Source organism: Meriones unguiculatus, chromosome 6 (assembly GCF_030254825.1).
Source record: "Meriones unguiculatus strain TT.TT164.6M chromosome 6, Bangor_MerUng_6.1, whole genome shotgun sequence".
In the NCBI taxonomy this organism is placed as follows: Eukaryota; Metazoa; Chordata; class Mammalia; order Rodentia; family Muridae; genus Meriones; species Meriones unguiculatus.
In genome coordinates, this window is record NC_083354.1 from 40,297,182 (window position 1) to 40,585,539 (window position 288,358).

Here is a 288,358-nt window from a genome sequence, read left to right on the forward strand (position 1 = left end):
GATATTTTCTTTTAAGTTATATGTAGCTTATAATTTGGGAGTTTTATTGTTGTTCTTGTACTTTTTCTTTATTATTTGTTTTTCATTAGTCTATATTTTTCAATATAGCATTTTAATTTGTTCAATCATTTTAGCTGATTTCTTAGTCATCCTTAGTGATTACTCTGGAACACACAATAAACATTTCAATTTACCAGAATTAGTTTCTGACTCATAAATTGAAATAAGATGTAGAAAAAGTAACAACTAGAATTCTATTTTTCTCCTTTTGTTGAACTATTACATAGTTGCATTTTAAAAATGTTGCCAGAGCTTTCTCAGAAAATTGAGAAATGTGCTATCTCAAGATCCAGTTACACCAGTCATAGGCATATATCTCAACTATACAACAGGGACATTTGCTCAACCATGTTTGTAGCAGCCCTATTTGTAATAGCCAGAAGCTGGAAACAACCTAGATGTCCCGCAACAGAGGCATGGATACAGAAATTGTGTACAGTTACACAATGGAATACTACTGAGCTATTAAAAACAAGGAAATCATGACTTTTGCAGCCAAATGGTGGGAACTAGAAAAGATCATCTTGAGTGAGGAAATGCAGAAGCAGAAAGACACACACTGTATATACTCACTCATAAATGGATATTAGCCATGTAATATAGGATAAACATACTAAAATCTATACTCCTAAAGAAGCTAAACAACAAGGAAGGCCCTAGGGAAGATGCTCAATCCTCATTCAGAAGGACAAATGCAATAGACATTGGAAGCAGGAGAAGACAGTGAACAGGACAGGAGCCTACCACTGAGAGCCTCTGAAAGACTCTACCAATTGAGGTATCAAAGCAGAGTCTGAGATTCATAGTCAAACTTTGGGCAGAGTGCAGGGAATCTTATGAAAGAAGGGGGAGATAGAAAGAGCTGAAGGAGACAGGAGCTCCAAAAGGAGACCAACAGAGCCAAAAAACAAACAAACAAACAAAAACAAAAACACCCTGACCCCTGCGGTGACAGATAAGCCAACCAAGAACAATACATGGAGAGGACCTAAAACCCTGGGCTCAGATGTAGCCCATAGACTCAGTATCCAAGTGGGGTCCCTAGTAAGGGGATCAGGGACTTTCTCTGACATGAACTCAGTGACAGGCTCTCTGACCACCTCCCCCTGTGGGGTGCAGCCTTGCCAGGCCACAGAGGAAGACAATGCAACCAGTCCTGATGAGACCTGATAGGCTAGGGTCAAATATAAGGGGAGGAGGACCTCCCCTATCAATGGACTAGGGGAGGGGCATAAGAGTAGAAGAGGGAGGCAGGGTGGAATTGGGAGGAGATGAGGGAGGGGGCCATGGCCAGGATAAATTGAATAAATTGTAATAAATGATAATATTAATAATAAATGGCAAAGAAAAAATCTTGCCAGCCCAATAGTGTTTTGTTAAAATTACCACTTTATAGAATTTTTAAGATCTATTTTAGCACACAGATATGTTCATGTGGGTGCAGGTGCCTGTAGAAGATAAAAGAGGACACAAGCTCTCCTAGATGTGCAGTGAACCAGTGGTTATGAATTGGCCCAACCACAGTGCTGGGAAATGAACTCACCTTCTCTGGAAGGGAAGCTGCCTGGTCACTGGTACCCATTGCTTTTCCAGGGGGATTTGGATGCCTATCGGGTGTCAATTTGTCAATTGTTTTCAGCCAGAGAATTGTTGGTTTTTCTTATCAACTAGATGTACTAGAAACCAATTCAGTTTATGGATATTCATTCTATTTCATCTTTATTTTAACAAGACATCATTGTTGGATAAATGGTATTCTTAATTGACAGTATTTCTCCATGTTCAGCTCTTTAAACATATTATTCCAATGTCTTCTGACTTCCATTAACTCAATGGCAAAGTCATAGGTTAGCTTGTACAAAAGTCATAGGTTTCTTTGTTAATGAGTCATTGCATTGTTCTCTTGCCAGTTTCTTTCTTTTCCCAACTTTTACTCCCAGCACCTTTGTTATAATGTATGTATTTATAAGCATTTCTACATATTTAGCCTTCTTGGGATTGTGTGAGCTTCCTGGATTTGTTACTCCATAGATGTGGGGAATGCTCAGTCCTTATTTTTTAGTTAAGTCTTGCTCATTTCTTTTTCCAGTCAGGCACTACCGTCACATTGACATGGACACCAACTGGAGTCTCATGTTTCCTTTAGCTTCTGTTTATTTTCCTTCCTTCATCTGACTGTCTCTTCTTTGGATTCTATAATCCCTATTGATCTATTTTCACACTTAACAAATTATTTACTCTATATATTTATATTTACTATTAATTCCATTTAATACATCTTTATTTCACTTCTACTTTTTAACTTAATTACTTATATTTAATGTTTAATATAACTTCTACCTTTTGTTGATATATTCCATTTAGTGGGCTGATTAATATAGTATCTTCCTTTAATTCTTTAATTGTGGCTTATTTACTTTTTGAACATAACTGGCACTCTAGAGAAAATAGACAATACCTGAAATCTGCTCTCCCTTGAAGACTGTTCTGTTACCTGTCTTCCTTTATGATGTGTAGATCATACATCCTTATCTCTTCATGTTTTTTTTAATCTCTTCTTTTTCCAGGTAATTAGATATTTAAAAATATATTATCACAACCCTGGGTACTGGGACTCAGTTCATGGTATCACTGTTATTTTCTTGTTTGGTGACTGGCTGGGTTACTTTAGTGAGCACTCTGCCTCATCCTTCAGTGTTAAGGTTCTTAGCTTCATTCTCAGTAGGCACAGTATTGGGTCAGACCAAAGTCCCTCTGATATGAATGGTATAGGCAGCCACTGTCCTCTCTTACCACACTCTGCACTTTAAGAGTGCCACACACTCTTGCCACTCAGTTCTTCTGTGTCTCTCTCTTCCTGGAAGACTCTTCCTCTGGTAAGATCAGAACTTATTTCCACATTTTGGTCAGGTCTTAGGTCAGTGTTTTGTTTTTAATCTCTCTCACATAGAATTAGTAATAATTACTATTGCTACTACTACTACTATTATATGTAATTTAATTAAAATAGAGTCTACTGTCCACAGATATGGCTGGGGAAAAGTGGTTGCCTTTATGCACAAAGTCCTGGGTTTAATCTTCAGCACAATCTTCTTCAAATGTGGGCTTCGCCAGCCACATTCATTATCATGTTATTCCTAGAACCTAAAACAGTCCATTGCACAAAGTAGAATTTCACGGGATGTTGTTTTATAGATCAATGAAGTACGAACACTGATTCCTCACACCCTTCACTGGAGGTGAATAAGGGGTTTCCAGGGGGAAAGGGGGTGAGCAGAACATAGGTGCTAAGATGACAAGGACTTCCTTCCTTCCCTGCATTAAGGAGGCGACTCCAACTGAGCGTGTTCATCTGTCTTGCATCATGGTTCTGAAATCTCACAAATCCCCAACTCTAAGGTGTTGGTTCAGGCAGTAAAGTGAATTTGACTGTGTTTAATTTTCTCCCTGGAGGGAAAGCAGCTCTCAGTGCTAGAAACCAACTCCAGTAGACAAGGTGAACCAAGGCAGGTTGCAGCATCAGCAATGGCCAGCTGATGGCTGGTGTTTCTCTTTATAATGCTGAAACTCTCAGGCTGGTAGTCTTGTTACTCTCTATATATATATTTTAACTCTTAAACTTCCAGGCTGGTATCTCTCTATTTACAGTTTAATTATATCTGTCCACTTTAACTCTCTATATAGTTTAACTACATATACAGTATAATCCCAAGAGCCGCTGGTAACGAGAACCTCTGAAGGAAAAGAACACAGAGGGTCTTAATCAGTTAAGCCTGGTGGCTCCTTCAAGTCAGAGTACGAGCAGCCACGGCCCTGACAGTTTCTTGCTGTAAATACAAGGGGTTGTAAAAGGAAAAGCCTTAGTTCCTTTCAACTTAATGGCTCAGCAGTGAACAGTGGCTTGCTGGAAGGTCGAGTCCTGTTTGAGAAGGCCGATAAAACGCTCCGGAGTGCTTATCACTTACTGAACTTAATAACTTAGAAACATGCTCATATATTTGAGTGCTTGGTTTTCAGTTGGTGGAACAGTTTAGAGAGTATTGGGAGGGAGGTATGGCCTTGTTGAAGGAGGTGTGTCATTTTGGGTGGGCTTCGAGGAGTCAAAAGCCCATGCCATTCCCAGTTAACCCTCTCTCTGCCTTCAACTTGCAGATCTGGAAGTAAGCTCCCCAGCCATTGCTCCAGCACCTGATTGCCGGCTGCCATGCTCCTCACCATGATGGTAATTGACTCATCCCTCTGAAGCTGTAAGCAAAGCCCCAGTTAAATGCTTTCCTTTATAAGTTGCCTTGGTCATGGTGTCTCTTCACAGAAACAGAAAAGTAACTAAGACAGATGCCAATCATAAAGCCATGACTGACTGCAAGAAAGACAAGAAATGCTAGTTGTCTGAATTTCCAAGAGGAAAAGAACTCGGAAAATTTTAAGTGGCAATTCTGTCTCACAGCTTTGCATGTTAGATCAAACCTGACATTTCTACCCCACGGAGCCCAATGTGAGTATCATCCACATCTTTCAAAGTGCTTAGAGCCAGATATTGCTGCAGCAACTCCACTGCATCCCCCTGACAAGCAGGCTCATATTGAACACAGCAGTGGGTCCCATGAAACGGCTATTTTCTTGGTTACAGGCGTCTGATATCAGTGATTTCAAAGAGCAACCTGTAAGGACATCTTTGACAAGTAGGTTGGCTAGTAGGTCATAGAGGTGAGGAGAACCTATGAGCTGTCTCTGCTCATCTTAAACCTGTTGGGTACTGAAATCCTTACGTCCAAGAAATACACTTGAAGAGTAGAGTGTTCTGGGAACTATGAGGCCACATGGGCTGTGGACATTCACAGAGGAGAGCTTGGTGAGGGACTCACACACACACCTCCACCTAGGCCTATGAAAAGTGCTCATGTACATTCGGAAATGACAGACCTTACCCAATTAGTCAAATGTGTGCCAGGCATGGGCCCAGAGCCAAGAGTGCAAAAGCTGGTTTCCTTCTTTGAGACTATTGGAGAGTTGCATGAGACTCAGGATCAGTTTGTTTTGGAAATAACCCTTTGGCAATCAATTTTCAAAAGAATAGGCAGAGCAAGAGAGAGAGAAAGGAAAAAAAAAGACAGCTGCTGTCTGGTAGTAGACAAAAGATGGCGTCCTATTTTGTTTTTGTTGTTGTTATTGTTGTTGTTCTTTTTCCTTCGTAGTTTTGTTTGCCATTCCTTTAAGTACATGAGAGGACAGAAGGAGGGCTTAATGGGAAGGGTTAAGGGTTTTAATGGCCCCTTGCCTGCTCATGAGGGACAGAGCTAAGGCACAGAAGTGGGTAGCTGCTGTGCAGATAAATGTCACTGGATTGATGTTCTGTGCTTAGAGGATCTTGCTTTGTCTAAATTCCCTGCTCTCCTCCAGCCCCTTACAATAGAGAAATCTGAGCTGGAATTAAGAAGCACTGGGCTCTCAAGCATGTCACACTTTGAGACTCCACAGTCTTCTCCAGGAATCTGACTTAATATTCAACCTCTACCTTAATCCCCTTAAGTGTGGGGTTGAAGGCAAGGGGTAAAAGCCCACTCCAGGGTGTTTGCATTCTGTCATTTGTCAAGCAAGAACATGCTTTCTGCTGGCTCTTTGTTTCTCCCAGGCTCTGAGCTAAAAATAGACTTTCCAAAGAAAGCTCCCCTTAGGTGGTCCTACCGAGGCAATTTACATCATCAGCACTGAACCTCAAGATGAATTCAGAGTACTCCGGCATTTGATGTGCCCCATTTTTTTTCCAGGGACCACTGCAGTTTGTAGAACACCTCTAAGAAAATGCTAACTAGAAGAAATACATGTCAGAAGCCAGGAATTAGGACAGGAGGTGGAATAGGGCTAGCATGGTTCAGACTCGGGGTAAGCATTATAAACTGTTCTGCCCTGTTTTCTTTAGGGTGGAGGTTTAAAGGATTTGCCTACAAAAATTACATTCCTCTGAACTTTCTGATAAGCACTGCAATTTTATGTGCTCACGTTTTCATTATAAAGTTCTTGGGATGGAGTCAACTGCTGAGTGTTACTGTTGAGGTCACACTCATCACTGCAGAGATACTGAGACCCTTGGTTCAGTCTTTCAACTGAGTCCTTATGTCATGTCAGTGACATTCTAGGCAATGGACCTGGCCTGGACCAGGTGTCACCTCTGTCTAGTGCTGTGGAAACTGGGGCTGTGCCTGGCCCCAGCAGTGACAAATGAGTTGTCAAGTTTGGCTCTATCCAATTGCTCTTTCCTGAGAAATGGCCCCTAAGATACAATTCTAACACAATTCTACCTATGTGGTGTGCTTCAGGACCAGGACAAGCAGCTCCAGGTTCTCCCAGCATTCCTCAGTCCCTACCTACTGCCTTGCATCGCTGGCAACTCTCTACTGACAACCCTCTACCCTAAATTTTCCAGGGCAGAGGCTTCCCCTCCTCCTCTTGACCGTGTAATCTAACCATTTTGTTGGTATTATTTCTTCTCTCTCTCTTAACCCCTTGCATGACAACCAAGAGCCGCTTCCAATGAACCTAAATTCATATACTTTAACTTATCTTACATGAGAAGCAGCCTAAGTTTCTTGTTTTTTAATTATAGAAAAAGAGAGGACTGTTAGGATTTTGGAAGGAAATCTACTTCTGGGTTGCCTACTAACCCATGATGTCACCATGTGTTGCCCACCAGGTGGCCACACCTGGAAGGCGTGGTTACCTTGCCTCTTAAAGGGACCAGTCAGCCATGTGGTCCTTCTCTTGGTCTTTTCTTTCTTGGTCCCTCTTGCTCCTGGCCTCTTCTCTCTTGGCCTCTTAGCCTTCTCTCCTTTCTCTATCAGGGCACTCCCTCTCTCTCTTTCCCCTCTCTCTCTCTTCCTTCCCACTATGTCCTGCTTTCCCTTCTCCCCCTCTCTCCACCTCCAGCTAATAAACCTCTTTCATATAAAAGATATGTTGTATGCCTAATCGTCCTTATTTAATATGTCCCATAACCTTACACTATGTGTATAAAATCTATCATGATGCAAAAAGCTTCCTGAGACACTTTTATTATTTGGTCGTTTTGATAGGCCTCCCCAGGTAAAATAATTTCTAAGATGAAGAAATGGAAACTACAGAGAGTGACTTGGCTTGTCAGCTTCATGCTTGCTCAGATATCAAGAGTGAGAAAAACTTGAAAATGGAGGCAGGAGAGATGGCACAAGGTCAGGAGCTATTGGTGCTCTTGCAGAAGATCCAGGTTTGGTTCTGAGCCTATACATGGTAGCACACAACCCTTTGTAACTCCAGTTTCAGGTGATCTGATGCCCCCCCCCTTATATGGCACCACATATACACAAACATGCAGGCATTCATACATGTAAAAAAATATTTTTCAAAAAAAAATCAAAGAATGTTATTCTCATAACCCATTCCATCCAAAAATGTCACCACAGGTGGCAAGCTTTTTCTTCTATACAGCGATTCAACCACTGAACAAAGCACCTACTATGTACATTAGAGACATGGCAACCCGTGTTCTATTTCATTTCACTCCTTATATGTCACTTATTCACACAATGCAGTGCTAAGTGGTCAGAGCTTACCCCACCATCAATCTTGTGCCACACCCCAAATTCTGTTACAGAATCCTCCTCTGATTCTGATCCTGCTCGTTACCCACCCCCACACCATACCCTGTGAGCTCCAATTTCCCTCTGAAGTGGCTTTTCTTCCATCTTCTCAGGACCTTACTCTTGAGCCCCCTCTCCCCATTCTTTCAGCCCTACCAGCAAACCCCTGGAGTCCAGCTCTTCTCCTGACACCCCGGCTCTACCTCCCACCAGTACTCTCATGCACACTCCACCTTTTCTCTTTCTGCTACATGCTCAAGGACTCAGCTCTTTATCCTGATCTAAGCCTGTGCCTCAGCTCCCCAGTCACCCATTTGCAAAGCTGCAGAAGGTATTTACCATCTTTGCTTCTGCTCCTTTCTGCAGCTCTTCCCTTTCCAAAAGCCATCTGGCTTCCTCTTCTCCTGAGCCTACCCACTACAACGCCATCACATCTTACACTTTTACACCCTTCCCTTCCTGGAGGCCCAAGTCATCTCCTCCTCCTCCCCCACACCAGAGGAAAAGACTCACCTGGGTTCTGGCTGTGGCCTTGGCATAGTGCACACAGGACCCCAATCCCAACTCTTCTTGGGAAAAGTCTGTCTCCTCTACTGCCTCCAAATTTTGTGTTAACAATGTTATGTGGCTTGTGTGTATTTATACAAACAGGAGGAAATGGAGGGAAGGGATATAACTAAGAAAAAAAATAAAAAATATGACTATTTAATTACAGTCGTTTTTAAAAAATGCTAGTTAATAATAAAAAACTGAGCTAACTTTTGCTATTAATTCAGAATGAAGTGTTTATTCTCTCACTCTCAATTTTCCAAACTTTCTTTCTCTCCTTGTCTTTTCTTTCCTCCCTTCCTTTGCTTCCTTCATTTCTTCCTTCTGTTCTTTCCTTTTCTCTTTTTTTCCCTCTGAGGCATCTCTCATTTCTCAGCCTGGGAATCCTCTTACTTCAGGGCTAAGATGACAGGCTAGTTTCCTAAATTTTAATATGGGACTTATACTACACAAACTGTATGGTTTGGGCTAAGTCTGGAGCTGAGGGATATAAAGAAACTAACATGCATCTAAGCAAAAAGTAATTTTTCTCAGCATCGTCAAGAGACTTATTATAGAACAATGCATCATTTTAATACACTATGTTCTATTACTGCAAAGCAATTGTTCAACATCATTCTATCCAAATTAATAAGCTTAGAAACCTGATGAATTTAATAATGAAATCCCTCTGGAGTCCCTGGCTTTTTCCAAACAAAAGATATATTCTAAATTTTCGTCTCCAAGGGTGATAAGGTAAAAATTAAAAGGCCACAGACTATCAGCATTTTTTGCTTCAACTTTAGAAGTTATGTCTACTCTTTGAATTCACACTGTTTTACATACATTCCTGCAGCATTAGTCATGATGTCTATAATTTTAGCTGGGTTAATATTTACTTTATTTGTTCAGTGAATGAGTAACAGTATTCAGTCACCTCCACAGAAAGTCTAAAGAACGCCACTAACACTTTAATGTCATTATATTAATAAAGAACAGGCACACAGGATGCACACAAGGAAATTTCTTTATGACGATACTTATGGATTTTTTTAAAGCCTCTAGCTAGACAATTAGCAAAGTGGGTGGCAGTGCATTGGAGAACACAGCAGGAAACCAGATTAGAATCACATTGCAGGGCGGATACAAGGAGAAAGCTAAAGAACCCCATTGTGGGAACCAACTTGGCCAAAGGGATACAGAGGCCTGAGGAATCAGGGATAGGTCACACCAGGTTTGCCATTGTCAATTTCCCCTTGGCATTTTTCAGTATTTGAAAAATTCTGAAACTCCTTTCTCATTTGCTATCGCCCCCCCCCCCCATTTGATTTAATCAGTAGAGCCAAGCTTGCAACAAAGATGAGGAACAGGTCTTCAATCAGTGAAGATGCCCAGCATCCACATAAAAGCGGGCTGTGGTGGCACATGTCTGTGACACCTGTGCTGGTGGCAGGGGTACACGTGGACCCCAGCAGATGCCAAAAGCTCACTGGTCACCCAGCCTAGCTGAGGAGAGATCCGGTTCAGTGAGAGACTCCACTAAAATATAACATGAAAGTGATGAAAAAGGACATTTGTATACATACACACATGTACACAGAGAGAGAGAGAGAAAGGGAAAGAGAAAAAGAAAGAGAAAGACAGACAGACAAATATCAGGGGCTACAAAATCTCTAACAGGTAACATCAGTTGATCCTTCCAATAGAGTCCGCTACATCCAAAGCATGTTGCTCCAGGTGACAAAAACCAAATGGAGATTTCACAGTACAGTAGCGCATGTTTGACTATTCCAACTCAGGTGCGACCACAGAGAGATCAAATCCCATCATGGTGGTAGTGATTTGGTGGGAGGTGGGCACGGTAACTGGAAAGATGGGACAATGTTTGTATTCATGTGAACAAAAGGCATTTCTGGGATTTCAGACATGAGCTACTATGGCCAGCATTTATGTGGGTGATGGGATCTGAGCTCAGTTCTCAGTGTTTGCCTGACAGCATCCATTGGCTAAGCCGTCTTTTAAGCACAAGTGTTATGCCTCTAGGAAGCAGGAAACCAGGGAGAGAGAGTGTGTCACACTGGATCCAGGAGCAAATGGACTTAAATGAGAAGAAAGAAGCAAAAAGGAACAAATGAATCGAGGGGAAAGGATGATGGAGCCAGAGATGGCTCAGGGGTTACGAACATTGGCTGTTCTTCCTAGATTCAATTCCCTGTATTCACATGGAAGCTCACAATTCTTGTAAGTCTAGTTCCAGGAGATCCAATTACCTCTCTGGTCTCCATAGGTATCAGACACACATGGTGTACATACATGCAGGCAGGCAAAACACCAATAACGTAAAATAAAAATTAATAAATTCTTAAAAATATTGTTGATCATAATTCATGTCTTATTATCGTAGTCCTTCAAGATTATTGTTCTAGGCAAAATGCATACATAAAAGCCCCTTAAACCATAAAGCAATTAATGTTATAGAGGGCAAGTGAGACCTGATCCAATAGCACCACTGCTCATGAATGCTCAAGGACAATTCAGGCAGCCATATCCCTTCTCTGACACTGCTGAAAATATCAAGTCAACACAAAAGCTATTTCTCACTCAGTGCATGTAATTTAGATTTCCTTTAAAAAAAAAACACTAATGTGGACATTATAGGAAACATAAAAAACAACATAGAAATAAAGAGCCTTTCTGTAATTCAGAGGTTAAAAATAAAATGCTTGTCAGTGCTCCAGTAAAGGAAGTTGAGGGTGTTTGATGGCGGCAGTAGCAGTAAGCACTGCCAGCCACTCACAACATTATTGGTTACAAGACTGAAAAGCCAGGAGATGACCGCGATTTTCTCCAAAAGCAATTGCTCTAGCATAAATCCTAGAGCAGACTGTGCCAAGCACCCTGGCTATCGATAATAACAGTATGTAATTCTTGTCTTCCTCTGGAGAGCACCCACCATGTTATGATAACTGCTTCCTTACAGAATGAATGGGGAAGTGGACAGGAGCATCCACGGACAGCCAAGACCCATGAGAGATGGAATGAGCAGGGGATCAGGGGATAAAAATAGCTGAAGATCACTCCAAAACCGGGGTGGTATTCTCGAAAACTGCAAAGGAACCTGTTTCTGAGATGCAGTGTGAAGTCAGACTGGGGGCATGGACTTCGGAGTTAGTGTTCAAAGCCTGGCTCTGTTGGTTGCTGACAGATTGGGCTTCAAAAGGTGTGACTGGAGTTAGAGTCAGAGCCTGGAATCTGTCAACGCTGACAAGCCACGCTTGGCATTTAGTCCTCATATGCCAATTAAACAGATAGGTAATCTGAAAAGCAGACAAAAGCAGTGTATTCAATGTGACCACAGTGGGAATGGGAACAAAGAAAGTGGTTGAATGACCATCTCCTCCAAGCCCATCATCCTTGTCTCTGTTCCAAGCTAACATGCAAGGTGCTCAGATTGTCAAAACTGTGAAACCCTTTTTTTCTGGGACCACCCCAGCCCCTGGCCTTTTCCTTCTCCCAGCATGAGACGTCTGTGGAAATCCTACGTCATTATGAATGATAATTTCAATAATCTGATATCCAAAGGGAAGGACACAAATATTCTTTAGAATATCATTATTTCTGAGGCTTGTAAGATTCCTTAGTAGGTAAAAGCATTTGCCACCAAACCTCATGACCTGAGTTTGATCTCTGGAATCCATACAGCAGAAAGAAAGAATAAAAAAAAAAACAGACTCCCCCAAAAGGTCCTCTGCCCTCCATATCCTAACTGCCCCCCCAAATAAATAAATGTAAAAAACAACTTTAGAATAGCCTCATTGATTCTGGGATAGATACAAAATTAGCCTAGATCCTTGCATTGTTCTTTATATACCACTCTTAAATATGTCCATCAGCAAGTAGAGCCTGTTTTCTTGCCTCTGGAATCTATTCTTTGCTAGGCCACCTGTACTACAACAAGCAGAAGCTTGGCATGTGTTCGAGCATTAATGGCAGCTTCACTTTCGTTGCATTCTGGGAAACTTGAGATCACCTTGTGAGTAAGTCCAGGCTAGACTGCTGGAGGAAGTGGGACTATGACACCCTGCGGATAATCTCCTGCCTGTGAACACATGCAGAGAGACTACCAGCAGAGTTACCTACCTAAGCCCAGGCCATAACCACAGACCTCAGAGGAGAAGAAATGACTGAGGTCCTAAAATCCCAACATTTTGAGCTGAGGAGCTATACACAAAAATAATAATACTTCAATGATTTTGGACAATTTTTTTTTCATCTCGTTGAACCTGCCTCTCATCTCCAGCATGGAAATCTTTTAGATCTTGGAGGAGAGCCCAAGACTTGGGCTGCCTTGCTAGGCTAGGCTAGCTCCTGTGGTTAATCTCATTTGTCATCTTGAATGGATTTGGCATCGTTTGGGATAGTTTCTAGAGAGATTTGACTGAGGAGCCATGACATACCCTGAATGTAAGTGATGCCCTTGTTGGCATTACTTTTTACTCTCTGTTTATACCTTTCTTAGACCTTTCTCCCTTCTCCACCCCAATCCCTTCCAGTACCCCAATACTGGGTAGGGGAGAAAAAAGATTAGTGGGGAGAAAGGGTGTAGTTTTTCTTAGCTACTTCCTGCTGGTTAGGGTCATCGGGTTCTTTGTGGAAAGTCCAATCTTCCTTTATGGGTGTCTCCAATCAGACTTCATCAACAACAATCAGGAGCAGGAGGAGGGAAGCACCAACAGCTTCTTTTTTCTTGGAGCCCCCTTCTCACTCTCTGGGCCCTGGCATTTCTTCCCTCTCCAGAGTCCAGATTTAAACTATCTACAGCTGGCAAAGGGCTCCTCTCAGGGCCTGCATCAGGCAAATAGTTAGCTGCTGTGGACAATCTGAATCAGTCCCATATCCGGCACCTGGGATCAAAACAAAAACATGTTTATATCCACAACACACCCTGTTCTGCATTCTTACTCTAAATAAGAAGGGAAAAAGGATTAAGCCAGCGGAGCACCAACACCTGTCTCTCTCAGATCCTGAATGCTGCAACAGTGGAACCAACCACCTCAGCTCCTACCACCGCCTTTCATGCATCAAGGGACCTCTTAGAGCATGAGCAAACAAAAACCCTTCCCTCCTTAACTGGGCTTTTGTTAGAGCAGAGAAAATAATAATGAGCACTAAGGCCTCTAGTCCCTTCCTCTGCCCCTGTCCTGTCCTCCAGCCAATTGTCCTGTTGGGTCTCTAGTCCCTTTTGCCAGAGCAGAAATGGGCATTCTCAGGAAAGAATTTTCCCATCAGCCACTACGAAATCCATATTAGGGAAAATGTTTGTTTACATGGACCTGACATGACAGCCCAGCCAGTGTCTAAGGGATAGACTCATCTGACAACCTAAAGCCCATCTTGTCATCTGAAGCCCCTCGATATTCCTTTTCTTCACATTGTCAGCTGTGTGAAAACATTGAATTCAACAACACTGGTTGAATGCTCATGTTCCCCCAGCATGAGATGCACCTTCCACTGGTTCCTGCAGACCGGCATCCCGCCAAACCTCTAAAAAGTTATCAAAAGTGAGTTACTGTCCGCTTTGACTTGAGCAGTAAGATGGCGACAGTAATGCCCTCAGTGGAGCTTTACAGTTTACATTCTAGCTCCAGTTAGTAACCTACTTTATTTTTCTGGTTAAACGTCCTCTTCCTCTGAAGCGGCAGTAGCTTAAAACTTTGACCCATTGGCTCTCACACTTAGAGGGGCTCACCGTTTGTGACAGGATTTCCACTTTGAGCTGTGACAACGGGAGATGGAGAGCTGGAGAGTTGACTCCCACGGTTATTTGCCATTCTCTCCGAAGCCATTTCTGAAGAACTGGGTTCATCCCAGCTACTCGCGTTCGTCTTTCAGAAATCTAAAATACATTTTAGAAAAGATTTTTTTTCCAACAAAGTTTACTGCAAATCTGAGTAAAACACTGGAAGAGACTAATTAATTAAACATTAATTATGCTTAAAATAAACATTCCAAAAGCCTTAATGAAATCTGTAGATATCAGTCAATAAAAGATGTCACAATAACCTTAAACATAAGCAGGGGAAAGTAACTTCGTAATTTGATATTTCCAAACAACTTATTCCAAGTTTCTGGTTTGTATCCAAGAGCTAATTATAACATTTTCCCTACTGAGCAGGTGATGAATTTTTGTGCTCAAACCATTTACTTCATTTTTTTTCTTCCCCTCTTTAAAAAACTTATTTTTCTGACATACAATATGGAACAACAAGCTCATACTTCTGAAAAAAGTAAATGCATATTGAACAAGATTGTAAAAAAAAAAGACATTAAATAAATAATGCATATTAAGCTTTTAGTACAGTGTCCAACACGATGGAAACCTAGTAAGCTTAAGTGTGTGCTCAGAATTAGTTGTGTTCTTACACCCAGAATTTAATAAGCCAGAGACCAGGGTTAAACATGCAGGACACTGTCCATGCCATAAGGACTGCAGCCACAGTGGGGCTTTTGTTGTTTGCTTTTTGTTATTTGTACATGTTTGGGGACAGAGTCTCATGTAGCCTAGGCTGGCCTCAAATTCACTGGGATGACAGGCATGTACCATGTATGGTTTCCCCAAACCAACTAAGCTACATCCCTAGTCCATTTGTCTTTTAAACTTATCTAGGTGTTGCATATTCTAGTTTGTAAATGGTTCGTGGTTTGGAGATTTTTTTCCCCTAAAATTCAGCTTTCCTTTCCTGTTTTGTACCCCCACGTCTCTCTTCCTCTCTAATATCATCCCTCATGTCCCCTTCCTCTCTTTCTCTCTTTGTGTGTTTCCCATGGTACCACTCTCTTCTCTCCTTCCATTTCTCCTTTCTTCTCACTCTCCTTCTCTTTTGGTAATATAATAAAAAGGAGTAGCAGTTGGTCCAGAAAGGAAGGTGACCACGACTCAAGGTGAAAGGAAGAATATCAGAAACAACACAGGACATGGGGACCTAAACATGATGGAGCCTTAAAGAGGCATTCCTTTACACCATGCAGAGAAACTTCATTAGAGTGAGAGCAAGAGAGGGGTGAAGGAAGAGAGAGAGAAAAAGAAAAAACCTGAGATCAATGGAAGGCTGGGAGATCTCTTCAGGGTGCAGAAAGGAAGCATCAGGCTTCTACAAGTTCAGCTAGTGGGAAGTTCCCTGTTGCCCGATTTAGTACAACATATGGTAAGTGACAAAGCACACGGAGAAGTCAGATGTCATACATTGAGAACTGTCAGATCACAGCGTAGGAAGGCACCGCACAGGATGGCACAGCATGGGACGCTTCTCACTCTGTCCTTACAGGGAACTGGCCCCTGCCCTTGCAGCTTCCTTCCTCTCTGTCTTTCCTACTGCCCCTGTTCAGCAAAGCCTTAGAATCTGGCTTTCCTGTTCTCTGTGATGTCATCTTCCTCATCCATCACTCTTGGGAGAAACATAGGGGAATAGTTAAATGGGTAACAGGAAGGGTATGTGGGTTCTTAGTAATGGCCGGGGGTGGAGATGTTCATGGTTAGTGGTTCAGATTTTTTCCCACTTCTCTATCTTGAACATCAGATCTAACAGAATTAATTTTCTGAAAACAAAAATTCAATGCTAATGGAGCACAATTAAGAAACTACGTGAACCTTCCTTTTCAATAATGTAGAGTTAATTTGTATTAAGCAACTCCAAGTGTTCTCCAGTAGCTGAGTGTTTATGCTGCAGCTGAAGCCACAAGTTGACACAAAACTAACATGCAAGGTAAACACCCCACCCGTGCTCCCACTGAACCAGAGCCCCATCCGGACAACGCCTCCTTTTCTAAAGAGTTGTGCACTAATACAACCAGTCCTCATTAATCTCCCCAAGGTAAAACCTCACTCACTGCCAAGCTTTGCTCAAGGCACCCTGCTGCTCCTCACAGTCCGTGAACGAAAGCAGCTTGTTCAGAGGGCTTGCCCGGTGATTGTTTCTCAAGACAGTGCAGTATTGTGGGAGCTTCAGTCTGGGTCCCATTAGAAGCTCAAGTCTGAGCACAGGAACACGTGTGAGGAGGGCACCAAACACTAACCTGCCAGGCTCAAAGACAACGCATGTGAGAGATTTCCAATGAGAGCCTTGGTTACGTCTGCAACATCAGTCCCGCCCATTTGTTTGAACTGCTTTATACCACAGTAGTAATTGTGTGTGGGCCTGCAAATGAGAGATAAAGAGATTAAGTCGCCAGAAATGGGTTTGAATTTCCCGCTTGTATTTCCCAGCCTAGTGGGACACTGCTGGAAGGACAAACGGTATAAGAGAATAGCTCTGAAATCTTGGGCAAATTTTGCCAGTCTTGGAGCCCTGAGATCCTCATCTGCGAAGAGGAAGTGATATTGCTAATGCCCGTGAAAGCACTGGATTGGCATTGACGAGAACATAACTGGCACTCAGCACAAGTAATGATTAGGGAAGCTGGTGACAAAGGCTGTCCATCGCTGATTGTCCCTGCCCAGTAGCTCAGTCTGTCTGCAGGAATAAGATCATTGGCCAGAAACTAAGGGCAACGAAGATGATTTATTGTCCAATGAGAAAGAAATGAAGGAATTGCCTTGGAGCATTCTGGGAAAACTCCATGACCACAGTCTATGGTTATAAATAGCCATGGGGATTTTTAAACAATGGAGTCATGTCTTTAAGGCATGGTGACTCATGGCACTACCATATGATAATTTGTAACAAATGAAGCCTGTGAATTTTCCTTTAGCCTGAGCTATCTGCCTTTACTTCAGTTAAGGGCATGTGTGGCTACAGTCAAGCAGCTCCAGAGAAAAAGATGCACTGATGGGCCCCTGCTCCACTGGTGAGCTGCAGAAAGCTAGTGTTTCTTCTCTGAGATGCCGTAATGAGAACAACCCCAAGTTCCTACACTGGTCAGTGAGCATTGTCATTAAAGGGTCTGGTGGTAGTGTCACTTCTGTTTGGGGAACAGCCACACTGAAGCCGTATTAGTTTTGAAATCCCGAGGGCTGGAGAGATTGCTCAGTGGATTACACACAGAGTTAGGAGCTGAGTCTGGGTGCCTCGAACTCAGGCAAAGCTAGATAGAACAACAGCATCTGCTTCGGGAAGATGGGAGGCAGAGGCAGGAGAATCCATGAAGTTCAAGGGCCAGCTAGCCTAGTATACACAACAGCAAGCAATCATGACTCAAAGAGCAAGATGAGGAGCAACCCCCAAGGTTCTCTCCTGACCTCTACACATGCAATTGAACATGTGTGTGCCCTCACACAAACACACATTACACACATGCACACACAATACAAACGCACATTAAAAATCAAAATCAGGCAAACTTCCTTTAAATATTTTGCAATATATACATGAGAATTCTTTGAGACTTGAGCATCCTTGGTCTATCTTTTGATTCCATTTCTGAGTTTCCAAGATGGCTCAGTAAGTAAAGGCAACTTGTGAACAAGGCTGATGACCTGAGTTTGATTTCTGGAGCCCACCTAGTAGGAGGGAACTAACTCCCACAATATGTCCCCTGATCTCCACATGGCACCTTGCTTTATACATCTATGAACCTCTCCCAATCAATCAATGTAAATTTTTAAATAAAAAGCTCCACAAAGAAAAAAATAACTCCAAAAGTATCAAATGTGATAGATATGCTCAGTATATATATAATATATTTGCAAAAAAAACTTAAAAATGAAAATCAAATAATAAAAATTTTACTTTGACATTCATAATTCCAATATCATGAGTTCTATCACCCACAAAAGTACAGTTGTGTCTGACTCTTGTTGCCTAAGAGAATAAGGATAGTTGGCTCAGATGTGTGAACTGGAATGACAGATGGGTGAGTTGCTACATGGGTATCTGAGCATCCTCCGTGACATTTCTCAGGGAGGATGCATGTACTCAGCACACAGAGTATGGCAGGGCCTCCAGACCACCTTATGAAACAAGACTCTGGTGTGGTTAAAAAAAAAAAAAAGTAAGTTGCAAAGCTTTTCTCTAAAGACAGATACACGGCAGACTCTTAATCTCTCATCTTTTTTAATGGCTTCAGGAGCATTTTCTTTTTAGTTATCCCAAGAAGGGCTAGGAAGGCTAAGGAACTAGAGCCCAAAGGCTGAGAAGGGAGCACTTTATAAAGGCAAGAAAAGTCATCTACAACAAAAGCAAGGCTGGAGGATTGGATTGGATAGCCTTGAGTTGCTTAGATATCTGCTCAGTCTTCTTATTGATGAAGACAAAAAAAAAAATACATTGTGCTAACTTCCCAAAGTTCTTCCCAACTAATTGGATAGTAAAATGTCCCCCAAAGGAAGAAGAAAAAGAAAAGAATATAAGAACAGAGAAGAGTCTTCTCCAGTCTTCTCAGCATACAAGGACAAATGCAGGGGTCTAGTAATCACTTTCAATATAATGAGAAAGTTGAATGAACATCACACATTTACTTAGGCATAGGCTACTCACTATCCGAAAATGGTATTTCTCCTTTTAGCAGGATAAATCGTCTGGAGCAGGAAGACAGATTGACCTAACTGAGTCAACTGAAAGATGACTAGATAAATGTACATGGTTGGTGGGTAGGAAGATAGAGACAGAAGTTAGAGATCAATAATAGAAGATATATGACCAGAAGATAGATGGATGGATAGATGGATGGATAATAGGTAGACAGATAGATGGTAGATAGATAGATAGATAGATAGATAGATAGATAGATTAGATAGATAGCCAGTGGGTGACTGATAGAAGATAGATGGTTGGCAGAGGTAGATCAATGGCATGTCAGTAGTTGATAGAACATAGGTTGATTAATACAAGATGGGTAATAGCTAGATAGATGTATGATAAGTAACAGACAGTTGAAAATAACTAGGCATGAGATCCCAAATAACAGCATAGTTTCTTGCTGTGTCCTTATATTCAGTGACTCAGGAGGCGGAAAAAAAAAAAAAAGCTTGAGGTTGGGATTTGCTCACTTACTCATCTTACAATATTCACAGAAATCCCCATTCTGCAGCAACCTTGACAGCATGTAATAAATCAGAGTAAGGGAACCACAGCCCCTTACAGTTGTGTCTTCATAAATGATAGTCTCAGATGTAGATCAATCACTTCCTCTCGGCAGTGCCTGCACACCCACACTCACCATCAGGTCTTGCATCATTCAAGCTGTTTTCTAGACTCAACTGAGGCCTCGTTTCATCGGGAAAATTCTTCCTTAACTACCCATTGGATGATTCCAGTTCTTCATTTCTAGTTATAGAGTCACAGTGCCCCACACTGTTCCTAAGCTACCATGTTCTATGTCCTATTATGCTTAATTCTTCCCACATTTATAACATCACACTAACCCATTGGCTATTTATCTGTCTGTCCATCTGTCTGAATGTCTATTTATCTATCTGTCTGTCTGTCTCTCATCTATCTATCTCTCATCCATCTATCTATCTATCTATCTATCTATCTATCTATCTATCCTAAGCCCTTTGAGAATCTAACACATATTTGACAGTATCTTAACATGGCCAGTAATATATTTGTTTGTTGCAGTTTTTCATTATTTATTAGTTTATTTCACTCACCTATCTATTAATGAAAAATAACCGCAAACAAGTTACTGATCACGTTAAAACATTGCCAAAATATTTGTGAGAGGAATGAATGCCAACCAAGATGGTACTTTTACTTGGACCTTGATGGGTGAACAACAGTTCAAGACAAGGACAAGTACCAAAATCTTTTGGATGTGAGATTAGAGGGTTCAAAGTAAAAGGTGGGTGAATTGATTTAGAAATGTATAAAGAAGCCAGGACATGTGTTGATCTGACTTGAAGCCAGGTGAGATAATATCTCCTCCAGCATTCATATTGCCCAGGACCACTTTGGCTATCAGGAATCTCCATCCCTCCATATATATTTTTGTATTGTTTTTTTCTATTCCTATTCCTGTGAAGAATTGGGCTGCAGTTTTGATTGAGATTGCATTGAATCTGTAGACTGCTTTTGGTTGGATGGCCATTTTTATGATATTTATTTTGCTCAACCATGAGCATGGGAGATCTTTTCATCTTCTATTCTGTAAACACTTCAATAGTGTCTTCCTCTATCTCTTAATTTAATCTTTAAAAGTTTACATTGTGCAGGTCTTTTACTACCTTGGTTAAGTTTATTCCAAGGTTATTTTTTTATTTTTTTATTTTATTAATTACACTTTATTCATTTTGTATCCCCCCATAATCCCCTCCCTCCTCCCCTCCCGATCCCACTCTCCCTCCCCTTTCTACATGCATGCCACTCCCCAAGTCCACTGATAGGGGAGGTTCTCCTCTCCTTTCTGATCTTAGTATATCAGTTCACATCAAAAGTGGCTGCATTGTCCTCTACTGTGGCCTGGTAAGGCTGCTCCCCCCTCAGGGGGGGGGGTGATCAAAGAGCAGGCCAATCAGATTATGTCAGAGGCAGTCCCAAGGTTATTTTTAAAGGTTATTGTGAATGGGCTTGATTCCTTTGTACATTTGGAATTCCTTCGTACGTTGTAAGAATGAGATTGTTTCCTCTGTATGTTTGATCTACAGAAAGACTACTGATTTTGTGTATTAATTTCAACTCCTGACACGATGATGAAGTTAATCATCTGTAGGAGTTTTCTGGTGTAGTGTTTAGGATCTTTTAAATATAGAATCATATCTGAAAATAAGTTTAGTTTGGCTTTTGCCTTTCCCGTTTGTATTCCTTTTCCCTTTGACTCTTGTGCTATTGATCTAGCTAAGAAATAAAGCTCTGTGTTAAAAAGAATGGAGACTGGACACTCTTGTGTTCTTTATTTTAGCGGAAATGCTTTGAGTTTCTCTTCACTTAGAATCATGTTGGCTCTAAGCTTGTTGTATGTTGCCTTTATTATGTTGAGATATGTTCTCTATACACTTAGTTTGTTCAGGGCTGTCATGCTCAAAGGGGCTTTGGAAAGTTTACACTCCTACATAATTCTTTGGTACTTTCTAGTCTGTTCCATAAATAATCAATATCTTTATTTCAATTGAACGTTTTCTCCCTGTTTTTCTCATTTCTTGACTTTTCTTTCTCTTTGATGATGTCACCCAGCTGTGCTTACACAGTGGGGGCTTCTGTCTCCTGGAGCCCCTGATGCATTAGACAGTGAGTGTCGTGCCTGAGTCAGGTTCTTAATGCCAACACTGCCTCTTCATACTGAATTCAATTTTCTTCCAGAGTTTGGATATGCCTTGTTATTGTTTTTGGTTTGGCTTTGGAATCAAATAGGCTTTTCTTATGAATTTTAAGCATTAATATGACTAGCAGTTGTGGTGTGTTTAATGTGTGATGTAAGTGTGCCTGATTTCAAATCATTCTGGTGTCTTTGTTTCTGATTTCTGTATATCTCCTGTTGGCTTTAGGTATTTCTACGAATACCTTGATCTGAGCTTGATAGTTCAAACTTCTCTAACTCAGTGTTCTTCTATGGGATGCTACTGGCTAGTTAAAGTGTAGGAGGAATGGATTGTGTTATAGTCATTTAATAGTGGGTTCATACTCCCAGGCCATGGTATTGGTAAATATTTCTCACCCTACCACCTGGAAAGGGACAGGGAGGCTACAGGACTTTAAGGATTGGCAATGGTCCTCCTGTCTAGATTAATTAAGACTCAAAAAGATTTCTCCTACAGCATTTGCTTCTGCTGTTGCAGTTACTTTGGGCCTATGGGAAAATGGTCATTTTATTATCCTTCACCCTGCCCCAATAAAAGGGAAAGCATTCTACAGCTGAGGCCACAAGTACCTGGAAGTGTTCTCAGAAATAAAACCCAGGAAATTTCCAGGCATCTACCCACCCTTAGGCCTGGCCCCTGGCAGTTTCTCACTCCCAAGCCTGTTTCCCTCAGCCATCGGCAATTCATAGAAAATCCTTCTCAGCGGATGTTTCTTCCAGGAACTCTATCTGAATGAGCCCCTCTGTGTCTCTGCATCTATATCCCTCTCTAAATCTCCCCCGTGTTCTCCACCCTTTATTGAATCTCCAGTAAGTCTAAGGGAAGTCTGTTGTCTTTGTCTTTGCTTAATATTTTTGTTTGTCTCTTTGTTTCTTGGCAGGACAAAATATGTAGTTTTTAAAAATATATCCAAGCTGAAGTCATAAAGCTCACTTTTGTAAACTCTTTCATATTTGTTTTTCATATATAAATTTCAGGATAAGTACACTATAGGTGATGCAACTACCTGAAGGTTGTATGTAAAAGGTTGTGTAGATAAAAGCAATATGAAGAAAGGCATCAATAATTTCTGTCTTTCCCACGCCAGACTCATTTCCTGAGTAGGGTGCGATTAATCCCCCAAAGTGAGGTAGTATTTTACAATTGAATTATTCATCTAAATAGCTATTGCAACATGTAATTTCTAAGAAGCTGGGACAATTAGTGTGAGAGTGTGGGTTTCCTCACTCTCCCTGGAGATAAAAGATGGTTTTTCTTTTTTTAACAGAACTTGTGGATGAAAGTGGCCACATTACTTGCTTTGATTTTTGTGTTAGTGACCCAAAGGTACACAGGGAGCACATTTTGACATTTTCTAGATGGTCTTATCTATTGACTAATCTTGAGTATTTTGTGGATCTTTGTTTTACTTATTTTTTGATCTTAAGATAGTTACAGATTCACACACAGTTTGTAAGGTATGCTACAGGGATCCCATGAGTGTCTTCCATTGGTAACAATCTTATTAAACTACACTACAGTACCACAATCAGAGCACTGGCCTTGATATCATTAAGCTGCAAAGGGTTTCCTCATACTTTCCATGTGTAGCCACACCCACTTCTGTCTGCCCCCCTGTCTTCCTGAACTCTGGCAACCAATTAATCAGTTCTTCCTTTCTATACTTTTAATTAATTTCACAAACATCATGTAATGGAATTGTATAGAATGCCATTGCTGATCCATAAATCCATCAATAACTCATTTTTGCTACTGATTAATATAGGATAGTATGAATGCTCCTGTTATCTATGTATATGGCTGCTAAAGGACAGCCAGGCTGTTTCAAATTTGGGACTGTTATAAGCATTTGTTCTAGTTTGCTTTCTGTTGGTGTGATAAACACCATGACCGATAGCAACTTAAAGGGGTGAAGACATTTGGCTTACAATGCTCAAGTCAAAATCCAGCACGGGGGGAAGTCGGGGCAGGAGCTCAAGCAGGAACTGAAGCAGAAACCATGAAGGAAATATGCTCCCTGGCTGGCTCCCAGGTTCAGCGATCTTTTTATGTAGCCCAGGCACATTGGTCTAGGGATGGTGCTGCCTACACTGGAATGCACCCCCCCCCCTTGTGAATTAGCAATCAAGGAAATGTCCCACAGACGTACTCCTGGGCCAACATGAAGGAAGCAATTCTTCAGGGGTGTTCTCTCTTTGCAAGTGTATCAAGTTGACAACCATGACTAAACACAGTGCTATCACAATATTCATGTACAGGTGAGGTGAGGACATGTGTATCTGTTCTGAGAGCTGCATGAAAGTGAAATTGTTGGGTTGCAGTAGAGTACCTTGAGTTAAAAACTTGAGTTTTTAAAGGAATTTACTATCATCCAAAGTTACTGCTATCTTACATTCTCACCAGGGAAATCTGATGATGTAGTCTCTCCCCTTCCTCAGCAATGCTGGTGACTGTCACTATTTTTCTGGGGTTTTCATTCTCCTTACTCTAATGGCTGCTTGTGTTTTAAGCTGTTCATGCGCTAATCTGCTAGCATTCACTGTCGGTGAATGCTTCATGTCGTTTGTCCCAATTCTAGTTGGATTACTTTGCTGCTGTTTTAGACTGCTGAATTTTGAGATTTAAAAAAATAAATAAATTCCAGATTCTCGTTTATCAAATATGTTGATTGTAATTATTTTCTTTGTAACTTCTCAAGAGGATCGTTCACAAAATAAGAGTTCTAACTGCGATGAATTTAGTTAACCAGGCTTTTTTCGTCTTCTGTTTTTGCATTCTATTGTACACGAGTGTTTTGTCTGCACGGATGTACATGCATTGTGTACATGCTATGTTCACAAAGGGCAGAAGGTGTCAGATCCCCCGGAACTGGAGCTACACATGGTTGTGGACCCACCACGTGGGTGGTAGGAACCAAACCCAGATCCTCTGGAAGAGCAGCCGATACTTTGAACTGCTGAATCATCTCCCCAACCACTGAATCATGCTTCTGATGCTCTAGACAGTCCCACTGATTTTTTTTTCTTGCAGCAATTTTACACGTGTCTCCTCTCATAGCATTTTTAGAGGTCACGTATTCTACCACGTAGGTCTCCTATAAGTACTACATTGTCTTCACTTTGAAAATAAATGTGAAAAACTTCTTTTACCCATTTCTGTGCATAATAAACTTGTCTTCAATATCTCATTTACACCATTTAAAACCATATCACCACAGCGTTAGGGTATTCACTTTCACAGCAAATATGATTTAGAAAACTTCAGAAGAAAGATGGATGTGATGGCTCATGCCTATAATCCTAGCATTTACACTGTTGGGGCAAGAGGATCAGAAGTTTAAGGTAATCCTAAAGTACAAACCAAGTTCTGTGGCAGCCTGGGGTACATGATCCCTGTCTCAAACAAACAATAAGACGTCCCGCAAAACTGTTATGGGACAACAAGAGTCTAGTATATTTGCCCATATTTTTCACTGTATCTTTTTCCCTCCTGTTTTATACTCTTTCTGTTACAGTTCTTCCTCTTGCCTTCCCCTGGCCATTATTATGATCCTATGCTGTAGACGCATTCTCTTGGTTTCTACATCAATTACCATTCTCTTCTTTGTGATCAAATCTCTGAGGACACTAAAGAAATGAAGGTTTTCTTTGGCCTGATGTTTGAAGATGTGCAGTCCGCCACAGGGAGAGGGCATGGCAGCAGGGTAGAGAGGGAGCTGGTCATGTTGTATCTGCTGTCAGGAAGCAGCAGGAGATGAAAGCTTGTCCCCAACTCCTTTTCCCCTTTTTCATTGATCTGGAACTGCAGTCTATAGGACAGTGCTACCCAAAAACAAGATTGGTCTTTCCTGCTCAGTTAAACGTTTGTGGGAACCTTTCCCATAGTTGCAGAGGTGTGTTTCCATGGTGATTCCACGTGTAGTCAAGTTGGCAATGGAAATCCCCATCACACTTAACTGTGTTCAAGACATCTAGCAATATCTTCACTCCCCACTTTGTTTCTGAAGATAGTTTCTGTCATGGGATTCCAGGATGCTAGCCCTGTCCTTCTAGTACTTGGGACCCTATACTGCTTTCAAATTCTGTGGTTTCTGCCAATAAATAATCTCTTGGTTTTGTTTCACCTGTGAGTAGGAGTAGAGGTGTCTGTCTATCTTTCCTTCTTTCTTTTTTTTCTTCCTCCCTCCCCCCCTTTCATCTTTTCTTTCTTTCAGGATTCTTTTGAGGTTTTTTTTTTTGTTTCTATTTTTAATAAAATTAACTACACTTTAACTTGAGTCTTATTACTGGATTTTGAAAGTTTATCCATTTAAGCCTGTGAGTTTATGTCTCTGGGTAAATGCAGCAAGTATTCAGCAATTGTCTCCTTGAACATATTTTTCAGTTCCACTTTATTCCTCCTTTTCCTGGTGATGTGAACGTTAACCTTTGTAAGAGTCCCACAGACCCCTTAGGCTTTATCCAATTTTCCACCTATTTTTCTGTCTACCCCCCAGATTGTGTAATTTCAACTGTTGCAATTTCCCATCCACTGATTCCTCCCTCCTCCCTCTGTCGCTTCTTTCTGGCATTGAAATGTTGATGGAGACTTTTCATTCAAATTTTCTGTCTCTAATTCAAATTTCCATTTGGTTTTCCTGGTGTCTGTCCCTTGTGAGCCAAGACCTTCCATGTCTAAGTTTTTTGTCTTGTGTGTTTTAGTTGTGCTTACCACGGGAGGTTGAAATGTCTCCATCAGCCTTGTTTAAGTATACCAAATAATTCCCATACCCTATCAATAAGCCTATCAATTCCACTTTATGGCCCATGTGCCATTTTAATCTGAGCATTTTTATGTTGTCCCAGGGCACTGGATTTCACTTAATTCTTGGAGCTGGATTTCTCTGCCATCATTCTTGTAGGGAAAGGGAGTAAGTGGCGCAGCGCTATTGTCGAGTGGAAGATGCCAGATTGCCATCGAGGGGATCATCATCACTGCAGGATGAAGATGAATGTCCATACTCCCAGGAGCTCTCCACAGACACCATGAGCAGGGTCCTCAATGAAAGTCCTGGCTCCGTTTGTTTTTCGTAAGCTAATGATCTCAATATCAGAGTGCTGGGTTACAAGCATGTGCCGTCATACTTAGCTAATGTCAGTTTCTTTCATCCTGGAGCAGTATTTAAGTGACCAATAATCACACAGCAAGGTACTTTGTTTTACTGGTCATCAAAAATGCAAATGAAGGATATGGTGAAATTAATAATGATGACTTCATCCAGTACTGGAGAATGGAACTATTAATTCACAGCCATCAATATACAACAGAAACCTGGAAGGATGACACTTATGGACTGGGCCACAGCAATGCTTATGCTTTCTTACACAGTTGTTGTGTGACATTATTCCTAGGGAGGCAAGAACGAATATCTACTCACCCCAGATAGGGAATGAACAACAGAGCAAAGAAAGCATCAAAGTGGTTCTTACTTGATGAACAAATGAATTTATTAAAGTTACTTTAAAACAGTATGGGTGAACAGTTGCTTACAGGAGCAGAAATGAGAATCTCTCCAACAGTGGAAGATTATATTCAGCAATGTGGATATTCACGGATTCTAAATAATTTTCACATACTTTACTTCTAATGCTGTTGTCAAAATCAAACTCAGTTTCCTGAAATAAGTTACAAACGGAACTGTGCCAAAGCACAATATGTTTTATGCAATTTGAAACACACGTATACGCACTAATTAACTCTACATATTTCTCAAATATGCATAAGCATCTAAGAGTTTTTAAAATTATGGGAAATATCAGGAAAGGGGAGAAATTGCAAGTGAGGATTAGGGTAAATTTGGGACTTAATTATATAAGATAAAATGAGAAGGGATTTGCAAAGACTGATATGACAGCATGGCCTCTATAGCTTGCCACTGGTCACTTTGCTACCCCCAAAGCAATAATTACAAATAATATCTACCACAACACAGCACAGGAAAGAATAGGCATGGATGAGCACCAGTCTTAATGTATGGAATAGCTCACTCCTTCCCCTGGGGAAGTTTGACATACCCTTCATTGTTCTCTTTGGTGAACTTACCCTGGGCATCTCAGCACAACATTCCTACCGTCTTGTCTTCCTATCCACAGACATGATTTGTGCCTACGCTTCTCATTGTTTTTACAACTTGTGAACATATCTGGTAGACAGCAAGTTTCAGCAACTTTTGATCAATCAGACAATGACTTATAGGCTTCATACATTAAAATATCTCTTCCTTATGTTTTACTATTCTTAGTATCTTAAGTTGGATACTAACCCTTTGCTCTAGGATCATACAAGGAGTAAAAACAGCAGAATTTGGTGAAATACTCTTTAAATGTGTTGAAGAAATGGCAAAATAAACCTTATTTAAAATCTGGATAGTTTTTACAATTCAAACATTGATATTTATCTTTAAAGCTTTGGTCATTCAGTTGGTAGACTCTGGCTTTTAGGCAGCATTCATCAGAGAAGAGAAACAAAATCCCAACCACGCCTGAAGGTCATTCTGAATGTTGGCCCTAGGGTTCCAGGCTCGCACTCCACCTGATTCTGACAAGCTATGATTATTAACGATCACGCCATTTTTATTAGTTTGAGGAGGATAAAATTTTCCCATTGTTTTAGCCAACTACGCAAGACAAAAGGCAGATGAAATATAGGTATGTTTTTAAATAGAGTCCTTATGGGTAAGTTTGCTTCTGCTGTGGAGAGGAGAGAGTTGGCATTTAAGGCTTAAGCCCTGAGTCATCTTTTCCAGGCCAATTGTCAAGTGCTTTGATAGATGGCTTGTAGCTGCCAAGTGGGCACTTGGAAGAATGTAGAGGGTCATTGGAAGCAGAAAGACAAAGCAGTCATGAAGACCTACCCAGGAAACATAATAGCAGAATTTTTGATGGTCGCTCACTCTAGGCACAGTTCTACAGGTGATCAGAAGCATATTTCAATGTGAGTTCGAGGCCTTATGGGTAAATAGCCGCACTATAACTTTGATCAATTTTGCTGGAGTGAGTTTTAGTTTTTGAAGATCATCCTTTCTGCTCACTTCTGTGGGCATCCTTCAAGATGCATCAAATATTCATAATCTCTTAGAGGTTGTAAATGAGCTCAGTTATGTGTGTGGGTGTATTCCCAGTTCCAAGCACAGAATGGCTTCCTGCCTTGATGAGGGCCACAGTACTCTTCCAGCAGACTGGAGATTCTGTTTTCTCTGACATCTGGTTCTCTCTCACTTTGTGACCCACATAACTACCCAGCAATCCCTCTGACATGCTTGATTTCCTTCAGTCTTGGACTAGTTATAATAAAGACATCTTTTAGGCCCATTGAGTCCAAGTTTCCTTCTGAAGATTGTGAAATAACTTTAACCTATTATTCAGACAATACCCTCAGTTCTAAGCAGCCTCTCTCTGTGTCTCAATCTATCTCTCTGTCTCTATCTCCATCTCTCTCTCTTTCTCTCTCACTGTATCCAATGTGACTTGACTTATTGATTTTGCTCATAAGAAAAGTGGCTGAGGAGACAGCCTACTGGGTAAAGTGCTCACTGTTCAAGTATGACGACCCGAGTTTAATCCCCAGAGCCCCTATAAAATTCTGGGCATGTAGCACAAGCCTGTGTTCCCAGTGTTGCAGAGGTAGATCTGTGAGACTTGGTGACCAGCCAGCATAGATTACTTCAAGAGTCCTAGGACAGTGAGAGATCTTGTCTCTGTGAATGGAATCCTAAGGAGCAACACTCAGGGTTGATCTGTGACTCCATACAAAAGCACTTGAACACACAGAGACTCATGGACAGAAAGAAAGAAAGAAAGAAAGAAAGAAAGAAAGAAAGAAAGAAAGAAAGAAAGAAAGAAAGAAAGAAAGAAAGAAAGAAAGAGAGAGAAAGAGAGAGAGAGAGAGAGAGAGAGAGAAGGAAGGAAGGAAGGAAGGAAGGAAGGAAAGAAAGAAAGAAAGAAAGAGAAAGAGAGAGAGAAAGAAAGAAAGAAAGAAGAAAGAAAGAAAGAAAGAAAGAAAGAAAGAAAGAAAGAAAGAAAGAAAGAAAGAAAGAAAGAAATTAGGGTGAGAGGAAGGAAAGGAGGGAAAGAAGGGAAGAGGACAGGAGAAAAGGAAGAAAGATACAGAGAGAGAGGGGAAGCCTTGAAAATGGCCCCCATAGGCTTAGGGAGCAATTAGAATGTGTGGCCTTGTTGGAGGACGTGTGTCACTGGGGGCTGGCTTTGGGATTTCAGAGGCTCAAGCCAAGCCCAGTGTCACTTTCTCTTCCTGCTGCCTGAGGATCCAGATGTAGAAATCTCAGCCCTCTCTCTAGCACCGTGTCTGCCTGCATGCTGCCCTGCAATACTAAATCTCTGAATTGTAGAGTCCAATTAAATGCTTTCCTTTATAAGATTTGCTGTGGTCATGCTGTCTCTTCACAGCAATAAAAGCACTAAGTAACAACCTGAACAAGCCACACCCACGTATCTCCACCTGGGCATCATCACTGTGAATTCTGTGCAAAATCTCCTGCTTCCCTTTATCCTTCCACCCAAACCTTTGCCAGAGCCTTCCCCAAGTCCACCTCGCTTGGTGTGGTGTCATTCTCAAGTACTTTCAAGCCATGCCATGAAGAATTTTCACGCAGTCTCAATGTCTTTACATCCTACAGGAGTCCTCCCTCTGCAACTAACCAATACTACTGAAGATGTTATAATGCCTGCCTGCTTCAAGCAACCTCACATACAGTGAAACTGGCTTTCTCAGCCTGTCCAAAAGTACTTACCATGCTACCTAGGGACAAAAGATACCGTGGATTTGTTATTGTTCCCTAAGAGTTACTAGCAAAAAGCGTATATAGCATTTCATAAATAAATTATGATGTATCTATACAGCAGAACACAAACAAGCTTTAGTAGATGATGTATTCATGTATATATATTGACCCAAAGTATGTCTAAGATATAATATTGAAGGAAAGGGAAGTAACAAAATGATTAATGCCCTAAGGTCATTTTTCAAGAATATAAGCAAATATAAGTTTTAAATATATGTACATGTGTTTTCTAAAAGGACATTTATCAAAATAATAATAGTTATTGCCAAATGGGAGTAGAGTTTTAGATTATTTTTTATATTCTTCAGCATTCCCTTTGAATCCTAATTAATTAATGATAAAAACATTATTTGGAAAAATAGTCATAAACATTTTACATAACAACATAGTGAATTTGAAACTAGGAGAAAAGGCTCATGTCATTGATCATTTGTCATACCATGGAGTGACCACCATGGAGACAGATGAGCAATGGAACGGACGGTGGTTATTCCTCCGAAGAAACTGGCTTAGGCAAGCGATGCATTATCAGGACTTGTTTTCGGCCCCCCTTTCCTCATCTGTATTAGTTGCTTGAGAATTTCCTGCAATGTGTTTTGATCACACCCACTTCCTTTTCCGAGTCTTCCCAGATCCACCCCCTTCCCTACCTATCCTATTTTGTGTTCTCTTTTCTTAACCATCAACCCCAGTTTGTGCTGGTTATAGACTTGTGAATGTGCAGCCTTCCATGGGAGTACGGTTGGCCAGCAGGAGAGGATGCTCTTTAAGAGAGCAGACTCTACCTCTCCCAGAAACTATCAGTTGCCAATAGCTAGCTCTTCAGAGAGGAGTGGGACTCTGCATCCCCTCTCCATGCCAAGATTTTTGTCTGGCTTGAATTTGCACAACTCTGTGCATGCTGTTACAACCACTGAGTTCATGTGTGCAAATGCCCTGTGTCTAGAAAACATCCCCTGCCTCTGGTTCTTACACACTTGCTGCACTCTCTTCCACAACAATCTCTGAGTCTTAGAAGGAGAGGTGTGATATATATGTCCAAGTTTGGGCTGAGGATTCTACAGTCTCTTGTTCTCTTATTCACTGTGACTAATTGTGGATCTCTGTGTTAATCACTACCTACTGAAATAGACACATCTCGTATGAGCATTAAGAGGTACACTAATCTATAGGTATAATGATAAGTCATTTGAAGTCAGTTTAATGCAAATCCATTTAGTGGGATTTTAGGCTTGCTTTTTCTCCCTCTACTAATTGTTTTTCATTAACTCTGTAAGTTCCTCTCCAATACTGATGATTTTTCAGTCATCTACTCATTCATTTAATAAATACTTCAAGTCATGTGAACATTTAAGCCATCAAAGACACATGAAAAGAAGATGGGAGGCCTTTGACATCATGGGGCTTATATTCTAGAAGATATCAAATAAGAAAAGAAACAGGAATAAAACAAGGTAGTTCAGTGGAGGAAGGTTCTTGCCACAAAGCCTGATGACCTGAGTTCCATCCCTGGGACCCACTCAGTGAAAAGAGAGAGTTGGCTCTTGCAGGCTGTCCTCTCACCTCCACACATGTGCCATGGTTCTTATGCACCCAGGCTCATGCTTGTGTACCTTCACATGCACACACAGTAAACAAATGTTTTTGAAGGGAAGAAAGAAGTTTTTTCAGATGGTGGGTAGGTCCATGGACCCAAATGCAAAGGCTGTAGGAACAGCACAGCCTCTATGGTGCAGGAATTACAGGTACTGATGTTTGGAAACAGAATATACCACACATTTTCTGATGAGCACATAGACCAGGGTGGATTGTATCCTATGTCTCTTAAACTCAGAATCTGCAAGAGGACAAGTCTATATTCATCTAACCACTAATTGCATGCCAATGAATCAAAATTCAAAAGATGAATTTACTTTATTTGTAGAAAACTTCAAACAGGCACCATTTCTTTGCTTCCCACACAGGAACTATTAACAATTTTAGGGTGACACAATAGATATAACACTTAAAAGGTTATTTCTATATTAGACTATAATGAAGAGTTAGCCCATATCAGACTAATTACATCAGATATGAAGATGAAGATGATGATAGTGACAGACATGTTGAAATTGATTATGATGATGATGATGGTGGTGTTGATGGTGATGAAAATTATTGTGTTGATCATAGTGATTTGTGATTGTAAGGTTGATGATAGTGATGTAATGAGACAGTAATGATGAAGATGATGATGGTAGTGATGATGGTGGTGACAATGACAATAACAATATTATTGTTTTGACTAGATATTAAATGCTTGCAAAAACTCCATAATGAGCCTTTTGTCTTTATCATCTTAGTTTAGATGAAGGAAGTTGAGTCTCAGTGCCCAGCTCACCAGGTATTAAGAACCAACCCTTCCTTGAGTGTATCTCCTTTGCCCTAATCAGCAATATTCTCTCAGCATCTCAATGATCTTCCATGCGTTTTTTCCTTGCTCCATTCATCCATAACCTTAATATGTATGGCTGCTTTTGTAAGCAGCCTTCCTAACGGATCTGGAAGAAGTCAAAACTCATAGAATGAAAACGGAGCCTATATCCAAACTCAGAGCCAAGTGATGGGAGAAGACAGGAGCATGGCATCCTGGGTACTCCACATTTATTGTACAAAACAGCACACACACTTGAGAAGGTAGATCTGGCCTCTTTACGAGTCACTGAGCAAGCCTATGAAGCAGGAATGAGAGCTTCTGGGTCAAGTGGGTCAAGTTTGTGAAGACAAAATTCTGACCACTCCATGTATCTGTTGGCTACAAATCCATCCAGCAGCCATAATGGCATTGACCATGTGTGGAATTTAGAAATCACAGGATCCTGTTGCCAAGTTGAGAGTTGGAATAATCAGATATAGACTTTCTTCCCTGAAGCTCTGAGCTTGCAGTAGAAGTGAAATAACTCAGTAGCCATAGCTAAAATGTCATCATAGCTGTTAATGCATGTTAATGCGTGTTAAAACAGCCCTCTGCAAGGTCCCACTCAAGTGTTGCTAATAGTGTAAGGGGATGTACCCCATTGAGGTCTCCATAATGTGAGAGGGAGAGAGTTTATTTGGCTCACATGTCCCAGTCATAGTCCATCACTGAGGGAAGCCAGGGCAAAAATTCCTGGCAAGAACCTGGAGGCAGGAACTGAAGCGGAGACCATGGAGCAGTGCTGTTCACTGGCTTGCTTCTCATGGTGTGTTCATCTTCCTTTCTTATATAACTCAGGTCCACATGGCCAGGAGTGGCAACCACTCACAATGGGCTGGGAGTTGCCTCATCAATTGTCAATCAAGAAAATGAGCCCATATACATACTCACAGGCCAATCTGTTGGAGGAAATTCCTCAATTGAGGTTCCCTCTTCTTGGATGACTATATCTTGTGTCAAGTTGACAAAAATAACTCAGCACAGAGGAGGAAAAGGTCTTATTTACAGCTGTGCATAACAGGGACATCATGAACAGCAGGGGCCATGAAGAGCCACTTTGTGGCTTGACCACGCACTCACACTTACATTTGTCATCACTGTCCTGTAAGCATTGTCATCAATATATCAGTGTCCCCACAGTACTGGGTCCAGGAATCCCCTGTGACAAAGGTGATACTATGGTCGCTGTAGACTTTGGAAGCAGATATAGCCATAAGCTGACCATAAGCATCAGCATTTTCAACTGCTGTCTCAGATGTAGCCCCTTCCATGTGTGTCTGGAGCCCTATAGCAACAAACGCAGCCAAGGCTTACTCTGGTCACTTCATGCCTGCTCCCAGAGAAAGGCTATGAATCTAACTCAGTTTGGAAGATCCCTCACACCCATGGAAATCAGCAAGCTTATCAAATTAAGTTTCAGCTGTCAACTCAACACAGACATGGAGTCATTGGGAAAATGGAACCTGAATTAAAGAATTGCCAAGATCAAGTTTGCCTATGGCCATGTCTGTGAGGCATTTTCTTAATTGGCAAAGGATGTAAGAGTAATCATCTCTCTGTGGCCGATACCTTTGCTAGGTAGATGAGCCTAGGCTATGCATGAAAGACATCTGAGCAAGCCAGGGGAAGGCAAGCCAATAAACAATAAATAGTTCCTAACTCCACATTCCTGCTTTGAGTTACTGCCTTGCCTTCCATGATGATGAACTATAAACTATAAGCCAAATATATGCTTTCCTGACCCTAATTGCTTTTGGTCAGTGTTTTATCATAGCAACAGAGACACAAACTAGGACAGAGTCACTCAGTGATAGACATCAGTGACACTTCTTAACCAAGAAAGGCAAAATTCTTCATGATACACTTGTTTGACTTTAAATCTCACTGTTTCTGGCTCTTCTGTTCAAGGAAGGAACACTTGAGGTTACCAGCAGCTAGGCTGTTTTTGAGCTCAGGACTGTGTGTCCAGGATCCTTGGATCCAACAGGGTGTCTGGCAGCTAGAGAAACAAGAGGAATGGGACACTATTCCTGCCTATGTATAAATCCTCACCCAGTCAGAGGATAGCCTGCTTGGCCATTGATTACTTGGGGAAGAGTACCACAACAACGTGTCACTGATTTGGAAGCCTAAGTGAGACAAATGGGCTGAGGAGGGAGAATGCAAAGAGTAGTAAATGCTTGTAGATCGTTGAAGAACAATAGAAGCTAGATAGGTAGCAAAAGATGAGATGGGAAAAAACTCACTGAGAAAAATGTAAAAACAACATTTTTGTTTGTTTATTTGTTTGTTTTTTGAAAAGCTGTAGACAACTATTACTTGTAAAACATAGGCTCTCTCTCTTTCTGTGTGTGTGTGTGCAGGTCAAAGGACAACAGGTGTCATTCCTCATGTGTCTTCTACATTTTGTTTGAGACAAGGTCTTTCATTGGCTAGAACTTCACCAAGTAGCCATGGCTAGTTGATTGGCAAACTTCAGGGGTCTGCCCAGCTCTGCCTCTCACCATCTTGTCACTGACATTACAAGTGTGGGTCATCACTCCCAGCTTTTTACATGGGCTATGGGGATTGAACTCAGATACTCATGCTAATAAGTTAAGCATTTTACCAGCTGGCCCATCTCCCCAGGCACCACACCTACAATTTCAGTTAGGAGGCCAAAGGTAAGGTTCAGGGAGATAGCTTTTCTCCAACCCCATGCCAAGTGTAGACCTGTAGCCTTATCTTAAGGCTGAGGCAGATCACTAATCCCAGGACAAAAATCAAACCTCTTGTGTTTTCCTGTAGTGAATTCTTCTTTATTTCATCTTTTGTTATCCAGCTAACTTCCCTTATTCATCAACAGTGTAGTGACAGTCCATCTCAAAAGAAAACAACTGCAAATCAAAAGAAGCAGAGAAAGAATAGAAGATGTAGTAAGCCCAGTGGTAGAGCGTGTGTCCAACAAGGACAGGGACTCTGGGTTTGAACCCAGCACCAAATGTCATTTCTAACAGTTATTTCTGTTAGAAGACAGCATTTCTTATATCATTCACTAATCCTATTGATACCTAAAGCTGAGCATTAAAAAAGAGAGGGTAGCATCTTCAATTCTAAAAAGGAGGAAGCCCTAAAACCAAAAGGTGATTTCTTGATGTAAGCTAGGGTATGCTTTCTCCCTAGAGGTTTCCCTGCTGTGGGAAATGTTTTTGGCATCTGCACATTCTTCCTGGAGTCTTGTACTGTCCCTCATTGTAGTTGGTTAACTATGCATGAGTGTGTGAGTTTATTGATCTATCTATCAGTCTATCTATATTGGCCAGCTATCATTTTTCTATTTATCTACCATCTATCTATCTATCTATCTATCTATCTATCTATCTATCTATCTACCTATGTGTATCTGCCTGTCTTTCTATCTATATCTCTCTGTCTTTCCATCTATCTCACTTTTCTCACCCAGGAGATCAGGCTTCACCTACATTCTCTTCATCCTGTAACAGTTTCTAGAAGACGATCTCCCACGAAGCTGGCATGTGCCTCAGACCCCTCTGTACAGCGCTGTGCCTCTGTGCTCTCTGTGCTCTGCCTAATGCTGATGGTTGCTGCAACATCAGCTGGTGAGAATTTCGCTCCCATCCAGCAAATGAAAACACCTGAGGCCAGAGGGGCTGGGCTCAGCCAAATGGCAGTTTGTAGGATTTGGTTGATTTTAGGGTTGCTTTGTTCTTGTTTCATTTTCTTGTGTTTGTGTTTGAGACAGTTTGTTACTCTTCAACCTAAGCTGATCTAGAACTCATTGCTTAGCCCAGGCTGGCCTGGAACTCTCAATAATCTTCCTACATCAGCCTTCTTGGTAAAGTTTGTGATTTGGAGGTGAGCTGGAGGAGGGCCATAACAGAGAGCAACCATGCCTTGTATGTGTGCATGAAAACATCACAAATAACCCAATTATTCTACATGCTAACTCCAAGTGACAAAATAAATTCATTTTTTAATAAAAGAAATAAAAATAAAGAGGGAGTTTTGTATTGATGTGGGAAAGGCTTTTTATAAATTTAGAAGTATTCCTTTTGGCTACATACTCTGCTGCGTCTGCAAATCAAACGGGATCCTTCTGTGCTTTGGTCCAGTGATGCTCCTTGTCTGTTGCCAAGAAATTGAGTAACAGTAACGTAGTCCAGTTCACCTGATCTACACAGGTTCTTAATGGAGCACAGCCCGCAGCCTGGGGTTTCTGCTTCAGCTTCTAAGCCTGGCTTAGCTCTGAGGCGCCACAGTCCAAATGGCATGAATTTGAAAAGCCCAAATTATCCCCAAGTCCCAGCTCTGCCATTTATAGCTTAGCGACTTAAAGCAACCCTGTTCAAACCTCGGTTTCCTCGCCTATAAATGGAAGTGACCATGCCTAACCCGTAGTGAGCCTTTGGGGCTCAGCAGGAGAAACTGGGGACCAGGTGTCCATACACCAAGCGCATTAGCTGCCTGATTTAGATCAAGGCGGAAACATTGGAAATGGCAGTGTCCGTGGGTCAGAGGACGCCCACACTAGTCCCTGCTGTCACTGAACTATAAATTAAGCTAAGTGCCACCACATCTCTCTTCACTCGGGGTCAGGGATGAGGAGTTGCTGAAGGTGGCCCATAGCACTTGTTTGTACTAGCTTTCTGTTCCTTGGGGTTTTGCTGAGCATTTTCGTTAGAACACCACCAGACCCAGCAAGGGCGCTCACCGCGGATCTCCCGCACTGTCGGTGAGTGGGGACCCCGCCCGCCCTGGGTTCCCCGCACGACCACGCAGCCCCGCCCCGAGCCGCCTCCTCCCCTCCTCGGAGGGGCCAGCCCGGGCCCACCCGCCCGCTTCAGTGGGCGGCAGTCAGGACTCAAGCTTGCGATCTCGGGCGAGGTGGCCACTGGCGCTGCGCGGGGCGGGGCAGAAGCCCGGGAGGTGGGCAGGACCTGGCCAGGCGAGGCCCCAGGGCACACGCTGCCGCCTGGCGGGATGGACATCCCGGGGACGCGGCACTGAGTGAGCACCGAAGTCAAGCAAGCCTGCGGTCCCCCCCACCCCGGGAGCCCAACACCGTTCCCTCGGCCACGATGATCCCTCCAAGCGGCGCCCGCGAGGACAGCGGGGATGGGCTGACCCGGGAGGCGACCGGCACAGAGCAGCCGCCCTCTCCTGCGTCCACCAGCAGCCTGGAATCCAAGGTACCGCGCGCCTGCCCTGTGGAAACAGCAAGTCCTTTCCCTCTGTCACCTTTCCTCTGGGGTCCGGGTGCCCGGGGGAGCTGGGACTCATCCCCAGAGAGCTGGGGTCAGCTGAACCCAATGCTACTTTGAGCCAGCTGCACAGAGCAAACCTTGGCAGAGCTTCTGCCTTAGGAGCCCAGGCACTTCACCCTAACCCTGGTGCCCAGATGGCTTCCTTGGGCGGGAGAAGGGAGTTAGGATGATGCATGCCCTGAACCTGATTGTGTCCCCAAGCCTTGGTGGGAATGGGTGGCTTCTGGAAGCAGACAGACTGACATCCTAGGGTTATTCTTTTAGAAAGCTTGAACACTTGAGTCCACAAAGCGTGCCTCATCCTGGGGTCTCAGGGACCTTTCGCTTACTAGGGTGCCTCCCTAACTTAGATACCACGAGTTTAAAGAAATATATTAAGAGAAAGTTAGCGTTCCTGCTGTACAAGTTGCTACTCTGTAGAACTTAACACTTAACACTTGTCTTTTTAAGAGTCACAGTAACACATATACACAAAACCAACCCCGCAGCACGTCTGCTGTCACATTTACACTTCCTTTGAAACTTGCGTGGGTGCCAGGCACATGTTTGGAAAAGTTGGAAGAGAACCAAGTAAAGCGTAGCTGCTTAACTGCACAGAGCCAAATGGCAACTGGGCCAGGAGAGTAAGCCTCGTAAGACGGAGACGCGGTTAGTTTCATAGACTCCTCTAAGTGCGAGGCTCCTGGCTACGCAGAGGTCTCTGGGAGTACTTGGAGTAATTGGGGGGGGGGGCGCCAGGGGGTGTAAGTGCTCCCTATGCTGCAAAGGAATGCATGTTTAGAGGGCCGATCAGAGCAAGGAGAAGTGCGACCCTTACGGCATCCCAGCACCAGAGGCATTGGTGATAGCATGACACCGGCACCGTGACCCTCTCAGCGTCAGTGGTTAACTATCAGAGATGGTGGGCTAAGACCAAAACTGCTGCCCCCTCCAATTTCACTCCGAGCTGTCCCATCTGGGCACCAGTGGCGACTTCTCTAAAGATCCCACTGGAAAGGCAGACAAGACCATTTGAAGAACAGGTGAGAACTCCTCACTCTCTCTTGCTGCCTTGGCAGATGTATCCTTTCCCTGTGTGAGTTGGGAAATGGGATCCACCACGCTAGATGGTTCATTTGGAAGCAGGCTCCATGCCTGTATACGAAATTCCTCTCTTCTACCTGGAACCCAATGGAACTAATTCTTGCCCAGCATTGACCACCACTCCTAGAGAGGCCGAGGGCCGGCTGCCATTTGGGAGGTGCTCTGGCATTCTGCAGATGGTATGACACAGCACAAGAGTGAAAGTATTTATTTTTTTAAACTTTTCATTGAGCCTACCATCCTGCAGTAGGTAGGTTCGGAAAGGTCTTAGCCTTTGGGTGAAACAGCACCCTGATTCAAACACACAGCATGGGTCTGTTATTTATAGATGTCTTCATGTAAATCATTTGGCAAAGCAAAATCCTTCTATGTAATTCCCGTAATTATCCACCAATTTATCTGGCTTACAATTTCAGCTCTGTAGATGTCCATTTTTCTCAAAGCCATCTACGTGCCTGATGTGCATCTAAGCACCTGTCTGTTTGCCATTGTGGCCTTAGGTATCCTAGGTGATCCTTAGCCCACCCTAGGAGATGGGCTCCTCAGAGGGCGCCCTGACCCCTATGAAACTAGACACAGAACAGCACGCATAGGGGTGATTTTTCTGAAGTGGTGTTTGTGTCTGGATCAAGGGGGTTCACACCCTCGAAAGAGGCTGGGCTGCTGCTGTGGAAGAGCTGTGGTGAGGGGTAGATGGCTTGGGACAGGAGCTGGAGAGACCACCAGTGTGCACAGCGAATGTCACTGGCCTTTAGGAATGTCTGTGCCCTAGAGAGCAGAAAGCCTGCTGGGAAAATACAGGCAGAGCAGCGATCGCTCCCTATCGGGCTCTCCCAGGAAGTGGCCATGCTCATTAAAATGTGCACATTTCAACAGAAACAAGAAAATAGATTTCTAATACAGCCCCCAAAAATGTCAAGTAACCTAAATGATAGACATGTTAATCAGCTACACTAAATTCCAGATCCATATTTCAAAAAAACATCACATGTACTTCATATTGCAACACAATTACAATATGTCAGCTAAACACAATAAATTAAAATATTGACTGGGAGATGCACAGTATAGGGCCTACTGGGCACTGAAATCTCTCTGTGAAGACTTTTTTGTACATTTAGTTTTTTGACTTCTTATTCCATGGATTTATTAATGTAAATCTGTATGTAGGCCTGTGCCTATGACAGTGCTGTGTGGGGGTCAGAAGACAACGTGCAGAAATCAGTTCTTTCCTTCCACCATGTGGAATCCAGGGATCAAACTCGGGTCATCCAGCTGTTGGCAAGTGCTTTTAGCCACTGAGCCATTCCACCGGCCTGTAGAGACTTCTTCAATTCCTCTTAAGAGATGCTTTGTACCCGGTCATGGACCTGTAATCCTGGCACTTGAAAAGCAGAAGCAAGAGGATTACAGCATGAGACCCTGCCTCAAGAGAGAGAGAGAGAGAGAGAGAGAGAGAGAGAGAGAATTTCTAAATATAAAAATAACAAGTGCTAGATATTTGAAAAGTCCAGGGGCACCGCTTGACAGTCCAAAAGCAAACTCAGGCAGCACTTCATTCTCTGTTTTACTTGTTTTCTCCTATTTTTATGTTTATTTAGTGGCAAGGACAATGGTGTCTACCAAATACTGCCTCTAGGCAGACATGACCCTAAACTAGAAAGTTCTACTGTGACAGCCATTGCATGCCTAGAGCAGTAAGAAGCTCTGGAAAGAGAGGTGACCAACCCAAGGTCATGCAGCTCACTGAATGGCAAGAGCAGGACCAGAACAACATGACCCTGGAGTCAGTATTTTCTTGATCTTTATCTGTCCTTCGTGCAATGCTTGCATCAGCCATTTCTCCTGGTGTTCCAGAGATCAGGACCTCAGTGAGAGGTCAATGGCAACACATCTGTCCTCCACATCCTCTCCCTCCTCCTCTCCTTTCTCCTCTTTTCCTTATCATCATCTTTATTTTTGTCTAGGATTACATCACCACACCTGCTCACAGCTTTTAATCACATTTATTTATTTATATGTATGAACACACTCTATCATGAGTGCACATAGCATGGTTCATGTGTGAAGGTCAGAGCACATCTTCTGGGAGTCAGTTCTGTCCTTGTACCACAGGCTTCTTGGGATGGAACTCAGATCATCAGACTTGGAAGCAAGAGCATTCATCCAGTGAGTCATCTTGTCAGACCACATCTTCTAAGAAATGGGGCTAGGGCAGTGGCTTAATTAGTATTTTCCACACCATCATGAAGTCCCAACTTAGATCCCCAAAACCACCCTTTAAAAAGCTAAGCTGCCTCTGTCATGAACTCAGTTGCCTGGTGGTGCAGCCTTGCCAGGCCATGGAGGAAGAGAATCCAGGCAGTCCTGATGAGACTAGACCAACTACAGGCAGATGGCAACAGTGGGGAACTCCCCCTTTCAGTGGACTAGGGGAAAGGAATGGGGGGGAAGAGTGAGGAAGGGTGAGACTGGGGAGAAATGAGGGAGGGGGCTTCAGTCAGAATATACAATGAATAAATTGTGAAAAAATTTTTAAAAAAGCTAAGCACAGCTGTGCCTGTTTCTAATCCCAGCACTAGGAAGGCAAAAACTGCAGATCTCTAGAGCTCACTGAGCAACCATTCTAGCCTACCTGGCACATTCTAGGCCAGGGAGAGACTCTGCCTCAAAAAGCAAGGGGGACGGCCCCCGAGAATGACACCTGAGGCTTTACGCTGGCCTCCACAGGCAAGCACACACATGCATGCATGTACAAACATGCATGCATGGAAAAAAAAGAAGTCAAGAACTGGAGATGCAGCTCGGTGGTGGAACACTTGGCTTGTTTAGCTTGCTCAAGGACCTAAATTCAACCCATAGCACTTCAAAAACAAGTAGATGAGCAGAGCCACACAGTGTGTGAAATGGCGGTGCCCAGATTTTATTTGGCTTCTCTGTCCTTGTGTTTGCTGCTTCCCACCCACCCCCCCCCAAAAAAAAAAAAAAAACATGTGTAGAAGAATTTAAGTGCATTATCCCAGAATCACCTGGCACTTTCTAGTCCAGAAGCGTATACAGCATGCTAAGAGGCAAGCACATTCACGCAGCGTCTGAGTAAATAAAATGCACAAAGCACCACCAAACATAAAACAAGGCCACATGACATCTATCGCTGAAGTGCATTTTCTTTGCATTTTCCTTGGAAAGCTAAATCACAGAGGGTCGAAATTAGCAACACTAGAGAACATTTATTCCAGGTGCTTTGAAAACAGTGTCCTTGTATCGTGTGACACTGCTTTTGTGGAAAATTTCAATACACACAAAGGAAAACAAACAGCATCAAGAACACCATCGGTCTAAGCAGAGGGTTAGTTCCCGGGTTACCGGTTCAGGGACAGTATGTTTGATGGGCTATCCCATCACTAGCACCCCTCCCCAACAGAATCATCGTAAAGCAAATTCTGAGTCATCAGATCCCTTTACCAGGAAAATCTTTTAGGTTGCTTATCTGAAAGATAAGGACTGTTTGGGTAAACCTAAGATCCCATTAGCACATACTACAGATATTTTGTCACTGAGGGTCAACAGAATCTTTCAAAGGTTCAGAAACTGTGAGGAATCTGTGAGTGAAGAGAACCAACATTTAAAACTACACAGGCACATGTGTTACCTGGGGAAAGCATGTCTACTTTATATATATAAGTTCCCCAGGAACATACAGCACCCCCCCTTTCTCTCTCTCCCTTCTCAGATAGGGCTCCAATAAAGGACGATAAGTTGCTGAGATGATGAAGCACAGATAGTTAAGTCATTATTGGCTTCTTGGCTATGCTACTAGTTGAAAATCCAGTCTTTGACTTGATCCTTAAGGGATGATTTCCTTAGAGCCAATTCCTGTTAGCACATGTAGTCATGAAGTTTAATGTAATTGTATTTTGTTTCCTTTTCCATTAGTTGAGCTGAAAAATCTGAAAGCCACTAATGTGTGTCCCCTCCTCAATCTTTCCACTAACTCTTCCAGAAAGACCAAAGCTGAGTTTAATTACAGGGTGCTGGACAGAGATCAATAGACCAAAGAAAAACTCCCCTTTGCCCCAGTAGCTGAATTTTCCCCCAATTTGACTTGGTGACAGCATAGAAGCTTACAAAAAGTCAAATGTGAGATTCTTTGGCCATCATGGAAGTGACCTAAGGTTCCATCCAGATGATGCAAAAAGATCCCAGGCTTTGAGGTTAGATAGACAAAATTCCAAACCTCCTCCAGTTGCCACTTCTCTTGACAGTAAGCATGGTTCACTATCTCTGAGCCTGGGTGTCACCATTAGCTTCAGCTGTCAACTTAAAACAATCCTCGGGACGGCTGAGAAGAGGGAACCTTAGCTGAATATCTGCTCAGACCTGATATGGCCTGTGGCCATCTCTGTGATTTTCTTAACTCCCGATTGGCCCATTGTGATGATTCTTCCCTAGGCAGGTGGGTCTGGGCTACACAGAAAGCTAGCCGAGGAAGCCCCCGGAAGCAGTACAACAGGCAATGTTCCTCCGTGGTCTCTGACTAAGTTCCTGTCTTGGCTTACCTTGATGATAGACTGTAAAATGTATGACACACATACACTTTCCTGCCCCAGGTTGCTTTCACTCACTGTTTTATCATTGCGACCGAGAAAACCAGGGCACTGGGCTCTCCATCTCAAAAGGACAGAATCCCCAGCTGGCAAGCATGATATTTAATTTAGTTTTGTTGTTGTTATCTTGTTTGTTATTGTTGTTCTGGTCTTTGTTGTTGATGCTTGAGATAGGATCATACTGCATAGATCCAAGCTGGAGAAGAACTTGCTATTTAGACCAAGATGCCCTTGAATTCACAGATATGCCTGGTTGAAACTCCAGAATGCTGGAATTAAAGGCATAGGACACCATGCTTAGCTTTCTGGTTGGCATTTTTAATGTTGTGAGGACTAAAAAAAAAAGAAAAGAAAAAAAAAGAAAGTATGAAACACTAATGTACAATCATCACATGTGTGCATAAACCACCATTAATCCCCTCTTGAAACAGAGAATTCCACCACTAACCAAACCCGGAAGTCAACATCACTGAAATTATTTCAGCTGACACAACTGACTTTCCAAAAGTTCAGCCAGCTGTTCCTGCCTTTGGACTTTTAGATTCCACCTCACCTCATTCCCATCAGTAAGTTTACAGCTCCACCACGCACACACAATTGATATTTGAAGGCATGGTATAATCCATCTACTACCCCAATGGAGCCACAAACTATTACTGAGTGATAACGCTCGGAACCTAGCACACCACCCACTCTTAAAGGAAGTTGCCTCCATTCATAAGGACATGGCTGGGATTTTGAGAAAGGCTCTGTGACCCTCAGTGAGCAGCCACTTAATGTCTAGCTCATCCCCAGCATTTCCCCAGCACAGGCATGAAGCAATGATAGACAAGAAATTAAATTTCTACTGAAAGGAAGAATGAATCAAAACATACTCAAATTACCAGGGAAGCAAGGCCAGGCCTAACCTCCTAGGTTGAACCACTCTCTCTCTCTTATTGTTGTTTTTCAAGACAGGGTTTCTCTGAGTAATAGAGCCCTGGCCATCCTAGAACTTGCTTAGTAGACCAGGCTGGCCTCAAACTCAGAGAGACCCGCCTGCCTCTGCCTCCTGAGTGCTAGGATTTAAAGAGTATACCACCAGACCCAGCCACTATGTTCTTCAATGCTTCTTCAACCATTGGACAGTTCTACATTCTAAGGATTATGTAATGCCCCAAAGAACAATAGTCATGTCCTCCTGTCACATTTCTTCCACTCCAGCCTAGAAAAAGCATGCGTATCTATTGTCTTCTTCATATTTCCTACTGAACCAAAGAAATGGCTTTGGAAAAGGTAGCCTGCTTATAGTTCCTCCTGTTGATAAATAATTTAAAGTATTACTCACCAGCACTTAGATTTATGAGCTGACTCTATTGCTGCTTATGTTTCCTCCATACACAGAAAAATGAAAGGTATTCGATGCAGACAACTGGAAAATCAAAATAATCTAAGGAAGAAAAATATGGGCATCGCACATCCACCCAGATATAAGTTCAGTGCTTCTGCTGTTTCTTTCAAGTGCATTTCCTTTCTTGTGTTGATACAGGCTGGAAGTAAAATTGGAAAAGTCTCTTCCTAGATGCGCAGTGAGCCTTTTCTTCCACACACTGTTTCCAGGCACACTTTGCCAGCCTCCAAAATCATCGGTGGTGTACCATCCCATTCATCCCATTTCCTTGCTCACTACTTTGACTTTATCAGCTACATTTGCTTTGCACATCTAGGTTCTTTCCAAGCTTCGACACACTGGGAAAATATTCAAGCCAGCACCCTGATGCAGAAGCATTGCGTATATCTGTGACTGGATTCGTTTCATGAGAAAATCCTGGGCCTGTGCATTGTATTTTCATTGTTATAGAGACTTTGAAAACTCCTGTCAGCTTTCCTTTTCTAACAAATTCTCCATCCAAATATAACATCCCCCCAAAAAGGTACAAAAAGATTACTACTCAGTGAATTAAAAAACAAACAAACAACAACAACAAAACCCTCTTGGTTGTGGCTAGCCACCACATAAATCACAAAATAGAATGTGATTCACACCCCAGAATATTCCATATCCTGATCACTCTTTTCTAGTCAGCACCTCCCGAAGGTGAACAAGTTCCTCACTCCTAACTAAGCAAATTATTTGTTTTGCTTTGGAAATTGTGACCAATGCGTCCATCAATGTGGAGCAGTTAATACCCCGGTTCTTCCGCTCTCCGTGATGCTGGGCCACGCAGAGTGCTGCAGCCGCGTTTTCATTTCCAGCGTGTCATCCATCGCAGGAGCAGAGCACATCACTGGCGGGGGCTCCTTGGGTGGTTTCTTCTGCCGGGAGCCCTATACAGTTCTCCTTGCTCATTCTTACAGTACCCTCCATGATGCATATGAACTAATCCGTTATGCATATACCTAGGAGCAGCCTTGTTGATCATAGCGGGTGCGTGCGCACATGTAGATACTGTCCGCTTTCCATGCGTATCAGTACGCATCCCAGCCAGTAACAGTTCAGTCCCTCGGCGCTCCCAACACTCGGTATCAGCTGTCTGATTTTTCAGCTGTGTCATAGGTGATTGGCAAACTATTTTAACTTGTAGTGTTAAAATGGCCAGTGAAGCCAGTGGGTTTTCACATGATTATTGGCATATATATGTAATAGATATGTAGATACATGCGCATAGATAGTGAAGTAGTTGTTCATGCCTCTTGTTTACTTGTCTATTAGATTGTCTTCCTTTCTTCTGGAGTTCTTTATATATTTTGGGCAGGAAAAAGAGATAGATACAATGCATACCTTTTTCTCATATTCTGAAAAAAATGCCTCTTTGTGGCTTAGCAGAAATTGTTTTCCATCTCCTCTGTGTGTCTGTGTCTATCTGTTTGCCTGTCTGACTGACTGTCTGTCTGCCTGACTGTTTGTCTGTCTGTCTGAGTGGATATTTGGAAGCAGAGGCTAAAGGACCTCTTCAGTCATTCCTCAGGCATTATTCACCTTCGTAAATGTTTTTTGAGAATAAAATATAGTTACATAAATTCCCCCTTCTCTTTTCTCCCTCCAAACCCTCCTTGCTAACTTCCTAATTCATGGCTTCTTTTTACATTGTCATATGCATCTATGTGTATGTATAAGTTGTAGAGCCCAGCCCTAATCGATACATCTACAACATAATTTGTGCAACCCAAGGCTCAGGATCAGTGTAGAAGAGGGGGCAGAAAGACTGTCGGAGCCAGAAGAACAGGGAATTTCGCTGTGAGGTTGTGTCTCCTAGGAATGTCAGAGGCTGCACTAATAGTTTCTCACCAACACAATATGAGCGGAACAAGAACACCACCAGCAGACATGCTATCCTGGACAGAGAAAACCCAGGAGACCTCAGCCCGACACAAACAACTGCGTGCAACTAAGGGATGCTGGGAGCAGAAGAACTAGTCTCACCCTAGGGAAGAGCATACCTTTAATTTTTAAAAGACAGGGTCTCTCACCGGCCTGACTCTTACTTAGGCTAGGCTGGCTGGCCAGTGACTCTCCCCATCCCTGCTTTCCCAGAGATGACCTTACAAGCATTTCTCCACTACACTGTCTTATGGTTTTGTTTGTTTGTTTGTTTGTTTGTTTGTTTGAATGGAGTCTGGGCATGGGGCCCAAGCCCTTATGCTTTACTGACCAAGTCATCTTCCCAGCTTCTCTTAACAAAAGTCTTAATCTCATGTGGTCCAGGTTGTTAATCCTCCTCTTTACGGGTGTGCTTACTTGCCCTGCTTACCAAGACTCTGCCTAGCTCAGCATCAGGATCTATGACACCCTGAGAAATATCCGCATAGCTTTCACAGCTGAATTAAATGGTGGTTCCTTTGTTGACATGGTAGAAAGTACAGATCAATACTGCTGATGACTGTCCTACTGCCTTTGCCCCCAACAGTTCAACTGTGCACACGTAAAGGCCACATCTTTGCCCAAGTATGGCCGCCTCAAGCCTTGGGGCCTCATTATGGGATCTGGTTTTGTGGACTGAGCCCTGCAGCCTTGCCCTTGACTCTTCTTTAGCAAATTGATTTGTGGAGGGACGCTTTTGCCTCTTCACACTTTAGAATGGATTCTAGAATCAAAAACTACCTGGGAGGATTGTGATGGGGATCAAAGAAAATCTCTAAAATCCATTTTGAGAGAATGGAATTTATAATTTGCAGTTTTCTAGAAATATCTCCTACGCCGGAGTGCCAAGTCCTCAGGCCACCATTGACTGAGAAATAGATTTGTTAATCTTCCAATTGGTGATTCCTAGGATCAAATCATTTTAATATAAACTTGAGCCTCAAGTCTATGTGAAGGCAAAGCTGTAATAATGACCTCCATGGGAAATATTTTTTAATCATCAGTTTTTGCCTACCTCAAGCCTAAGCTGAGATTTCTTCCCCAGTAGCCTGAGCTTATCTTCTCTTCTTTTTCTAGATTGTTCTCTAAAGATCAGTCATGAAAACTCAGAACTCAGGCGTGGTTTCTACTGTGAAGTACTGACTAACTTTTGAAATCTTGACACAAACCAGAGTCACTGAGGCAGTTGGTTCAATTGCCTCCATCAGATTTGCCTATGGGAAAATCTGTGGGACGTTTTCTCAACTAATGATTGATGTGGAAGAGCCCAAGCCACTGTGGATGGCGCCACCCCTGGGCAAGCAGTCCTTGGTCATATAAGAAACCTGGCTGAACAAGCCACTGGAAGGAAGCCAGTAAGCGCCATTCCTCCATGGCCTCTGCTTCAGTTCAAAGCTCCATAGCCCTGCCTTGCGCTCCGGCCTTAGCTTCTTTTCACAATGGACTGTGATGTGGAAATGTAAGCCAAAACCAGAATGCGTGGTAAAAATACACAGAATATAAAATTTACACGAACATCACCACCGATCTCTCTCTTACTACTTTCTATCCTCAGTGAAACTCTAATTCTTGTCAACAATGACTACCCATTGTATCCACCTCTTCCTAAATTCCTTCTGAATGCAATTCTACTCACTTTGTGTGTGTGTGTGTGTGTGTGCAGCTGTTGTAGGTGTTCTGAGTATCTCATATAATGTTCGAGCATTGTGTGATGGACATATTTCACCTACATGATGCCATAAAAGTTCTTCTGGGTTGTGTCATGTTATGAGAATTATCTTCTATTGAGGGCTGAATAATATTCTATTTTGAACACACACACACATCTTGCTTATTTATTCTTGCATTGATAAGGCTTGTATTACATGGACCTTTTGACTATCTTGCATAATGCTGCTATGTGATGGTCCAGAAAGAATCCCCTCCAATCCTTCCACTAATCTTTATACAACCAGAAGTGGAATTGCTAAAACTAACAGAAACTTCATGCTTAGGTTGCTAAGGGATCATTATACCATTTTCTTTTTTAATACAATTTTTTTACTTATTACAATTTATTCACTTTGTATTCCAGCTGTTGCCCCCACCCTTGTCCCCTCCCAATCCCACCCTCTCTCCCTCCCTCATCTCCTCCCACACCCTTTCTCCACTCCACTAATAGGGGAGGACCTCCTCTCCTTTCATCTGACCCTAGCCTATCAGGTATCATCAGGACTGTCTTTCATAGTCTTCCTCTGTGGCCTGGTAAGGCTGCTCCCCACTCAAGGGGAGGTGATTAAAGAGCCAGCCACTGAGTTCATGTAAGAGACAGTCCCTGTTCCCCTTACTAGGGAGCCCATTTGGAGACTGAGCTGCCACAGGCTACATCTGTGCAGGAGTTCTAGGTTATCTCCATGAATGGTCCTTGGTTGGCATATCAGTCTCAGAAAAGACCCCTGGGCCCAGATTTTTTGGTTCTGTTGTTCTCCTTGTGGAGCTCCAGTTTTCTACATTGTCTTACTTCCCTCTCAGCTATACACAAAGCAGCCAGTTTTTCCAGCTCTCTGCCAGCACCCAGTACTTTTGCATCTAGTTGTTGATGACCTTATGGTTTTAAGGAAGCATTCTGTTGTGACTTTAGTTTGTGTGTCCTTGATGTCTGATCATGCTCAGCATCCTTCTCCACTTTCATAAGTCTTTGTACATACTCTTTGGGTAAAGGTCTAGTGAATGGCCTTTGCTCATTTTTTTAGTTGGATTGGTGATTTTTGTGCTGGAGTTGCGGCATCACATTATTTGCAATCAGCAAATTCAACTGGGCATTGTGGTGCATGCCTGAAATCCAACACTCAAGAAAACAAGGAGGCAGGAATTCGACTATATTCAACACCAGCCTAAGCTGAGAAAGAGAAAGACAGAGAGAGAGAGAGAGAAAGAGAGAATGGAGAGGAAGTGAGGAGCAATGAAAGAAAGAAAAGATAAAAATCAAAAGCATTGCCTTTTATTATTGTTCTAATTACATTTATTCTCTAGGGAAGATTATTTTCGTAATATTCTGTTACTTGCCTTTATTTTCTTTTGGAATGATCAGTTCATGCCCTTGTCTATTTTTGATCCTGCATACCCATTTCCTATGTATTTTTAAAATTCTCTGTACATGCTGAAGCAATGCTCTTTCATATGTACTGCACACATTTGCACGCTGCCCTTAATTTTTCAATTTTGTTTTTGTTACATTTCAACATAGGTCTATTTTTATTATATAGGATGTCTCAAATTTATATATGCTTTCTTTCCATTTGTATTTAGGAAAAACTCATCCTGAGAACAGAAAAATATTGATCTATATTTCTCTATGTCATTATCATATAAAGCTTATTTTAATACTTTATTAACTATATTAGATTTGTATCATTGTAAGGTATGAAAGAATTCTAAATTTCCCAAATGATTAGTCAGTATTTTAAAACCATTTGCTGAATAATTTATTCTTTTCTCAATGATTTGAGATGGTACATTTGTTATGTAATAAATGGTAATATGTACTGGGTTCTCTTTTGGAATCATCTGTTCTATTCTGATGACTTTAAAATTTATTCTTTCATTCAGTTCTGCACTATACTTTAAAATAGACTCTGACGGGTGCTAAGGAGATGGCTCAGTGGTTAAGAGCACTTGCTGTTCTCTCAGGGGACCTGAGATCAGGTCTCAGGGTCCATGTTTGGCGGCTTACAACTGTCTGTGACTCCAGCTCCAGAGGAACTAACACCCTTTTCTGCCCCCCAAAGGCATCGGTACTCATCAGCACATACTCACAAGACACAGGCACACACTCACACAGAGGCATGCACAACAGCAAAAAATCAAAAAGCTAAAGTTGGCATTGATAATTGATAAGAGGAGTGTCCTCCAGGGGATCTTTGTAATTTACCTGCACTTGCCTTTTTGTTATTCTACCAAGTGGTACAAAAAAAAAAAAAAAGACTTTTTTTTTTCTTTGTAGTTTTGGGGCCTACATACTAGGCAAATGTTCTACCTCTGAGCTATGAGATATATTCTCATCCCAAAAATAATGCTTTGGCTAAAATATTCTTTATGGGAAAATATTTAAAATCCTTTCTTGTTTTTTTTTAAATAAACCACATGCAATCACTATTTATAGGCACTTTCTTGTGTCACAATTTAGCAGAACTCCTTTTCCTGCCCAGTCACATCTTAATACATTAAAGAAATGATAAAGAAGTAAAAGGTAGATATATGTACTCACATTTAAATATGTAATATATACATATATTGGAATTGTATACCATGTGATAACTCATGAACATACACAATTTAGAAGTTTCATGCAGCAGTTAAACTTTATTTTAAATTTTTTAAAAACAAGAAAAATATTTAAAGAATTCTAATATCTTGAAAGACATATGTAATATGTCTGTTTTATCTTAGTGAAATATTCACAGTAAGAAGATTTTTGTCCAGGAACATATTCATTTAGTTTTGAAATGCTTTTGTGCCTTTCAGAAATTCTTGGGAAATTCAAAAACTATACTGTAATGGTTCTCAGCCATTTCCTGGCATGTATTTGGGTTCCAGAACACAATACCAGAAACTGATTGCTGACTTCACACATCGGAAAGGTATTGGCTGTGAAGTCGGGGTGCCCCGGGCAGAAGTGAAGGCAGCTTTAGACATCATGCCTTCTAAATACGCCCCCGCTGGAGGGAGGAGAGGGGCAGTTATGGGGACCTCTTTTATGAGAATGCTGGTCCTTTCTTGAGAGTTTGCTTCCGGTGCCATTCCCACCTCCCAAAGCCTTGCCTCCCCTTCCATCCCACTGATACCCAGGCTTTAACATGAGGACATGAGCATTCACAACCCAGCGCTGAATATTTCATGCTCCACGTTCACATGAGGAGCCATCTCCTGTATTTTCTATAGCTGGCACATAGGCGGTTCATTTTTAGGCACTTCTGTAACCTAACACTTTCTAGATTCCATGTCTTGATTAATTCATTTTTTTAATTGGTTGAGTATTGTGTGACACTGAGTTGTGTACACTCACATATGAGTGCAGCTACCCGTGGAGGCAAGAGCCGAGCATCAAACGCTCTGGAACCGGGGTTACAGGTGGCTGCCAACTCTCGTGCAGATGCTGGGAATCGAATCTGAGTCCTCTGCAAGAGCAGCCAGAGCTGTTAACTGCTGAGCCGTCTCTCCAGCCAAGATTTCATTTCGTGTTCATTAATGAACGCACTGATCGGACATAAAAATAGCCAAAACGCATGTTGAAATGGTGCTCACATCGCTAAGCATGAAGTAAATGGCAATGGAAATCATAGCTCAATGTTAAAACCTTAAGGATGGCTATTGATGTAAAGATAGAAGCAATAAAGTAAGACAGGAGAACCTTCTTGTGCCCCATCAGGAATGAGAGCAGTGCAGCCACTGTGAGAAATACTGTCAAGGTCCCAATGCCATGGGATCCAACAAGCTCTCTTCTGAGTACTAGTCTTTTCTTGAGAGTTCACTTCCAGTGCCGTTCTCACCTCCTCAGAGCCTTGCCTGTCCCTACTCCCACTTTAACAAGTGAATCAGGGGAGGACATATGGTCACAGCAATTGGTAGGTGGATAATGAGACTATGAAAGAGTCTGTGAGATGAGCTTGCATGGGCACACACACACACAATTTATATACACGCACAGTTTGTGTGCGCATATGACAAAATACTATTCAGTCTAGAACATAAATGAATCTGAAGGACATTGTGTCAAGTAAAGAAAAAAATAGTCTGTGTGATCTCATGTTATTTTAACAAAGAGGAGGGAGCGAGAGGAAGGGTGAAGGGGGAGAGAAGAGGAAGAAAGGAACGGTGAGTGGGTCATCACGTGGTTGTGATGAGAAGAACTTGGGAAGCACGGGTTAGAGGGTGTTAGGTAGCAGACACGAGGACTAAAGAAAAAGGAAGTGATGCCGTGCTGGGCACTTTGAAGTAAGCAGATGTCCCTAGTCAGACAGGAGACGCAAGTGTGAAGGCAGCTTCACTAGGGGAGACACTTGCCTGTCGCATCATATGGCACTGTGTTGCAAACTCTAATACCCACAAGGAAATGTATTTAGGAAAATAAATAAAGCTTGTATAGATGTCTTTGTGGTTAAAGCATTTACTGAGAAAGTGTGAGATGGCAACTCAGATCCGTAAAACCCACGCTAAAGCCCGGGAGCATAGAAACAGCCTGTTGTGCTAGTGCTCAGAGAAGGGAGCTCCAGAGCTAGCTGAGCTGTGACCTATCTGCGAGCTCTCTCAGAGCCCAACTGGGAGATGCCGCCTCGGTGAATAAGATAGAGATCAAGCAAAGAACACGGGGACACGAATCTTGGACCTCCATCCACAAGCATACATATGTCCCTGCACACACAGGCGTGCCCACACACACACAAACATGCACACCACAGACACACACACACACACACACACACACACACACACACACACAGAAGAAAGAAAATAAACAAAAATAGAATGTTGTGCTTCTGACTGGTCCAGAGCACTGGGCTCTAGAGTCAGGCACGAGGATCAAATCCCACCATGCCTCTGGGAGGCCAGCTAACAGTCCTTCCTTTCCCAGAGCTGTTCTGTGTTTTCTCTAAAGTGAGCCCGCAGCACTTCCACAGCACTGCCGTTAGAGACGAGGCAGTCAGTGGGTGCTGAGTGCCTGGGATCTGCTTGGCCGTGGATATTAATACAGGGTACTCCCAACAGCTATGATCATAATTTTGCCTGGAGCTGCAGCCCTCTTTTTAAAGGGCCAGGTAAGTGCGGCTGTTAGGGAAATTACAACTCCCCAAATCCAGTGAGGATTACTGGAGGCATCAGGCTCGTACCTGACCTACTTGGAGTCCCTGGAGTTTTCAGCATCAAATAGCTGGTACTGAGGGGTGACCTCGGCTCCCCTAACATCCCTCACCACTCTGGAGACGTCTGTAGATTGGTAATTTCATTTGAGAAGGAAGCACTTTGCAAGTTCAGTTCTCAAGGCCAGTCAGCTCCCACCTCAGCCATTCCATAGGACCCTTCTACGAACCTCACGCCTCCAGGTCAGGCTAATAATTTTGGTCTCCCCGTTAGAGGCAGATTGATGTTATGCCTGGCCTGCTGAGAATCTCCATCAGGACCAAGTGTGGAATTGTCAGGTATTTAAGTCATCAAGGGGTTAGTTTGGGCGCTTTGCCCCTTTTATCTGGCACATTATATTAATAGATATCCTGAAATATTAAATTCTTTTTTACATTCTTGGCACAGGTTCTACTTGGCCAAGGGGATTTTCTTTTAATAAATTTCTGTGGCGTGGTTGCCAACGTGCTATTATTTTTGAATCTACATACATATGGGAGATTATTTCCTGTTGCCTGGTGCCTGTTGGTCACGTTTCATTTTCAAAGAGATGCCAAACTTAAAAAAAAAAATGATTCTGGAATGTGTCCATGGATGTTTTGCGTTCTCTCTATGGACCTGCTGATAGAGCCTAGAATTTGTCTCCCCTCTGAATGGATGTTTGGAGGAAAACAGCTGTCAGGGATGTCTAAACCCTAGTACCCATCTCAACATAAATGTTGCAAACACTTTTCTTGTTTTTTTGATCCTGTTCTTTTAAAATTCAAATTGGCCTCAGTCAAACTTATTGATTTTTGTTTTGCCAGAAGATTGTCTCTTTCATTTGAATCTTTGTAATCTCCCTGGGTGGGTTTACAGAGAGCCCCAGGGCCCTCCCCCAAGGCCATGTCACCTTAGCTCCAAAGGAGCCCTGTGGGCATTCACCCCAAGATCACCTTCTGTTCCACTCCCTGCTCTTGTATGAATGGGCCCATCAGGTCTAGGTCTAGAACTGGAACCAGTCAACACCACTGCTCAGGTCACTATATTATTGAGAGAATGGACACCTCTCTCCACAGACCCCCCCCCCACTGTCTTGGTTCCAACATGTCACTCATACAGACAATGTCTGATCTTAATGCTTGTCTCTTCCATTTCCACCCACCCTTCATATTCTGCCCCCACACACACACACACAGACCCTGTGTTCAGCCCACACCTCTCATCCTCTAAGTCCTTCTAGATTTCCTGGGATAGCTCTTACCTGTTCTGGCATTTTCAGTGTAATGTTCCTGACTCTGCACTTCCAGTCTGGTCAACTTTTCTTGGAGCTCTAGATCATATATCTACTGCTTCTTGTACAACACTTTGTATCTTAAATTCAAACCATGTTGAATGAAAATCATTATTCCCCCCCACACACACACACACATATCATCTCACTTTTTGTATGGTCATTCATTACAATTCTTCACCCAAATTGTCAGCCAGGCTGGAAAGACAGAGGTCATCCTAGATGGTCCTGAGGCAGCTTAGCAAGGACAAGCTATTTGATGACAGGATCAGGGAATACCAGGTCTCTAGATTCTCAGCATATGCTTGATAGAACCGAAAATGAAGCATATGTGTGCGACCCTGTTCATGATGCCTCTCACAGGAAAGTGCTTTGATCAGAGTGTTCTCCTCAGATTAGTTACAGCTGTGACCTCAGAGCAAAGGTTTGAAGTGAGGTGTAAGACAGACGATAGAGAAGAAGGGACCCGAGGTACTCAGAGGGTCCAGGTATGCCATTGATCTCTTGCCTTCCAAAGTGACATCAAAGAACCCTCCTTAGGCACCTGGCCAGATGTGCTCTCTGACCTCGGAGTTTCAGTGTCCAGAATGCTGAGAGATTCTTGCCTGCTGTTCAAGCTGCCTGCTGGTCATATTCTTATTACAGCAACATTAACTGACTAGAGCAGAAACCAGAGAAGGATGCTACAGCAAAGCAATGTTTGAACCAGAAACCGATACGAAGTTTCTGGGAATTCTTCCGTATCCAGCTCCCACTTGGCCACTGTAGAGCTGGGATTTCAGATTCACTCTGTTATGCCTGGCTTTCTGTGGATTGTGAAGATCCAAAACTCAGGACCTTATGTTTGCACCAAGATGCCTGTATCCCCCAGCCATCTCCCCCAGCGCCATCTCCGAGTGTTACTTTTTAGCGATTAGTGATTAATCCTTCACTTGCTTCTATTTTCTTTTCATTGCTGAGCTTCCCGTGTGTGATTTATCAGCTCCTGTGTACCTGACAAGCTTCGTATTTCTAAGATCTCCTTTAGAACATGAGCTGGCCGAATTCTCCGGTGTCCACTTGTTTAATTAGAGCATCTTTGCTGGACAGTTAATGTATTGATCAGTTTGCTGCTAACCGCTCTCGGTGGACCCTCTAATTGCCGACTGTTGTCTTACTGAGCGGATGGGAAGTGCTAGTCCAGTCTCCATCTCTTCTATTCTGGCATATATTCTATAAAAGAAAACTATCAAAATGCTGTTCCCCCCTCCTCTAAAAAAAAAAATAAATAAAGCAAAACCAAACCAAAAAGAAAAAAAAAAAACTTGGAAAACCAAAGCATGCTTCTTAATATCTGACCGTGATGACAAGGAAACCCATGAGGCACAACCAGAGACCTCATGTCAGACCACAGCTCTGCTGACTGCATCCTCTCCAAAGAGTGTCGGAGGCAGCATGTTTGTTTGATATATGTACACATGTGTGCATGTGGGTACACATGCCTGTGCATGCCAGTGCACATTCCTGTGTAAATTTGGAGGGCCAGAAAAAGGCTGTCAGGTATCCTGTTTTATCACTCTACTTTATTCCACTATGACAGTGTGTCTCATTGAACCTGAATCCAAAATGGCAGCCAGCAAGCCCCAGTGATCCTCCTGTCACACACACACACACACACACACACACACACACACACACACACACATTCCCCGATTCTAAAGTTACAGGGATGCAGAGCCACGCCCAGCTTTGTGCATGGGTGCTCGGGGATCTGAACTTGAGTCCTCGTGTTTGCACAGCAATCACTCTTACCACTGGAAGATCTCTCCAGCCCCTCAGATGAGCATATGCCAGTTACTATGTGGAGTCTTCTGTCTAGACCACCTCAGTGCATGGAATGCGTGCTAGTCTCTTCTCGAGGCTGGACTCACTGTGGCTTCTTCCATACCCTGTCTGATTGGTAACTTCTGTATACAACTGATAACCAATTTCAAACGTTGATGCTGCCATTTGCATTAAACAAAAGCAAAATGCTATGCCATCTACCTTTCTATCAGGATCCTTCCTGGCTCTTATTTGCACCCTCCTTTGTAGGTGTGCACAGCCTGGTGGGACAGCTGTGCAAAGCCTTGTTGAGCTCCCTGAGCCTGTGCCTCTGCTTTCCAGACTTTCGGTGGCATCTGGGGACAGAGAGGATTCAGGAGAAGAGCAGCAGCTTTGACTTGTCCAATAGCAGTCAGGCGAAAATGTCACCTGACAATCTACGAGCTGTGGAAGGCTGTTCTAGTAACATATGAATGAAAGTTAAAATTTAAAAAGAGAGATGACTCCAGGCTTCAGAGCACATGCTGCTCTTGCAGAGGACCTGGGTTTGATTCCCGGCTCCTCCATTAGGAAGCTCACACCACCTGTAACTCATTCCTAGGGGATCTGATACCATCTTCTTGCTGCCATAGGAACTGAACACAGACAGAGCTCACGTGCAGACAAGTGGGTGCACACACACATAAGCACATAAATAAACCAAATATTTATTAATGAATGAGAAGAAGGGGCTAAGGAGAGAGGAGAAGCAAGCAACCACACTGGTCAAATCATGCATGACTTGGAGGACGGCTGCCTCCAGCATGAGTTAGGTACAGTGGCTAAGTTTCTTAGTGCCTCATCCCTTGTATTAAGACAGGGTCTCTACGAGCGGAGCCTGAACCACATGGAAGCAATGTGTAGCTTCTCAGGGGTGTCTGGAGGTCATTGCAGGGCAAGAAGGAAAGCAAGTAGAACAAAATGGCTTCATATCCATTTAGCCTCCCCTTTGCCTACTCGCACCCTCAGACTCTGTCACAAAAAGCCTACCTCAGAACCAACCCTGTCTTAAAGCAATGTGTATGGATTTTACATCAGTCAAACCCTGGTTGCAGAATTGGGATATAAACTTGGTGTGTCTGTGCGTGTGTGTGTGTGTGTGTGTGTGTGTGTGTGTACGTACATATGTATATGTGTAAGTAAGCATATATGTATGTATGCATTCAATCTCATACAGGGAAAGGTCATATAAGTTAGGGGTGACAGTGGAGTGACAGAGATCAGTGAGGCAGAGCAGTGGAAGATTAGGCAAAGACTCTGGCTGAGGACTGTGTGAGAACCCAGCCCCTCCTCCTCTCCATGCAGACTCTTGCCTGTACGCTTCTTCTGGGCCAGGCTCTTCCCTCTGCCATGACCTACAATTTATAAATACTTGCTTCAAAAAAGAGGGCAGATGGAGTTGAGGGCTCTTAGCCACAAAGCTGTCTGCTTACTCTCCGACGTGCCGCCAAGCTGCATAGCAGAAACAATGACAGAGATGCCGTTGGTACAGATGTCATGATGAGCGTCATTGCCCCGGGGTGAAGCTCTGCATGTCTGTGGTACTCATGCAGGTGTTCTCCAGACCCAAGCTGGTCCAAAAGCATCCCCTCAGTACATAAGGGCTCCGGCTGCAGGCTCTGTCACCCCACAGATGGCCAGCATTTATTCAGCTGGCACGGAGGTAACTGTGAGGCTGGGTTGGCCCAGCCTTTCCTTGCCTACACTTCTTTGCCCAGCTGTGGACTTGATTAAAGGAAGATGGCTTCATGCAGCAGACTGACCTGCTCAAAGTCGCGCAAGAAATTGTGTCCATTTGGGAGTTAAGCCTCTAAAATGAACTGGCTTGCAGAAGCAGTCTCCATCCTGCCCCTGTGGAAATAAAGGAGCAAAGGTTCAGTGAGGGGTCATAGGACAAAGGGACCTCCCAGCCATGTGTGTGCTTGGCAGGGAGGTAAGAATCAGTGACATCTTGTGGTCCAACCACATCATATAGTGCCTTCCCCAACATACTCCTAAAGTTTGCTTATACTTAGAAAGAAGGCTCCTTTCTGAATCATTAATAAATGATGGTTCTAAGTTGCTTTACTTACGAAACCTTGCAGAAATCTGCCTTAAGAACCCTGATAGAGAAGAGGAATTTTGTCAGATCAGAGCTATAGCTGGAAGTGCTGCAGCGAGTCTGGAAAGAGCTGCACCAGCGCTTTTGGGAGCACGGGTTGGGATGATGTTGAGAGACAGACAGACAGACAGAGACAGAAGGACAGAGGTATAGAGAGACATAGACAGACGGGGACAGAAAGGCAGCCCTGAACAGTCTTAAGGTTCCCCAGCTGCATTGTGAAACATGTTTCTTCTCTGTGCTTTGGGAAGACTGAGCCGTCTCCCGGGATCTGCGTAACAGCATGCTCAGTGGCCCAGCTGAATTGTGGGGCATGTTGTACAAGGAAATAGAAGCTCCTTGCTCACATATTAGTATGGACCCCACGATGGCAATAACAATGAGCATTACAGGGTTTCCGTAAGTGGTACAGCTTAGAGCCCTTCCCTTTCGCAGAGTCGGGCAGAGTAAGAGAAGGAGACAGGACATTTCCCTTACATGGAGTGTGCATGCTGACTTAGGCACATCGCTTTGCTTGGCTCGTTTTTCAGATGAGGGAAGTTCAGAGGCAACTGAGAAGACTGAAGCAGCTTCCCACATCATGTGGCTGCTTGGAGTCTATGCTGAATTCGTCTCTGGCTCCGGGGCTCTATTTGTTTCTTTGCTTAACCTCTCTGTGTCCATGTTCCTGTAGCAATAAAGCTTATAAGGAAGGTATTGGCCTCTGTGTTCAAATTTAATTCCCTTCAAGGCCAAAACAGGAATATATATTCAATAGAACTATATCAATGAATAAAAGAATTAGCAAATGGTCCAGATACCAGTAAAATTATTATTAAAAATAGTAATGATAAAATTAAAAAAAATGCAGGATTGTGGAATAAGATAGAAAAGAGGGAGAGGGAAGAGAAGGTTGAGTAAGAAGTAACAAGGGGTCGACAGGAGGAAGAGGTAAGAATCAGCTGGTACATCCTATTGGTCACTACATACCACTGTCTATGCCTTGATTCAGCTCATCCTTACAGCGCCTCCCCCAAATAGTACATGCTTTGTGCTATTTGTATAGACTCAGGCAAGCTGACAGCAATTCACTAACCAGCCCAAGGATGTAGGCTCATGATTTCTACTTAAAGAACGAATAATGTTAGCCTAGGAGGCCATCCAGAGAGAACTCGGGGACCAGGCAGAGGAACAAGACCAAGCGCATTCGTCAACTGTAACAAAACAGTGACGCTCAACTCAAGGATAACGAGGGTGCCCAAATGCAACAGTGAGACCTCCACATGTCCCCGTGTGTGACACAGACAATGCTAGTCAGAGCCTTACCTGCACAGAAAACTCACCAGGCGGCTCACATGATCAAGTCAGTCCTTCACCTTTACGTATGAATGAACAACTAATGTGTGACTATAAAGGGCTAGTGCAAAAACCAAACACCCATTCAGGAAAGTAACAGATGTCACAAGAAGCTTACATATAAGATCCAGGAATTATGGGCACCCCATAAACAAATAGAAACGGGTGTATCTTTTCTAAGAAAAAGGACAATCAGTGCCTACAAATGAATTTTCAGAAAGGTAAAATTTCAATTTTTTTCTGTGTGAATTAAATAGACCAATCATTTTGCTAAAGTTCCATGCAAGGTCTCAAAAGTAGAATAGACCAATCTAAAGCCTGAGTCAGTGAAATGGAAGATAAGCCATGAAGTTGTCATAAAATAAAATCTACACAAACTAAATGTAGACACAAGTTTCTAGTTTTCTCCACTGGAAAGAACGGTCGAAGTGGAATGAGCAGACAATTGAAGAAGAAGGAGAATAAAAAGAAGAAAAAGGAGGAGGAGGAAGAGGAGGAGGAGAAGTAAAACAAGAACAAGAAATAATAAAAGAAAAAATAAGCACAAGAAAAATGAAAATTAGATGTGTGTATTCATCTTAATGGAACCAAATAAATGCCCAGCAGTAAAAATGAACAATAACACTGAAAGGAAACTCTGTATGTGAATAGAAAAACCATGGTAACCTTTGTCAACTACAAAGTTGAGAAAAATGGCAAAATGTTTCCACAAACGTAAAAGCAAGTGACCTTCTCATAATGAGAAGCAGCGAGGCAGCAGACAGAGTCGATCAAGGGCAGCCTGTCCTCTGCATCTGAGAGAGTGAGCTCAAGCTGGAGTCCGATGTCAGGTCAGTGGGGTGATTCTGAAAAAGACAGCCGCCAAAGGACACAGGTTCAAATTAAAGCCTGCAACAGGCACTCAAAGCCACCAGCCTGATTTTGAAATGTGTTCTTGGTGTCAGATTCAAGGAGAATGAACATTAATAAAAATATAAAAATAAAAACAGTGTCTGAAGACATGCGGAAAAAAAAAAGTATTCAAGCCCTACTTCTGTTTTAAAAGCAGGAGGATATTACCGTGGCTCCATCAGTGCTGAATTAATTGAAATTTCTTATTGTCAGAAAGATCCCTGGTAAACTAGCAGTCATCCTTTCTTGCCTCATGGCAACTGCCTCCCAGAGTAGTTAATCACACAGCCCTGTAAAGTGGGAGATGCAACAGGCAGGGACACGAAGGATACTTTCCTTGCGTCACTCAGTGTTTTTCTGGAAGTCCTCCTTGGAGAAGACAAGCCAGCGTCTACAGTGAAAACAGGAAGACGACTGCCATTCTTAGTAATATGTCTGAAAATCTGTTTCAAATGGTCATTTGAACCTCCGGTGACTAATAGGACAATTCTAAACACTGTATGATCAAATTTTAAAGCCCAAATGGCATCAGTTGTCCCCACACCAATGATGACACACCCATTTCTTCAGCATTGAATCAGCAGGTCCAATGTGAATAAACAAGAAATTATGTGGAAAGACAACTACGCATCGATAAATGAGTTACACACGTGTTGGCTCCCACCCTTAATTCCCTCAATGGCGAGGCAAGGGCAGCTGGACCTTTGTGAGTTTGAAGCCAGCCTGGTCTACACGGTGAGTTCCAAACTGGACAGGACTGCATGAGGCCCTGCGGTGGTTTCTATAACAACGCCGCCCTGCCTCCATTCATATATTTGAATGCTTAGTCACCAGAGAGTGGAACTCCTTGATGGATTAGGAGGTGCGGCCTTGCAGAAAGTGACAACTGGGGCTGGGCTGTGAGGTTTTCAAAAGTCCACATCTAACCCAGTGTCTCTCTGACACTCTGGCTCTGGCTCTGGCTCTGGCTCTCTCTCACTTCCTCCTTCCCCCCTTCCTTCTCCCTCCTTCCCTCTCTGTTTCTCTCTCCTTCCATCTCTCTCTTTTACTCTCTCTCCTTCCCTCCCTCCCTGTCTCTCTGTCTCTATCTCTGTGTCTCTTTCTCTCTCCTCTCTCTCTCTTCCTCCCTCCCTTCTTCCATTCCTCCTTCCCTCCTCCCCTCCCCTTACCCCTTGTGGATAAAAATATAATTCTCAGCTACTTGTTCCAATGCACTTTCCCTCTGTCCTGCCACCCTTCCAGCCATGATTATAATGGACAAAACCTCAGAAGCTCTAAGCCAACCCTAATTAAATGTCTGTCTGTTTGTTTGTTTGCTTGTTTGTTTATAGAAGTTGCCTTGGTCATGGTATCTCTTCACAATAGAACAGTGACTAAAACAGACCCTGTTCCTGAAAAAGAGAGAGAGAGAGAGAGAGAGACCAAGCCAAGGGAAAGACAGGACATTTTTTAGATGCAAAGACATAGAAACTTAGAGCCATACAGATTTTTATTAATTTATTTATTTAATCAACTTACAGTGATCCCAGCCCTCTCCTTCCTCTCCTCCCAGTCCCACCCTCCCACCTTCTTCCCCTATTCATCCTTCCTCTTCTCTGAAGGGAAGGCCCCCATGGGAACCAACCCACCCTGCCTCATCAAGTTGCAGCAGAACTAAGAGCATCCTCTCCCACTGAGGCCAGACAAAGCAGCCCAGCCATGTGAAAGGAACCCAAAGGCAGACAACAGAGTCAGAGACTGCCCCTGTTCTAACTGTTAGGGGCCCCATGAAGGACAAGCTGCACATCTGCTATGTATGTGTAGGGCTCCAGGTCCAGCCCATTCATGCTCTTTTGTTGGTGGTTCAGTCTGTGTGAGCCCCCATGGGCCCAGGTTAGTTTATTCTGCAGGTCTTCTTGTGGTGTCCTTAATCCTTCTGGCTCCCTCCTTCAATCCCCCCCCTTCCACAAGACTCCCAGGGCTCTGCCAATTGTTTAGCTGTGGGTCTCTACATCTGTTTCCATCAGCTGCTGGATGAAGCCTCTCAGGAGCAGGAGACAGTTATGCTAGTCTCCTGTCTGCATGCATAGCAGAGTATCATCAATAGTCTCAGGGGTTGCCTCTCTCCCATGAGGTGGGTCTCAAGTTGGGCCAGTCATTGATTGGCCAGTCCCTCAGTCTCTGCTTCATCTTCATCCCTACACTTCCTGTAGGTAGGATAAATTTTGTGTGTCCAAGGTTTTGTGGGTGGGTTGATGCCCCCTCCCTCCACTGAAGTCCCACCTAGCTAAAGATTCCCATATCCCTCCCTGCTAAAAGTCTCGGCGAGGGTCACCCCCATAGACTCCTGAAAGCCTCCCCCATCCCAGAGATGCCCCTGTACCCCCACACCAATTTACATTCTCTCAATACTCTCTACCCACCAACTCTCCCTACACCTGATTCTGCCTCCCGACACACACACACACCATTCTTCTGCCCACCCCCTCTCACCCAGTTTCCTCCATCTACTTCAGATATCTAGTTTATTTCTCTTTCTGAGTAAGATTCAAGGATTTTTCCCTTGAGCTCTCCTTGTTACTTAGCTTCATTGGGTCTATGAATTGTAGCATGGTTATCCCGTACTTTATGGCTAATATGCACTTGTGAATGAGTACCTGCCATGGGCTTTTTCATGAGTCTGTTACCTCACTCGGGATTATGACATACTTTTGATGTGAGAGGAAAGAGGCTGAGGTGTCTCTGTACTTAGCTTCCTATTGACATGATGTTGTCATGACAACCAAGATGTCACCCTCTGATGCTCAGGGTTCTCATCTAAGCTCACTGGTTATGGAAAGGGTTAATCTCCTTGCAATCATGCGAACATGATACTAGTCACCCCAGGATGTTCTCAGTAGCTGGAGGCGACCCTGTCCTGTCAAATACCACCCCTGCTTCCCACACTGTGCAAGCTTATTTCGTCAAGGCCAACAAGATGGCCCTGCTCTCTTCTTATATAATCTAATGGAATTCTACTCAGAGGAACTATCCCTTGCCTCTCTTAGGTAATATGACCTAATCAATAGTTATCATCCATTTGTATTCATGGGTCTTCCCACATTGTAGATGAGGGACGATATATTCCTGCCCCAATGAGACTCTGTTGTCTTCTTTTATCCATTCCCCCACCTCTATTAGCCCAGTTCTTTTCATTCTCCACCAGGAATCTCTGTGTGCTTAGAGAGTTAAGGGTTTGTCTACCCTTTAGCTGTGTATTCCTTTTCCAGTTTTCTAATGAAATGCTTCTACTCTTCTTGTATCCAGCCTTTCTATGTATGAAATACTCTTAGCACAAACATCAAAGAGACAAATCTTGATTGGTCTAACTAAGCCAAGCCTGATGACATAATTTTCCTTACAAGTGATTGGCTTGAGAAAGACATTCATTCCAATTCTGACCAATGATACCTGGAAAAATTACAATGGAAAATGTTTTTCTGGCTTAATAAAAACAGACACAGTGCAGAGGCTGTTACTACTGGATATTTGCCAATAGGCAGCCACATCTTTTCGAACCAGTCTGGGGTGAAGAAGTGAAAGGTGATGATAGAAAGTACCCAGGTCCGCAGTGAGATCGTTTAATTGCTAGAGGAGCCATCCCTGCAATTTCTGCATTAATATCTTGTGTACAGGAGACAATAGATATTATTGAACCAAGTTAAATATGAGTGTCCAGTATTTACAACTATAGGTATCTAAATTATTTGTGTATGTGAATATTAATATTTAATTGTACCTACCACGATGGACAATGAAATAACACAAAATATTATGGATCCCTTATTTCACATACTGTCAGAGGTTCTGAGACTCAAATTCATGCTGCTGCTGCTGCTGCTGCTGCTGCTGTTGCTGCTGCTGCTGCTGCTGCTGCTGCTGACCCTGATTATGATGATAATAATAATGATGATGGTTTTGGTGATGGTGGTGGTGATGGTGATGATGATGGTTTGGGTGGTGGTGATGGTGATGGTGATGGTGGTGGTGATGGTGATGGTGATGGTGGTGGTGATGATGACAAATGCAACAATGTTGAGAGGAGCTGCTCTGCCCATCAAATGTCAAGGTCACCAGCATATTAAATTCATTGCCCCTGATTTGAATTGTTGCATTTCTATAGAAGTTCAGATTTTGTGTCCTCCATTTTGAAAGTTCACATTAATAGTGCATGTGACTAAGAGATAGTTTTATGTCATGGTTTTATGTAGACCTTGGCTTGATGCCCCAGACCCAGACCCATAAAGAAGACCAATCAAAATAAGAATTGAGTTAGTTTATGCATGTCAAGGTTATCAGGACATGTAGAATCCATATTCCATCCATATAGCACTGGACTAACAGTTGAGTCCCAGATTTAAAGTTCATTCCCTGTGCTGTTTTGTTTTTGGCAAAGGCCTGCACTTCAGCAGTGTGGGTGACATGAACCAAATGATCCTTGCTTCCTGGAAAGCCAAGTGATCATGCCCATCAAAAATCTAATAGGCTTGTAGGGGTAAGGGAAAAGTCATCAGATTCTACAAGGCTTATCTGTTACCTTCACTAAATCCACCCACACACATCCTCAGGAAGAAATCACCAAAGCAAGTCATGCATTAAATTGCCAGGGTGAAAGACTTCAGCTAAATGGCCCCATTAAGCCAGATGGAATGAACACTCAATTGGCGGTGTCTGGAGAAATCCACCTGCCTTGCACTTCCATTTTCTATGAATCCAGTAACAAGAGCTGAAAGTGGGGCAGTCTGCAGACGCTGAGCAGACGCTTATTTGTGTCACTGAGTCATGTTGCCTCTGATAGATTAGCATGAAATCCCTTCAAGAATGGACTCTGTTCTCCTTTTTTGAAGGCTTATGGAGATGAAAAGTACAGTTAAGATCAGCTGAGGTGGTCTATTTTTAGAGAAAATGACTTGCTGAGGCTATTTGCCACTCATTCAAGAGGACAGCAGGCTCTGAGGCATGGTTGGCACAGCGGGAACAGCCAGCTCTTGGAAGACAGAGAAAATAATCTTTCCATTCTTGAAGAGCATTAAGATGGAGTGTTATCAAGGACAGAGGCAGGCAGTGCAGGAAGTGAGAACTCCGAGGGCATTCTCTGTGTGTGTGTGCGCTCACCAATCCATTCAGGTGTGTTGGTGTCCACTGGGCACAAGCGCATCAGAGTGTGGACATGAACCTAGGCTCAGTGTCCACCTCTGTTGCCCCTGCACACATCTGTGCATATAAGAAAACGCAGATAACTGGTGCTTATTGCACTGACACTCTTTCCTAGGTTCTGTGCTAAGAGCTTTATGGGATTATCTCTTTGAATTAGCTCAGCAGCCTACATTTTCTGTTCCAAATGAAGTTAATAGAGCTATTCAGAATTAAAGTGAGGACTGAGATCCAGGCAGCTGGACTCTTAGGGGAAGCAAGCTCCCTAGAGGCTTTTGCCATTCATGTTCCTGCACTTGGTGATCTCTTCATTCATGTACATATTTGTGTATTTTTAGTTTGGGGGAAATCATAAAGGTGATCACTTCACTTTCTGAATGAACTGATACATTGCTGATGTCCATGCAATTACTCAAGCATATTTGTGTTCCTGGCAATCCATTGATTTGCTCAGCAGCAAATGGAGATGGAAAACTCAAGTCTCATTAGAGTAGGTGAATGGAATTCACCATTGATCTTTGTCTTTTCCTTCAAATGCATGCTAACACGCATAGCTCTCTCTCTGATAGCTTGCCATCTCGCTCTTTAGAATAGTTCAGTGTACTGTTGGGGACCATATGTTTGGGGAATCTGGAGCCTCTTTCTGTTCCACAGGGATGTCTAATAGTCATCCCAATATCAGCTAGCTGGTGGATTCTTTTTTTCCATAAGTTGAATAATTAAAAGATAGGAAGCTGCACAAAAGACATCTGTAACAGACTTCTTTGATACAGAAGCCCACCCTTTCCATCCCTTAAGCTGGAGATTCTGACAATTCCAGGAGAGTTGGGGTTTTGTTTGGATTTAGGTATCTTTCCTAGTGACTCCTCTTCCTGCCTTTTCTGTTGGTTTCAAGGTGTCTGTGTGTCCCTTTAACAGCAGGCAGTGAGCCTCTGCCTCTGTCCTCAAGCAAGGAGATAACTGAACAGTTGATTGCCAAGGGTTAAGAATAGATGCTCTAACCTTCACTGTTCTTTGTGGTATGGCAAATACAGAGAGGTTCACCACACATGAGGAGAAATGGCCTCTATGTAAGCTAACTGTAAACTAACTGATGAGGACAAAAGGCCACAAAGAAGTGGGAACATTCACCTATTGCTAGAAAAAAAAATCAGGCTCCCATACTACAGACTCAGGATCTCAATCTCAAAAGATAATCGATGAAAACCACCCTCCTGCTATCCATCCTTCCCCATGCCAGACTTTCTTCTTCATGCTGACAGCCACCTCTCCAATGACAATGGCACAAATCAAAACCCTTTATTCAGCCTTGCCTTTTGTCCCCTCATCACAGCTCATCTCTGATCACAGAGGGCCATAATTCCAAAATGTGTCAAGACCATGTTACTAAGTATGATTTCCACTGCCATAGCTTTTACTCCTGTCCAACCCATGATCCGTGGCCACATGAGTGGCCACATATCATACAAATCATAAATTTATCACACAAATCATAAACTTACTTAAAGAATTGTGAGATCACACAAATCATAAACTTACTTAAAGAATTGTGAGATTTTTTTCCTTTTGCAATTCAATCTTGTGACTCTATTACATGGTTCTCAAGTGCGAACTTTGTGAATGTCATCATGCCACAATGTCAAAAAGCTGGATTGAACTGGTAGACACGCTGTCATTTGTCTATAGAAATACTCGGCTTCTTCCATCTATAACTTAGCAGTCTTTTTAATATTCCACTCACTCAAAATCAAACAGTGACTTTCCATCACACTGAGAACAAACCCAAACCCTTTGCTGTCTCCTCTGAGGTTCCATGGGATCCAGACCATGCAGCCACTTCTTCCTGTGCTTTCTCCTCACTTTCAGCCCCCTCCACCCAACGCAATACAAATTCCTTGATGCTCCTCAAATACATAGAGTGTGCTCCTATTCCACCTTGGGAGAATGACCAGGATCCAAGAATACTGCTGGCAAATATTCCCACTGGACTCTTAAAAAGACATAGCCACAACTGGTAGATGGACCCTTTCAGCAAGGTGTACTTCCTCTATCAGCAACAAGACCATGGCATCTTAGTCCAGGAGACTGTGCTGCTCCAGAGTCAGGTCGCGAGGTTACAGTGATGAGAGGTCTCCCAACATACATGAAGACATGGCTTTAGAACACATCCTGTTGTGAAGTAATCTAGGGATGGCTTGGCATGGATTTTGGAGTTGGGAGGTCTAGATTTGACTCCTGGCTCCACTCTAGTGATCACTTACACTCCCCAGTCCCCTATTATTTTAAAGGTGTGCAATTATTCCTTTCTCACTTTAAGATTGTATGTGTGCATGTGTGTAGGTGATAAGAGAAGCCAATATCTAAACCCCTGGAGCTGGAGTTACAAGTAGTTGTGAGCTGTCTGGCACAGGTACTGGGAACAGAACTCAAATCCTTTGTAAGAACAGCACAGGCTCTTATCTGCTGAACTCCCCACCCCCAGCCTTATAGCCTTCTCTCTGGGATCAGGAAAGCAAAACTTATACAGATTGCTGCACTGGCTGTACCTATCATTGGCCATTCATTGCTCTGAGAAAAGCTAGATGCATTGCTGTTCCAAGGAAGATTAGAATTTTATAAAGAAAACAGACACAGGAAACTGCAAGATGCGTGAACAACCCACAGAGCCTTGCAGTTGGAGGAAAACCAAGTCTTAGAGAGGAAATACATTGGATGGCTTTAAGGATGATACAAACCTAGTCAAAACCCAATCCAGTCTTATAAGTGTAGAATCGTATTAGTTACTTTTCTGGCTTCTGTGACTAAATACCTAAAAAATAAATTTTTTTAAGGTAGTAAAGGTGAAGAGTTTATTCCAGCTTACAGTTTCAGGACTATATAGTCTGTCGTAACAGGAAAGCATGGCAGTAGGATCTTGGGGTGCCTGGACATATGGCAACAGGAGAGGTATCCAGCCAGGAAACAAAGAGAGGTAGATACTGGTGCTCAGTTCCCTCTCCTTCACCCACAGTGGGGTCCTCCCACCTCAGTTCTCAATTAACTGAACATAGAGGGCCCTTTGTAGCACATGCACAGTTGGGTTTCCATGGCAACTTTAAATCCAATCACGTTCCATAAATGTAAACCCTCACAGAGGTGGTGAGACAGGCGAAAGCTGATGATAACGCCACAAAAACTGAGATGAGAAGTTGACTTAGTGTGAGAGTATTGCAGGGCAGATGCAGAGAGAGCCTGCTTCTGGCTAGAAAGATGGGGGCACCATAGCTTCCTCGGTGACCCAGACAGCGACTGCCTGTTACACAATACCTGTGTGCCAGACGTGTCAGTGTGGATCACTAGGACTCTCCGGTAAAGACAGAGAACCCACCTGACCCTTAGGATGCCCACGTTCAAGAAGAGGAGCACAGGCAAGAAACAAACAAGCTCTCGCTGTGTAGATCTCAGCAGAGCAGGCGGCATTCTGAAAGGGTGATGGCATCCTCAGGCAGAGCAACACCAGGCACGGGGGAGGGGTGGGGTGCAGGCTGGGGACCCCGCTGGCCAGTCATGGTTGAAACACAGGATGAGGGTGGCTCTAAAGGCAGCTGTAGCACTGACTCCTGGTTTCACCCGTTCCTCCCGGAGGACCTTGGCATCCTGACTGTCAGTGGCACCATCTGTAAGTTGGCATTCTGGCCATTCATAGAGGGGTTGAGGAGCGCATTGAGAGAGTACGTGCAAAGTACTAGTGCTCCGTAGCTTTGCCCCACAAAAAAAAATGAAATCTTTGCTCAGGTAAACAGTGTTCTGTTCATGGCTGGTCTTGCTTTGTACGCTTAACCTAGTGTTGTCCACTCAGCCAGCCTCTCCTCAGTCACTAGAAAGTCTGGATGCTCTGAGCCACATGTAAGAACATAAGACTGAAGAATCAATGTAAAACACACACACACACACACACACACACACACACACACACACACAACCTTATTAATTAAAAGCTCCGTTGAAGTAAGTCACGTCTTCATTTCATTCCTTTAGTCGTCAGTCATTGACCTGGGTAAGCACTTGGTGTCCAATAAAAAATGTAACCCAGGCCACACTGGCAACTTAACATCTTCTGGTCACATAGTTGGCACAAGGCCTCGGGTTCAACCCCAGCACTTCACAAACTGGGCATGGTGGCACACATACGGAGCCTCAACACTCAGGAAACAGAGGTAGAAAGACCAGGAGTTCAGGGTCACCCTTGGCTATCTACTCAGTTTGAGGACAAACTGACACGCATGGTCTAAACAAACAAAAACAAAAGAAAACCCAACAACCAATAAAAAATGCTACTATGTACTCCGCACTGAGTCTCCCACACTGGACCTCCATAGCTCACATCAGCTCAGGCCAGCCGTGTTCTAGAGCCAGGCATCCCCAGGTGTTGGGTGAGGCCACTTTGAGCAACTCTATTCAACTGGGAAACAGGTGTGAACGAAACAGACAGGACTCCACTCTCAAGGGCCTTGTGTTCCAGCGAAAGTCACCTAACTGGCCTCTGTGGGGCTTTGTAATTACGGGGTGAGGAGCTGACACCTGCTTTCAGTGTGGCCAAAAAGCAACGTGACATGTTCCATGGTCCTTAGCATTTCCAACCCCTCCCCCCCCCATTTAATTAAAATCCCATACACCAACACAACACTTCACAGTCAATCATCGGCAAATCTTTTGTACAGTAGACAAGCACCAGACAAGAGCAGGTGCTGGCCTCCATGTGTAGACCAGCGTGTGAAGCAGCTGAGACCAACAACTCACAGGCCCCAGTGGGTCCCCAGCTTTGTTTACCGTGCTGCAGATACGTGTCAAGCGCATGCAGGATTTGTGTCGTATTGTGCAAACGTTTTCCCGTGCTATTTGTGATTACTAAGTCTACTTATGAGTTCTCTCTGCTGCAGTTGTCATTATTGCCTTTTTAATTTACGGCTTTCCTTCTCTCACAATTAAACTTTTAATTCCACTGAGAATTAGTCGGGAGAGAAGGCAATTTGCGGGGTTTTAAATGCTTCTTATGTCTTAACAATTCTACATAGACGCACACACTTGTTCGTATTGCTATTTTTTATTTCATTCCGTGCACTCACGTGTGTACACATGTGTATGTACACATATGTTTTTTGTTCCTATATTTTAAAAAATCAAACTGTTCTTTATTGTAGTGAGCACAGTTTACGTACTAAGTAACACTTATAATAAAATAATTTGGTATAGTTTTAAACAGAAAAAAAATGGAAAACATTCCACGTTACAGACCCCTTCCCCAAAGCATTTTTTAAAATGGCTTCTCTTAGTGGGTCAAGGCAACAAACATTTGGGGGGCTATGAGTTTATTTATGTATCTTAAAATTTAGCTGGAAATATATCCCTTGGTGTTCTGGGCATTTATATTTTTTAAAACATCTATTCAGATATGAGTTTACAGGATATTGAGACCCCATTTAAAGTTTACAATCATTTGCAAAGAGTCCACTACAGAAAAATGCCAAGGCCCACCATTCATAAAAAATGTGCACATTCTCAGTTTACACCAGCATCATTTTTGTTTTCATTTAAACCAATCATCTTTAGCAGCCCAGGCTTAGCCTTGAACTTGCCATCCTCCTGCCTCAGCTCTCTGGGAGCTGAGATGAAGGTTTTGTCCCAGCACACAGCTCTTAGGTTTCATTTTATAATGTAGCATTAACCAATAGCTAACTTCACCCTTGGCCTCGCTAATCTTTTTAGCTAGGTTTTGTACTAACATGATTATCAAAATATTTTCTCTTGTTAGTGTTTGGAATTTTCCTCCTTACTGCTCTTGTCTAATCTTTAGGGTTTATTCAGTCTTAGAGTAGCCCTTTTAAATTGCTATACATTCACTTTGTGGAGACAGAACACTTTTGCATCCATTGTCATGTTTATTCCCTGTTGCTTGTTTCTGGAATGTTGTGTGTTCCTTTCATTGTAATTCATTCTTTATTGGCTTTATGAACTTTTCTCTGATAATTTTTAAGCTGCTTACTTTTGTTTGTTGGATTTGCTTGTGTGTGTGTGTGTGTGTGTGTGTGTGTGTGTGTGTGTTGAGACAGGATCTTGATACACAGATCAAGCTGGCCTGGAACTCACTGTGTAAGCCCAGGCTGGCCCCAAACTCATGATCCTCCTGCTTCAGCCTCCTAAGTACCTAACTCCATGAGCTGACATGCTGGGCTTCTAATAAAATTTATGACAATTAATTGTATATAATGTGCTCATGGGTATTTTTGATACTTTCTCATATTTTTTTAAGCACGGTTTTGCTCTGTAGCCCAGACTGCCTTGAAACTCACAACAATCCTCATAATTCTATGTTCTGGCCTCCTGGGTCCTGGGTTTTACAGACATGTCCACCAGACCCATCTTACCTTTAAAACTTCCTGTAGCAAAAACCTAAACAAGCACTTTTATTTAAAAAAAAAAAAAAAAAACATTTCATTCATTCAATTAGTGTGAGTGTGTGCCTGCATGAATGTGGAGTGTGTGTGTGTGTGTGTGTGTGTGTGTGTGTGTGTGTTACATGCACACGCATGTGCCCGTGAAATGAGTATGTGTATGCACAGCCATGGTGAAGGGTGCACATGAGGGCAGCTTACAGGAGTCGATCTCCCCTTCCACCATGTTGGGTCCCAGAGATCAAGCTCAGGTTGTCAGGTTTGGCAGCAAGTGCCGTTACCCGCTGAGCTCTCTCCCGGCACTACCATCCCTTATAAAATCTCGTGGAAACACTCAGGCCAGCATCCCACAGAGGATTCACTTCTCCCTATTACAACTGTGCCGTTTAATTATTTACACTGACTGGAACAGCACAGCCCTTCCTTTCCGGTCCTCCAGGAGGACAGCGATGGTGACCCCTTGTAGCGACTGCAGGTTGAAGGAGGAGACACGTAAAGTCCCATGAGCACAGGCACACAAATGCAGAAGCAATGATACCATTGTGCTGATGTCACTGCTACCGGAGAGATCGCTTGTTCAGTGGTCAGTGCACAGACGAGCACTGGGTTCTCAGCGCCATATCCAGTGGTTCACAACCACCTGTAACTAGTTCAAGGGGAAACCAAGTCCCTCTCTGGCCTCCACCTGCACACACATGAATGTGCGTGCAAACACACACAAAAAAATAAATAAAAAAGTTAAAAAAAATAAAGTCTTAAAAGACAGGATTTGTAACAAATGAATCTTCTTGAGGACCTCTGTTCACATCAGTTACTTCTACTTCATTGACACTATCCCAGTTACAAATAATTTTGTGCCTCAGTTGCCCCTGTTTTTCTAATGCTTTGGCTTTTTCTGCCTGCATTCAGAGTGCTTGGGTTAGCCCTCAGGCTTGTGCGGCTCTCTGCTGCAGAGGGGTATGTGGTGAGGCTGAGGGATTTCTCTGGGTGTGTGGGCTGCGCTGTTACCTGAGAGCACGCACACCATTCGTATCTGGTAGCAGAACATTCTGACAGGACCTCACACGCGGCAGGACAAAAGATGTCTCTTCACTATGTTGACCAGACGTGTGGTGATTCCTGCTGCTAGACGTGGGTCCTCCTTCCTTCTTTATCCCAGGAAGCCTCTCGCCTTACCGTTGAGTGATCCTTCTACTCCAGCCATTCTAAAAATCCCCTTCAGGGTCAAATTATTTCTTTATATTTCCTCCAATAATACACTCTTTAGTGATTTCCAGTTTCTTACATCTTTATTTTACTCTCCCCACAATTTCTCAAATGCCCAGTGCCCCAAAGTCACCTTTCTACACAGCTTGTCTTTGCCACATTGATGTGGCCAAGAAAATCCCCTTCCAGCATTAGAGCTCTTAGATCCTTTTAGGAGTGTTGGGAACTATGAAGGTGAGGTGTTCTTTCCATTGCTATGTGCACAGGAGGTATAGGAGAGGTTAAGGGTAAGTTGCTGTAACAAAGAATTCCAATAGATGTAAATAGTAAGTAAAGTACACGTTTATTCCTTTCTCTTCCATCCTGCCAGGCTGTAGTTAGCAGAACATCTCTTCTCCCTGTGGAGTTTTGGTGCCTGTTTCCTTCTAAGACATCCTTCCTTGTACTCTACCATATCTCCATGGTTGAAGAGGATTTCCACCACACCCATATCGAGGCCAATGTGGAAAGAGGAGAGGGAGTGATGAGGGCACACGCAAAGCCCCAATGCCTGACTTCAGAAGGACATGCTTCACTTCAGTATATCCATAGCAGGAGCTCAGGGCCATTTCCTAGTGTTTCTGTAAGACGCTTTGCAAATTGTATTCTAACCGAATACCCAACAAGGAACTTTTAAAAATGGATTTTGGTAAGCCACTGCCTCAAGAAATTACTAGAAACATTAAAACTTCTGGCAAAAGAGGACTCCTTAATCTGATAGTTCCACTCAATATGTCAGCAGGACTGGAGGAAATAGAATGCTGCCATTGGAAAATACTAGGCAGGATTCACCGACCCCTCAATCGAGATGTCATAATTAGAGATGACAGTACAGTGAGCTGTGCGTGTTCTCCTGGTCACATGACACTCTTTCATTACAAAGGGGGAGGTCCTGTTTACATCACAGAAGCATCTGGCTAACTACCACCTCAGCCCAGTGAGCAAAGTTAACAATAGCTGTGGAGTACATTAAGGTCAGGTACCACCTTCCATGACTGGGAGGTCCTGGGTTAATAATGTCTCATAATAAGAAAGCATCAAAGAAAAGAAAACCGATGGGCATTTCACAAAAGAGTTACTCAAAAGCCTTGGACAGAGTCAATGTTCTCATGAACACAGAAAAACTCAGGGCCTGCCAGGGGCTGGAGGATGCTAAAGATGGAGAATAACTGAGTGTCATATGAAACCCAGGACTGGGTTCTATCACGAGAAAGACAGAGGCCAGCTAGGACGTTCCAGTACGTCTGTATCAGGATGCGAGTTTTACCGCAGTGCTGAGGTGTTGACAATGAAGAGTTCATGGTGGTTATGTCACACATGAGCTGGGGGAAGGTCCGTTGAAAGGCATAAGAGGATGCCTTAGTTTTCCTCTTGACCATATGACTAAAACCACTTCAAAATTCAATGTTAAGAAAGAGAAACGTCATGTAATTTATCACTCGGCTATGCTTTCATAGATAATGGAAGCCTGCTGAATTGAAAGGTTTAGAATCATTCTCCAACACATCAAATGTGTTTCCATGCTTAAAGTAAGTTGTTGAGGCTGATGAGATGTCTCTGAAGGTCAGGCTCTTGATGCTGAGTGACAACCTGAGTTTGATGACTGAGAACTGACTCCTGAAATTCGTCCTAGTACCTATACACACACAAGATGGCATGTAGGCACTGACACCCAGACACACATATAGTAAGTAAATAGATAATGCAATTTTGAGACATAAAAATAGGGTTTCATAAAGACATTTTTATCCAAGCACACCATGCACTTTGAACATATTTACCTTCTGGTGTCTTCATCAAAATCTTTGCCACTTTACCATTCATGGTAGCACAAGGCTTTTAATCCCAGGACTCAGGACACAGAGACAGGACGTATTCTGGGAGTTTCAGACCAGCCTTGTCTACATAGTGAGACCCCATCACAAAACCCAAACAAACAAACAAACAAACAAACAACTCTGCTGTTCTTTTGGCAAAGGAAGCTCCAGTGACTGTCTTTTCTCACTGGGTTGGCTATTCAATCAGGGGAAGTATCAGCTAAGGCTCTCCCCAGACCTGGGATTGGACTTGCCACTCAGATTCTCCAAACAGCCATTAAAGCTGTGAGCCATGTAATAGAAAGTCATTTGTGATAGTCTGTGGGCTCCATCATGGCGGATGTTCTGCTGTGAATTGAATATGGGACGTCAAGGCTCACATGCGCTGCTGGAGATACACAAGGTAGTCAGAGTATGAACTGACTTCTTTAACTGCTTCTCTCAAGACCTAAGTTTCTCTTGAGTTTCTGCAACTGACAGCAGATCCAGGCTGTGGGAAGACCCCCAGGTGTGGACTGAGAAGCTTGGGCTCAACTCCTCACCCTGCTAGGAATTTTAGATCCAGTAGCAATGTGTCAAAAGAGAAGTTCTCAAATACAGGTAGGGATAGGCATTTATGATGGCCTGAGCTGCATGCCAGGACCTCAGCCATAGGCCTTGTTCCTCTCATCTCACTCTTCTAACAGAATTGGATGGGATCTGTTTTTCTGCTCATCAACATTTAAAAATGAGGGGCAGCTCTTGCCTCTTGGTTGATCACAAGGCTCTCATTTCTTACTAAGAAGTCTACTCCATCTAAAACAAAATGTAAGGCTGAGTCCCTGTTGTCTCCATCTTTCATGTCACCAACCTCCTTCTCCCTCATCCGTGGACACCCCACAAAGCCTAACCCTCGGTTGAGAACTGCTAAGAGAGAATGAACAGCAGCTCATCCCTGCAGGCAGCCTTCGCCTGGCTTTTCCTATCTTCCTCCTTGCCACCTGCCCCTTCCCCAAGTCCTCTGCTTTCAAACCCACAGTGAATTTTATCAGCAAGAGTGCTTAGCAAGCCCTTTGCCTGGTAGTCAAGGGGGTGTTAGAGTCAGTCACACTTGGATTTGTTCTTTCGGGCAAAATTTATTGAGCATCAACAATGTCTTGGGTCCCAACACATAAAAGGTCAAAAACAGTGGAAATGGCCTGCCCTTTCAGAGACCTCCTTCCAGCTTAGGAGCCAAGGAAGCAACAAACGGAGCCATACATAATGCAGGGCCAGACTCTGTGTGCCTCTGAGCGCATGTGCTGAGGGCACAGTGTCACGCCGGTAGCATACACTGAGAAATCTCTTCCAAACTGTATAACATTCACTGGATTGTGAAGAAGTCCCGGGCACACTCCAGGTTACAGCATGTTCTACAAGACAGCAGTTCTGTGCTCTTTAAAGATGAAAATGTCACCAAAGTCAAAGAAACCAACACACTATTGCAAATCAAATGAGACTCAGAACATGAAAAGTAAAAGAAATGCATAATCTTAGAGGAAATACTAAGAGAAAATTTTATTTTTAATTTTTCATCACTGGTCCAGTTTTCAAAATCTGAGTATGAATAACAAAATTGCATTCATGTGCATTGTGTTCTCATTATGAAATACTTTTCTTCTTAAGAATACACCAAAGAATTCAGAAATGTTGAAGACTGACTTATGTAATATAACCCTTAAAATGATAGCAATGACAATAGTAATCATAATCACTATTGATGGGCTGGAAGAGAGGATAAGGAAAGCAAATATTGGGAAATTATAAACAACCGTTCAGCCTTGCCAAAGGAGAGATCTGTATTCCTGAGTTTTTATTGCCAATGTTCTGTGAGCTTAAAAATTCTTCAAAATAGGTTGCTAAAATAAAAAAAATAGATATATAATAAAATGCCCTCTGAAAGATCAAGTGGGACAGAGCCTGGGCACGGATCTGAATAGAGTGAGAAATGAGAAAACTTATGATGGGACAGACCTTGTTGGAAGACGTGGGGACAGCAGAGGCCCTGGAAGCAGCATTCTTGATTTGTCTCATCCAAAATGATGAGAAGAGCGAAGACTGGGAATGAGTGGGATGGCCAGTCCCTGGTCCTGGCGGGGCCTCGGAGGGCACTGACAAGGTGGTGTGGGTAACTGGGGTGAGGAACTGTTATCAGGCTTCCATCTTAGAAAGTCACAGGTGGCGACTTTGCAGGAAGTAGAGCCAAAGCAATGTAATTTCTGGACTTAGTCAGAGAACCCTTGAGAAGGGAAGTGATTTAATAAGGTGGGTGTTGGATTGGACCCCTATGATGACATTGGAGGTATGCCAAGTAAACGGATTCTGCATAGATTTTTAAGGAAGTATGGTGGGTGTGCTGGCTGATGGACATGATATGAAGCAAGCACGGGGCAGAAATAGGTAACCACTGTTCACTTCAGGACCCGAGGCCTGATGAACTGAGTGAGATGCTAGGCTGGCTACTACCTACACACTGTGCAATGAATATGTGAGAAAGAAAATTTCTTTCAAAGGCACAAGTGTCAGCAATTCAAGGACCTTCCCATGTAAGAATCTAACCATGCCATATGACCTGCAAAGGTCCACCACAAGCCTCGCTCAGGTCCAGAGCCACCCCAGAAGACACACAAGGGAAGACCAGAGTGAGACACGTGTTTCTTGTGATTGCTGAGACCCTTTAGCTGATTTCTGTGCCAGCAGGAAGCAGTCTGAGCGTGGTGAGACCATGTGAGAACCTGCTCAGAGCAGCTCTCTCTTTATTTATCATGGCTGACCTATATACCCTGAAAAATGTCCCTTCCAAGTCTTTGGCCACCTCCAAGTTATGCCCTGATCTTCTGCATTGGGCCTATCCGTTGATCTTGCCTGGCCACCACCGAGGCTCCTCAGTCTTGAGTGTGTGCCTCACATCCGTTATCCCATGTTTGACTTGGGCTGTTGAAATCTTTTGGTTTCAGGGTTGGATGTGAAGATGAATCATTTCCTCTACTTTCTACTGATCCACACAGCAGCGGTGCAATAAAACAGCTTGCAGAGATGTGGTACAGAGACAGGGCAGGGCAGGCAACACCACAGGCAGAGTTGTGTGGTTTGGAGAGGAGAAAGGAAGCTGACCATGGTTTGGATTGGAGTTAAAGATGGCAGGAAGAAGAGTCAGGGTTTTGTGAGCAAGAGCATTGTTTGGACGATCTTGTGATCTGCCTAATAAATGTGAGCAATCCAAGTTTACAAAGATGAAGAAGGCCCGCTCACTCAGTTACTCACATAAAACAAAGTACCCTCCCATGCCAAAAACTACACTGTAGGTAAGGATAGAGAGGTAAAGGTGAGAGAGGACAGCCCCAAGGACAGAACAAGAGCCCCAAGGACAGAACAGGAGCCCCATGGACAGAACAGGAGCCCCAGGAACAGAACAGGAGCCCCTCAGTGCAGCTCTTCCTGATGGATAGCCATTGCTCTAGGGACACAGTGCTGACCCTCAGCAAGCTTTTGTTGAAGACCGTGTTAGCTTGGTACAGCTGCTGCGATAAAATACCACAGGCTGGATGACATATATAACAGGTTTCTTTTTTTTCTCCATCCTAGCGGCTGGAGAGCCAATATCCACAGATTGAGTCCCGGGACTTCCCCCTCCTGGCTTTGCAGAGAGCTTCCTTCTCACTGTCTTCACCTGTTCATTTGTCTGTCTGTGTGTCCAATTCCCTTTGTGTGGGGGTGGGGTGGGTATGTGTACATGGGGTGAGGTATGAGTGACCACTCATGAGCATAGAGGTCAGAGGTCAATGTTGGATGCTTTTCTCTGTCATTCACTCCCTCAGTTTTGGAGACAGGGTCTCTCGTTAAAACCAGAGCTCACCAATTCAGCTAGAGGCTAGCCAAGGCTAGCCCCTGAGCTCCAGGGACCTGCCTGTCTCTGTCCTCCAGGTGCTGGTGTTACAGAGGCATGATTCTGCAGCCAGCTCTTACATGGGGACGGGAACCTGGACACCAGTGCCTGTGCAGCAAAATTTTCCCCACAGAGCCATCCGCCCCATCCCCCAAATTTCTCTTATGGTAAGGGCACCAGTCAGACTGGGTTAGAGCACATCATAATGGTCTCCTTTTGACTTTAATTACCTCTGTAAAAGCCAGATCTCCAAACATAGTCACATTCCGAGGGACAGGGTGGAGTGGCAAGCCTACAGAGGGAGAATCAGGGAGGACACTATTCATAGTGTAATCGTCCCTACTACTTACAAGGCAGGGCCTAAGAAACAAAGCTTAGGGTTGTACTCAAGTGTGTGTGTTTATGCTGCAACCCTCTGGTTATTTCGCCAGTGGGTCCGACGAAGCAAGTTCTAGAACAGCTCAAAATCTAAACCCTTCGTGTGTTTTTGAGATGTTTTTCCATGAGGAGCACAACCAACATTTATCAAGAGTCAAGCTCTTTTCTTTGATTCTTTGATTTTGAGAAGGAAAGTGATTGGTCCCAGAGCTGAGCTCTCCTCAGCTTCCCTCAGCAATAGCAGCAGCTACGTGAAGCAGAAGAGACCAAGTATGTATTGGGGCGTGGTGGCTGCAGTATCTTGCAGCATGGCTTGACAGCCCTTGGTAGGCCATGAGGCTCAACACCCAGCATTTCAGTTCAGCGTCTGTATAGACAGGGCTTCCCCTGGCGAGACTCCAAGGATGAGAATTGCACAATCCATTCATCTACATCAGGTGACTTCAGCCTTCCTTCAGGCTAATACTGAACCCTCACGCATATACGTCAGAGACCAATGTAAACATTGCTGGTGATTTTTCCAAGTTTATAAAAATACAGGCAAGTTTACAGTACATACTCCATCCGGAAGTATTTTACCACAAAATTCCTTTCTCTAATCACCCCTAAGTTTGCCTCCTCCTATCCTTTCCAGCTCAGATCCATCATGGTAACTACCTCTATTCACACATTCACCCAGGAACTGGATGTCTAACTCTGTAAATCCCTCTCCTCTCAGGACCCAGTGGAACCTCAGACTGTTTCCTCATACTGAGATCAGTCTCCTAAATCCTCCCTTATCTCATTTATTCTCAAGACAAGCCTTCTCTTTCCAAGGAGGAATCTCTGAAGGTATTATGTATGACTATGCTGACATACTTAGGAAATGATATATGAGCATGATGACATCATACTCAAGAGACAATGTATGACTGACATACTTAGAAGACAATATATGTCTAGGCTGATACCATATTCAGGAGAATGTATGACTATGCTGGCATACCTAGGAGACAATATTTGAGTATGCTGACATCATATTCAATAGACAATGTATAGCTATGCTGACATCATACCCAGGAATCATTTCAGAAAAAAACAAAGCCATGGAGAGCTAACACACCTTTGGAAATCTGGGGTATGTGGTGCTATGGCTGTGTGTATGTGTCAGTTACCTTGTTTTTGTTTTTTGTGTTTTTTTTTTTTTTTTTTTGGTCTTTTTGTTATTTTGTCTTCTTTTTTTTTTCTTTTTTCCAGAGCTGAGGACCGAACCCAGGGCTTCCAGTGAGCTAAATCCCCAACCCCAGTGTATGTGTCTAAGACAGAGATGGTAACTAGAAACAAAGCTAGAGGAGAGGATACATCAAAAAGACTCCTGTACCCCATAACAAAGACAGAAGTTCAAGGTCATTCTTAGTAAGTTTAAGGCCAACCTAGGTTTATGAGGCCCTGTCTCAAAAAATAAAAATTAATTCATTGTCTGGGTTTGGAAAGAATGTCTCTGACTATTCTACCCCTTACCTATGCCTCTTTTCTCTGACAACAGAGACTAGACAGCAAGCGTAGTCTACTTATTACTTTGTGACATCAATGCAGGGTCTCATGCTGCCTCCGATTGCTCACAGGGCTACTGTTTGCCTATAGGAGCACACCTGACGTTCTGAAGGATGGGCTCTGGTCTTCTGTGTCACAGTGTCCTTCAGTGTCAGGTTTGTGAGCGAATTTGGAAGCTAAGTTAATCTTCCCCATCCTGTTGAGACTCGAGCCACACGGCTTCATGGACTGACTTCAACCACGCAGCTGCTGTGGGCAGACTGTGTGGTCAGTCCTGTTCAGTAAATGTTGTTTTACCAGTCTATTCGTTAGCACGACTATGACAGAGACAGAGACAGGGAGAACATCTCCCACTTTTAAGTCACTGTCTAATCTTCAGTGAATCTAACCTGAAATGTATTTGGGCTTGCAGTGAAAAAAAAATCAGACATGGGCTGGGAAGATGGCTCAGTAAATAAGGTGCTTGCCATACAAGTGTGAGACCTGAGGCTCAGTTCTCAGATCTTACCTAAAAAGTCAAGCATGGTGCTGTATGTTTGTAATTCTAGCATAGGGGAGGCAGAGGCAGGAGGATCTCTGAAACTAACCACACAGACAGATCATCAGTGAGTTCCACATCCAGGGGGAAACCTGGTTCAAAAACTAAGAGGGAAAATAATTCTGTCTTAGATCTGGCCTCAACGTGCACACAAATGCATGTGTACATCCATACACTCACACACAAGAAAATGAAAGAAATCCAACTCTGCAAGAATAAGAACTCAGCATGAAAATTAGACAGCTCATCATAGGCCCTGTACTTCCCAAGTCCCAGAACACACTGTCTGTCCACCAGCCTCGGGTATGTCTCAGAAATGCTCCAACAAACCACAGCCTGAGCCTGACTTGAAGTAGATGTAGTTAGTTGTCCATGTGGTTGATGGAGGGTGAAGGGGGATGGGTCTCAAGGGGAAACGTCCATGCTCAAGGTTGAACACCTGCCTCTGCTTGCCAAGTAACTCACTCCCTTCATGCTTAGACCATCAATTGCTTTAATCATATCATTACAGGGGAAGAAGAAGCCAGTGACTGTTTCAACAGAAAGATGCAACTATGTTTTAGAGGACATAAAATGTCATGAGGAAAAACATGTTCATTTTCAAAATCAAAGATGTAGATCACATAGGAAAATTCAGGATGAGATACTTGCTTGTCAACCCTTCTTTGGTGACCTCATCTGAATCCAGATGTGAAAGCCAGTGTGGCACAGATGCTGTTTTAGATAGCTGAGAAGATGTTTGCAAAGGCAACTGATGGTTTAGCATCAACAAGCAGGAAAATAGGCTCCGAGTGCCCACAGGGAGTGCATGCCTCCCAAGCCGCTGCCTGTGCTGGTAGACTGACCTGCAGCATGCTTTCCCACACAGTTCAGACTTGACGTTCTGCTCAGATCAAGCACATGCTGCTTACTTAGCTTCATTGCAGCTGCGGATTCATCAGCTGGTGAATTAACATGTCTGCATTATGGTCACCATTATGGTCACCTTCAGGGTAAACTCTCCATGTGTTTTCAGGATGCCCAGTTCATGCACTCCTGATTGAACTGCCACCTAAGTGCTATTCAACATGGCATCTGTGTAGATCATTGCCAAAATCCCAGCTGGCATCAGGGTGACAAAGTCACACTAAGATGAGATATTTTTCTAAGAGAAGATTAAGAATGGGCTACTTTATCACCAAAGCTCTTTTGGCTTTGGGGGGTTTTGAAACCAGAGATTTCTATGTGGGGCTTCATTCTGTGGTCTACTGGCATTTAAATTGCGAAGTCTCTGGTTCCTTATCTGTAAAATATGTAGCGACCTATAACAGATGCTCTATGCCTCCCTAGCATCCTGTCCATCACTGTACACTGCTCCAGAGTGCACCAGCCTCTTGCATCTATAAGCTGTTCTTTCTCTCCCAGCTCTTGATGCCTCTGCCCTCTCCTTCCTGGCTTCTTTCATATTCTGAATAATCAAAAGGTCCATATCTTGGTCTAGAGGAGGTCCAGCCAGCGGTATTCTTGCCAAGTGCCAGGACCCAGAAACCAAGTTAAAAGTAAATGCTGAGCATGGTAACAGGTGCCCACAATCCCAGCACTGTGGAGGAAAAAAGGGTGGATACTGTCTATACTGTCTAGCCATCTTAGACTACTTTCTGTCTCAAAAAAAATAATGAGGTAGAGGGCACCTGAAGAGCAACACATGGGGTGTTCTCTGGCCTTCATAATCACCTGCACACACGTGAACCACACACCCCCACACAGACATCACACACAGAAAGATCTTGATGCAAAAGCACCAGCCCTGTCTGATGCATCATCAGCTTGAAAATAACTACCATTTAAACAAAACTCTCCACAACACTGAGATGCTACAGTCCCTTCCAGATACTGTGTCTCTTTACTGACATGCTTCATGGCAAACTCAAAGAAACAGTCTTTGCCCATGGCCCACCACATCTACTGTCTCCCCCTCTGGCCATTCTTTCCTGAAACCTTGTCACCACCCACTCAGAACCTCACTGAATCTCCTGTGCTGCTAAGATCTCTCAAAGGCCTCCCTTTACAGAGCCTTAAACCTCATTGTTGTTGGGAATTCATTTAACTCCACTGGCTTCCCAGCCTTCTCTGGATTATTTCCTTCCCTTAAGCTTCCATAACAGCCCCTTCTCTAAGTTCTCTTCCTTGGCAGCTTCTTCTCAAACAGCATTGTCTGGCCTCACGAATCTTCTTGTCATCAAAATTTACACTATCTGGGTCCCTCTCCTCAGACAGTGTCTCTCTAGGATCTGCTTACAGCTTATGTACCAATTTCATCTGATTTCATGGCCCTGATCTCCACCCATATGCTCATGGCTTCCCACTCACTACCTAGCTTGGACCTTCCTCCTGAATGCCAAAATCATGTGTCTACTTACCAACACTTTGACTCCCCTTGAATTCTAAGTAAGCATCTCAGACCTCCTGTTCTCCATGGTAATTGTGACTTCTCTGATGTTTCCCTTCTAGTAAAAGGCCCTGCCTCCATTCATTCAGTTACACCAATCAGAAATGTTAGAGTTACCCATTCCTATCCAACCCCTCAAAAAACTGCTGGGTCCACCTTCAAAAAGTACCTGGAATCAAGTGTATCTTCCACACCTCTCAGAATCACCTATCAGCCAGATACTTAATACAGGCACTGCTCAGCAGGCCTTCTTGCTTCAGTCTTGCCTCCTAAACCATGTGTTTCCCAAACACTCCCTAGAGCAGCCCTTTAAATAAAAGTCTGCCCTTGTCACCTCCTGGCTCTGAACCATTCCACAGCCCTTGACATGATCAGCAAGAAAGCTCCAATATGAAGCTGATTTTTGGATCTGTGCCCTTGTTGCATCCTCATAAGTTGCTTCACAGATGTTGCTTTCTCACTGGAATCCTTGATGCTGGTAGTCACATTACCCATAATGCTCTCTTCTGCTGGTTGCCCAACTACCAGCAATATCTGCTAGTTTTTCTGCTATCCACAATGATCCCCTATAACATTACTCACATACTACTTTATTCACATTTCTTCTCAAATGTCACCTGTCAAATAACCCTTCCTGTGACCTTCTAAAGCCTGTGTCTCTTTTTATTTCCCTCTGTAACTTATGTAGTCACCCAAGTATGCTGTCATTTCTACATTTTTTCCCCTTCTACCTACCAGACTTTAAACCTTAAGGAGGTCGATTTTATTGTTTTTTAATGTTTTCCCTGTTTTATCACCAAAACCGAGTACTGTGCCTGGCTCTTAGTAGCATCCAAATGGATATTTGTTAGTGAATTATTTAATGAGTAAGGAAATGAATGATCTCTTACTTGCAGAGTTTTCTAATATGTGAGACTGAAATGTTAAGAACTGAGGTAGGAGCCATTTCCAGCACACAAGAAGGGGCTTAAGAATATGTTTAGAAAATGGGTGGTTCAGCAGTTAGGAGCATTTGTTGCTCTTCCAGAGGACCAGAGTTCACTTCTCAGCACTCATGTCAAGCCTCTCACAGTTCTCTGTGACTTCCTCAGGGGGTACTACATTCTCAGAAGATCCTTCTTCTTCAGCCTCTAGGGGGGCACCAGCAACCATGTGATATACACTCACACACACACACATGCACACACACACACAAACACACACACACACGCATGCACACATACACAATATTTTTAATTCCTTTATTTATAAATGAATATTATTTGAAATAGAATTTTACCTCAGTGGTTGTGCATGGGAGTTAATCACCTTGTGACCTATATGCCTATCAAATTCTACTTGTATTTCCTCATTTTGTATCTTTCTCTCTGGTTTCTGCTCCTTTAGGGATGTGTGCAGAAAGTGCTCATTTGAGCTTGCAACTAGGATCCTATTTAATTGGTGGGCATGCCTTTCAAGCAGTCCATTTCCGTAAGAAATGTCCCATGGGCTCCAACAAAATCTCTGGCCCTAGAAATAGGCAGACCTCCTTACCAGACACACTCTCCAGCCACACACATCAGGTCAAGGAGGAGAAGTGTTAAGGACTCCCTGCAATCAAATGTAAACTTCTGGAGATCACAGACCTGCTTCTAATTGAAAAACCTTTTGCACCCTCACTGACCAGGAGAACTTCTATGTTCCTGAGGCCTGGGGTAACTGCCTTCCACTCTTGTCCAACACCTGGAGACTCACTTGACCAGGAAAAGGAAAGAGCATGTCAGCAGAAGGCAGGTTTAACTTTGAACCTGGTCTTCATGAGCTGTTTGACCTATGCTGGTTATTTGACCTCCTCAGCCTTCATTTCTCCAAGGCTCCAGTAACACCTTCCTGGCCTATAATCCTGTGTTTCTTATACACTGTCCTGTAGGCAAAGCAGCCCTGCAACTCAACAGCCTCAACTACTGCCATCTTTTTGGTGATGAGTGTTTGGGGTTGACAGTCTGGATGGGACTTAGCTAGGAAGTTGTGGTTTCGGCTAGTTACCTTTTGTCTTGCAGGGAGTGGCGTGGCTCAAGTTTGTGAGCTCCCTGGGTGGAAGGAACCGTGTCTCTGGTAATTCCTCAGATTATCACAGAGTTGATCCAGAATGCATTTAGCAAGCTTCCAAAGGGACCACAGGGACCCTACTTTTAAAGGAGCTTAAAGCTCTTCCTTTTCATACTTTCGTATCCCACCTTCTTTCCTCTCATCTGTTCTCTTCATTTGTCAACAGTCTTGCTTCTATTCTCAATCCATCCATACATACATGATTTTATACATCTGTGTAAAAATCTAAGAACCCCAAATGAGAGAAAGCATGTTATTTCTCTTTCTGAGACTGGGTTAGTGTCTTTAATATGATTAGCTCCGGTTACATCATTTTCCTGCAAACATTACTTTCTTCTTCTTTATGACTAAAACGAGTCCCATTGTGTACATATACACACATTCTTTATCTGGTCCTCTGTTGCTGGACACCTAGGATAGATAAATGGATAAGTAACTTAGCTGTTGTAGATGTGCTCAACTGACAACACATACATTCATGAAATGCCTCGATATGACAGTACAATGTCCAATGAACACAGAGTTAATTTTTAAATATAATTACGTGTGTGTGTGCGTGCGTGTGTGTGTGTGTGTGTGTGTGTGTGTGTGTGTGTGCATCACAGTACATGTGTGGCAGTCACAGTACAACTTGTGGAAGTCAGTTCTCTTTCCATCATGTGGGTCCCAGGAATGGAATTCAGGTGTCTCCAGGCTTGATGACAAGTACCTTTATGTGTTAACCCTGCTCATCAGCCTGACATTAAAGTAAAATAAAATAATAAAACTTCAGGAGCCTGGGTGGCTCACATCTGAACCTTCAGTGGGAGGCCGAGGAAAGAGGATATCCTGAAAGCCCGAGGCCCGGCTGGGCTGTGTGGTAAATTCTAAGCCTGCCTAGGCCATGATGTGAGACCTTGTCTCATCGCAGTCCCGAGAACTGGCCAAATCCTTAAGTCAACAAGACCCAGAGTAGAAAATAGGCTCTTGTCAGCGATTAAGAGCAGTTGCTACAGTTCCAGAGGACCTGAGTTCAGTCCATTGCAAAATCACACTGCAAACTGCTAGGACTCTCCAGGAGTGAAGAAGAATGGTCTCCTTGTGCTGTCTGCCAGCTCTCCGACCACAGTGCCCTCCTAGTTCTCTGAGCCCAAGACAGAGGTGGGGAAGGAGATGGCAGGCCTGACATTGCCCCATCAGCCCTCTTACGTGTCCTCGGGGAGCCTGGCTCCACGGTGTGGGGAGACTCCAAGTCAGCCCAGGGCGCCTTCATGCATGGCCTCAGCTGCTGTACAGATGTCACTCCAGGCAAAGGAAGAATGGTCACAGGTGAATCCTTACCAAAGGAGACAACTAGAGGTGTACTGACCCCTGACAGCCGTATAGCTAGTGCCCTGTTCTTCGCCTCGTCTGTCTAGATGAAGGGAAGACAGCGTGTCAAAGGCTGATGATTAAATCTGTGAGATTCTTAGAGAGCCCTTGGTAGCTGGCAAGGACTGGCAAAGCCAATGGTGATGCAGACTATCACCAGGGCTGAGGCACAGGAGTCTGAGCAGCAAGGGCTCGACCCTTTGTTTAGTGCTAGAGACTGAGCCTGAGGTTTTTACCCATGCCATGCTGAGCTGCATACCCTCAGACTTGTTTTTCACTATTTAGTTTTTGAGACACAGAATTGCCAAAGCTGAATAGAACTCACTCTGCAGAACAAGCAGGCCTTGTGATCCCCCCTGGAGTCAGGGGTCTAGGCACTACCATACTGAGCCAGAGAAAGGGAAGTTTTCAAAGGGTTTTAAGCACAAGGCTCACACTCCCTCTGTGCTTCCAGAAGCTTCCCGCATCAGCGTGAAGATCGGATTAGCAATGCAGACTGGACTCAAGTCCAGCACTCTTCCAAATCCATTTGGTGTCTCTCTATAAACCTCAAAGGCAAAATGGAAATGGTCTGGTTTACTGAGCTGAAAACCAGGGCAAGGGCACATGAAGGGCCAGGAAAGCGAAACAGACTGTTGAAATACTGAGTCTTACACACACACCGCATACACAAGCACATATCACACAGGCACCTCACACTCTCTGACACCACATATACACAGGCACATGCATATACACACATAATACCCACACACATGCACACATACATACATTCCATACATATCATATGCATGTACATACACGCAATGGCACATACACATATACACATGCACATGTACCATAGACATACATAAGCACATACCACACACATGCGTGAGTGTACACACCCCACGTGAGCATATAGGCGTGCCTTACACACAGCTTTCTTTCCACATGCTTCAGATACATACAGGTTAGAGAGCTTCTGCTTTGTGTCCTGGAGACCAGTTGGCCACATTTATGTCAAGTCAGAGGGAGACATCACTTGTATACTGTGCTATCCATAGAGACAAACAGCTGCTGACTGGTTATAAAAGAGAGGGCGCAGCCCTACACACATGCAGCAATGGCGGGGGGGGGGGGTCATACCTAATTTCCCACTATGCAAATTAAAAGACAAAAGGTCAAAATCCCAGTATTTTGGAGTTTCAGACAGCACGTTGGTGGGGGCCTAAGCAAGGGCGGGAAGAAGGCAGAATGAGGCGCTGGAGCCTCTTTCTGCTCACTGGCTTACAGGCCACAGGTGGACCACTGTGTCCCATGTCAGCTAGCCACTGACCTTGGGCTACCCACGCTGGGGCCTGGCAGAATCTCCCAGGCCAAGGTATCCGTGGGGCACAGGGCAGAGCTGCACCCCCACAGGAGTCACAGGACCGATCATAAGAGAGGTTGTCCTGTCATTGCATTGCAGCTCCAGAAACTAAAACGGTCACTTTCTTTCAAGACCAAGAGCTTGCGGAGCAAAAGTGCTGACAACTTCTTCCCAAGAACCAACAGTGACGCGAAACCACAAGCAGACCTGCTGGCCAAGGCCAGCCCGGGGCCCAGCCCCAAACCCATGCCGGGAAGCCCGGCATCCATGCCCGCCAGGGCTGGCCTGCGCCCCGGCAGCAACAGCAAGGTCCACGCCTTTCAGGAGCATGTCTTTAAGAAGCCCACCTTCTGTGATGTCTGCAACCACATGATCGTGGGTAAGACGCCCCCACCCCTCCAGGTGCAATGCCCTAGGGAGATAAATGAGAGCTGGATGCCCAGGTTCAGCGACTCCAAGCTTCGGAGAGTTAGATGCAACAGGGTGCAGGTGGGGAGCGGCTTTGAGGGAGAGGACTTTCCAAAGGCAAAGGGAAGCAGGACCAGGTGTGGAGGGAGAAGTTGTTTGGGATGCAGTTGCAACCAAGACGTCAGCTGGCACCCTCCACCAGTTGCCTGGTGCCCTTTACACCTGTTCTGTATGCGGCCCACATATGCCTGCCTGAGCCTGATAGTCCAGGTAGGCTCAGCAGACCTGAGATGTTTGTGTCCGTCATCACTGAAACTGGACGCATTAGTGATGGCCACTGAGGCCAGGAAGGTATAATGTTTTATGATTCCCTCACCCTTGTCAAGGTCCTTGTTAATGGCTGTGCCAATGTAAAAGAATAAAAGAGATTTTATTCTAGGGATAAATTTTAGTGGCCATGGTCCTGAGAACACAGATTTAGGTTACCCTAAATACCATGCTTCAATGGTTCATGAAGTTTTTCTAGTAACAAAATAATGAAAATTAATGAGAAAGGATTTTTTCCAAATGTATGGGTGAAATTAGCAGGTAGCCATGTTATGGAAAAGCGGCAGGGTGGGGGTGGTCCTCGGGACTCAACCTCAGATGTGATCTGTGACATGTGCAGCCTTTGGGTTGGTGGAAGTTTAAGGTCATCGTATTTTCTAAAAACTATTTACCTCCAAGTCTTACAAGGCTGATAGTTCAAACACAGGTGAGCAATCAATGACTAGAAAACTAAAGATAGCCCCAAACCGTTCGTCTCTGGACCTGCAATACTCTAGCTCTCTGAAATGACAGACGTTTCAAACAATCATCCTCATGGACTGTTGTGAGACAGAGCTGTACATCTGGTACCGCTCTTGTTCTGGGACCTTCCATTCCCAGGTGGGATCATCTAAGTGAGAAGCCACGTCAGTTCCAGAGCTGCCATAGCCGTGAGACCTGTCCACATTTTCAGATAAGGCTTGCTGCCTCGCTACTCTCAACTATGTCTGTTCTTCCTCCAAACAAGCCACAATGGAAAAGGAGGTTTGTATTAGTCAGAGGTTTCCATCAGAACACCACCTAATGTCTACCATAAAGTCCCCATGCCAAAACAAGCCATCTTTCAACTCTCATTTGAGTGTATTCAGATCAGGCAGAGCCCAACTGACTGGGACACTACTCAGCAGTTCCATCTTTTCTTGTCCTTGTCCCTCACTCTTTCCTCAAACCAGAGGGCCCCTCGTCTTTTCCCTGGCAGGGACAAGAGGCAGAGGAGTTCTTGAGCTGGAGGTGGCCCCAGGTGACTTCTGTTGGATTCCTTTGGTTGGGTAAATTGAATGAGAAATCCCACATTTGGGAGGGTAGAGACATATCGTTTAGTATCTCCAGCTACCTGAAAAGGGGGAATGGAGGAAGAGATGGAGAACAGGGTCAGCAACCTGATCTGGTGCTTAGGTCGTCTGTGGATTTTTCAGCCTCTTTGCCTGGTAGATGCAGCTCCTTCTCGGAGCTCCCACCCACTCCAGCTCCATTTGAGTGTAGCACTGTCTGCCAGCGTGGGAGACCAAGGGGTTCCCATCATGTCCCCTGCTCAGAGAACTTGGGCAGCCTGCCTCCTGCTTGGTTTTCTTGAATGCCTCCTTTCTGAGTCCCATGCGTCACCTTCAGTTGCCACCAGGCCTTCTCAGAATAGCGCTATTCATAACCCCGAAAGAGGTGGGGATGCGTGTCTATTTTAGATCTCATTGTGATGCGTGTGAAGAGACGAGGAGCATGTGTTCTTGGGAATGAGTAATGGAAATGTGCTCACCTCTGAGGAATGTCACAGCCATTACCCTACCAGGCTTCCCAGGACACCGCAAGTGCAGGAGCTTCGTGAGACTCGCTGCTAAAGAAGGCCTCACTGTGCTTTTATCTGAATTAAATTTATGTTATAGCTGTCTTTTAAAAAAAAAAAATTCATGCTGGAGGAAGGAAGGAGTAAGTGCAGATGGGTGCGTCATGCTCACAGAGGCCACGGCTGGAATTACATGTGGCTGTAAGCCTGCTGGTGTAAGAGGTCCTGGCAATGAAACTTAGGAGAAGCAAGGGCTTTTAACTGCTGAATCACCTCTCCAGCCCCACGTAGCTGCCATCTATCTATCTATCTGTCTGTCTGTCTATCTATCTATCTATCTATCTATCTATCTATCTATCTATTTTTTTTTCTTTTGGTAGACAGGGTCTAATGTATCCCAGGCTGGCCTAATTATCTCTAATTAGGATAATCTTGAACTCCTAATCATTCTACCTACCCTCCACCAGAGAACTGGGATCACATTTGTGTGCCACCTCACCTGGTTTTTTATAAGGCAGTGGGATCAAACCCTGATCTTCATGGATGCTGAGGAAGCATCCTATCAACAAAGTTCATCCTCTAGGTGCTTTTTTCATTGAAATCCTTTCTGAGGGAGGGTGGCATAGGAAGACACCTGTGCACGTGGAGGCTAAAGGATGAATGTCAGGCACTCTCCTTATTTTTCCGAGGCAGGGTCTCTCATTAAACCTGGAGCTCACCTTTTCTGCTAGGTGGGCCGGCCAGAGGGCTCCAGGAATCTTCCTACCTTATCCTAATCCTCCTCCAGCACTGGGGTTATGAATATGTTCAACGCTGTTCCTGGCTTTTATATGGGTTTTGGGGATCCAAACTCAGGCCATCTTGCTTGCTTTACCCCCTTAACCAGGTGTTCTCAACCTGTGGGTAGCACCCCCTTCGGGGGAGTTGAACAACCCTCTCACAGAGGTCACATAAGGCCATTGTAAAATACAGAAACTTATATTACAATCCATAATGGTAGCAAAATTACAGTTATGTAGTAGCGACAAAAAAAAAATAATTTTATGGTTGGGAGTCACCACAACATGAGGAATTGTATTAAAGGGTCGTAGCATTGACAGCCATTGCCCTAAGCCATCACCCCAGCCCCACTGCTTTGTTATCTTTGAAAACATAAAGGGGGAAAGAAACGCAGTTCATAAGCCCATCTTTGAAGGAAAGAAGAGAATGCTACTCCCCCTCCCCCAGGTACACTCACAGTACACTCACAGCTAGTTTTGTGGGACACCTCCTCTGAGGCTTATTGACACTTGTCCTTGAAGTCATAAAGGTCACATGTCCACCATGAAGACACTGACCAATAGAGACAGGCTCAGAGCTGACCATCTGTTTCAAGTACCTCAGACTTGATGCCCAGCGTCTCCCTGCTGAGTCAGCTCCCAAACCCTGTGGGTTAAGCAGCTCAAGGCCCTAATCATCACTTGCATATGGAGGTGGGGGGAGTGCTGTGGATGAGTTTTTTTCCTTTTAATTTTTAATTTTTATTTTTTATATTAATTATAGTTTATTCACTTTGTATCCCAGCTATAGCTTCCTCCCTCATTCCCTCCTAATCCCACCCTCCCTTCCTCATCTCCTCCCATGCCTCTCCCCTAGTCCACTGATAGGGGAGGTCCTCCTCCCCTTCCATCTGACCATAGCCTATCAGGTCTTGTCAGGATTGGTTTCAGTGTCTTCCTCTGTGGCCTGGTAAGGCTGCTCCCCACTCAAGAGGAGGTGATCAAAGAGCCAGCCACTGAGTTCATGTCAGAGACAGTTCCTGTTCCCCTTACTAGGGAGCCCACTTGGAGGTTACATGTGTGCAGGGATTCTAGGTTATCTCCATGCATGGTCCTTGGTTTGGAGTGTTTTAAGCAGTTTAAGATAATATTTTAATCTATTCTTTGAAAATTTAAACGTGGATACAATATTATTTCAATCATAGACATCCCCTCACCCACCTCTAACTCCTTCCAGATCTCCAACATCCCCCTCCCAACTTAATGTTTTTGTTTTTAAAAGACCGTGCTGTGTGCACCACCCCTAACCATGCATCTTCTGTAGGTCTTGTGAAGGAGACCAAAGCACCTGTTAGTGAGCCCAACACTCCTTTGGTGTCCAGAAGACACCTTTTCTCCCCAGCCCACCCCAAACTCTGCCCCTTAACAATCTCTCTACATTCTCATTTTCAATGTTCCCTAAGACTTCTGGGTAGGGAGTGTGATATATTCGCAGCTCTTTAAGTTAGCCCCTCCTACAAAAAAAAAAATAGTCACCTATTCAAGCCAAAATAGACAACCCAGGCTTTCTTAGAAATGTGAGCAAAGGTGTTGGGGATTTAGCTCAGTAGTAGAGCTCTTGCCTAGCAAACACAAGGCCCTGGGTTCGGTCCTCAGCTCTGGGGGAAAAAAAAAGTAACTAGAAATGTGAGCAAAGCAAGGAGTCATGTGAGCTCCAAAGATGAACGGCCCTGCCTCTGGGACAACAGGAGTCAAGATTAAGTCTTAGGTGGAGAGAATTCTGAACCAACTGAGGTCCTTGGTCAGAACAATTGTGTCTCTCCAAGCAGATCCTCTCCTGAAATCACCAAGGTTTTACAAGGAGAGCAAGGGTCAGGGGACCATCTTCCTGCATTTCGCATAAGTAGATTCTACTTGAATTGAGTATGGACAGTGAGTCACTCAAGGGAACATTGAACCCATGTGACAATATGCAATAAGTCAATGTGGGCTTTTATGTGGTATGTGCACACACATGAGTGCAAGCTTATGTGTGTCTGTACCTGGTCACATGTGTGTATGTGTGCATGTGGAGACTGAGGACAATGTAGGACATCTTTACTCTCCATCTTATTTTTCGAGATAGACTCTAGCATTAAACATGGAATGTAACAATTGGGGTAGACCAGCTAGCCGGCATGCTCATGGGGTCCTCCTGTCTCTTTCTCCCTAGTGCTGAGATTATACCACCACAGACAGCTTTTTCACGGATGTGAAACACGTATTCTTAATATGCCTAACTCCTTCCGTGGGTCTACTCCACCAATTAAGGAGATTTTTTTCCCTACAAGTCCCAAGTTTCCTGTTTATTGAGACACCATGTTTCTAAGGCTATTTTAAAATAATTTTAGTGTCTTTAACTATAGTCTGCTTAGAAGATACATTAATGGACTCAGATTTTATGAAGAGATTGTTAGAAACATTGTTGAATTTCCTTGCATAAAATTTAAAATCTTTTTGAAAGAACCAATTGCTTTCATAACAGCCCAAGTTTTCCACAAAGAAAAATGATAATAAGTGTTGTCTTAAGTAGGGATTACTATGAAGGTACGTAGTTGTAAGGAGTGCCCTTGGGAGGAGGACCAAAGAAACATCAAAAACAAGCAAAGGCTTTAAGTGGGATTATGGTCTGTCTCATCCAGAGTCTATGTCAGACAGAACTAACTAGAGAGTTCCACTAGAGATAGGAGACTTCCCTTGTACTTGTCATATCACCCATTTGGTCACTGGCCATGGCTGCTCTTGGAAGAAGGAGGAATGTAGCATCCAGAAAAAAAAAATCCTATTTGGTTAAAACTAATTATCTTGCAGAAAAAGTGAAAATGGGGGACACACATTAGCAGTAAATAATCACTGCACCATCGTGATAAATGAGTTCTAAGCCTCCAACAGAATCTACCATGCCCATCAGCATCCTTTGCTGGGACTCAGTGCTGTGGGATGCTGGTGCTGTATGGCAGCATCTTTTGCTGAGAGTGCATTTAAGATGCAGGAGACCCTAGTGTTGATGCCCCATTATCATTGTAATGAATCGTTTGAATTGAGGAAACACCATCACCATCCATCCAAGCTACACCTTCCTCCTGTGCTCTTGTCTGACCATCATTTCAACTGTTTCCTGGCCTATTCTGAACACATCCCACTGTTCTACTATTAGCCAGATCTTCAAAAGAAAGGACACAGATATGAACAAACACAATACATAAATTTTCAAAAGAAAAAGCAGTGCATATGAACTCAATAAATTGTTTCTTGGGTAAGAATGGCCAAATGGAGATTGAAGAAATGTCTAAAATCAAATATCAAGCCTGTGTGTTCTCAGAGCTCGCAGAACCTCACGGGCACTGTGGTCATCTAAGTGAAAAATCCTTCAGGACTGTACAACATGCACACAAGAAAATACGAACATCTCCAGAGCTCTCCTACACTTAGATCAAACAGAAGCTTCCTTCAACACTAGTATGTTACCTGAATGCCATCCCTTTGAGAGGGTAAAACCCATAGCCCACTGGCAAAATGAGAACCTGGGAAAGAGGAGGTAAGGATGGTGATGACTGGTGCCCACTTTTTCCTGTCCTGTCTCAGACAAGCTGTTCTCCATAGAAAGTTCTGGATACTGTTTCCTCAGCTCATTTTCAGCATTCCAGCATTTGACATCTGCAATATCCTTCCTTCCTTCCTTCTCTGGCCCTCCATCTAGCTAATCCTAAATCTACTGAGACCTAATTGGAATGAGTCTGACAGTTCTGCGGCAAACACTTGTTATCTCTAAAATGTCAAGTGATTTCTCACAGCCTAGACTGTGCTAAGTTCCTTGAAGACATGATCAGCTGTGACAACATGCAGTACCCAGTTCTGTCTGTCCTATCCAATGGGATTATCCATCTCTGGTAGCCACTGCATAATGCTTCACTATCATCCCAAGACAGAAGGCAAAGCAATGCTCTGTCCTTCAGAGGCAGATTTCCTCCCATCCCCTTCCCACTTAGTTCCCTCTAAGAGAATCCTGTTGCTGCTGAGCAAAGACTCATAGGTGAAATAATTAGGGCTGGAGAGCGAGTTCAGCCATTTAGTGCTTCCCTTGCAAGCATGAGGGCCTGAGTTCAGTCCCCAGGACTCATGTACGAAGGCCAGATGTGGTCTCCATGGTGGAGAGGTGGAGACAGGAGGAGCCTTGGGGCTTATTGGTCAGACAGACCAGACTGCTTGGGCAAGGTCCAGACCAGTGAGAGAGTATGACTCAGAAACACAAGAGTAATGGTACCTAAAAAACTAAACCCAAGGCTGACCTCTGGCCTCCACACGCATACACAGTAGGGGCCGGGGTGAATGGAGGGGCGGGGATGCTATGACAATCACAGAAAGGAGATGGCAACTGTCACTAAGGACCCTTCCCTCTGACACTCCTGCTTCCCTGATGCTTCTTGGTCACTAGTGAATCCGGTTTAGCATGTCTCTCTGTCTAGCAAACAGGATTTGCAGGACCTTTCCATTCCCGCACAGATAAATGCACTGAAAAGTTATTAAGACTTAAATCTCAGTCCCAGTGCTCTTTCTGTCGTTCTTAAACAGAAGTATGTGTGGCTGGTACTTAGCACCTTTCAGCTAAAAGAAAAAAAAAACATAAAATGCTTTGAAACTGCATCTCCTATTAGTTTTCTGGTATTTTGTCTGCTGCCAGCAAGTATGGATTTAAAATACTTCTCTGAAACTAACTTAAATAAAAGAGATTAAATCAGAGGGTAGGGAAATGATGGCTTGGTTGATAAAGTGCATGCCATGCAAGCATGAGGACCTGTGTCCCAGTTCCCAGCACTTATGTAAAAGAGCTTGACCCAGCTCCATGCCTGTAACCCCATCTCTGGGGAGGCACAGACAGGATGCTCCTCAGGGCTTGCTTGGCCAGCTGGCCTTCCAGAATTGATGAGCTGCAGTTCAACAAGAGACCTTGCCTCAAAACGTCAAGTCCAGAGAGCTAGAAGATGACACTGAAATCAACTTGTCACACACACACACACACACACACACACACAGATAACAAAGGATGGATAAAGAAACTGTGGTACATTTACACAATGAAATACTACTCAGCGATTAAAAGCAAGGAAATCATGAAAGTTGCAGGCAAAGATCATCCTGAGTGAGGTAACACGGACCCAGAAAAAGACACACATGGTATATACTCACTTATAAGCAGATTTTAGTCATATAGTACAGAATAGAGATACTACAATGCACAGACCCCAAGAAGATAAGTCCGATGGGCATCTTGGACTTTATATAGGCCCACTAGTTAGGGGAGGGGGGGATATCTCTGGCATGGACTATGTTGCCTGCTTTCTGGTCACTTCCCCCTGATGGGACTGCCCTCCAAGGTCACAGGGGAGGAAGACGAACTCAGTCCTCATGTGAAGATGAGCTGGGGTGTCTGAGGAATAGGGCAGAGAGAATTCGGGAGGGAGGATGGAACTGGGGAGGAAAGGATGAAGGAGCCTATGACAGAGATGTAAATTGGATTAATTTTTTTTTTAAAAAAAAGACAAGCTTTGGTTAACTATGTGTAGTAGTTTACCACCTGGAGGCAACATGCTCAAATCACAGCATGTGTACCCTGAGCACATCCTGTTTTCTACAGTGCTTCTTTTTATTTAATCCAGCATGTCCAGAGCAGAAAGAAAGGAGGGCCACTCGAAATGGAGCTGGGGAAGAAGGGACGAGGAAAGAAGGTAGACACAGCCATAACCGCTCTGGAAGGGTTTGCCAACTCCCTGTGTGGCAGAGCCTTTGCACCTGGTCTCGGCTTCTGGAACGCCAGAGGCTCAGGTGCAGCCATGATGAGTGTCCAGAGGCTGCTTGCTTCTGACTTAAGAACCATTCCAGATCTGAGGGTGATGGGGTTCGGGAATAGGACATCACCTCCATTTTCCCACATTTGGTGGGGAACTCTGGTGATGAGTGAACGTGCCCTGTGCAGCCATTTAGCAGCCAGAGCAGGCACTGTCCCACTGACCTACTTTAGGATGGTCCCTACGGTTATGCAGCAACAAAAGAGGTGACATCATAAGTGACAGAATTGGGTCAGTAGTGTAAAACAGAGCAGGCAATTCTGCGTAACTGGGGTTCAAAGCCTCCGTCAGGGGTGGGGAGAAGAGAAGTCCATGACTAATCCTAGTGAAGTATTTTCTCTATTAAGCACCTCCCAGCCTCCCTGTCCCGGAAACAGAGCACAGATCATGGCTGGCAAGAAGATGCGGCAGCCTATGGCTCACTGGCAGTCTCTGTGTCAGTGCACAAGGGCAGAATGGCACACAGAGTTGTGTGTGTATGTGCATGTACAGCACATGGATACACACACATGCACTCTTCCACCTCCAGGCAGGGAAATGCATTGTGTTTGTGTGTGCATGGGGGCGGGAGGGGAGGCATGTGCGTGTGTGTGCGTGCGTGCTGTCCAGGCATCTGTGTGGAGGTCAGAAGACACTTGAAGGAGTCAGCTCTCCTTCTTACCATGTGGATCTGGGTATAGAACTCAAGACAGAGCTAGCTCATCAGGAGCCTTTATCTGCTAAGCCACCTCTCTGGCCCTGACACATTATGTTTAGAAAACAGACCTCTCTCTGGGATCTGGAGCTCACTAATTGGCCTAGGTCAGCTGGTCAGTGCTGGTATTGCAAGAGGCAGCCACCCTGCCTGGCTTTTGCATATGGGTGCTGGGTGTTGAGCTCAGCTCCTCTTGCTTGCACTTTATGGGCTGAGTTGATTTCCAGCCCCATGGAACTGTTCCATCAGCTTCCGACAGTGCACAGCTTCTCTCCGTCTGTGTTGTGTCTCCTGGTCCACTCTGTGTGCTGTTGACTGGACTCTCAGAACCAAGCTCACATCCCATTGCTGCTCGTCTCACCGGCGCTTGCCTTACCTTGTTAATCTAAAGAAATGTCCACCTGAGTTTGACTTGCTTGTTCTAAAACCCCCAGTAACTAGCAAAGGTGAAGGAAGGGTTCTGCCCCATCATGAATGCTGGTAAGTGCAGAAAAGGGAGTGCAAAGTGTAGGGGAGCCCAGGATAGATGGGACAAGCCATTCCCTGACCCTCAGCCCTCGTGTCTTTAAAATGAGATTGGGACTTTAAAATGACAGCACATCATAACAGAAAATGATAGCCAAGACAGTGGCTTGAGGTTTATAAAACCGAAAACTCTATCCATGATTAAATCTCTGTGCCCAGCATGGTGGCACACATCTTTCCTCCCAGCTACATAGGAGAGCTGAGGTAGGAAGAGCTCAAATTCAAAGTGAGCCTGGACAACTTAGTAATTCATTGTCCCATAACAAAATTTTTTAAAGGGGGCTGAGATGGAGCTTAATGGCAGAACATTTGCCTGGCTTGTGTGAGGATCCTGGTTCCGTCTGACGCACTGTGAAATAAAAACTAAAAATAAGCAATAGCTTCATGTGCAAAAAAGAAGGTTGATATTAATCATGTGCCCAGTTTCTCTAAAAACACCCTGGAGGGAGAGGACTGGCCATCTTGCTCTTTGGAAATCTAGATAAATAGGATTTCTCCAGCCTCAAGCTCTAAGAACAGGTCTGAAAGAAGCAAATGGCCTTAGGAACAGGTTTTTAGAAAAGGCAGACAGAAAACATCAACAGAGAGTGTCAATACTATGGCGGAGCCATCAGGCCCAGATGTTTCCCCGGAAGACCATGAGAAAGTGGTCACTCAGGGGACAGCTCCTCCCAGAGCTTTACGCCAAACACACACACATCCCAGGAGAAAAGCTCACCAGCTATGGATCGCACTATGATCTGATGGCCCCAGGGGCAGAGGCTGTGAACTCCAGATCCAGGAGGCCCTGAGCCAACGCAACTCACATTGCTATTTTTAAAGCCAAGAGTGGGTGAGGGGTGAGGGAAATGAGAGAGTTTTTCCACTAGTCGTCAGGAACCGAAATGGGAAAGATCAACAGAGGAATTTATAAACAATGAATGCCATTGATTTTTTTTTTTTTTTTAAAGCTAGGACAGGACCGGAGGCAGTGTTCTCTAGGGAAGAGTAGGGAACATAGGCAAGAAAAGATGGCCCAGGACTCTTCTCAGCTTTAATAGGAACTTTCTGCTTGACTCACATCCACTGCTTGATTTCAAATCCACTGCTGGTGGGCAGCGTGGGAGATGGCTCAGTGGTTAAAGTACTCGCTGTACAAGCAGCAAGTGAGGATAAGAGTTCAGACCCCCAGAACCCACATAACACAGAGTAGATGTGGCACCCCACCTGTAATTCCACCACGTGGGAGGCAGAGGCAAGGGATTCTCAGAGCAAGCTGGCTAGTTAGGCCAGCCTTATCCGTGAAGCTCTGGGTTCAGCTGAGAGACCGTGCCTCAATGAGTGAGGTGGAGAGCAACTGAAGATTCCTCCCACAGCCTCCACACTTCCATTTCCCGCAAAACTTGGCACTAACTTGTGAGTTGAGCTGAGGGTAGAGGAGATGGGAAAGTTATCTTAATAGTTTTAACTGGGCCCCATGAAGAGCTTCGGCTGCCATAGAAGCCCACTCCCTTTCTTCCCTCTTAACAGAAACCTGGTGATGCTCTCACTGCCCGGCTCAAGAGCTTTCTAGTACTCGAGGCGGGGAGAACAGTGAGACCTCTAAGACTCCTTTTGGAAAGGGTGAAACACAGCACGTCACAGAAAGCCTGGCCTGAGCTGGGTCTGCTTAACCATCAGTGTGGTGTGACAGGAAGACCTTCAGACCAGGAAGAGTTTCACTGGAGTGCTAAGAACCAAAATCGTCCTGGGGGAACCCAGCACTTTCCCCACTGGGCAGACCCCAGACCCCATCATTCTTCACTAAGCCACCATACCCTTCCCAAGAGTGCCCGACAACGGGGCTACCAAAGCCAAAACCACCACAGGTTCTGCTGGTTTCAACATGACCTTACTCTTCTAACTCCTCAAAAATAGCAACACTTCCCTTCAATACACACCCTGCCTTGCTTATTACAAGGGAAAACTGCTCATTGTGGAAAACGAGAAGACACAAATAAGCAAAAAACAAAAACCGAAAGGTTTGTAAGTCCACCACCCACGTACAAGTATTACCATTTTGCTCGGTGCTCATCTCAGCCTTTTAATGTACATGTCTATTGTAAATGAGTTTTCTAAAGACTGGGGCTTTTTGCTCTGAAGGTAATATTTTTGTATTATATTGTGACATCATGCCAGCCATTATGAATTTAAATCCTCCCACTGGCCAACAGTCTAGTTTGTTTATGGATGTTCCCAGCTTTAATTAACTATGATCCAATTGGGTAGTATTTTGCTGTTTTACATATCTCGATGTTATTAGAAAAGCTGAAGAGAGCTTGTCTTCACTTTTTTGTACATGTGGTTAAGTTTCTAAGAAACTGAAATTGCTGTATGCTTTTCATGCTTAGAACAAGGAAATACTTGTCGCAAATTTACCTGACCGCAGTGACGTTATGTCCGTCTCCCAGCTTCAATGTAAGGAGCAATAGTCGTGCCATATGCCACCAATGACTGGTTGGTTTGTTTGTTTGGGTTTTTCTTTTCAATTTTTGCTTGTTTGGTAGAAAGGAGTGATAGAGAACTTTATATCCCTTTCCTTAACTCTGTGGTTACAAGTCTGCCATTTATTAAATGCTTAATTTTGAAATTCCGTTTGTTGTTGTTAGCTGTCAGTTCATATCTTTGGGTAACACTGTAGGTCTTCAGCTCTTTACCGTTTTTCCCCTCAACTTGTAAGAACAATTCTTAACCCCATGCAATATCTCTCTATATCTATCTATCTATCTATCTCCCCACAGTGTGTGTGTGTGTGTGTGTGTTAGTTAAGGTGTGTTATTATTTTGAGACCAGGTCTCATGTTGCAACTTGAACTTTCTATTTAACCAAGGATTTTCTTGAATTCCTGATCCTCCTGCCTCAACCTCACAATTACAAGACTGTTTTCATAATTACTCCATATTAAGGGTCAAATTTAGAGCACAGTAGGCAATCGCTCTACCAACTCAGCCATATCCCCAACCATAATGACCATAATTTTATGTGATCAGTGTTAATTATTGTTTTGGTATATTGCTTTACCTCCCCCCCCCAAAAAAAAATGTGCTCAGAAAGAGTCACTCTTATTAAGAATAAATAAGCTAGTACTTAGATTTTCTCTAGATAATTTATTAGTTTCAACTCTTAGTTTATTGTCCCATCCAAACTTTATTTCTAAAATTCTTCTAGATAGGCACCTGTTGTTTTCACCAAAAATAAACCAGATGCCTCACCAATATTTGTTACCTACTTCTTCTTTCACTGTTGGTTGGAGAAGTCATTTTTACCAAGCACTGAATTTTTTCATGTCTTCCTTTCCTCACTCCCTCTCTCAAGTACTGAATTCTTCAAGATATTATTCCATTATTGGTGATGTCATTCATTTGTCCCAGTATCAGCAAGGTCCTGGTTTAATCACTACTGTGGTTTGTTATAATAATTTTTCAAAAATGTTTTGCAGTTCCTGGGCACAAAGTCTTCAAGGTTTGTCTTGTTTATTTTAATCAATTTTCACTGAATATACAAAATGACAAGTGTCATGATAGCATTTATATATATCTTTATCACTGTAGTCTGTTGGTCTTCCTTCTCCTCACCTTGATGCTCACTTCCTCTCCTCAGGTAGTTCTCTCTGCTTCCACGTCTCACTTATGCTATCATTCCTTTCTGCTGTTCCACTTTCCACTCTTTAGATCCCTTCCTCCCTCTCCTAGCCTACTTTCATTAAGTAGATACATACATAGATACATACATAGATTAGACAGAAAGAAAGAAAGAAAGAAAGAAAGAAAGAAAGAAAGAAAGAAAGAAAGAAAGGTGGATGACTACATAGATGGACAGATGAATAGCTAGATAGATGAATACCTAGATAGATGAATATGTAGATAGACAGACAGACAGACAGACAGACAGATAGATAGATAGATAGATAGATAGATAGATAGATTCTGTACATGAGAGAAAACCTACAGTATTGTCTGAGTTCCTGTTCCTGGTCTGGCTTATTTTGCTTCCATAGTGATCGCCAGTCCTATCCATTTTCCTAATGTTCCCATTGGAAGGGTAGACTGTGGTACTACTATTCTCTGCTAGAAGCCGAGATGGACTTATTCCTGCCCAGGTATTTCTGGTATTTTTGGAAGGACTGAGAGTTACCTGCTTTCCTCTTGATACATACATCTTCACTCTATGGACCCCAAACCATGATTTGCAAACGTCACGTTAAATACCACAGAGGTTTTCTCATGCTATTAGGAATGCCATAACTATTACTGGAAGCTCCGTGTGGGAGAAAGTTTCCCCCAGAGTAAGGAAGTGGTTCTGCCGCTGCCCCTTCTAAGGACACCAGGAGAGGCCAAGACCCAGGGTTCTCTGCACTGCAGCTTCACTCCTCCACCTGCATAGCACTTGCCTGGCCAGGGAGTACCGTGTCAGCACAGCCGCCACTCAGGATGCTCATGATGTTTCTGCTGTATTTCATGGCTTTCCATGCCCTGGCCTGATCTAAGTATGAGGTTCCACACCCGGGTGGCCCGTTTTCTGTCCTGTGACTGAATACATGCGTGTTTGTCTCAAACTGATTTGTGATTTCTTTTTCTCTTTAGTAGCTTTTGTCCTCTCTGACCATCTTGGGTGTAGCTCTTGGATGCAGCTACTTGGAGGACTCTCTAGAAGGCCCAACTCATGACATCCACATACTCCTCATGTGCAATTTGGCCACAACTTAAAAAAAAAAAAAACTTTTGCAAGATGATTTTCTACAAGTAGCTAGAGGGTTTTCAAAAGTGGACTTCACCTATGAAATAAAAGCTCTTGTGCAGAAACTTAAATGTTATCTAAATAAAAATGTTTCATGCCTAATAAGTGTGACTCACCTCACTCTAGAGCAAATTCCATAAATAATCCATATCACTGGTATGTTATGGCATATCCATGTGAAAATATACTTAAGACTAGCTTTCTTTTAAAGAGGGCCTTCTTTTTAAAAGATTTATTTTGCTTTACGTATCTGAGTGCTTAGTCTGTGCATTTGTATACCATGTGCAAGCCTGGTGCCCAGAGAGGCCAAAGGCACTCTTCGGATTCTCTGGGATTGGAATTACAGGCAGTTGTGAGCCACCAATTGGGTGCTGGGAACTGAACTCAGTCCTCTTGCAAGAAAAGAATGCACTCTCAATGGCTGAGCCATCTCTCCAGCCCCTTGAGACCAACTTTTGTACAGCAAGAACCACCCTGCTTGATTGTAACAGCAGAGATACAGGCAAAGCACACAAGACTCATTGACACCTGCAGACTTGTGCTAAATGTCAATTCTTGAGTTTGACATAGCTAGCTACGACTTAAAGAACCTGAAGTGGTAACCTCAAAGTCAGTCGTTGCTCAGGAGGTGACAGTCTCCATCTGTAGCAATCTTTGCTACTTCTGAGTTCTTTTACCTATCCTTTAGTTCCCTGTCTCCCCCCACAACCCTCCCAGCCCCCGCCTTTCACTAAGAGTAGATAGGAGAGAAAAGATAGAGGGGAAAGAGAGAAAGAGAGATCCCTGAATCTATTTTTTCTTTCCTTTCTTTCTTCTTTGATCACAGCTAATAACTAACCACAACCATCCTCCGGAAATGACCATTAACCACCAACCCTGCCTCTCTGGACCCTAACATTTACATACCCTCTGAAAACTTCCCAGAATTCAAAATGTCACAGTCACAGAATCCACAGTTGGCAGAGCCATGCTTCTGCTAGAGCACGAGGCAAATCCAAAGCAGCCCCACATCTCTATACCTGCAATTAAAATGAAAGCACGTTCTTACAATATTCTTGTAGCTTTTAACAAAAACCAAAATTCCACAATTTTCAAAAACGTCACTATACTCATAATCCCACCACCTGCTTGTCAGGGACTCAGAACTCAGAGCACAGGCCTGCCGTGGAAACCTGGTACTAGGGTAAGCCCACTTTTTTCCACTGCCGTCTTCATAAGTTACACGTGTATGAACATGCACACATACCCAGATATGAACATCTAAATAGAGCTTATTGTAGAAGTCATAATAATTTGTGAAACAATATCCTATTTTTGTATTTCATAGTCTTAAAACTCCTGTATTATAATAAGCAACCAAAATCTTTGGAGATGGCTCAGTGGGAAAGAATGATGTCCTGCATTTAAATCCCCAGTACCCACAAAAAAAACCACCCAGGCATGGCTGCAAAGCCCAGCAAGCCCTGTGACAGAGACAGGAAAATCCCCAGTGTTTGCTGGCGAACCATGCTTGCCTATGCCTAAACAGCAAGGCTCAGACCAGTGAGAGCTCTGTCTCAAGGAAACAAGGCAGAAAGATGGAGAAAGGTGTTTACCATCCGGCTCTGTTTCCCACGTGTGTGCAAAGGACACACACATTGGCACACGCAGAAGCAGGCACCACACACCAACACACACACACCAAAAAGAAAAAAAAAGAAAGAAAGAAAGAAAGAAAGAAAGAAAGAAAGAAAGAAAGAAAAGAAAAGAAAAGAAAAGAAAAGAAAAGAAAAGAAAAGAAAAGAAAAGAAAAGAAAAGAAAAGAAAAGAAAAGAAAAGAAAAGAAAGTCAACAACCAAGATAAAATATCGAGTCCCTGAGTAGACGCGTAGCACCCCTGGAAACCCCCGTGCGGACAGAACAGCTGCTGCTCCTGCAGCCTTGACTGACACAGCATGGGAGCTGGAAAACTCCTGCCTCCTGAGACCACTGAGATAGAGTCTTGGGCCATATCTCCCTGGCTGCACCGGATCTCACTGGCCTCGGAAGCTCAGCAGGCCTGGCCTGGCTAGAACTTGGACGGGAGATCACAGAGGCCTAGCGAGCTCCCCAGCTACTGCGTCACACACTTGCTCATTCTTTCCATGGGGCCACGCGCTGTGGCTACCCCTGCCTCTCTAGTTAAAATAACAGTTTACATACAAAACACGAGGCTCATTTGTTAATCGAATGAAGAAACCTGTGAGGAATTATTCCTCCCAGAACATGAAAGATCAATTATTATTTAATTCTTTTTTTTTTTTCAGCTTCAAAATAAGAATTTAAGTTTCTGACTTCTAGGATAGCGCCCTTCCTCTCAGATGTCTTTGTGTGTATTTTTGTACTCAGTGGCAAACTCTAACAAATTTTCTCTCAAATTGACCTTTGTCTGTGTACCGAGATACAGAATTTTGCCCCATGGCTTCAGCTGGTTTTGTTGGCTTTGTTCGTGACCTTAGGATCTTAGAAATTGCCTTCGTGTCATATGTCAAAGAGAAGTGGCATTTGAATGCAATGGGAATGTACCCTGTCTCTATTCTGCATGTGCTGGTCGGTATTGATTGTATGTACAGTTAGACTTAGACTTATACATGCTAAGTAACTAGAAAATCCTATAAGTGAACAAGTCATGGGTTTGTAATTGTGCTCACTTCTGGCTAGTGTCCACCCTGCCCTGCTCAGGAGTGAAGCGTCTCCTCCCCCAATGGGCTGGTGCTGTGTAAGTTACCCTCCTGGTCATCATATGATACCCATCTCAGTTATCAGACCAACTACATCACAGTGCCTGGGTCCCTCATCCCGTATCCCCCCATCACATGAAGGAGGTAAGTACCAGTCATGGGGTGTTGTGAAATACAGAGGGGAAGAGAGGGAAAGAGGGAGAGAGGTAGATTTTGTAGTCACACAAACTTCATTATGGTCTGATGTTATAATTCTTTTTATTTTATTGTTGGTTATGGCTGTTGCTTTTACTCTTCATAATAATTTATAAATTAACTATCATAAGAGTGAAGGAAAATAAAAATAGTATATTTAGAATTCTGAAACCATGGTTTTAGGCATAAAGTGGGAATCTTATAACCCTGACAGATGAGGGTAAACTGCTGTATTTATAGTTGTTCGTGTTCATATAGGATGATACATTTTTGAAGTATTTTCCCAAGCCAGCTGAGTATTGTGGCTCATATCTGTAACCCAAGCACTGAGGAGGCAGATGTAGGAGTATTCTGAAAGCCTAGGTTACATAGCAAGTTTGGAGTCTTGTCTCAAAAGGAAAAAAAAAGAAATGTTTTCCTAAATTACAGTGAAAATGCTTTTTTTCTTAATCTGATTTATATTAATTTTCATCAAATGAACTGAAGTCATAATTCTACAGTGTGAATTATAGACACATTTAGATTGCTTCAGGACAAGCAATCTAAATATTTGTAAAAATTAACATTTAACCATTGTTCATTGCTAATTCATATACTGCAGCAAGGCTACATTTCTTTTCTTTTACAACTGGTTTTTCTTCATTCTCAAAATTATTTCTGTATTTAAGAGCCTTGGTTTCTAGCCCTTATTTTTATTTTCAACTTTGACATTATATTGAATTTTCTTGATAGTTAAGCAATGTCTTAATGTCAAAATCCTTTCAAGAGCTATCTAGCCAATCTAAATGTTGAAGCTCACACCTGTAACCTTAAAACTCAGGAGGGAAAGTCAGAAGAACCATGTACAGTTAGATCAAGAACAGCCTGAGCTATATAGCCAGACTTGGTATCAAAAGTGAACAAAAAAAAGGAAAGAAAGAAAACACACACAAGCACACATGCATGAACAGGCACACACACACACACACACACACACACACACACACACACGGGGTGAGATACAGCTTAGTGGTAGAGCCCTTGCCAATCATGTGCAAAGCCATATGTTTCATCCCAGTGCCACAAAAGGAAAAACAAACAGTCTGGCCAATTGTTTAAAATATATATCTAATACGCTTCAATAATAACACAGCATTCTAACACAGTAGATGTAGCTACCGGAAGTCCTATAAGTGCTGAGAGGAAACCAGCTATTCCCAGACTCACTCTGGAAGACTCACCCTCCATCATGCCCTCATTGCGTTGTGACCCATGGTTCTCAGGGTCGTGCTCCTGCCGTTTGTACCAGTTAAGAAGCGTTTGATGACTTCCTTCTCAGGCAACCAGATCTACCCTGCCTGCCTTCCTTGTTCTGCCCTTTCCGAAAGAGTGTTATTGCAACAAGTTAAGCCACAATTTTGTGTAAGTTTGAAGGTCAGTTTAGGCACTGTGACTAAGCACTATTTTCTAATTCAAATATTTTACTATGATTACATTTCTTTCCTTACACACATTTTATTTTTCCCTCAAATTAAAAAAATGCCCTTTTCACTCCCCTTAACTTTTTGTACCTCTGTAATTTATAAATACTCCCACAGATCTTCAACTGCTGTTATCTGCTATAAAGTTCAAAGTCAGCAAGCCTCTATGTTCCTTGCTTTATTCTTCAGCTCACCCCCTTACTTTATCTTGCAGCTGTATCCTGGGCTACTGCAGCGTTATATGGTAGACCCCACTTCTCCCCCGTGTTTCTTCTACACTACATCTAATTTTTTTTAAATTTCTTAACATACTCTTTCATTTTTCTAAGGCACATTCTACAGTAATTGTTTTTAAGAATGAGCACAAGGAAAGAAAGTATTTTGAAGAAATATCTAAGTTTGGGAAAATATCTGTATTCTGCCATTGCTTGTGTTTGGTAATTTAGCTAGGTATAAAAATAATAGGTTGGCAAAATAAAAATATCTAAGTTGGAAATAATTTCCTGCCAGAACTTTGCAATTTGACCCTATGGCCTTACGGTTTCCAAACTGCCATTGTAAAATTTTCTGTTCATGTCATTTGTTAAACTGCTTATTGTGTTTTTATTAGCTTTCTCTCTTCCAAATAAATATTAAACTCACTTCTACTCTTCCTATCGGTGATTTTCATTTCCCACAATATAATTTTACTAGGTCTTTGATATGACTAAGTGTATTGTACCAATCCAATACCATTTATTTGAAACCCAGTGACATCTTTGTTTGTAAAAATTCAAATTTATTCAATCTTTTCTTTTAAAATTTTTACATTTGCAATTTTTCATTTTTACATTTAAAATTTTTCATTTATTTGTTTAGTGTGTTAGGGGGTCTGTGTGCCCCTGCTTGTCTGCAGAGGTCAAAGGACAATTGCAGGAGTCAGTTCTCCCGTTCTACCAGTTCCTAGGCTCAACCTCAGGTTGTCATGCTGGATAGCAAGTACCTTTGTGCCCACTGGGCTACCTCATCTGCCTGTGAAATCCCTTTATATACATGGATCCTGACTTGTTACAACACTTCAATTTGGAGATTCTCATTCTGGTGAGACATTTGTTCACATTCAGTAAAATCTGCTCTCCAGATTTTGATCACCTCCCAGGCTAGTTGTCAATATAACTGCAAAACATTCTCTCCTGAAGCTGGGCAGCAGTGAGCCTCAAGACCTAGGCGTGGAGCTTGAGGAGCTACTGTACTAAGCTACAGTGTGTGGCAGAGTGAGAGTATTAAGTGCACTTTATGTATTATGTGTTTGTGCATGTGTGCATGCTTGTGAGTATGCGTAAGTGTGTAAATGTGTGCACATGCCTATGGGGGCCAGAGGACTTCTCAGACGGAATCTGCCTTCTTTTGAGACAGGATGGCTTCCTAGCCTAAAATACACCAATTAGGCTGGGGTTGGTGACTAGGGAACCCACAGAGTCTCCTGTCTCCTTGCCAGTACTGGGATTCCATACACGCACCATCACACCTAACTTTTTTTGTTTTGTGTGGATTCTGGGAGTTGAACACAGGTGCTCTTGCTTACAAGGCAAGCCCTGGACCAACTTAGCTCTACCTCTAGCCCCTTTCAGTGCACTTCTGATTCACAGAATCTTCAATTTATGATTATCTGATTAGGACATGACTTTTCATAGGTCAAAGGACATCTCTTTCTGACACTGTTCTGTTAGCAACCCTGTGGGGCGAGGGTTCTCCTCTGGTGACGAAGGCAGTTAAGAGAACAGAGATGTTAGTTGCATTTTTACATTTGAAGAGCCAGTGTGGACATATTAAAATTCAAAACTAGCTTTTTCTCTCTAGTTGGACATAAGGGGAACATACAGCAAGGCATTGGTGATGGAAGGCAGGAGGAACAGAGCAAGGTCAGATCAGGCCTTCTCCAAATCTTTCTAGGATAAACCAGGGCCACTGCAGTGATCCAAGTCACACTTTCCCTGTTCTCTGGGGTTCAGGGTAGACGCTTTCTCCCTTCAATCAAGCTTGTCGTTGCACAGAGGAAATGGGAACAGCTAACACTGAGTAATTGCTAGTGGCCTGACTCATACCAAGAAGTAAACTATGAAAGCAGGCCAGAAAATCGAAGTCAGGGAAAGGAAATGTATAGATGAAGGAAAATATGCCATCATTTATAATGACACTATTTCAGAGGCTAGCTCACAGTGGAACAACTTCCCTTTGAAGATCTTACTTACCTTCCTACACAGGCACAAATAGCAAGCCCTGAATTGAAATGAAGTCATTGCTTTCCAAGGACAGGCTTTGAAAGAATAGTATGCTTCACCTGAGTGATTGTTCTCAGAAACAAAGGGGGCTTTTCTACCACTGTGAATAAATAATAACATGCCTTCATGGTATGTGTGTGTGTGTGAGAGAGAGAGAGAGAGAGAGAGAGAGAGAGAGAGAGAGTTGGAAGAGAGAGGGAGAGAAGGATAAAAGAAAGGGAGAGAGAGAGAGAGAGAGAGAGAGAGAGAGAGAGAGAGAGAACAGCTTTCTGTCTTCAGGTATACCAGCAACAGGTTCCCTGTTAAATAGTGCTTCCAGAAGGGACTTTCCAGGTGACACCAATTCTAGTTCTTTGCCTGTTCAGGGCCTTGCCCATTGTTTTTCTTAGATGAACTGTGGATCCTTGCATTTCTTTGTTGTATGATCTCATTAATCCCAACTTCATCTCCACATACATTAAGCAATCCTGTAAAATGGGGGAGGAGATTAGAGCCAAGCTATGAAAGAATGAAAAAAAGGCGTGACCTCTATTACCTTGGTACAAATTCTTCTCCCTTACGCCCTCTGACTTTTCATTTTTAGAATTAAACAAAGCAGCTAGAACTTCATATCCACTTTTAGCTACTGAACACTCCTACAGTATTGAAGACTCTGCTCCCACCAAGTACGTCAGATCAGCCACTGTCACTTCCCTGCATGCAGTGACTAGGAAGGAATCTGTTCACTGGTTTATTTTGTGCATTGTGTACAGCAGCACACCAACAAACACTGTCCTTGGTCTCAATGAGTGCACCATCCAGAGGGAAAGGAAGACAAAGTCAAGCTTCCAAGTAAATACTTGCTACTAGTTATGATAAGTGTTATAAAAGATAATTGCAGGGTGCTGTGCTGAGGAACCTTAGGGGGGTCTGGGCTGCAGCTCAGTGGCTGAGCACATACCTAACATGTGTAAGAAACCAGGTTTCATCTCCAGCATGAAGAAGGAGGAGAGGGGAAGATGAAAAAAGGAGAGGGTGGAAGAGTTGGAGTGAAGAGAAAAAAGATAATGAGAATAATGGGATGGAAGTAAAAGGGGAGAAGACGGAAGAGGGAGACGAGGATGGGAGGGGAGGACAGTGAAAGAAGGAAAGGGAGGACAGAAAGAGCAAGAGAGGGGATGATAGAGATATATAAGGAAGGGGGAAGAGAAGAAAAATATTTGGACAGAGGAAGGGAAATGGTTGGTACAAATGACAGAGACAAAGCATGAAGAGGTCAGTAGCCAAGTAAAGAGTGACGGACCAGCATCCTAGATATATAAAGCAGCGTGTGCAGGGTCTGGAGGGACTAAAGAGCCTATATATCCAGAGAACTGAAAGGAAGTCGCATGGCTAATACCTCACAAGCATGAGGGATCGCAGGCTTCCCTCAGCTCACACCACATTTCCCCATTGTGGTGAGCAGGTGAGAACAGGTCAGATGTTAGGGCCAACATGACTCGGGAAGGATCGAAAGCAATGGACAACCTCCATGAACAGTAAAGAACACAGAGTTTGCTACCTTGAATTAGGACAGAAAAAACAGGGGCGGCTCAGATTTGCTAATATCATGAACACAAAGAAGAGAACAAAAGGGGAGAAACCAGAGTGGATACCTTAAGTAGAAAATGTGGATTGAAGGAAATCATACACTATATTGCAATTTTTCCATTTTCAAGTTTCATGAAGTATCAGAGAAGAATTAACGGTCTAGAAGTATCACCTTCTTCCAGTGATTTCAGACCAGACCACAGGAAAGGGCGGGCTGTACCTAACCAAAGTGTGCTGTGTGCCTGACAGGAACACATGCTAAGCACGGACTACGCTGCGGAGCCTGCAAGATGAGCATCCATCACAAGTGCGCAGACGGGCTGGCACCCCAGCGGTGCATGGGCAAGCTGGTAAGGGTTGGTGCCAGGTGGAGCCTACAGTCCCTAGGTGTCTGTCCCAGGGAAGCCACAGCCTATGAACCCTTATCAGGAGTTCTGAAGCATCCTCAGAAACACCAGCCTGCCACTCAGACCTCACAGTCTGGGCAAGTTCTGCTCCGACCATCTCAGGGGTGTGGGCTTCTGCCCCGGCGCATCCCAGAACACATGCGAGGCCAATAAAACTAGAGCGACCGAAGTATTACACCCAAGAATATCTACTTTAGAGAAGAAGCAACAGTCTTCAGAAACTGTTAAGCCCAGCCCAGGAAAGGAATTCTGTTGACTTTTCTGACTTTAAGGAAAAGTTCATAATAAGTACAATATCATAACACCAGACACAATGTCACCAAAGACCTGCCTTCAGGGTCGGGAGCCACTTCTATCTCCAACGCCCATCTCGGGCAGTGCTTGACAAAAATAGGCACCACTTGCAAGAACATGTATGAGGATTCATGGATGCTTGTAGGGTCCAGGTCACCCAGATACCTTCCAACCCTAGAGTCTGGCAAGTCTAGGTTCTTAGAAAGTGTGTCCAGTGACTGGCTTGCAGTGTCTTAAACTCCTGTCACATCTGTTCCCTTCTGTCTTTCTAAGATCAGTTCCCCCAAGCCAAGGGAAAAGACCACATGTAAGAGGTCAGAAACACAACAGAATTAAAAGAGCAAAGTTGACGATTCTGGGTGACACTCTGAAAATGTGCAGGGGCCTTAGGCACGCCCGGACATCCACCTTCCCCCATGTAGGCCTTTTATAACTTGAAGCACCCACAGTAAGCTGTGGCAGAAAACAGTTAGGTGTGTCCTGGGGATGAGGGGTTCCTGCATAGTGAGGGTATATGACACAGGACAAGAGGCGAGAACCAGAGGTCTGGGAACGTGCCTTCTAGATGGAACTACCTTGCTCGCCTCCATATAGTCCTCTCTCCCCTTCCCCCTATCGGTGGTAAATCATAAAGTTAATAAGCTCTGCCAGTACATTAAATGAAGGCAACAGCTGGCTTTCTTTTCCAGACTCTTGTGTGGTTTTCTCCATCTATTCACTGATCTTAAGCCCCTTCTCTTTTTCATCCTCTCTCCAGCCAAAGGGATTTCGGCGTTACTACAGCTCCCCCTTGCTCATCCACGAACAGTTTGGATGCATTAAGGAAGTTATGCCCATTGGTGAGTGGGGACAGTGAAGCCCTGAGGTGGGATTTTAGCAGTGAAGTCAACGATGGCAGTGACCTCTGTATGCTACAAAGCCAGTGAGACAGCCTTAGATACCTGTGTGGTGGATGGTTTAGCCCTACTCATTTTGCTGGAGAGGAAACGCCTTTTTCATCATCTCCCAGGTGGGGTTTGAAAACAGCCAAGTCTCAGAAGCAGACACCACGCTTGCCCAACTCTCTCAGCATCAAAGCAACATACCCCCTCAACCAGCAGTGTGGGGTGTAGCCCTGGTGCAGAGTCAGCTCCCCACTAATCAACTGTGCCATTGAACCTTCTGCCATACTCTGTAAGATGGGGCCAGTGATCGCTCTTAGTTGGCATCTATTCGTTGTTTTGGTTGCTTTTATTTGTTTTGTTTTCTGTGCCTGCAAGCTTCCACGCCTACGGTCTTTTCAGTCGGATGGATTTTAAACTAGAAATGATAAACCAATAGGTGGAGTTCCATGAGAGAGCAAAGGTGTTTGATGTGAACCCTCATCCATTAGGAAAGAGTAAACCCACAGTCCCTTGGTCAGGTTCCTGAAGCTCTTCGGCAGAGATCTGGCTTTCAGCAGCTGGGCTGAGATGGGTCTTTTCTTCTTTTGCAGCTTGTGGCAATAAGGTGGACCCGGTGTATGAGGCCCTCCGATTCGGCACTTCCCTGGCCCAGAGAACAAAGAAGGGCAGCTCGGGCAGTGGTTCCGACTCACCCCCCAGAACCTCGGTAATTGACATCATTTTCAGTTCTCTAAGATGTCTGGTTGGGGCAAATCTCTCTTTTTAAATTTTTTTAAAGATTTATTTATTATGTATACAATGTTCTGTCTGCATGTACACCTGCATGCCAGAAGAGGGCACCAGATCTCATGATAGATGGTTGTGAGTCACTATGTGGTTGCTGGGAAATGAACTCAGGACCTTTGGAAGAGCAACCAGTGCTTTTAACTGCTGAGGCATCTCTCCAGCCTCTTTTTTAATTTATTTATTTATTATAGTTTATTCACTTTGTATCCCAGCTGTGGCCCCCTCCCTCATCCCCTCAGAGCCCCATCCTCCCTTCCTCTTCTCCCCCCATACTCTTTCCCCAGTCCACTGATAGGGGAGGACCTCCTCTCATCTGACCCTAGCCTATCAGTTCTCATTAGGACTGTCTGCATTGTCTTCCTCTGTGGCCTGGTAAGTCTGATCCCCCGTCAGGGGGAGGTGATTAAAGAGCCAGCCACTGAGTTCATGTCAGAGACAGTCCCTGTTCCACTTACAAGGGAACCCACTCAGAGACTAAGCTGCCATTGGCTACGTCTGTGCAGGGGTTCTAGATTATCTCCTTGAATGGTCCTTGGTTAGAATATCAGTCTCAGAAAAGACCCCTGTGCCCAGATTTTTTGGATCTGTTGCTCTCCTTGTAGAGCTCCTGTCCCCTGTAGGTCTTTCTATCTCCCCCTTCTTTCATATGGTTCCCTGCACTCTGCCCAAAGTTTGGCTATGAGTCTCACCATCTGCTTTAATACCCTGCTGGGTAGAGTCTTTCAGAGACCCTCTGTGGTAAGCTTCTGTCCTGTTTCCTGTTTTCTCCCTCTTTCGATGTCCATCCCATTTACCTTTCTGAATGAGGATTGATCATCTTATCCAGGGTCCTCCTTCTGGCTTAGCTTCTTTAGGTGTACAGATTTTAGTATGATATATGTTTAATATCTACTTGCAAGTGAGTATATACCATATGTGTCTTTCTGCTTCTGGGGTACCTCACTCAAGATGATCTTTTCTAGTCCCCACCAGAAATCAGTCTGGCACTTTCTCAGACAATTAGGAATAGTGCAAATCTCTCTCTTGATCCAGTGCTGACATTAAGGTCTGCTCAGCTGGCCTGTGATGCAGCGTGGCTCACTGATTTATTCTGTGCTGTTTTCTCTCTCCTCCAAGACTTCGGAGCTCGTGGAGGTCCCGGAAGAGGCTGATGGGCCAGGAGATGGATCTGACCTCAGGGCACGCAGCAACAGTGGTGAGTGGGGCACTGCCCTGCAGAGACCTGAGCACACTGCCCAGGCGGCAAGTGGCTATTTCCTTTTCCTTCACCCTCCTCTCATCCTCCGCTCACCCTGGAATACGACATGGGCAAGAGTCTAGCATTCCAGATGGAAAATGGGTGTCCTTTCCAGGCAGTTCCAGTGCTCTGACTCAGTTTCCCTACACCTTGTGGCCTCAGACCTGCAGGCCTGGCTACTAACAGGCTTGGAAGTTGTTTGCAACCTTTTTGTGAATGAGTGTTTCCTCCACTGACCTAGATTAGGTCTGAAAACCTGACCTTACTTTGTACCACACCTGAGGTTCCTGAATCAGGTGAGCAGTGGAGATTTCATGCAGGGGAGAATAGACTGGAGACAGTGTGCCTGCGTCAGTGGCCAGTTCTATTTAGCCTTGGTAGTGTTTGCCCAGCCTTCCTCTTGGTGACCAGTTTTTGTTTGTTTGTTTAGTATGCGGATTTTCTATGGCTTTAGACAAGGCCTTCTGGACTTCATGCTCTGCCCTAGCCTCTGACTTCAGAACAGGCACCATGAAATTGACAAACACACAAGCTTTTCTGAGTTTGTTTGGCCAACCCTCCCACCAATGATGACTCTTCCCACACCTACCTCTGTTCTGGGTATAGGAACGGCCCTCAACCAGTTGATTAGGCCAAAGTCTTTGGTTTTTGATATGTCTCCCCTTTCTCCTCACACCTTAACATCTAGGTCATCAGAAAATCTACCTCTATTTCATCAGAACAGTCCATCACATGGCCACCACTCAACTCTCTGACTCGGCCATCCGGCTCCAACTCCATCAACACTAGCCTGTTTGACTCAGCCATTCGATAGTTAAGACTTCCCTTTGCAGCCAGCGCTGTGATGCACACCTGTAATCCCAGCACTCAGGGAGGCAGTGGTAGGCTGGTCTCTGTGAGTTCAAGACCTGCCTGGTCTACAAAGTGAGTCCCGGATAGCCAAGTCTACACAGAGAAACCCTGTCTCGAAGGAAAAATAAAAAAAAGACTTCCCTTTGCCACTGAGAGATCACTCACCAAGTGGTCTTAACAGAGTTATATATTGCAAATATCTGAATTTGGGGATCCTCACTGGGAAGGGTGATTATCAGTAACAAATTTATTATGTGCTTCTCAAGGCAGAGACACAGCCCAGAGATTCCCACTCTAACACCCACAAACTAGCTGGTTCCACATCACTTGGCACACTGTTAGAAATGCAGAATTCAGGGCTGGGCAAACACTGCCAATGCTAAATAGAATTCTAGACCTGCTGAGTCCAAGTGCATTTAAGATCTGTGGTGTTTGAGAAGTAGGATTAGATCATTTCATTTCTCTCACGTCTAACACATATTCACATCTCAAATAGATGATTGAAGAGCAAATACTCAAAGGAATAAAGTTGACTATACCCCATCTATTCCATGTCAAGGGACCATTTCCTAGCCATATTGAAAGACATTTGAGAATCTGGACGTGGTGGCACATACCTGAAATCCCAATGCTCGGGAGCAGAGACGGGAGGATCACAAGTTCAAGGCCAACCCCAACGACATAAAGAGCCCGGCTCAATTTTAAAATTAACTTATTTGTTTACTTTACATCCTGATTGCAGAAAAGAAAGAACAAACAAAAGAAGAGAGAAGTAATAAAAGAGAATTATAGGAAAAGAGAGAGAGAGAGCCCTTAAAAATTTAGCAAGCTATAAATTTCCAATGAGCTTTGGGGATTTAATTATAAGTTCTTTGATCAGCAATAGCTTTCTTCACAAAGGCTTAGGAACCAGTTCGCTCCACGCTTTTGTGATTGATCTCAATCCCACATCCGTGAAGCCTCTGAGATCATGGGGAGAAAGCACACTGATGTGTTCCGGCTTGGTCAGAGTCCTCTTGACCTCCAGAAGGCATGGCCTTGCAGAAGCTCTGTGGTACTGGTCAAAACCGGTTCTGAATGACATGCTTCAGGCTGTCCAAAAAGCACATACATGTTATGTCTTCCGGTCAAATGTGATGCCAGATTTCTTGAGGAATGTCTCTTCAGCCACTTTAGAAGAGGGTTCAGCTCATACTAATGCTAGGACTCCAACTCTCTCCTGAGTTGTCTTGGGTAGGTCTGAATTCTCGTGTCTGTTTTCAGTTCCCCGGGGTCTATCATTGATCTAGACAAAGGAATTAATGGCCTCTGCCTTAGGCTTCACTGCTAATAACTCCACTGGTAGCAAAGCAACAAGCAAATGGAGAAGCAAAAAGCCAGCTGCCTGTTTCTGCTCAAAATGCCAGCTAATAGCCTTCGCAGAACCCTTTGACAGCTACATTTTACTCTGACCATATTGATCATGGTTTTCCTGGAAAAGGGACAGGATGCAGGACATGAACAATACATATTCTTAGAAGTTTTCTTCCAAAAAGGCTGAGCTGGTCACAACCACTTGAGGACATCACAAAGCCCAGTGTTGCCTCCCTTTGTCCTTAGTGAAGAACTTTTGCACAGAAAGATAAATAAGCAAACTTTGGTTTTGAACATCTACTTTTGTGTTTAGCATATGTTATTACTAGATCTCAAATGCCAAATTGTCACCAGTGGGGGAAGGAAGAAGAAGAGATGGAGGAGGAAGGGGAGAGAAGACAGGACAGAATAGGAGAGTGGAAGGATGGGGAGTAGCAAAGAGAGGAAGAGAGATGAGATAGAGAATGCTCCCTATTAAACTCAATACTCTGAATCTATGCTGCCTGTATGAGCAAAGAAAAATAGTAAGAATTTTTGTTTAAATTGTCAAATGAGATCAGATTATAATTCGTGCAGCAGATGCAAAAGTAACTCCCGTCTACAAAATTTAAGTCAAGAACTCAAACACTCCCCAAAATAAGCTCTCAACAAACATAATTTAGCAATCAACTTTCCAAACAGGAAAATGTGCTACTATCAGGAAGAAATAACAGGATCATTTTTATGATCAGAGCCCTAGAAGCATATATGTCAAAATCGTCAAACAAAATCATACAATCACATATTTTAAATGCTAGATATAAATCAGAAAATGTAACGAAAGAACAAGGGGTTATCAAATATGAAATTTTGAAGAAAAGTTCAAGGAAAGATTCCAGAATATTGCAAAGTAGAAATGGGATTGCCTTGAATTGGAAATTAGACACAGCTAAAGAGAGAAATGACATCTAAAAATACAGAGCCAAGAAATAGTGAATACCCAGCACAACAAAGACCTGGAATCTGAGAGTAAAGATTAACAGAAAGTGAGTGGACAACCCCAACATGTACCAAGCTAACACATACAGTGTGTGTGTGTGTGTGTGTGTGTGTGTGTGTGTGTGTGTGTGTGTGTATACAGTTAGAAGTACATGAACATCCTGGCTGAGAACTTACAGAACTGATTGAAGGCACATTCCTCAGAGCCAAACCTAGGCATCTCTGTGAGACAAGACTTCAAAGACAGCCAAGTACTGATGTGGGCTGAAAGGCAGATCATACACAGAGAAATGGAAATTATACAAAGAGCTTTTAACAGATTACAACTGAAGCTAAATAACAGTAAATTGGCACCTTTAGAAGGGAGGGAGGAAGGGAGGAAAGAAGGAAGAAGGGAGGGATGGAGGGAAGGAAGGATGGAGAAAGAGAGGGAGGGAGAGAGGGAGGAAGGAAAGAAGGAAGGAGGGAAGAAAGGAAGGAAGGAAGGAAGGAAGGAAGGAAGGAAGGAAGGACTTTTAAACCTGGAATCATAAATAAAACAAACATAGCAAACACCCTGAGACAAGAAGAAATGAAAAGCAGAGAGAGTGTAGGCCCAGTGACATGGATTCCTGAGTAGAAGCACTTGCCATTCAAGCCTGTCACTGTCAGCTCCGTCTCCGGACCCCACTGTGGAGAAAACTGGCCCTTAATCTGACCTCCACATACATGCTACCTTCACATAGCATGTACACATGCAATAATAATGAATAAAAGAGAAAAGGGGGCAAATGCATAGTTAAGTGCAGGTAAACATTGGCTACCTAAAAAAAAAGAAGAAACAAGGAAAAAACCAATAGTGCTTTTAAAAGCTGTTAATAAAATATCTAAAAGTGTCGATCTATGAATAGACAATGAGAATTCAGAGATCCTCATGTTGTTTGAGGAAAGCTTAAAAATATTTCACTTTAGAGCTTATTAAAATTTGCTTCATTAAAGAAGCAAACAACTACACAATAAATAATAAAATGGAGCAAATTAATTTTCCAAACTACAAAAGCTAGAAAAAATTGAATATTAAAAGTGGGGACATGGAGTCAGTCAATGAAAGAGAAAGCAATCTTTAGGACTGAAACCCTAAGTTATTCTCCGGACTCTGTATGCACACACACACACACACACACACACACACACGCACACACACACACACACACACACACGCACACGTACACGCACACACACGCACGCATGCACACATGAACATATTAATAAAAAGTCAGAAAACAAAATATGATACTCTCATCCATAAAAGGCCTGGAAATGGTAATAATAAAGATAAGAACAGACATCATTAACTTGGAAAGACAAGGCAATAAATCCTGAGTGGATAGTAAGTAGAATAAAATTTATAAGCTCTAACAATTTTTAAGATGGAAGAGAACAGAGGATCAAGACACCGTAACCAAAAGGGAAATAAAACACACCAAGAAGAAAAGGCCGTCATGACCAAATTCTCACTGAAAAGCTTGAAAACCTTTTCTAAACGAGCTGATACCAAAAAACACCAGAGTGACTTCAGCCCGACCGCAGAGGGAAGGAAGCAGAAATTCTGAGCTGTTTCTAATCTTTACAGAAACCAAATCAACACTTAAATTTTTGCATGGCAAAAATACCAAGGCTGGACAACTTCATAGGTAAATTCTACCAAACATTTAAGGAATAGAAGATTTCCACGTTACATAAGCTCTTTCCGAGAATCGAAAGCACAGCAAGGAAGAAGGGCGGCCACATTCTCTAACTTGGTTTACGAGGTTATTATAACACTGACTTCAAAACCAAACAAGGCCGGAGAAGGGGAAATCGCTGGCTGCTCTCTCTTGAATATGGATGCACAAGTCTGAAGTAAAATTCTCATGAGCAGAACCCAGTGACGTCCCACTAAAGGGCACTGCCTGATAACTGCCTTGGAATTAGCCCAAGAACTCAAATTTGGGATCGTGTCAGATAATTCAGTAATGTAAACTGGCCTAGCATCATGCAAAAGAAGACCAAAGCCATCAGCTCAGGAAACAAAGAGGCAACGTGGGTAAAAAAGACAAAAAGTGAGAAACAAAACAAAACAAACAAACAAAAAAAAAAAAACAAAAAAAAAAGGGGGGAGTCCTTCAGGATGTGGTCAAAATGAAGATTCGTTTTGTTCCTCAGCAACTAACAGCAAAACTTCCCTGCACACTCAACACAGTTTTTGAAAATTTGTCATGAGATAAACAACGGAATTATTTTTCACACACACACACACACAAACTTTAAAGTGGCAAAACTAACAGTTGTGCAGTAGACAGTCATGTAACATTCATGGTTGTGTAGTGTGTGTACTGTTCTGTAGCATACCTGGTTGTGCGGTATACACGTGCATGGTATACAGTTGGCAGTATACAGTTGGCAGTATACAGTTGTGCGGTACACAGTTGTGCGGTATACAGTTGTGTGAAATACACGGTTATGGAGTATTCAGACAACCGCCTTACTTTTCTCCTTTTTTTTTTTTTTGTTGCTAATCGCTGTTTTAGAACCAGTTTGGGGTGGGCACATACTGTTCTTGTAGAGGGCCTGAGTTCAGTTCCCGGCGCCCACCCTGATTTGGTCACCGACAACCCTTGTGGGGTGGATCACAACCGCCTGTAATACCAGAGCAGGAGACCTGATACTTTCTTCTGGCCTCCGTAGGCAGTTGCACGCGTGTGTGTGCACACTCACACATGCACAAAATAACTGAAAATAAAATCTTAGGAAAAAGAAGAAATGGCTTGGGGAAATAAATTTTAGAACTGCTGTTCCTGGTTACATCCTGCTTTTGATTATATATCCGAAAACAAACTTAAAGTAACTTTGAATAATTTCCTCGACAGACTCACAGGAACGATACACATTTTGAACTAGAAGCTCGGGTAGATATTCCGTAACAGGCTGAAATAATGTGAAATTTTAAAACTGTACAATCAGCCCAAATGGGACATTGTTGAGTAACCTGATAGGAATCCCTTCTTTAGAAACTCTTTTGATTGCTTTCATTCAAACATTTAATGTTCTTTGGGGAAAAATATAGTTTTATACTTACAGAATCAAATGTTTACACCAGGATTTTAGATGATGTAATACCAGAAAGGGGTGTTGCTGATCTCCACCCTAGTTCAGCAGATAAACATCAAGTTAAGTGTCCAGATGCTTCAGACAAACTCTGTGGGAAGGGACCTCTCACAGCTCAGTGTGGACCTCTGGGAGCACACGGGGACCTTGGGTATCTGTGCAAAAGAAATGTAACAGTAAACTCTGGAATTCTGAACTGAACACACTGGACAGTTAAGATGCCTCAGTACTTCCGGGGGGCTCTTGAGTTGAATGTATTTTTTGTCATAGAAGCTCCTCACTCTATTTTATTAATAGTAGAGATTCCGGTGAGGTGGCTCAATGGATAAAGGAGCTTGCATCCAAGTCTGACGACCTGAGTTCAGTCCCTAGGCCCTGGTGGAAAGAGGGAACTGATTCCCACTAGTAACCCTTTGATCTCCAAGGGCACAGGTGGTGTGTAACATACACACTCACACACATACATACATACACACAGTGTAATTTTTCACAAAACTAAGTTGAATGAATGAACAATAGGGAGAATCAGGACACAGATAAACCAAGTTATATGTATGCCTATGGGGTGTACCATTCTGTACCGATATCTTCTTGATATTGTAAAGGGAAAGAAAACAATGAATAATAAATATGTTACTCTAAAATGCCAAGCCATAGCAGCGGTAGATTAATTTACAGACCAAAACCTTACTGCATAAATTTTACTCTAAAGAAAAGATCTATCTGGTGAGAATAACAAGCTGGCCATGGTCACTGGACCAGATCTGGCAGTTCAAGCTCACTGAGTTTGTGTGAAGAACTCTAGGCAAGTATGTATCTGGACAGTGAGAACTGCCCATCTGAAGAGGTTTCATTATCAAACCCAGTGCTTCAAGGTGATGCCTTCCACACAGACAGAAGAGAATCACACACTCCAAAAATAAACTAAAAAAAAAAAAAAAATCAGGGCCATTGCCTTGGTACATTGGACGTAAGCAATCGGGGGTGTTCTAGACTTTAAAGATAATGCTTTAATCTTCAAAACAGAAGGTAGACAGCATGAAGAATCTGGCATCACGATACTGAATCTAAAAATCCTGGTGTTTAGAAAAGATAAATATTCAAAGGGAATGGAATTATCTGCCCAAGTAATTCTACACAGTGAACTCACCTGTGCTTCTAATGGTACATAGCTAAAAGAGACTGAGTTTCAAACTCACAGTTGGCCAGTGATTGAGGGAATGTATCATGGAGTATGCATGGACTGTGGGGTGCCAAGTGGGGTTATCAGGTTGCTACAAAAGAAGGCAGGGAAAACACCTCTGAAAGAAGAATGAAGGTGGGGAGGTAAGGGAAGGGATGGGCAGGAAGTAGCCAATGATAAGCTCTGGTTCAATCAAAACATCCCCCTTCATCCATGTCCCCAAACATGGCTACGAGACACACAAAATGCCTGTGCTCTCTTTCCTCCCCCAGTGTTTACATATCCAGAAAATGGTACCGATGACTTCAGAGACCAAGTTAAGACCATAAACCACCAGGTATGTAGACATCACAGGATACAGATCAGGTGAGACTTCATGGATTAAACTGTCAATCATCACCCGAGTGGATCACAAAACCCCTTGCCGGGGATGATGGTGGCATAGTTGTGTGTCAAATTATCTCTTAAAATCATTTGAAGAAAAAGGTAACACATCTGAGAGTAAGTACCAGTGAAACATAATAAATAATACAGAATGGAAAAAGCACAGTGTATCAAAGGTGAAAAGGATAAACACTTATTAATGACGTGCACAGTCTTCCATCAGATGTTACTGCCAGTGAAGGCATGCTCTAGAATGTGTTAATTACCACGTCACATCATGACTACACTGGATGCCATACAAGCATATGTCGTTATGTCAGATCTGTCCCTTCATATGCACATATATAATCACAATAGACTCAAGCAATGCTGTCCTTGAGCTTTAAATTCAAGCAATGTTGTCTCTGAGCTTTAAATGATAGTGGAATGATGGGCCTGTAAGATGGCTCAGTGGGGGGAAGGGGTTTGCTGCCAAGACGGTTGACCTGAGTTCAGTCCCTGAAACCTGCTCCGTGAAAGGAGAGAACCAGTTCTCCAGGCTGTCCTCTGACCTCCACGTGTATACTTCGGAGCACAAATGCTACACGTGCAAATAGATAGATATAAAAATTAACAGCAAGGTAAATCTTGAGTTCAAAAGGCTGCAATATACTTGTGTGCAAGTCTTACATTTTGTACCCATAAAAAGGATGTATTTATTATATTATGCAATGTACTCGAAAGTATTATTGCAGTTTCATCTGTGTAATATATTGTTTTAGCTTGTATATTATAAAATATAAATGTATCTATAGCAATACAGTTTTTTTGGTTAGTGGTAACAGCTAATGTTTATATGGCACTACAAGACTCCTTTATAGACTAATAAATCGAGGACTATAGTAAGGCCTACCTAACAAGGTTGTAGAGACGTCTAGTTATATTAATACAAGTAATAAAATGCCAGGCAGCCAGTAAGCTATCAAAATTGTCAGATTTTATTATCATATTTGCAAGGTTTCAAAGCCTATGCAGATAGTGGTACTACAACCCAATGCCAAAAAAACTATGCTTTTTTTAATTAATTTTTTAATTTTAATTTTATTAATTACAGTTTATTCACTTTGTATCCCACCTGTTGCCCCTCCCCCACCCCCTCCCAATCCCACTCTTCCTCCCTCTTCTTCTCCTATGCCCCTTCCCCAGTCCACTGATAGGGGAGGTCCTCCTCCCCTTCCATCTGACCCAAGTCTATCAGGTCTCATCAGGACCGGCTGAATTGTCTTCCTCTGTGGACTGGGAAAACTATGCTTTCTTCTTACCACAAATGAACTGATCACCACACAAACGGGGCTTTGATGCAGTACATACCAACTTTCAACCACTGATAAAAAGTCAGTTTTAGGGTCAGAGTGATGGCTCGGTGAGAGCACTTCCCACCTGTTCTAACAGGAACTACGATTACTGTTTCTGTGATAAAACTCCACAGTGTGCTCAGCCTGTTTTCTTACAGAACCCAGAACCACTTGTCCAGGGGGAGCCCATCCACATGGGCTGGGCCCTCCCACATCAATCACTAATTAAGAAAATGCCCTACAGGGTTGCCTATAGCCTGATCTTAAGCATTTTCTCAATGGAGATTCCTTCTCCTCCAGTGACTAGTTTGTGTCAAGATGACATAGAAACTGCCAGCACATCGCCCTTCCAGAAGACCCAGGTTCAGTTCCCAGCCTCCTTATCAGGTGGCTCACGACCATCTGTAACTCCATCTCCAAAGGGTCCGATGCCCTCTTCTGGCCTCCGCAGATGCTGCATGTATGGTGGCACATATATGCATGCACACACTTAGACACACACATACAGATCAATAAACAAGTAAAACTTTGGTCTGGTTTGGAAAGCAAAATCTATTTATAGCTGTTCACATGTCTCTCTTTTTTTCCAGAGACAATGTTCCCATTTGGGGCAGAGGAGATGATGGCTCAGTGGCTCAAGTATTTGCAGCACAATCCTGAGGACCAGGGTTCAGATCCCTATCACACACATAGAAGACAGGAGGGCACGGGGGCTCACTTGTAATTCCAGCCTCAGGACGTAGAAATGAGATCTGAAGGAATCTAGGAAAATTAGATAATCTGCAAGCCCTGGGTTTGTCTGAGACACCCTTCTTCAATGAACAGGGTAGAAGGGTGGTTGGGATGCGTCCTACTGTAAGCCTTGTACCTCCACATGCACACGCATGCACATGCAGCCGCACATACGTGAGCTCCACATATGCATCACATACACACACACACACACACACACACACACACACACACACTTGAAAATGGAAGAAAAAATCCCGTTTCTGACATTTTCATTTGGAACCACGTCAAAGAAAAAATTATGCCCCCAAAAGAATAACTATATCTGAGATGTCCAAACCATTCTAAAAAACTTATAGTAGAGTCTGACTCCAAAATTAAAAGTAAGCTAAGGAACTGGGCATGGTGGTGCATGCTGCCTTTAATCCCAGCACTAAAGGTAGAGGCAGGAGGATCCCTGTGAATATGAGACCAGCCTGGTCTGCACAGTGAGTTCCAGGACAGCCAGGGCTACAGAGTGAGACCAGTCTCAAAGAAAAAAAAAAGAAGGAAAGAAAGAAAGAGAGGAAGGAAGGAAGGAAGGAAGGAAGGAAGGAAGGAAGGAAGGAAGGAAAGAAGGCAAACTATCCCTGCCTTGAGTTAAATAAATAGTAAATAAATAAATAAATAAATGATGAATGAATAAATAAATAAATGAATAAATAGTAAATAAATAAATAAATGGGTAAATGGGTAAATGATTAATTAAATAAAGTAAACTAAGAGAGACTCCTCAGGAACAGCCAGACGCTTGACTCCTGAGACTGCACATGGACCCTTCATGGCAGTCATGTTTTCACATCCGTTTTCTTTCTCTCCTCTCTCATTTGCTTTATCTTCTCTTACAGGGACCTCCTTCCAAAGACCCAATACAGATGAACACCTACGTTGCCTTGTACAGATTTATACCACAGGAGAATGAAGACTTGGAAATGAGGTAAAAACAAAAAACAAACAAAATATATATATACATATACATATATGTATTAAAATGAATGAAAGACAATTTTAAAACTGTTACTTTTCTATGTTTAAAAAAAAAAAAAAAAGAAAAAAGAAGGGGGGAACATCGTGAGATGACTCAGCAAGTAAAGGCAAGCCTTCTGACCCGAGTGCAAGCTTCACAACCTGTGACAAAAGGAGAGCCGCCTCCTAAGGGTTGTCCTTTCACCTTCACGAACACACTGGCACACACACACTTACACACAGATACACACATATACACTCATGTACACAAGCATACACACATATACGCATACACACATCTGCATACACACACGTACATATAAACCTACCTACTACACACACAAACGTTTGCATACACCCACATAAACATACCTATGAACACACAGACCCACGAGCACACCACTACTGACGACAACAGTAACAACCGTAACCCCGTGAGACTCGTTAGAGCAATGACCCGTAAATGTCTTCACGCACCCAGCAGTCCGCAGGGCTCACGTGGGAGCTGCCTGCTGAGTCCTGTCCCAGGCATCTTCCTGCGCAGAGCTTTGGGGGAGCCAGAGAGTGCGCATCTATGTCTAGTCTGCAGGAGGTGCCGATGCTGGTCTGAGGAACCGCACCCTGCAGAGCACGCCCTCGGTTCGTGGCCCGTGGAATGTGAGAGTTAAGCATTAAACCATGAAGGTTAAGCATTAAACGTACTTGACATTCAGTGTCTACCGGGTAATCAAAGGGTTTGTTTAATCCCCAAATTAGCACTGATGGAAGAGTTGAGCTACAATTTGGGGCTCAGTCTCCGGCCTCCCGTATAAGGTCAGCTTTGCGTGAGTCTGTCTTCAAGTGATGCCTGGGCCTTCCCAGAGCAGGGTTCGGAGTCTGCACCCCAGCTTACACGTGGGTACTGTTTGCAGATGAGAAGTGGAGTCTGAAGGGTATCGTCTGGGACAGAGTGGCAGAGAGAGTATGTTACAGGAGAAAAAAAAAAATCTACTACTGTCAAGGAGGTAGTGAACCAGAGCTGGGGAGGAGAGAGGATCCATGGAGTGTGCCTGGCAGTTTGGCATCTTTTAAGGGTCCTTCATGTAGTGCACACTTTCGCTTTTTCAGCTTCTCTCTGTATGCTCTATCTGTTGCACATCACATGTCAGCCTTGGGGCAAAGGTGTTCTAGTCTGGTCTTGTTGTGCTTGTTTGTACTTCATTCTTCTCCACCCCAAACTCCTGCCATGATGCTTCTGAGCTTTCTCCTCCACTGGGTAAACTCTCCGGGATGATCGTGTTGTTTGGGGTGCAAGCACTGACAGATTAGTCCTACAATGCTGGGAGAGGATATGGCATTTTCAGGTGGGATCTTTCATCAGAGACAGTGCAAACCTCTTAGTCGTCGCCTCTCCAGCCTTGTGACTGCTTTGGGATCTCCAGGAGATGGCCCATAGTTGACGCTATACTGATGGAGATGAGAGTGGCAATAGTGCGACATACTGAGCTCCCTGAGATTGCCATTTGGGTGTGTAGGATTTACAGTGAGGTGCTGCAGATGGCTCAGTTGGGAAAATGCTTGCATTGTGAGCACAAGGACCTGAGTTTAATTCCCTAAAACCTGCTTAGAGAAAAAAGGAGAGGAGAAAGATGAAAAGGAGGAGAAGAAGAGGAGAAGAAGGAGAAGGGGGAGGAGAAAGGAGAGGGAGAAGGAGGGGGCATGGTGGCACAAGCTTGTAACCCCAGAGCTTGGAAGGCAGAGATGGGTGGACCTCTGGGACCCCTCAGCCAGCAGCTTACTCTACTCAGGAAGGTCAAGGCCAGCGAGAGACCTTACCTCAAAAAGCAAGGTGGATTGCTTGGTGAATAATTCTTAAAATTATCCTCTGGCCTCCACACACAGCCACACACACAAATATGTACTGCACACACATGGTCGGACACACCAAAAATAAATTTAAGACGAAAGAACTCCGTAATGTTCCGGCCCCATATCTTTGTTAGAACTGTCTTCTGAATTCTCCAGATTTTTAGCACTAGTTGCAGAGCAATACTGGCTGTTTCCAGGGACACTGAAGAGTGTCTGGCTTTGAGTTGGCTGTCATAACTCTGTGTGTTTATTTTCTGTTGGTTGCAGGCCATTAAAAGCCAAGATGTCTGGTCACAACTCCAATATTTACAATCTGCTTGCAGGCAAGCAGAGATATTCATTCCCAGGAGTGAAATGCCTGCATTTTGTAGGCTGCAAGATGGAAACGATAAATCATATTTCTATTTATTTGTCTGTTTACTTTTTTAACCAAGGCATTGTAGGTTCGCATTTTTAAAAGCCAGGAGCTTGGTTAGCACATTCAAAGCAATGCTGAAAAGATCGGGTATAAATTCCCTGAATGAGTTGGGAGTTGTGAATTATTTTCCTCCTCAAATCATAAGGGAGAAAAATCCTTTTGATTAGACATTATTTTTATTTGCCTGCATACCCACCCATGGGAGCATGCTGGGTACCTTCCTTGGGAAAGAAAGAAAAGGAGTAGCATATGAGGAGTGTTGGAAATATGAATTTGGGGACTAAAGGAAAAAAAAAAAACAGATGTCAAAGGCAGCCATCAAAAGTCAGAGCAGATGAGTGATGGCTTCAGTTGATTCCTTAGGGGTCTGCCTAGTATCAAGGAAAACTTTCCCTACCAGAGACCAATGCAGACATCTCATGGTCCTCCATATTAACTTACTGTCCTGCTGGAACCAGCAATCAATGGATCAGGACATCTACTGTCACTGTATCCCTCAATCCCACTCATCATGGAGAATGAAGTGAGTCTTCCCTGGCCTACAGCCAGCTTAAGGAGCTCCCCTGAACCTCCTGCCCAGAATATATTCAATATTCATTCTCTGTGTATTCATCTAAAACCTAATAATCCCAGATCTTAGCCAGATTCTCAGGGTGCTACCTGTTCTCAACCTTGTATCTCCAACTTTGTGTTCCCTACTGTCTTCTACTGCTCACCGTGGGTAGAGTATGGACAGGTCAAGGCCACAGTGCAGTTTTCACAGGTGCATAGAAACCAGTAAGTCGGGTGGAAGGGTTCCTTCCCTACCCGCTTCTCATTCAGCAGCAGAGCACCGAGCTAACAATAAACTTCAGCTACCTCGTGTTGAAAATAAGGACAATCAAGTCTGGGCTCCTAGAATGAGGTGGTTGCAGAAGGTCACAATGCCAATACGCTGGAGAAATTTTACCATTTCAGTTCCCTTGTACTTCAGGTTGTTGTTCTGCTCTGTTTTCGTTGCTGTTGGTAGTGTTTTGAGATCATGTCATTCTGTAGCCCTGGCCGGTCTTAAACCTGGAATCTTTCTTCCTTGACCAGTTAGATACGGGATTATGGGCATGTGCCACTGTATCCAACTCCAATGAGCTTCAAAAGGAGAGTCTTTTGTTTCAGAATAGAGGGATAGAGGTAGAGAAAGGAGGAGGGAGACAGGGAAGAAGTCAGACAGAGCAGACAGCATGAGTTCACTGAATGTTTAAGAATGCCAAGTGTGGCACCACTTGGCCTGAGTCTAAGTCCTAGGCAAGTCACTCATACAGTCATATGACCTCACATGTCTAGAAAGCCACAGAAGCTGTCTGACGTTTACTTCTGAGCATGCAGAAGGTGCACCATGGCACCCAGGCTGGCTTCAAGGCCCCGACAGCCTCCACGGTCTTTGCATTTAAAACATTGTTTGTAGAGACTCAAGACTGTGCCACCTCATCTTTGCTGGCTTCTGTTTCATTTGCGGTGCTTTTTATTTCACCAAAAGGAACACAGCACCACGGATAGGGGACCAGACACACACCTGTCTCCATCTTGTATTTCTTCCTCCTCTCAGTTCTATCTCACTATCCCTTGACTGTGAGACCCCACCCCCACCCTAACACAAACACACACACATACACACACACACACACACTGGCTCTCTTGGATTATTTATTTCAGAGAACCTACCTAAACTTGTACTCGTACAATTGTGGAACTCTTTAGCTACCTGGTCTTCCCCTGTAAACTCCCTGGGGAAACTCTGCCATTGACACTCACGCTGTAACTACCTCTAAGAACTCTACTGCTGAGAGGATGAGAAGTTTGCAAAACGGAGGCTTAAAGCCTCCACTTCACATGGAGGCACCTCCTGCTTTTGCTCAGTGGGAGGAGCCTATATGGCTTCACCAGGTTGGCCTCTCATGTAGACCATCGGGAGACGTAACTGACTCAGAACACACAAGGCATTTAGGAACTTGGAAGTAAAGGGTGGAGAGAGAATGGAAGAGCGAATGGTCCAAATACATATTTCAGAGACCGTGGAGTGTCTATTTCAAGAGCCCACTTTGACCTTCCACATCTAAGTAATTTCCATTTTTATTAGTTCCATTCAAACGGATTTATATGATAATGTTCATTTGTCTTCAGGTGGGGAAAAAAAAGGCGGCAGACTTGGGATGGAGACAAGCTTAGGAGCCAAGACAGGGGGAAAAGGAATTGCTCTTTCAATATTATTAAATTCTAAGGAAGATAAATTAATGACTGTGTATGACAGAATGCCTAAATGAAGAGGGGGAATTTCAGAGAAAAACACATCTTTTTAACACCAAATAAGGATCTAGAATTGTGGATTATCAGGCTCTTGGAAGCATCAAGTCTCTTGACATTCTGTGTGGGTGAGTCTGAATGAGAGCAGGCAATCATGAGTCTGGTTGGCACTGTCTGAATGAGAGCATGAGTCTGGTTAGCAGAGTCTGAAGGAGAGCAAGCAAAACATGAGTCTGGTTAGCTAATATTTGTACAGACCCCTGGAGATGGATGCCTGAATTCATCTCTTCTGAATCTGACATCGAGTTGAAGGTAACTTTAACCTACATATGGCTTTTTTTAGGATGTGTTCTCAAGGTGCTGTCCTCTGTTTGAGCTCAGGGGTCATAGCGCTGGGAGGTATGAGAAGAGCAGACAGAAGTTACAGTCTGGTGTGAGCTGCTGGGCAGGGAACACCTGGTGCTACAACACACCTCAGAGGGACATCTACATAGTCTTAGGACTTCAAGGAAGGTTCCACAAGGAGGCAGCATCAGCATCCGCCTGCAGAGGTCTGCCTGTGAGATTCTGAGGTAAAGGATAAAGAGGAAAGACTTAATCTCCAAAGCTGGAGAAATTCAGTAAGAATCATCAAGTGGGGAGGGGAGGGGGAAATGCCAACCCCCATTACAGAGAAGGTCTTGAAAATTCAGGGCAGAGGCACATGGTGTCAGCTTGGGATTCCTTGCCAGTGATAGCGCTTATGGTTCTTCGTCTTCTGGGAGAGCAGATAGGGCAAACATCATCAAGAAAGTACAGAGTAGAGGCTGGGGCCGGACAGAGAGGCTGAGCTCACCGGCTTTGCTCCCCGCTGTACTTTCCACTCTCTGTTGATGCTGGTCAGTGTCCTCTCTGAAAAGGCTGGGGATTTAAAAAATTAAGTTTTTACTTTTTTAAATGTGTGTATGGATATATGTTTTTCCCAGCATTACCAAAAGAACACAGACACCCTATGTTTACAGTTTACATAAACATCCTCTGTTCTTTTAGCAAAGCGGTGAGGTTGCCCAAGACAACAGTATTTTAGAGGAGAAAGCTGGTTGGAACAGTAAAGCCATCGGTTGTAAACCATAAGAATCCTGTGGAGAATGTTATTAAAGTGGAGATTCCTGAGGACACTATAGCCCTCCACCTGAAACCAAATCCTGCCTGGAAATCTATGAAGTTAAATGTTTGCCTTGAATCTTGTTATGTCCTAGATTGGAAAGCAATTATTATTGTCATTAGCCAATGGCAGGCTCGAGCCCAGAAGCAGGGCGGGGAGATAGTTCAGGCTGTAGTATGCTCGCCTCAGAGGCGTGATGACATGAGTTCAATGTCCAAACCCTGTGTAAAAACAAAGGTGGGGCATGAGGCATGCATTTGAAATCCCAGCACTGGGGAGTAGAGACGGCCGACTCAGTGACCTTTATGCCGGTGAGAGACACTATTTCAAAACCAAAGGTAGACAGTTCCTGAAGAACAACACTCAGGCTGTCCTCTCTCTCTCTCTCTCTCTCTCTCTCTCTCTCTCTCTCACACACACACACACACACACACACACACACTCACACGCCTCCAGGTTCCTGATTCTGTATTGATGACCTGTGGAGAGACCGGCATTCACCTTTTGGTCCACTCTAACGTCCTTCCCCTTGCCAGCTGTGTACAGCCTCTGTAGACTAAGAAGGAAGGAATGCTCGAGACAGATGAGACAGAAGAAGACTCCCCTGGTGTCTCATTTCCATTCTCTAAGTACATTACTGCTTGGCAAATGCATCAACTTAATTAAAACTAAATGTAATTCTAATGCACCAATTTGATTTAAAAATAATCTTCACAGTCGCCAGGACATCAAAATCCAATTAAGGCTATTTGAGGAAAGTCTCTGATGCATATTATTTTGTGATGCTGCACTATGTCAAGAAACCCAGACCTTCCTGAATGTCACTAATGCGTTTAGCAGCCTCCCTTTCACTCAAACGCCTCTCTCAATTAGGTTCTAGAGAGCGTGATCCATGACAGTTCAGGAACATCTCCCAAATTCCTTCTAAATGCCCCTTCAACTGAATGCTCTTGCTAAAATACGGACTTGGGAGAAAATGCAAAACAGCCTTTAGATTCTCAGGTTTAAGATGGAAATCAAACCATACAGTCCAGGAGTGGCTGATGTGCTGGGACTGTAAACAACTCTGGACCAGATTAATACAGATTGGGAAACGAGTCTGATGGAAAAAAATTTCAACAGTAAATCTCAGATGAACAGAGTAATTTGGCTAGTTTCCTTTGCTTCTCCCACTGGCTGGCCTTTTCAAGGGCATCATTTTTGGTTGAGTGGTGGTGTTGATGAAAGCTCAGTCTGGACTTCTCTTTGTCTAATGAGTAGGCTAGGGTATAGAATATTAAAACTGTCCAAAATGACTGCAGAGTGACATGAGCGACTCTCCTGCATTTTTATAAGCCATGAGTAGCACTACAGGAAGCTTGATATCCTTCAGCTGGCCGTGGAGTCAAACCCTGATTAAGTAGTCAGATCTCTCTGTCCTTGCTAACTTGGGCACAAGCATGTCTGGCTTTGCCCACATCCTGCAATGGGCATTGTTCCTTTTCCAGGATATCTGCTCTTTTCCTCCCTACAGAAAGGCCACTATGAAGAGTCACATAGAGAGTGGACTACTGATCCCAGGTTTAATATTACTTTGTGGTCAGAAAGAAATAAGAGAGAAGAGATGGGATCTCTATAAAGAAAGGTAGGAGCCTATCTAGGTTCTGGATCATTCCAAAAACCAGGGTATGAGGCTAATGAAGGAAGTGTCTCATTACCAGTTGTCCCTGACCAAAACCAATGAAGGCAAGTATGTAGCTATGCCTCTGTAATCCCATATGCACTGAAGGCTGAGGCAAGAGATAGCAAGTTCAAGGTCAGCCTAGGAAACATAGACCCACATTGAGAGAGAGAGAGAGAGAGAGAGAGAGAGAGAGAGAGAGAGAGAGAGAGAAGGCCACACTCATCTTCTTGTCCCTAAATGGAAAATGACAGGCTTGGCAGGGAATTAGCAATTTCATAGTGCCAAAGACTTCCACGTGTTTTCTCACTGAATCCACCTAACAATGTTGCAAAATAACTATTGGTTATGCATAATATGTAAACTTAGAGTGTATCATGTGGCAGCTCAGGATCAGAGCCATAAGCATCTGGGATTTTTGCCTGGATCCAATTCCACACTAGTTCTGTCCTCCTGGTACTTGTTTCCCATTCATGGAGGAAGCTCACTGTTAACACCCACTCTATAGACTTCAGCTTTTGAGATTACCAACATCCTAAGGGCAGCAATAATGGCTTAACACCACTTATTGTGGAGTTTCCTAAATAGTTTATATAAGTATTAATATAACCTAGTGTTTAAAAATAAGAACCTCTCTCCCTACTCCTTCAGTGGACTACCACTTTTCATGTGAGATTCTAAGGTCTAAGTAGGCTCTTTATGCCCTTTCCTCTCCTTATCTCACTTGTAGAAAATAATGTGTTTGTCTGAATGGAAAATAGAGGCACCATCAGAAGCTGCTGTTATCCTCACCAGAGTTAAGGAAACTGAGGCTTAGAGAAATCTTGCTGTCTCTGTGCTTCTGGTGAATAATCAAGACCTGGATGTCGCAAGCACTCAGAAAACATGAGCTGGATGGCCTAGAATTCCATTTGGCTACTCGGGCAGAAATAGAGGAGTTAAGATCATTTTTCTGACTTCCAAACAGAAGCCAAAGATGGCCCTAATTCTTCTGAAGGGTTATTCTCAGAAACAGTAACTTCATTAGAGGATGAGAGTTTCCCTGTTCCTAAGAACCTTTACTGTACCCAGGGCATGAGGAGTAATTGGCAGTGGGCCTTAGATCAGCCTACCTCTCTTTAGGAGCTCTCATCTATAAGACATCAAGCCATCTTCAGGAATAGTTTCCAGAAGGTTCCACATAGCCAGCTACACTCTGGTGGTACCACCCACGCTCAACATTCTTTTGCCAGCGGGGTCATCCTCAGCGAGATACCATGCATTAGGCTTCTATTCTCCTCAGACTGATAGGCAAGGCTCTCTGGTTAGTGTAGTGCTTTAGTTCTTTGATGGAATGCTGTAGCATGGAGGAAGAGAGCAAAGCTAAGACAGTTTGAAATGACAATGGACAATTGTGAACAAAGGGCTACAAGAAGGGTCACACAAAGTTTGTATTCAGGAGTCAGGACAACAGCAAACTCCATGTGCCCCCAAGACATGGGCTTTCCTGAGGCTCTCTGTAGTTTGCTAAGCTCCAGAGCTTAGGGACTGTCCATCATTGTCTGCTACCTGACCCTGGGGAGAGATCAGAGTTGTAGCATAGTAAGCTAGAGTAATGTAGCCTCAGGAAGGGCAGTAGCTGGAGTGTGGGAGTTAATCCAGTACTCAATAGAGCAAACTGAGAAAACTCTAGCTGGATCCTCAAAATGGGGCCAGCACCCTTTTTAAAAAATAAAAACCCTATTCCAGAGAGTGGTCTTGCTGTAACTGGAATGCCAACACAGCTTATGCCAGCTGTCACTGAGAATCTAGAAACAGAGGCTGAATCTTTAAATCATGGTTTACCCAGAGAGCAGGTAGCCTGAGAATAAAGTGGATCAAAATCCTCGGTAGGGCCTTCCGGTACATCTTAGTCAGACACAGGAAGTGGACACCAAGACTGTCATCTCAAAGCTCAGTCTTGCTCCTCCAACCAGGTTCTCAGCCTTGTCTGTAAGACTGTGGCGTGGGTGGTTTTCTCCTTACCATCTCTTCCCTCCAAGTAGGGGAAGTTTCCGAATGCACCAAGGTGACTGAGGCTCGCTTCCTTCTGGGTGGCCATTTTGATTGCATCTGTATTAAAGCTTAACGCAGAAAAAGCAAAGTGCCACCAGTGTATGGGCTGGGCTGCTTACACCGTGAATATGAAGATTCCCTTACTATGAAGTGTGGGGGTGCTCCTACAGTTTGGGTTCTAAAGGGTCCCCTATCTGTCCACCCAGATCCAACCCCTGGCTTCCAGTGAGGGGAAAAGTTGGAGTTCATACTCTATGGGAAAGGATGTTCTCATTGTGTGGTGGTGTTAGGCATGTGAACAGAGAAGACGTTACCAGCTTTGGGGTCGCATGTAGAAAGCTGTTGTCTTGGCTTTGAGTACAAGAGACACCACTATTAGCTCTTTCTGCCAGCATGATGGGGCCATTTTGACTGACCTCTGCAGGAATCTACTCCATCCCTTGCCACTACATCCTGTTTATTTCCATCATGCCTTTAAGAGGATGTGTGGTTGTTTATCTTATTATTAACTGGTTTGTTCTTTACTTATTTGTAACTCGTCTTTTGCTTTATAGAAGTTCTAAGCAAGGATTTCACTCTGCAGTATGCACCCGGTGCCTAGCAAAATGGGCTCTTTCAGAATCTACCTTCTGTGGATATTTGTTGAATTAAGGAATTGAATTTTTTCAGAAAGCAAAGAATAAATGGATCAATGTAACTCTCTTCACTCACCAAGCACTTTTCTGGTCCTGGTGGAGATCTTTTGTTTGAAAAGACAGATTCTTCACGGCACTATCAGGGGTATGGCCCGCTATTTTGCATAAAATTATAGCTGATATTTCAGTGTGCGCCTTGTTATAGGAGTTAGTTTTGTTGACTCGGGGTGGTGCTCTGGGGCTTTCCACTTCTGAGTGCTCTAACGGGTGGGTCTCTAGCTGGTTTCTGACACCACAGCTTGACTCAAGCATCCTCCTCCGTTATCCTTAGGAGAGGTGCCTCCATGCTCCGGATCCATCCCTGCTTACAGCCCCTATCAAACCATCAGCAAAGCCTTTGCAATTGATAGCAAGGTACGATTTCTTAGGTTACGGGATTAAATAAAATCTGCTGGAGCTTAGCCGATTTTTCTACAATGACTTTCATGACGGTGCTTAATTAAATCCCTCACCTGGGAAAAAGTGATTTTCTTCAGCCATCTCTTTCAGTGGCATCAGCAGGCAGCCGTGACTGTTGAAATGGTGAAATGTCAGCTATATTTACTGCTGCAGGGCTGCTGTAACAGAGTGGGCAGAAACTGTGGCTTTTGCCTACATTCTTGAGCTCTTAATGATCCACTCCTTTCATGTGAGATTCTAACTCCTGAAGCATTCTCATGAATTGTAGAAAATTAATGAGTTTTGTGAAAGAAAAACACAACTGTTCCAAAAGAGGCAGAGGTCATAGGCCAACAGGCTTCAGAAGAAGAAAAGGGCTGGGGAGATGGTTCAGTGTCGAAGGTGCTTAAGGTGAAGGGTGGGGACCTGAGTTCAAATCCCCTAGGACCCCTGAAAAACCCAGGCATGGTAAACTATGTCTGCAACCCCAGTGCTCTTAGGGCAAGATGGGAGCAGGAAATGGGAGTACCCATAGGGACTCCTGAAGGCCAGCTGGCCTTGGATACGCAGTGCACCAGAAAACAATGAAAGGCCCTGCATCCATTAAGGTAGAAGGGAGGGCTACCATCCAAGGCTGGCCTCTGATGTCCATACACTCACCGTGTAAAGAAGAGAAGAAGGAAGACGGGAAGAGTAAGAAAGAAGGAAAAAGATGAGGAGGTGGGAAAAGAAGAAATACTCTGGAGAAAAAGACCCCAACCAGCATAGAAATTCCCAACCCATGGCTTCACCATAACCCCTTGGAGTCCCGTAAAAGCCCTTCACATGCCCGAGCCTTCCAAAGGCAGAGAGCCATGACATGAGTCTTCTCTTTCGCTCTGAGCTGCCCTTGAATAAATCTGACACATTCCACTGATCTCTGTCTCCAGAGTTTTCTGTGGAGCAACAGGGAGTATGGCGCTTAGAGTTCAGCAACACTCAAGCCTACCCGGGAATCCCAGGGCAAAATAGACATTAACTTAGACTTGGCACTGACAGCAGAAGAGATCAAATCAGAACAGCAAAGTGGGCACAGGGATCGGCTCTGCTCTGTTCCAGCAGCGCCCAGGGATGTAAAAAATGAGTTTCTTTTTTTTTTTTTTTTTTTTTTTTTAAGAGTGCTTCTAGTACCATACAAATACAAAGAAAGGCTGCCAGGAGAGAGGAGGAACCTTATGAAATTCCTGTCAGAGAGCTGCAAACCCAGGCAGGATGAAAAGATAGATGACCAAAAGCAGAAAAATGGCAGGCCATGGTGCCACAGCCTAGGCTTCCCAGCTAATGCCAGGTGATTTCGGCAAGTTGAAGACAAGCCTGGGCAACAATGTGATATTATGTCCTACAATATTTTTTTTAATTGTACTCAGAAGAAAAAAGTTCGTAAGTATAGGAGTCGGTTTAAAAACTGGGCAAAATCCCTCATGCTGGGTCTCCAGTCACATGGACAGCTTTAAGCTCCTCCTCCTCTCTCTCTCTCTCCCTTTCTCTCTCTCTCTCTCTCTCTCTCTCTCTCTCTCTCTCTCTCTCGCGTGCGCGCGCGCTCTGTGTGTGTGTGGTGTGTGTGTGTGTGTGTGTGTGTGTGTGTGTTACTTAGCTTGCTATACCTCAGTACCTCTCACAAATGTGGAGCCTACTACTCTGAATTCTAGAGTGGCCTTAGGAATTACATTGGCCTATAAAAAGACAAACATGAAAATATAACCTTTACTCATCCTTAGCTAACTCTCTCTCTCTCTAATCTATCTCTATCTATCTTTTATCTTTCTTTCTATTTCATATGCATTGGTATTTTGCTGGCATGTATATGTGTCTATGTGAGGGTGTCAGATCCCCTGGAACAGGAGTTATAGACAATTGTGAGCTGCCATGTGGGTGCTGAGAATTGAACCCCAGGTCCTCTGGAAGTGTAGCCAGTCATACCTGTGTGTCTTTTAATCCAATCAAGGTGATGATGAATTAACCATAACAAATAAAGATAATAACAAAGAGTATGACTGGTTTTAAATGTAACTACTAAACAATAACATAAAAGCAAAATATCACCCATAGCTACACATAAATGCATGGGGAAATCTGGTAGAACATACAGAAGAGGGGAGGAAGACTTGGGTCAAAATACACCTTTATACCTTATTGAAGGCTAAATCTGGGCATTTTTGTAATGTGAATATTTGCTTTCTTTTTTCTTAGGAGGTAAGAGCCAGTGAAATCATGCTTGCTTTATTTCTATTTATTTTAGGACCATTTGAGTGAATGAAAAACTATCTCACATTAAAGTGTATTTTCCCTTCCTCATTTTACTTCCCCACCCAACTCATCCATCCTTCATTTCTAGGCCGGGAGACATGATTACTCTTCTAGAAGACTCCAATGAAGACTGGTGGAAAGTAGGTATTTTGGTCTTTAAAAAGAAATAAGAATCCTTCAGTGGTGACAGTTACAATAAATGTTACATTTGCCGCTGAATGCCTCCTCTTCCATTTCAGGGAAAGATTCAGGACAGGGTTGGTTTCTTTCCAGCCAACTTTGTTCAGAGAGTAGAACAGCACGAGAAGATTTATAGGTGTGTTAGAACCTTCGTTGGCTGCAAGGACCAGGGGCAGATAACACTGAAAGAGAATCAGGTAAGTCAAGTCCACAAGGCCCGGCACACAGACAAAGCTGGGACAAGTGAGGGGACCAAGTATGCCATTTGTAAAAAAGATGATGGTACGCCATGGGATGGGGGTCGTTAGAATCCAACAAGCAAAGCCAAGTGCCAGGAAACTTTGGATTTAGTTAGTTTTCATTGTTATCAAAGAATACCACAGCTGAAAGGAATTTAGAAAGAAGAGTATATTTTAGCTCAGAGTTTCAAAATGTCGGAGTCCATAGTGGCTGGGAAGGCACCAACATAGCAAGGATAGGCAATGAAAGCCTAACAACAAGAACAGGAAGCTGTCTGAACACATTTCATTCAAACACAGGAAGTAGAGAGAGAAAAAGGAAGGGGAATAAGCTATAAAACCTCAAAGCCCATCCCTAATGGCATACTTCCTCTAACAAGGCTCCACCTCCTAAAGGTTCCATAAGCTCCCCAAAGACACTAACGGAAGACCTAGTATTCAAATATATGCACCTGGAGGGACATTTCTCATCCAAGCCACTGGGATCTGTCAGAGGACAGATAAGCACATAAAATGCCACAGTGTCATAAGAGCATCTCAGCCCTGCACTTGTGCCTGAGGACCACTGATATTAGCAGCTACTCCCGTTTTCACTCCCGGCTTGTGCCCACCAAGGCATCATCACCTAACAGGAAAACTGTTACATGATGCTCTGCTGCATTCCAGGGCTCAGTCAGTTGGCTCCAATCACTGAGCCCTCTCATATCTCCTTCCAAGCCCCAAGCCTCCATGTGTCCCCTAAAGGCCATACACATTCATATAACAGCAAAAGACAGAAACAAAACACACATTAAAAATTATCTCAGGCAGAGATTCTGGACATCTCGCTGTACCTAATCTACAAGTTGCTGGCACCTTTTTGCTTGGGGCTTTGAATGAAGTGTTCCTTAAGATATTGTCAATTTTTCTGGGTCATCTAGGTCTATAATGTCCTTAAGATACTTCCTTCTACACTCCTCATCTCTCCCGTAGGATGTAGAGAGAAACTAACAGGACAGTCTCAGCTCAGCTCTGTCCTATTTCTCTCCGTGTCTTCTTCCAGCATCAACATAATGTCCTTCAGTCCCTCTTAATTCTTCTCTTGTCACATACCTCATCTTCACTGCAGGGCAAAATGACATGCTTGTACCTCCAAGGTTGTTCTGGATATGTTAGAAGAGGATGTGGGGAAACAGAGTTAGAAAGGTCCTTCCTTCCCAGTGAAGCCTCACAGCTGATTGCGAATTTCAGTTTGGGAAGTCGGAAGTCTGCCTCTTTCTGCATTCTTGCTATATAGTCATTCTAGAGTTTCTCAAGATAATCGTTATCTCTAGTTGGAAACACGGACATGACAAGGCTCAGTTTACAAGAAAGTAAAAAATGAAGCATGCACTCATAATTCAATACTTGACTGTTCAACACAGTTGCTCCAAAGGAATCCTGGATGCCATTTATTTAATTTTATTGTTTTATTTGAGTTGTACAGAGACTGCGTGAGCACAGATGTCTGCATGCTGCATGCTGGTGCTGTGGCATGATGAGGCATTGTATCCCCTGTGATTTGGACTCATAGACAGTTGTGAGTCAATATGTGGATGCTGGGAATCGAACTTGAGTCCTCTGCAAGAGCAGCCAGTGCTGGTATCCACCAAGCCATCGCTCCAGCCATCCACCCCCATTTGGGGGAATTACCATCAAAGATAGTTACTGAGTCTCACGCATACAAACACACACAGACACACACACACACATGATCAGTCATTACTTCATAATTATAAATGATTTATCATTCTAAAATACTGTTTTACTCAACTTAATCAGCTATTTTCTTTTCCATATGTGGCTCCAAATGACTTTTTCAGATTGACAAATGTTACCTCACTTTGGGCCTGTAGTTCACACCATAAAATTTCAGCATTCAGGAAACACAAGGCAAGAAAAGTTCAAGCCCAAGGTCCACATATGTAGTGAGTTCAAAGCCAGGCTGAATTACATAGCAACCAAGAACCTGTCTCAAAATGGCATAGACTTGGGATGTAGCTCAGTGATAGAATACAAAACCCTGGTCTTGCTTTCTAGTATTTAAAAGAAAGAAGCCCCACACAAAAATAATGATTCCATTTTCCTTGTACCTAGTTGATAAAATGCCTAAAAGAAAAGTCTAATGAAAACTTACAATGTGAAAAAGGGGGATTTTAAAACAAAATTAATGTCTATTACTTTTAAAGTCAAGCAAATAAAAACATGCCAGCAAATCAGAGCATTGTTTTCCATATATCTTAAAAACAGTGTCAGATGAAGTCAGTGAAATTGGCTTTCCATAAATGCCAGTATACATTAGTTCACACATTTTGAGTAGTCTGTGTATTAAGAGCCACGAAAATTACCCTGCCTGTGCTTGCTATAATTCCACTTCTGCAATGAACTCATGAAAATAGTTTATGCACGGAGGAAAAGCTGGGCAAGGAATGACAGGCCTCCAAGTAACTTCATAATGGTGAGAATTGGGAACAATCATACAATGACCGTTAGTGAGTCAACAGTAAAACCTTCCTCAGAGGAAGAGTTTGGAGAGTGTGATAATGATGTTGTAGACAGGATTACAGAAATCAGACCCGGGCCCCAGTCCGTGCTGTGCCCAGCTGAACATGCGTCTCAAAGAAAAGTCTAAAAGATGAAAGAACGGAGTTGCAGATGGAGGGAGTACTCAGTCATCTTCAGCCTCGGGACTACAGTGATGGAGATCAGGTGTGACCTGGGTACAGAAAAGATCTCATTATCGCAGCCTACCTCACCCTGCCCTCGCCACTGGCACCATCCCCATGGCTGCCACTATGGGCCACCCTGAAGCTCAGGGCACCAGGTGGCTCACAGCACAAAAAAAGGGCCAGGAAGAAATGCAGCAAAACTGGCCTAGAAGATAAGATTGACTCGTTGCCTACCAAGGGAAGACGACTGGAGGAAGTCTGGAGAGTGGTGAGTCCCTGGATCCATCCTTGAAGAAGCAAGACAGACGGAGGAAAGACAGGCAGCGTCTTTATCAGTGGGAGTAAAAATGTAACAGAAATAACTGGCAGAGGGCTGGGGAGATGGCCCAGGGGATAAAGTACTTACTGCATGCATGTGAGGGCAGGAATCCACACCCTTAGCACCCTCCCAGAAGCCAAGTGGAGATGGGACCCCCAGAAAATGTAGCTAGCAGGACTGGCCAAATCACCGTATTGCAGGGTCTCTCTGAGTACAGTGGGGAAGATACTCAACAATGGGCATTTACACTGTTTAAATTCTCTCATTTTCTTTTCACGTCACCTGTGAATTGAGTGGATTGATCATGCAGTATTTCTAATTTACGAAAGAGGGAGCAGAGTCCCACAGACACTCTGTGCCTTGCTCAACAAGCACATGAAAGCTCCAGGCAAGAATACGAACATGGGCCTCCGCGCCCACGTCCGCACCTCGACAGGGCTTATTCTTGCTAGCACAGGCTCCCTGTTGAGCACTTCGCTCTCCTCCAAGCTCTGGACACTTCTTCACCACGCTGTAGCCACACCTCTAATGCCGTGCACGCCCCACACAAACGCATACTCCTCCCACCTTGAGCTGACTCAGTGCAGACACGGGCTTGGATGAGTGAAGGGGTGAGAACGTTAACTGTCAGGTTCCGCTGTGCTGAGGCGGTGCCCTCTCCCCTCAGTGCTTGGGGGGTAAAGGCAGGGGGATGTGGATTTCTAAGCCAGCCTGGGCAGCATGAGATCAAACAACAGCTTTCATTTAAGGATGTTATTGTGAGAGATGGGAGTGGTGGGACTTACCTTCAATCCCAGCATTCAGGAGGCAAAGGCAGGCCAGTCTCTATGGGTTCAAAACCAGCCTGGTCTACACCTATGGGTTCAAGACCAGCCTGGTCTACATAATGAGTTTGAGGTCAGTCAAGGCTACATACATAGTGAAACCCCAACTGAAAAACAAACAAACAAACAAAAACAAAACAGAAAAACCAATGTTATTATTTTTTTTAATTTTTTCAAATTTGAGCTCCTCTTTAATTTCCTACATCATTAATTTATATGAAAACTTTTAAAACCTCTTAAAGAAATGTAATGCAGTGCAAAGGTCAATGGTGCCGAAATCATGTAGAAATGGATCCGTACCATGCATTGTTTAGGTAGTCACCTCTAAATCTCGCCTAAAAGATCAGTATAGTAGCATCTCCCTGGTGCAGACCTGAGTTCAGTGTGGTCACCCGTGTGGGTGATGCCTGGGTGTTTAACAAAAGTCATCTCCCACCGTCATAGCCCAAAGCAGGTCTCAGGGGGGACTTCCCCTGCAGTGTCGAATGCCAATTTAAGGCACTCCATGGGCACCAGAAAATAGCCAGTGTGATGTTTACAACTCCACAAATGTAAAGAGACAAGCAGCCATTAACAGAGAAATAGGAGAAAATTTATTCTGAAAATAAACGCAATGCTTTTTTATTAAATCACATTTCTGTCTCTGGGGTTAATCTTTCATAATTATTATATTGTTTACCCACAGGGCTCTTGTTTCCAGATGGAATTAAGTTATCCGTTATGAACACATAGGCGACTGCCTCGACAGGGTGAATTTTCTTCATTTTTCTAAACTTAAAAAGAACCCTATTTAGTCAGCTTTAAATTTCTTTAAAACATTTTTATAATATCATACATGATTCTGTCATAGCTGTAGGAATCTTTTCATGGATTCCTTGTGTTCTTGAAAAAAAAAATTAAACCAGAAATTACTTTTAGATAATAAAATTGAAATTTGTTTATCATAGGGAAATTTAGAAAATAAGATTTTTAAAGATAGAAGAAAATAGCAACCACAGCAATTCAACCATCAAGTTCTTAGCATTAGAACTTTGACATATTTCATGCAAAGCCTTCCTTTGAAAGCGTACTTTAATATCATATTTTATTTATTCTAATTCTACTTGGTTTCATTAAAGTACAATTTTAACAGTTACACACACATCAGAGAGGCAAACTTAGGCACAGTGGCTGAATCTGGTAACTTATGCTTTTTTTAATTTATTTTTTTCTTCACAATTTATTCATTATCTATCCGGATTGAAGCCCACTCCCTCAGCTCCCCCCGTCTCTCCCTCCCTTCCTCTTCCTCTCATCCCCTTCCCCTAATCTACTGAAAGGGATAGTTCCCCACTATTGCCATCTGCCCATAGCTTGTTAAGTCTCATCAGGACTGCCTGGATCCTCTCCCTCTGTGACGTGGCAAGGCTACATCATCAGGGAAGAGTGATCAGAGAGCAGTCAACTGGGTTCATGATAGAGGCAGCCCCTGATCCCCTCCCTCAGAGATCCACATGGAGACTGAGCTGCCAATCAGCCACATCAGAGCAGGAGGTCCAGGTCCTCTCCATGCATGGTCCTCCACTATTGCATCAGTCTCTGAAGGACCCCCTGGGCTCAGAACTTTCAGTTTTTTTTGGTCTCCTTGTCCCCTCCATGTACCCCCTCCATGTCCCTCTAATCCCACCCCTCTCTTCTTCCACAATGACTCCCTGGGCTCTGTCCAAAGTTTGGTCCTGAGTCTCAGCATCTGCTTTGATCCCCTGATGGGTGATCCTTTCAGAGGACCAACTATAGCAGGCTCCCATCCTGTTTCGTCTCTTCCACCACTTCTGGTGTCTATCCTGTTTGACATAATGAATGAGATTTAAGAGTCCTCCCTAGGGTCCTCCTTAGTGTTTAGCTTTCCTTAGGTCTGGAGATGGCTGTCCTATATTATATGGCTAATGTCCTCTTACAAGTGAATGTATACCATGCCTGTCTGTCTGTTTCTGGGTTACCTCATGCAGGATGATCTCTTCTAGCTCCATCCATACGCCTGCAGATTTCATGATTTCCTTGTATTTAATAGCTGAGTAGTTTTCCATTGTTATATGGTAAGATTTAGGATTTTTATTTTATTTTTAATTATGTGTATACTTGTGTTTTATTTGCATGAATGTAGCACTCACGGATGCCCAAAGAGAGCATCAGATTCCTTGGAGCTGGAGTTTCGGGCACTTGTGAGCTGGATGATATAGGGCCTGAGACCCACATTTAGATCCTCTGTGAGAGCATTATTAGCTATTAACCACCATGTTATCTCTCAGTCCCCATTCTGTTTGTTTTTTGTTTGTTTGTTTGTTTTTACTAACTTTTTTTTAGAATGTGTCTATACCAGGGCCGAGAACAGAATGACTGCCTAATATGCTCAAGATCATAGGTTCTGTCCTAGCATAATTTCTCTCTCTCTCTCTCTCTCTCTCTCTCTCTCTCTCTCTCTCTCACACACACACACACACACACACACACACATTTATATACATGTATGTGTATAGATTTCTGTACTGTTTCTAACCCTGTAATGATTGGGTTAAGCCACTGCAACAGAAAGCCTAAAATGCTTACTTAACCTTTACAGAACAAGTATGCTAGCCCTGGTCTAGATCTATTTTTTTTTTTAATGTGTTTAAAAATCCTCTGTCCCTGGATACTCCAGACCTTTTTTTTTTTTTTTCTTTAACTGTTATTGATAACTACAATGAACAGCATCAAACTTAAAATTTTTCTCTCTAATTCTGATTACTTTCTCAGGTCACACTTTAGAACTTATAGATATGAGAGACTTTTTGTATTTATTTATTTTGGTGTGGATGTTTGTATGTGTACCTGTGTGTGTTCATGTGTGTTTGTACACATATGCACACCACGATGTGGATGTCAGAAAACAATTTGGGAAAGTTGGTTCTCCCCTTCTGCCATGTGTGTCTCCAAGATCAAACTCGGATTGTCAGGAATGACAGCAAGGGCTGTGACCAACCTCACATAAAAGACATTTGCAATTCTTATATGTCAACTTGCCTCCAAAAGGCTTGTCCCAATCTATACCCAACCCTGTTGCTTACAGGACTATTCAGATCACCATATTCCTGCTAGAATAAAACATGGCTAGTTTTTGATGTCTGTCAAGTTAGAGAGGTAAATAATATTTTATGTTATTCTGCATTGACTGAATAGAAAAGAGGTTGTAATTTATCGCAGACCTATAGGGCCATTATATAATTTGCATTTTCTTTTATTTCTTTCTTCTCTCTCTCTCTCTCTCTCTCTCTCTCTCTCTCTCTCTCTGAGACCAGGTTTCTCTGTGTAGTCTTGGCTGTCCTAGACTCACTTTGTAGAGCAGACTGGTGTCAAACTCACAGTGATCCTCCTGCCTCTGCCTCCCTGAATGCTGGGATCACAGGCATGTGCCACCATGCCTGGCTTGAATATTTTCTTGCACTATCAAAAGATACACATGGTCTATGACATATGACCAAAATTTTTCCCAATTTACCTTAATATGCTTCCAGCCTGAAACTTAAGAATCTCTTTGCGGTGCGTCTCTATCTTAACATATCTCCCTTGCAGTTTTATGCATCCTCCACTTCTTTGTTTGTTTGTTTTTAATTTTTTTGCTTGCTTTTTTGAGACATGGTTTCCCTGTGTAACCTTGGTTGTCCTGGACTTGCTTTGTAGACTAGGCTGGCCTCGAACTCAGAGATCCACCTGCCTCTGCCTCTAGAGTGCTGGGATCAAAAGTGTGTGCCACCACACTGGGCCCATCTTCTACTTCTTTATCTCTTTTCTCTTCCTAAGTTTCAAGTCAGTTTTCCATTGCTACTTATACAAATGGGATGACAAACCTTGACTGTCAAACTGAAGGATTTAGAGTCACCTGTGACACACCCCTGGGAGTGTCTGCAAAGATGTCTCCTAAAAAGTTTAACTATAGAGGGAAGACACACACTGACTGTGGGCATCACCATCCCATGGACTCGGGTCCTTGACTGAATAAAGAGAAAGAAGGAAGTAGAGAGCCAGCATGCATCTATCTCTGCTTGCTGACTGAGAACACAACCACCTGATGCACCCACCACCATGTTTTCCCTGTAATGATGGATTCTACACAGTTGTGGACCAAACCAAACCCTCCCTTCCTTCCTCAGTTTGCTTTTGTCAGGAGTCTTGTCACAGCAGTGAGAAAAGTGGCGAATCCAGTGGCTTCCACAATCAACCTCCTTGTTTCTACATTCTATTCCTTTGCATCTCATGACATCATCTTACACCTCAAGAAATTCCATCCTATGACATCAAGAATGAATCTTCAACTACACCAAAGAATGTTATGCTCTAAAATATGTATGTATGTATATATATTTTATACATATACATTTTCCTGTACATTTTCAAGGCTTTCATTTTATTGCATAGACAGCAGCGCCCCAAAGCTGTCTCTGTCCTAATGCTCCAACCCTTGACTGTGTTATTTTATATGTCAAAAAAAAAAAAAGAACCACATAGATATGGTTAAAGCTCTTGTCAGGGAAACACTGTCTTGCATCATCTCAGTGGGCTAAGTGTGAGCGCAGAAGTTCTCAGAAGAGGAAATTAGAGGCAGAAAAAAAGGTCAAAGAGAGAGCTGAAGATGCTATGGTGCTGGCCTAGATGAAAGGAGATAAGGCTATGAGCTGAGGAAAGCAGGTGCAAAAGACAGAAAAACACATCTCTAAGATCTGAGGAGATGCCTTCCTAAAAAACAGCTGGATTTCAAGACTTCTGACACCGAGTGCCACAGGAAGATAAAGTGTGTTGTCCAGAGCCATGAAGTCTGTAGCTCCTGGTTATAGTCCCAGATGTTATGAAGAAGGTTCTTGGCAGATGTGATGAAGGCTGTCGACCCTGCTATGGTGCTCTCCATCAGGTGGACATCAAATTTAATCATGTGAGCCCCAGAAGCTCAGAAATGTATCTAACTTAGGCAGGGAGATGAAGATATAAAAGGCTGCTAAGGGATTTTGGAAAAAGTTTCTTTTGTTCTACAAAGAGATGCACTGAGAAGAACTTTGCTTTCTTTGTCTGAAGTTCTTCTCAGTGCACCTCTTTGTAGAACAAAAGAAACTTTTTCCAAAATCCCTTAGCAGCTACTCCACCTATCTTGTTTCCTGGACTTGTGCCCCATAAGAGGAAGCCATGATTCACACAGAGTCCACCCTGAAACCCAGGGGAAATGCATGGACACATGGCCTAAAAATGATGATGGCGAGGGCTGGAGAGGTGGCTCAGTGTGGAAAAGCATGTTCTGCTCTTGCAGAGGACTCAGGTTCAGTTCCAGCACCACATCAGGTAGCTTACAACTTCCTGTAACTCCAGATCCAGGGGGCCTGATGCCTCTGGCGTCTATGGGCACCTGCACTCGAGTGCACAAAGACACACACATACATACAGTTAAAACAAGGTAATATGGGATTGGAGACATGCATCCATAGTTAAGAGCATTTATTGCTCTTCCAGAAGACCTGGATTCAATACCCAACACCCACATGGCCAATCCTGATGGTCTTAAACTCCAGTTCCAGGTGATCTGATGCCCTCTTGTGACCCCTGTGTGCCCCAGGAACACAAGTGGTGAACATACAGACAGACAGACAAAACATACACATAGAGTAAAAATAAATAATAGTAATAAATAAAATAATCTTTTTTAAAGACGAAGGTGGTGATGATGACAATGACTACTATGACAAAGGACTAAAGGATCAAGAGTTGAGTTTAACTCCAAAGCAAGAACCTCCAACCCAGCAAAGAGTCTGTGCTCTGGAAAAGAGACTTGGGAAGAAAATCAAGTCCTAAAATTAGAAGACCATAAACAGCCTCACCGCATATTAAAAAAAGGGGTCAAGCCATAGCTGGGCTTGGTGACTGGAGGCATGCAGTAGGGCATCACTCCTCAGAATGCACTGTCTCCACCACAGAGGCTGGCACTCTGTACCCAGGCCAGGTCTGCCCAACAGTAACTATGCTGGCCCAGTCAGGAAGAAAATGTACCCAGCCCTTCAGAAGTCTTCTGGCTAGAAAGACAAAGAGGGTAGGGAGAGAGCAGAAGGTAAGGGAAGAAGGAAGAAGTAGGAAGTAGGAAGAAGGGGGAAGTAGGAAGAGCTGGGAGAGAACTAGGAAAGGACCATTTTCAGTAAATCTGACCATTTCTGCTGTCATCTAAAAGCCTTTAGCTTACGCGAGCTGTCACATTTGCCCTTTACCCATGATGCACAGCACCGAGCCTTCCTCTTCTGATTCACCTACATCCTATGTGACACAGGCAGTTCTAATTTGAGTAAACTAGTCCCATTCTACTGTCAGTGGTTATTTAGTGGTTTACTCTGACCCTGTTCTAGCCACTGAGATAAGCTAGAACCTGGGCTGAGGGACCTAGCAGGACTTGGCATGGCATACTTCGTTATGTTCCAGGCTTTGACGGCTCTCTCCATCTTCCCCTTCCCCATCCACCTCCACCCTGACTCCACTTGTTTGTTTGCTTTTTTTTGTTTGTTTGTTGTTTGAGACAGGTTCTCTCTGCATAGCCCTGGAACTCACTCCGTAGACCAGGCTGGCCTTGAGCTCACAGATCGGCTTGCCCTTGTCTCCTCAGTGATGAGATTATAGGTATATGCTACCATACCTGGCCTCTTGTCCTCAACTTAGTCAGTTGCCTTTTAATTCATGTTTATTCTTCTCTGCTCAAATGCCACTTCTTCAAGGACTTGCTCAGCCCCAAGCTAGGTCAGGTTTTGTTTTGTTTTGTTTTGTTTTGTTTTGTTTTGTTTTGTTTTGGTGTGTGTGTGTGTGTGTGTGTGTGTGTGTTCCTAGTAACCTACTAGTACCCTTCTCTAGATTTAATGATTCACCCAAATATACTAGCATTTTATAATGTCATTTTAGCAAGCGCTGTTTCTAAGTCAGACAGCAAAGTCGTGTGGTCTTCCTGCTAATTCTGCTTAGCACTGCCAGCTGAAGGTCTATGCTCACTGAAGGTCTGGATTCCACGCCCAGATACACAGCTGTCCAAAGGCTGTCCCCAGCATTTACACTAAATGAGTTATGTTTCTTCCTGTTTCTTGTTTGTTTTTTTTTTTTTTTTTTAGTTTTTTGGACAAGATTCCACATAGCCCAAGCTGGTCTCTAGCGTACTCCGTAGCCAAGGCCGGCCGTGAACTCTTTGTCCTGCCTGTGGCTCCCAAGTCCTAGGATAATGTGCATGTGCTGATGTTTCTGGAATGGACAAAAGTCTCTGCCTTTGAAAATCAGGTGACCCTCCTCCTTTGGGGTGCAGCCGACCTATGTAGGGTCCAATAAGAACCAACATGACCTCTGGCTACCCCCGTCTCACCGATGGCAGGGATGCTACCGCTGGCACATCCTCTACTGTCTGTCACTAACTCCTCCAGGGTGTACTTTCAGCCTCCTTGTGCTCAGGTTTCTGAAACAACTCATGTACCAGCCCAGTGTATGTTCCAGACCCCAGAGATCACACATGCGGCTCCAGGTTCTGCTGAAACCTCATCCAGGTTCCACTCCCTGGCCGGTAGGCTCCTTCTTCAGTGAACCCCCTTAGAAACAATCACAGGGCTGCCTCAGGAATGCATCCCATGTGAGTCAGTCTAGACCCCTCATCTCAAAGTGGGGCTATCCACATCCAGAGCTCCTGTGGCTTCCTTCCAGCTGAGTCACCCTCTTGCCTTGTTTCTTCCCTCTCCAAACCACGACTATGTCTTTCAGACTCCTAGAAGCACTCCCGTGAATCTCTTGGGTCCCAGCTCAGGCTATTTAGAGGGAATATATACTAACTCTCAACTGTGTCAGTGGGTCATGAAGGGGCAAACAAAAAGAACCAATTTCCCCGAGAACCTTTTCTCCTGCCAGGCTCATCCCCTCCTCTGTCCTCCACTAGCCTGTGAACAAGTGGCAAGGGCACCAGAATGGATTTTCACTTCCTCCTTTGAAGTCTCATACAGGTGCCAGCTCCGGAACATGAGAGATATACATGTTCATTTGCCTGGAGCTAGTAATGAAACTGTCCCTTGGGTTTCTGGTGTTGTGGGATGCAAATGTAAAACCCCCAGCGCTGGACAGGAACTCGTGAATGACAGCTATCATTTTAGGTCCTCGGCATAGTATACTAAAAACCTACCCCCGTGCCCACTCTGTGATCCGTTTTTGTCATTCTGTGATCCGTTTTTGTCATTCTCTCCTTACTGGTGACTCTTCAGGGAGGCACAGTATTTAGTGCCATTCTGTTAATCCACACTCCTAAAGTGGGAGCCCAGAAAATATTCTGCATCTGGGCTTGTTCCAAAACCCAGGTTTGCATGTAATGTTTTATTGAGTGTTTTCTCACCTCACCGCCCCCAACTCCTTCTCTCGGAGCCATGTCTCCGCTCCCAGCTGGGTGCTCCTGTACCCTCAGTCAGCAGCGACTTAACGATGCAGCTCCCCGCTTGTTCCTGCCGAACTGAATCTTTAACTCTCTCTCCCCTGGCCTCAGATCTGTGTGACTTCTGAGGAAGAACAGGATGGCTTCATCAGAGTCCTGAGCGGGAAGAAGAGAGGCCTCGTTCCACTGGATGTTCTGGTAGATGTGTGACGGCGGCGGCGGCGGCGGCGGCGGCAGTCCCTCAGGGTGCAGGAGGCCGGCCCTGCTGATCTCACTGTGTCCACCCAAAGGAGCAGCTGCACTGACAAGTGCCCAGGAAACAGGGAGATTTGAAGACCCGAGACTGGGGTGGCGGTCTGGAAGCAGGCCCACTGTGCAGCACGTCCAGGCTCCCCGAGAGCAGCATCCCAGGCTGGCGGCAGCTGGGGGTGGGGAGTGGGCTGTAGCCAAGGCTGCCCCGGAACTCAGCTCCCTTCCTGCCCACCTGTGCAGGTCATGGTGTGGTCCTAGTGAGAAGTTTAGATCTGAGCATCCAAGTGTTACTCTGGTTCCAGATGACTGTCCCCAGTGCTGGCCAGTCAACCTCATCATGGCTCCATGAGAATCAAGAAGGCCATCCTCCCAGCTCCCAACATGCCGCAGCTCACTCCAGCTCCTGCTCAGTTTGTGACTCTGCTGGCAGGATTGTTCTTTCTTTCTCTTCAGTCCCTGGAGCACATCCTAGACAGGGCTGAACTGACATGGTACCAAGTGCGAAGAACTGAATTGCATAGGGATTGCTAACCCGGGCATCCTTGCTACATGGTGACTCACGGAGGTGACAGAGCAAGGGCAGAGGCACAGAATCAAGCAGCAGCAAAGAGAAATGGGAGTGAGGACAGGGAAAGGGTCCCTTGTGTGTTGGGATTGGACAGCCCTTTCAGTTGGGGTGGGGCTGGGAACGGGGATTAGGGAAGTCTCCATTGTCATTTCACCTCCTCCTATCAGGAGCATCACACCTTCCCTCCGGCAGCCTGTAGGACTGCTTTGTGGAGGATGAGTCCACTGTGCAGGGACCCGGGGACAAGGAAGTGCCACTGAGAAAACCATCTTAGGATAAATGTAGCCAACTTAGAATTCAGTCTTCTCTGGGGCAGCATTCCAGCTCCGGCAGGTGTGAAGTGGGAACCTGAACAGGGAATGCTTCACCTCTGCACAAACAGAGGAAGCTGGGGCTTAGTTCACGTCACCTAGGGATACTGCTCTCTACCTGTACCGATGTTTACAAGAACATACCACACTGCGATGCCTTCCTCCTAAGCCCCGTCCCAGCATTCAGACCTGCTTCCTAGCAGTCACTGACATGTTTCAATGTGACTCACAGTGACTTTGGAATTAATGTTGCTTTGATTTGTTTTGCCACTGAGCAATAAAACCATTAGAACCATCGTGCTTGGACCCCCATTTTGCTTTGTTTGACCACTGGTTCTGTTTGTCCAGGAAAGGACTTCCAGCCTAGGATAGCCTTGGACTCACTGCATAGCTGAAGATGACCTTGACCCCCCCTGCCCCCACTTCCACAGTGTCAGGATTATAGGAATGCACCCCCCCCCCAAGCCAGGTGCATGCAGTGTGGGAACTGAATCCAGGGTTTCATGCATGCTAGGCAGTCATTCTACCAACTGAACTAGATCCCCAGACCCCCAAAAGCCAGCGTTTTGCTTGGTTTTGTCCCATTCTCAAGACTTACATGGCCATATCCAGGGCATATCGGCCTCATTCCCTAGGCCAAAGAATCATTTGTGTGTTTGATGTTTTGTTACTGCTCAGAATGAAGTCAGGAGCTGAGCTATGACATCAGCCGGGCTCACAGCAGTCCGGATGCCTTACTCCCACCCGGTAGCCAGAATCCAGTTTTATCCTCATCCAACAACCACTTGGAAAACCAGTCTCACAGACTGGCAGATCACGTGACTGCCTCTGGTAAGACCAAACACCCAGTGCAGACACTTTCAGCCTCCAATTAATTTCCCATTTAATCAAGACAACCCACTGACTGGAAGGGATGGAAAACACGTGTGCCCTGTTGCCTTCTCGGCGATCTCGTGTCAGTGGACAGGCTTCTGCTACAGGAGTGCCTAATTTGTCTTCTCACCTCAGTTTGCCTCTTCAGGTGAAGGAGGAGAATGATATGGTAGCCAGCCTCCCAGGTTGTCTCCCTGTTGGTCTTTGCTCCTGATAGTCTTGTCTTTGTGTACCCTTCCCCCACACTGAATCAGGGTCAGTGTTAAGTGGGAGCTGAAATATAACAGCAGAGACAGTGACTGACACATGAGTCTGGCTCACAAAACTCACAGCTTCTGCCTTGACCCATCAGAGAATGCACTGTTGGAATCTCAGGACACCAAGTGAGGAGGACATGTGCCTGAGGGCAGCTATGTGGATCAGGCCTCAGTCCAATGACCATACACTTAACCACCATCAGTGGTTGTCAGGGCAATGAGGAGCTATCCCTGCTGACCGCTGCTTGGATCACAAATTTATGACCAACCTAAGTATTTTAGGCATTTTTAAATGTAAGTTTTAAATTTATTTGTTATTCGGAAACATTTCAGTGGGATTGGAGAGTTGTGCCATTGCAACCCAAGAAGACAAGTATTAATTTTGTACACTGAGACACAGAAGCTTTGCTGACATCATGTACTGGCATGCAGCTAAGCCTCTGTGCCAAATGTGTGGTGTTCTCCAAAGATCTAGAGTCATGCAAACAGAAGAGAAAAAGCAAGATGTTCTACATATGCTCTGCAAAGATTGTCATGGATGTCTCTCACACGCACGTACATACAGAGAGGCGGTAAGAGAAGGTGGGGGGTGGGGGGACTTTAGAAGCCAGGGCCTTTCCTGTCCTCTTCTGTTTGGTGGCAGAAATGACAAAAACAAGAAAGGCACTGGCCTACCAATGTCTTGATGATTTCCAAGACTTGAGCACTAGCAGGACTGGAGACAAAGTGAGAACCTTCAGAGTCAAATGCTGGTGTGGGGCTAGGAAAGGAGAAGAAGGTATTGGTATGAAGGACATAAGATGAGCCTGGGGACCCTCTCCACAGTGTGGGGACACACTGTGCAGCCTCACTATCTGTGCTGCCTCCAGCAAAGGAAGGCACAGGACTATCTCTGCCCTTCACTGCACAGTTCTATGTTGGAAATTTTTTGGTGAAGAACTGATGATTGAACATTCTTTAGGGCTCCAGCAGTGGAGAACAGGCTTCCTCTTTCCCCATCACCATCACTACCAGATATTGGTCCCATGTTTAATGTAAACAATGGGGCTGTGAAGAGAGACAAGTACATATATCTGGTCTGCATGATGACTGGCAGAATTGATTCGTATGTCATATTACATTCCAGCTATGTTGTAAACAAACAAACACACACACACACACACAGAGAGAGAGAGAGAGAGAGAGAGAGAGAGAGAAAGTCCCATACTCTGATAATGAAGAAGAACCTAACAGCTGCATTGCATTTAAAACAATAGACTGGGAAAAACATGGTAGGACCTTAAGGAAGCTAGTCTTTACTATTAAAGTATTAAAGGGGAAAACTTAAAATCAGTGGGAAAACCAGACACATAGCAAAAAAAAAAAAAAATCTTGAGGTTCAAAAGCCAGTCTGGATGATGTTGTCCCCCAAGAAGAAGAGAGCTAGCGAGTAAATAGACTCACTGAGCCCGGAGCCCAGCCCAGGAAAGGCAGCTGCACTGGCTGTGTGTTCTAGGTCAAGCTTGCACTTAGCATTACCTTTAAACTCAGGACTTCTCGGGGGTTTGGGAGGAGGCTTTAATTTGTTTGTTGACTCTCATATGACTATCCAAAAGGAGGATTTAGAACGGGAACACCGCCAGCCTCCTCTAGAGCACAGTTTAGAAAAGTGTACAGTGAGAGTTCTCAAATGATAGAGAATCACCTAGCCACTTCTCAGTCCCCTAACAACCAACTCTTCCTACAGGGCACTGAAGTAGGCATCACTAGAAAGGATGAAAACAGACAATTGCCTGCTCTGGACTGAGTCTTCTGGGGGCAGGAAGGTGTGAAGACCTCTGTATTCCAGGGTAGAAAGCTCTCATAGCTTGAACGAATGCCAAGCATTCAGGAGTAGGCTGGCACCAAGGCAAGAATAAGAGAATGCTCCGCCATGCTCAAAATGGAATCCCAGGAAGCTAAATGAGCAGGTGGACTCCAAGACTCAACACACACAAACTCCCTAAAAATAACTCAGACAGAAAACCCAAACTAATAAATGATATCCCGTCCCAGTCTCCATCTTAGCCCCCATCCTAGTGTGTGTTCTGTGCACCTTGTGGTTTAGATCCTAAGAATGGAGCTTCCACTTTACTTCCTACAAGGGGTTTTAAATAGCCTTCAGTCTTCCTGCAGGTAATGAAAACTTAACTGTATCTTAAACTGTCCCTAAGACCATAGCCATTTATTTTAATAGCTCTCTTTAAAATGAAGAAATGGTATATATATTTCACTACAGTGTTAATAAATTTGAGTAGCTAGTGAGTATCTCCCATGTCTTTGTGGAAGTCAGGACATCCTGAATCCTGAAAATGCATCCTGGGAAAGCATGAGGGTTATTTCCAAGAAGACGGGTGGGACGCCTTTAGAGTGCCTCCAGCGGTGCCTCCAAGGGGACCACATCCCCAAATGAGAGTGGCAGACTCAGAAGGGTCGACAATGGTTCTTGAGGAGTCTGGACTGCACGGTGAGTTCCAGGCCAGCCAGGGCTCCAGTGAGATCCTGTCCAGAGAGGTGGTGGGGCAGGAGAGAAGGAGGAGGGAGGAGAAGGAGGAGGAGCAGGAGGAGGAGGATTAAAGCAGGGAGAGAGGGAGGGAGAAAGGAATAGAGAATTCTATGGGCATCAATCACTTGGGCTCTAGAGCGACCTCACTGACTTCATCCTTTTCCTGTAATGCACACATTTTTATCTTCTCCTTCTACCAACTTAGGGAATTTAACATTTTTCAATCACTTTTATTTTTATCAAAGTAAAGTTGTCATCCAAGATTCTTGATCATTTCCGGATATCAGCTTTGAACATGTTAAATAGCTGCTTCCTTTGCACTCATTTCTAACACTGTGATTTAAGTTTTGACAAAATGTGTGTGTGGATAAACTATCGTATATAGTCGCTGGAAAACAGGTTCTGGGTGGCCTCTGCTTTGATTATTAATTTTTTTGTGTTCTTGTATCTGAGCAATGTTTATAAATGTTCAGTTCTTATTTATATGTGGTGCTCAAAGGAGGAAAGGTTATGCACAGTATAATAAAGGTTAAAATGTCATCAAATAGGCTGGAAAGATGGCACAGCTGTTAAGAGTAGTGGCTGCTGTTGCAGAGAACTAGGGTTTGATTTCCAGCTGCCCATCAGCCATATCTTTGTAAGGGGGCGGGGGTTTCCAGGTCCAACCCATGCATGATCCTTGATTGATGCTTCAGCCTCAGCAAGTCACTCTGGGCCCTGGTTAATTGGCTTTTTAACTGTAACTCCAGTTCAGGGAAATATGACAATATGATGCCTTCTTCTGGCTCCAAAGGTACTGGGCATGAATGTGGTACACAAGTCTATTCAGGTAAACACTCACTTAAAAAAAAAACATATATATATACATATATATGTGTGTGTGTATATATATACATATATATGTGTGTATATATATATAAAATCAAATGGCAGTATATATTTTTGTGATATATCATTTGATGATTTTTATGCTATATATTATCATGTTATGATATACATATCATATATTTTAGATATATTTTATGATATATATCATTCTATGATATACATATATATATCATCAAAATGGAAACAAATGCATTGTTTGTTCATAACCATAAAACAAAGGTTTTTTAAAACTGGAGGCACATGGTGAAAATGGCCAGAATTCTGTCACATCCACAACAGGATTTCTGAAAGCCTTCCAGTTGTGGGGAGATCTCAAACTCAAAGCTTCTTGTCCCTAGCATGGGGAAGTTGCTCTTCCCTTTTCAGGAGTGTCTCTTCTTTTTGACTTCACCCTTAAAAGTGTGTTGCATTCTCTCTGGTTTGAAAGTTAAATTTTTTAGTATGAAGAAATGAGCTTATGGCTCTTACAGATATGATAATAGAACCATAAAATGCAATGCAATGAAGCAGTACAGACCCTGAGTCAGGGCAGGAACTAAGTCTTCAAGGCTTCAAAACCAAATCATGGGGCCATACTTATGGAAGAATCAGCCATCTCTGGTTTGCGGAGTGCTATATAGAGTGAGACGTGGGACCATGAGGGTCCAAGACCTAGGCAGGAGGACAGCCACAGGAATCAAGTGGACTCTAACACAGCTCCATATAGAACAAGGCACTAAAGGGCCACTTTCAGTACAGTGTTTTTGAACATACCCCAGTTTGATCCCAGAAGCCACATTTTTAAAGAAAATGTCAGGTATGATGACATGTTTCTAAGCCTGGCACTGGGGAGATGGGTGGCATCACAGACAATCACCCCAGCCTGCTTATCTAACTCTAGATCAGTGAGAAACTTGTGTTTTTTTAATGCCTCTAGGAAGTATCCTGGAGTCTATCATCTTGTACCTTTCTGTGACCTTTTCTCCTCCTTCTTTCCTCCCTCTCCATCACCCAAGAATGATCTACCACCTCCTAGAAATGACCCAGACTCTTTATGATAACAATAACTCTTTCTTATTCTCCTCCTGCCTTCTATTTCTCTCTGGGAAGGATGAGTGGAGATTTGTGTGACAAGGAATAGCAAAAGTGGCATCAAAGGTGAGCTCTGGATGAATGATTAGGAACTGCCTGGAGAAGAAGATGATTAGAAAAAAAGCATCCGGACCCCGGGCTACATCTTTCTCAAATATGTTTTCTACTTATAGCTCAATAAAGAGCCATCATTATGCAGTGACAAGTAACCAGCATGGCACAGGGAGAGCAGGGTGCATCATCAGGAGAGGACTGTGGGAAACAAGAAGAATCCGTGAAGTGATTAAATAAGGAAAAAGTTGACAGATCATCATGAAATATAGATGAAATCAATATCTTCTATAGATTCTAAATGGGATGGGGAGGAAGAGAAAGCTGGTATTGTGACAGCTGAAGCAGATGGGGACACGTTCTCCTGAACAAGAGATTGTGCATACTGGAAGGCAGGAAGGCACAGTCAGTGTGGCCGATCCTATAGCCATAGGAGGCAACAGCAAGAGGCTCATGGTGACACAGTAAATCCTATAGCCATATGAGGCAACAGCAAGAGGCTCATGGTGACACAGTAAAGCCAGCCTGCCTGGCAGATTTTGTGGGCGCTGTGTGCTCACGGAGGTCCCATCACGACAAAGCCTTTTTTTTTGGTTCTTGTTGCTCCATAGATACACCGTGAAGGCCAGAGTCTTGCCTGCAAAGTTTCGTTTTGACCCCATCCCTGGTGTGATGCTTAGAATACTTGTTACTCTGACAGCATCTCGAGTCATCAAAGAAACAACCAGCTTAGCTGAGGCATGAAGATCCACCAGAACTGGGCGGCACCATTCCCTAGGCCAGGATCCTGAGATAAACAAAACAGAACGCAAGGAGGGCAGCAGCAGCCATCACTCCCAGCTTCTCCACTGTGGGTGAAGTAAACCTTCAGAACTGTGAACCAGAATAAACCTTCTCTCCCTCACTTACCTTTGTCTGGGTATTTTGTCACAAAAAAAAAAAAAAAAAGAAGTAGTCGCCCTGCTCAAAACCTTCTGGAAGCCACCCCAGGGCTGCAGAAGACAGCGCAGCCCTGCACTGGGGCCCTCTTGAGAGGCTCTGACCCAAGCCCCAGCCCCCACCCCCGGCAGTGCAGAGCTCCGACAGAGCCCATCTACCAGCATCTACCACCCCACCCTTGACTGGTGCTGACTTTCACATTGTTGGCCCTGTTCCGTCGCTGACCCCAACTGTCTCTGAAATTGGTAGCGACTGGAGGAGAAGACAGACATGCAGAGGAGTCTTGGGGAACATCCTTTCAGCCAGTGTTCTTAGGTCCTGGCCTCCAGGTGGTGAAAGATCTAGAGCACCCCTCTGCCAGCTGTGTCTGACTGACACCATGAACAAGCTGGTGGTTCCTTGAGGGCAGCAGCGAGGCCTGGTTGCCTCTGAGAAGGAGTAGGTTCAGAGTGCGTGGAATTTTGGTATCATCTTAAGCACCCCAGTGGCTGCTCCTAGCCACCTCCCAGCTCCTACCATACCCGAGCTGTGATGCTAGGTGATCATGAACAGGTCCAGAGAGTTAACAAAAGCTCTGGAAATAAAGATCAAGGCCGAGAACTGAACCAGAGGCATGATGATACCTGTCCTCGGCAGGAGCTGCATCCCTGGCAGTCAGCCACAGATCAGCAGAAGATGCTAAAGGTCTATTGGAGTAAGGACCTAAGGAACATCAATTGACAGGCCAGCTCACGAGAACCTTTTGAGCTTCTGCCCTTTCAGTCCCCACCACTCCAAGGTACAGATGGGGTCTGGAGGGGAGTTGGGGAAATAGAAATTGTATGCATGTCAGAGTCCTTAAATCTGAAATTGTGACTGGTGTTCAAGTAAAATACAGAGAATAAGTCTGTGCCTGACATTAACCATGAGACTTCTGGTGCTGACACCCCGTTAGAAACAGCAAGTGAAAGCCCACTGTTCTACCAGGTGACCCTAAAGTGGTAGCTGATGGGGTCCCTGTGCTCAGCACTCCCCAGCTGTATGAATTTGCAGGTCATTTCCTCAGCTATAAATCAGCAATGCCCAGCGGAGGACTTGGTACAGAGCATTTACGGCCTTCGGTAATTACTCAGTACAAGAGGGCTACAGCTGTATACCAGGCATGACACCACAACCTCATGAGCCTCTTACCCAGGATGATCCATTGCTGTTCCTGACTCTCCGTGCCCTGCCAGGGTGTCTTGCCGCCTAATCCTGCTCTGTAAACTGGGACATTGCTAGTCCTTCTGTCACTAGATTATGAGCAATATAGGAGGAAGAACTGACCTTTGTCATAGTTTCAGGAATATATATTTGTGTGGAAGATTGTTGAATCTCTATTTTCCTTGTACCCAGCACAATTCCCTCTTGAGAGAGTAAGCGTTTCACAAACATTTTGAGTTAAACTGAATACATATCCAAAGCAGAGGTACCAACCAGCTTGGCTCTCTTCATCCTATTAAAACCTAGAGAGGGTTATTTGGGAATTTCAAGTCTATCATCTAGACAAGTATAAAAACTTTGGTGCAATTTCTTGAACATTCTAAAGATTGCGTTCCCCATTGTCTCCCTGAGCCTATGACCTTGAAAGCCACTTCTGAGCAACTCCGGTGGGAGGCAAAACTCTGTCACCTCATCATTGTTTACAAGAAATCCACCCCATAAATCATGTGCTGAGGTTAGAAGAATTGACCTGAGGAGGTCAGTGAAGAAGTCCAGGGGGGATTTCCAGCTCTGCTCTCCACCATCTCCCTGATCAAAGAGCTCAGTAAGCCCAAGGGGCCAGGAGCCTTTGAGAAGACTTCCCCTCAGTGAAAAAAGTAGATGAGTTGTAATAAATTATTAAATATAAATTATAAATTATGTAAACAACATCTTTACTTACAAACCAAGCCTTACAGAACTTGTACTTACAGAACAATGACAGAAGGAGCCCTAAAGGTTTGCACCTCTGGGCCCTGGTCCTGGCAGCTGCCCTAGAAAATAGACCCCTGTGCGTCATGGAGTGCATGGTCCCTGGTGTATGAACAGGGAGAGATGGCCAGGACGCCGTCCCTGTAGTGAAATCATGTCAGCCTCCTGAATCTGCTTCTGAAATTCTCACTGCTCTCCCTCCTCCATGAACACCATGGGGAAAGGTGTATCTCTCGGCTTCCTGGAGTCTTCCTTTTATGCTGTGCATGAAATCATTTCTAGGTGTTCTCTGGACTTCTTGCACATACACGTGAACACTTGGACACACACAAGTTATTTCTGTTGTGTTTCTGATTTGAAAACTGATAGCTGTAGAAAATCGATTACTTTTTGGAAAAGTCTCTTCCTGAAACAATTAGAAATTCTTGGTGACTTCTCACTCTCAGGAAAAAAAAGAAGAAGAAAATAAAAGCAGGGGTCTGTTGTGATGTCTCAGCAAGAAAGAGTGCTTACAACTCTCGCAGAAGACCTGAGTTCGATTCCCAGCACCTGCAACCTCTGGGTACTCACACCCTCTAGGAGCTCCAGAAAATCCATTGCCTCTGGCCTGGCAGTCACCTGCACTCATGGCACATACCCACACACATAATTAAAAGCAAATCTTTTTTAAATGAAAAACGGTAATCATAGTCCTGACTAACAGCAAGTATGGAACAGCCAGGCGTCTTTTGCTGCTCGAGTGAGAGGGGCTGACAGCGCTTCCGGTTTCTCTTCGGCAAGTCCCATGGCACCAGCTCCTTATAGTTTCCACCACTGAAGACACCTGGCCTTCTTCCCTTTACGGGAAGACAGCACTGACTGGTTTCCTTCTACCATTCTCTCAAAGAGCATAGTCTTCTTGATCAAGACAAGAACAGTGACCATAACATTTCTTCTTATATAAGTCTAGATCCACTATTAATCTAGACCTGTGCCCTTAAGTAGAGCAGCGGTAAATTACATAGCCCCTAAATGCTTATTTTATCATTTTAGGCATACTGCCAAATTGTCAGAGGGGGGGAAAAAACCGCAAGTGGCAATTGCTAAATACTACAGCTTTTGACCCAAACGCAATTTTTATTTCACGCTATTGTGAGAATAGCATGGAATCTGTTATGGTTGTTGTTGTTGAAACGTAAATTCAAATTCTCATTTCATTTCTTTCTAGCTGTAGACTTAAATTACTTAGCTTTGCTGAGCCCCTGGGAGGCTAATGCCTACCTAGAAAGACTGTTGAGAGCATTGAGGAAGAGCTTCACATGAAAGGCTGGGGCAGAGTAACTTCCTCAGAGAAGGCTCAAGTGATGTGTGGTTGTAAATCAGCGTGGGCAAAAGCTGAAAGAACTACCATCTGACCCAGCTATGCCTGGGTATTACCCAGAGGACTCCGTCAATACTCCTCAGGGACACTCTCATATTATCATACTAAGCCAGACCCAGGAAGACCAACGGCACATTTTGTGGATCATAGATCCATGAACTCCTGCACGAACATATATCTAGGGCAGTGAAATAGGTCAACAGGCAGAAAAAGGGAGAGGAAGGGAGGCGAGGGAGGCATGGGAAGAGGTATTCTCTGAGTACATCATAGGCCCATCCGAAAGCTTCCTTATAACACCCAGGACTACGTGCAATGACTATACGCCAATCTTTTCAGGGTTTTCTGTTTTTCCCAAAAATATTGCCTTCTGTTAGGAAGATGCTTGTCTCCATAAGCTTTTGACCACAAGGCCTCTAGCTTTTCATATTTCAGGATCATCACCATTCATTTAGAAAGGCAATGGTTAATGTGTCACAAACCAGAGAGTGTTTGCTGGTTGTCTCTGGCTCACCCCTTCACTTGTTTGGGACCTGAGGGTAGAGTAGAGGAACCAAGCCTTAGCCCACGCCCCTGTTGCCCGACCGCCACCTCCCTCAAGAGCTATGCGTGAAATTCTTTATGCTTATATGGTCCCTATGTCTGAAGCTCTCAAAGCATTTTTTTTCCAGAGATTAAATCAGGACTTTCCTATGACCCTGGTTAATAAATGTCAAGCCATCTATGTGAAAGCTCAGAATAGCCTTTTGAGGAAGGTGGCTGGCGGCCTTATCTTCCACACAAATAAACTGAGGCATGGGGAGATAAATCAGGATTACTGCCTAGGCTTCACTCCTTATGCGTGCACTTGTAGTTTCATATGAAGACCATCGGTTCGCAGGAGCACAGGTAGAGTGCAGCAATCCCCAGGGGCACAGCCAGGTTTCTTGTGGACAATACTCACTAGTTCCATTATTTGCCTAACATGGCTGTGGAGGCTATGGGGTTTGGGGAGGAGGTGCTGAGGCAGAGGTTGCCTTAATTGGAGAAAGCATCTGAGTCAAGGAGATCAGTACATACACGTGAGCCAGAACACCAAACCAACTGAAATACACAACACACACCAACACATCTGAAAAAGGTGTTTTAAGGGAGAAGGTTTAGGAGGACCCACTCTACTCCGAGCCCACACTCCCAATGGACCCTGAGCACTGCCATCCTTCTCTTGGTGGTTTTCTCAGGCCAAAACTTTCCATCTCTTTCTCCTCCTAATCTTAAAATGTCAGTCAGTATTTGACATTTATTATCAGTCACTATACAATTGGCATCCAACATACTGTGGCTTTGTCGGCTCTGTCCCATGAGAACACACCTAACCTGGAACAGTATCTCAAGAGCTCCTATTGTGGGTAGCCCAGGGTCTGCTTAGCTCACAGGAAAAGGTCACATGGGACTTGAAATGCAGAAAAGAAGCAGCTACCATTCTTTCTGTGCTCTGACAGCTGGTGAGAGGTACACGGCACCAAGGAACACTGCAACTGCAAGTCCCTCAGCTCCTGCTGGTCTCTCCTTTAACTTCTACACACACACACACACACACACACACACACACACACAAAATCACTCAGTTCTGCGTGTGAGCCACTGAGCTGAATTTGCAGGTAAGACATGTAGGACCCAGCTAACCTGTTTACCCTCAAGAGTTCCCATTGTCCTCACACCCCACCAACGGACCTGCCTGGCTACTGGAATGCCTAATTACTTATTTTAAAAGGTGTTACTGTATTTGTACTTATACATCTGTGTGTGTGTGTGTGTGTGTGTGTGTGTGTGTGTGTGTGTGTGTGTGGAAGAGGAAGGTAGAGAGAGGAAGGAGAGATAACAGGAACATGTGTGTCCTAATATGCATGGAAGACGGAGGACAAACTCGGATGCCAGGGTCTCTTGTGGTTCACTTCTGTTTGGTTTATGTTAAGCTTCCTGGCCTGAGAACGACTATGGCTTCTCCTGCGTCTGCCTCCCATCTCTTCTTTGGAGAGCGAGGATTGAAGACGCATGCTGCAGAGGATTCATGTCTTCCCACTGCACTGCAAGTGCTTTATCCCCTGAGCCATCTCCCCAGCCTGGCATGCTCGTTTCTTCAGACTGCTGCTGTCAGCTCCTTCTGCAAACCCGGACTCTGCCTTCTCTGACTAGAAGCATCCAGAGCCTTGCCTCTGCTACTCCCTTCCAGAGGTAGTCATATAAAGCATGCAAGACAGAGGCTCAGGACAGGCATGGGAAGGCAGGAAGCTAAAAATAATAATAATAACAATAACAAAAAAAAAGCACCTTATCAGGAGAGCAGGGGCAGAGCCAAGTGACATCTTCTAAGATGGAAATAAACTCCCCTAAAAAAAAAATAAAAAATGACCAGGATGATTTTATAGCTTTTATAAAGAAAAAAAGGTCCAGGTCATAAACCAAAAAGATGAGGGAGGGAAAATAATATATGGGCTTCCTAGAGGAGAGAAACCACAAAGGCCATAACAGGATTGCTGGTGTAGTCCACTATTCAGAGAGAACGGCCCCACTGTGGAGCTAACAGTCAACCAGGACCCTAGAGCCAGGGAGCCAATATCCTAGCAGACCAGACGATGAAGCTCCCTCCAGGGAACAGGGGAAAGGGTTGTGACGACAGAGCCCACAAAGAATCCTGGGAACCAGACTCCGGAGACCAGGCTCAAAGGTGCGGATCTAACTATCGTCCAGTGTAAAGGCCTTTACATGATTGAAAGGCCAATCAGACCATCCCGTGCTAGCTTAATACACCAGTAACAATCAATCAGGTGGTGCAACTAGAAGGAAATGTGGGGGATGTGGGGGGGGAAGGTCACCTCAGAAGGCTTCTGTAAAGAAGGGGAAGCAGTCACCACCCTAGCCTCGGAGCCATTTTGAGTCTTCACTAGTGTGCTAGGAGTCCCTAGTGGCTCAGCCCCGTGTGCAGTGCATCAGGACCTTCCGAGGAGACGCTGACGCTTCACCTGCCATTCCCTGTGGGCCTTCAGAAAGCTCACCTCGACATGCCGCACACACCTGTAACCCCGGTGCTGGAGGAGCAGAAGTAGAGGGATCGGGGCTTTGTTATCGCCCATAGCTACAAGGTGAGCTTGAGGGTGCCGCCTCTAAAGCCAAAACAAGGAAAAGAAAAAGGGAACTGAAGGTGTAGCTGGGGAGGTGGACTGCCTGCCCAGCAGGCACAAAGCCCTGGGTTCAATAGCCAGCCCTGCACAGAGCCTGTAATCGCAGCACTCGGGAAGTGGAGGCAGGACACATCACACACGTACACACACACACCACACACTAGCTACAAGGATGGACAGCAGCACATCCTGTCTGTGTGAATATCCCGCGGGTGCCCGCTGACATCTCCTGCTGAGAAGCCAGTGGCACTGACCCAGGGATCTGCCTTTGATTAGGTCTCCGGGGAATGAGACACTGCCCTGTTCCAAGAATAAAGCGGGGTCCTGCACCCTGCCTACAACCCGCTAGCAGGAACACGGGCGCATGCACGAAAACAGGGACAGTCAGAACAGACCCGGGAAACGCTGCTGACGACCTCCGCAGCGTCCCAACAGGAGAAGCGAGAGTGAGAGGCGTGAATAAATAAATAAACCTGATGCTCTAATACGCATTTTGGGACCCAAGAACTCTATTTTTGAATCTCGTCAGTGGAAAACGTTTGTCCAATGTTGTTTATGATGGCGTATCGCTGCTTAGGGTGCTATAAAATTAGAAACAGTCTAGATGTGGGGCGAAGGGGTTGAGGCTACAAGGCTATAAATAGACGGTGCCGAACATCTCTACTACAGAGTAACGGGATGGTTTGTCTAGTAAATAGTACGTGTGGGGGTTAAGAGAGAGAAAATGGAGCATAGAGAGAAAAAAAGAGAGAGGAGATAGAGCAATAGAAAGCAATCTTAACGAATGAAGAAAGTTACACTAAGGCCTCACTCATGGGTGGGTCCCTCTGCGGGGCTACGATGCCACGTGTGGATGCCAGGAAATGTCTAGGAAAAAAACGTCAAACTATCGACAGAAGTACGGTGCAAGTAAATGTATTCATAAATAAATAATTTGTGAAAACCACAGAAACATTTGCTCTTTTAGATCTGTTTACCCCTCCCTGCCCCTGCCTCAGTCAGTGTTCAGAATCAAAGCCAGGCAGGAATTTTAAAACTTAGCTTACACCCTCTGCTCCCAAATCTGATCTCTTAAAAAAAAAAAAAAAAAAAAAAAATCATACCCACCCCCTCAAGAAACTCAAGTTAAAAAGTCTTTGGATTTTTTTTTTTTCAGAAAATCAAACTCTTTTAAGGTGAAATTATACTCTCTTTTTAAGATGTGTGTGCGTGCGTGCGTGTGTGTGTTCTTGCATGCGTGCTTGCATGTGCACACACATGCATGGGTGACCACTGAGCCAGAAGAGGATTGTGAGATCCCCTGGAGCTAGAGTTACAAGAAGTTGTGAACTGACAAATACGGGTGCTAAAACCGAACTCGGAGCCTCCGGAAGAGTAACAAGCACCCTTAACCACTGAGCCATCTCTCCAGGCCCAGTTATATCCCTATAGGTATAAAAATCTCTAAATGACTCAGTACGTGAGTAAGAGCACTCGGTGGGATAGGGGACAATTCCTCTAGCACTTATTCAACAACAACAACAACAACAAAGCCTGCAGTTTAGGGTGATCGCCCTGGATAGAAAAAACCGTCTGTGATTCCTTCAAGTGGGGCTCAGCCTCAGACCGTGGTCTCCATCGACACTTCCACCTTGTGTCAAGCACCAAGGTAGAAGAGCATTTTGATGTCACGGAAAAGCTATACACAAGTTTCTTTCCAACACTGAGGGCGCTGCCCCTCCTGCTGTCCTGTAGGGGCCTATCAATTTTCTCCTCTACCTCTGCTCCTCTGCACATGCCTTCCTGTCTCCCCATGGTCACTCCATTGTCAATGCCAACCTCTCTAGACACCAGACCAGAAGAAAGGAGGCATGAAGGATAGTAAGAGAAATCCAAGGTGACTTCAAAGACTGTGTGAAGAAAACTTTAAAATGGAAGATGATTGGGAGAAAGGGCAAACTCTGTTCTTAGGACATGGCAACCAGGTCACCAGCCTTGGTGAAGGGTGATGAGCCATGGGGAGGAGTATACAATGCACTAGTGAGGACCTGGGGTTGATTTCTGGCACCTGGCACCTACAACTCAAACTCCTGTAACTGAAGTACCCTCTTCTGGCCTCCATGAGCACCTGCAATCACTAATGTGCAGACAGGCAGGCAGGCAAACAGATACACACACACACAGGCACACACACACACACACACACACACACACTTTAAAACAAAGTAATCTTTTTTTAAGAGTACTAAGTGTTTTTATTTCTTTAATGTTTTTTCTTTTTTATTTTTGCTAATTTATTTGCTTATTTATTATAATTTATTAACTTTGTATCCCGGCTGTACCCTTTCCATCTCCTCCCAGTCCCATCCACCCTCTGTCTTCTTCCCCTATGCCCCTTCCCTACTCCACTGATAGGGGAAGAACTGTGATACATTTACACTATAGAATACTACTCAGCAATTAAAAACAAGGAAATAATGAAAATTGTGGGCAAATGGATGGAACTAGAAAAGATCATCCTGAGTGACGTAACCCAGAAGCAGAAAGATGCACATGGTATATACTCACTAATAAGCGGATATAAGCCATGCAATATAGGATAAACATACTGAAATCCATAGTTCTAAAGAACCCAGTAAAATAAATCTTTCTTATGAAAAGAGTCACCACAGGAAGGAGGAGAGCAAAACAAACAAACTGAGACTATTGTGGAGTGTTTTTTCCTCACCTTTCAATCTGCTGAGCCCGGCCATGCCAGATGCCAGCTGAGGAAGAGGTTGAACATTGGATGCTAATGTCAAGGATATAGAACATGTCCCCACTGGACTGGAGAGATGGCTCAGAGGTTAAGAGCACTGGTTGCTCTTCCAGAGGTCCTGACTTCAGTTCCCAGCAACCACCTGGCAGCTCACAACTATCTCTAATGGGAACTGATACCCTCTTCTGGCCTGCAGGTGTATATGCAGACAACGCACTCATACATAAATTAATAAAACTTTTTTAAAAAGAATATCTCCCCACAACCTACAGTGCCTCTGACTTTTGCCCAGTTCCTGGAATGTGTTATGTAGGCTTTGTCATTTTTACTATATTTCTGGGGATTTGAAATTTTTTATGATTAAAAGCAACTATTCTTACATAATTTATGGCATGCAGTGTATTTTTGTTTCATTTTTTTACTTTGGGGGGGTGCTTGGGATCAAACACAGTCCTCATGTGTGTTACTCATGCACCCCAAACTTCTGCCTGCTGAGTCTCTGACTTCTCTTGCCTTTAACCAGCAGAGAAAATGCGCATGAATCAAGACCCCTAGGTAGTAACGTGAGCTGTTAGAAGTAAGAAACATGGGGGAGATGGACAGATCCCTATATTAAATCAACTTCAAAGTGCCCTTTCCATTTGTTGTACCTAAACAATCTTGCAAGAAGATGTGTTGTCTGAGAACATTCCTTGTGCTTAATCCTGAGTGTTCCCAGCAATCTTCTATAGAGTGTCTATGATGCAACTCAAGTATGCATGCATCTTCTATAAATATATGTATGATGCCAGAAAGCTAAACACAGGAATCTTCCTATCCTCATCTTAATGGTCCAATTATGAACCCAGAGGACTTGCAGGCACCCATTTTTCCTTCTTGAACCATAATTCAAGAAATGTGCTCAGCTGTATGTTCTGGATATAAACATGGTTTTGTTTTGGTCCCAGGGAGTGATTCAGAAGGTCCACAGCAGCAAACCGTTTGCCTAGTGCAGGCTCTGAGAGAAACTCTTTGCCAGCTGCAGAGAGTTTAAATCTGAGGACTCTGGAGAGAGAATAAATGCCAGAGCCCAGAGAGTGTGGAGATCAGAGAAAGAACAAGGCTGCTGCTTCCCCCTATGGCTCCTCTTGCTATTGATGCAGTGAGACAAGAAGGTGGAGATCTCCTGAAACAAGGATTGCACTCGCTCCAAGGAACCCGATGACCCTAACAGCAGGAATCAGCTAGGAGAGCTGCGCCCCCTCTCCCTCTAACCCTTTCTCTCTCCTCCTGATGCTGGGATCTTGGAAGGGATTGGAACAGAGTAGGGAGAAATAAGAAATATGTGGGATATAAGAAACGTAAATAAAAGAGGTTTTTTTTAAGTTTGCCAACATTTTAAGCTGTGCATGCCACTCTCCCTGTCTTAGTCGGTGTTCTGTTGCTGTGAAGAAACACCATAATCAAGGCATGATCAAAGATTTTTTTAAGATTTACTTATTTATTTTATGTATATGAACACTCTGTTTTCATGCACACCGGAAGAGGAAATCAGATTCCATTGCAGATGGTTGCTAGCCACCATGTGGTTGCTGGGAATTGAACTCGGACCTCTGGAAGAGCAGTCAGTGCTCTTAACCTCTGAGCCAGCCCCAAGTTTTGGTTTGGTTTGGTTTGGTTTGGTTTGGTTTGGTTTGGTTTGGTTTGGTTTTTACCTGGAGCTGGCTTACAGTTTCAGAGGTTTAATCCGCTGTCATGAATGGCAGGGAGCATGGGGCTATGCAGGCAGACATGTGTGGAGAAGTAGCTGAGAGTTCTACATCCTGATCCTCAGGCAGCAGGAAAACAGAAACACTGGGCCAAGCTGGGCTTTTAAAACCTCAAAGCCCACCCCAGTGACACGCTTCTCCCAACGAGGCCACATTTTCTAATCCTTCTAAAGTAGGGCCACTCCCTGATGACTAAGCGTTTAAATGTGGGAGCCTATGGGGGCCATTCTTATTCAAACCGCCACAGTCCCCGTCCTGATCCACATGCCTTCCTGCATGAGTACACATGGCTTCCCAGAATAAAATTCCCACCCTTTCTTTGTTCTCTCGAGAGCACTGCCTCAAGAATCATCCTGCAGAAAATAAAAATGCCCTCCCTCTTCTCTCTGGACTAGACTGATTTGCTGCACTCACTCCCACGCAAACCATTTGTGTTTGGATGTAGCAGGAAGATGGCTCGTTCATATGCTGACCCCTGTCCTGAGATACATAATGAGTTTAGGCTTGGGACATATTCTCTTGGTCTTTACTCACAAATAATTTACATTTAATGAGGAAAAAAACGGTTTCCAAATTCAGTGAGTTCGGCATACTTGCAGGCATGTATCTAATAAAAACATAAGTCATAATTGGTTTTTCCGTGAAGAGATCCAATTTAAGCTTAAAGTCTACTTTAATTAGTGGTGTATTTTTTCCTTGCAACGCATTGTTTGTAATGGAAAATTTTTCAAAACACAAGTCCCCCCAACCCCCAGGAGCAGATCTGCCTTTAACTTCCGGGTTGGTGGAAACTGATGCTTCCTCTCAGCTCCAATCATGAAGCCACGTTTGGGCCTGCCATTCTTCTAACCATGTCTTTCTGCCTGGTTGCAGGTCAAGCGCTTTGGAGAAGCTCCAAGACAGCGATGGGGCCTGCAGAGCCAATAGGTCTTATTTGTTTAGATGAGTCATCAATGGTTCATTATGATGAATGCTTTCTATGTGCCAGAAACTGAGTTCTGTGGTTCAAACACATGGCGCAGCTTGCTCAGCGAGGGTGTGGTTTAGAAAAGCTTAACAATGCCTCCAAAGACAACTGAAACACAAGGCAGGGCTATGAAATTGCATCCCTAGGATGCAGAACCATTGGCCAAGCATAGGCCCACTCTAGCCACTGACACTCATGGGAGACCTTCCTTCTCATGTGGATCATGCAGGCAGCATGGTCATATTGTAGATCTACCTGGAAATGTCCTCAACGGCCCCCTGCTCCCATAACTAGCAACCTATTGTTCCAGACATAAATCTGTAACTATAGGTTCTGCTTCCTATATGATTTTAGGCTCTATAGCAAAAGAACCTTAGATGGTGAGCTAAACAGTAACATATTCAGTCCTCAGCTCTGGAGTATGTGGAACCAGGAGTGAGGTGTCAGCAGATCTGGTGTCTGGTGAGGGCCATTTCCTGGCTTGTACATAGCTACTTCTTCTCGGAATCTTCATACAACCCGTTCATAATCAGAAGGGCTCCACTCTCATGATGTAAACAGACACCTCCAAAGTCCCACCTCCAAATTAGGAGATTGGACATTCAGTCCATAGCACTTTCTTTTCCCAGTGAACCTGGATAGTAACCTCTTAACATCTTCCCAGCACAATGGAGGTGGTAGCCATAGTCATCCAGAGCAGTGATGGGTGATGCCATCTGTCTGTCAATTTTGTAAAGCTGATACCAGGAAATGATGTGAATTCACATAATAGGAGAACAGTTAGACTTCCTGAGAATGTTGGGACATTAACAGGAAATAAAAGAGAGACTGAGAGCTGCAAACACTCAAGAGTATGGTCAAAGCAGGCACATGCCAGGAGCAATTGACCTCGAAGCTTTGGGATGGTGACGAGAGCAACAAACTGAAGGGAAATTTGTACATCTGGAAAGACACACAGAGAATGGAAACTGCCCTTTAAAACTCATAGGCAAGACTCTCACAGATCTACAAACCTAATAATAAAGACATAAATAAAAACCCTGAACCAAACAAAATCATTTATACAAAGTATATTGCACATGAAGTAACAGTTAGACCTACTCAGCCAGGAGAAATTAGATGCTTTAATTAGCACCAGGTTCCATCCCACCACTAAGTTAGTATCATCCTTGCAGATAGAAAGCCAAGTAGAGCAGAGGTAACCAGGGAGCCACAGACTAAAGCCAAGTCCCCAGGAGGAAGAAAGTCCTTCAGTACAGGGAAAGAATTGTCCCCTGAACAGCAAGGGATTATCAGCAAGAACTTTTCTCCATTCACCTAACAAAACCAAATAATCTTCGAACAAATGTAAAAGTAACATCTGGACCCCCTTGCTGTGTAGTGAAGCTGCTCCCTCAAGAGGTGCCCTTTCTAAGATCTGAGGGGATGCTAGCTTATGCCCCTACAGTTCTGCACGCCAGGTGACTTTCCTCAGCCCGGAACCATTTTCCAGGAAAGATGGTGGTTATGAAACACAAGCAGGTGGGATTTGGAGCAACTAGGAAGGAACTGGACAGACAGTAGGCATGTGAGAGGGGCTTTACAGTGTACAGTTCACAGTCCGCTTGGAAATGTTGTCTTTGTTGGGCCTGATTTGTCTAGCTAAACTCTGCAGACACGAGCGCCAGACAAACCGCCTTCCAGTGCCCCGCACCCAACCTGAAATGCGACTTGGGAAAAGCTCTCTGTCAGGAACCAACCTCAAACCCTCATTTCTGAAAAATGGATCAAATAGGAAACAGCAGTAGAGCAGCAGTATAGATGGTTGCTACCAGACACCTTAAGCTACAAAATCGCATAGACCTTGTCTCTGTGTACCAGGGACCAGAGCCTTGCATCTTGGTTGGAGGGGAAGATGGAGGAACTCCCTTCTGCAGCATTTTTCTCTGGGAGTGCACCTCCCTGAATGATATTTTATTTCAATGGCACTTTTTTCTAAGACTTTAATCTCCTACCCATTGATCCTTTATTATCCAGGTTCAATTTTTGATAACATTGAACCATCAGCCTAAAGAGGTTACAGGAAACCAAGATGGTGATGTTGTCTTCCTGTCCAATGCTTTCTGATAAGGGCCATGAACTTCAGGAGTCAACCATTGATTGCTCCTTGTCATCAGTGCAGATTCATGCTTGTCCAGTCCCAGAAATTCTCTCCAACCACACATAAGCAATCCCTGAACAACTACAAGGGGATGGTTTGCGTCAAGTTGACAAAAACTTAAGAATAGAGACCTTTAATTGAGGAAATGCCTCCATCAGATTGCCTTAGGCAAGTCTGTAGAGCGTTTTCAGGTTTAATGATTGATGGAGAGGGGTCCAGCCCACCGAGGGCTGTGCCATCCCTACTTGGGTAGTCCTGAAGTATATAAGAAAGCAAAGTGAGCAAGCCATGAAGAGCAAACCAGAAAGCAGCACTCCTCCACAGTGTTTTCAGTTCACTCCTCAGGTTCCTACTTCAATTCCTGCCCAGACTTCCCTCAGTGACGGACCAAGGCTTGTTGATCACTGTCCCCAGCATGGATGGTAGAGCTGGTCTGTTAGGGACCATTCCATCCAGGGGTCCCTCTCTTGCCTCTGCTCAGCCTTTTTGAAATTTACATTCACCAGGCAAGGCTCAAGAAGCAGCAGATGCTGTTTAGGACAGCAGAAGCCCCCACCCCATCAAGAGAAAGTGCTCACCATTTCATTCTGTTCTGCCCAGATGTGTTTGCCCAGATGTGTGTGGGTCCAACAGCCCACACTTACATTTTCTTTTTTATTTATTCAGAACTTGGTATCTCACCATTTTTCTCCTTCCTGTTCTTCCAGCCCAGCTCCAATTAGACAATTCTATGGAACAAAAGTCTACCCTGCAAGAACCTATATCCAATTTAGAAAGCCATTAGTATATAGAAAATTCTCATTTTGAGAAGATAGGACAGGGCGTGTCTTGTAATCAAAAGTAATTAGAGACATGCATACACTTGTGAATACATATTCCTTGCATGCATGGTTACAGAGAATTGTTGTTAGGAAGGCATTTGAACACATGCTGTGCCACTTTAGAGACAAGCACACTTATTCAGGGACTGGAAGCATGAGTTTTGTTTGTATTCTTAGGCAGAGTTGGCAAACACAATGCAAACTGCTTTTGTAGCATTTAGCTGTAAATGAAGAGGAATGTGTCAGCAAAACTATCAAACACCACAGTAAACCCTACACTGCTGTTAGGTTCCGAAGAAGGCTAGCAGGCCTCTGTTTTCCGCTAAAGACAGCATCTAGCTACAATCTCCAGGTGTCCCATCTGCTTGGCCTTATCTAACCAAGAAGCAGACCCAGAGCCAGAGGCCAGATGTGTTCCCTGAGATGCTGTCAGAGGGGTGTAGTCACAAGGACAAAATGTCCGTCGGTGCAAGCTGACCCTATGTGTGGCTCTCAGTGATCTCAAACAGGCTGTGTGAGCTACCACCAACATGCCTGTAGGGCTCTTTACAGGTGCAGGATGCTGGGGAGAGAGGGGCATTTCTAGCATCCTAGTGGAGAATGAAGGGAGCAAGCCACAGTTCTGCCTAGGTAACAATCACTTTCACTGCGAGTTAGTGTTGGACAACCCTGGCCTCAGTGTCCTGATAGGTAATAAAAACGCTACCTGTGTATGAAGCTGTTGAAAATGATGGATGTAAAGTGGCCTCATTAATCCTCGATAAATACAGGCTAAACGCATTTGTGATGTTTTCTTTTATGATTTCTCTTAGATGCTTACACAGAAAAGCTTTCTCTCTTTAAAAAGCCAGCTGAGCATATAGTGCAATTTGTAGGGTGATTTGCCAGCACGCATGAAGGCCAAGGTTGGGTTTCCAGGACTTGATGAACTTTGGTGGGGCATGCGTGGAACCCCAATGCTTCAGAAGTAGAGGCAGGAGAATCAATCAGGAGTCCAAGATCATTCTCAACCACACAATGAGTCTTAAGCCAGCCTGAGATGCAAGAGAACCTACCTCAAAATAACAGGCAGGGAGAGCACTTTGACCAGTGACCTTTGTAAGGTCCCATGCCCACATTCTCTCAAATGGCAAATTCTTTACAAATGGGGTCAGCTTTTCGTGTTTCTGTCTCCCCAGAGAGCAGATGCCACATGGTGTCGGGAGCACATCCTGTGGAGACAAGCTGGGTATTCACGTTGGCTTCTCAAGAACAGATACGGAGCTTGTTCTCTTTTTGGCCCCTTGCAGTCTCATCTTCTGTGCGAGCAGCACAGAAACTTGAAGCTCCTCCTTGGGCTAAGTCCTGGCCTGAGGAGCTGCCTTAGACCCAGCAAAGCCCTCCAGGATCACGGCCAACTTGAAGGATTCGTTTAATGTTAGAAGGTGCCTGAATGGATGGCTCAGAGGTTAAGGGCCCTCCTCCAGAGCATGTGAGTTCAGTTCCCAGCACCCACACAGATGGCTCACACAAGTCTGCAGCTCCAGTTTCTGTACCTCTGGCCCCCAGACGCCTACACATACCCACAAGGAGACATTATAATCAATAATAATAAAACCTAAGAAAAGATGTTAGAAAGGAGTAAGTTGGTTTTACTCTGTTTTGAATTGAGTTGCCCAGCACTGCAGTAAGATGGCTAATACTTTCCTATCCTAGAGCATTTCCCTTCAACGATTCAGAGCCACTCCGAAGGGAGCTATGCCTCTTCATGAATTCCTCTAAATCACGTCAAAAGTCCCATTCTGCAGGGGAAAATAACTGGAGAACGACAGCTCCAAAATTCATTTTAAAGATATTGTTGTGTATGTAAAGAAATGGCCACAGAATTAGAATGACAAATCTGTCCTATTATTCAGTGAAAATCGGGGGCAATGTAAAATAAAGTTTAATTCCTATTTTGTTCATTATAAACACATATGCACTTTTAAGTTTCTGGAAACATATAAATCAGTATTACTAGCAGTCTGCACATGTAGAGCCCTGGGTGTCTCTAGTTGCCCTTTCACTTAAGGAAATCATCTAATAAAAATAAATTGCTAGGATTCAACAGAATCAGGATTTTATTATAGATTTCGGTAAGGCAGTAGATACAGCACTTGCTGGAGGTGATTATGCAATAGTGGGAGAAGTAAAGATTATATGAAAGAGAGAGAAGGAAGCGCTAGAGCAGGGCTTGAGCTGCGTTTTGTTTCCTTCAGGCTGGGAGTGACCAGTGTCCATGAATAGGAGAAGCTGTAATCTCATTGGTGAGGCTCCACAAATGGAACCTATTACCATTTGCTCATGAAGAACAAAGGATGCTGGTGAGAAGTAATGGTTCATGAGGCTCATGGAATTCCTGAGCCTCACATAGCATTCACAAGACCTTCAGATAGCGCTGAGTTTATCATCTAGAACTAAGCCATTGAACATATTTGTTTGTCTGCTGGTGTAGCTGTCAATGATGGGGGCAATGGTTTGGACCCTTGGTGATGTAACCTCTTCTGAGTTTCTTAACTCCTGTAAAACAACCCCAATAAACTCACTGGTTTACCAAGGTGCACTTGGATGAGGGGGGAAAAAAAGCAAAATAAATAAATTGCTTTCTCATAAATAGAAAAGCTGTGTTGGTTTTGTAAATTATAAAGTAATGAAAGGTTCCCGGAATACCAAAATCAAGTTTCAAGGTCTTTTTATTCTGTGTATACAGAAGCAAAGAGAAATTACTGTTACAGCTGTTGTTTTGTTCTGTTTTTATAGTATGTGCAGGGGGGCAGAGTCATGTTTGTGCAATGGAAGCCAGAGGCCAGCCTTCAATGTCCCTCCTCAGAACTAAAGACTCTGTCTTTAGGTTTTTTTGAGACAGGGTCTTTAGTTAGCCTGAAGCTGACTGATAAGGATAGCACAGCTGGGCCAGGAGGCCCGGGGTATACATCTTTCTCTGCTCCCTACAAATGTGCCTCACTTCACTCTGTTTTTTTATAGGTTCTGGGGACCAAATTCAGGTCCTCATGCTTGCATAGAAAGCACTTTATCGACTGTACCATCTCACCAGACCACACCTCATCTTTATCTCTTTAAATGTTTAGTTTTTTAAAGTTTATTTTTATTATTATAAGTTTTATTATTCGTGAGAATTTCATGCATGTATACAATGAAATATGATTATATTATTTATTTCATCCTTCAACTCTTCCCATAATCCTTTTCCAAATACAACCCCTTCCATCTTCATGGTTTTTTTTTCCCTCACTAAGCCAGTTAGTGTTGATCATATGTGATCATTCTGAGATATTAATTGAACACTTAGTGAATGCAGGACATCAAAAAACAATAAAGATGCTTTGGAAATTATTGGGTGATGCTGAGCTCTAGGGACCCTTGACACACTCAAGTCTCATTGGTGAGAGAGCAGGAGAAAATGTTAAAGAAAGGGAAACTCATTGAATATACCTAGCAAAGGGACCCCACACAGCTCTGGTCCTGATGAAACAAGGAGGTCATCATTCCTTCCTGGTCATGGCAGCCTCCTGCAAGGGTGTATCAACGGCTTCTCTACTAAGTGTAGAGTTTTCACAGACTCTGGAACATTCTCTGGTACAGCACCCAGATCTCCTTTTCAGCAGCAAGGTTTTTCTCCCCTTCGGTAGCATTCCTTTGCCCTAGGGGAACGCCCTCTACTAAACTGAACCTTTGCCAGGGTCTGTGAGGCAGCATCTAGATGTTGATCTAGAGCATCTATCCAATTCTGCAACTCTCCATTGAAGCCTGTGTTATAATAGCTACATAGAAGTTATACTCTTCTGTCTGTCCAGTGCTAATTCCTTCTTTATGGATATTGCTTTAACAAAAAACAAAAAACAGAACAAAACAAACAAACAAAAAACTTCCAGAAAACCTACATTCAAATCAGTTACCTTCACAGAGCCTAACCCAGACTCTAATATTTAAAAGAACTACACAGAGGGAAAAAAAGTGTATGAGTATGTAAGTGAGAGAGAGAAAGGGGGGAGAGGGGCTGTGTGTGTGAGTGTGTATGTGTTTGCAGAGAGAGGGAACTCGTGAGTTCATTTTGAGATGCCTTGAAATGATAGTCCCAGCATTATTCTGCTCACACTGAAGTACATTACAGGGACATCCCATAAATTTGTCTTTTTGTTGTTGTTTCTTGTTTTGTTTGCTTTAAAGACAGAGCCTCAGTATTTGAGGCTGCCCCTGTACTCATGGAAATCCTCCTGCCTTCTGAGTGCTACGATTGCCAACGTGTGAGATTTTGCCTGGTATTCCATTACTATTGTTTATTGTTGTTGCTGGGAGGGGTGACATGGGTCTCCTGGGGTGCACATGTGGAGGTCAGAGGGTACATTCTGTAGACTGGATGAAATTAAATACATGACACTCTTGCAGGATATTTGATCCCATTCTGAACCCCACAATGTGAACTGAACTGTAAAACCCTGTCTCTTGTTTGGTGTGGTTGAGCCCTATCACACACCTTTAATCCAAGAACTTTTTGTTGTAAACGAGTGATTATGGTGTGGTTCACCCAGCCTTAGCACACACCTTTAATGCAAGAGCTTTTCTGTGCACGGGATTTAATAAAGTTAGCCCTAGGTCCAGAGGTGGAGCAAGAAACCAGCTGACAGGGACTGAAGAGTAGGAGGGACTTTGACCTGAGGGGTATTTAAGACAGCTTGAAGTAGAAAAAAGCTTTTAGCTTAAGCTCTGGCTTTAGCTTAGGCTTCAGCTCCTCAGCTAGCTGGCTTTTGGGGCTTTGAGTTAGCAAACCTTCAGCCTTAGACTTTTTTGGTCTTTTGCTCCTAGGCTGTTGTCAGTTGAGCTAGTGAGCTTTTGGGGGTTTTTTCATCAGCACCTGACTGACAAGGAAGATCAGATGGGTGCTTTCTTTGCCTCTCTGAGCATCTGGCTCCTGAGTCTTTATTGGTAAAATAGAACTGTTGGGATTTTCGTTTTTATAAAACAACATAGCACTGAGATCCTAACTCAGCTCTCAGCTCCTGAGCAGGGAGCCTAGGTCAAATGATTTAGAGACAGACCTTGTTTTAAAGGCCTTTTTACCATGAGCTCTGGCACCCCCACACTAAATGGAATGGAAACATTTAAAAGAGCAGGTGCCCCTGGAAACAGGAAGTGACAGAATGGGAATCAGAAGGCATATTGAAGCAGAGTAACAAAAGAGGCCCTGCAGGAGCAGTCATGGCTTTATGCTGAAGCTGGTGCAGGAGCAGTCTTGGCTGTATGCTGAAGCTGGAGAGAGAGACCATCCCACAGCCACACCCTGAGCTGGACTCCACATCCTGGGTCTCAGCCATTGACTCAGTCTGGGACACATGATTCTACTGCAAAGCTTTTTAGTTTTAATTAGGTATGTAGTGTTATATTTATAACGTAGGAAAGGGCTCTTACGTGGACCACACACATTCATTTCTCTTCTGCATCGCAATTAAACTCCATTCTACATGTAGACTCGAAATGCTCATCTTTGGGAGACGTATAAAGGCTTCTTGGTTGAGACTTTTTTGAGAGAGTTGATGAGAATGCAGATAAAAGCAGACAAGCAAACAAGCAAACAAGGGCTGGGGGATAGCTCAAGGGTAAAGAAAGAGCTTACTCTGTGAGCATGAGGACCTAACTTCAAGCCCTAGAACCCACGGGGGGGAAAAATGGCATCCTGAGAGACAACACCCAAGGTTGACCTCCATGTGCACACACATACACTCACTCTCGAACAGTCACAAAACACATGCACATATCCACACACCAAATAAATAAAGATCTTAAGCTTACATGCACAGATAAATATACATGTGTCAATATAAAAGGACAACTAGTTTTATTCAAGGGATTGGCTAAAACTTATACATTTTGCCATGTGCAGAAGCAACTGCAGAAATACCACAGTACATTCATCAAAAGTCCTTAGTATGTCTTCTTACAACTTCACATGGTTCTTTGAAACACACGCATACATGCAAACATGCACACACCCACACAAGCCTTTGGAAGGTCTTGGATGAGCCCCAATGAGCAAACCTATTCCCCTCCATAAATCACGCCATTGTGTGGGTGTACCATCAAGACAGGCTGCGTTTATCTCCCCACAGCAATTCTCACAGGAGTATGTTCAGAAAGTATTGGTCATGTTATCTTTCCAAAAAGGTTAAAAGAGGGATTTGCTTATCTATAATGATTTATGGAACTGACAAAGAAGCACACAAATTGTGGCCAGGAAATGCATACACATAGACAGAATGGTTAAAAACAAAATTATGGTGTCAGGACGCGAAGCTGATAGCCCCATTCTCTAGCAGGACAAAGGAGCTGGGCTTCATAAATCACATGTGTCAGGGATAAATAAAAAGGGAACCCGGTGAGGGCAGTGGTCCTTGTTGTTTCTGGATCTCTCCTAATTTGTTGAGCAGCCCTGCCCTGCTCTGCCTCCATCAGAGATAAGGGCTTCTGTCACGGCCTTGCTCTCTCCCAATTAAGTCTGAACAACAGTGAACAGGATTTTCCCAGTGGCCGCTAAATGGTCTTCTGTGGCTTGGCGATTTCAGCACAGAACAGATTTGTCTGAGCAAAGACCCAAGTCAACCCATCCAGAAAACGGGTTCTCTCTGACTATGGCAGCAACTACCCTCTCCAGGCCCTTCCCTCACCAGCCATTAACAAATACAGCACCCAGCAGTTAGATATCTGATAGAAGAGGGGCCAGAATAAAGTCATACCAGAGCCCCAGCCCAGAACTATTGCACTCTCAAACATACAGGTGGGGTGAAGAGCAGGTCAAAAGAGATCAATACTTGTAAAGTTGACTAAAAGCCCTGCCTCACATCTCCAGATGAAGAAATGAAACAGCAGTATGCCAGATCAGTCAATCTTTTGGAACACATTGTGAAACTGCGTCACTGAATGCAAATGAAGAGCAAGCCATCTGCTGACTTTATTGACATTTTAGCACCAACTGAACTTTTTTACAATATATATGTGTGTTTATAACTCCCTGGGTTCTGTGTTGTATTGTGACCCTAACAAAATGCAAAGACAAATCTCACCCCGACCTCACCCTATCCTGATTCCTGAGTTACATTAAGCTCTTCCTGTGCAGTGAATAGAGGCTTGTCAGAAAACACTCACCTAATTCTCTAGAGAAGACAGCAATGCTGAGTGTTCTGTGAGTAGAGTGAGCATGTGTGAAATCTGAAGTGGGAGCAAACATCCTCCCAAGATGGACTGTGGCATGGAAGGCACTGTTAGGCTGGGATCTTTGCATCTGCTTTCTTCCCCAACTTTGCTGCACCTGAAGACCCTGTTCCTCATCTCCAGACACATCCTTGCTCTGGCCTGGCTCCTGGCTGGCTGGTTTCATCTGCCAAAGCCAGGTTAGCGCTCACCCTGGGGTCTATCCTGCTTTGCAGGACAAAGGTGTGTCACTGCCCTGAAGTTCCAACCTGTTTTCAGTAAGATCCTCTATGAATTGCTGGCCCTTTGCACCTAGGTTACGTGGTCCCTGTAACCTATGTAGAAGAACAAAATGAATATCTGTCTAAAGGTGTTACAGTCCTCAAAATGAGAGCAGGGGCCTCATTTGATAAGCAAGAAACCGTGTGAGAATGAGACGCAGGAAACAGTCACAGAAAAGAAAGACCACAACAAGCAGGAAAACCATGACAGGTTGAGGAGCCTGTGGTTTCCTGAACAATGCTCGTGTGCTGAGGCATCTGGGATCGCAAAAGTTCCACACTGATGCTGACAAGGACAATGGGCATGCACAACAGCCATCGCCTTCCCTGTGACTGGTCTGCCACTCCCACAACAATGAGTGAGAGCTCTAACTTCTTCAGACACAACACTAAGCGAGAAAAGAAGAGATGTTTTTAAATGAATATTGTAAGTGGCACTGATGATGTGCGCTTTCAGCAAGCAAACTTGATAGCAACAGTTTAACAGCGATAAAGAAGATAAAGAATCTAACAGCCGTAAAGAGAAGCGTTCATCAGTTGTGTGAGGGGGATGTGGGAGGGCAATGGGGGTACAAGTGACCAAATCTAACTACATTAAAACATGAATAAAAACTGTCAAGGAGTGAATATTTTTACAAAGAATTTTTTTTATAGTTTGAGAATTTCATATGTGAATATAAGGTGTTTCGACCAAATCCATCCCTCCACACCTTACCTTCCAACTCCCCACAGCCACCTTTTCCTCCTAACTTCAAGTGCTCTCTCTCTTTCTTTTTAAACAACAACAACAACACACACACACACACACAAAGCACTGAGTTCACTTAACGCGCTGCCAGTATGTACATGGGTGTGGGGCTGTCTACTATCTCATAGGCAGCCTATCAGGGGATGTACCCAAAGCTGGGGTTTGGGGAGGAAACTCTCCCTCCTCAAGCAGTCATCACTTGCCAATAGCTCGTGGGGTTGGCACTCACCCTCACACCCCACAAGCTCCTCCCACACCCTTGCTGGGATTCTGCTGGCTTGGTTTTTGCGCAGGTCTTATGCACTCACTGACAGCTGCCGTGACCTCGCATGGGCAATGGCCTTCCCGTTTTGGAAAAATGCTACTTTGCAGCAGTCACCCACACCACCTCTCTCATCACGGTCTTCCCTCCCCCTCTTCCATGTTGATTCCTGAGCCTTGGGAATAGCGGGTGTGATATGAGTGTCCCTTTTAGGACTGAACACTCCCAGAGGGAATAAATATCTTTAAAAATAAATATGAGCCATGTGCAGTGTTGAACGCCTGTAATCCCAGCACTCTGGGAGACAGAGGCAGGCAGACCTGTGAGTTCTAGGCCAGCCTGGTCTAGAAAGTGAGTCCAAGATAGCCAGGGCTACACAGAGGAACTCTGTCTCAAAAAACCTAGATGATAGATAGAAAGATAGATAGATAGATAGATAGATAGATAGATAGCCAAAAATAAAAAATAAAAGCAACAAGTGACCACTGACTAGACAAAACAGGGCTTTCTGGTAGAGAATGAGCAGATGGGGCTGCTTGGTCCAGCAACTAAAATACAGGAGATCTCCTTCAGGGAAGATAAAAGAATGCAGAGCATATCAATTTGGGATAAATCAGTTAAGAAGGCAAACTTGATGCCCCACCATCACTCCCCAGTGTGCTGTTCTGCCTCTGCAAGTTTGTGTGTTCTATAACTTCTCTCGGTATCAAGAACTAAGATTAGATCTGCCATACACACCCAAAAGATGCCAGCTCAACGTGCGAAAAAGATACTGTCACATCAGTGTATACAGTTTCCCCAGTCACAAAAAAATAAGTTACAGAGCCAACCTGTGTCTATCAATTCAGAAATTGATAAAGAAAATGTAATATACATAAATAATACAAATTCGAACACATAAAATTGAGTGGTTCTAAAGATTTATTTTTAATATGTGCGTGTCTATATGTGTGCATATGCACATAAACACAGGACCTGAAAAGACCAGAAGAGGGTGATGGATTCCCTGGAGCTGGAGTTATAGGCGGCTGTGGGCTGCCGGACATGAGTGCTGGGAACCACATTCTGGTCCTCTCCAGTTCACGACCTCAGCTACTGAACCATCTCTCCACAATGGATAGTCTTTGCCTACTCAGAAGAACAAAGTTATGTCATTTGCAGGAAAATGGAGACAGTCATATGAAATGAATTAAATCTGTCCCAAAAACACAAATGCCAAGCAATTTGTCAGTTTTGTGGTTTCTAGATTTTAGATAGCTACACATACTTAATAACATGAAAACAGAAGCAGATGCATCTAGGTGAACAGAGGAGACAGACTTAAAAAGAAGGGAAGGAAGAGGCGGGGAAGGGTGGTAGGTTCTAGTGGAACACACTAAAAGTACATTATGGAGTTGTATGAATATGTCTTTATGTAAGCCTGTACCAGGTAAAATGAGATAAAAATGTAGAACATTTTTTTTTTATCTGCAGACCATTTTGGGTAGTCCAATCTATAAAACCTTGTTTTATATTTCTGCAGTCATCCTTCCAGACATAGTAAAACATATATATATATATATATACATATATGTGTGTATTAAAGCTTTCAATGTGCTAAATACATTTGACACCTGAATTAGATGGTCACTAGTCATAGGGAATAGTACACATCTAAATGATTCCTGGGTCAAGTTTCAGCAAAAGTATTGGGAGAATTAGAAAACAAAGGCTTTCTTCTGAGAAGCCCAAGACGTCTGCTTCTAAGTTCTAATACGTTCCCACTGAACATGACTGCTTTGCCGCACATGACTCACCACGCATCTTGGCTATGAGAACCACCTAGAACAATCTACACTCCCCTCAAGAACAGAAACCACAGGTCGTGTGTTGGGCGTGGCTTTGGTAGCAATCTGCAGAGTTCAGTTCGGTCACAGGGCTGCCTGACTACAGGCCTCAGGCCACATCTGGAGCATCGCTGGCCCCCTGCCTGATTGATCTTCCAAGCCTTTGTTTCTGCAAAAAGTCAAAGTAAACAGACATTTGTCTCTTTTAAACACCAGAGACTCACTCCAAACTTTAAGGACTCCATGCTTGGAGCGAAACATTAGAGAGCTTTATGCCACCAAAACTATGCAGACGGCAAAGGGCTGACAAACATTTTGTGTCTTTCCTTTTCAAAATTCTGCTGTTTCCAAACAAAATTAACTTTGTATTCATTTGCGAGGAGTATATTTCTGCTTGAAGTTCTTGTAAATAATAGTTGTTGGTTTTGCATTCATTATGATAGCAAAAAAACACTTCCAAGCAGACAAATCCAATTAGCACGAACATATTGTGCTTTCATCAGCAAACAAAAGATGGAACCACAGGAATAAACTCCGGTCTTCCAGGAGAAGCAGAAATGAGTCCTAAAGACTCACTTCAGTTCCTGACTATTAATACTAAAGCCAAACCTACTGAAAATCCCAGCACTGCATGACACCCAGCTGCTAAATGAAGGGTGCTCCTACCCCAAAGATGTCAGCAAAGCCAAGAAACAGGGGCCCCCACTGAGCTCAAAACAGGTTTGTAACACTGACTTGCATAAAAAAAATGTTTTTATAAAAATATTCTTGTTCTTTCCTTAACTGTCCACCTGTCTCCATCTGTGGCATTCAAGTCCTCTCTGTCCCCTCACCCAGTGGAACCCAAACCCCGTACCCAGGAGATGGGAGCCACACCAGGAAGCTCCCAACTGTTACTCCCTCCAACATAGGTTCACAGTGTTGTGGTCTAATCCATGAGTGGATGCTTGTCAGCTCGGAGGAGAGAGTGACTCAATATAGACAGGACAAGGAGAAGGACTGGAGGAGGCACATCGGAAAGGTCACCTCCTGGGGGTATTCAGAGACATGGACAGAGCAGTAAGAGTTAGTTTCAAGTAGATACAAGATTCCCAGAAGGAAACCAGACTAGAGAGGTGACAGGACCCTTTTACAGCAGCCTTTGGGACGCTTGACAGTGACTGACGGGGGGGGGGGGTTGTGAAGAAACCCCTGCTTGCTGCCCAGGATCCCTTACATGTCCTGCACATTCAAAACACTGCTGCAAATTCCATAGGATGAGAGTCCCACCTCCATCCTCTTCCCACCTCCCGAGATAGAGCGTTTTCCTCTGTGGCCCAGCCAGTAAGAGAAGGGCAGGGCAGGAGGCAAAGACATGAAAAATGATGAAGGTTTCTGCTCTCATCCTAATACAAAGATGTCCCCAAAATGGATAGCACTGCCTGGATAAGAGGAGTCTCACTGAAAGTTAGGCAGGTCTCAGCTACTCCAATGGAAGCAGGAAAAATAATACCTAAGTAAGTCACATCCCCAGGCAAGAACCTGGAATTATTACATCAAACTAAGTTTTGTACCCAAGACAGGAACCTTCTGGAAGATAGGGACGTGTGCTGTGACATGCTATCCTCTGGTCATGACACGGATGTTGCACACATGAACTCACAGCAACTGTTTGAAGAATATCAAACCAGTTAACTCTGGCAGTAACCGTGATAATGATGATGGTGGTGGTGATAATGGAGATAGTGTCAGTGGTGATAACGGTGGTGATAGTGATGATGGTCACAAGGATAATGGTGGAATCTAGCCCTCCATGAAGTGCCAGCCTAGCCACATGGTCTCCTCTCCCCATGTCACCTAAGTGTCCTAGTATGGTGTCAGGCCTTAAGAGAGAGATTCTGCTCTTGACCCAAATGACAGGCTGAGCTCTGCTTTCCTCCCTCCTAAAAGACGGCCCTGTGTAGCTGGGTTAGGCCTTGCTTCTGCTCTGTCCGTCTACGGCTACAGCCAGAGGGACCAACTGGTCCTTACATTTTATCTGGGCTGTACAACTTCATCTCCCAGAACAGGCGGTAGCCATGCCTGATTATAATGGGATTGCCACAATGAGCAAATCTGCCCTCCCCAGGACCCAGGCCATCACTGTTGCATCCTGCTAGTCCCACACTGCTTCCTTCTCCTCCTCCATCTTAGGCTCCCCTTTGCTCCCAGCATGCTACAGAGCTAGTACTCCAACCTCTCAGAGAGTGGCTGACGCTTCCTCAGGGATCATCAGAGGTACTACTTCCAAGTCAGAATGCAAGGACTATCCAATAAAGCAGAAATTACGCTCAACCGTGAGCTGTAAACTAGAGCACCAGCTATGGTGCAAAAGCCCACAGGCTCCTCAAAGCCAGGGTTAGCACACTGAGCTTTATGAGTCATCAGTTTCATTTAATAGTAATAACTTTGAGCTTCATAACTATTAAACTAAAGGATAAATTACTAGGGAGAACATTATTTTTTACATTAATTTTTAAATATGAAACCCTAGGATTCATTTTAATCTGGACCAAAGTTATTAGTATGGATCTAGATCCCTTCCTCCGAGCACCCCGTTGCCACCTAGGGGCACACATTCTCTCATCTCGCTTACAGGTGGGAACGTTCAAGAAACACACCACCATGGCTGATCCCCATTGTTGAAGATGACTCCTGTTGTAGTGAGATTTTTTTTTTTTTTTACATTTTACAGTTATACAATCCTTTCCCTCCTGGGTCTTCTCATGACTGTTGTTTTCAAGGCCATGCAAGATGTGCTTGAGAGATGTTTGCAGCCCTGACATTGCTCCACAGGTTGACATTGAAAAGTCAGGGACAGGAGAAGGGAGAGCTTTTGCATGGACTATGAAGAGATCTGTATCTCAATAAGTATGCCTAAGTACAGGTTTATTTTATTGCCATAAGTAGGGCTACTGTGACCATTCTTATCATCAGATCCAGCCTGCCTTATTAGTAATTTTGTAATGATAGCCGGGAAGCAGTTCTGTTCTCAAGAATATAAATTGCCCAAGCATCCTTAGTCTTGTGGGAATCAGTGAAGTGTAGACAAGCCCCACATGCTGGAAAGGAGAGTGTCCAGAATGCTGAGGACACACTAAGGTTCTCCAAATGTCATCCACAGGTCCCTGGGCAACAGCAGTCTCAGGCCAAAGCTACCGACTCAAACATCCGGAATAGATGAGTGATAATGCATTGCAGAGCATTCCCTCTGAGTTACTGCTGTTCACAGACAGTGTATCCAATCCACTCACCTTGCCCAGGTTACCTGTGCTGTGACAAAACAGGTACCTGAGGCAATCACCATCAATCAGGAAAGGTTCATGTGGCTCACGGTTTCAAAGGGTTCAGTGACCATTTGGTCCCATCCCTGCAGACCTGCATTGTGACAGAACAACCTCTTACAATGGGCATGGGGTGAGCAAAGGTGCTCGTTTCACAACAGCCAGGAAACAAATGGGGAAAAGGCACAAAACACATTCTTCAACGCAAGCTCCCAGGGACCTTCCCCATACTCTAAAATCTCCATAATCCCCAGAGCCATTAGCAGGAGACCAAACCTTTAACATGTGGGCTTTGAGGGGAACGCTTAAGAGCCAAACCATGACCTCTGTGGTGCTAAAGTCCAGCAGCATCATAGAGACAAAACGGTTCTGCAGAGAGCAACACCCTTGAGAGTCACATGAGTCACAGAAACTTCACAGGACAGATTATGCCTTTCTTTCAGAAAACCGGGAGCTTAGAAACGATCAGATATTGAAGAGAAGTGTCTGAAAGCCACGCAATAGTGGTAAACAGATGACACTGCCTGGTTCATTTGCATTCAGCCTCTGCACTCATCCTTGGGGTGATTATCCCTGAGCACTGCCCTCCACCCATGAAAGCATCGAGAGCAGACAGACTCACGCCAGTGACATCTCGTGCGTGGGAGAGCCTGAGGATGTGTAGTCATGGCTTGAGCTCCACGGTACTCCATGCCTGACGCACATGCCGTGCCACCCTTTAATCCTCGTGATCTTTGTAAGAATTAATGTCCTCAGGGCAGGAGACTCAGCTTAATCCTAAAGTGCTTGCCACACAAGGACCTGAGCCTGATCCCAGGCACACAGGAAAAAGGGTCCAGGGTGAGTAGCATATGCCAGCAATCTCAGTCTGTAAAGGCTGAAACAAGAGAACCCAGGGGGCTCAATAGCCAGCCAGGTATGCCAAACAGTGAGTTCCAGGTTAAAGGAGAGACCTCACCTCTAGACGAAGAAGTAATAGAAGAATATACCAACACCAACATCCATATATAAGCACACATGCACACACACACACACATGTATATGCACACAAATGCATTCAGCATACACATGCATGCACTTTTACACACTCAGATACACACACATACACACATGAATGCATGCACATGCATGCACACACACATGAGTGCACTCACACACACATACATACACACATACACACACAAGGATTCATAGAATTATCATTACCTTCCAAATAGACCCTGTCTTAGTTAGAATTTCTATTCTTCTGATAAAACACCATAACCAGAAACAATGTGGGCGAAAAGAGTTTATTTCAGCTTACAGTTCCACATCATAGTCCACCACTGAGCAAAGTCAGGACAGGAACTCAAAAAGTGCAGGGATGAGGTCAAGGCAAGGCAGGAACCTGAAGGCAGGGACTGAAGCAGAAGCCTCCAAGGCATGCTGCTTCCTGGCTGCCCCTCCCAGCTAGCCAGACTGCTTTCTCATAGCACCCAATGAGCTGAGCCCTACCACATCAAGCATCAGTCAAGAGAATGTACCGAAGACTTGCCCACGGGCCAATCTGGTGTGGGAGGCGGAGATTTTCTCAATTGAGGTTCCCTATTCCAATATGACTCTTGCGTGTGCCATGCTGACATAAAGGAGCCAGCACAGGTACCAAAGGTCATAGTGGGTGTGGCTTATCTGGCCTGCAAACCCCCACAAGATCATAAAAGCTGTCATAAAGGAGCTTTCTAAAGGAATAAGGAATAAGAAGACTGTGAGTAGTTAACAACCCAAAGACGGTTTCATTCAACCATGAAAAGTGACAGGAAGGCCCAGTCTGTACTGGTCTCACAGATACTCTGTCTGCAGAGGCCAAATTACAGCTCTCCGTTTATCTGATAAAAGGCAACTGTAGTGATTGTCCAAGGTCAGCCAACATCTGACTCAAAGTCATGGTTCTGTCATCCCTAAATTGCAACAAAAATAATAATGATTATACCGCATCTATCAACTCTTTGAAATTACAAGTTTGTAATCAGCCACAAGAAAAATAGCATCCCTCCCTCTGCTTTCCAAATCCTTGAGAAAATTCTAAGAACCCAAGGAATGCAGGTCAGTGACGGTTGTCTACAAGTAACTCACGTGGTGTGATTTGCAAGAATATTTGGGTTGATTAAACACATCATTCCTGTCTCAACAAGCTTCAAGAACTGCCCCCTAGAAAAATTTTTAATTTTTTTCTCATTGCTTTTAAATTACATCTTGTTGACTCTGTAATCCACTGAATTACATCATGGTAAGGACCTTGGGAATGTCAGTGCCCAGCCACCGTTCTCTCTCATTTCGTGTCATGATTACAAGTTAAACAGTTTCATAAGTATTGCATTCTGGGTATTACCCATTTGGCGTGAGGCTGCCTTTGAACCCCCACAGTCTGTCACTGCTCTTGATGAGATATGGACCTCTTGTGTCCAAGTGAAGAAACTTCCTGCTTGGATGTCAACCAGGAAGAAAGCCCTCCAGAACTTCTACATTCTCTGCAAGCTCTTCCCAGAAAGCTGCTCAGACAAGGACCACATCTGTAGGATAAGCATGTACATGCTGACGACATCTGGGTCCTCCCTCATCGAGGCACCAGGCACATCTGGTGGAGCTGGAACACTTACACTGAGGAATAAGAGAGATAATAAACTCTCATATCTTCAGGAGGCTACAGGAATAGCTGCCGAATCCTACCAGAACGACAGCACCCTAGAAGTCCGGCGTGAGACTACATCCCTGACCCTCTCCTCCCTTCCTGAGACAAGATCTCATGTTGACCTGGCTAGCCTTGAGCTTACAGAAGAGCATCACCACACACAACTTACATGGTTCTGGGGGTGGAAGCCAGGGCTTCGTGCGTGGGAAAGTCCTCTACCCACTGAGCCAAATTCCCAGACCTGAAGACTGAAGTGAAATGACTTCAGATTGGTAATACACATTGGACATCTGTTCTTCAGCATTCTCGGGATTAATTTAGAAATTTGGGACCAAGTGAAACTGACAGTTTAATTCCATCTTCTTTCAACTTCACGAAAAGTAAACAATGGAAAATTGTATGTTGTCCCTAAGGGTTTACTATAGTCACTCCATCCACATTTTTAACTTCTAGGAAGTACACATGAGACTTTATGAAAATCTACAAAGTGACTGTTAATTACACTCAGTTACAACTAATATCCTCATTTTGTAAATACTTTGTTTAGGCAAATTGCTCAGGAAGATGTGGTTTTTAACACATTGATGCTAGGCAATTTTGGGAGATAAAGTGCTTTTACATCACCATCAAAACTGGAACATCAGATAAATCTTGGCAGGTGATTTCCATATCACCTAAATGCAGGGCCAATCAGTCTTCCCATCTAATCAGTCACTAAGAGTTCCTTTCTGATCTCATTTATCAACTGGAAATAAATAACAATTTATTTTAAATATCAATTAAAAAAACACTCATCTTAATTTGCAATGGAGCAAAAGATCTAGACTAATTAAATCTCTTGCTTTACAGATGGGTTTTAAAAGACCAGTTGTGATTGAACTTTTGAGAAGCAAAGCTTGTTTCTGTATAAACCTGATGCTACCAAGGCTAGAAGGGTTCAAACCATGGATGGAGAGAATAAGGCTGGTACCTTCCCAGTCATCCAAGTAGCTCACAGGAGGAAAAGTCGCATGTTATTAGCCGCTAAATCCAAACAACTGCACTGTGCGCATTTGCCAGCGGACTAATGAACACTGCAAAAGGAGACATAGGCCCACTCCCCAGAGTGTGTTGTACAGGAATCTCCCTCCTCCTGACTCCATGGGTTCGTGAACTCTGGTAATCTGACAGAGCCCAGAAAGTCACTTCCTTTCATCCCTTCCTCTGACTTCAGTGCCCCATCCAACAGAAAAAAAAAAAAAAAAAAAAGAAAAGAAAAAAAAGTTAATGAAATGGCTAGCTGCTCTCCAGAAAGTAAGAAAGCAAAGGGCTTAACAACTGAGCCATTCTGGGGCTGGAGAGCAGGCTCAGTGGTTAAGAGCACTTGCTGCTCTTCCAGAGGACCTGAGTTCAATTCCCAGCACACAGGTTGGCCTTCTCTCAAGTGCCTGTAGCTCTAGCTTAAGGAGATCAAGAAGCTTCTTCTGGCCTCCGTGGGCACTGCACCACTCATGTGCCATGCACTGACTGAAAGCTAAAGGACCAGAACCCAAGTCTCCGCTCAGAGTTTCGTACATGAAACACAAAGTGGATGTGCATTATTTTGTTGGCTGGCTGGCTGGCTGGCTGGCTAGCTGGCTGGTTGGCTGACTGGCTAGCTGGCTGATTGATTGGCTGGATTGGCTGGCTGCTTGGCTGACTGGCTAGCTGGCTAGCTGACTGGCTGGTTGGTTGGCTGGTTGGTTGGCTGGCTGGCTGGCTAGCTGACTGGCTTGTTGGTTGGATGATTGGCTGGTTTACTCTTTGAGGCAAGCTCTGTGAGGTCTACCTAGCCTTCAACTCATGTCAATCCCCTTCCTTACCTCAGCCTGCCGAGTCCTGGAATTTCAGAAGGGAGCCCACACAGTGGCAACAGAAATGTGTGAATAACAATGGGGGAAAGATCCGAGGGTCATCACCTCTTCAGCATTTTATTTCTATCATCCTATTTTAATTGGGTGAAGGGCGGGATAGAGCCTAGCTGTCCTCTAAATTTCGACACTTCTACTCATGATATATTCTGTGTGGATGACCTCTGTGCTCAGACTTTGTTTTCAAAACACAGAGAAAGTAGACACCACACTTAACCACTATCACCACTGTGGCTGGTCATGCTTCTGCAGGAACACACATCCTTCTCTGAGCCTTGTGTAGCAGGCAAGGTTCTGTACACTACACACACAGATTTTATTAGATTTCCTTGCACAGTGGGAGCTAGGGCTGGAGCTGTCTGTGCACGAAAGCCAGATGCCTCAGCAGTCCTCTGATGGTACAAGCCTGACACTCCCTGGAGATCAGGTGATACTGAGTCCACACTGAAAAGCCAAAGACTCTGGAGTGCAGTGTCATCAGCAGGCAGCAGCTGCAGCAATGGCCACACTTGCGAGGAGTCAGCAAAGGCAATGCTTTATCTTCGGCACTGTCATGTCAGGACCACTTGGTGAAAGATATTACCTACACTGGGAGCTGGTCCGCCAGCCTCAACTAACTCTTTCTTGAAACATCTCCACAGGCTGAGGTGTGTCTCCTAGTTGATATTAAATCCAGTCAAGTTGACAATCAAGACCAGCCATTACACCTTGCCTTCTGTGAGGAGGATTTGGGTATGAGTGAGATTTGCGGCATGTCAAGATGACTCAGATATAAAACAAGGCATAAGAGCAGCCTCTAAAACTGAGACCAACCTTGTGACAGCCCACAGAAAGCAGGATTTCCTGGGCTAGGGAGACAGCTCAAAGAGTAAAGCACTTGCGGCCGAGCCTGACAACCTGAGTTTGGTCTCTGAGTCCCACATGTTGGAAAGAGAGAGCTAACTTATGGAAGTTACCTTCTGACCTCACATACATGGTATGGCTCACTTACACCCACCTACAATATACATCTTTAAAGACCTCTGTTTACAAGCACAAAGAACTAAACTCTAGATATCCCAAATGAGGTTAGAAATGGATTCCTCATCAGAGCACCTAAGAGGAAAACAAAACTCACCTTTGAGATCATAGTGTGAGTTAGTAAATCATGTTAGTTTAGACTTCTAAGCTTGCAGCAACTTGTTACAAAGCAATGGAATGCTAATACACCTGCCTTGAATTTCAGGTGAGGACAGTCAAACAAGCAAACAAACAAGCAAACAAACAAACAAAAATATCCTAAAGGAAAATTTTTCCAAAGAACTTGGTTTTCCTCCTAGGCAGAGTGACTAAATGTTGGGTTCTCATTCACAGAGCTTGCCTTGATTGATTTAATGGAAGAGGTATCTGATTAAGGTAGGTGTGTGTGTGTGTGTGTGTGTGTGTGTGTGTGTGTGTATCTATGTGTGTCTGTGTGTGTTCATGTATAGCTAAGTGTGTGCATAGATGCAAGTGGATGTCAGATGTCATTCCTCAGGAACTAAGCACACTTGGAAACACAGTCTCCCACTAGGACCTGGGCTTCACTGATTGGGTGGGGTAGCTGACCAGCAAACCCCCAAGAGTCCTCTTGTCTCTACCTTCCCAGTGCTGGGGATGGCAAGCCACCATGCTTTTATCCCGAGTGCTGATCTGAACTCAGGTCCTCCTGCTTGCACGCCAAGCACTTCAGACTTAGCTGTGGCCTCACCCCCATCTGATCATAGAATTACAAATACTGAACTTTTAATGGGAGAATGAAAGCTTCAAAAAAGGAACAGCAAATTATCCTGGATCCAAAAAGACCATAAATATAAATAGAGGCTCGCTCTATGCATAAAGTTTGCAGGTGAAGAGCAGAGGGTAATCACATCTTGTCAGCATACACTCAGACCCCCCATGCCATCTCCTCAGAGCTGGTAACACCATCTTGGTGGTAACACCAAGAAAGAAAAGTCAAATATGTACAAGTCAGCAAACAGGCTGTTAAACGTAAGTCCACTGTCTCAGAGGCTAAACAGTGAATGGCAGGAAGAAGGGGGACATCTTGAAATCAATACCTTGAACTGTTGCCAAAAGGATAGTGGGTTCAACCAATTATGAACACACTCTTCTGAGAGAAACACTTCTATGAAGTTATTCCCCGGGAAGGATGAAAAGTCAGGCACTCTTTCCATCATCAAGACTTAAAAACCCATTCACGGCGCCAAGTAAGGATGAGAGGTAAAGGCTCTGCATCACAACACACATGCTGCTGAGATCCAGCACTTTAAAATGACAGCACAGGGGAGGAGCCCGTGATGACCTTCCAGGTTCAAACACATCACCATAGGGAGGTCACTGGCTCACAGAGAAGACCCCGTAGCTTGGGCAACAGCCACTGTGGACAAAGAGTCAGATTGAGGGATGCTGGGGCTGGAGAGATGGCTCAGACTGCTCTTCCGGAAGAACCAAGTTTGGTTTCCGGAAGCCCGGTAACTCCAGTTCCAGAGAAGTATGAGTCTCCCAGCATCCTGGGCACATACATTCATATATACATGTATACATATGCACACACACACACACACACACACACACTTAAAAATAATATATTTTAAAAAATTAAACTTTGAGGACTCTTCAAACCTTTCATTCTAATAGTTCTTAAACAGCCAGCCATGATGGCACATGCCTGTAATCACAGCACTTGGGAGATAGATGCAGGAGGATTGGGAGTTCAAAGTCATCCTCAACTACATAGTAAATTTGAGGCCAGCTTCTGCTGCGTGAAACCCTGTCCAGTAATGGTAATGGGGACTGGGTAGATGCTTCAGTGGATAAAGTTCTTACTGCAAAATCATGAAGACTGGAGCCCAGATCTTCAACACCCACATAAAGGCCAGGCAAGCTTGGTGGCCCACCTGTAACCTCAGTGCTCATAACATGGAAATAGAAGGGATTCCAGGGCCAACTAGACCAGCTGTTTCTATGCATCTCAAATTCAGGGGTGGGGGGGAAGGCCTAAAGTTAGTAAACAAAGAGCAATAAAAGCACTGACATGAACTTCTGACTCTACGGGTACAGACACACGTACACACACACACATACACAGCCCACATATACAAATAAGAATAACAGTCCCTGATGTCCATCTCCTTCAATAAAGCTACCCAGTAATAAAATGCTAGCAGATATCTATGTCACTACGTCACGTTGTTATTTTTTATATATATTTAAACTCCTAAGAGCTGCAGTGAAGCATGGCACATTGACTCAAGCACAGTTCAGCTTTTCCAAACATTACCTGGCTCAGATCTCCTCACCAGGAAGCCTGTGTACCTGACATCCCACATCTGCATGCCCAGGGTAGATAAAATGTTAAACAACCACTCAGCCAACAGAAGGACATGATGGAAGAAACGTCATGCCTAACAAGAGAGAACAGAAGCCAACAAGTCCAGCTGTCCATCACCCACAGCAGGGGTGGAGGTGTGGCAAAAGTTGGAGCTGAAGGAAGTGAAATGAACAAGCCAATCGCTCTCTTCCTGCCTGGATATGTTGGAAGTGAGTCTGAAATCCTTTCATACAAAGACTTTGGACTGGAGAGATGGCTCAGTGGTTAAGAGCACTGTCTGCTCTTCCAGAGGTCCTGAGCTCAATTCCTGGCAACCACATGGTGGCTCACAACCATCTATTATGTGATCTGATGCCCTCTGCTGTCGTGCAGGTGTACATACATATAGGGCACTCATATACATAAATACAAAATAAATAAATAAATCTAAAAAACAAACAAAGGCTTCCCCATGGTTTCATCACAGAAAAGCAGGAAGATATTTGAGTCTTCCAATAGAAGGAGAGTGATGATGAGCTCAGAAACTGGCCTCTCAGAGGTCAGTGGCTAGGCAAAACTGTAAGACAATGGGAGGTGAGATCTAGCCTCATCCCTCACCTTCCTGGCTTGCCTGAGGACTCCTAAGTCTCAACACTGAGAATCCCATTTGATAATAGCTGCCCGGTCATACATGAGTCTTGTCTGTACACATCAGTGTTGCAAGAATTGAAGACTTGAACACTATCTACCTCTCTCCTTAAGAACCATAAGAACCTACCCACAAACCAAAGTATAATTCCACCAAATTCACCCTGGGGAACCAGAGTGGTCTGGGATTACTTGGAAAGCACGGATGAAGGGTTGCTGGCAAAGCACTGGTAAATCTGTAAGATGGCCTCCCCATGGCCATCTTGGATGGATGGAACCCCCTCAGCCTATGTTCTCTGGCAACTCCTGAGATACATACACCCAGCCCCACATGCCATTAAGGCAGAATTGCATACAAATGGCTGTAAAGAGCAGCTGAACCCTCAGATGAGAGTCCTGTGGCCCTTTTCACCCATTCCTTCTCTGAGAGTCTTTCCAGAGTCAACAGCTGTGTGTCTGATAGCCACTTGCAGATCAACAGAGCTGATGAAGATGGTGGCCGTGGTGCCCTGGGGGCTGCATTCTACAACAGTTGGCAACCATTTGTTACAAATATGCACAGTCACAAAAGAAAGAAATCTGACGGCATTTGATGCCCATTCACATAGACTTTAATGTTATACCACTAATGTCTGCATCAGAGAGTCATAGTTATCTGTAGAGAGAATATATTGTGTATCAGATGGATACATTGCCTGTCAATTAAAAAAAAAAACACAACCTATGGCCTATAGGAAAGGGTAGAATAGAAGGTGGAACATCAGGTAGGCAGAAAGGATTCTGGGATAGAGCCAGGCACAGGAAATTAATTTGGGAAGATGTGAGGAGGACTGATGCATGGTACCTGAGCAGAGGTAACCAACCATGTACCAGAAAGTAGATTAGTATAAATGGGTTATTTTAAGTTATGAGATAGTCAGAGAAGAACCTAGCTGTACGGCCTAATATATAAATATATATTGAGTCTCATGAGTCATTATTCTGGGAGCTTGGGGCAGGGGAGAAAAACATGCACACTACTATAGTTATCAGTGAGTACATAGTTCAACTACCTTTTTGAGAATTGCTTACTGGCAGTCTGGTTGCTTACCTATGAGGTGTTTTTGCTGCTGTTGTTATTATTTTTGTTTTGTTTTGTTTTCAAGGCAGGTGTTTCTCAGTGTAGCCTTGGCTGTCCTGGATTTGCTTTGTAGACCATGCTGACCTCTACCTCCCCAAGTGCTGAGATTATAGGTACCGCCCACAGCTGACCTGTGATTTCTTAGAGTTGTAAGTGCTCCATGATGTCCTGGGTAAGACAGTAACCATTTGCACTGTACCTGTATTGGGACAGCATCACATTTGTTCACTAAAGGTGGCCTTAGCTGTACAGAATACCTAAAATATCTGGAACAGTAGGGACGCCCCACACAGCAGCATGGCCAAGGCAGTGGCCAGCCGGGTGGAAGTCGAAGTGGGATGTGTGGTCAGCTCTGCCACCTCATTTGAGGCCCCGTCTGTCTCTGGGAAGGACAAGTAGATGGAAGGTAAGAAAGATAGAAGCTTGAAGATTCTGCAAACCCCTCCTCCCCACACCCCTGGTGGAAATGGCATCACACATCTGTTACCTCCAGGCACTGGCTGCAGCTTCTAGAACTGATCAATAACATGCCTCTGTTCTCAGCATACAAAATCAATATGAAGATAGGCAGTGACATTGTGGAAATGAATGATAACTGTCAGGGAAATATGTCCCATATGAACAGGGGATGCTGATGCAAAGGCCGTGTAGAACGATTATAAGACATAATCGATATAGCCCATTTCAGTATGCTGTGTACACTCACCCCTCAATGATTCACAGGTGAGCAGGCGGCACTAGGCCCCTGTCTCCCCTCCCTGGTGGCTGCCCTTCCCCATACCTCTCCATGCTGACATCCCTTTCTGCACAGTGGTGCACTAAACACTGCCTCTTTTCTTCTAAGCTCCTTAATTTATTACAGAGTGTGAGCAGCCTGCTTCCCACAGGACTCAGCACGGGATAATGAGGGACCCCTGCCAGCTCAGGCCCTCTGGATTCCAGCTGCTCTCCTTCTCAATGCCCAGTGCCATGATGGATGTGAGAAATAAAAGTAAACTTGGGAGCTGGGCATGCATCTCAGGTGGTGGACTGCTTGCCTAGCGTGCACACAGCCCTAGGTGTGACCCCATCAGCACTAATGTGCAATGGTTGGAAAACTGGATATGGAACACGTGGGAAGGAAGTCTCTGTACCAGCTTTGTTGAGTCTTCCATAAATTTATGATCATTTTCATTAATGGTCCTGCCATGTCAAAGCATCTGCCAAGAGGTCTTCACCAGAGCCAAGCCAATGTCCCCCACACCCTTGAATATTCACAACTTTGTGCTAAATAAGCCTCTTTTCTTCATAAAGTCTTCAGACTCGAGTACTTCATTGCACCAATGGAAAATACACTAATACAACAGGCACACAAAATATAAAGAAGTAGATTCAGGAATCGGTAATGTGAATGGGCAGGAAGAGAGGTGAGACAGTAGCCTGTGTATGTAACAGAAGTGTAAGTTTGCTTACACTTTAAAATAAATTACTGTGAGATTTTGCTAGCCAGCCACGGTGACTCATGCCTAGAATCAGCTCTCGGAAGGTGATGGCAAGAGGGTCTCTTTAAGTTCAAAGTCAGTCTTGGCTGCTGTTGTGCTTGGTTCACTGTCAGCTTGACACAAGCTATAGTTATCGCAAGTGAGGAAAGAATTCAGACTGCCTGTCGGCAAATCTATAGTGTGTTTTCTTGATTAAGCTGGTGTGTGTGGGCCAGTTCCACAAGGTGGGACCCCTGGGAAGGTGGCCTTAGATGTATAAGAAGGCAGGCTGAACAAGCCCTGGGGAGCGAGCCAGTCAGCAGCATTCCTCCACAGCTTCTGCTTTAGTTCCTGCCTCGAGTTCCTGTCTTGACTTCACTCAGTGGTGGACTGTGACCTGGAAGTGTAATGTGAACAAAGTCCTTTCCGACCTGTTTTACCTGTTATCACATGATTGTCTAATCACAGCAACAGAAACCCAAACTAAGACATACATACAATGAGTTCCAGTCCAGCCTTTGCTACAGAGTGAGATATTGTCTCAATTAAAAAATAATAATTAGTTCTGGAGGCAACTACAAAAATGAGAAAGGAATCAAAGTATGTCAATTTAAAAAAATTAATGGATTAAGCCCAAAATATAGCAAAAACATTTATAGGTAAAATGGATACAAGACAGAAACAATTAACAAAATTATAATACTAAGACTGTCTTCAACAGTAATTATGTATAAAAGAATTCTACTCCCTAATCAAAACACATGGACTAGCTAAGTGAGTTATAAAAACAAGATCCAACAAAATGGCAACTAGAGAAAATTCCTTTAACTTTTCCACTCATAACCTCTTCTCATAAGAAATGAAAGGATCAGAGTTGGCACAAGACACACCAAGACCAAGTTCTCAGCACAAAGGAGATATATTTGCCTCAGAGGGACAGAGGGCAGGAAATAAGAGACAAATACAGGAGGAGACAGAGGATGAGGGAGCAGAGAAGAGAGGCAAGGGAGAGGGGGGAGGGATGTCTGTACTGGAGGGACAAAAGACCACCTCTGGATAGAGAGGAGACAGATGTGGCCCATAGGAAAATGGTGGTTTATAAAGATAAAGGGTAAAACCCTGTGTTAGGATGATTTGGTTTGTTTTAATTGGGCCAAAGGGAGATTTTGATTGCTGGACTTAAATCCTTTGATAGCTGGACCTTGAGAGTCAGCCTCAAGAGGAGGAAGCGGCCAAATAAGGGAATAGATCTTCCAAGCTAGCTTTAGGAATGGAATCTAACAGTCTAGCAAGGAGGAGGGAGAAAGGTAAAAGGCAAAACTGGTCAATGACATGTTTGCCATGCTCAGGCCTGTGTTTGCCAAGTTTGGGCTGGCTAGAGCCCTTCAAGAAATTTTTACACAACCCAATACACCTAAAATAAGTATGGAAACTCAACATCCACTCTAACAAAAAAAAAATTATAGAGAAATGTATTTTAAAAGTATTATTTGATATACATATAATTTTACCATTTAGCAAAGGCAAAAGCAATTTGCAACTGAGACAAATTGCTTATTTTTACATAAAGAATCAGATCTTTGCCAAATGTTTGATACTATAGAACACAGCATTTGCAACATTTTCAGAGTTGCATGACATTTTGATTCTATAGTTTATAAGTGTTTTTAAAAAATGATTTAGGGGAGAGATGGCTCAGAGGTTAACAGCACTGTCTGCTCTTTCAGAGGTCCTGAGTTCAATTCCCAGCAACCACATGGTGGCTCACAACCATGTATAATGGGATTGTCTTCCCTCTTCTGGCACACATCCAGACAGAATACTGTATAAATAATAAGCAAATACATCATTTAAAAAAAACACCTGCTTTACAATGGCAGAAGTTTAAGTTGAAGCCATTCCAGAAATTGTTGGAAATTCTGTTCTAATCCTAGACCAAAATCCATTTAATGATATTTTTTATGAAATTCAAGTCAGTCATTCCAACAGTAATTATTTACATTTTTTGATTTATTTGGTTTTATTTTATGTACATTGATATTTGCTTGCCAAACATGTCTGTGTACCATGTGTATGCTGTTACCCATGGAGGTCAGAAGAGGGTGCAGACCTCCAGAAACTGGAGTTATGAATGGTTGTGAGTAAGTATGTGAATGCTGGGAATCAGACCCAGGTCCTCTGAAAAAGCATTCATTGCTCTTAACCACTGAGCCATCTCTCCAGCTCTCTCAAACAGCAATTTAAAAAACCAAATATTCCAACATATTATAATAAAATATATCCTGTGTTCGTCCATGCCAAGGATCGAGAGTACGAAAATAATTTTTTAAAAATCTTTGTTTCCTACAATTAAACCATTATGTTTCCATAAGGGCTTTGTACATGCAGTAAAATCACAACAACTGATGACATACGATGGTCTCAAAACTAAGCCAAAGTGTTTCAGACCTTATTGGCCTTGTGTGGTGTGAGGATCCACACAGTGGAAAGTGTTCCTGTTGTGTCTTCAGAGCCAAGGCTGCAGCGAAGTTGCGTGATGTCACACAGGTGCGTGTCATCGGAAACATCTCAAATTCATCACACATTTGATTTTGAAGTGATTTTTAGTTGTTGGAACATTCAGAAATCTTTGCCTGTTGCTAAATTTTCCACAACCTCCATCTTACAGGAACAGAAATGATACTTTTCTTTTAAGTACTACCAGAAACAAAAAAATAGGTACAAATCTAACAAATGTGTTCAAAAGGTAAGAAAGGAAAACTATAAATGCTTGATGAAAGAAATCAAAGCACTAAGTAGAGAAGTACTATGTGTTTATGAATAGAAAGACTCAAAATTATTGACACAATAGTTCTTCTCAACTTAATGTGTAGATCCATTAGGATCCCAGAAAAAAAAAAGTGGATATTGGTAAATCTGTTGTAAAGTTTACACTCAGGGGTCAAAAATCCAGTATAGCAACCATAATACTGAAGAAGAGCTGACATTACCCAAATTCAAGACTTTCTACAAAGCTATGATAATCAAGGCAGTGAGCTATTGGTGAGAAACAAACAGATCAATGGAACAGAACACAGAGCCTAGAAATGAACACATTATACAGCCAAACAGTCTTTGAGGAAGAGGAGAGGTAATACAGAGTCTCAAACAAATGCTACTGGAACCACTAGGTATTCACATGCAACAATAAAGAAAAGACAATGTAGACACAGACCTCAGCCTTCAGGGAATAAGGTCAAAATGGAGCCCATACTTTAACCTAAAGAAAAAAGCTACAGAACTCCAGAAGAGGAGAACTACAGAACTCAGTCACCAGAGTGCCTGCCTCCATGCAGGAAGCTCTGGGTCCCCAGTACCCCAAAACCCCGGCATGGTACACATGCCTGAAATCCTGGAACTCAGGAGGTGGAGGCAGGAGAAGCAGAAGAACTGGCTATCCTTAGCTACATGTAAGGTCAAGGCTAGATTGGATTGCATGAGACCCTGTCCCAAAAGAAAATTATTCAAATCTCTCAGAACATAACTCAGGAGAAAAATCTAGATGGCCTTGAGGTTCCAGATGACTTTTTAGATACACCAATGAAATCTATGAAAGAAATAATTGTTACTCTGGCCTTCGTTAAATCCTAAGTCTGAAAGAAACTGTCAAGAGAGCAAAAGACAGGCTACTGGGATAAAATACTTGCAAGAGCCATAATGGATGAAGGATTATCACAGAACATAGGCAAGAAGCCCAACAGAATACAAATAGCCCAGTTCATAGCAGGACGAAGAGCTGACTGTGTGCAACAAGAAGATGCATCTCCAGCAAAAGGCTACATATATTGTATATTATTATAACACATGATTGTATATAATATGTAATAATTATTATGTTATTTATTTTATATGTACCATGCAAACACTATTTCCCTGTAAATGTATCAGTTTTTGTCCCCGTAGGAAACAAAATGCCAGGTATTTACTTGAACTAAAACGTCTTATCAGAATCCAGTAGAAGGACTGAAATTATTATCTTTATTGTATTTCTAAATCATTTCTTTTAATCCTTTTATTTTAAATCCAGGGTAAAGGGACTAAACATCACAACTTGATATTTCTCCCAAATAATTAACTTGAGGAAAACCCAGTGTAGAGGACGGTTACTACGTTTTTTTATTCATTTTTATATATTTACTTATTAACATCATTCGGCATACATAAATTTTATTTTAACTTTGTACTTAACTTATTTATTTTGTGTATGTGTATGAATGTGTACACACACACACATACACACACACACAGGCACCATAACACACTTGTGGGGGTCAGAGGGCAACTTGCAGGAGTCCATTTTTTCCTTCAATCATGTGGGACCTGGGAACTGAAATAAGTCCCTGGTGTTGGTTGTGAACACCTTCTGGGCTATGGCACCAGCCCACTTGTAAAACTGTACTCTGCTACTGTACAAGGTTAATGCCTGTGATTTCTGTGCACCATATCATGTCTATTAACCCAACACATTTTTATATCTTCATCCTGCTCGTGAACCGTCTGTCACGTGTGCTCTCTCTTGCTGTTCTCCAGCTCTTGACTGTCCTTCTCTGCCCTGCTCTGGGCTGCAGAAGGCCCTATGTGGACCACTTTGGTCGGCAGCTTCTGCTTGGGGGTTGGCAAATTAAGTTACTAGTGTTAGGCTAAGGGGAAGGAGAAAGGGGCGGAGGCATGTGTTTACTCCCTGCCACCCGAGGTCACATTTGGGTGGAGACAGCCACTCTCCAACAGCAGTGGCTCTTGGCACATTCTTGTGGCCGCTCTCATCTCTGGCCTATGCTGGGAAGTGGAAGCTACAGCCTCTCTTGATTTTTGGTCCCTAGAATATCTCGCACACTCTTTGTTGGAGCTCTTCGTCTGCCTACACCTTGCCCCACCCCCTCTCTAACTCGGCCTAATTTGTATTTGCATACCCGCTGTTGTCCTGACAAGCTCACCAAGACAGTCTGAGCTGTGGGTGGGTGGAGCGAGGTCTGGGTTAACTCCAGTACCGGGCTTTGTACCACAAGCTGAGTGTTCTCATTCAACCATCGCTTCATTTGCAGTCTGTGTCATGGAAGCCAGGAGGAAAGAGCTACTTGTACCATGAGATTGTGGCGAGAATGCAGAGTCTGAAAAATGGAGGAAGTAGCCGGAGGTCAAGCAGTACACAGAAGCAGGTACTGTCAGAGCAAGGCAGAGCCACGTGTAAGAGGTTTATCTGGGCCTCTCTGAAGAGCTCTCGTGGTAATCAGTGAGTCCTGGCCTCTGACTCCCACAAACGCCCAGAGAAAATTAAATTTCCCAGCAGATTATTCCCAAGTCAAAGACCAAAGAGATCCTGTTGTTCAACCTTCCGGGAATGTACGTCAAAGAGATGTGCCAAATAAAAGTAATAATAATAACAATTTTTAAAAGCATCCATTAGGGGGTCTGGAGAGATGGCTCAGTGGTTAAGAATACCAGTGGGCTGCTCTTGCAAAGGATCTGAGTTCAATTCTCAACACTCTCATAGTGGCCCACAACTGTCTGTAACTCTAGTTTTAGGGGATCCAATGCCCTCCTCAGGCCACAGACACTCATGTGGTACACAGACATACACAAAGTCAAAACACACCATAACAACTGTTTTGTTTTGTTTTTAATGTGCTGGAGATGCCGTTTAAGTACTAGAGTGCTTGTCTCTTGGGCACAAAGTCCTAGACTCAGCACTGCAGAAGTGCACTGATGCCTGGACTCCCATGACTGGAAAGTTTGGGAGTCAGTTTAGGATTTCAAGCTCTCCTTAGCGCCACAGTGAGTTCAGGACCAGCCTGGACTACATGACATACTACCAAGACAGGCAGACATAAAGAAAGGAAAACCTGCAGTCACCAGGGCTGCCTCATCTTTCTCCAACCTCCCGCCTTAGGGATAGATCCCATCTGACCATCCACCCTGAGCCTCCTGCCACATGAGGGGCATTTTATCCTATTGTCCCCCAGAAGAAGGCCCTCCCTTTCTAAGAGCTCTGCAGGACCCGGGCAGACGGCGTGATGCTCCATAGTTGTGTCCAGCCTCTGGACCACTGAGGGAGAACTGCGCAGGTGGACCTCAGCGCCCATCCAGCAGAAGATGGAAAGGCCACAGGACTCACAGTGAACCTTCACGGCTCCTCCACCTGAGAGCTGCCCTCGGTGCTAACCCCTCTGGGGACAGCAGAGCAGAGGGGCCCTGTGAGTGGTGCTCTGAGGGAAGACAGGAAACTGCCCGTCACAGTCATGCTGTGGCAGTCAGGCTCGAAAGATGCGGTGTTTTGCAAACTCTGGTTATCTGGGTACCATCACTTCAAAGATGCAGAAACTGGCACTCAGTAAGGTCAGAGATGTTGGCCTTCAGTTACACTGATAATTACTAAGTATTTTAAAAAAATTACTGAAGGTTTTCTTCCAGACATGCATTTTTTTTTCTCTTCTAGATGTGTTTTCATGATTTGGGAAACAGGAAGGAATGTGGTTTTCATTATATTTTTATTTTATTATAATTGTGTGTGAGCGTGGTGTGGGAGAGGGAGCAGGTGCATGCTGTGGCAAACGTGTGGAGGTCAGAGGACAACTGGTTCCCTCCTTCTAGCAATGGAGTCCTGAGGCTTGAACTCAGTCATCGGGCTTGGCAACGGGAGCCTCTACCCGCTAAGCCATATTGCTAGTTCAGGAAGGAATGTGTTAGTTAAGCCCTACATCTCTCCTTGTCACTTAGCAGAAAGGGGTCTGTGAGTTATCTGTAGCTACATACCATTTTAAGGACTCTACAGAAACAAATGGAGAGGCGTGCTGTAAACTAATTTTTGGTAGTGAACCTTTTCTTCGGAGAAAATCTTGTGGGGAAGATGGAGGAGAGACGGGAGTGAGAGACTTTCACATCTGAGAGGTCAAAAGGGGTGTCTGTCCATTCAGAGGCCTCTGAGAATGCCTGTGAAGCATGTCACCAATAAAAGGAAGACCACCGGCTGCCAGGGTGCCTACCCCATCCCGACGTCTGCCAGGCTGTCACACTGACAGAGCCATGTGGCCTCTCTGGTCTCCTGGGCTCATCTCTGACCTGTGGTTCCTTTGGCTCTGGTGTTAACAGTTTCTCTCACACATGGGGCCAGCCTGCAGCTGATGTTAAAGGAGGCTGAGACGTGACCTCACCTGGTCTAGTCCACTGCCCAAGCTCAAACCCCACCACCTGGACCAACACCTGGTGCCACACTCCCTGGCTGTTGATTTGGTGACACTCCACCCTCTGGCTCATGATCTGTCACAATAGCTATTCGCTGAACATGTAGACAAGGCTCAACAAAACTCAACAAAACTTCTCTCTCTTGCTTGCAATTTCCCTGGAGAAGCAAAGAAAAAAAAAAACACGGGGGGAAAAAACATGATTAGATGCTCAACATACTGAGCAAAAACCAGAGAATGTTGCCAGACCCAGAGACCCCAGAGATGCCAGAGAATGTCCCGCAGAAGAACATTTAGCAACTGTCTGAGTACTCAAGAGTGAAACAGCCTGACAGCTATGATTTGTTTCAAAAATTACCCAACAGCTGGGGAGATGGTCCAGCAATTAAAGTGCTTGCCACACAAGCATTGGGAGTTCGGCTCCCTAGAGCCTCTGTAAACATCGAACCCCAGCCTCAGAAGGCAGAGACCGGATCCCCAGAGTAAGCTGGCATTCAAGACCAGCCACATCAGTGAGCTCTGGGTTTGATTGAGAGGCCATGCCTTGATGACTAAGGTGATGGAGGAAGATTCCAGACGTCAGTCTGAAACCTCACATGCAGGAGAACACACTTGTACATTCACCGACATTTACATGTACCCACATACATTCAAAAGATATATGTACACACACACACAAAAGAAAATCATAATAAAAATTAAAACTCCCAACAAAATAGAAGATGGAGGAACAATAAGATAAGAAAGGAAAACTGTTGCCAGCCGTCAGTTCTAGATGCCTGCTGGGACGTTCACAGTTCTCAGTCTGGAGCGTGTCTGAAGTGTTCTGTTATCAAAAGACGCCTGTTGTCAGCATTCGGGTGTGATACGCATCCTCAGGCCTTGACATAGTCCCCCATTTAAGCCTTTTAATAAGGCTAAGGATCACAATCACGAATCACTTACCAAGGCGATGAAGGCAGCTCTTGGGCCCTGACTCTAAGGAAGGCCTGTGGGAAGGTGGGGTTAGAACAGGGTTTTGACTTCTTCTAAGCCCCTAGAAGCTCTCCGGGAGGGTGAAGAGCAGGTGAAACCACCCTGAGAGAAAGCCAGGGCGTGAGAGATGCTCCAAGGGAGCAGACTCGTGAGTCATAAACACACACTTCATTATCCAGTTATTACAGGCCAATTATTGTGCTTTTTAATCGGCTCTGGGTAAAGTAATAAGGGGCAGATCGATGGGGCCAGGAGTCAGGTACTGAGCAGAAGAATGATGGACAGGAGTAGCAGGGCCATGAACCAGGGTCTGGAGTGGCTGGCTTCTCATCTAAGTCCAAACACTAGGAGGAGAACAGCCAGGACAGGGCCAGCTGTGTCTGTGAAGCGTGAGGCAGGAGCTCTGGCCTCCCAGCTCAGCAAGAGCCACTGTCCTTTCATTCTGTTTGCTCCCAGTTCTTAGAATGGGCATTTGCTGAGCATTTTCCCATGAGCTAGCTGCTGGGCCAGATACAGAGCTGCCCTAGGCATATACAGACCTCTCAGCTGTGAGCCAAGATCAGTAACCACAAGAGATGATCAATAGGTCAAGTTCAGAAGACGTCCACACCCGAAATCAATGGTGAAGTGAGGGTAGGCTCAGGTATACAAGACATAGGAAGGGCAGCCTGGAGAAAGGCGGACATGTATACGATGTGTCTGTCTAGGAGGTGGGGGTTGCAGGCTTTTTTGGAAGATAATGCCAAAGAAAGTTCTAGGAGATGATTAAAAAAAAAAAAGAAGAAGAAGATGGACTTGAGGGATGAGAGTCGGGCTAACAGTAACAGGGACAGCCATTTTCTGATCGATGTACAGAGTCTCATTCACATGCGCTGTTGCATTTTGGGAACCAATTTCCTATACCTCCATCTGTCCATACTGTCCTATACTTCCCCCAGTCTCTGAAGTCCCCCTAGGTTGGCAAGAATGGAGAGCATTACCTGCTCTGTGGCTCTGAGGCCAACTGTAAACTTGCTTGAACCAGTGAGAGCTGGGCATATAGGTGAGGTTGGAGCTATGGGTTTGTGTTGGGACCTGATGCGTGCAGTCTTCACTGCTGTGACAGAGTGTGCAAGCATAGGCTGCTGATCCACAGAGGATGCAGACCCTCCCTAAGCGACCCTCAGTCCCGATGATTTTCCCCAGTCATGGTAGCCGAGGCTGGACAGCCCAGCCCTGCCCAGCTTTGCTCAGCTAACCTTGAGCCATAACCCAGTCAGAGATGAATCCACACATCTAGACCGCCTGTCGATGCATGAGCTCAATGAATCTGTGTGTATGCATACATGTGTGTGCATCTGTGAGGGCAAATATGCATGTGGGCACATGCATGGGAGGCCAGAGGTCAACGTCAGGTGTCTCCTTTAATTAGGTCACGGGATGAAAGCACAAAATTGGCTCAAAAACAGCTGTCCCCTGGCTTCTACACGTGTTGCAGCACACATATGCCCACACATGCACCTGCCCTTCCACGTCACACATACACGATACATAAATACAATTTAAAACTTTAAAACAATATCTTTTTAGAAAGTAAATATTCTAAGTCCCCAAACTATGACCTTAGGCCACACGTAAAACACAACCTTCAAATCTAAACGTTTGGATTTTTAAATTTTTATCTATCTATTTGTTGGCTTGCTTGCTTGCTTTGTAGGTATGGGTACTCGGCCTCCATGTATCTCTGTGAATCATGTGTCCAGTGTCTGAGGAGGCCAGAAGAGAGTGTCATATCCCCTGGAATGGAAGTTAGAGATGTTTATGAGCCACCATCCTGGTGCTAGGAATTGAACCTGAGCCCTCTGGAAGAGCAACCAGTACTCTTCACCATCTCTCTGAAACAAAGTCTAAATATGTCTGAGGGACTGCTGAATGCCAGAATAAAAGCACTTTCATCACACACGGATTCCTTAGTAATTTTTCAGCATGAGAAAACACAGTTCTGGGGTTATAATCAATAGAATGAGTGTCTTGGGTATGTCTAGCACATTTTTGTTTTCTAATTTTAAAATGTTGGCTGACCCTTCACTATTTTTAAAGGTTACAGTGGCACACGGGTCTCATGACTGTCAGCAGCTGCTATTAGGGGAAAATAATGTTTACTATGAGCTTTTCAGTCTCAAGACCTTATCGCTTCCTCATATCAACCAGATCTAGATTGGCCTGATCTGAGTCTCCCCTGACCCAAGAGTTGGAACTGTGGGTGAAGGAGAGAAGGAGCAGTGGGGAGGGACAGAGGGGGATAGAAAGAGGTAGAAGGGGAAAGAAAAGGTACAAGAGGAGAGAGGGAGAGAAAGAGAGATTGATTCTCAGAAATGATGTTCAAGCCCAACCCTCTCTTTTTTCTATTTATCTGTATTTCTCTCTCTCTTTCTCTCTCTCTCTTTCCTCTTCCTCTTCCTCTTCCCCTTCTCCTTCTCCTTCTCCTTCTCCTTCTCCTTCTCCTTCTCCTTCTCCTTCTCCTTCTCCTTCTCCTTCTCCTTCTTCTTCTTCTTCTTCTTCTTCTTCTTCTTCTCTCCCTCTCTCAGGGAACATGCACAAATGAACCCAAAGGCCTCTAAGCCCTCGGGTGTGGCAGCCCTGGGGTGTGGCCACAGCTTAGAACAGCTTAGATCTGGCGCCATGTCACTGTCACCTACCTACCACATTGCCAAGGAACCCCCAGTAGCAGATACCACCCAAACGTGTGCCCTAGTGAGGCCAGCAGCTGTGTTTCCAAGGAAGCAGTTTGACAGATTCGTCTAACTTTGAGAACTTGTCTGTCTGGCTTCCTCAGTGTCTGTAGCAAAGCAGACATTTTAAAATGCAAATAGCATTCTGGTACTTTTCTGTGAAAGTATGTTTTTAAGCTCCTTCTCCAGCCCCACGCCAACCTTCAGCATCCTCCGGCTGTGAGCCTTTTCTCGTGACAGCCCCACCTCTAAAGTCCTTCTCTTCTTCTCTGACTCCAGCACTGCCCACCCTGGGCCCTGGGCCACCCACCCTTGCTTTCACCCTGCCCTAGAATAGAATCAAGATACGCCAGGGCTGAGCACTGCAGGTATTTTTATCGCCACAAGCAAGACCATCTTGTTCTGATGATGCAGTCCTTATCTGACCCATAGAAATCCCGATTTGAGACATTAAACCCAGCAAGGCAGAAAATGAGAAAGATGCTAAGCCAGATTGTCAGAAAAGCATTCGTCAGAAAGCAATATAGCTACAATCCCTGAGGTACAAGGTCAGGAGCATGAGCGGTTACACACTGTTGTGCACAAGCAAAACTACTTCCACGGCCTGACGACACATCTCGGGCTCACACCGGCAAGGTGGCTTGCAATGCTGCGTGCAGCGCCATCTGGTGGCTATTTGTTGATCTGCCAGGCTGTGCCGCCTGCCGTCCACAGCAGTCTAAAGCAAGCTTCTCACACCTGCTCACCCTTGTTCCTTTGTCGAGATGTCACCAGTCCTAGCAGTCAGAAAAACAAAACAAAACACTAATTCACCTTCAAATGATTAGCTCACTTTCTTTGCTAAGGTAAATCAAGCATCAACTCAGGTGCTATAAGGCACTCACCATGCAAGCATGAGGACCTGAGCTCAAGCCCTGAAGCCCATCTAAAAAGCTGTGCATGGTATCTTGTGTATCTATGCATGTACTTGTATACCAGCACTGAAGAGGTAGGAACAGGTGGGTCCCATTGGCTGGCCAGCCTATCAGAGCCCAACAAGAGATCCTGTCTCAAAAGATAAAGTAGACAGGACCTGAGGCTCTCCTCTGACACCACACGAACACACGCGCACGCACGCACGCACACACACACACACACACACACTTACTTCAGAGTCATGTTAGGATACTTTTTGAGAGCCTTTACTTATCTAGGGCTAGGACATTCCTATCTCCAGCTAAAGGATCCTGATAATTCAGCATCTTACCCAGAGCACTCTCGGTAGACAGAGGAGGTATAGAGTTCTGGAAAGTCTGCACTCAAGTGTCACAGGCAAAGCAGGTCGGTGGGCTCTGGAGACCAGCAGCAAGGAGGCTCGTGTGCTGTTATTCTTTGGCGGCATCACATTTCGTAAATATTCCCTCCCACACCTTCTGATTGGTTTAATAAAGAGCTAAATGGCCCATAGTGATGGTGGGAGAGGAAGGCAGGACTTCTAGGCAGAGACAGGAATTCTGGGAAAGAATCGGGTGTGAAAGAGTCATCTGCCAGATGCAAAGAAAGAAACAAGTGCTGGGACTAAGGTACTGAGGAGAGGTAATAAGGGCCACGGGGAGGGCTGTGGCCTGTGGAGTGGCCTCTCTCTTTTCAAAAAAAAAAAATTCATTTTATATCCTGATCATAGCCCCTCCCTCATCTCCACCCGGTCCCAATCTCTCTCCCTATTCTCCCCTATCCTTGACCCTTCATCCTCAGAAAGAGGAAGCCCTCCTCCCTTACTGACCATCAAGACTCTTCAGGACTGCCTGCATCTTCCACCTACATGGCCTGTCAAGGTCACCTTACAGTGGCGGGGGGGGGGGTGCAGATTGAAGAGAAAGCAACAGAGTTTGTGTCAGAGACAGCTCCTGGTCCCCTGACTAGGTGACCTACATGAAGACTGAGCTGCCAATCAGCTACATCTGATCAGGGAGCCTGGGTCCTCTCCAAGCCAGATGTCTCTCAAACTAAGAATGGATACAGAAACTGGTAGATTTACACAATGGAATACTATTCAGCTATTAAAAACAAGGACATCAGGAAATCTGCAGGCAAATTGGTGGATCTGGAAAAAATCATCCTGAGTGAGGTAACCAGACATGCATGGTTTATACTCACTTATAAGGTGAAATTAGCCATACAATACAGGACAACCATACTTTACTCCACAGACTTACAGAAGCTAAGTCACAAGGAGAACCCTAGGGAGGATGCTCAATTCTCATTCAGAAGGGCAGATAGAATAGACACTGGAAGTGGTTGAAGAGAGGGAACAGAACAGGAGCCCACCATAGATGTCCTCAAAAACCTACACCCAGCAGGGGATCAAAGCAGAGGCTGAGACTCACAGCTACACTTTGGGCAGAGCTCAGGGAGCCTTATGGAAGAGTACGGGGGGCAGGGTAGAAGGACCCAGAGTGGACAGGGGCTCCTCAGGAAGACCAACAAAGCCAATAAGTCTGGGGCCAGGGCTTCCTGTGGAGACTGATGCACCAATAAGGCCCATGGCTCCTCAAACCGTCCCGATTCACTGCACACGGTGCTGAGCCACTAGGGACTCTTAGAACACTAGAGAAGACTCAAACTGGACCCAAGGCTAGGGCGGTGACTGCTTCCCCTTCTTTACCAGAGTCTCCTGAGGTGACCTTGACCCCACCCCTATCCCCAACCCCACGTTTCCTTCTAGTTGCACCAACCCGATTGTTACTGGTGCTTGAGTCTAGCGTGGGAAGGTCTTATTGGCTTTCAACCAATTGTACAAAGGCTGTTACATTGTACAATAAAGTTAGACCCGCACTTTGAGTCTGGTCTCCAGAGTCTGATACCCAGGATTCTGTGTGGGCTCCATCACCACTCATCCTCCTTCACCCAGTTCCTGATCCCCACAGCACCCCAGGCCAATATTGTCCAGTCAGACTAGCTGAGAATCTGCACAGCTATGGTGCCTGAGCTAATAAAATAAGCTAATAATAACTCTTTATTCCGTCTTTATTCTGTCCTCAGGCTGTCTTAAAGAAAGTCCCATTTTAATTGGCAGCCATGAAGAATCAATTTGAGGTCAAAGTTTGTCCTTTTCCCGCCCTAGGAGTGAAGAAATACTGTCATCCCAGGGATGAGGGTGCGGTCTCTGCCATTGATCGACAATACAAGGAAAAGTCACTGCTCTTAAGAACAATCTCTGAGCTCCTACGTCTTGAGACAGCGAGACATGTGGAGGTCATCAGACCTCAGGTGAAAATAGGGCAAAAAGAGGTAGAGGCCCAGGAACCCAAAATGCCAGGACAGCGGGCCTCACCAGACCCTGAGGTGCCCAGGGATCTAGTGACAATGGGTGGATGTCTTAGTTTGGGTTTTATTGCTGTGAAGAGACACCAGGACCAAGACAACTCTTATAAGGGACAGCATTTTACTGGAGCTGACCTACAGTTTCAGAAGCTTAGCCCATTACGTGAGGACGGGAAGCATGGCAGACATGGCGGAGGAGCTAAGAATGTTACACCTTGATCTAAAGGCAGCCGGGAGGAGACTGATTCCGTACTGCGGGGAGCTTGGGCGTCCGGAACCTCAAAGTCCGCCCGCAGCGATGCGCCTCCTCCAACAAGGCCGCAACTCCTCCTCCTCCTCCTCCTCCTCCTCCTCCTCCTGTAGGTGATGATGCTGCTCCCTATGGCCAAGCATTGAAACACGTGAGCCTGTGGGAGCCAGACCTCTTCAGACTACCACGCTGGGTCTCCCGTAAATGGAGAGGTCCTCAGGTAAGTACAGAATAGAGACTGAGGCCAGAGCCTTGGGAGTAAGGGACTGAAAAGCAGGAATCTGAAATCCAAGCTTCACTTTGTCCTCTTCCTGGAATAGGGGTGGCTGACTCAGTAAACCAATGGGGTACAGTGGTACACATCTATTACCCCAATACTGGGGTAGCTGAGGCTGGAAAATCACAAGCTTGACATCAACATGGCTGTGTAACAAGAGCTTGTCTCAAACAAACATGGAGTTAACAAAACGCATTGCCTCCTGCCCACTGCAATGCACCGCCAGCAGCCCCGGTGTGATTCCAAATGCCAGGAGCGCCACCTGCTGCTCAGATTGTAGAAAGGCTGGTTTGTCCTTTCTCTTCGACACAATCAGTTTCTCTGTAAGATTTTTAAGTGTTTTTTGAGGGTGTGTTTGTTGTAATGAAAATCCAAACTTAAGTTAACACAAATACATAAGAGATCCTCAGACTTATAATGGGATCAAACTTGGTTCCATTATGAAGTTTATCTTGCTTTTTAGGGAATGCTGGGAGAGTCAGCCAGAGGTGAGCTAACATCTTAAGGAAGCATTTACATCAACAGAAACCCAAGGATTCCGCTACAAGCTGCACGCTGGTCATATAAAGGGCTGTGAGAATGGAGGAAAGGTGTCCCATCGTGTCACACACATATCTAATTCAGAAGAACCTGGGACAGACAGTTAGGGTCCTGTTCACCGTGCAAAAGACAATTGTAAGAACACAAAACATCACTCAGTCCATCGTGCTGACACAGATCATAGATGTAGCTTTATATAAAGCTAAATTGTGATTTTCTTTTGTCTGTGTGATGGGCCATGAGTGACAGGAATAAGAAATGCACACCTGAGGCCCAGTGGTGGCCCATGCCTTTAATCCCAGAAAGGAGGCAGAGGCAGGCGGATCTCTGTAATTCAAGGCCAGCCTAGTCTGCAAAGCAAGTTTCAGGACAGCCAAGGCTAAACAGAGAAACCTTGTCTTTAAAAAGAAAGAAAGAAGGAAGGGGAGGAAGGAAGGAAGGAAGGAAGGAAGGAAGGAAGGAAGGAAGGAAGGAAGGAAGGAAGGAAGGGAAGGAAGAAAGTTGCATCTGGTATTCTCTGAAATGTTTAATTTACAGTGTATAAAACGGTTTCATCCTTTTTAGATTGTTTCTCTGGTTCTTTGTGTATCTGTCTCTCTGCTTCTCCAACTACTGTGTAGCTATTTCCCCTGAATTGAAACAATCCCCCTAAAGAGAGGAGGTCGTTCAAAAGACTCAAACTAATTAAACTTCCAAGGCTGGGAAAGTTACTAAAGTTACAAGAGTGGGACTATGTAAAACATAAGCTTGCTATTCAAGTGGTAAATACCGGGGGTGGACTCTTCAGGAGGGCTGCCTGCAGCTTGAGCAGGAGCTCGAGTGATAACAGCTTCCCTAAGTTAGCACTCATGCTGTGGTGTGCTCCTCAGTGATGCAGTCATCTCTGAGACATACAGTCTTATAAGTACTCCTCATCCATCCCAGTAAGTGTCCACCAAGCTAGACTTTGGTGGACTCATTTCTCTGGTTTGTTATTGGTGCTGCATCTGTTCCTATCTCTCCAGAAAAATCATAAAACATTTCTCTCTCTCTCTCTCTTTCCCAACATCCCTCTCTTCTTCCCTCCTTCTCTGTGGGTGTCACTCTGTCTCTATTTCTCTGTGTCTCTGTCTCTCCTGTTTCTCTCTATCTCTTTCTCTCACACACACTGCTATTTGGTAGGTAAGTGGATGGATGGATGGATGGATGGATGGATGGATGGATGGATGGAAGTCTTGGTTCCTTTTCCTGTTGCTGTGATAAAAATACCCAGATAAAAGCAACTGAAGGGAGAAATGGGTTCTTTTAGCTCACAGTTCAAGTCCCAGGAGCTTAGAGCAGGGCTCACCCCCTCCCCGCCCCACGCACAGTGAGGACAGAGAGGGATGAATGCCGTGCTTAGGTCCCCCTTTCCCAAGTTTACATCCCACAGTCCCAACCAGAGAAACAGTGGGTGGGCCTTCCCACCTCAGTCATTGTAATCAGGATAACCCACCCACAAAAATACCCAGAGGCCGATCGCCAGATGTTCTAGATTCTGTTAATTGGCAGTCAACATTAATCATCATCATTTTTTTTTCTCTGAAGAATTTTCTTTCTCTAAAGGGGGTGCTTACATGACTCACTGTTAATCTGGTTTTGGGGCCTGATCATGCTGTCTCACAAACAATCCGCAAGTTTCCATTCCTCATAATTACATCCATCTGTTGTAGTTCTTGGTAGTTCTAAAGGTCAGATAGGGCCATGATATTCCTGTGGATGGCCAGCTTCTGGTCCCTTCCAAGGGTCTGTCTTCTTTGAGACAGCGATTCCCAGGGCACACTCTTTTTGTGGCTGGTGGCAGAAGAGGTGGGGCCAAGCTGAACGAGTAAGTAAACTTGCCACCTCTGGACACTGAGTTGGGCGCTCGAACCTCATTGGCTAAGGCAAATCGTATGACTACCTCCTTGCAGCAGGAAGAGTAGACATTTATGGTGGTCTCCCATCTTGTTCCCTCTCTCCAGCTGCTGATTCCAGTGTCTATTCTATTTGCCCTTCTGAATGGAAATTAAGCATCCTTCCTAGGGTCCTCCTTGTTATTTAGCTTCTTTAGGTCTATGGATTACAGTATGGTTATCCTGTATTATATGGCTAATATCCACTAATAAGTGAGTGTATACCATGCCTGTCTTTGTGTTTCTGGATTACCTCAATCGGGATGATCTTTTCTAGTTCCCACCATTTGCTTGCAAATTTCATGATTTCCTTGTTTTTAATACCTGAGCAGTATTCCATTGTGTAAATGTACCACAGCTTTCCTCTATATGAACCTCATCCATCCATGTACCCATCCATCCATCCATCCATCCATCCATCCATAGATCCGCCCACCTATCTACCAAATAGCAGTGTGTGTCTGGAGGCGGATGATGTGTGTCAAACAAGTGCCTTGAGAAGTAAGCACGTGGAAATGTGTGCCTGCTCTGGCCAAAAGAGGACCTGGTGCCCATAATCCCAGTGGGGAAGGGGGGACCGAGATAGTGGGTCTATCACTTGTGGGAGGCTAGCCTGGGCTACAGAGAAGGACCCTGTCTCTAAAGAAAGGGAGACAGAGACAGAAACACTGAGAGAGGAAAGGTGAAGGAAAAGGAAGGGAACAAGAAATGAAAAGAGAAGGAATGGAAGGAAAGGAGACAGTAGAGGAAAGGAAGCAAGAGAGAAAAGGAGAGAAGAGGAGGGGAGAAGAAATGGAAGGAGGAGGAGGGGAGTGGAAAGGGAAGGAAGAGAATGGGGGATGAGAAAGGAATAGAGGGAAGAAAAGAGGAGAGGAAAAGGAAAAAGTATCAAGCCAGGAAGTATGAGTCACCTTACAGGAAGTAAATAGGCCCCTTCCTTTTCAAAGACACAGCCAAGCTGAGAAGAAGAAAAGTGTGCAGCCCTTGAGCAATGCTTATGGGGCTGAGAGAACCAGGCCACGCAGTTCAAAGCGTCCCCCAGGCAGGTGCAGAGAGGAAGCCCTTTGATCCAGGCAGAACCTCAGCTGGCTCTGTTCCACCTTGTATGCTCTGCTAAGGATGGTTCCCCCTGTGGTAACTTTGAAGCCAAGAGCATAGCAAAAGGAATCACCCTCTTGAGTCCGGGGGTTTGGCTTTGGGCATTTGCTAGGAACAGAACCAAATTCACTGATCTCTCCGGGGGGAAAGGGTGCCTTCTAGTTTTGTTTTGCTTAAAATATTTTCGCTTTTCTTCTCGAAGAGTACAAAAGTGAGGAGCGGCCAGGGGCTACGGCTGGAGAGTGACGCGCTGAGCCCCTCGGGGGCGCAGACACGTGAAAGCAGGACGTCTGCAGTGGGTGCCTGCATTGCTTCCGCTGGGAACCCGCAAGTCTTTTGACCACGCCTCCTTTGCCACCGAGTTCAGTGTAATTCCTGCAGGTGACCTAAGATGGTGGCTCAATCTGCAAAGCTCTCACCTTCCAAGCGTGAGATTCTGAGTGCAGTGCCCAAAACCCATGTTAAAGCTGGGCATGGTGGAAGGATGTGTCATTCAGTGCTGGGGAAGCAGTGGCAGGTGGGGATCTGCGGCTCACTGGCTACCCAGCCTTGCCTGTTTGCTGAGTTCCAGGCCAGTGTCTTCAAATACAAGATGGACGGTACTTGAGGAAGAGCACAAGCGTGTCCTCAGGCTTCCACATACAGGTGCAGCTGCACACACACACACACACAGGAACACACACAACCAGCTGCAAGAGAGTAAGTATCTTCCTCTACAAGCATCTGCCCGTGTCACAGGCCACAGCCTGGTCCTCTCCCTGACGTAAGAAGCACAGCTGTTAGAAGCCCTTCCTGGAGAGCCCACCCCTCTCTGGTGATGGGATAATAATTCCTGGCTTCTCCTCCCTCCATTTCCCCTTCCCTCTCTACCTGGTGTGGGGGAGGGGGTCAATGCTTCTTTAACTCTCCAGAAAAGCAATGCAGTAAGAACAGAAGCCAAAGACAGGAACAAGAGTACGGGGCTACTCTGCACTGAGGTCGACCAGAGACAGCTAAGATTTTTTTTTTTAAACCGAATAGTGATGGGGAAATCAGGCCTCTCCTGAGCCTCAGTTTCTCCATCTGTAAAACAGGACGAGAACTGCCAACACAAAACACAACTCTTGCTCCCAAACAGAATAAGAAATTGTTTATTCTGAGCCAGCTGTGAGTGACCATGGCCTGGCAACAATACACATTCATTTTGTCCTAAAAGACACATCCCAATCTTGGAAATAGTTACATGTTTTTTATTATTATCACCAGAGAGAACAAAGTAGCAAATCGATGAATTCACCAAATATACCGGGAGTGTGATCAGGTAGGCAGCGTAGGGCGAAGCAGAGCTGTCTCCACTATAGGACTGGATGCCATCACACCTTAGCTTTGCATTAGTGGAAGCTAGTAGTCGGCGGAGTTCATACATTCCAACAGCTTTCTCTGTTGGGTCAGATATACAGTTTGGTGAGTCATAACTATTAAAGTGACGGAAGATAACCCAAGATAATTTGGTTCTCAACCCTGTACGTTCCGATTCTCCATAATCATAAAGTTCTAAATCAGTCAGCTTGAAGACTCATCCAAAAAAAAAAAAAGTGTTTCATGAAATTTCATTTCCTAGATCATGCTTACTGGTCTGTTTGCTGTTCTGAGGTGAAAACAAGATTTTAGCACAACTGTTGGAGGTTAAAGCACAGCTAGGGAACCATCTTCCCCAGCTCTCCCCACCATTAAATGGGGCAGTTCTCTCTCTGTTAGTTGGCAGTGTGTTTTACTGAGATAGAAAAGCCAGGATTCACCTCATTCTTTGTGTCGGGGAGCTCAAGCAATGGGAAGCACATTCATGTAGCCCACCATGAACTTGACTACAAGGAGGAAACAAAATTCATCATTATTATCACTTCCTCATTCATGGCAATTCTTACCCAAAAAGTATTAAAGATTTTAGATATACAAATCTAAAAATAGCATACAGCATTCAACATTAGGACTTTGCTTTTTAAAACACTCCTTAAAATGCGCCAAGTGTCTCTTCTCTTCCTCCAATTCTGTGGAGAAGCATCTTGCACAATCTTGCTTGTAGACTTCCACCCCCTTCTCTGTCCTCCAGGAGACGAGGCTGGATAGATGTCCCAGACAGGATCATGACACCTGCTCTGCAACCTTCTTGTGCTGGCTCTGGAAGCGACCCTCGCTGCTGGGGGACCCCTCCTTCTGTGGGCTCACTGTGCTGGGATGCCCAGCCCTCTCAATCCAGGGGTGCTGAAGGACCTGATGAGCCGTGTACCGCTTCTTGGGGTCCACCACCAGCAAATGTCTCACCAGATCTTTGGCAGCTGTGGCAGGGGGAGGGATTGGGGAAAGCGTAGTGAGTTCAGAGGGCTCTAAAGTGTCCCTTCCTTTCAGTCCATGAGGCAGCGGAAGTCCTCACATCACATTAGCCTTGTGGGGTGTGCTCGTTCAGAGCAGCGTATCAGAAGACACCCCAGGCCCCTTCCAGCCATCCATGACCCCTGAGCATTAGAGATCAGGTTAAGCTAAGGGAGGGAGATAACTTGGATCTGAGGCTAGCCTACGTGAACTACATAGTGAGTTCCCAGATAGCCTGGGCTGCAAAGCGAGGCCCTGTCCAGACAAAGAAGAAGGAAAAGAAAAGAAAAGAAAAGAAAAGAAAAGAAAAGAAAAGAAAAGAAAAGAAAAGAATTGAAAAGAAAAGAAGGACAGGAGAAAGAGAAAAGGAAAGAACAGCCAAAGGGAGGAAAGAATCGGAAAAGAAGGAAAGGAAATAAGGCATAAAAAGTTGAAGGAAAAAGGAAAAGGCAGGAAGGAAGAAAAGAGGAAATGATCAAGGTAGAGGAAATGATGGAATGGGAAAGAAAGAAAAGGAGAGAGAAGAAAAGAAATCTGGCTAGTGGTGCTGAATAAACAAAACCTTACTTTATTGACTCTGAAATAATACACCTTTAGAGTTAGCTGTGTGTGGCCAGGGCTAGATAGCACAGATGGAGAGGAAAGCTGCTCTCCCACCCTCCCCCACCCCCCGCCTAGGTCCACCCCTAACATCCACATATCCAGGCCAAGGAAACAGAGCTCATGTACCACATCTATGTATTTTAAAGGTTTACATCAAACTGACAAAATTTTAAATAAAACATGTTCCCTTTTCCTAAACTAATAAATATTTCTGCATAGTAACAAAACTGAAAAACATGTATTAAAAAAAAAAAACCTAAGCAGTCATTAACATTAAATCAAATTAATTCCACTTCCTGCTTGAGTCCATGCTGATCCTAGAGAGTGGGGGAGACTGTTAGAAGCCAGACCCCACCTCCCAGCCCACGCCCACCCACCCTTACCCCCCAGGGACTTCAGGGGAAAGTGTCACAGATCTGGCCCTGCCCTTTGCAGTCTACCACTGACAGGCCACATCCAGCTGCTGTAAAGAGAGTCACAGCAGCTGCAGCCTTCAATCCTCAAACTAGAAGCCCAGCCCCCTCTCCCTTGCCTGGGAATCAGAGGCAATCTGAATACTGGCACATAGTGTAGATCACATATTAACTAAGCCTGCTTCCTCTCTCTCTCTCTCTCTCTCTCTCTCTCTCTCTCTCTCTCTCTCCTTTGTCTGGTGGACCTTGGAGCCCTTGCTTCAGACCTCTACCATGCCAGGCTTCTCTGTCTGCGGCTCTCTTGAAGACATTCTACTTAGCTCCTTTCTCTCAGACCTACCCACTTCTCTCTCAAACCCACTCATTTCTCTCTCGCTCTCCCCAAACCTAGCAGGTAGCAGGGTGGTAGGTAAGTAGGAGAAAGAAAGAAAGAAAGAAAGAAAGAAAGAAAGAAAGGAAGGAAGGAAGGAAGGAAGGAAGGAAGGAAGGAAGGAAGGAAGGAAAGAAAGAAAGAAAGAAAGAAAGAAAGAAAGAAAGAAAGAAAGAAAGAAAGAAAGAAAGAAAGAAAGAAAGAATACCCTCCCCTCTCCCAACCCTCTGCTCTCTCCACCACCCACCCAGCACCCCAGCTCTGCAGGCTTTCCCTCCTGATTCATGGAACACAGGAAGAAAAATGCTCATGTTCTCACCCTTACTGAAAGGCGCCTCTAATTCAGTATCAGCCACTCCCTCACCTGCCACCCCATGTGTCCTTCCAGCAATCCCCAGAGTCCAGAAGCCAATGGTTTCTCCTACCCTGTCTAGTTCAGGGAGGGCAGGTTCTGCACCACTGTTATAATATGGCTTTTTCAAAACTTTTTTTTTTTTCAAGACAGGGTCTCTCTGTGTAGCCTTGGCTGTCCTGAACTCACTGAGATTCGCCTGCCTCTGCCTCCCCCAGTGCTTGGATCACAGGTGTGTGCCACCATGCCTGGCATAATACCGCTTTTTTTCACCTGGTCATCTCATGGCCATTTTGGAGTACAGATTAGTCCAGGAACCATAGCAACCAGCTGAGTGAAACAATACAGGGATAACTAGCTTCATGGTGGTGATGGCTACTGATACCTTCTAGCAGAATGGGCCAGGAGGCAGAGCCACAGTTGGGAGTCCAGCCATTACTCTCTTCTTCCTTCCTCCAACTACAAATGATCTTGGTAGCTGCTAGAATGTACAAAAAATGGAGAGCTAGCAGAAAGGGTGACCCATCATGGAACCTCCACTAGATCACCACCCATGACCGGGTGGGACTACTCAGTGATACAGCTATGCTGGTCACCCTTGCTCCTGAAAGGCACCCTTTACCCGAACTATATAAGTAATTTCAATAAACTCACTGGTCCCCAAGTTGCACTTTTATGGAATTGTTGCTTTGATCTGTCTGTGGGTTTATCTGGAGGAAACAGATGTTTGTCATATCTATTGAGACCAGGCTGCACTATACTACATACTGTTTAAAAAAAAAAAAAAAAGCAATGACTGTTTTGAACTGTGCCTGAGAGACTCCTAAGTAAACTCTGACTCCATCCTGAGGATCGGGAAGGCTGTAACCCTGGGTGAACAGATAATCGGGACTATGCACAAGCCTATAACTTATTCCCAGGAGTAGAAAATGTGCCACTTACATATTTATTGGAGTGTGAATTGAGAGCATAGGGGAACATGAGCAGATTGAAATTGTTTCAGGACGTGAGTCTCAGCATCTGCTTCGATCCCCTGTTGGGTGGAGCCTTTCAGAGGACCCTCTTTACTAGGCTCCCATCCTGTTTCCTCTCTTCCACCACTTCTGGTGTCATCCTGCTGGCCATTCTGAATGAGATTTAAGCATCCTCCTTAGGGTCCTCCTTAGTGTTTAGCTTCTTTGGGTCTGTAGATGGCTGTCCTGTGTTACACAGCTAATACCTACTTAAAAGTGAGTGTATGCCATTCCTGTCTTTGTGTTTCTGGATTACCTCACTCAGGATGATTTCTTCTAGTTCCATCCATTTGCCTGCAAATTTCATGATTTTTTTTTTAAGGAAAGCTGAGTAATATTATGGAAGAATAGAGGAGTGGGAATAGAGGGACATGAAGGGGACAGGAGCCCCACAAGGAGAAAATCAGGCCGAAGAACTTAAACACACCAGACCGAGAAAGGTGCAACACCTTGACTTGGCCCAGAGGAAGGGCAGCGAGCACTTCAACAGCAGGAGTCCCCAGCCTGTCATCAGATACCTAGAATATGCATCAAGGACCAGCAGGGAGGAGCCCTGGGTGTCCCTGAGGTTCCGTTCATCTCTGTCCCCACTGCTGGCACAGCCCACCCACCTGCTGCCTGGCCACCCTCCTGTCTGCCTGGCTAACCCTGCCACCTATCCACCCACCAGCTCGGGCTACAGACCTGATCCTGCCCTTTAACCTCTCCACTAGACTCATTGCTGCAAGTTTACTCTCTAACCCTGTGAGCGACAGCAGCCTGACTGACAGGGAAGCCTTGTAACTGTCTCTAACTTGAGTTCCTTATCTCATCAACAGAGATGCAGCCCTCTTTATCCCTGTGTATCTATTCAGTTCTCGAACACACGTGTGTGTGCGCACAGCAGTTCATGCATCTGTGTGTGTGCGTGTGTGTGTGTGTTTACCCTGTGATAGATGATATGAGAGTTAATATTAGTAATTAATATTGGAAAAAAAGAACCTGTATTAACCTTGGCCCAATTACCAATCTGACAAATTGCTATCATTAAGATTGCTTTATAGCAGGGGGTAGTGGTACAAGCCTTTAATCCTAGCATTCAGGGAGGCAGGAGGATCAATGTGAGTTCGAGGCCAGTCTGGTCTACAGAGCAAGTCCAGGACAGCCAGACTATTCAAAGAGACCCTGTCTTGAAAAAATATATATGTGTGTGTGTGTGTGTGTGTGTGTGTGTGTGTGTGTGTGTGTGTGTGTATTATCTCTGCTGCTGACATAACATGCTCAGGACAATGACTTTTCCAGGAAAAGTTAACATAACACACCCCTCCTAGCTCCCAAGAGATTCACAGTCTGGAAGGACAGATGTAAACTGAGAATCCTCCACGTCTCCCATCTATGCATGAGAACAGTTGGACACACCGCTCCAAGCTTCACCCACACCCTCCCTGTACCTTCCCAGGCCAGTCTTTAAAAGGGTGGGAGGAGGCTGACGGCCTTCCTGCCTGTCACAGGGAGCCCCAAATCTCACCATCAGAGATGTTGTCCCAGTAAGGAGCAAGGAACTCGAACTGGCCCTGTTGGATAATGTTGAAGAGCTCATCCTGGTCCCTCTCAGGACTGCGGAAGGGCGGGAAGCCACACAAGAGGATGTAGAGAATCACACCTGCAGCCCACATGTCCACCTCCAGGCCATAACCTGCAAGAACACAGACACAGGAAACCCCTAGACAGGCAGGTCAAAGGTAGCAAACTCTATCTCTTGAACTGAGCAACAGCATAAACAGAAGATCCTTCCTCCCTTAAATTGGCATTTTGTCACAGCAAAAAGAAAAGTAACAAATATAAGTGATTATTATATAACTTATTGGACATGAAATATGCAAAGTGATTATCCTAGTTAGCTGCAACTGTCAACTGGACATAGCCCAGAGTTCCCTGAGAAAGGAGTCCTAGTTGTATGTAAGCCTGAGAGCAATCTATAGAAAATTGTCTTGATTATTAATTGATGTAGGTAAAAAAGGGCCAAGGCCCCGGTGACCAGTACCATCCCTAGGTTTGAGCTGAATAGGAAAGCTAAGCTGAGAGCAGTGGTGCACACCTGTAATCCCAGAACTCAGGAGGCAGAGACAGGTGAATCTCTGTGAGTTCAAGGCCAGCCGGGTCTACAAAGAGAGTCAAGGACAGCCAAAGCTACACAGAGAAACCCTGTCTCAAAAAAAGGAAGGAAGGAAGGAAGGAAGGAAGGAAGGAAGGAAGGAAGGAAGGAAGGAAGGAAGGAGGAAAGGAAGGAAGGAAGGAACAAAGGAAGCAAGCTAGTTAAACCTGAGCCTCTGAGCAAGCCATAGAGCATTATTCTCCCTCGGTTTCTGCGGGATTCCTTGGTTGTGAGCTTCTTGGTTAGAATAGCAAGCAGTCTGCCTTCGGGTTCCTGCCTTGCGTGTACATTCTGACTTCTCTAAGTGTTCGACTGTGACCTGCAAGTGCAAGATGAAATAAGCCTTTTCCTCACCTAAGTGGCTTTTGGTCACGGTGCTTGCCACAGAATGGAGCTAGAACAAGGATGCCCCTTGAGGTTTTTCTAATCATCCTCCCACAAATAGGCATGTACACATTTGCAAGAATGTTCTGACCTCTTGTGGTTAGGGAATGAACACAGCTGGCAGCTTTAAGTGGACGCTAGAAACTCATTACTAAGCCTCAAGGTGAGTTTATCAAGACACAAATCAATAAAAGCCTAAGGTGAATTAAAAGTCCCTGATGCCCCCTTTGGGGGCAGCTCAGTGATGACTGTTCAATACTTAAGGACTGTAAACTCTCAGGACACCGAGTCTTCTGGCCCTGGCCCCTCTTATAACTTTCCCTTAGCCTCTGAAACTTGGTCTTTCCCAATCCAGTTCCATCTTCCATGTAGCCCAGCCCTCTACTGGGCTTCCCTCCTACCCGTGGCTTCCCTGAATCCAAACTTACCTGTCCTTGTCCTGGCATCACTGCAGAGCCACGAGCTCACCAGTTTAGCCACCAGATTGAAGAGTGCCCCTATGATACATTTATCCAGGGCTTCCCATCCTTGCCAAGAGGAGAACAGTGTGGGTTTGTACTGATGTCTCTCTATTAAGGTGATGAAAATTTAACTTCTCCCACCTGTGTCCTCAAAGACCCTTTTCCCAACACCCTATTTTAGCTGGTGTGCTTTCTCCTACATTCCTGCTAATTCGCTTTGTCTCTCATTGAATTCATCTTTGCTTCAAAAAAATGTGCTGTCTTTCGGTCTTCTTTTGTACTACTGTTACCACAGTACCGTGGCCATGAAACCTGGCATTCAAAAGTCTGAACAGTTTCTGTTTGGGATAAGTCTAGGTTTAGCCTGTTAGCATTTAGGCAGCCTGCTTCTGGGTCGCCTAGTAATCTATGATGTCATCATGTGTCTCCTGCCAGGTGTGTGGCATCTCTCTCCCTCTCTCCTACTCTCTCTCTTTTCTCTGTAGGGGCACCCTTCTCCCCTGCCCCTGCCTTGTGTCTCTCTCCTTCCCCTTCTCTCTCCACCTCCATCCAATAAACCTCTTCCATATAATATCTGTTGTGTGCATCGTTTCTAAAATAATAACACAGCCTACCCAGCCCACTGACTCTATATCCAGTGAGACTGGTCTTCTCAGGTCTCTGCTCCCTAGTCTCACACATGTGCTGCCTCCCAGGTGCCTGCTGATGGGAACTACCTGTGCCTTCTGCCTATGGCCAGGCTTCCGTCCCACCCAGAGCCTCTCTCAGCTAATGGGTAAATTCGCTTCACAATGAAACAGCTGCCAAGTTGTCCTCCATCTATTTTCTGTTTATACACTTTACAAAGCATGTTGCCAAAGTAGTTCATTGAATCCTCACAAATGAGAAATGAATATTCATAGAGTTTGAAAGGAGATCTCTTTTGCCTTTAAGTGGAGGTTGCCGGAGGAATTTTTAAACTTTTAGCATAAGAAATGTTTCCATCCTCTCTCATAGTAGTAGACTTGGGTTCCAATGGCCTTCCTGGAACAGATTTTCTCTCCCAGTTCTCCATCTTTCATCTCATTGTCCTGTTTCTCTCTCTCTCACGCACATACACACACACACACACACACACAGAGATGCACACACACACAGATGCATACACACACACAAATAAATAAACTTTTTTTTTTAATCAAGCCTGAGTTCCAGCCTCCTGAGATTTTGTAACTGCTCCTTGTGGGAAACACTAAGTAAGGCATTTACTGATTTCTGGGCTTGAAGAGCAAAGAGCCAAGGGCCACACTTACCTTTCTCAGAGAGAATTTCAGGAGCTACATATGTCGGCGTTCCACACACAGTAAATATAGGCCTCACCACATGCTTGGCCAGCCCAAAATCAGCCAGCTTCAAGGTGGTAGACTTGTCTTCATTTCGATGAACCTAGAAGGAATCAAGACATCCCCCCATTAAAACTGAGATGGAAACAAAGACGGGATACTGAGACAGTGTGCATTTGCAACCAGGTCAAAGCAGCCATGACCCATGGAAGCTCATGGGGAGAGACACACCCGGCCTGACCTCAATGCGGCTGCTCACGGCTTCAGCCAAAGGACTGTGCTGCCCAGTAACAGCACTGTTGCGTTATCAAGTGGGGTGTTAGAATTCCACGATTAAAACCCAGTTTCTCAGCTGCACTGGGCACACATGTTTGTCCGAGAGCAACCCATGAGTTGGGCACCGGGCTGGACAGGGCAGACGGAAGCTATTTCTTGTCACTAAGCTCCTTCAAGAACCTGAGTTCAACTCCCAGGACCCACAGGATGGAAAGAGAGAAAACCTGACTCCAGCCTCCACCTACAAGCACAAAACCCCACCCCACTTCAGATAAATGTGTGCTACGCTCCACATGGAGCAAATGATGAGGATCAAACCCAGTACCATCTTGCTCCAACTTCAAGATGCGTGGGACCACCACATGGTGTGAGCTGATTCCATCTGGGAAAAACATTAAAACAACCAGACACAAACTCAAACTCCAGCCTTCGTCAATGTTAGCAAGCGCCTACCCAAGACAAGCCGAAGATCACCTGTCCACATCACATCCCAAAAGCCAGTGGACAAGCCAGATGAGGAGCGCACTGTTAATTCAAGCCCTGGATAAAACAGGGCGGTTTTATCCAAGAGAGAAAGACTCACTGTTGCTGCCATACTTGCAAGAGGAACACTGGCTTGTCTGCAGCTCACACTCTGTGATCCTACTGGGTCTGAGCACAGGTGCCCCGTGTGCCCATCAGCACTTAGGGGTGGAGGGCAAGGATGAATGGTGGGTCTCCCTGTGCCTGAGTCATGGTGGCAGCTGGCAGTGAAGGCTAGGGTGGCCATTTTGCCTCTCCTTGCCAGGTAGATGGTTAGGTGCTTGGGGTCTTTAAGGATGCACCTCTCCCTTGGAAACCCTCCTGTTAGGAACATACTATTGTGATCTCCCAGAATTCATCCATGGGCCTGTCAATCACCTGGAGGTTGTGGGGAACTTCAAGGAAAGCTGTCTATTCTAGAGACTTTAGAAATAGGACAAAGCCTACCTAAAATGTAGATGATACAAGTGAGCACACTGCTCCATTTGGCCATTATCTGCTCTTCCCCTTTGGGAGTGAGTCTAACACAGAGGGGTCCTTCTGGGCATGGCCCACTTCACCGCAATAAATATTACCACTTCTGGACTCTGTGTATCGCTTATAACTCTTTCAATGGAGGTTTCAAAAGGGAAGGGAGAGGGAGAGCCTGATGGCATATAACATCCTCACGGTGTCCTACTGTCACACATGTGGCTCCTGCCAGTGAGCTGATTTCTCTCCAAGCTGCATGTATCTTAATCGCTGAGTCTGGGTCACCACTGACACAGGAAAGGAAATAATGACAGAGGGAAAGGCTGCGAAACCCTTCTCAACCAGACTAACAGCTAAGAAAGCACAGAGTGAGGGACACGCGTCCCTACCCGTCGTCCATCACAGGAGCCCCCGGGCTTCTGACCCTTACCCAACTCTGGCTCATTTCCATTCTCTAAAGCACTTTTCTTCCTCAATAAACCATCTCTGTTTGCATCTCTATGCATTTGTCCCAAGTCCAGTGCCTTGTCCGGAGAACCTGGAAATCTCTGTGGGGGCGTCCTGCAGACCCCACCCTGGCCTCCATACATCATTGCCTCCTAAATTAACCAGGCCAAGGAGAAAACATAGTTTCAGACCCCCAGCCCAGTTCTCACTCTACACACAGAGACAGATGCAGCCTGAAAGAGACAACAGAATAATTTAGGCTAGAAATTCTACTTGGGAAGGAAAGGAAAACAAAATATTGTTGGTGCCTGGAACTGCCAGATGGACCATCTACATTCTCATATTTACTAGGTAATTGCTGAGAAAAAAAAAATGTTCCCCTAAAAAATATTTGCAAATATTTCCAGCCAAACGATCAGCATTAAAAGTATCTGGCCAATTAAATACATCAAAATAAAATGGCTATCTCTATCAAAAAGTATTTGGAAACCCTCATTTTCAAAGCCTGGCCCCCGCTGGGCCGGTGGAAACAGATGAGATGTTGCCGTAACTCAGACTTTTATTTGAAATTGCATTATGTTTGATATCCTGTATATGCTTGCAAAACAGCACATCGGTTTTTAAACGGTTATATGGGCCTGTCCAAAACGTAATCTGCTGTTTCTTCATTGTTCAGCTTTTCCCACTGCTGCTGAGAAGGACCAGTATTGTTAAGACTCCAGTTTCTACGGTTATGGTTTCCTTAATAATCTCAGAGTTGTCTATTGTTATTTTCTTATGTATGTATCTACCCATTTGGGGGGAGAGGTACATGGGCAGTCATGTGTACATACACAAGTACCCATGCAAGCACAAGGATGCTAGCTGTTTTCCCCGCTTTCTCCACCTTATTTCATGAGACAGGATCTCTCACTAAACTTGAAGCTTCAGCTAGGCTGGCTGGCCAGCGAGTTCCTGGTACCTCAGTGGTTACAGGTGTGCAGTCATGCCCAACTTTTATGTGGGTGCCAGGGATTTGAACTCGGGTCCTCTTGCTTTCATAGCAAGCACTTTTACCCAATGACCTGTCTCCTCGGCTCTTCGCAAAGCTGTCATTCACTTCACTATATAAACAGCTTCGTTCCACTAACGACCATGCAATGTGTGAATGTTATGATTTGTGTGTGTGTGTGTGTGTGTGTATGTGTGTGTGTGTGTGTGTGTGTGTTTCAACAGGCACCTTAATACTTTGCTTCAGAACACTACCTGTCCCACCATCAAGTCAGACCTTCACCCAAACAGGAAACTTGTCTAACACATCTCTCCACCAGACACTTGTTCCTCTCAGATCCGTTCATACTGCTCCAGAAGTCCACCCCTACCTGCTTCCTCAGTATCCCCTCTGCGGTGACAGTGAGAAAGGCTACATCCTTTCCAAAGGGAAGAAGCAAGGAGCATGACCCCCCACACACACACATACACCCCACTCAAACTCACTTTCTGAATTCTAAGTTATGACCCCAGGACTCCTGGCAAGTCCTTATGGAGCTTGGTTTCTGGTGTGGAGGAGCTAAACGACCAAGGGACTCATTAAGTGTCCACTTCAATGCCTCTGTCTCAAAAAGCCTTTCTGGCTTTTCTGTGTTTGGAAGCCATCCTGCCCTGAATCCACTTGCCCTGTCTCTGCTTACCACCAACTCACATTCCCAAGTTCTGGGCCATGTTCTTCCCAGGCTGTTCCAGGCCCTCTGACAGACAGTATATTAAGAGATGGCTGCACACAGCATGAATGACAGACTGGTCTGTCTGTGACTACGCCCCCTTTTCCAGCCATACTGGAGTGTCCTGCTTTGGATCCAGGGGGTCTGCTCTAGCAATGTAAGCATCCGGGAACCACACATGTGACCTCAAAGCCTCAAGCTCAAAATCTCTAGGGGAAAACCTTTCCTTGAGACTGAGCTTTGTAGCTCAGGATGACTTTGAACTTCTGATCCTTGCACTTCCTGATCCCAGGTGTGGGGAGTGCAGGCATACTCCACCATGCCTGATTATGCTGGGGATTGAACCCAGGGCTTCATGCAGCCTGTACCCTCTCGAATGCGCTATACCCCTGTCCCTCAAGAGAGTCTTTATTTGGCAGTCAATTATCCTGTACTCTGCACTTCCATAATTACCGATCTAAACATAGTCACGCAATCAGTCATGGGGTGCACACTCTACGGCAATGAAGACCCTATCTTAAAAACCAACCAATCAAACAAAATCTTAATAAATAACATTAAAAGTACACTTTTAGTCTCTGAGCAGAAGAGGGCAGCAGAGCACAGACCTTAAAACGTTAGGCTTGGCGTGGGTTTATTTATCTCTGCTAAGTTCCTGCTCGAATTTTCATGGTTTTTTGACCATTTCCCTCTGAAGTACATTTCCAATTAATAAGGACTGAAGTGATCTTAGAAACCACGTAACATCTAAATGCCAGTGGTACAGACTAATGTACACTTGGACATGAAGGTACTGTAATTCTCCACCATCACATTTAGAGCCACACGGCTCGTACGATGGAACTTCATACAACCATAAAGAAAGGAGATCAGGACATTTGCAGAAAATAAATAAGTAAATAAATAAAACTAGAAATTATTACACTGAGCAAAGCAACCCAGACTCAGGAAAACAAATGCCATGAGTTTTTCTCAAATATAGATCCAAGACTTACATTTTTGTATGTGTGTATAGATAGGGGTGAGTACAGGTCTTGCTAGAAGAGAAACCCTTGAGACGAGAGAAAAGGGCATCCTGGGATGGAGAGCAAGGGTGGCAGGGGATAAAGATAAAGAAAGAATAATAAAATACCCCAGAGGAGGAGGACCAGCAAGAGATGGATGGGTGCTCTGGGGAAGGGTGTGGGAAAAGATGATCATCAAAAACAAAGGGTGTCTGAAAATGCCTTAAAGAAACCCTCCACTTTGTATGCTAATTTAATTTTTTAGCAGCTTCTAGCCTGGGAACAAACTCAGCTTTAATCTGATCATGATGTGGGGAGCCTTGCAGCCCAGAGCACAGCAGTCTCTAGGCTGCTTTGTCTTTCTAGCCCCACATCCGGTTCAGAGGCGCACCCTGCTGAGAGAGGACAGTCAGGCTGCCTATCTGGATGCATTTCCCATCACCACTGTGTCATCTGAGACGGTGAGAACCAAACTCAAGATGAGGAAGGAACACTTACTTACCCTACTCTTCCCCAGCCCATTATCACATATGGTCTAACGCCCCAACCTCACAGCCCATTTCTCCATACCCCTTCAGCTACTGTTCTATTTTGTGATCTCCTACACACACACTTGTATACATGCATGCATGCATGCGCACGCGCGCACACACACACACACACACACACACACCTTGAAACAGGTGCCTGTATATACTACATGCAAATTTTCACCATCCATGATACCCTGAACTCAGTCATGCTGTAATAACCCTGGAGTCTCCTTCCTCCATGAAAAAGATGAATCCCACGTTAAGTAGCTGCAGGTCAGAAACACCGGAGTCCTCTCTCCTCTCTCACCATCCCAACCCTTAGGATGACCCACCTGCCCATATTCACTTCCGCTGAATGCAAAAAAATAAATAATAATAATAATCCTCTACATCTCCTGCTAGAGCCTAGCAAGGAGCTTACTGAAGCTCCAGCCCCAGAGTCCTCCCTGACCTACTTCACTCCCGACAGGACTTCAGGACTTCCAGAAGATGAGACAGATTCTTCCAGGAGAGACAGAGACTAGGGAGGGCTAGATCTTGGAAACTCACAGAAGAGGTTTACTGAGCTGCTTTCTCCAGCTAAAAGAATTTCTCAAAATTTCATCTTAGATCCTCAAAGGGCTGAGATTAAATTTTAGAATGGTAACAAGATATGGTCAACATTCACCCTAGCAGAAAGATCTGAAACTAAAGGCCTGTTTCACTCCCTCTTTAATGATCCTATGTTATTACTGGAATCCATGTTTCTTGATTTAATGAAGTCTGGCCTAATAAGATATGCTTCGTAGTTGCTACCAGCTTTTAAAACTGTTAGCCCTCGGACCCTTAATAAGAACATATGCCTCGCCTCCAGCTATGGAGAAGAGTTAGAGCCAGTAGAAGAAATGTCTTGAGAATCAGGGAGAGTTTCTAGCTCTGAGTCCTTCTTGTATATATCAGAGGTGAGAGGAAAAAAGAACATAGAGAATTAAGGGCAACAAAATGGTGGAAGAGGTTTGCTTTAGAGGAAGGATGGGCAAGAGCTACGCTATTTTCATTCTAGGCTGTCCTCATCATTCTTAAGGACACATTATCAGAACACAGTCCCAGCCATAGTCAGTACTTAGACATCCAGACCAATGTACTTCATCCCAGAACCAACAAGAAAGAACCGCCTTTGTGTTCACCCAAGCTGTGACCTGCCCCCACCACGCCACCCCCATTTCCCCTGCTCCAAGCACTCAGAGCTCTGGCACCTGGGCTGGGGAACAGTGCCAAGATCCAGGAAATGCAACGGTCCACATGTCAGCTAATGAAGCAACTGGTCACCCGTCCACCTCATCACTCCCAGCTCCTTCCCTGAACAAGACTCTACTCTTATTCCCTCTCCCTGGAAGAGATGCTTCTAGAATGAGTCCGCTTGAGCCTGACATCTCTTCCATCACGGCTCTGCTCACCCACATGTCTCTGCTGATGATACCTGGCCTGTATACTCCCCATCCTGAGTGAGCTGGTCTAATTACCACCTCTCCTCAGGCTCCTGAGCCTTCCTCCCTTCTTCCCTGGGACCCAGTCAACATGATCCCAGCCCCTCCTTGGGACCGCACACTGGCAGAAGAAGCAATTAACACGGATATTGCTACAAGCTGGAAATTCTCATAATTAAAACTTTCTTTGCAAGATCTCGGGAGTCTAAATAACCCTAAGGGAAGAAGAATTCTAATATCGAGAAATGAGATCAGTGGGACCAGATGAGCGTGGCAATACAGGCCTGAAATGTTACTCCAGGGCCTAATTATCAGATGTAAATATTTCTGTTGATTAAAACATCATGAGAAGCAGCTACGTTCATTAAGATCTCGTAGTGCCCAGAACGTGTCTGTATAAGCAGCCGCACTGCTCAGGCAGAAGTTGATGCTAAAATTACTATTTTCTCAGGCTTAGCAAAGACAGGTCTAAGAGAGACCTGGCAGCCATCCCTTACAGGAAGGAAGCATCAATTTGACAACACATGTAGGTAAGTGAAGAACACCAACTGATGGATGGTAGTCACCATGGCAACAAGGATGAATAATGAATCTTGGGAAACCAAACAAAATTGCAACATAATTATTTTATCAACAGGCTTGGAAATGGTATCTGTCTGAGCCTAGACAACAGCAGATGTCAAGTCCAGCAGAAGCCTCATCTTTGTCTGAAAAAAGAGAAAAAAAAACAGCCTGGCATTGGATAACATTTAGACTCTAAACATGATATGCCAAATTTTACGTAGCCAGAAAAAGGACAAACATGTTTCATGAGTGTGATAGACACCCGTCTCAATAAATGCATACAGAGTGATCACTCAGGAAGAGCAGGGCATTATCTCTTCCATAAAAGATGGCTCACACATAGCTTTCTGCTGTTTCTGAAGCTGTACATGTACACACACATCCACACACATCCACACACAACGTTTACTTGGAGGAAATAAAATAGACTTTTTTTCCCAAATCAGAAAAAGTTCTAAATACTAGATCAATAGTAATGAACAAATCATTAAGCAGAAAACCTGTAGCTACTCACCTGCACAAGCCTTGTACACACACAGGTATGAACATGGCAGGGAGACTACTTGGGCACAACTGAGTGGTCAGCATTAAGAGGGAGGTGAACATGCTCATGACATGTTGTGCACATGTGTGTAAATGATGAGGATGTTTAAAAAGAAAAATCACAGCTAATCTGCAGTTTGTCAACCTCACCCTCTCTCTATCTCTTTCTCTGTCTCTCTCTGTCTCTGTCTCTCTCTCTCTCTCTCTCTCTCTCACACACACACACACACACACACATCCCACTGCCTCAAAGCACTAAAAGATGCCAGCTGTGACATCTGAGAACTGTGCCTCCCTGGGTATTGAACTTCCGAGCTATCTGTCCACACTGAACAATTCCCCTTCACAGTTCCTTCTGCCCAGAGCAGCGGCACATGCTCAACCAGCCATGGAACTTGCCCTTCAGTGAGACGCTGCTGGTAAATTCATCCCCTTGCGCCATGAGAACAAGCTGAGCACAGACTGATTCCAGGACCCCATCAGAAAGTACAAGGTAAGCCGATTGTCCCCAAGTGAAAACAGTCCTGGGGAACATCTGAGCTCACATCTGGAAACTGTGAGGGTGTGTAACTGGTAGAATGTTTTAGTAGGAATTTCCAGGACCTACCCGGGCTTTTCTCCTGCTTACAGGGTTCCCTGAGAACAGCAAATAAAAGAACAAGGGCTCTGTTGCGATTCTGGACATCATGTGTGAAAAATGCCTCAGTGCAGACCCAAAAGACAGAAACAACAAAAATAGGTGCATGGCCCGGGCTGGAGCTCAGTGTGTAGAGTGCTTGCCTAGCAGACCTGAAATCCTGGGTTCATTCCCAGAACTCCGTAAACCAGCTGTGGCATATCCCTGTAACCTCAGCATTTGTGAGGTGGAAGCAGGATGATCAGATGTTCAAGGTCATCCTCCAGGCTACACAGCAAAGTGGAGGCAGGTCTGGGGAACATGAGTGAATATGTTAGCTAAAACATATTGACATTAATATTGACAATAATAATAATATTGACAATAATAGTAATAAAGAATTTTATATTTTTAATATTTCAGTAGAGAATGGACAAGGACACCAGCAAACATAAAAATTCAATTTCCCCAAGAGAGTTATTGGAGACTAATTCAGACCACTCAGGCAACCAGCCAAATTATTCTTGCAATTCTATTAAAGTTGGCAAAACCAAGAGTGCCTGAGTTAATGATCAACATAAACCTCATTTCACCCAAAAATGAGCTTGACTCAGTCTGCCTTCAGCACGCTCGTGGGGGCAGTTCACGGACACAGCTCTGCAGCCATGCAAACTAAAGGGGACACACTAAATTCCTGACCCCTTCACCCAGCCAAAAAGAAATATGTGACTTATTGGCATAACTGCCTCCATTTGCCATTGCTTTGCCTGCAGCAACTTGTCGGGGTGATCCTTCGTGCTAAATGCCGGGGCACCACAGTCCTTCCAATACGCTGAGCTCAGTGACATCAGCAACCAATGGCGCACTGTCTACCAGGTGGCAAAATTGCTCTCCATCTCATGATAGAGTCTGAATAAAATCATGCCTGTTGTCATTGGACCCATCTTTCCAGGGAGAGAAAGAAGAAATGAAATGTAGACCCATGGAAGACGGCTCAGTGAGTAAAAAAATAACCTGTGCAAGCTTGATGATGTGAGCTCAACACCTGGAAATCATATGAAAAGCCAGATTCGGTGCATACATACGGAACCCCAGCACTCCTACAAGAGGGGTGGGACAGAGACAGAAGAAGTGCTCAGAAGCCCCAGGGCCAGCTTCCCTGCAGGACACAGAAGCAGTAGCAAGTAAAACTGCCTCCAGCAAGGCTGAAGCAGAGAACCAGCTCCAGAAAGTTATCCTCTGACCTCCATGTGTACGTCATAGCCTGCAGTCACACACATGCACAGCACATACACACAAATAATGATAATAAATATTTTTTAAATTGAATATTGGACTATGTACTGACTGGTTTTGTTGACTTGAAAAAAAAAAAACAAAAAAACTTGATTATCTGGAAAAAGAACTTCAAATATCTCCATTGGATGGCCTGTGGGCAAGTCTGTAGGACATTTCCTTGATGAATGACTGAAGTGGGAGGGCCTAGCCCACTGTAAGCGGAGCCAGTCCTGGGCAGATAGTCCTGGGCTGTATAGAGAAAGCTGGCTGAGAACAAGCCAGTAAGCAGCACCTCTCCGTGATCTGTGTTTCATCTCCTGCCTCCGGGTTCCTGCCTTGAGTTCCCACCTTGGCTTCCTTCAGTGGACCATGACCCAGGATTTGCAACCCAAACAAACATTCTCCTCCCTAATTCACTTTGATCGTGCTATTTCATCACAGCTGGTGAGACGGCTCGCTTGGGTAAGAGCGCTGGCCTCTAAGCCTGACAACCTGAGATCCATCCTCAGGACCCAAATGGTAGAAAGAGAGAACTGACTCCTACACGTTGTCCTCCCTTGAAATGTGGTGTGCTCATACCCACCTGTGTGGGCCGTAGCCAAATGGGGAATAATACGCTGCCTTCTTCTGGTGGTCTGCTGCTTCCTAAATAGGAAGCATTGTCTGATCACACTCAGCCTCCCAAAGTGCTTGGTCCCTCCCGCCTACCTCCCTCAACACACAATGCATAAACTAAAATGTAATTCATTTTTAATAGTTTTTTTTAATTATTTATTCTCTGTATTGGGTATTTTGCCTGCATGTTTGCCTATGCAGCGCATGGATGCCTGGTGCCCCGTGAGGCAAGAAAAGGGCACTGGATCCCCTGGAAATGAAGTTACAGAGAGTTGGGAGCCATCATGTTGGGATCAAACCCAGGTCCTCTGAAAGAACACCCAGTAGCCTTAACCACTGAGCTATCTCTCCAGCCCCCTGATCATTTTCCTTAAAAAAAAAAAAAAAAAAAAAAAAAGAAGAAGAAGAAGAAGATACAGCATGTGCTGGGTGGTGGTCAGAACACGTCAGGTGGTGATCACAGCTATGAAGAAGAAAACAGGACAAAGAGGCCAGATGGTGACAGTGTGAGATTTGTCGTTCTGAGCTAGACTCCCAGGAACATACTGAGAGGACATGCTGGGCTCATCACTCTCTGCAGTAGGAGAGAACACGCTCAGCTGGCATCCTCAGCTAACTCAGAGAGCATCCAGGAGGACTGGGGCTGACTTGGATGACTGGGTGCAGTTTGAGAAAGCAGGTGTTGGTTTCAGGTTGGCTGGGGTCAGGAAGTACGAGTAGTTCTGTGCTGTCTCTGTTGAGACAGGGCCAGGCTGGTGCCCCACTGGAGATAACCAAGGGAGATATTCAAGTCTCAATCCCCCTGCCTCTACCTCCCAAGTATATGTGGCACCACGTCTGGCTGTCTGAGACAGGATGTCTTGATTTCAAGTGAAGGTGGGAGAAGGAAAACAACAGTCTCTGACAGTCGTCTGAGGACGTGTAACCACACTCACAATGTGAATGATGCATTCTGACATCATCACGAAGAGGTTCCTTTCTGTCTCGATACACCCAGAAACTGGAAACAACCTAGATGTCCCTCAGCAGAGAAATGGACATAGAAAATACAGTACATTTGCACAATGGAATACTACCTTAACTATTAAAAATAAAGACACCCTGCAATTCGCAAGCAAATAGATGAAACTAGAAAAGATCATCCTGAGTGATGTAAGATAAACATGGTATGTGCTCACTTACTAGTGGACATTAGCCATAAAGTACAGGATAGCTGTGCTACAATCCACAGGCCCAAGGAGTGCCCAGGGGAAGATGCTTCAGTCTCACACAGACATCTGGGTGGATGGAGGGAGGGAACTGGAAGGGAGAGGGGATGAGGAGGGGACAGGAAAGGTCAAGTGTGGGGAGGGTTGTGGGAGAGAGAACTGGGAGAAAGAGCTGGAATTAGGGGAGGCGGCATCTATGGGACAAGCAAGAAATCTAAGACAATGGAACCCCCCAGGAATCTATGAGGGTGACTCCTAGCAATAGGGGACATGAAGCATGAAACGGCCATCTCCTGTAACCAGTAAGCACCCTTAACTCACTGAGCCATCTCTCCAGCAGCAATAAAATTTAAATAAATAATTAAGTCAGTCAGTCAGGAAATTGTTGTCGTTACTTCCCCCTAACCAATGCCTTCATTCTTAGAGAGATCAAAGAGGAAGGCTCTGAAGACTCATGAAGCTTAGAGAGTCGGCAGACACATGAGGTGCCTTCTGCCAAGGTAGTGTAAAAACAGCCAACAACCGCTGGAGGAGGGAGCCTCTTCTGTGAAGATGGTCACGCACAGAGCTCCAGGAAGAAATCACCCATGCGGGGATGAGCAGTGGGGCAGCTGCCTTTGACTTATCCACTCCTCTAGGGAACTCGAGTAAAATCATCGGCTCAGGAAACTAAACTGGGTTGGAATCCTTTCTTTGTCATGTGTGCCCTGCCTGCACCGCGCAGGACTTTACTCATGTCTCCCTGGGAAAAGTCACTCAACACTAGGTTCCAGAAAGGATAAGCCCCTAATCTAGATAAAGAAAACCAGGAAGCAAATTTGGGGGACCTGCCTTCCTGTGCTAGTTTTGCGTCCACTTGACACAGCCAAAGGCATCTGAGGGAAGGAACCTCATCTCCATAAGATCAGGCTGCAGGTAAGCCGATAGGGCATTTACTTAATTAGTGATACATAGGGGAGGGGCCCATCCCACTGTGGGTGGCACCATCGCTAGACTGGCTGTCCTGGGTTCTACAAGAAAGTAGGCTGGGTTAGCTGGAGAGGTGGCTCAGAGGTTAGGAGCATGTGCTGTTCTTCCTTCAAAGGTTCTGAGATCAATTCCCAGCAACTGCGTGGTGGCTCATAACCATCTAGTGAGATCTGTTGTCCTCTTCTGGCCTGTAGGCACATATGCAGGCAGAACACTGTAAGTAAAAAATTTTTCTGTAAGGAAGGAAGGCTGAGCAAGCTAGAAGTCACCACCCCTCCATGGCCTCTCATCAGCTCTTGCCGCCAGGTTCCTGCCCTGTTTGAGCATCTGTCCTGACTTCCTTCCATGATGAACAGTGGTACGGGAATTTAAGCCAAATAAACCCTTTCCTCCCCCATTTGCTTTTGGTCCCGGTGTTTCATCCCAGCAATAGAAACCAAGGCACTTCCACACCAGCCTCATCCAAGCCACACATGGATCTCTCTAGCTCTGCTAGGGAACTCCTTGACAAAGCATCGACCTCAAAGAGGAAGCAGGGTGAGTCAGCTGGCCCATGCAAAGCTTGAGGGAGAAGCTGCCACCACAGACACTCACTGTCTATGCCAGAGGATATGGAAATGTTCAAGAAATTAAGTCATCATCAAAGCAAACATTTACCTCCTAGGGAAGAGGAAACACTTTCTGCCGTATTTAAATCAAAAGGTTTATATTTCTGTAACAAAAACAAATTTATTCAGCAACTTAGGAACTACAACCTAAGATTTAAGTGCTGAAATAAGCATGTTAAAGTAGTGTAAGGGTCACGGTATTCTGAACACAAAGGTAACGCAGCGTGAAGGAGTTGATCGCAGCCCACATTTTCTTGGCTGCCCCCTTGTGACAGCAAACCTTCTGTTGGGGGTTGGTCTGATGCAGTGTTTATTCTGACACTGATTTCTGTGGTTGCAGGGAAGTATGGATATGGGCATTGTCTCGATCGGTGATCAGTGTTGTGTAAACATTGCTCCCCAATTATCTCTGATTGGTTAATAAAGAAGCTGGACAGCCTGTAGCTGGGCAAGAGAGGACTGGCCTGATGGGGACGAGGCAGCCAAGGGCATGTGGCTGGAAAGTAGCCAGACTAGCGTAACATAGTGGGTTACAATACATCAATATCTGCCCAGCTCTAGTGTCTTAAAGCTTGTTGAATGAATCTATAGGTCTTTGTCTCATTATTTGGGAGCTAGAACGGGTAATTAGAAAAGCCTCCCCCTCCCCCCGTGCTAATTATACCATATCACAACAAACTCCAGACTTACCAGGAGGTTTTCTGGCTTCAGGTCCCGATGGACAATCTTTTTGTCGTGCATATGGACGAGGGCCTTGCACAAGTCTGTGATCATGACCGCGGCATCTGGCTCCGGAAACTTCACACTTTCTATGATGGCATCGAAAAGGTCCCCTCCCTGCACATACTCCATGATCAGGTAGATCTCTGCTTCCGTTTCGTAGACCTCATGCAGCTTCACTATGTTGGGGTGAGAGAGGCTGCGGATGATTAAGATCTCACTGTCAACGATGTCCTCTTTACCCTTCAGCTTGGACTTGTCAATAATCTTCATGGCATAGGCCTGCTTGGTCTCGCGGTGCTTGCACTCCTTCACCACGGCGAAGTTCCCATCCCCAATGACCCGACCTATGTCATAGTGCTTCTCCACATCAGCCGAGATGATGCCCAGGGGCCGAAGCTTCCGGCCGCTGGACCGTTCTGACCTGTTCTCTTCTGGCTTCGTCTTGGGCTCCTTTTCTAGCACCATCCTCCTCCCTCCCGACCCACCTGGCTTCTTCTCATGCTCTGCTTCCTTCTCTTCCCCTCTTGTCCTGGGGAGCTGTGGGGGCTCGGCCTGGCGCTCCCTGAGCAGCCAGGCAGCGTGCTTACTCCTGCACGTGTGCCTGCTGTCTTTCCTCCTGTCCGCAGGCCCCTCCTCTGCGGCCGGTGGACCCTCCGCAATGTCCTTCTGGGCCTTGGCTGCTCCCTGAGGATGACTTTCTGACCCTTCCGAGCCTCGGCTCTCTTTCCTGTCTGAGTTGGTGCTGGGTCTCCTCAGTTCCTGAGGAGGATTCCTGGGGCTGCCCCGAAGGCTGTCACCCTTCCACCCTTCCTCTCCGTCTGCAGACTTTGCCTCAGAAGGCCTCCTGCAGCTCTTAGTCCTCACCAGCTTCTCGGAATCCCACTTCTGACCCCTCCCCAGGTCCAGCTCACTGATCCCCAGAGGGCACAGCTCCCGCTGCAGGCCGAGCTGCAGCTCTCTTTCCCGTTTACACTTCTCACACCTGACAATCTCCCCCGAGGTCTTTTCAATCTCCACCCCCAGATGCTTCTCTCCACTTGCGTGAGTCTCCTCCTGAGCCGCTTCCCTGGGTGACGGCAGGCCAGAGGGTTCTGGCTCCTGCTGCCCCCTCGCCCACTTCTTCTGGGCCCTCAGCTTGTCTTCCAGGGCCAGCTCCGCGGAAGTCTTGCCCTGAAGTTTGGTGACCGCCCTGCTCCCCATTACCTCGCTACAGCTCCCCACCTCCCCACAGCGGTGGCCGCCTTTCAGGAGCTTGCTGGGAAGTCTGCTTCTCAGCCTTGGGGAGGGGACTCTGCTGTGCGGGGCCAAGGCGAGGGTCCGGTTCTTGGGATACAGCTCTTCCATCGCCAGCTGGATGCTCTTCAGGGTCAGCGGCTCCTTGCCCATAGCTATGAAAGCATCGCCCTCCCTGAAGAAGTCAGACACGCTCTTGACCTCCCTGCCCTTGAGGGTGAACAGCTTCCGCACACGGTCGTTCTTGCACCGCGGAAAGCCCAAGGCTTCAGAGATGTCTGCTAGGAGCTGCTCAAAGGTCTGCACCGAGCGCCTGTTAAGGAGCAGGGTGGCCTTGCGGAACGGCTGCCCACCAAGCTTCACCACCGTCACCACCCTGGGCTTCAGCGGGCTGTGCTCCGCGCGCACCGCGTGAAGGCCGCTCTGAGGGCTGAACATGGGCATGACGGCAGCCCGTGGCCCCAGGGCTGGCTTCTCCAGAGGCCCTCGTCCCGCAGGCAGCCAGGAGCCTGGCAGCTTTCTCTCAGGGATCTTCGAGCTTAAGCATCTTAGAGAATGGTCACACGGGTGGCCTGCAACAGGAAGAAGACAGAGGAGGTTAGTCAAAGTGGGTCCAGACAGTCCTTTGGACTTCATCAAATTTGACTGACCAAAGAGCTGGAAGTATAATCAGTCACAGAGCAGCTGGCCAGCACACAAGAAGACTTGGGTTTCATTTCCCAACCACCGACACATACACACGCACACACACACACACACACACACATACACACACACACACACACACCTACCTACATACGTACATATACTACTGTCACTGTTTGAGAAACCCAGACTCAGAGTCTGGTCCACTGAACACAAGTTAAAGCCCAGAACTCTCTGCAACATGAAGCTAAACATTCCAGAACTTTAAGGGTCTCTGATCTTTTCCATCCTTTCGCCCAGCTAGATTTTCAGCTCCTGAAAGGAAAGCAAGTGAGAAGACAGCGAGGCCATAGCAGCTGAAGTAGCCCAGGATTTCCTTCCTGGGGTGATCTCTTACTATTTCCATACATTTGGGCAGAGTTTTTGTGCTTCCATGTTTTTTTTTTTTTTTTAATCTATGACAATATGAAGGGTGACATTTTCCTCCGAGTTTGGTAAACAGGAAAGTGGTTATAGTTCATTTAACAAAACACTGACAGTTACCATTACTTAGCTTACAATCTTAGTATTAGCTCTTGTGTTATCATTTCGTTCCGTTAAGGTACAAGTCTGTGCACAGCTTTGCCTGGCATCATAAACACTGCCGGGCCAATGGATGGGGTGGGGAGTGGGGTGCTAAAGCTCTAACTGGCAGTTTGCACAAAAGGTTGGCGTAAAGATCTTGAAGATTTTAATCCAAGTAAAGAAACCTCATTCTCTAAAATATTTTTTCTCTCTCTCCTGATTTAAAATGTGTATTTCAGTGTTACAATGTGTAGTCAACAATTACAGTGTACCAAACCCTGGATTCTATCCCAGCACCAAGAAGAAGAAAGGGAGAAAAAGCCCGGGTGTGGTGACACAAGCTTGTAACCCCAGCACTGGGGATGCTGTGGCAGGCAAACTGCGCTAAGTCTGAGACCAGAGCCTGGGCTCTACAGTGAGTGCCAGGCTAGCAAGCTACAAAACGAGACCCTGTCTCAGATAAACAAACCATGCCCAATGTTTGTACTGGATTCCACGCATGCCCGTAGCAGCTCACAAACACTGTTCCAGAGGAGCCAACATCCTTTCCTGGCCTCCTCTGCCACCAGACATGCATGTGGTGTGCCTATTTACAAGCAGAAAAGAAACCATCCTCAAAAAATAAAATAGTAATGAGATTAGTTTGAAAGGGTTGTAAGCAGGGGGCAGGAGAGATGGCCCGGTGGTTACGAGCACAGACTGCTCTTGCAGAGGATCTGAGTTCAGTTTCCAGCATCCATGCCAGGCAGCTCACAACCACCTGTGACTCCAGCTCCAGGAAATCCAGCATGTCCTTCCGGCCTCTGCAGGCACCAACATTCACACTTGCACAAACCCCCACACAAAAATATCTTTGAGTAAGACAAAAAAAAAAAATTAAGTAGCTATATTGTCTAAAATTTCAAAGTGATCACCTGAAAGTGTACTTGAATCAAGCACAGCAGAAACCCCACTTGTGCACAGAGGGACAGCTTGGCCCACATGTCCACCCAGAAGGTGTTTTGTTTTTTAATTATAACATACAATCTGTTCTGAGACAATTTCTAACTAGGCACATTGTCGATCAGATGACAGAGTAGTAGCTGGCGCTGGTCTTCCCACATGCCATGAATTTATGAGCTTGACAATCACAGTTACAGTTAAGGGATTTATTTATGGACATCTGTGATACTTCTCCCAATCACTCTGCCCCGGTCGTAGGCAGCAGGAACGTTGATCTGAACTCCCTGCATGGTGGACCTGAAGAAGCTTGTGAGGGAAGGTGACCATGAAATGCACATGAGTGAAGGGCTGGTGAAGAACATAAAAAAATTAGGATCCTCATATAGGGTAGAACCTTGACTCAGAGTCTTAGCTGAGAAGTCAACGTGCTGGAACAAAGAACAGTATCTCAGCCAATACTCCAGACAGGGGCTTCCCCAAGTAAGGGCAGAGAAAGGACCAAACATTGGCTTGGGCCAGAGACTACCTCCAGGAAAAGTCAAGGAACAGATCAAATGCAAATATCAGAAGAAAGGGCATCAAGAACAATTGAAGGACAGGAGTTGAATCAAACCTTCAGCACTAAATGGGGCTCAGGACCCTGCCATGGCATTGGTTGTCCGTGTGGTCCTGAGGTTACCACAAGTAAATGCAAAACTCAAGGTGGAGCAGTTAAGAGAAATGGTCGGTCTCTACATGCCAGTGTCAAACCAAGGGATGATCCAAGCCTTGCTGAGAGAAAGCACTATTGGAGCTGAGAAAGTAGCAAGCTCTGAGGTAGCCGTGGGAAGCTAAATTGCAGTCCCTGCCTTGAAAACCCATGGGCTTTGGAAGAGAAGCACCCTCTATTCTGAGGAGGAGGAGGAGGAGAGAAAGGGGCCTCAGAGGACAGACAGACAAAGAAACAGCAAACTCACTGGTGGGTATTCATTATGGAAGGAGGCTTAGGAAGACCCCAGAGGGAGGTCTTAGATGGTACATCAGGGTGGTGTGAAGCTATGACATGGGGCCACCACTGGATGGCCTCCACACTGGAGAGCAACTTAGGAAGATGCAAGCCATAATGGAATCTGCAACTTCAAGAGCCCAAACACTGTAAGACCATAACATGCGTTTTCTGATGGGCAGCTTGACCTCATTGGGATAGGTAGACTTAGACATTTTCAGAAGACTCTACCCAGAGCTTTCATGGATCCCTGGAAGTTAGGAGAACACGCTGACAGTACCATTTCTCCAGCCCAAGAAGACAGCCTAGAACACAGTCAAACGGAATGTAAAGACAGAACAGTTCCGTTTCCACCACAGAGCAGCAGTTATGCTCAGTCTGCTACCTAGACATCCAGATTATTGGAAGCTCCATAGTCTGAAAGAAATCAGAGAATCTAGTCTGCCCCCCCCCCAACAACACTGGCCCTACAGAGTTCTCGGTACAGCAAGGAGCTAGGGAGCCCCGGGAAAATGCAGCTGTGTTGCTTTCCTTGTAGAAGCAAGTTAAGGACGGAAATGTTTATTTGGATTCAAGGAATACAGCTCACCATGGTGGGAGTCATGGAAGCAGGAGAGTGGGGAAGCTGGTTACTTCCCACCTGTAGTCAGAAAACAGTGAAATAGAGACTGGTGTTTCAGCTCCTTCTTTTTGTTCAGCCCGGGACTCCAGCCCATGGAATGGTGACACCCAGGTTACCACAGATTGCCCATCTCTATTAGCCTGACCTGGAAACTTCCTTGAGAACATGCTCGTAGATTTGTCTCCTGGGTGACTCTAGACCCTGTCAGGTAGACAACCAAGATCACCACAAATTAACAGTGTCAATGTTTGACGAGCAAGCATCATCACTGAGCAGACCTGCTGAGTGACTTGAAACTGGAAGGGAAAGAATTTGTGACCACGGACGTTCGTCATCCACAAGGAAAACCACTAAGGAAAGTGCATGAAGGACAGCTAGGCAAGTGTGGTCCATTTGCTCAGAATTTGGGAAAATTTCCTTTTTCAGCTGTAACATTGAATGCAGGGTGAGAAGGCAGCCATTAAATCCTGAGTCTCATTAGCTGTGTGCACGCAAGAATGTTCTATAATCCCTCTGAGTTTCAGATTCTCTGCCTGCCTGTCATTTTGGAAGAGAAAGGTTCACTGAGGAAATGCCTCCATCAGATTTGCCCAGAGACATGTCTGGTGGGGGGGGGGGGGGCAAGCCCACTGTGGAAGGCACCACCCCTTGGCAGATGGGCCTGGGCTGTATAAGAAAAAGAGCTGAGGGTGAGCCTGGGAGCATTTCCTCCATGGTCCCTGCCTCTGCTCCTGCTGGAGTTCCTGCCCTGACTTCCCTCCAAGAGGGACTGTGATTCAGGAAATACAAGCCAAGCAAACCCTTTCCTCCCCAAGGGGCTTTTGATCATGGTGTGTATCATAGCAATAGAAAGCAAAGTAGGACACTGCCCAACAACCATCATGTCTCATTCACACTGAGGTAGCTGGCGCGCTCCTCTCTCTGGATGGGCTCTCCAATGGTGCTGGGTTTTCCACATTCTGAAAGAAAATGTGTCCTGCAAGCTTGAGCTTCCCCCAGATCCATGTATACCATTTTTCATTTATTTACTTATTTGTTTGTTTGTTTGTTTATTCACTCTACCTCCTGATCATAGCCCCCTTCGTCTCCTCCTAGTACCTCCATCAAACACCCCTCCCTCCATTCTTCCCTCACCTTCTCTTCAGAGAAGGGGGAGGCCCCCATGGGTAGCAACCCATCCTGGCACATTAAGTCGCTGCGGGACTAGTCACATCCTCTCCCACTAAGGCCAGACAAGGCAGCCCACCAACCAAAGAGCACGCATGGACCGATCTTAGCTCCCCTGCACATATGTAGCAGACACGCAGCTTGGTCTTCATATGGGTCCCGCAGCAACTGGAGCAGCGGCCTTCTCTGACTCTGATGTCTTCCTCTGGATCATATACATCTTGAGGTCAAAGAGAAGAGATGCTAAATGTGATCCAGGAGCATAGGTTTGTTGTTCGTGTAGTAGCTGAAAGAGATTCTCCAGCAAACCTAAGCATACAGGCCCTCTGGAAAGATAACTTAGCTTTCTGCTTGCTGGTCCTAGGATGCTCCAGGGCTGGTATGAGCTAGAATGCCCACTGACGGAGCCATCCTGCCATGGCACTATGACCTGGGATTGGTTTGACTTCAAGACTCATTGTCTAATGCCTGCTGCTGCAATGCAGATGCGGTCACATGACAAGATTCCATGGTGACCAGCTCTGGGAATTACAGTAACCCAGCTTCCTCTTTAATTATTTACCATGACTTCTTACAGTTGGAAGAGTCACTGCCAGGTGCACACTCCAGACAAAATAACAAGAGCCTAATATTTTTTTACACTGTCCTTTTTGTGTCACAAGGAGAGCTTACCTTTTCCTAGTTGTTTTAAATCATAAGCCACGTATCTAATTCAAACAAATGAAAACAAGCCATGTCTCTGTCCAGTACTGCCTCCCAAGAAGCTATAATAAATAACCACCAGAAAAAAGGAAGAGTAGGGGCTGGAGAGACGGCTCAGTGGTTAAGAGCTGCTCTTGCAAAGGACCCAGGTTTGATTCCCAGAACCCATATGGCGGCTCAAACCACCTGTAACTCTTTTTTTTCCATGGGGTCAAACAGTCTCTCCCAGCACCATGCACCTATGTGGTACACGAACATACATGCAGGCAAAGCAACTATACACATAAAATTTTAATTGCTTTAAGGGGAGAATTACACCCAGTTGCTACTGGACACAGTGATACCTGACTGCTTCTGAATCATTTAGAAATTGGGTATATTTTTTAAAAATGGAAATTGGTGCTTTAAAATATCCTATAACATCCAATACAAAATATATAACCGCATCTAACAGAACGTTATTAACAAGCTCTCCCTAACAGGAAAATTTCCCTTGAAATGCTTTCTGTTATTGGCCTTTCAGTTCTTAGTGATCCCCAGATTAAATCACTGCAGCCTCCAGACTCAGCGCTGAGACTATTCACTTAGGAGGCAGGGAAGGAAGGGAACTGGAAGAAAATTTTCCTTCGAGTCGATCGGCCTGGGCGTTTTCCAGACACCATTTGGGAACAATGGCACTCTGCTCACTGTGGATATGAGACCAGAGAAACATCTGTGAAGTCACATTCGATAACGCAAACATCCCAGGGAGAGTTTCCTAAACGAATTAAAAAGCTGAAACACGGCCTCACAGTAAGCTGCAGAGAGCTAGCATTCTGTAAATTGGAAGCCCAGCCGGCGTTCAAATAATGGAGACTGGAACCCCTGCAAAGAAAGGAAACGAAAGTGCCCTGCTGCTTTTTACACTGTCATCACACACCAAGCTCTCCCAGATGCTGTCCGGACCTTGTCCGCCATCGTGACATTGACTGAGACACCAAAGGGAGATTAAATTTGTTTTTCTGCTCTTATCTTAGAAGTGCCTCTATTTTGCTTTGGTTTTATCTGCTGACCCCTGGTAACCATCTTCTTAGGTGCCCCCTGTACTTTTGGCTACTTTATTGGGTTCTTTTTCCTTACCTCCCTACACTACCCCTATTCCTTCCAATACTAGGTAGGAGAGAAAGAAGGTTAGAGGGGAAAGGGGTTGTCAATATCATCAGACTACTTCCTACTGATTAGGGGTGTCAGTCCCTTGGGGCAAGGATGGTCTTCACCATCAAGATCTCTCCAAGCAGCAAACAGGACCAGCAACAGAAGCAGCAGGGGGAGCAGCAGCAGCTCCAGGCCTTCTTGGGGCTCTGGCATTACTATATTTATTCTAGCATTCAAGAGTCCCCAGAATTCCAAACATAAACTATCTTCAGCTGGCAAAATCATGCCCCTGCTAGAGCATGAGGAAAACCATACGGACAGCTGGTATGGACAATCTGACATGGCCCCATATCCCACACCTGGGATTAAAACTAAAAACATAGTCACATAATATTTCTGTGTTTATAAAGAAACCAAAACTTCTCACTACAGCTTCCCAGCACGGAGATACAACACCTGACTGGGCCTCTGTGAGTGCCACCTGCCAGTCCTTAGCCTATTGTGCCTGACCCTTGGCAGATACTTCTTCCTCAACTGTTCATGACAATCATGGTAGAACTACTGTGAGTCCTGTATTGCCTCCAGTGTTCCCAGAGTCTTCTTTAAAGACAGGGTCTCATGCAGCTCAGACTAGTCTCAGACTCTGTATGTAGCCAAAGATGATCTTGAAGCCTTCAGCCTCCTGCCTCTACCTCCCAAGTACTAGGATTACAGATGTATGCTACCATGTCTGGCTTCCAGAGCATCTCTGAGTGAGCATGACCTTCCTCACTTTGAAGGTCCACCCCTGACACCTTTCATAATGCCTGTCCCCTCGCCATAGGCTTACCCACTCACTCTCAGCTGGTCCCAAGTCTCTGCCCATCACATATCACAGTTCCATTTCCGTTTCTTCCAGACTTATTATCTGAAAATCCTCACCCTCTAGCAAGCCAGAAAGTAGGCTCCTTTTTCTTGGAGGTCCCAGGACCTTTGGGGACATCGGAAAGTCACCCCAGGACAAAAGAAGAAGGAGGTGAAGGAGGAGGAGGCAGAGGAAAAGGAGGAGGGAGAGGTGAAGGAGGAAAAGGAGGAGGAGGAGGAAGATAAAAACTGGGATGAGGAGGAGAAGTAGTCCTGGGGTGGGGGAGGACTAAAAACCAGGCTTTGAACTCAACCCTGCTGTACCTAAGGCCTAATTGAGTTAATGAGCTGGTTAATTCCCAATTTGCTACATTCTGTCCTCCAGGCCTTCCTGAATGTCAGACCACACAGGAATCCCCCAGAGTTTAAGCATACACTGATGTCCTGTTAGTCTTCTGGGGGTGGGCCCTGGAATTTGCATTTCTCATAATCGATGGTACTGGTCCCCATCCCACACTGAGTAGCAGGGACATCGAGTCAAATTCCAGGGTGTCCTAGAAGTGCTGCTTGTCTGCAAATGTTTGATTTTATAGTGAGAAATCTGTGTATTATCAAAACGTGCCACCAAGAGCAGTGAGGAGGGACTTCCAGCGTGGTTTCCCTTCCACAGAGAACAGCAAACAGGCGAAGACTTGCGTGTATACCTCTGTTGGCCCCAGTGGCCAGAAGAGCAAGATCAGGAGATATAGAGAGGGTGTTTGTGTGCACAGGCTCCTGGGATTCTGGGAGAAGACAGCAGGCTTTATGAGTGAAGAGGAAGCAGGAACCAGGGTGTCGCTCGCCTGGCAGAGTGCTTTCCTAGCACTCATGAAGCCCTGGGTTCTACCCCCAGCACTGCTAAGCTGGGTGAGGAGGGTGCCTATCTGTAATACCAGCGCTTGGGAAATGGAAGCAGGAGAACCAAAAGATTAAACCACCCTCCAGCGAGTTCACAGACAGCTTGAGGCCCCGACTCAAAGAGGGAAGAACCACCCAAACACTGCCCTGCACAGAGGCCCAGAAGCCGCAAAAGCGATGCTGACAGCAGGAGGTCAGCTGGAGGGAAGAGCAGAAGTTGCCTAGCAACTGGTGGAAAAGGAGGAGCAGAGGCTTTTTAAGTATTCCTAAGTGACCTGATGCTCTGTAGAGGGAGGTTACTGTGCATGCAGCAGGGCTACCGCTGGGACCCAGTGCACTGGGCATTAATATTAACACGGCCCCATTTGCTCCCAGAGCTGGCAGTAAGGATGACTCCCTTTCCTTCAGATGGGCATTCCAGCCATTGCCTGGCATGTACTCTCCAGCTCCTCTTCCCTCTCATTGGCTCTGAAGCGGCCTGAACTCCTCCTGAGCAGCCTTCGTGCCAGGGTTCTTCATGCCAAGCCACCCTGCCCTCACATTCTCTTTCTCTAGGACACCTGAGGAGGCCGGCCTGCTTTGAGCGTCCAGGAGCGCTCCCTGGGGACAGCTGGCCTCTCCTTCCTGTCCCTGCGTTTAATGTTTCCAGCCTGCCTACAGCTGCGTCCCCGAAGCTCTGCCACCCACTCTGTGAAATCCCAAAGGGCCGCAGTCTCCAGGCCTAGCAGCTTTTTCCCTTGACCTGGATTGTTAAACCTAGCTCCGGCAGAGGAGATTCTCAGTCGCTTTGCTCTGGGCAGAGTGCCAACTGAAGGGATCTTTTTGGTGGGTCCTGTGGGGAGCACTCCCCCTGCCTTGTGGCACCTCCATGCTAAGACTTCAGCGGCTGGCTTGGTCCATCCAGCCACTCCAGATTCCCCAGCCCCTGGCCAGCATCCTACAGCACTTCCGTGTGTCATACAAACACACCAGCCTGATGGAGCTTACACCTCCTCCCGTTAGGGTTTAAGGTAAGATGTGCCCCACAGATTCCTGTGTCTGAACAATATGGTCCCTGCTAGATTCTGTCTGGGGAAGCTGCAGAACCTTTAGGAGGTGGACCCCGCTGGAGAAAGTGGGTCCTTGAGAGGCCCTGTCCTCGATCTGCTTCCGGCTCTGTGATGGAAGCAAGCGGCTGCCACATTCTCCTCTTGCCAAGAAGTATCTGCTCAAACCGAGAGCCACGGCAAACTTTGCCTCCTGAAGATGCTTCCTGTCAGGTGTTGGATGACATCAACAGAAAACTAGCAAATGCACTCCCTATAAGCCAGGCTCTGCTAAGAGCTACAAAAGCAAATCCCCAGAGCTGGGCTATGGGTTCGTGGGTCATTAGCTCCACTGTGGAATACCTGCCTAGCATGCCTGTGGCTGTGGAGTCTGTCCATAGCTCCACATTTAAAAAACTAAAAAAGCAAACTCACATGTCTTTCTTTACTCATTTCTGTATCTTCACTATTCTGTTTGGATAGAGTTGGATGGTATAATGACACCTGAACCATCTGTCAGCATCTGCTGCTGTGATTTCCCGTTTGTCATGTGTGTTATCTGGACAGGTGACAACCCTCCATCTGTCACTGTCCAGGACAGAAGAGTGGCAAAGCCTGCAGATTAGTTAAACACTCATTTAAAAAAAAAAAAAAAGCTGAGGGAGGTGGTGTACTCTTGTAATCCCAGTATTCAGGAGATTGCGGCTGGAGGATTGGCATGAGTTAGAGGCCAGTCTGAACTACACAGAGAGTTCAAAACATTGCCTCTTAAAAATCTTAACTTTTAAGTGATATTGACTTCCTGGCAAGACCTTCTCGGTGAGCCCCAAATAAAGAAATAGTGAGAAATTAAAATGATTTTAAGAAGGGTGTTTCAAAAGCATACAGCTTGAGGCGGATGAAAAGACGGCTCAGGGGTTAAGAACACTTGATGCACTTGGAGAGGATCAGAGACCAGATTCAAGCGCACAATCTGATGCTCACAAACACTGTAACTCCAGTTCCAGGGGATCCAACTCCCTCTTCTAGCCTCCACCTCCAGAGGCCTGCACTCATGTGCCCCTACCCACACTCATACACATTATCGAAAAATAAATGCTTTTCAAATATAGATTTTATTCCCATTAGTCAGAAATAGTTCACTTGGGAAGTAGCGGAGTTGGTTATAAAGTAAGTAATAGGGAAATACTACGAATGATTTTGTGCCGATAAATAATATCAATGAAATGCATTGATTCCATGGAAGATAAATGTTGTCTGACTCCACCATGCTGTTAACTGAGTCTTGGGTACACCTGACTGACAAGACACTTATAAATATTCAGTAACATGGTAGCTGATACAATCTACTTGACTTTCCGGTAAAATTTCTCCAGAACAGCTTGTGTTGAAATAGAAATCCTCTGTAAACAAAAATAAGTCTCAGAAGGACTGTGTTGGGTGCAAAGGCTGTCTGGACACAAATATCCGGACATGAAAACATCTATTGATAGGCGAGCAACCCCAGACAGGTTTGTACAACTGCAGGTGCAGAAGATGACATTAACAGCCAGGCACAGGTGAGCAGCAGACACTAAAGCGGTGTTCCCTGGATCCTGACCAAGAGCTCTGGCACATTCCACTTGTCCTTTATAACCACGACACAGGGCAGACGTTTAGGGTCTGCAGAGGAAACGGAGCAGACACAAGACTCGGCCTCGAGCACCGACACCTAGCGAAACAGCTTTGCCCTAGTTGTGAAGCCAGCCGGCATCCCACTGGGCAAAACACAGTCACACTGTGTTCCCAGAGCTGCTAATAGACAGGTGAGCTTCCTGGATGTCCCTGCAGACAGAGCGATCTGGAAAAGAAACTCTCTAAAGCAGATGAAGCGTCCAAACAGGAGGAGATGAAGGCGTAAACATCGTTCTTCCGACTCGGGATTTGGACTGGGTTTGGTTTGCTTCTGACTGGAAGGAGGAAAGGTATGGTGAAAGCAGCCATGGCAGCAGGTTCCTCAGAGCCCTGGCAGCCATCCCAGGACACCCGCTCAGAGGAGGAGAGGCCAGGGGAGCACCCCTGATACAGAGTCCAGCAGCTGCCCTCCTGCGCCCTGTAAAGGTGGCATCGAGGTGCCAGCCACAAGCTCCGCTCTGCGCAGGAAGCGCTCAGCACAGTGTGACTCCGGTGCCTCCGAGTCAGGGTGCCTCCCTGCAAGAACAGCTCCCCACAGAGCCTACCCCATTCTCTGAGGCCATCAAACACAGATGTTGCCCCTAGAGGCTCCCGGCTTTCCTGGGGAGTGATGTCTCTTTGGAGAGCGTGCAATACTGTCTCCTGGCATGAGGCAAAAGAAGAGAAGAAACGAGGCTTGCAGGAGTGGAGTCTACTAAATATATGAATTTCCTTGGGAAGGTTCCAAGCGTACCAAGCTGTTGCCAGGACTGAGGTAGGCTGGCAGCAAATGGGCAGTACATGAGAGACGCTGCAAGTGGCATTAGTGAAAATAGCCTGTCGGGTGAGCACATCAATCATATACATGGGATTTTCTGTCTCCCCCCCCCCTCCTTCTTTTGAGACAGGGTCTCTCTGTGTAGCCCTGTCTATCCTGGAACTTGCTAATGTAAACCAGGCTGGCCTCAAACTCAGGGAGATCATCCTGCCTCTGCCTGCCAAGCTCTAAGGTTAAAGGTGTAGGCCTCTGTGCCAGGCCATTCCGCTGCGTGTGTCACCTATAGCTTCCCACCCGGCCTGCAGGTCCAGCACAGCACACCTCTGGCGTGACAGTGCACCCCGCCCCGCCATGCCCAGCAGCCAGCTGTCTCTAACCATTGCTCCTGATGTGTCGGCACTCACACATTCATGCCCATCCACACCCCCGTTCTCCCGTGTATTACCTTCTGCTGCCTGAAATTGCTCCCGTCACCCCATGGGTTCCACACATGAACTCTACATTTGCATCAGGCCATTGGTGGCTGAGAGGCAGGAGAAACACAAGAAAGCTGCGCCAAGTGAAAAAATCCCGAGGTGGCAGGCTTGCGCTGGCGTTCTCACGCCGAGATGTGAGCACACCTGGGCCCAGCCAGCCTCACACACGTGCACCCCATAAAGACGCGTGTGCGAGCACACTCGTGAATGATCTCCAAGAGCTCACTGGAGTGCCTTCCAATCGTCTCTCTCACTCACCCTTCCTCTGCTCAGGTCTGCCAGAGACCCCGTGTCCTACTCTGAGTCCTCCGCTAAGGACCTTAACCCCAACCCTGATGCGATGCTTTGACCTTTGCCCCCGGCCCTCCAGTTCTCCTGCCAGGGCTGCTAGGACGTTGCTGTGTCTACCACAGTGGCATAGTTTAGAGCCCCAGGAAGCACATGTGAGTGGATGAATGGCTAGCTCACAGTGAATACCAGTGATTTCCCCGGTACCTAATTTTAAAGCTATTACACTAAAAAAGATACTGTCAAGAGCAGGGAAATAATGAAGAGCATTTAAGAAAAAAAAAATTGCCAAACTAAGAAAGAATATGCCTATTACTGGCAGTGTTGTACAGGAAGGTAGTTACTTAATTGTAGGTTAAAGAAACAATGCCAGCCTCCAGATGGAGGCAGCTCTACCCCAGAAAGGCCAAGTTTCTGACAGTTACTTAAGGTGATGTGGAAAAGGTAAAACTTTTCTCTTTCTTCCCTCATGAAATGAACAGATATTTAATGTCCTGCTCCACCTTCAAGTTAAAACCCACTGCTCATGATGTGTGTGTGTGTGTGTGTGTGTGTGTGTGTGTGTGTGTGTACATACAGAACAAACCTTCTCGACTGCACCTTAGCCTTATTTTTTGGAGCAGCATCTCTCACTATACCTAGACCTCTCTGTCTGGCTGGACTAGCTGGCCAGCAGGCCCAGTGATCCTCCTGTCCACCTCCCCAGCTTGGGATTAAAAGCCTGTGTCACTTACACTTGACTTTTTACACGGGTACTGGAGACCCAGACTCAGACCCTCGTGCTTGGCAAACACTTTACCAGCTGAGCCTCCTTTTCCCCCCAAGTTGTTACTACCCTCCCTAGGAGTGTTTAATATCCCACACACTGTCCTGGCCAGCACGCTGAAGTCCAGGGAGGAGGCCCAGTCCACTTCTACCCCTCCCCCTCCCTGCCAACACCCTCCACTGCCTGGTACTGGCCATGAAGAAAGTATAAATAACTAAACAGAGGGAGACGTGGGAAGCCATGCTGTTGACCGAATGGTTTAGAAAGCAGGAAGTCACCAACATGGATGTCTGGGAACAGAGGACCCTGGGACTGTCGCAGGTTCCCAGGTTCCCTCCGCCTTGTGTGTGTGGTGACTCTCTACCTTTCAGAGTCGACATCTCTGTAAAACGCCCTCTTCAAGAGCAGGGAACCCTCTCCAAGCTGGCCAGTCTGTGCATAAAACGATCAAATCATCAGATGTCTCACTTAATAAAGCAACGCACGAGGGAAAGCACAAAAGGGCTTCCACAGCCAATGCACAGCACACTTCCACCCACAAACTGAAACTTTCTCTTACATCAGAGCTAGGAGCTCAGCAAACCTGGGGCTGCAGGTGACCCCAAATCCCAAAATATAAAGGGAGCTGATGCTAGCACGCTGAAGTCCTTTCTGATTCCCTTTTACTTTTAAAGTATAACCTATCATTTGGGGTTCTCAACATGTGCACAGGTTAAGAACATGACTTGGAACATGGCGTCCTCACACTTGCTTTTATGTTAACCAGTCTGGCCTGCCAGGCTCGTCTTTAGCATCCGTGAAGAGGCGGCTGCCTCTGGCATCATCTGCTGTTACTCAGGCTATGTTATTACTGACAAGTGCCAAGTGTCTGCAAGAAGGCTTTGATGTGTGGACGACTGGAGTCTCTGACCAGACACAGACAGATTTTACACGTGTGAGAGATTACGTCTCAAAGAGGAAATGCACGCTGAATCACAGTTTGTATTCACGGCACCCGTAACTCTGCCCTTGGCTGTGAGGACAAGACCCCCTGACGACCAGAGCTTCTGTGGTCTTTTGCTCTCTCTCTCCCTCCACAAATTCACTTTAACTCTAGGATATGCCTATTTATTTATTCAGAGCTACCTGGAAAAGCACACCTGTTTCTGCAAAATACAATTAAATTTGTGGTCGGCTACGAAGTAAAAATATTTAATGACATTTTTTTCTTATACATTAATTTTAATGCGTTTTGGAGAGTTCATACTCATAATAGCTCTCTTATAGAAACTTCAATAAGTTGAATTTTTTTTTCAACTTTTGAAAATCCCTGGTAAAAGCTTTAATCAGAAACATAAGGAATAATATAGGTCTGTGAGAAGAGGGCTAGGGCTGTCGTGGCTGACAAAGTGCTTTCTACACAAGATGAGGACCTGAATTCAATTCCCAGCACCTATGTAAAAAGTAAGAAGCTGGGCGCAGTGTTACATACGTGTGGCCCCAGCACTGGGGAGACAAAGGCAGAACCTCGGGGCTCACTGACCACCAGCCTAGCCTAACTGCTGAGCTCCAAACCAAATGAGAGATACTGTCTCAAAAACAAGTTGCTTAGCTACCGTAGAATGACACTCAAGGTTGTCCTCTGGTAGACACACACACACACACACACACACACACACACACACACACACGAAAGGTACTGGAAAAGTAAGTGACTTGCCATCCACTGTAGAAGGTATTACCATAAAAAGTTAAACCCTCTTCACACAGCTCCCGGCAATTCCCCATTGTAATTGGTAGGTTCAAGGCCACTTAAACACAGGTGTAAACACAGGGAGAACAAGGAGGTAGAGAGTGAAGCTAGTAAAACACAGTGGGGTTTCTTAAACATTTTCCACTCCTCCTGTAGTCCTGCAGGAGCACACTGCCCGTGGGAACTGATTCTCAGAAGACGTTCCACAAGTGAGGACCTGGATAAGGGACAAGGTGCCTGTCCTCAGGGAGTATGCAGTCTCGCAGGAGGCAAATGGGCACTGGATCACAGGACACGTGTGTGCGTGCGTGAGTGTGTGTTTACAATCATAAACATGCACACACATGTTTGTGTGAAGGAAGATACGTGTCTGCAGATGTGGAAGCCAAAGGCTGATCTCAGATCAGATGTCATCAGTCATTTCCCACCAGATTTTCCTTCTGAGACATTCGCTTACCAAAGGTGGAGCTCACTCTCAGTGGAACTGGCTGGCGAGGGAGCCCCAGGGCTCCCCTGTGACCTTCTCCCCAGAGCTGGGATGGCTGGCGTGTGCCACCACGCAGAGCTTCGTCCATGGCTGTGAAGTCCTCATACTTGCAAAGCAAGAATTTTACCAGCTGAGCTATCTCTGTAGCCCAATGATAAGAACCTCAATACCATTCCCAACAGCATCCGCTCTGTGGGACACAGACACCGTAAGTGTCTCTCAAGAGCTGACATACTTCTTCATTTTATAATCATCAATACTGAGAATGCCATTTTGCATAAATACATAGAAAAATGGCAACAATATGTTTGGGGCCATTTCAGAAACTGTTAGAAATTCCATCCTAATCCCAAGTTAAAATTCATTGAATTGTTCTTTATGAAATTCAAGCCAGCAATTTAAACTATTCTTAAAATCCATCTTTCTAAAATATTAAGAATATTATTGATTTTATACTTGCATAATGAATAACAGCAACATGAAAAAATTAAAAGCCTTTGTAATTGTAGTTTTTTTGTAATGGAACCATCTGCTTTTATGAGACCAAAAAATATACATACATACATACATACATATAAACACTACAATTCATGAAATGCAATAGTCTTGAATCAGAACCAAGGTGTTTTCCTCAGGGTTCCTAGGGGTTAAAGGGCATGGCAGCATGCAGAGGGCAACCTGTACCTGTTTTGTATTAAGAGCCAAAGTGCAGTGACGTCACATGAGGGTACAGCCATGAACACTGCCAGAAACAGGTTCACTACCTGTTTGACTTTGAATTAATTTCAGCAACGTGTTGAGAAACCTTTCTCTGGCCGAATGTTTCCTGACCCCCACGGTCAGTTACACAGCCCTGCGTGGGCTGAAAGCCATGGTTTAAGAAGCTGTAATACACGCTACAAAGATATAATCACAACGGTGCTTTTTCAGGAACTAAAGGAAAATTACAAAACTACAGCCTCCAAATAGCAGCCACTTCACTCTATAATTTAATATAGAATCAAAGATGATTACAGCCCAAGCAGGCAAGCTGGGACCATTGTCATTCAATATTAAGACAGGGGGCTAGTGATTTGGAAATAGAGTGAATTTGGATTTTCATTTCGAGAACAACACCTAAGTGTCTTCTGGGGGAATTAAAGGTGACACAGAAAATCATTCATTTTTACTTTAATATTATCTCCCTCCCCAAAAAAGAGCAGTTTAGAATAGAAGAATAGTCAGGGGTAGGACGGAATTCAGTTGGTAGAGGCTTGCCTGGAGCATGCAAAGTATGGGGTGTGGTGGCCCCCTCCTGCAACCCCAGCACTCAGGAGGTGGAGGCAGGAGGATCAGAAGTTCAAAGTCACCCTTGGCTTTACAGCTGGTTGGAAGCCAGTCTGTGATACATGAGATCATGTCTCAAAAAAAGTTAATGAATAGATTTAAAAAAAAAAAAAGAAAGTGAAAGTGTGGGTCAAAGGTCCCAGAGTCCTCAGCAGAGGACAAGGAGGTAGAAAATGGATGGCCTTTGATGGAGTGCCCTTAGAGGGTCCAGCCTGATGTCCAATCACACAAGCAAGTGCCTCAGCTCATAAATGCTGAGAACACAAGAGGTCACCACAGTAGGTTTTTGCTCTAAGGAATCCATACAAGGCTTCTTTCACATCAACCCCTCCGGCTGAGGATGGCCAGAGCAGCAGGGCAGACTGGAGGCAGTAAACCCTGACATTTAGCTGATGACACACCCACAGTCCAGTTATGGACGCTGCTCACACAAACCCAAGTGATCCCAAGGCTGCTCCAAAACTCAAAAACTGCCCAGCGCTTCTGACCTGCACTAAAGATGGACCAACCATGCCCCTGCAAGCAGAGAAAGCCCTCTAACAGGGCCAAGGGGCTCACAAAAGACAGAAGCGGTGTGCTCAGGGGCCAAGGACAGAAACAATGGCATCAGCTGAGAATGGGGAACTCTTGGGCATCTGTCTCTGCCATCCAGAAACTGAACTTCAGAGAGCTCCAGCTGCAGACACCTGAAACCAAAACAACCCACGAGACACTCAGCCAATTTCAACTAAGCCGCCTGCACAGCCTCTCCTGAAAACCCCAGGTGTGCACTTGATCTCAGGACTCTGTGCGTGTGTCTGTGTCTGTGTGTATGCATATGCGCACATGTTCCTATGGGGGAGAGTCCCTGTGTGTAGATGCGGAAGCCAGAGGTTGGCTTGGGGGCGTTTTCCTCAATCACGTCTCTCCTCGCTTTCCTTTTTTCTTCCTTTTTGAGACATTCTGTCACTGAAGCTGGCGCTGCTCGCTCTCTGCAGAGCCGGCTAGCCGGATCACAGCACCCTAGTGCCAGTCCCAACAGAAGCAAAGGAAGGAGGCTCCCTGCTTCCATGGAAGTTTCCGAGGCTCTGCTTTGATTCTTCTTCCCAGGGGAGTGAGGCTAAAAGTTCAGCCCTGGTGAAAAGAGGAGAGAAAAGGCCGCTTGGGGATGCTGACTCATTCAGCTGCTGTATTAAGTCAATCATTACATAGAAAGAAAACATTGAACGACATTCCAAGATATTTTCTTTTTTACATTTTAACTTACTCCTCTCCTCTCTCTCTCTCTCTCTGTGTGTGTGTGTTTGTATGTACACACACATGCATGCCCACTGACACATATCTAGCACATGTGTGGTAGTCAGAGTTGGTTCTGTCCTTCCACCATGTAGGTGCCACTGACTGAGCCAAGTTCCTAAGGTTTGGTGGCATGTGCTTGTACCCACTTAGCCACCTCACCAGCGCTCATTTAGAGTCCTGGGTTCACACTGTGGCTACCTGGGGTCCTCATTCTAATCAGTAGCACCATCAACCACCACAGCCGCATCCTTTCCATTATCTCCCACATGCAGTAAGTCTCCAAGTCCTTTGATGCAGCACCTGAAGGTCTCCTCAATCCAATGCCTCCTCCTCCCCATTCCCTTAACTACTGCCTCAGCACCCACTCATCAGGTCTGACCTCAACACCCACCCCCACACATCTGGCCTCACCCTATTGCAGACACACCCCAGAAACTGAGGTCCTCAACCTTGCTTCCCTCCAATACAGCCTACACAAAGTGACGTCCTTAAACCACAGAGCTGATCTCTCCCTACTTTAGAGGGTGCAGTGCTCCCCAGGGAAGCCTGACATACTCTAGGGGACCACAGGGTCTCAAAAAACTGCTCCTTGTGCTTTTGTTTTCATTATGTCCTTTAAAACATTTATGAATGTTTACATGGCTGTGCTCTGACCAAGTTTCGCCACATGTGCATTTCCCCAGATATGTTCTTGAACTATCAACACATATTTTCATAAGTAAATATGTGTATATATGTTCTTGAGACGTGGTCTCACTATGTAGCTCTGGTTTTCCTGGAACTCATTATGTACCAGCGGCCTGGCTTTGAACTCACAGAGATCCACCTGCCTCTGCCTTCCAAGGGAAAATATTAGTTTTAATTTTTATTTGTGTGTATGTGTATTTATGTATTATGCAATTGTTTGCGTGGGCATGTGGAGGTCAGTGCTCAACGCTGGGTGTCTTCCTCAGTCACCAGCTCACTGAATCTAGAGCTTCCCTTCTAGGCCAGACTGGCTGGGCAGCACATTCCAGGGATCCTCCTGCCCCCACGCCCCCCAACTCTGGGCTCACAGGTGTGCACCACCTCTCCCAGCTTTGTTTTGTTTTGTTTTATTAACGTGGGTCACGAAAATTGAACTCAGGTCCCTCTGCTTGTTTGGCAAGTACTTTACCAGCTGAGCCTTCTCCCCAGAACTCACTAGATATTATTATCATTGCCTAGTAAGAAAAATAATAAACAAGAATTGTAATGTGAAGAGAGCACACTGATGAGAGAATCGAGCCATCGCACAGGCCATGGGCAGGACAAACAGCACGTCACGCTCAAAAAACCCTGCAAGGAGCTTCCAGAGACAGAACCAGAGGCCCTGTTTTAACAAAAATGGTGCCACCCATCAGATTAAATTGAACAGTGAATGTATTCAATTTGTAGCTCTGATAACAGTGTAGTTAGACGTTCGCATGGATTTATGGTCACAGAAGAGCACTAAGAGTCAAGATTTCAGGACTACTGAGTGCCGCCACGTGTGTGAGTTGCAAGATAGTGATAACACTTTAAGCCAACACTGGGAAACTGCATCTTTTTGTTTCTTCCTTTAAAGAGATCCCTGGGTTACTCCCATTTGAGAACCGCTGGCCTCAGACAAATATGGAAGGAGCTGAACAATTCACAGGCTACAGGCTCATTTTACATCTGGCCAATAAGCCTCAGCCATAAACAACAGTCCAGCCATCACGCTCTGTCAACACTGGTGACTCCACAGGCACGTGTTCCCGATGATGACACCGTAGCTAGAGAAGCTCTGCCCACCTGGCCCACGAGAGGCACGGAGCATGAGTGAGTACGGGCTAGGCTTTTCAGATAATTAAGTTGATCTGTTCCTCCTATCAAAACCCAACCCATCCTTACAAAGGCAGCCTCAGGGGCAGAGCTCCGTCCCTACCGAGCCCGTCTCACCGCCCTCCACCACCCAAGTGACTCTTAGCTCCATGACAAGAGCACTCCACACCGTGTCACGGCACCCTCCCATCAAACATGCTGCCCTTCATCCTATAATGCCACCCTCCTCCGTACACTTTCCTCCTCCACCACCCCAGACACCGCAGCTCATCTTCAGAAGACCAGTTCCGACCCAGTCGCACCAGGACGTCTCCCTCTATTTCCTCACACTCTTTCTTACAATCAGCACAGACTAATTACACAGAGTAATAGGTTTCACTGTGATGTCGCCATGCATGTGTGTAATGTGCTTTGATTATATTTATCCCCCACCACCATTGCTGTCTGTTGTTTCCCCCTTCATAACTAGTCTGCTTCCTCTTTCCAAATAGTTTTCTTTTCCCTACTTTCGGGACTCTTTTTTTAAAATCTAGAATCCTGGGGCTGGAAAGATGGCTCAGTGGTTAAGGGCACTGGCTGCTCTTGCAGAGGGACAAGATTTGATTCCCAGAACCCACAAGCCGGCTCACAGCCATCCCTAACTCCAGTGCCAGGGGAGCTAATGTCCTCTATGGCCTCCACAGCATCAGGCACATAGTACGTAGACATGGATGCAAGAAAAGCATCCATACACATAAGATAAAAACAAATAGCTATTTAACAGAGAAAGAGAAGCCAATTCCATATATGGAAAAAACCATGAACTATTTTTCTTTTTTGAACAAAATTCTTTGCTTATTTGTGTGTGTGCACATTCATGCACGTGTGAGTTGGTTCTCTTCTTCAGGTGTGAGAATTCCAGGATCAGGTTACAATCTTGGTGGAGCGTGCCTTCACCACTGAGCCGTCATACCAACCCAGTATTTTTTTTTTCCAGTCTGACTTAGTTTGCTGAGCATGACAATGCCCAGTTTAATTTGTTTTGATTTCCTCTTTTTTTCATGTTGAATTCATTGCATGCATATCTTGTTTCCTTTATCTGTTCATCTGCTGGTGGACATGCCAGCTCTCCAATCCCTGATTTCTGGGCACAGTGCCATAATAGACGCAAGTGTCAAACGTTTCTACTGTATGCTGGTTTTGATTATTGACTTAGGTTACAGAGGCTGGATCATGTGGTTGCTGTATTTTCAAGGTTGTTTTGTTTTTTTTAAGACCTTCTCTATTGGTTTCTACAGGGCTTGGACTAATTTATATTCCCACCTACAGTGTGTTAGTGTTCTCTCCCACCTCCAGTCTCACCAACATCTGTTATTTGTTTTCTTGAAGATAAACATCCTGACTGGAATGACCCAGAATCTCAGTGTACCTTCTCATTGCTCATCAGCTTTATCAGATGCTTTTGCCTCTATGTTATAATTATCCATGTCAATGCCGGGTCATAGCAGACCCGCCACACTGTGATTGGACCAATAGCTTGTGTATTTCTGAATCCTCAGGGCCAGAAGAAGAAAGAAGCTGTACTGGCCTTTTAGTCAGGAGGAACTTTCCCAAGAGGGATGATTCTAGGGCATCGGAAAGCAGCTGGATTAGAACAAACGCCCATCAAGAATGACTTCTCAATAACAGCATCCCTTAGCTATCTTCAGCCCAGGTCCTAGCCAGACCCTTCCCAGAGTCTGGAATCAGCTCACACATATCTATCTCCCCATATACTGTTCTGCCTCTCCATGAGGGTTCAGACTTTCCCTGAGACGGAATGACTAAGAGCTTTGTATTCAAAGTGTGGTCCCCAAACAAGAAACACCTACAAGAATTTAGGCACTAGCCAAAAAAAAAAAAAAAAAAACAGAGTCACGGGCTCCAAGATATTCTGATTCCAAGTCTTATTTTTACCTCTATCTCCAGCTAGTTCAAATGCCCAAAGCTGTTTAAAGTTTGGTACAGTCAAGCAATCTCCTCTGCCAAAACATGTCAGTAAACTCAATTGTTCTCCAGTGTAGCTGGTTAAGAGCTGTGCATCACTGTCTCCTCGGCACAGCTAGAGCATACCCACCTTAGCAATAAAGGAGACAAGCTCAGAGTGGGTGGGTCACGGGATCATGTGGCTTTGAAGCTTCAGAGCCAGGATTTCCAGGAAGGTCTGTAGGGCTCAAGAGCCCTTGCTCCATGGCCATACAGACTGGCACCTGCCATTTGCAAATATCTGACAATGTCTTAGCTTTTGAGCGTAACGCAGACTCTTCAGAGACTTCTTGACCTCTCAGGCCACCACTGGCCCAGAATTTATCTCCCTTCTCTTACCACCCACACGATGCTGCTTCTGCGTGTGCCGCTCTCCCCAGGAGATGGCCTCTTACTCCCAGGGAAGCTCACTCAAAAACTGCTTGATGAGTTCATGAAAACATTTCCCCTTTAATCATCGGACGAATGATCATCACCTGAATGGCTATTGGAAAGGAAGGTGAAGAGTGTGGGATTCCCAGAGAAGTCAAAGTCTTGCCTGGGGTCTCAGGAGGTCTCAGACGCCTGGGAATGGAAGCCAAAGCCCCTCCCCGATTCCTGGAACAGAAGTCTTCCTCTTCCCCCACCTTCCTGGATTTCCCATTTCTGATCTAAAACCACAAGGGAGTTTGTGGAAGCATCTCTTTCAAATTACTCCCCACAGACACTTTTAAAAGGACCCTGCCACTAGACAGAACAAATTAGACGTTAACAGGCAGCCAACTAGGAAAATGGGGAAACTCAGGGCACAAACAGATACAGTGACCCCAAGAAAGTAACACACATCAATCAAAGACCTCCAAGGAAAGCAGCCTTTTCAGCTACAGACGCCCACTATGGAAAAGGACCCTAAGGAGCTCAAAGACCAGGCTGGAGGACACCAGCCCACTCACCCTGGTGAGACACCATGGTGGCCTGTGAGACTGAGGTTCACACAGCATTTTCCCCTCCCTTTGTTTCATTCAGAAAGGACACTAAGGCCTTTGTTTACTCAGCTTGTCCAGACAAAAGCAAAATATCTGCCTGAAACGTTAAGGGAAATGTAAGAGGGAAATTTCCCTGGACCTGGGAATTGGAAGATTTTATACAGACACACACACACACACACACACACAGAGAGAGAGAAAGAGAGAGAGAGAGAGAGAGAGAGAGAGAGAGAGAGAGAGAGAGAGAAATGATGAGAGCAGAGCTTGGGACAGCAGAGCAACTCTCTACTTCTTGTTTTCTTCTCTGAGCACCAAGCCCAAGGGTTGTGTCACCTGAAACACCAAGTGTTGTGTGAACTGTCAAAGGCACACTGATGAGGGGCATAGAACTGAGGTTTGCCAGTCCCGGGTCTAGGCACCAAGACACATGTGCCTAGACGGGGCACTATACCTTTGCCCAAAGGCACCCTTGAGGAATCAGGCCATCCACTGCAGCTGGTAGGGAACAATTAGGGAAAGAAACACATTATGACTGAGAAGGCTCTCAGACTTGGAGGCACGTATTTGTAATCCCAGTACTCAAAAGATGGAGGCAGAGGATCATGAGTCCAAGGTCAGCCTCCAGTACTTAGTTCAAGACCAGCCTGGTTTATATGAGATTCTGCTCCCAAAAGTCAACACAGGAAGAAAGGATGGGGAGAGGGAAAGTGGGAAGGGAAATTAAAAAAAAGGAAGGAAATATGTGCTAGTTTCTTTTTGTCAAGTTGAAACAAGCCAGGTTCATTTGGGAAGAGAACCTCAAATGAGAAAATGTTTCCATAAGACTGGCCTATAGGTAAGTCTGTGGGCATTTGTTGTTGTGGTTATTGTTTTTCGATACAGGGTTTCTCTGTGTAGGCTTGGCCGTCCGGGACTCGCTTTGTAGACCAGGCTAGCCTTGAACTCACAGTGATCTGCCTGCCTCTGCCTCCCAAGTGCTGAAATTACAGTTGTGTGCCAACACCACCACCCAGCTCTGTGGGCCTTTTCTTGATTAATGAGTGACGTGGGAGGGCCCAGCTCAGTGTAGGCAGGACCAACTCTGTGCAAGTCAGTCTTGGGTTATATAAAAAAGCAAGCTGACCAAGACATGGGAGCAAACTGCTAAGCAGCAGTTGCTGCTCCGTGGCCTCTGGTTCAGCTTCTGCCCATGGGTTCTCGCCCTGAGTTCCTACCCTGAGTTCCTTTCATGGTGTCATGGTGGCCTGGAATCTGAAGTTGACCCTTTCCTTTCCCAAGTTGTTTTTTGTTTGTTTGTTTGTTTGTTTGTTTGTTTTGGCCATGGTGTTTTTGTCAGCAATGGAGAGCAAACAAGGACAGGAGGAAAATGATGCCATGTTTTGGGGGTTTGTTTTCCTGGTTGGTTGGTTGGTTGGTTGGTTGGTTTTGTTGTTGTCATTCCTTGGAATCAGATTCTGAGGAGGAGCCCCTCTGACAGCTAACTGGTGTATTAATAGTTAATCACAGGAAACAGTGGTGAAGAAGCAAGCTCAGAAACAAAAGCAGCCAAGTGAGAGAAGCAAGGCCAGCAAAGACCCTTGGGGTTCAACACGAAGTCATGCCACAGGACCTTTTGGTAAACAAAGGGTGTCAAGCCTCGCTGAAGGTCCTAGTGAAATTCCTGAGAGCTGGCTAATGTTCTCCTGAAGACCAGCACCGGTTGCTGGTCATGGGCTGCCTCTAGGGAGATGTGCAATTGCAGCCTGCCCTTGCTCTGAGCTTGCAGCAGCAAAGCAGTGTAAAGGTCACCCTCCAGCGAAGACAGGGGGTGGCTTACAGCTACCAGCGAAGTACTCAGGGCACCGACGTGACAGGATAGCAGAGCGCACCATGAAAGGACAGCGCTCAAACACCTCTGAAGCTAAATGAAAGGAGAGTTGGAGAATATAACTCAGAAATCACATCTGCCTCCATCCACTCTTTCTTCCGTGGCATCACCCTTACAATGATATTATAGAGCTACATGCTTCGCTGAAGTTGGGCTGCAGACAAACCAGCACTCCAGCCCCCACCCCCAGGGTTCTGGGTGCCTCAGCCCCACACCAACCGGCGGATCACCCCTGTGAGAAGCAACAGACCCCATTCTGCGGCTCCCAACACAATTGCCACAGCGCAGGTCTCCCTGATGCCATGTGTTGTAAGAGCTGTTGACAATGGGACCTAGCTTCCACCTGACAACCATCAGAGTGGTCTGGACTCAGAAGGAGTGAGGTGGAGAAATGACTCACTGTCAGGAGCAGCGAATAGCAACCTGATTCCCTACACAACTTCGCACCCCCACTCCCAGAAGGCAAGATACTCTGGGAAGGTGTCCCCAGACGCCTCTGCCCAGCCCGGGTGCTGCCTTATCCTCTCTCCACCACACCTCGCCCCCAGAGCCAGACGTGAAAAGGAGTGAAAACGTGGGGCTATATTTGAACTGAATTGATGGTTCTGTTTCTCCCGCTCTGATTTCTCCTGTTAATTCCCAAACACTTTGCTAATAGTGTTTTGTTTTGTTTCCCTAACCTCCCTTTGTTCTTCCGCGTCTCTCTAGCTAGGGACAGTTCTGGAGAGCAGGGGTTGAAGAAACTATTCCACCGCTCTCGGGCAAGCAGGTGGCTCTAGAGCTTCAAAGCAGAGATGCTTTCAGGAAAGGACGGACCGAGGGAGGTCATTAGTGCCTGGCACATGAAGACGATTTATCAGTGACGGCTCCCTCTCCGGTGCTCCGCTCCCGCAGCTTTGCTGTACCTGCCCACTGTGTTTTTCCCGGAATGGCGCTCTGGATGCGCAGAGAGGGGAGCAACTCAAGCCGGTGTCACCCCTTAGGCAAGCCAGCTTCCCGTGGTGCAGAGGGGTTGCACAAGTGCATGCGTGCACACAACACGGGCACGCATGCACGGTGCATCCCCGTGGGGTCTGCCTCTGCTGGGGTTCCCACCAGCAGTCGCCGGGGTGGGGGGCGCTTACCCGGGATGGAAGGCGCAGGGCGGCTGGGTGCCGGCGGAGCGGGGGTCGAGGGCGGCGGCGGCGGGCGCAGGGAGGGCGCGGCTGGCATGGCTGGCGGCCTGGCTGCAGGTGGCAGCTCCGGGACGTGGCCCGACGGCGGCCGAGCGGGCGCGGGAAGGTTCGGGGACTACTCGCTGAACCAAGCGGCTCGGGTCTGTCTCCTCTTCCCTTTGGTGGGCGCAGGCAGCAGCCACAGCGCAGGGACTGTCTCCCTGCGAGCTTGACAACCGTTCGCCGCCACCGCTGACACCGCCCTCCAGCCCCGCCCCGCCCCGCCCCGCCCCGCCCCACCTCTCCCTAGGCCGCCTAGGGGCGGTAGAGTTGGTGGTGAACTTGAGCGAGCAGGGCGCCTTCTGAGCTAGAAGGACTCCAGAGGACCTTTCTCTCTCGTCTCCTCCTCTCCTCCTTTCTCTCTCCCCCTTCTCTTCTTCCTTCCTCTTTTCCCTCTTCAAGGCTGTTCCAGCCAAGGAACTTGGGGACTGGTTTTGACCTGTGTCTCCCTGGTGCCCTCCATGGGTGACTCCCATGTCGAGGAGGCCTGGAACCTCAGCGAGCTGCCTCTCCCTGCAGGGCAGAGGCCACACTGCAAGTACTCCACCGAAGCGAGCGTCCTTCTTGCACCCAGAGTCAAAGTTAGGACACGGTTGTCCGAACCCACAGGCTAGAGTCACACGGCGGAATGTCCTTCCGTCTGGGGGTCCTGAGCCCACCAAAGGCCTTTTCTGAAATGGCCCATTCTCAGCACCACACACCTAAGCTCCATAGTCTCAGGCCTGTAACAGCCACTCTTCCTAGTCCTGCCATTTGTATTTGCGGGAAGGGAGAAAAGAGACTGAGCTTTAGGGATTAGATGATGCGGTTTCTGCCTTGCAAAGCGGCTGGATGGATCACCATCATGTGCGTACGGTTTGAATACACCCAGCAGGAGCGAGGGAGCTCTCAGTTCAAGACAACACAACACAGAGAAGTGTAGTTAGTCCACACCTTGGCGCGTGCTGTGGGGGAAATTGCTTTCACCTATTCACAGCCCAGTTTTTCCCTCCTGACCTATTAACAGAACCCCAATTTTTAACTGAACACATGTAACCTGTAATAAAAAATATATATATTTCCCAGCTGCCCTGGGGCCAAAATGACCATAAGAAAAGATTTTGAGCGTTGAACTATAACTGGGAAGATTTGTATGGAACTCTCAAAATGTTTCTGAGGCTCATGGATGCCTTCCACCCTCATGCCTTGTCCTGGCGTTCAACAACAGTGTCTATGGAATGTTCTATTAATGGAGCAATTTTTGTCCCATTTTTTAACAGAATTAGACAACTACCTGTGTTAGTCTTCCGTTGCTGTGACAAAATGCTCAAGCTAACCAATAACCAAAAATCTTTAAATTGTTTTAAATTATGCTTACAGTTGTGTGTTGGAGGTGCACGTAAGTGGAGCTCCCCACAGAGTCCAGCAAAGGGTGTCAAATCCCTTGGAACCCAAGTCATAGGCAGTTCTGAACTTAGTGTTTCATGGGATGCCAAGAACTAAATCCAAGTCCTCTGCAAGAGAAATAAGCACATTAAGGCATCTCTCCAGCCCCTGAACGAGCCACCTAAAATGGAGGAGCTATTTGGGTTGGCTCACAGGCTCAGAGGTTTCAGACCATGCTTGCTTGCTCAGCCCTGGAGGCCACATAATATGTCACAGCAAGGACATACCCAAGGAAGAAGAGACCTATTCATAACATGACAGCCAGGAAGCAAAGACAAGAAGGTGCTAGGGCCCAGGATCCCTTCAATGATGTGACATCAACAACCTAACTTCCCCCCACTAATTGCCACACCCAAATGGCCCGACACCTCCTAATAGCACTACAGGATAGGGAACAAGCCTTCAACCCCTAGACTTTAGAGGAAGGTCCCAGATCTAAATCACAGCAACACTCTTTGTACCTCACAGCACAGCATTTCCCTGCATCATGCCTTTGTGTCCATCATACATGACCGATTGGATGCTATTGGAATCGCACCCTCCTGGATTAACTCTCTAGGATCTGCTCCTGCCAATAGTGGAGTAGCTACTGCCCAAGGAGAAAGTAGAGAAACAAGAGCCAGGTCCCAGCATCAACCTAAACCTAACATTTGACTGGATATGAGGCAACCCCACAGGATTGTAGACCCAGAAGTGACACAGATAAATGCCCACAGTTGCAAACAACTAAATCCTGAGCTACTTTGCCCCTCAAGATCGTTACAGCAAAAGCTAGCTAATATGGTGGCCAATGATGGCTGGAGCTCCAGAGGTCTTCATAGATTATATGTTTGCCTTAAAGTTTTAAGACAAGACAAAAAACAAAACAAACAAAAAAAAAGAGTAATAAAATAGAGACCTGGATCCTTTATGACATCACAAAGCTATATCAATTTTAGATTTCCCTTTTAAGAGAGAATATATCCTCGAATATTTAAGCCACTACAGTTTTTTTAATTTCTTTATTTTATATTTATCCCGAAGTAGTCTCCTCCCTCACCTTCTCCCAGTCTCCCTCCTTCCCTTCCCCCCCATCCCTTCCCCAGTCCACTGAAGGGGGGAGATCTCCTCCCTGTCGTCTGACCCTTGCTTATCAAGTCTCATCAGGGCTGCCTGTTCTGTCAAGGCCACATTGCCAGGAGGAAGCAATCAAAGACCAGGCAACCAAGTTCATGTCAGAGACAGCCCTGCTCCCCTTACTAGGGAACCCTAACTGAGCTAGCTGTCTTTGGGCCACATTTGATCAGGGGGTCTGGGTCCTCTCCATGCAAGTCCTTAGTTGGTGCATCAGTCTCAGCAGGGCCCCCTGGGACCAGATATTTTGGCTTCATTGGTCTCCTCGTGGAGCTCCTGTCCCCTCTGGGTCCTTCTCTCCTCCCCTTCTTTCATAAGACTCCCTGAACTTTGCCCCAAGTTTGGCTGTGAGTCTCTGCATCTTCTTCAATCCCCGGTTGGATGGAGTCTTTCAGAGGACAACTGCGGTAGGCTCCCATCCTGTTCCCTCTCTTCTACCACTTCTGGTGTCTATCCTGTTTGCCTTCTGAATGAGACTTAAGCAGCCTCCCTAGGGTCCTCCTAGTGGTTTAACTTCTTTAGGTCTGTAGATTTTAGTATGTTTATCCTTTATTATATGTCTAATATCTACTTATAAGTGAGTACATACTATGTGTGTCTTTCTGGTTCTGGGTTACCTCACTCAGGATGATCTTTTCTATTCCATCCATTTGCCTGCAAATTTCATGATTTTTCTTGTTTTTAATTGCTGAGTAGTATTCCATTGTATAAATGTGCCACAAATTCTGTATCTATTCTTCAGTTGAGGGACACCTAGGTTGTTTCCAGATTCTGGCTATTATGAATAAAGCTGCTATGAACAGTCTTGTTACCTGAAAAATGGTACTTTTGTCAATCCTTCAAAAAAAAAAAAAGAGTTTTCTTTTTACACAAAAAGAAACACTGAATACAGACTAGGCAGTCATTTAAGTGAAAATGGAGGTCTAAGAGGGAACACCATGCTCACAGTCAGCCACTGAACTAGAAATCATTTGCCATAGCTCAAGGGAGTGGAACAGTAGCCATGGAGCCTGGCCAAGGCAGAGAGCTGCTTTGGTCTCAAGTGAGCAAAATTCACTCATGGAGCTCAAGTTACATGGAAGAGTCAAAGGCATTTGAGGATGTCCAGGAACCCTCCGAGGTGGGAAGAGACCACTGAGTGGTCAGAGCCTGTGCCACACAGGCTTTGGGCTAGGGTTTGGCTCTCCAGAGCCTACCTAAGTGCCAGGCTGGAAGGGCAGCTCCCCTGCTAGTCCAGCTGCAGAGGCAGAGAGAGGGTCTCTGGGGAAGCTAGATAACAAGGCGGCCATATTATCCAGCTAAGGTCTGGGTTCAAAAGACCTTGTTCAAGAATAATTCCCAAATCAACACCACACCTCCACACACATTCACAACTCACCCCACACACACATAAACACACACATGCCAACACACATCACACCACACAAGTACATACATACACACACTCACACATGTGCCCACACATATGCACACTATACACACAGATACATGAAAATGGAAACATAAAGTTAAAAAAAAAACCCTTCCAAGTCATTCAAAAGCAGCATGGTGGGGTTCCATGGCCTTGCTTTGAAATGCCCCTCACAACTGCCCTGTCTCAGGATCCACCTTCTCCAGGGAAAGAACACAATCACCCCAGTTTATTTAGTCTAAGCAGCCAGCTGCCGGTCTCCTCCTTTGAAACAGACGTCCCTGTCCCTCTCTGCTCAAAACACCCACGGCACAGTGGGAAGGATGAGGGGAGTAAAGGGGGTAGCCGACACACTGGGATAGGCAGGGCACTGTGAGACCAGAGAGGAAGTTAAAGAAGCTGGGAAAACTGATGAGCAGATCCAGGACGCCTGGTAGGCTTTGCGAGGAAGGACTTGGAAATGTTGGTAGGAAGGCCACCCTGACTGCCATGCCGCTGTGTGTTTAAGGATGGCTTGGAAGAGAGATTTGATGGAGGTCATGGAACCTCTGAGGAACCTCCTTGTTCCCAGAATTACATGGGAGTTGGGGGGGGAGGCTCCAGGTGGAACCTTCCATGATAGAGTTCACTAGTCTAATGAGCCTGCAGTGTTGTCCAGTCTTCTCAACAGATTGACAGGACTTTCTGACATGTCTCCCCCCTTAACTATACCATCATCCTCTCCTCCCCAGGGAAAACTGAGATCTTTCTTCTCTTTTTCTCTTCTCTTTTCCTCTTCTCTTTTCTTTCTCTTCTCTTCTCCTCTCCTCTTCTTTCCTCTTATCTCTTTTTGAAACGAGATCCCTTGTATCCCAGTGTGGCCTCAAACTCCCCATATAGCCATGGATGGCTTTGAACCTGATCCCCCTGTCTCCACCTCCCAGGTGCTCGGAGTAGAGGTGTGTACTACACGGTACAGGGAGCTAAAGACACCGCCCAGTTCATGCAGCGGTGGGGACAAAACCCAGAGCTTCCCGCAAGCTAGGCAGATACTCTGTCCCGGCTCCGGCAGCAGCCAGCCACCAACCCAAGAGGCTGCTTCTTCTCCCTGCATATACCTACTCACTTCTGTTGTCACTATCTGGGATCTTCTGCTTCAGTCTGTCTCTCTGGGTTTCCTTGGGAAAACATTTCTGTCCTTGGTTCCCTTCACCCCACTGCTATGACCGGACTCTTCCCATTCATAAAGCTCTGTTCTCACCTCCTGGGACATGTCCATTCTGGCCCCATCCATTTTCAACCAAGCATGATGGCTGAGACAGGATTTCTATATGTTTGAGGAGTTATTAGATACCCTGTCCAAAAATAATAACAAAACCACAAAGACAAAAACAGGGGGCTGGAGAGAGGGCTCAGAGATTAAGAGCCTTTGCTGCTCTTGCCCAGGACCCATATTATGTTCCCAGCCCTTACATCATGGTTCACAACTGTCCTTAACTCCAATTCCTGGGGATCCAACACCCTCTTTTGGCTCCTTGGCACCAGGCACACACATACATAGTAGACAAGACACACATGCACATAAAACAAAAGTAAACAAATCTTTAAAACAACAAATAAATAAGCAAATGTTTTCCTGCTCTCCTGTGCCCCTTAAATCTTAGCATTGCTCAGGGATTTCTTATTGTCCTTGCACAATCTCCTTGGACAATCATGCCTAAGACCTTGATTTCTATTCCTGACTTCTCTTTTGTTCCTTCCAAGCCCAACACAGTTACCTGTAGCCTCTGAGAGGCGGCGCAGAGGGGACTTGTACATCATATCCAGAAAGTTCTCCCCATCCCACATGTTTTTCCTGTGGGGTCCTTTATTGTATTAAACTCACCCAGGCCATAAACCTATGAATTAATGTCAAGTCCAAGCACTCTGCTGTCCCTTCCTCTACCCCGCTCACTGCATTGGTCTTGTTCAAGCCTTCCTGGCATTCCAGGGCAGACCCTTGACATCTGTGCATCACTTCCCTTTGGCCTTACTCCCAGATCACTTAGCATATTCAAGGAACTCTTTCTCCTTACTGACTTACTGTACAACTTCCCACTTAAGAGCCTCCAGTGTCTCTTAAGAGACCAAATTTAAACCTCTTAGGATGGAGTCCTCAAAGTTCTTCCCTCTGGGCCTCTATAGGACTCAACTCGTATCTCTGGACACTCCCTGTGTGTTGATACTCCCAGCTAGAGCACACCCCTGTTTTTCCTTGACTTCCACCTCTTTCTTTAAGCTGCCCACTTGTGTCTGTGCAGCCTTTACCTAAGTATCACCTCCTCCGGCAGGCCAGGCTTCAGGCTCATGCTGTTCACCGGTGATTGTTCTGCCCCATTACCAATAGAAGGATGGGAAAGGAGGGTAGGAAACAGAACGAGGGCATAAGGGCCAATAGGATCTGTTCGCTGGGGTTGACATCTGACTAGGTCACCAGTAATCTAGACAGCATTGGTTCCTGACTATCTTGAAGTCAGGAAGGCAGTCTATCTGGTTTAAAGACTCATCAAAATTGGCCAAACTCCACTCCACTGAGAGGTTTCAAAGACAAAGAAATCATCTGCTGCCTAAGAAAAAACATAGAATTTGAGTGAGTGCCTGTAACCTCTCTTCTCCCTTGTTTGGTAAGTCAGCTGCATGTAATAGGAATCAATGAACATATCTCAAATATGTTGTCACTTTTTCTGGATGCAATTTATGCTTTCAAGTGGATCTGCTTGCCTGCTTTTTTGAGTGTAGTGTTTGAATGTGTGTGTGTGTGCGTGTTCCTGTGTGCACCTGTTCAAATGCATGACTATGTAAGCCTGGGGAGGCTCGAAGCGAACCACTTGAATCCGCTCCCCAAGGCAGGCTCTCTCACTAAACCTGCAGCTTGCCAGTTTGGCTGGTCTAGCTGGCCAGCATGCCAAAAGAATCTCAAGCCCTCAGATTATAGTGGGACCACCACACCTACCGATTCTGGAGACTCCAACTCCTGCCTTCACATCAGTACAGCAAGCATTTAAGCCACTGAGCCATCTCTCCAGGTTTTGTTTCCCCTGTCTGTCCACAGATTGTATGTGACATCTCATACAGCCATTGGGTAAGGAACCTTCGATAACAGCCTTCCTGTGTTCACTCTCCAGGCATGACGTTGCCGTGGCTGATGCGGCTGCTGTTTTCAGAATTCTCTTCCTGGTTTCAAGTAAAGGTTACCATTTCTGAAGTGTGCCTTCAGCTTTGGGGTTTTTGTCTCCCCTGTCCCTCCCCCGAGCCATTGATTACTAATTTGGCAATTGGAATGTGTGGTTTATTCTGGGGCCCCATTCCCGAGGCCCCGTCACTGTGTTTTACGTTAAAACAATGGAAAGAATATGCCATTTCCTGCCATTTGTAAGACTGCTGACTTGGCAGACCATTGCTTCCACCAACACAAAAGTTAGGAATGCGGTCAGATGGCATGTGAAACCTACAGTGGGCCGCCTCTGCTCTGCAGTGACTACCTGATGTCCTCACTGACATAGTCTGTGAGTATAAAAATGCCCTGTAACTGTTTTCCCATTGGCGTATATTGTTTGGGGCCACCCTGAATCTGTGTTCCCAGATCCAAACGTTCATGTTTGGCTCAGAATAAATCATCTCTTGTCCCCTTCCGAGGTGAAAGCGGTATTTTAAGTTGACATTGCTGATCTAGAGGTTGCCAGATTTTTACATCTTCCCTCATGAATCTACTATTTTCTTTAAAAACAAACGGAAGACAGGAACAAAAGGCAACTAAGAGGATAAAATGTGACTGTGTGAAACCACAGAGAGATCCTGGTGGGCTTCCTATGTGCAGCCAGATCTATTTTGCTGCGTCTAATTTTTCTTCACAATTTATATTGGAACATTTGAATTGCCAATGTTTTCAATCCAGTTTCTTTACTTCACACAGCTGTGGAGATTCTACGGAGAAATATCATAAAGAGTCTTCGTTAAGGGGCCAACACCACCATTAGGAATTTCAGATACCTTTATCAAGTCTACAAGATGGAGCTTCTATTTCCGGAAACACTGGGCAAAACATTGCCCAAGATCACACGGCAAGAGGATCATATCCAACTTGGAAAGTATTGCTGTAATCCCAGACTGGAGGAGGCGGAGCCAGGGGGATGGCGAGATGGAGGGTCAGTAGGCAAGAGCGCTTGGTGCACAAGCCTGATGACCTGAGTTCAGATCCTCTGAACATACATGAAAAGATGGATGTCCATGGCCCACATCTGCAATCCCAACACTCCTGCTACAGGATGGGAGACAAATGAGAAAAACCCTGCCTCAAAAAAAAGGAAAAGGGGGAGGGGAAAAAGGAGAGGGGGGAAAGGGGGGAAAGGGAGGGAAAGGGGGGGAAAGGGGGGAAAGGGAGGGAAAGGGGGGGAAAGGGGGGAAAGGGGGGAAAGGGGGGAAAGGGGGGAAAGGGGGGAAAGGGGGGAAAGGGGGGAAAGGGGGGAAAGGGGGGAAGGAAAACCATCAAAAACCTAGCAGCTGGTCTCGCTTGGCTTCAAAGTCTAGGCCGTTTTCAGACCCCAGACCTAGCCTGACATGCCTCTGCCGCCGCACAGCAGGCGGGAAAGGCTGTCCTGTCTCTCTACATTTGAGTGCAGCCCACGTATCTGGGGTGATCTGTCTTTTGATATCAAGATGAACACGAGTTTATTAAAGGCTGACTCCTAGATAAACGTGTTAAGAGGGCTGGGCTTCCAGCGTTTGCAGCTCAGGGCATCTCACATAGGGAGGAGCCGGATGTTAACAAGCATGTACATGCCCATGTATGTGCCCATGAACGTCCGACTTTGCACACTACGTGCTGGAGGACGCGGGGTTGGCAGTCCTTTGCTTGTGATCTCTTCACTTTTTGAGGACAGGTGTGTTAATTCAGCAGGATGGCAGGCATTAGTCCAGCATTTTCAGGCTTAAGTCTAGTTGGGTTTTTTTTTAGCCACAATGTTCAAGTGCAGGCAGTGTGTTTTCCTATGTGCAGACTAAGTTTCAAAAGTATAGCAGGAGCCTATGATGCCCAAAACCTTGCCATGCATCTATCACTGTATGACAAGGACTTGAGACTGTTTTATTTTCCTATTATCACTCCACATCTCAGTATTGAGTAGGGGCTTTGCAAGCCACTTTCATTTTCATTGCTACAACACAAAAGTAGTGATCTGTACTCTGAGTCCAGCACTGAAGCCAGTGTGTGTGTGTGTGTGTGTGTGAAATTGAAACTATTTGCACTTCTATTTGGACAAAACCCTGTAAAGTATGACCCAGTTCTTGTCACATGTGGCACATGAATGAAGGAGTTGTGTTTAAGTGACTCTTGTGCCCCAGGAAAACAAATGGCATGGAGAAGATGTAGCATAAACTGGAGAATAAATAGACACTGGGGGTGGCAGGTAGAACACTGGCCACACACCAAAACAAAGAAGATTATTCCCACCCAGGTAGGGCTGCTCCTACAAGCTAATTTCTATGGAGCCATGTTGGCAGGCAACAGTCAGAAGTCAGAATCAACGTGCCCTGGGGTCACTGTACCTGAGGGACCCACGGAAATCACAAAGCTGATCAGCAGTTTCTAATGCCTCCTTCTCGGCATGCTTCAAGGAGAGACAGGCAACCAGAATAACTGTGCATTTCTCACAATCAGACACAGTGACAGTAAGAGGTACGCTTATGTAAGCACAGAGTGGAAGATGCCTCCAGGGTTGACTGGCTTCAACCATGTAGGTATTGTTTTATGTGTGTATCTTTAACCACTAAAAAGTCATTTTAAAAAGACATGATTCCAATCAACAAGTATCACTGATAAGCTCTAATACTCACCATCTGGGCTCTGAGACCATGTGACCATCAACCCATTTTGTGTGGTCGTCAGAAAGATGCTGCTCCCTAAATTCTATGACGTGCTGTGATGCCGGTATCCAAACAAATCACTGTGTTAGCCAATACCTGCTGGCAACCTGGGGCCCAGAATTGTGTCTTAATAGCAATAAGCATTAAAGGGGATGGGAGGAAGCTTAAAAAGAAGCCAGGACCAGCCTCTCCTGATCCCCATCTGAAGCTACTGTTGTTATTCGTGTTGACATTTTCTTTAATATCATACACTGTAATGTAATATTTAAAATTTGTGACTTTTTTTTTAAACAAAGGGTAGTAAATTTTATGATCCAAAACTCCTGTGAGTGGTCTAAATATTTTAAAGAACAGATTTCTTAATAGGTATGTTTTTAAAAGAAATGGTAGCACATCCCTATTTGCAGAGGAAGCAGGCCAGCCAGCCAGCATGGGCATTTTGTAGTTTTTATGAGTTCATATCTTTGTCTTTCACTCTTGCTTAGAAATTCCTTGCTTGAAATTTCAAGAATTTTGCAGCTATATGGTGAGTTGCCGGACCATCCCCCTTCCACTGTGTGGATGAACAATGCAAGACCCAGATAAACAAAGCAGCCTCCACAGTGTCCAAGAGCACAGTACAGGCCTTTTCTTTCAAGGTCCCCAACTTTTCCCTGTTTACTTATAAGAATGCTGTGTCTTATAGCATTTTAGCACCAAGAAAAATTGCACTAAAAAAGAAAGAAAATTCAAATTATCCCTAAGTCAGAGAAGGTAGCAAATGTAGACCTTTGTTTTTAAAAGGAGAAAGAAAGAAAAGCTATTTTGAGTAGAGCATTTAAAAAGTACAATTATCTAGCAAGCAAAACTGATAATTATATAATTCCTCAGCTTTCGGCAGCTTGGCTTTTGCTTAAAGGAACGAGGACCTTCCTTTTTTGCACCTTCCTATGTACAAGGCTTAGTGTTCCAGATTCCTAGACAGGGTCCATGAAAAACACTGGGCTCATCAGTCAAGCATCCTGCAGGGATAGACACTACTTATCCTAGTCTTTAGGAAAAATAAATAAATAACTTAAAGAGGGCAGATGGAACTGCTGGTAATGAAGAGTCAAGATAATGGTTAAAAGAATGTTTTCTCTTATAAGAGAGAATTTGTGACATGCAATCAGTGACAAGACTGGCTTCCTAGAACAATGGAGCCTCCTACATCTTGACCTTTCAGACAGTGTCACCTTGGCTCTGAGACAGAAACTCGGTTGCTGAGCATCTAAAATGTGCCAGGCTGTGTTGCCAGCTGCCTGGGAATTATCTAGTGTGCTCTTAAACTGTGTGTGGAAATTGTTGTACCCGCTGGAAAGATGAGCCAGCTGAAGATCATACACTGATAATCAATGAAGTTCGGAAATGAACCTGGGTGTTGATTTTGCTGTGCCCTGTGTTGTTACGGTTGGGGAGTGCTCTGGTTGGCTTTTTCTGTGTAACACCCAGTCCCAGTCGGGCTGGCCCATTCTTCAAATCCCAGCATTTTAGAAGGCTAACGCTGGAGGATAAAAAATTTAGGAACAGTCTCAGCCACATAGTGAATTCAAGGGTAGCCTGGGTTACATGAGATCTTATCTCAGAAAAGAACACCCAGGAACTAAAGAGACAGGTAGGTGGTTAAGAGCACTAACCACTCTTGTGGAGGAGCCAGGTTCAATTCCCAACACCACACCGGTACAGCGGATAACAATCATCTCTAATTCCAGTTCTGGGGGCTCTGACACCCTCTTCTGGCCTCCATGGGCACTACAAGACATGTGCAGGAAAACATTCATACACAGAAAAGAGATTTAAAAAAATAAAAATAAAAGACTGGGGAGATGCTCATGGGTAGTGTTTGATGCTCAAGCGTGAGTACCAAAGTTTGGATCTCCAGCTCATGTGAAAGCCTTGTAGTCATGGCAACCCACCTGCGTTCCCCATAGGAGAGGGGCAGAATCAGAGATCCCTGCAGAGTACAAGTGAGATTCCCTGCTTCAATACATCACATCAGAAGCAGGTACCAGCCTCCGCCTTCCACATGCATGCACACTCACATACATACACTCACGCACATGCAAACATGCACACTTAACAAACTCACGCCATAATAAAACAACACCAACAAAGCACTAACTCCAAAACCCAGTGTCATAAAAATCATAACCCCTTATCTGGCCCCCATTAATTCATGATGCAGTTAATGACGTAGGCTCAGGTGGGCCCCCTCATGCTCTTGCAGTTGGCTGGAGTGTCTAGGTGCTGTCTGGTCCAGGAGGGCTCTGTCTGGCAGGCTTGTCTCTGCTCCATGCAGTCTCCAATTTTTTAGCAGATTAATCAAGATGGGCCCAGAGTGACTGGAAAGTACCCCGAGAGAACACCTGGCAGTGTGTGCACACTTTGGCAACATGGGCTCTAAAGCAATTAAACATCACTCCCACTCTGGCATCACAGCAAGCCTCCAGTTCATCTCGGCTTCACCACCTAAGGGGAGGGGCAGGGAAGCGAGCAGACAAGGTCATGTTTCGCCAGGTACACGTATACAGTTATCAAGAATAATGAAAACTTACCTTGAAAAGAAACAATTGCTGGCTGTGTCAGAGCACACCTTGACTCCTGGGAGGCAGGTAGATCTCTATGAGTTTGAGGTCAACCTGGTCTACGTGGCGAGTTCTAGGCCAGCCAAGACTAAAACAAAGAATTTTAGAAGTGACTGAAATAAACAGCAAATGGAGAAATGGTGAGCTGTGGTCACTATCAGAGTGATAACATGTAGTGAGAACAAAAGAGGAACAGAGACGAGGACCCCTTTAGCTAATGCGCCAGCACTGGTGAGCACGCGATGAGTTGGACATTCATGGCCATCGAGGAGTGCCCAGCTTTAAGCTTCTGTAAAACTACTTAGCTATTCTTTCTCAATAACGGCCTTTCTAAGAGATTCTGTCCTAGGAAGATACTCTTAGATGCAAAAAGATGGTGGTCAGGGTGAATTCCTGACGTTAGCCTTTTAGCTGAGCACTGTGGCCTGGAAAAGCCTTGGAAGTGAGATAGATAATTGCTTTTGTCCCAGTTACACATGAGACACCTTGCCAAAGTAACTTAGCCAACATCATGCAGTTAGTTAGGCATTCGGGCTCAGCTTTACCTAATAACAAAGACCACGTTCTCTGCCTCATACAGCTCCTCACCTTTTCTTCCTCTCGCCCAACATCATGAGATTAGCTACCTTTCCATTGCTGTGGTAAAATACTCTGAGAAAAAGCAAAAAGTTTACTTGGGCTCACGGGTCCAGAGTGGCAGTCTGTCAGGCAGGGGGAGGGAGGACATGGCAGTGGAAGTGTGAGGCTCGTCCGGCAGTCAGAAAACAGAGTGATCACATTTCATTTGCACACAGGAAGCAGAGAGAGAGACAGAGAGAGAGAGAGAGAGAACAGGGAGTGGAGACAGGACACAAACCTCAATGCTGCCCTCAGAGACTTATCTCTTCCATCAAGATTCTACCTCCTAAAGATTCAATAACCTAGCCCAAACATCGGTGGCACACGCCTTTAGTCCCAGCACTCAGGAGGCAGAGTGCTGATGTGTGAGTTCAAGGCCGGCTTGGTCTACAGAGTGAGTTTCAGTTCCAAACCACCAACCGAGGACCAAGTCTTCCAACAGATGAGCCGGCCGGGAACGTCTCCCCATCAACCCACAAGTCACAGCGGTGATGATGGTTAATCCTCACCGTCAGCTTGACTAGCCTCACCATGGAAACATACCTCCAGGACGCCTGTGAAGGGTTTCCTAGAGGAAAGATCCAGCCGTAATGTGAGCAGGGTGGTTTCATGGGGTGGGCCCCAAACCTCATCAAGAGAGGAAGGCTAGCTGAGCAGCAGCATCCGTCCTTCCACTTGCCGACTGCAGACATGCCCAGATGCCCAAAAGCAAACCTTTCCCAGCCTGAGCAGCTTCTGCCAGGTATTTGGTCGCATCCATAAACAAAGTAATCAGTGCAATGGCTATGAGGAGTGGAGTGAGGAGTTGAGGCCCCAAAAAATGTTTCTTCAGCCCCCGGCTGAGGGATACAGGAGGATACAAACTAGATTCCAAGCAACCATCATCAGATAAAATTCAGAGACCAGGCAGAAGATTCTGAGGAAAAACCTAGGAGTGAAATGATGAGGTCTCAGGACACACTTCCCAGTTCCCAGAGAATGTCCTCCATCGAGGGCATTAGAGACGGACGTCACAACACCAAGGGAACTATTCACAAGAAACCAGCTCAGTGGAAAAAAAAAAAGTGTCCCAGAGACATACAGCTGATGTTAATAGACCCTAACAATTCCCATGGGACCTACGTCATGGGACTTCAGCTAATAAAACTCCCAAGGACGCCGCTTCCTGCTCAGTGCCCCGGAGCCCCAGGAAGCTCCACAGGGACTCGGAATGCTGGGTAACCAAGGCAACACGAGGAGCTCTCTCCAGGGAAGAGACTCAAGTGAAGAGCCTCCGGGACCGGGCCACTGTGCTTCCGTCTCCAGTCCAGCCTAGACTTTGAATAGGATATGAGTGACAGCTAAGGTGTGTGTCACGTCATTCTGGTGAAGGTCGCCAAGGCGCACCTCCCCCTGTTGACAGGCGTGGATAGGTTTGTTACCCCGGTGAAGATCAGGTTTTATTCCTTGAAAGAAAAAGTTAGTCTAGAGTCAAACGTAAAAAGAAACAATATGAACAAAAGTAATGGCTACTTGTAGCCATGGCCCAGGAGCTGAGCTTTGCCAGAAAGCAGGCTGGCATCCCTCTCCACGCAGAGCCTTGGGCCCTCAGGCCTCAGTGGCTCATTCAAAGGAGGACAGATAAGGCCTGAAGCTTGGGGGCAAGGTTTGATGAGTGAGAATAGAGTCAAGATCCTAGAAAAATCTTTTGCATTCCCAAGACTTTCATTCATCTCAGAAGCTACACAGATGTTGACCTACTTAAAAAAATAAAAATAAAAAATAAAAATTCTTTTATTTACATTTCTTATATCTCTTTCTCCCTACTCCACCCTAGTCCCTTCCAACACCCCAACACCAGGTAGGAGAGAGAAAGGGTTAGTGGGAGAGGAGGCACAGTTCTCTTAGCTGCTTCCTGCTGGTTAGGGCAGTCAGGTTCCTTGGAGCCAGTCCAATCCTCATCTCAGGAGATCTCCGACTTCTTGTCTCACTGCATCAACAGCAACCGGGAGCTGCAGGGGGAAGCAGCAGTCTTGTTCTTTCTCGGAGCTCCTCCACACTCTCTGGGCTCTGGCATTTATTCTCTCTCCAGAGTCCTCAGACTTAAACTCTCTGCAGCTGGCAAAAAGCTCCTCTCAGAGCCGCTACGAGGCAAATGGTTTGCTGCTGTGGACCATCTGAATCACTCCCACATCTCACACCTGGGACCAAAACAAAACCATGTTTATATCCACACCTTACAGAGACAAGCCATTAAAAAATGTCTTGCAACTTTCTATATACACAAAATAGTGTAGAGGAATCTGTGCAGAGCTGGGAACCCTCGTACCTTGCTAGTGAGAAGGCAGCAAGGTATATTACCTCTTTACAGGTGTTTGTGTGTGTGTGTCCATGTGCGCTTGTGTGGGGTGGCACACGTGTGCACGCGCAAGTGGAACCAGAGATCACTGTTGAGTGTCTTCCTCAATTGCTCTCTATCCTATTTTTCAGACAGGCTCTCACTGAACCCAGAGCTCACTGACTTGGCTAGACTGACTGGCTGGCAAGCCCTGGGGATCCTACTGTCTCCACTTCCTTAGTGCTGTAATTCCAGGAACACACCCCTGAACCTGGCTTTCTACATGGGTGCTGGGGATTCGAACTCAGTTCCTCGTGGTTCTGCCAAAAGATCTTAAAAAAACTGAACCATCCCCAGCCCCACAAAATTATATCTACTGAACCTAAACATATAGCCATCCTGTGACCCTACGATTATACCATTAAAGTGTATGTGTCCAAAAGAAATGCACACTTGTCTAGAAATGCTATGCTCAGAACAGAACAATCTATCACAGCGCAGACACTCACCCATATTAGAAGGGCTAAAACAAGTACATACTTACCCAGTAAGGCTGAATAATCTACAATCATCGCCATTCTGATGACCCTCACCGACACCAGAGGGAAAGGAGTCAGGTATCCAAGTGCACAGTGCGCAACAGCATGAATATAAAACACAAAGCACCAAGCATGTGTGTCTGGGAAACAAAACAGCGCTTTATTCTCTGAGCGAGGATGCAGGGCCGTGCTCTGATTTCACGCGAAGATGCTTGGCAAGCAGTGCGGTTGTCTTAGGGACGCTTTTCTCTGTTTTGTTTGTTTGTTTTTGTTTGTTTTCTTTTTCATAGTTAAACTTTACTACTATTGAAATTAAATCCCTCAGCACTTGCCCACCTCTTCATCCTTCTCGAGACCTACGGAGGCCTGGAATCAGCTCCTTGCCCTCAAACATCCTCAGACTTGATGCTCCTTCAGCCTACAAAACTCAGTGGCCGTCAAAAACGTAACACACAGGCCAATTCCGTTTGCCACTTGTTTTTGTAAATGGCATTTTTGTGGTATTCAGAATATGACTGTTCATTGAAAAACTGTCTGTGGCTGCTTTCATGCCCTCACAGCAGCAGAAATCATAGGGTCCACCGATCTGAATGTATCTGCTGTGGCTCTTTGAGGAGAAACACTGTCAGGCCCTGGCCTGGAACAGTCAGGGGCCTCTTCCATCTACTCCAGCTGTCTAACTCCCACTTACTTTGCAGAATTCAGAGAAGCACAAACAGCAAAACCTTTGTTTGTATCTTCTGTTTAAGAAAGCCTTGATCGGCACCCCTGAACCTTCCTTGCAGAACTCTGCCTCCTTCCCACTTGGCTTCCCATGGGATGGGATGCAAGCATCCTCAAGGTCCCCAGCTGCCACACAACTCTGCCTGCTCTGGATCTCCCTGGCCTTCTCCTCTGGCCTTGTTCACTGGAATTTGATCACTCTGGCTTCATTCCAAGGCTTAACCCAGCTCTGCCCCTCAGAGCCTTTGTGCAATCTATACTGTCTCCCTGGATGCTCTCTCCTGTTCATTCATCTCCCTGCTATGTGCTGTCTTCTGTGTCAACTTAAACAGAAAAGAAGTCTGGGAGTGGCTAACACAGCCACATCCTGGCAGGCCCTCCCCCAGCCTTTACTTAACCGAATCCAGGCCTGGCCTTTAGGTTCCCCACACACTTTCCCTTCCCAGAGGCTCCTAATTTCCCAAGCTCCATTAAGAGTCCACTTGGGAGCTGATGGCTCTCCCAGAGGCAGAGAGCTGCCGCTGCCACACCCTGTCCTCGCCTCCTCCCCCTGCTTCTCACTGTGGAGGGGATGAACTTACATCAGGAAGTCCCAAGTCTTGATGCTTCAAGCAGAGCCAGGCTAAGCAAACCCCGTCAGTCTCTTCAGAGGACACCCTCAACTATACAGAGCTGTCTCAGGAGAGGCTGGGCCCTAGCTGTGACTGTCCACAACAAGGACCAAGGAAAGAGCCTGTGGAGACCGGGCCTGGTATGCCTCAGGCCAGCTCTCGGTGGTTTCACTCCAGAGCACTGCGCCTGGCCCACAGGACACCTGAACTTCTCTCTTCCAGGTCTCCCCTGGGTGGTTTCTGATTCCTGGTGAACAGCCTAGTTGTTTGTTCCTCACATTCTGCCTCAGCATCAGCTTCCAAAGACACCAGACTATAGCACTTGTTCATGTGGCTTGAAGAGATGAACAGAACTCCCAGCCAGACCTGGGCTAGCATTTCTCACATGTACTCACTGACCGGAGGCCTTGAAGGTGTTTGCTAGCTTCCCAGGTTCTGCCTCTTCCTTATCAGGTGGAAAGGAAAGGTCCTCACCACAAGGCAGATCTTAGGGTTCACTGAAAGAACATTCTGTGACAGGATGTTCATGTGGTGTTACATATAAATATATAAGGACTGGGCACATCTCCTATTGAGGCTACAAGGCTGCCTACTTGGGGAAAGAAATCCAAAGTCAGGCAACAGAGTCAGAGGCAGCCCCTGCTCCTGCTGTTAGAGGTCCCACATGAGGACCAAGATGTACATCTGTTATATATGTGAGGGTGCGGGGACCAGAACCATCCCATGGATAATCTCTGGTTGGTTGTTCAGCCTCTGTGAACCCCCATGGGTCCAAGTTAGTTGGTTCTGTCAGTTTTCCTAATTTACCCAGGCTGCATGAGAATAACCAGCTGCTTCCAACACATGCACACACACACACACACACACACACACACACACACACGGGATGGGGTGAAGAGATCAGTTTCTGTTGTGAATGCTGTGGGAAAACACAGCACAATAGAAGCTAGAGGGAGCAACACAGGAAGGGCTCCATCTGGGACATTTGGCCTCACCCCAGCAATGTCCACTCAGACATTTTTTCCTATTTCTTCATTCTTCCGTATTTACTATCTTCCAGGAGTCTCTAACTCTAATGTTCCCAACTGCTGCCTCATGCTGCCAAATCCCAAATGGGGATGTTCCCTGTGGCAGGCTGTAGAGGGAGGCTCTGGTCCTGAACCCATCAGGGGACAGTCCTGAGCCATCAGCCCTAGGGGGTCATCTCAGCTGCACAGACTTCCCAGGACAGCCCATGCTTTACCAGCCCACCTATGGATCAAGACTGGCCATTCTCACCCGAAGCCATTGGGCATCTTTGGGGCTCTTGAGCTCTCCAGCAGGTCACTGAAGGCTCTCATTTGTTCTGCTTTGCAGCTCAACTTTTCTTCTTTGGCCCACTTCTGCCTCCTTCCTCTTTCTTCCATCAGTGTTGGTCCCAGGGGTTCTATTTAATAAGCAAGCATACTGCGGGATAAGCTGCTTCTCAAAATAAGCTTCCCAGGGAACCCAGCCCACAACCAACAGTAACGTCAAAATACATTGATATGTGCCTAAGGTAACTAATTCACACATAATTACTAATTCTTTATTTGACCTCCTCCTGCCATCCAAAACCAAAGCCACCCAAAGGTATGTTTTTACATTTAGAACAAGGTTTATCTGCCTTAATACCATTGGCATTCAGAGATGAATAACTTTTTTTAACATTTATTTAGTGCGTGTATGTGTCTGCGTGCTTATGGGCACGGTCATATATATGAAGATAAGAGGACAATGTACGGAAGTTGGTTCTCCCCCTCTGCCATGTGGGTCCTAGAGACTGAGCTCGGATCATTACACTCAGCAGCAAGCACCTTTACCTAATGCTGAGCCATCTCACCGGCCCCTCAGATAACCCCTGTTGTGGAAGCAGATCTGTGCAAGCACTGGACCATCTCCATACACCAACCAATCCCTATGTGTGGTGGTTTGACCCTTAGAGAGTGGCGCTATTGGGTGTGGCCTTGTTGGAGGAAGTGTGTCACTTGGGGGGTGGGCTTTGAGGTCTCAGATGCTCAAGCCATGCCCAGTGTGAAATTCACTTCCTGCTGCCTGCTGATCCGAGATGTGGAGCTCTCAGCGCCTTCTCCTGCCCCGTGTCTGCCTGCATGCCGCCATGCTTCCCGCCATGATGATAATGGATTAAACCTCTGAACCGTAAGCCAGCCCCAGTTACGTGTGTTCCTTTAGAAGAGTTGCCATGGTCATGGTATCTCTTCACAGCAATAGCAACCCCGACTCAGACCCTGCTGCGTGGGCTTGTCTGTGATTCTCAGTGTTCAGCGTTGTTGCTGACCTCCACAAACTAGTCGTGTCCCCAAAGAGTTTTGGTTGACTTGACACAAACGTAACCGTACCTGAACAGAGTCAATGTCAGCTGAAGAACTGCTTTCCTAAGGTCACTCTGTGGGCGTGTCTGTGGAGCACTGTCGCCCTTGCCGGATGACGTAGGAGGCCCCGTCCCACGGTGGGCTGTGC

General features: G+C 45.0%; 2 protein-coding genes across 4 annotated transcripts; one reads left to right on the forward strand and one right to left on the reverse strand.

The window, feature by feature from the left end:
* Positions 1-37,334: 37,334 nt before the first annotated feature.
* Stac (SH3 and cysteine rich domain) lies at positions 37,335-154,045 on the forward strand. 2 transcript variants are annotated; one of them, XM_021663669.2, is made up of 11 exons: positions 37,335-37,918; positions 89,676-89,955; positions 112,899-112,999; positions 114,108-114,189; positions 114,825-114,940; positions 116,137-116,215; positions 124,022-124,086; positions 127,087-127,175; positions 140,033-140,084; positions 140,184-140,321; positions 152,733-154,045. In XM_021663669.2, the coding sequence occupies exons 1-11, from the start codon at positions 37,808-37,810 to the stop codon at positions 152,829-152,831; spliced, it is 1,212 nt and encodes a 403-aa protein (XP_021519344.1). In that variant the 5' UTR covers positions 37,335-37,807; the 3' UTR covers positions 152,832-154,045. The 2 variants fall into 2 exon arrangements, with proteins under 2 accessions (XP_021519344.1, XP_060241155.1); XM_060385172.1 differs by lacking the exon at positions 89,676-89,955 and having other exon boundaries at positions 37,807-37,918.
* Positions 154,046-219,365: 65,320 nt separating this feature from the next.
* On the reverse strand, positions 219,366-268,810 carry Dclk3 (doublecortin like kinase 3). Of its 2 annotated transcripts, XM_060385173.1 has the most exons (5): positions 268,530-268,810; positions 241,170-243,007; positions 227,630-227,762; positions 224,866-225,033; positions 219,366-220,573 (listed from the first exon to the last, which is right to left on the reverse strand). In XM_060385173.1, exons 1-5 carry the CDS (start codon positions 268,615-268,617, stop codon positions 220,380-220,382), a joined length of 2,421 nt encoding a protein of 806 aa, XP_060241156.1. In that variant the 5' UTR covers positions 268,618-268,810; the 3' UTR covers positions 219,366-220,379. The 2 variants fall into 2 exon arrangements, 1 of the variants encoding a protein (XP_060241156.1); XR_009592304.1 differs by lacking the exons at positions 219,366-220,573; positions 224,866-225,033 and adding an exon at positions 238,877-240,085 and having other exon boundaries at positions 227,648-227,762.
* Positions 268,811-288,358: the final 19,548 nt, after the last annotated feature.

Coding starts and splice junctions, on each gene's coding strand:
- Dclk3 (XM_060385173.1), bottom strand. CDS start 268,617: ATGCCAGCCGCGCCCTCCCTGCGCCCGCCGCCGCCGCCCTCGACCCCC. Junction 225,034..227,629: donor TGAAATTCTCTCTGAGAAAG/GTAAGTGTGGCC, acceptor GTGTTCTTGCAG/GTTATGGCCTGGAGGTGGAC. Junction 220,574..224,865: donor CTGGGACAACATCTCTGATG/GTGAGATTTGGG, acceptor CCCCTGCCACAG/CTGCCAAAGATCTGGTGAGA.
- Stac (XM_021663669.2), top strand. CDS start 37,808: ATGATCCCTCCAAGCGGCGCCCGCGAGGACAGCGGGGATGGGCTGACC. Junction 89,956..112,898: donor CTGCAACCACATGATCGTGG/GTAAGACGCCCC, acceptor TGTGCCTGACAG/GAACACATGCTAAGCACGGA. Junction 116,216..124,021: donor CAGGGCACGCAGCAACAGTG/GTGAGTGGGGCA, acceptor TTCCTCCCCCAG/TGTTTACATATCCAGAAAAT.